Genomic DNA, 256,809 nt, shown 5'->3' on the forward strand with positions numbered 1-256,809 from the left:
TAGTGTCTACACCCAAGTTTCAGTGCTTTTATCTCAGTCTCCAAAGCCCATTTTTCTTTCCACTAGTACAACAATTCAGTGAAAAATAGAGTGCTCGTTTCTCAGATTGCCCTTTATAAACTAGGGAGAGGAGAGACACAGGTTTTCTCCTGAATTGGAAGGAACTACTGATGTGTTAAAGGAAAGCTGAATTTAAGAGGCTTATTTGAAAACTCCTGAAGCAGAAATGTGAGAGGAAGTGGCAGAGTCCTTTCATAACCAGCTCCGAACACACCTCATCCATTGTGCTTGAGAGGATTTTAATGAGTCAGGGAAGGACTGAACGATCCTTCCTTTTTTTCCTGAGACAATCGTTGCTTGAGAGGCTGAACAACAAATGGAAACATCTTGTTCCAGAGAGAAAAGCGTCTGTGGAGCCTCCTTACTTCATACACCATAATCATCCCACCGACTTTCAAAGCTCTGCTGAAGTGGCTTTCAAATTGGGCTGAATTAAAATGCTGGGGTGATATTCGATGTAGTAGAATAATGCTTCCCTCTGCTAAAAAATTCCATGTCCTAATCCCCAGAACCTGTGCATATGTTACTTTACATGGCAATAGGGTCTTTGCAGATGTGATTAAGTTAAGGACCTTGAGGTAGGGAGATTATCCTGGATTATCTGGGTGGGTCCAGTGTACTCACATGGGTCCTTAAAAGCAAGAACATTTCCGGCTATAGTCAGAGAGAGGTGTGACTACAAAAGAAAGGCACAGAGGGATGTAAACTTGCTGGCTTTGAAGATGGAGGAAGGGGCCACAAGCCAAGGAATGCAGGCAGCCTCTAGAAACTGGAAAAGGCAAAAAAACAGATCCTCCCCTAGGGCTTCCAGGAGGGAAGGTAGGTCTGCTGATATCTTGATTTTAGCTCAGTGAGGTCTGTGATGAACTTCTGGCCTACAGAACTGTATGATACATTTGTGTTGTTCTAATCCACTGGGCTTGTTGTAGTCTGTTACAGAATCAATACAAAATAAATACACTTGGGAGTATTATTGGTTGAAAGTTTCTTTGTCCATGTGCCAGAACATTTCTAAAACATAGGTCTGATCATCTTTCCTCACTTCTAGATACAACTAGACTCCACATACTGCTGATTCCACCTGTAGAAATGATACTTATGACACTAGCTACTATCCTTTGAGGACTGGCTTCATGCCAGGCACAAGCTACACATTTTACATACTTTTTCTACGATCTACACGACTCTTGCCAAGTAGGTAATAATTCCTTTTTTTCAGATGAAAAAGTTAAGACTCAGAGATTGTGACCTGCCCAGGTAGAAATGACACAGTCAGGATTCAAATTTCCCTGTCCTCTCTGGCAGGCATCTTGGGTGCCAGAGATGGGGGTGAAGGTTGGGGAACCTCGCCAAGGTTCCAGAATCTGCTCTTCCTCTCCATCTCCATGGCTGTGGCCCTGACACAGGTCCTCATCTCCCACCAGGGTTTTGACTACTGCTTCCTAAAATGTCCCTGGCCTCTGGATCTCATCTTCATCAATCCATCATGCACTGCAGGCAGAGCAACTTCTCCAATACCTAGACTGGTTCTTGCCACTTTTCTGTTTAAATTCTTCCAGGGGCCCCCACTTTCTGCTGCATAAAGTCCAACCTTCTTGGCTTGGCATTCAAAGCCATTCATAATCTGACTCTGAGTACAGTCCATCCCACTCCATGCTACAGACCCATCAACGCTCATTTTGCCCCAGAATATGCCATAGTCTTTTCATCACAGTATATATGAACTTCCTTATGTGATAGACAAGGAAAGTATAGATCAGAGATATGAAGTTAGCTGCCTTAGGTCACACAGCTTTTATAAAGTAGAGTCAATACTAGACCCCCAATTCCCCATTAGACCACCCTGGAGCCTTAGAGAGATCATCTCTGATCCCTCCTCTTCCCTCCTCTGCCACAATTACTGAGTGAAAATAATCATCCTCTCTTGTGGGAAGGACTGCAGTACCTCCAATCTGTTCTCCATGTGGAATAAAAATCTAGTCATTCTTTTCTATTGCTTAAAAATCCTTTGCTATCCACTTCCCTTAAAATGAAGACTGAAGCCCTTAAGTGTGTGGGCCCTTAGATGACTTTCCAGCCCCATCTCAGGGTCCTTTGCCTCTCACTTGGTACCCACCGTCTTTTAGACCCCTTCATGTGCCTCACTCCCTCCCACCTCAGGGCCTTTGCACACGCTATTTTCCTCTGTCTAGAGTGCTCTTCTTCCTCTCCATCTTTCTTCCTTACCTTTTATCTCCCTTCAGTCATTACTTCCCTAGGAAGCCTTCCTGACTGCCAGACTGGCTACGGGTCCTCCTTAAGATGGTCTTTCTGCTCCCAGTACTTTGCCCCTATTCGATCCATCAGTCTGTATTTATCTGTGTGTGATTATTTGATTAATATCTTCTATCTATCAAACCCTATGCTCCTTTAGAGCAAAGATTTAGTTTATCTGATTGTGTACTTTTGAGTCCCTAGAGTTAATCACAGCAGTTGGAACAAGGATGGAACTCAATAATTAGCTGTTGAATGAATAAATTCCCCAGCTGTGAAGTCAATCTCAATTTCCATTTATGTGTATTTTTGAGGGAAAAGAGCAAGAAAGGCACCAACTGTTTCAACTACTGGAGACACAGAATTGGATATCATGTCCTGTGAGTTGCTTGGTGTTGTTGCTGGTATTAATTATGTTTTGCTTAGTTGGTTTGGGAGGAAAGATTCAAATGCTGTTAAAAAAACAAAACAAAACAAAACGACTCTGAACCAAATTTAAGCAGCAAGAACAACTCTAATCCATCAAATGAATAGATTTAAATTAATCCCATTTAAGAACACAAGTACGGACTCATGACAACTTCTTGGGAAATGGGGTTTCTGCTTCAAAATCTTTTTAATTCTTAAGCGTAATATCTTTAGGGTCAGGGCTGCACAATTAGGCCTAGAACATTATTTTAATTTATTTTTTTATACACAAGACAGGCCATGAGTGATAACCTATGTGTAGAACACCAGACAGAGCTGATTCCTAAATTATTCTTGCTTACCCCTTCTTCTCGCACATTTCTTATGATACCATCTGATCTGAAAGTGTTTCAAATACTTTTGCTAAAGGCTTTTCAGCATTCCAACATCTTTTGACATAAAAGTAAATTTGATGAGCTCTATTTAACTTAGAAGAATTTTCAATTTTTAGCTTGTATTTCTTGTGGATTTGAACATTGGGCGTTGTTTTGTTGACCTGACTTATCGTTTTACTGTCCAGAATCCAGAAGAAAGTATAATACCTTCCTTCCAAATCTGTCCTAAAGTAATGCTGTTCTTTTCCTTTTCAACGTCACCATAAATGTATGTTGTGCTTTTTCCTAAACCTCATCCATGAAACACATTCCTTACTTAGTGATCTAGAAAATATTTTCCTAAGTCAATTTGAGGTCACCATTGATTACTATGGGGTAAAGGAGCCATTATTTCATCCTGCCCATGGGCAAAACCATGACTTAAGGCTTTTAAATTGGAAAGGTAGTGGCAAGGGTTGGGGTAGGGCAGGACTATTCCTCTCCCATCTCCTCCAAGAAGAGCTGATCTGTCCTTAGACATAGGGAGTGGCTCTTGGGCCCTCTGGGTTTATCCCCTTAGCAGCCGGCACAGTGCCTGCACAGATCATACATTCTTATCCATTTACAGATGAGGAAGAAGAGAGGAGTAGTAGAAAGGGAAGGTCTGGGTCCTCCATGACCCTCTACGACGAGCCCACAACGATCCTTCGGCTGATGGCTCCTGGCAAGGTATAGATGAAGAGGACCAGGAAGATGATGAGGACGATCAGAATGAAACCGATGATGATGTACTTCTTGTAATTCCTCCAGATGAGGTGGTACAGGCACTTGAAGGGGGTCACAAACCAGGAGAAGGAGGTGTCTGGGCGGCTGAGAAGGAAGCAAGAGAAGATCAGGGAAGGGGCCATGTTGTCAACACATAGGAGTCTCAAGACCTCAGGAAGGATCTCTGACTTCCAATTTCCAGGGGCCCACAAAGAGAGGCCCGAGAATGGGAGAAGACCATGTTGCCTTGAAGCAGAAGCCAGCTAACATTTTGGGTGATAATGATTCCTCATCATTTTAAAAGTTGGTCTGGAGGAGGGCAAGAGTTTGGTTAGGACCCAGCCAGAGAACTGAGGGCCCTCTGTCTGTCCCACCCTGACCAGCTCAAGCCCTGCCTCTTCCATGAAGCCCTTCCTGACTACCCCAGTCCACAATAATTCCCCTCATTCTGAATTCCTGCCTCACTCATGGCTTGACTTACCCACTGTTTGAACCTAACATATGTCTTCCACACTCTGATGACTGTTTTATGAACCTGTGTGTTCTCTCTAAACAGACTGAAAGCTTCTGGAAGGCAGAGTTTATATCTTATATTTCTTTGGTGTTCTTCAAAGTGTTTTTTTTTAGTAGGTACACATTGTAGGAGTTGAATAAATAATTTTGAATTAATGAAGCACCAGTTATGTTCCTAACACTATGACAGAGAAGGGACCACCTACTAATCATGAGACACTTGGAGTCCAGGGAGGGGTAGGACAAATACAATTTGAAAGAATATTTTGTGTACACATTTCATATCTATATATGTTTACTTTTTAATTGATATATAACCATGGTTTCAATTGAATAGGGTAACACTTGCTGCTAGTAATTCTACTTCTGGAAATTTATTTTAAGGTGATAATTTATAAAGGGGAAACATTTTTATCATATTATAATAATGGAAAAAAGGTAGAAGTAAATTAAACATCCAGTTATGGGGTGGCAACCAACTCAATTATGGGTATCAAGTCTATGGACTATTCCACAGCCATTTAAAAATCCTAATTATGACAACTATGGCAACAAAGCAAAATTTTTCAGCAAAGGATAAGTGAAATATGAAGATAATTTTGTATGCATAATTAGAGAAATAGTAGGAAAAAATTCATGTGAAACATATCCCCATGAAAAAAATAGTAGAAAAAAATATATGAAATTATTCTGGAAGTGCCTATGTGGTAGTTCTATGGAAAAGTGTCCTGTCCATTTGCCAAACATTCTGTAATGTTTTTGGAATACTTTTCAATTATAGAAACAAAAAGCTACACTGATTGGATGGTACCTATTAACTCCTTCTCAATTCTCCCAGCGGGATGTTCTGGAGAAATGTTTTCATCCTCTGATATGGGGACCTCAGAGGGTCTTTCCCATTTCTGATGTCCCCACCCCGTGACTTCACTCACTTGGGCTTGGCCAGGGGCTCTGGCTCCTTTCGGGCTTTTCCAACAGGATTTTTCTCAGCTTCTTCTGCCGTAACGAGGTGGAACTCAGCTTCAACCTTGCCCTGCACAAAGACAAACTCTCAGTTTCTAGTCACAAAGAACTGCTGGGGGCAACGCCAACCTTCTAGAAGAAGTGTTATCATGTGGGAGAATGTCAGGAAGGATTTTGACTATCCTGCTGCTTTATTTTGAGGAAATATTTTCTTTTCGGTCCTGGGAGAAGCCATTTTTATGATGGACAATAAAAGCCCTGGAACGAGGTTACTCTTGAGTTTTGTGAGAAGACGGGGTCCCAGATGTACACATAGACACGTATATGCTCAGTCACATGGACTATTTCACTTGTAATCAGTTAATATCTGCAGAAGTAATATGAATTATAGAAAATAAGAATTAAGAAGGGGACTAATTACTTGACTGACAGAACCCTTTTGAATCTGCTACCGTCTTTCTTCTCTGTCAATGACTCTCAAGAGGAGATGGGTGGGTATGGACCTACATTTGCCAAAAGGCTTTTCTGTCATCCTTCCTTGTTTTTGTTGTCCCCTCTAAGTGTTTTAGAATTATCCTTTTATTCTAGCACTCTCTCTCCCCTTCTCTTCCCTCAGTAAGAAACAGCCTCTTTGGTTTGAAAATTATGAGTCATATGCTTCTTCAGAGCATTGTGCCAAAGATAGTGGCAGAGATGTAAGTCTTGGGTTATCAAAGGATGAGACAGGATGTCTGCAAAAGGTAGGAGTCATCCTTTCTTGTTCATTCATTACTTTTGGGGAACCCCTGTATGCCAGGTACTGTTCTAGGCCCTGGGGCTTAGTGATTAAGAAAAATAGGACCCTTGATCTCCTGGAGCTCCCGTTCTTGGTGGAGGGGACCCTCTCTCCTGCCTCCTTTGGTTTTGTGGATCAAGATTCAAGGTGATAGGAGGGACACAGACGTGGCTGGAGACTGCAGCATCACCAAAGTATTTTAGCCCCTATGATTGCTGTTAAAGCTTGTCTTTCTGAATCCCATGTGGATGGGGCATTACCTGACTTCAGAGGCATGGTTGATTTCCTACCCCAGTAAAAAGGTCTAAGATTCTGATGAACCAATGGTCTTGTGTTAATTTACCTACACTCTCTGAAAAAGCCAGGGCTTCTTAACAAGCAAGTTTAGTTGCTGGCAGCCATGAAAATGTAATCATGGGAGAAATTAAAGTAGAGTATTTGGGGTGAGTTTGAAGCTGGAGAAGAGAGGCAGAGTCATGGCTGTCTGAATTAGTAAAGAAGCACAGTGGGCTTTTATTACAAGTGAAGTCATGAGTTCAAATCTAGGTGGTCTCATCCATTCTTTAGACTAGTACCATGACCCAACTCAGAAGGCATTAAATTCCTATGATCCAGAAATATTCCTTTAAAATATGTATATATGTACTCTCTCGTTCCTTTTGAGAAATTTCGGCTCCATCGGCAATGACTTGCACATAAGGCACTCAGGAAGTATTTGAAAACCAGGAAAGAAAGAATATAAAGCTTCTATCCATTCTATCATATCTATCAACAGTAGAGCAATAGTAATGTAACTCTAACTGTAATTGCAATGCTTTATTGAATGCCTGTTTTGTCCCAGGTTTGTTCTTTTTAGCTATCATCTATCTATCTATCTATCTATCTATCTATCTATCTATCTATCTATCATCTATCTAACTATCTACCTATCATCTATCATCTATTTATTACAGTGACTAGCAAAGTAGGTCTCCTTTATATTGATAGAGACACGAAGCCATAAAAGTCAAATAACTTTCCCAAGGTCACACAGGCAATAAGTTAACCAACTGGAATTTGAACCAAGGTCTGTAAGATTCCAAAGCTCATGCTCTCTCCATTATAGCAGGCTGCCTCCCAACTGCCAGATAATTGGACTAGAAGTTTTATGAGACCTTCCCAGCTCTAACATGAGATGATTCTATGACTGTCTTCATCATTGCCACCTAAAAGCATTTGTCTTCTTGGGTCTTAGTTTCCTCATCTATCAAATGGCCAGAAGCTCTTTAAAGCAACTTGGCTCTAACTTCTAGGTTTCATGAAAGGCAGAGTTAGAGCCCACGGTGCCCCTGCAAGATTTCACGGCTGGAAGAAACCCAAGAATCCAGCCCACAACTCATGGCAGAGGGGCTTCCAATCTGCCAAAAGGGCTTATTTCCAGATGTTTCTCAGAGATGATGAGCTCCACTGAGCAATATATTTATACGCTGAGAGCCTCATCCAACTCCTCTATACTTGATAGAGTTTAAGAGTCACTAACCAATTGCTGGGCTCCAAAATGTTTGGAAGAGAGGACAAAAATCAACAGAGAACAAGTTAGGACGAGAGTGAAAGGATCATAGGTGTCTTCATTGCCTAACAATAAGCTCAGCCATAGTGCTGTATAACTTGCATGGTGGTATGTGAAGACATTACTCCATTTAAACCATTTGACAGCTTGGCAAAACAAATGACATTTTTATTCCCATTTTACAGCCCAGGAAACGAAGGCTTGATGATGTTTGCTAACTTGTGTTGTAAAACTAAGATTTGTACCCAGGTCCTCTGATACCAAGTCCCATCCTCTGCTATTTTATGTGTCCAAGGGGCCCCTTTTTGTGGAAAAAAAAGAAGCAGCCTATTTATTTAACAGTGACTCAATATACCTTTTCTGAAATGTTCAAGAGAGGCCTCACAGTCATTGCCATGGCTCCAGCATTAGAATGTATTTTTGATGTTTCAAATAAAATGTTGAAAAACACACTTGCTATATAGAAACATTGTTGCACAAAAGAAGCCAAACACAAAAGAATACATGATGTGTGCTTTCATTTAGCTAAAGAAGGAAATAGACATGATCAAATGATGAGGTTGGAGGTCAGGAGAGTGGTCAGGACAAGGGCAGGAGGGGTCTGGGTCACTGGAGAGGTTCTGCTTCTTCGTCTAGGTGCCGATAGGAGTGTTCAGTGTGTGAAAATTCATGATTGGCACACTTTTCTGTAATATATGTTACTCGTTTCTGTATGTAAGTATATTATATTTTAATAAATTGGTTTTAAAAAGAAAAAAAAGAACATGTTTTTGACTTCCATCTAATGACTTGCCTTGGGTAGCTTAAGGAATAGTATAGCATAGCATAGCATAGGAATTGAGTGGGTACGATTTGGTGCAGACAAATTTGCATCTGAAATCGGGCTCTACCACTTACTAGCTGTGTGACCTTGGGTGAGTTACGTGCCCTCTCTGAGTCTCACTGATCTGGGATGTTAATAGCATGTACCCCATTAGATTGCTTTGAAAAATAAATGATACAACACATATAAAGTGCTCAACCCAGTGCCTGGTGAATAGTAAACACTTAAAAAATCATTGTTACCTTCAACACTATTTTATGGACAGAAACACATAATTTAATGAGAAATATATTCTGCCCATTCAGCAAACTCCCAGAGAAGTCCCAAGGATCCATATTCCCACAGGAAAAAAAAATGCAAAGAAAAAAAGGAGGCAGAGAATATGAAATTAATTCTGCCCCAGGCATAGAAGTTGTCAGTTAATATCAGGAAGAGCCTTGTCCCTGCTTCACTGCCCTGCCTGCGTGGTCACAAAGCATTTATCTGGTATCCCAGAGGCAGCAGGGGAAGGTGTTTACTGACATGGTCTGATAAACGCTGCTCCTCATTCCATATCTCTCCACACAGAGGGTTCCATGTCCTATTTCAATCATCAGCATTCAACCAAGTACCAGGCAGAGGTCTTAAGCTAATAATATCCTCCAAATGTAATTTTAAATCAGAGCTAGAAAAAATGGACAGTGTGAGAGACTATCTATTAACCTAATGACATCTATGGATGGAAGAACATGATAAGGAAAGGTCCTAAAAAGACTAGATTTGTTGTATCGCATCCATTGTCTATGGGCTTCAAACTTCACTGGGCCTGGAGGGTGGACGCTGGGGGAGGCTGAGAAGTGATTGTGTTCAGGTTGGACATGCCTTCTTCAGCAATAATTATTGCTTATTAAACACAACTGTCACTCCTATGAGATGAGGCATTCTCATACATTAATGGTGGGAATGTGTACTGGTAAATCCTTTAGGAAGAGGAATATACACACACACATACATACATACATACATATACATATATATATATACACACACATATATGTATCTGTACACATATATATGTATGTGTGAGTGTATGTGCATTACAGTATATAGTCATACTCTGGACCTGTGAATTCCATTTCTGGGTAGCTAATTAAGGAAATAATTCAAAACTCAGATAAACCTTTAATGCACAAAGCATAGTCATTATTCTTTTGGATGTTCAAGTCGTCCTATTTTTCACAATGAGATGTTGTGTAGGAGGATATCCATATTCTCAGGAGATGCGTAGGAAGTCTTTAGGGGTAAAGTGTCAGAATGTCTACAGCTGACTCTTAAATGGTTCAGCCAGTGTGTGTGTGTGTGTGTGTGTGTGTGTGTGTGTGTATACTATATCCATTTATTCACATATACAGACAAAATAAATATATCAAAATGTCTACAAATATTAAATCTAGGCGGTGGGTATATGGTTGATCATTGTCCTATTCTTTCAACTTTTCTGCATGCTTAAATTTTTTTAATGCATGTATGTTAAGGAAAAAACACATGATTAAACCGTAGCATTTCTATTTTGAGAATACAAAGAATTAATAATATTCATAATAAAATGTAGGGGAATGCTCATTGTAACACTGAGTAAAGCAAAATGAACAAGGCATTATTTTTAACATAGAATGATCACTATTATATAAAATTAACCAAAATCTATGCATGTTGGGAATAACCAAAATGTTAGCAATAGTTTTCTTTGGGTGATGTGCATAGGGGCGCTATTTCTTCCTTTCCACATTTTTGTGTCTTTCAAATTTCCTATAAATGCATATAATATACTTTGTCTTAAAAATGATCTTCACATGAAAATACCTCCCCTCGTCCGCTCCTGGAGAATCTGAATTTGCCACATACTATTTAGATGATTTGTCTTGTCTACCAGCTGCCTCAGCTAAGCTGTGAACTTCTGGATGGCAGAAACGTGTCTTATTGATCATTGAACCTTTAGCTCCTAGTGTACATGGCCATAGTAAATGCTGACAATTGTTTTTCCACACTAAACTGGAGGTAGTTTTAGTTGTTATGCTCTTGGGACTTACCTGGGCTGCCTAACTGTAGACTTGCGAGATTAACCTGTAAAAGAAACTTCCTGATCTCCATCTTCTAAAGGAGTGATTTCTTTGAAGGTTGCTTTTAGTAGGATAATGCATATTAAATGCATAATGCAATGTGTTTCATGAAGAACATGTTCAATACATATTCGCTTTCCTTCTCCAAAGGGTACCCATTCTTTTGCAATTCCACTTGGAGCTGTTTTTCACTTACTATCCATATTCCACACTAGGAGCTGTGTGATCCAAATGTCTAAATTACACTGCTTGGGTGTACAGATAAGCAGCTTTAAAAATAAGCCTGGCAGGTGGCAGTGCCCATAAACAAATCCCTCCTGGCTGCTGGTAATTGGAATAAGAGGACAATGATCTTCTGACTGCTGGCTTCAAGGCACGGGAGGCGAGTTCATGCAGAGTGGGAATTAGAGAATGTCTTTGCTGGAAACACACCTTGGAGGCACCCCGTCCAAACTACTCATTTTACAGACACGGAAACTGTAACAATTAATAAACAGAAACCTCAATTAAAATAGAGTTGAGAGACCAGAAAGGGGAGCTCTCATGCCCTATGTTGATAGCAGAGCCTAATAGGGAGAAGAAAGACTTTCTCTTCTCACCTGGCAAGAGCTCAGCCAATGAGAGACAGTCATGGCTCAGTCGATGAAAAGCCATGGGCTCTGTTAACTATAGCACTCCCAACTTCCTTTCCTCCTCTATAAAAGAGTTCTTTCCATTTTTGCTGGGGATTTGCACATGGCTAGCCACGGTTGCAGACCTCAAACTGCAATTCTTTGTTAACCCCAAATAACCCAGTTTCTGCGGGAGATATAACTAGCAGTCTATTGTTGGAGCGTCTATCAGCACTTTATTCCTTTTTATGGCTGAATTCTATTCCACTGTATGGATATACCTGATGACATATTTAAAGCCATTTAAAAACCAAAATGGAGTAACTACGGTTCAGGCATCCAAAATGGAGCCAGGTGGGACCTCCCTGGTGGTCCAGCGGTTAAGACTCGGTGTTTCCAACGCAGGGGACCGGGGTTTGATCCCTGGTGACAGAACAAAGATCCCACATGCTGCGCAGTGCAGCTAAATAAATAAATAAATAACAAAATGGAGCCAGGTGACCACTGTGGATGCAGTTGCAGACGTGTTCGTAAATCACTGAGAACTTGAATTTTCTGAACTGTATCAAATTCTAGGACACTACTGGCCATCTTCAAAACAGTATCTGCTAGCAGCTGCTCCCTGCAACCTTGTAGTTTCAAAGTTTCCCCCACCCTTTTGCAACAATGTAATCATTTTGAACACCAACCAATTCTTGTTTAATAAGCACCCTTACTTCTTGCCAGCTCCAATCCTAGTTCTTGACAAGCAACTTGTGTAACCTTGCCCTGTTTTGCTTTATAAGCATCCCCCATTTTGTAGTCCAACAGAACACAATTCAAATGCTTCTTGAATCTGTGTCTCCCAGGCTATGGTCCTAACAAACCCCAAGTAAGCACCTCTTTACTTCAATAAGGTCTCTGGTTCTGAAATTTCGGTTAACATACCACATTTTGTTTATCCATTCATCAGCTGATGGACATTTGGATGGTTCCACTTTGGGGCTATTATGAATAATGTTGCTATGAACTTTCACAACACTGCTTTTTAAAAAGGTCGCCAGGAGAGGTACAAATCATTATGTACAAAATAAGCTACAAGGATAAAATTGTACAACACGGGGAATATAGCCAATATTTTATAATAACTGTAAATGGAATATAACCTTTAAAAACTGTGAATCACTCTATTGTACACCTGTAACTTATATACTATTGTATATCAACTGTACTTCAGTTAGAAATTAATTAATTTTAATAAATAAATAAATTAATTAATTAATTCAAGGTCGCCAGTGACCTCCACGCTGTTAAACCCAATCGACACTTCTCCGCTTCTTATGCAACCGCCCAGGAGCATTCGACACAAAGACCCAACTGTCCGCAAAAGACTCTCCTCTCTGGGTTCATGTCTCGGCACATTTTCATCACGTTCTTCCTACGTCTCCGCCTACTTCTCTTTCTCCGCTTGTGAGCCTCTCCCGCCCATTGTCCCCGGCGCAGCGAGGGACTGTTTCCTGTGTGAACCAGACCCCTCACCTCCCTGCGGGAAACCATTCACTGGCTTCCTGTTGATCTGAGACCGAAATCCATAAACTCTTCAACATGGCGTCTGAGGGCTGCACAATCCAGCTCTGGTTTCCTCTCCACTTCATTGGCATCACCCTCTCTTCACCCTGCTCCAGTTGTGCGAGGTTTTGCTTGTTTGTATTTTAGTTCCTCCTATGCACTGAACTCATTCTTTTTTTTTCTCTCTCTCTTTCTTAAATTTTTATTTAAAAATTTTTATTGCGGTGACACTGATCTATAACATTATATGTTTAATGTATACCACATTATATTTCTACTTCTGAATACATGCCAGCATGCTCACCGCCAAAAATTTATTTCCCATTTACCACCCTACAGTTGACCCCCTTTACCCAGTTTGCACTCCCCCCCTGCCACTTCTCCTCTTGTAACTACTACTCTGTTCCATATATACATGTTTGTTTTAGTTTTCTTTGGTTTATTCATTTATTTTGTTTTGTTTGTTTGTTTTTTACTGAACTCATTCTGACCTCAGGGCCTTTGCCTGTGGTGTTTGCTTGGTGACAAACGCACTTCCATTTTTTTCCCTATGGCTCACTACTTTTCATTCTTTAGGCCTCAAGTGTAAAGGTTCACAGTCACAGAAAGGCCTCTAATCACTGTATGGGGTGGGAATATCTGCCTTGGAAATGCCTTAACTCAGCACTTCCCAGCCCTTGTTTTAAGAATTTGCTAGGCAGAGCAATTCTCAGAGCTTCCTGAGGGTCGGTCTCTCACATTACAATCCTCAGTTTGGCTCAAATAAAATTCACTTTTTTCTCTTAAAAAAAAAAAAAAAGAATTTGCTTTCTTGGTGTGCCTGTGGGTGACTCGCTGTGCATTTGTGTGTTCATCTATTTACCCTTGTGTGTCTGTCTTTGACATTGGACTATATTATTCTCAGGGCCTATCCTTTAATAGATGCTCAATAAATATTTGTTGAATGAAATGAAGAAATAAGTTACATGGAAAATAAAGAGTCAATTAGGATCAAATGAAATAACAGAAGGGAACTGAACATATTTGGCAAACTCTGCAGGGCTATAAAAATATAATAGATGACTGCCATTATGTAATACATACATAATCACTGCCGTTTGTTTCATAGGAAAAGGAATTATGTCAAAAGATAAGAATTTGGATTTCAGGACTTGGCATTCCCCATTTCCTGACCTCATATTACATTCTGACAACTCTGACCAGTGGGCAGTTAGCTGTCCCCATGGGGATATTTCATGACTCCAGGCTGCACTCATCATGGTTCCTCTACTTGGAGTAGACATCCCCCTTTTCTTCATCTAGAAAATGCCTTTCATCATTCTCTGTTCTTGAAAAGTTCATGCTCTGCCCTGCTTGACCCCTCAGCATCCTCAGAGGGAATTAGCTCCTCCCCTCCCCTCTTCCTTCCCTGTGTCATTTTCACTTTGACTGTTTCACGCAGACTGTACTGTTGATACATCTGTCCTCACTGGACTCGGTTGACATTAGAGGCCATGCTTACTTCATTTCTGAACTCATCCATTCATCAATCAAATCACTGATGGAGCGTCTATTATGTGCTAAGCCGTGAAGCCTGGAACAGAGTACAGAGGCTGCCACGTAGTAAAACCTCAACGCATACTTGTGGAGACTGGGAGGAAGGAGCCTGCTTGGATCCTTGTCCTTTTGATCCAATCTCACCAGATGGGACTGAGAATGGAGGCAAGAGAAAGCTCCTAGAAAACATACTAAAACTGGACACCATGGAGTCAGGTCAGCAGCTCCCAGTTAAGTTCGAAGAAATCCTTGTCTTGTACCCGTTGAGCCCGTAGAACAAAGAGAGAGTGAGCAATCGGGCTCTATGCAGACCTGCTACCTGAAAGGTCGTGACTTGCGTTTGCTTTTGCCGCTGGGCACTAGGAGCAGAGGGGAGAGCGTGCTCACCCCGAGAGGAGGACAACAATGAAAATAGGCCCCCGATGCTGGCCCGGTCCCTTTTCTCACCTTCACCGAGCACTTAAGCTCTCCACCCTCCCTTACAGGGGAGTGAGGAGGGGGCTGAAAGAAAGGGCAAGAGAAGCTTTCTTCCTACTATGTGTGAAAGGTCCGAGTTCCTACAGCACGTGTCACACAGTATGGACCAAGTTGGCCAGGCAAGGACAGGGGTAAATGGCTCTTCTTTCTGCTAGCGTCCTCTCGAGCAAGTTTTAAAAGGATGGATCACTTTTTAAATGGAGTTTCACATTTTGAGGGTGAAGGGATGAAGCAGTTGTATTAAAATTGTACATTAGTCAGGACTTTATGCGTGATTTCAAGAAATGTTGAAAAAAAATTAATGCCGGGGCATATGCTCAAGGCAAGAAGATAGAAACCGAGCCTGATATAGATCACCATTAAATCAAGCATGCTGAAATATGGAAGGCGCAATGCATTTATAAATTTTCCAAAATTCTCGCTTCTCAACAGAACCTTTGCTCTGAAGGGCTCTATGTCATTTTAGGGCACTTGACTTGAAGTTTACAAAATGACTCATTGAAAGAGCATGAGGTCCCCTGCCTGCTCCACCCTCCCCCCATCTCCTACAGCTGGCACTTACCGTGAGTTCTTTGCTTTTAGCGAAAGGCCACCAGCCCCGCACACGCTTTTGCTGGAATATGGAAATCTTGCTCTCCTCACTTGCATTTTCAAACTTGGTGAGACCGCAGTCTTTGGCAGACTTAGCTGCTCGGGGAAAACTATTGAGGTTCATTTCCAGGGAGCCTGTGAAGAGATGCCCTTAACAGTTATAGAAGGGCTTGAAAATCCATCATCATCCTCATTCACCCACTCATTCATCCACCCACTCACTGGTCATTCAGTCAGGACCACATGGGATCCACAGCATGTGCCAGGTATTGAGGGCACAAATATGACCAAGACATGTTTGGTGCATTTAAAGCATTAGTAATATGGCAGCAGGTAGAAGACAAGGGCAGAGCTACCATATGTAACTTTCAAGCCTTAGTTTCCGGTGTCACCTGCTGGGCCTCTTCTCTGCTCCCTGGGTGTGATCTGGATTACGTGGCTGTCCTTTGAGCTGTTCCCTGCCTTAGCACATAAGCCTATAGGAACCTCCTCCCCCGACCATACCTCCCTCTCTGAGTCCACTAAACTGCAGGTTGGGGACTAAGTCTTACTGTCTTGGTAGCTACTCTCCAGTATCTTCGTGGGCTCTCAACAATGTTTTCTCTTGTTGAAAATTTTTTATACATTTTAAAGGTTACTTTCCATTTACAGTTATTACAAAATAGTGGCTATATTCCCTGCGTTGTACAATACATCCTTGACCCTATCTTACACCCAATAGTTTGTACCTCCCTCTCCCCACCCCTATATTGCCTCTCTCCCCGTCCTTCTCCCCACTGGTAACCACTAGTTTGTTCTCTTATCATCTGTGAGTCTGCTTCTTTTTTGTTGTATTCACTAGTTTTCAACAATGTATTTTCAATGAGTGAATATAAGCCAGAGTAAGATAATGCCACGAGAATGTTATATTTCTCTCTCCTTAATAACCTTTCCTTATTTCGAAAGTGATATATGTTAACTGTGAACATTTAGAGCATGCACCTTAGCAAAAAATAGAAATCTTTTTTTCTATTATTTTTCTACCTCCCAAAAGTTGACGACTGTCCTCCTTATTAGTTCATATCCTTATATCAGTCTTTCTGTCTCTTTGGCTATCTCTATCTCTTTCTCCTATAAAACTAAACGTATTTTTTACCGAAAGGGGATTTTTTCCTATACACTATTTCTTCACTTAATGCACCCTGCACAACCATCCAACTCATTAAATATTCTAATATTTTAATGGCTGCAGGGTTATCACTTATTGAATGCTTACTATGTATGAAGCACTGTACTTTGTTTTTAAATTATATTATCACATTTACAGCTCCCCTCTGAGGTTGTAATATTATTACCCCATTTTACAACTGAGGAAAACTGAGGTACAGAGGAGACCAGTAATTAGCTCAAAACTTAATAGCTTCTTAGTAGTAAAGCAAAGGTCAATTTGAATATGTATCTTCCACCATAGGGATACACTGTAACTTATTGAGTCAATCCCCTATTAAGGGCTATTTGGAGTGTTTCAATATTTTGCTATCAAAATTATTAAATAGCATTGAAATTACTATCCTTGGAGCTAACTCAGACTAAGTTCTCCAAAAGCTGGGACAAAACCCTCAACATTAATATGAGCTTGATGAAGCCTCTGGCTTACCCAGAAAATCATCTGAAGACAGCCTTTCAAAATCCCAAACCTGAAGCACCAACACAGCTGGCGTCTTACACTCCATCTTCTCTAAGGAAAAGATGTTCTCCCTCTTGGTAATGACCATTTGCTTCTCCGCTGGGAGATACTGAAATGGAAATAGAAAGCGCCAGTTGAAGTTCCCCTCTCCAGTCAGAGAGTTGTAATGCACGTCTGTTTCCTGCTTGTCATCTTCCAAACCCTTTAACCACCTGAATAAAGACAGAAAAAGAATTAAACACTCAGAGCACATTATTCAGGCATCAGTATAATCAAGAGTGATTTAACTAGTTTCATTGTGGTCACAGATCCATGGTTTTAAAATTATGATATAGTTAGATTTAGATGAAAGTTTCCATTGAATCCGAAAGAGATAAATAAGGATCAAAGGGTCGGAAACTGAAACAAGACTCTCGGTCTAAGTCAGGTTGGGGAATTGTCTTCAGTTCTTGGGTAGATCTGAAGCCACACGCAATAAAAAGGGAAAAGTCAGGAAATGTGAAATGAAAGTGTAATCTGAGTTTCCTCTCACCTTGGGCTACCTCTTTATAACGTGTACCATTTCTGCACCCACTACATTACATTGCTACATTACATAGGTAAATTATCTAACCTCTCTGTGCCTTTGTTTCATCTGGAAAATAGAAGCAATGACAATATCTAGTTCATAGAAATTCAGAGGAATTATATGAGATATTATATGTACAGTGCTTTGTGTACTCCAAATGATCTATTATGTTATTTCCTCTTAGTATTATCTGGTCTTTCTCCTTCATGCCAAGTATAAAGTAAGCTACAGTGAATACCTTTTCCCCTAGTACTTTATCCACAGCTAATTAATTCTTGAGAAAAAAGGTACTTTTAATTCAAACTAATTGATAATGCCAAACCATTTGCTTTCTGAAAGCAGACATCCCTCCCTCCACCCCAACCCACCCTGGGGCAGGGGAGGGTAAAGACCCTTCTATTCCCAGAGGGGTGGTACCACTCGGGGTATGGGCACAATTATTTAGCTAAAGATGGTGCTCGGTCAACCAATATATGTGTGGTATCTCTTATGAGGCAAGGAGTGAGCTAGATGCTAGGGGAGTGATAGGGAGCAAACAGAGATGGTTCTTGCCTTCATGGAGCTACAGTCATGGAGGGAAGGGGATGGAGGGAGATGGGTAGGATGGCAAAAGTCACCAGTGAGGGGTGTGCAAAGGCCCTATGGAAGAAGAGGTGAGGACACATTCTAAAAAGGGAAAGAAGCTCAGTGTGACTAGAGAGCGGAAGGCAAGGGGGAGTACTGATCCAGTGAGATGAGTCTGGAGACACAGGCAAAGTCTAGTCATGGGTGATATTTTAGGACATATGAGGGATTTGGATCTTTGTCCAGAGAAAATAGGATGTCATTAAAGGGTTTTAAGTACAGGACTGATGTGCTCAGATTGTGTTTTGAAAAGATAACTCATGTTTCAACAATAGAGAACAGATTATTGGAGGCAAGGCTGAATAGGGAGAGACCAATTCAGATAGTATTGGTATTTCAGTGACCCCAGCAGGAAATGATGGAGGAAAAGAGGATGATGGTGATGTGGTGAGATGAAGAGAATGGACAGTGCTGACAGCTGTTTTGGGAGTAAAATGAACAAGACTTAATAGTGTACTAGAAATGGGAGCGTCAATGAGGAAGGGGGTTTCTTGTTGGGGGAAGACAAAGAGATACCAAAATAAGGCTGAGATGAATTTACTGTTTCTGAGATGAGTTTTATCTGAGGGTACACGTTTAAGTCACATTGTTTCTGATTCTCTACCACTTCATCTCCCTCCCTGATTAGGGGCGAAAAGGAAACCTCCAAAGACATTTGCGTTATAGCCAAGATGTAAGAGAGAGATACAAAATATTTAGTTTCCTGAGTCCTAGGTTGGTAAAACTAGCAAACGGGAAGGTATAAAGTTTAGCTTTTGTATTAGGCTTATAATCTTCTTAACACTTCATCTTTCATCAATAGCACTACAGCTCTCTACTTCCTTCTGGTGTAAAGGTATTTTGAATGTCATTCAAAAAGTTTAGGCATCCAATATTTAACTGAAAGAGACGTTTATATAAGATTTCCTCACAAAAATATTTCATGGGATAATCATTCTTAGCGAAATGACCAAATAAGGCAAATATTTGACAAAGAAAGTGACCTTATCTAACAAGGTGAGTAAGATGGACTCCTTTTGTGAGACGAGCATAGAATATCTTCCATGAGGCATAGTTCGGTTAGGGGTTAAAGAGGTGAAGAGGAGAAGGAAAGGGGGTATGGAGTTTGCTGATGATCTTACCCTTTAACATAAATATCACTTGATTTTTGTCCTGTGAAGATATTCTCATCCTCTAAAAGGACATCTTCCGTGTTCCAGATGGTTACTCTCAATTCATACCTGGGATAAGGGAAGGCAGACTTAGGTTGAAGACCTTGGAAGCTGAGTCAATTGGTGTCTATGTGATTCTGGTACTGCTTTGAGTCTATAAGCTTCCTCAACTTTACCAAGTTCAAAAATATCAAGACTTAAGGTCTTCGTTCCATCAAAACCAAGTGTCCCAGCTGGAATCACCAAGAACATGAATTTCTCTGAGCAGATCCTCCTTCCATTAACCGACATTTTTTCAGAATGCTGAAACTCAAGGGCTCCTACCATAGAACAGGGGCCACGATTTCAATCCCCACCACTACTATTATCACCATCACTCACCCCCTGCTGTACTTGGCCAGGTGGAAAGTGAGGCATGATTATCAGGTGTCAGTTGATTAATGTGATGTGTCAGACACCAGATCAAATGACATGATCTTTTAGTCTGAGACCTTGGTCTCTTTCCTTGAAGGTGGGGCTGCAGGTTACTTACCCTTTGGGTTTCCTTGGCGAAATGTCAACAGGAGGTCCAGGCTGAGGCATATCTTTGGGAAACATGTCCACCCACATCTGCAGGCGGCCCTTGTTAAGAAGACATCCTTTAGATTTTATTCTTTTTTTGGGGGGGGGCGTTATCACATAGACACTGACCATTCACGGTTTTAACAGATCCCTTTACTAGTAATGGATATTAGGTACATATAATATAATATACTGTAATGTAATATAATAAGGATATTATCCATATTATATTCAGAATATTTGTTGACAAAAACATAACTTATATTTTTATTAAAAATTAGAACATATATCAAGAGGAGTGTACATGAAGAGAAGGGGAAGGGTAAGCAAAACCTTATTGTGCACCTACTATGTGGTAGATGCAGTGCTATGCACTTTAGAAGCATTGTCTCATTAATTCTTCCAATATTCCCACTAGGTAGGTGTTATTATTCCTACTTGGCAGATGAGAAAATGTCTTGCCCATGTTTACACGGACAACATGTAGCAGAGCCTGGATTCACCCCTTGTCTGCTGACTCTAGAGACCCTGCTCTTCTTACCAACCCCTAAGGATTACAAAGATAATACTATCTGTCAGAAGAATCATGCTTCATTGCTTCCAATGTACCTTAACATCCATTATCCCCATCAGTGCTCACCCCCAGCTATGTTTCTGTGCTACACATAAAAAAACTAAGGTTCAGAGAAGTCAAAGAAATTATCTGAAGTCCCGTGGCTAATTAGTGGCAGAATAGGGCCTTCCATCCATTGCTTTGGACTCCATACATCAAAATGTACCCTGTTGCAAGGGATGTGAGAGCCCAGGTGGGGAGAAGGTCCAGTGGATTCCATGTTCAGCTCTGTTGTATGCATGCTAATTGCTCCGTCAGCTCAGGCAAGAAGGTGAGTGATCAACAAGGGCTGGGATGGTCAGGGGAGATTCTATATGAAGTAAGTGGGGCTTCCAACAGAGTAGGAAGGATTTGTAGGATTTGGGTGAACGAGGGGCTTTGGCTAGGAAAAAAAAAAGAGGATTTCCAGGGGAAGGGGCAATGTAAGCAAAGAGTTAGCATTCGGGAAGAGAAGAACCAATTCAATGGAGGATTATATTCCGAGGTCTCTAAAGAGACATTAACATTCACCGTTAACCAAGAAGCTACATCTGACAGGCAAAATGAAGGATACCAGTAACCAAAAGATTTCAAACATCTGGTAGTAAATCTTAGGAAATAGTCATAAGCTTCTACATCTGATAAAAGTTTATCCTTTCAAGCCACGCCCTCATGCATGCTATCACTAGGATTATACCCCAGCATTGCTGGGATAGCAGTGTGGGAGTTCCTGCCCCATTATAGTCAAGCCCATGTGCTTTGCCCAGACTACACAGCGAGTGAGTCCAGAGCTGGGACAGAACTAGGGACTCACACTGCCTGGGTTAAATCCCACCTCTACTTATTACCAGCTGAGTAACTTTGAGCAAGTTACTTAAACTCTCTGAACCTCAATTTCTTCATCTTAAAAGTAAGGATTATAATAATTTCATCATGAGGCTGTATTAAGAAATAAGCGTGAGGTGACACACACACCCATTTGTCTAGGAAAACCATGGTATGTGCCCCTTGTATCAGCTTAATTATTAATAGTGCCTTCTTTCACTCTCAAAATGGCCATAATTTGGATAAATAAATCTATGGCCATCCTAATTAGGTGAGATCATTTCTGTAAAGGGCCTAGAACATAAAAGCCTCTTAATAAAGTCATCTTCTCTTCCCTTCTAACTCAGAAGCCAGATCTCTAGTTATCTTTCCACACAGCTTGTTTTGCCAGTTCTTCAAGGTAAGCCTCCAACTATTGCTTCTTTGGGAAAACTAGTGGGCTGTGTGGTTACTGACAGATTTTTGGACAAGGTCTTGGGCACATCAGATGAGTTTTGAAGTTTCTCAAATGTCAGGATTCTTCAGAAAGAACTTGATAACTCAAATCATAAAAGGGAAAGAGCATTAAATCTTCCTCTGATTTTAGGGCAGAGTTTCTCAATCTCAACATTCGTTTGGGGCTGAATAATTCTTTGTTGTGGAGGGCTGCCCAGTACAGAATAGGACGTCTAGCAGCATCTCTGTCCCTTCCCACTAGAGGCCAATATCACCCCCACCCACGTGAGACAACCAAAAATATTTGAGACATTGCTAAACGTCCGGGGCAGGAGGGGCAAAATTGTCCCTGGTTGAGAACCATTATTATACGGCACACAAGATTAACTTGTAGGGAAAAAGTCATTCTCTTCGGGGATGAACACTCTTATTGGGACCAGAACTGTCTTGGCCACTACCTGCTCCATTCCTGGCTTATCCCTGTGGTACAGTGGCCGAGTTTCTATGTGCTCAGGAACCAGCCTACACCCAACCTCCGGGATATCCTCCCAAGAGTGTAAAATGCTGAGGGCCAAGTGCTCGTACGACTCCACCGTCTCATCTGCATGGAAGAGAGAAAAATAAAGAGACTTGTCAGATGTGTTCCTGTAAGCGGATAGTCATGGGCTGTCAGATACGTTTTCAAACACTCCCTTAAAGGTTCATTTAAATATACCAAGGAACAGGGAGAGAGATAAGACAGTGAAAGAGAAAAAGGACAACGAGAGAATGGAAAGAGGTAGGAGTAGAGTGGTGGGAAGGGGAAAGAGATTGCAAGTGAAGAGAGCCAACCTATCTACAAAACAGAAACAGACTCACAGACCTAGAGGTCAGACTTGTGGTTGCCAAGGGGGAGGGGGGAGGGAGAGGGAGGGACTAGGAGTATGGGGCTGGTAGATGCAGACTATTACATATAGAATGGATAAACAACAAGGTCCTACTGTATAGCACAGGGAACTATAGCCAATCTCCTGGGACAAACCATAATGGAAAAGAATACTTAAAAAAAAAAGAATGTATATATGTGTATAACTGAGTCACTTTGCTGTACAGCAGAGATTTGTACATCATTGTAAATCAACGATACTTCAGTTAAAAAAAAATTAATTAAAAGAAAGTTAAGAGGGCTTCCCTGGTGGCGCAGTGGTTGAGAATCTGCCTGCCAATGCAGGGGACACGGGTTCGAGCCCTGGTCTGGGAAGATCCCACATGCCGCGGAGCAACTAGGCCCGTGAGCCACAGCTACTGAGCCTACGCATCTGGAGCCTGTGCTCCCAACAAGAGAGGCCACAATAGTGAGAGGCCCGCGCACCGCGATGAAGAGTGGCCCCCACTTGCCGCAACTAGAGAAAGCCCTCGCACAGAAACGAAGACCCAACACAGCCAAAAATTAAAATAATTAATTAATTAATTAATTTTTTTAAAAAAAAGGTTGATGTTAAGATCATGATTAAAAAAAAAAAAAAAAAGTTAAGAGAGCGGGAAATGAGATGGGTTGACCAAAAGATCTAGAGCGCAGTCAGAGTCTTGGAGTACAAGACTCCCTTCACCCCTTGAATCAGACTCCTTCAGAGTCTATGAATCACAAACTTGGCTTCAAGGGACTAGAGAGGGTATGTTTCCTGGAGACATAAAACTGTTTGCTAACACCATAGTGGGAGAGGGCCTGGAGAACCAGTGTGGCCCTAAGCAATGTGGTGAAACAGGCACAATATGTGCTCATCGATGTCTTTTGACTTTTCTCATTACTGCTTGGGATCTCCCGCCTACCAACACTTACTCCAGAAAAGATTCTCTGATCTATGGTTTTACCAAAAAAGGTAATTCATGACAAAAACTACCAGTAGAAATAATACTCGCAAAATAAGGCAAAAATTGTTGAAAGAATAAAATCTTCTTGAACAAAGTTTAGAATGGCCAGATTCGACATAGGAAAGTTGAACCAGGTTTAACCAAAAAAAGGCTACCAAAAAAATCTCCCAACAGCAGTCATTACAATCAGTAAAAGTCAATAGGGATGAACAAGTAATCAATGAATTAAATCTTTGTCAAAAAGTTTAATCAGTCAAGAACTGATCTTAATGAATATAATTTCAGATTTTTGGTGGGCAAGTAAATTGTTTAATCATGAAATGTAGAATACTGACCAAGGGACTGAAGTAGCTTTATAGAGTATATTACGAAAAAGTATTTTTCTCATAGAAATTCATCAGTATCATTAATACACTAAATGTCAATAATTCTGCATGCATGAACCTCTAAGAAGTTCTTGGGGCCAAAACAACAGGGTAAAAAGAAATCTTGGCATTGAAGTGGTGGGATCAACATAGTGTCAAAACACCCTGTAGTGTGTACTTAATTGGGCTTTTTGCATCAGGAGCACTGCACCATATATAGGTAATTTTTAAGCATCAAATGGACAGGTGTGACAGTACAGAAATTGTTCTATATCCTTAAAGTAAAGGTGGCTTTTTTTTCTTATCCTAAATTTATGAAAGGTTCTCTGGGGTCTTCCTGGTATGTCCTATGTTGCTCATATGGAAAAATCTGTTTCTTGGTGTTGAAACAGGAGATTTGTTGGTATAACACTTATGGGGGTAATTTGAGTTGTGTCCAATTATTTATTTTATGTAATATGAATTTTAAGGTATTGTCTATCTTCTGACACAACAATTCTACTTATATGATATATACTGTAGACACATCAGAAATATGCAAAAGTATGCATAAGGATGTTCGTGGTAGCATTAAGTGTCACTACAAAAATGGACACAATGGAAATAAATGTCACAGCCATAAAATAGAATATTATCAAGGATTGTTTCAAAGAACAGAGAATTGTCATAATCTATTGGAAATAGAAAAGGCAGAGTACAAAACTATAGATATGGTACATTTAAAATTATGTAAAAATGTGCCATATTGCACACACACTGTGCAAAATTTATATTTCTGTAAAGAAATATACCAAAACGCACCACGGTTATCTCTGAATTTGGGGATTAAGAGTGATTTTCATCGTCCTCCTTACTTTTCCATATTTTCTACTGTGAACATGCATTAATTGTACAGTAAATGAGCATTATCTTCAGTCACCAATACCACTGAAAGCAGGCTTTTCAAAAGAAGAGCCATGTCAGCGGGATACGTTGGGGGAGTTACCTGTGTCCTCCTCGGTGAAGACTGTTTTTCCAGAAAAGACCTGGTTTCCTATCTGTATTTTCCCAGGGCAAAAGTAGGGGCCATCCAGCTTGTTGTCTTTGCAGAGCTTGGTGAGGATTTCGGTGGGCTTGGACGTGTCTCTCCAGGCATTGTATCCTTCTCTGAAAAGTGGAGGAGGGACAGAGGGTGAGGTCCAGCCTCCCCGGGAGCCACATCTGAGGTCCCGGTAAAAAGGACCACCTAAGTATGATCTGTGTTAATCCTTCATATTTAACTTGACCTTCTACATGCTTGGGGCTAGTGTTTTCGTTTTATCTTCTCTCTTTTCTGGTCAATACCTCTGCATATGTATGCTTGTACAAAAGGCAGAACTTCTGAGTAGCTTGACATAAACATTCTTTCCAGGTAGTTTTGGATATTTTTTTTAAAGAAATGCATCCTTTAAAAAAAAATCTGAAGTGAAATTCACATAACAAAATTGACCATTATAAAGTTGACCAATTTGGTGGCATTTAGTACTTTCACAACGTTGTGCAACCACCACCTCTATCTAGTTCCAAAAAATTGTCATCACCCCGAAAGAAAACCCTCTACCCATTAAGCAATTACTCCTCATTCCCCCTACCCAACGCAGCCTCTGGCAGTCACCAATCTGCTTTCTGTCTCTGTGGATTTCTTTGCAGGTAGTTTTTGTTTAGTTTGTTCTGTCCCTAGCAGAATAGCTATTTGGCTGCTACTTATTCTAAGAAGAAAGCCTAGCTCATCCTTCCAATTTCTCTGCTTCTTTCCTCCCTTCTCCTCCTCCGCCAAAATCATATTGTAGACTCATGTCACAGGCAGGAAGTCTTGATGTGCCATTTCTCTAATCAGTTATTTCCTAGTGGTGAGTTTCTAAATCTTTTCAACCCCTTCTTCCCTTAAAAACTAGCTGTTTGGTTAAAAATTATTAACTTGCAATGAGATGCTCCCTAGGAACCATGACCAAGATAAGCTTGGATTTCTCTGCTCCCTAGGATGCGGGATTCATCAGAATTTAATTTGTTTAAGCACTGAAATAAACCAAAACATAGCTATAAAGCAGTTTTCCTACACTGGGCCAGAGATATAAGGATCCTGAAAAGATTCCATGCCACCCCCAGAGCCATACATAGGCCTCCCCAGAAATAAGTGCTCTTGTTTATTTTTAAAACTTCAGAGAACAACTTCCCTGACTAAATTATTCTGGTCCCTGCTAGTTCCACTGTCAGGAAATTCTCCTGAACAAAAGATCCACTATGTTTGCTTGAGGCTTCGTTTACCGACTTCAGAGTGAGCACAGCTAATCATTCCCTGAATGGTACCCTCTCAGGTACTTGAGAATGATGTAAATACATCAGGAGGCTTATAAATTCACTACAGTCCCAAAACTGAACCAGCCTTCTAGGCTCAGAGAAGAACAGGCCAGCAGTAGAGACTTGTCTGAAAAATCATGCCATGGAGGAAATAGATGCTCAGACTGTGTTAATGAGAGTGTAAATTGGTCCAACCCTTCTGGAGAGCCATTTGGACATATATATTAAAAGTCTTTAAAGTGTGCATTCCTTTTAATGGAATAAATCCATATCTATGGATGAACACTGAATGAATTATCAGAAAGGTTTGTAATGGCTTTTGTATGGGAATGTGCATGGCAGCAATATTTCTAATGGAATAAGAAAGAAAAATATAAATGTCCTGAAATTCAGGAAGGGAAATTGGTTATATCATTTTATCGTAAATTTATATAATGGAACACCACTATTAAAATAATGACTTTGAAGAATATTTAATGACATCATAAAATGCTTATATGGGTATAAGTGCAACAAGAAGCTTACAAAATTGCATGGATAGTATGAGTCCAACTTTGGGGGAAATAGCATAGAAAAAAATACTAAAAGGAAATACATACAAATTTTTTAATGTAAATTTTATCTCTGGATAAAATAATTTGAGCATCATTTTGTACTTTCCGTATGTCCTAACTTTTCTACAAGGAATATATATTACTTTATATTCAGAAGAAATATTTCTAAAATTATACCATGGAAATCTAATGGATGTTTTTACATTTTCCTAGCTGATATTTGTAAGAGTTTTTTTTAAGATATTAAATATATCATACTTTAAAAAATAAAGCTGGTCTCTGTTGCTCTATGTCTCATTTTTAATTGAATATTAAGGGAATGTAGTATTTCGATCGTAACTCAGCCAGTATCTTTATTTAGAGGCCTGCTGCTATTTTTGTCTTATGAAATTTTTGTCACCGAGAAAGGCAGGATTACATTTTCTCCTTCCAGACTGAGTTGGTATAGTGTATTCTTGGTTATTAAAATGCTCATAGCTTTGGGACTTTGAAATGGTAAATATTCATGGTGTGTGAAAAAGCATGATACATAACTGTATGATCTTAATTACATAAAAATGGACGCTTGTAGATAGTCAAGCGTAGATAGTCATGTAGATACAAAAACAAGACCTAGAAGGACACATCAAACGGTAAACTGCTTGTGACTATGGATGACTTTGTTTTTTGCTTCTTGTGCTTTTTGGTTTCCTATTATGCACATGTTAGCTTTTAAGAAATAAATGTTATTTTAAAAGCCTTAATAAAAGTAAAAATAAAAAAATAAAGCTGATAATTTATATTTTAAAATTAATCAGAATTCAAAAATCTTTGTAAAGAATGAGAGTTGGACCCACTTTTCCCACATGTGTAAGATGGGGATAACACCTTAATGGGTTTTGAGAGAATTGAATGAGATACTCCATGTAAAGTGCGTGGTATATTGTAAGCACTCATGAGTGTTTGTTGTAATTAACTAGGATATTGGCAGTTGTATTATATTAATCATTCTTCTAGCATCATTCCCCACTGGGAACTCTGTCCACCTGGCCCAGCTGATCGAATGAACAAACACAATTCAGCTCTTGACTCTTGAAGAACCTGTCCTGGGTTCTCAATCAGTTTTGCTTCCCCAGCCCCAAGTACCCTCAAGTGCAGTGAGCAGTTTCCCCAGACCAGCCCTGCTGACATGGAGCACATCTGAGACATTAAATCTGGGCCTTGGCTGGCCTTCCCAGCGCATGGGCTGCAGCCTCAGAATACCAACAGCGTTCCATGGGAGTCTCCATGGGAGGAATAACTTACATCTCATATTGATTCTGCAAGCCACAGATGGCTCGGTGTTTGCTGTAGAAGCGGTTCTCCAGGTCAATCCTCGTCTCACCAATGAGGTAATCCATTCCGATCATGTCATGGTCGTAGATCAGCACAGAGAGCAAGGACTCCTTTGGGAATGTGGCCTGGATCTCAAATGACCTGCCATCCAAGCAGAGGTTTTAGGAATCAGCAGCATTTGGTGATACAGAGAACTTTTCCCTGTTTCGCTTTTAGCCCACCTACAGTCCATATGAACTCACTAAACACTCAGCAATCCAGTTACTACTTAATGGATGTTTATGTGGTTTAATTTTTCATTGAGATGCAACCAATTTCCTACTCTTTTGTCAGTTTTCCAGTAGCCAATCATCTCCTCTTTTGTGGGCCATGCCTTGCAGTCTTCAACTAGGGTGACAGCAAGAGGGAGAGGAAAGTCTTAGATTTTGGTCTCAAACAGGACTGATTTCTAATCTGGATTTTGAATCAGCCACTTCCCGGTTGTAATACACTGAGAAAGTTATTTCATCCCTCTCAGCCTCTTTATGTGTAAATGGGGATCAATATGTCTTCTTTATAATATAGCAGAGTGGTTAAATGTGATAGTGTTTGTATAAACACAGATTTAACTTCCAGGCATTCAACCTGGTACCCAATAATTTACCATTCCCTTTCCCCTCCATTGTTGCTTCATCAGGGAATACCAGCTGGGTTTATTTGAAATGAAAATCCTATAGACAATGGAAAATCATTAGAACATAGACTTGCAGGACTGGAACGCTGTCTCTACAAGATTATTCTGAGCCCCTTGAGAACAGAGACCTGCCCTCTTCATCTCTGCGTTACTGGAGGCTGCACTTCACCTGCAGAGAGTAGATGCAACAAATGTTTCCTTGAACTGTAAGGGATCTCAGAAATCACCATACCCAATCGCTTCATTTTACAGATAAGGAAACTGAAATCCAGAGAACACAAGGGACTTGCCCAGGATCATAAATCAGGTCAAACTGGGATAAGTACCAGTTTCCTAACTCCTGGTACCGTTCTCTTTCCACAATCTCACCCCAATGCAGTGTTGAAAAGAATAGCAATGCTGTCAGATTTCCCGTGACAATGCATTATCCGTGCTACTGAGCGTTAGAGAAGATAATTAAGAATTAAATTGGGAGTGAAAGGCTGCATTTTAGGGAAATGTGTTCTTGAAAACAAAATCAAGGATACACCAGGGTTTCTCCAGTTGTTCCTGTCTCTGTCTGCCCTGGGACAAGGTGGGGAGGCTGGTCTGGGAACAAGGGACAGAGAGGATGCAGAGAGGAGGGGAGAACAGAGGACCCATTATTTCCCTGCCTGTCCTCAGGCCTGTCTGGGCTGCTGCCGTCACGGTCAGGTCCACTTACCCTGACTCTCACTCTCCAGGTTGGTAGGGACAGCAATCACAGCACAGCCTGGAGCCAATTAGCCCTCCCCAGAGAGAAAAAAGCAGAGTTGCGGGGCTTCCCTGGTGGCGCAGTGGTTGAGAGTCTGCCTGCCAATGCAGGGGACACGGGTTCGAGCCCTGGTCTGGGAAGATCCCACATGCCGCGGAGCAACTGGGCCCGTGAGCCACAACTGCTGAGCCTGCGCGTCTAGGAGCCTTTGCTCCGCAACAAGAGAGGCCGCGATAGTGAGAGGCCCGCGCACCGTGATAAAGAGTGCCCCCCACTTGCCGCAACTAGAGAAAGCCCTGGCACAGAAACGAAGACCCAACACAGCCATAAATTAATTAATTAATTAATTAATTAATTAATTAAAAAAAAAAAAAGCAGAGATGCTGGACAGCTCCAGTGCCTGTAACTGACTGATGCTGGCAGCTCTAGCAGGCCAGGGATACAGCTATGCAAAAAAGAAATTCGTTTCTTCCACTTGAAGACATAGTATTGCCTCTCTGGGGCTCTAAGATTTGGATTTGAAACTGTAACTGATATTCTAGAGGCATCTCGCAAGTAAGCCCCCAGCCACCTCTGAGCTTGGCCATCACCAAGCTGCTGCCACCAAGGAAGGATTTATTAAGTGCTTAACTGCCCCTGGCAACCATGACAGAGGACAGAGGGCTCAACTGTTCTGGTCCATCTCCCAGAGTTGTGTGCTATGTGCTCACAGGTTCACCTCTCCTGAATTTTCATTAGCGCTGTCCTTAGAAAAACTACCAAAACCAGCTCACCATGATTGGACTTCCAGTCATTCGGGGATAAACTAGGCTTATACCAACGTGTGTGTGTCAGGGAGATAGGATCTCTAGAAACAGCATTGGTGTGAGAAAAGAGAATGCATCCTGAAATGGGTGAAAACTGAGCCTTGTAGAAACTTTCAGTACCGAAAGCTTCAGAGCAAAGATGTCTCACTGTTTCTTTGCCCATTCATTCATTCTTTTATTGATTCACTTGTTCATTTGACATTTATGAGACATCCATTATGTGCCAGGCACTGTGGTTATTAAGAAAATGAGGAACGGCCAACTCTTCAGACATGTAGCCCTTCAGGGTGATGGGGTCTCATGAAATCCCACTGAAAACTGACTGAAGGGTTGTTTGTCAATCTGTTTGTTCATTTGTTCATTCTACAAATATTTAAAGAGCATCTGCTCTGTGCCACACCCTGTCCTAGGTGCTGGGGATGCAGCATTGAACAGACTAGACCAAGTCCCTGCATGAATGGAGCTTACATTCTAGAGGGGAGATGGGAGACAGCCATAAACACATAAACACACCAATTCATGTCACAGCTTATGAAGAAAAGTAAAGCAGACCCAGGGCCAGGGCATCAGGGGTGGAGCCTGTGACATCCTCTTATGGGGAGGTCTCAAAGAGGAGTTCCCCAGACCCCAGGTCGGGGATGAGAGCCCTCCACTCTCCCTGCTGGAACACAGATTGAGCCAACAATGTCTGTCCCTGAGTAACAATTAAATATACATCCAACAAAGCATCCACACCTGGAGGGCTTCTGGAAGAGGCTCTGAAATGCCAGAGGCAGGAGGGACTATTCCATCATCCTCTTCTTTTGTTTACCACAGCCATAAACGGAGGTTATAAAACCAGTGTAATTCATGGCACTGTGGTGAGAGCAGCTCATAAAGCGTGACCGCAAAGCACTTGACAAAATGAACTGCTGGTTATGTAAACAGCAGGTAATGATAAAGGTCATCTCCGGATCAGGGAAGCAAGGGTAAGTTTCCCCAGCATGTCTTTTTAATCATTCTCTTTCATCTGAACAGGCAAGATTGTTTATTGCCTTATTTCCTTGGGAGCAATAAAATGTAAGAGGCTGGTGCTGATCAAATGTCAGAGGGTCCAAAGCGATCACAAATGTGTAAATGAATTTAAATGAGCTGGATAAAGATCTCATCCCATGCTCCTTGTTACTCCGGAAAAAAAGAAATTAAATACACTTAAGATGTGTGCATTGCTAAAATGATTTTCAAGGGGAGCGGAAGGAAGCTAATGAGTTTTGAGTATCTACTATGCACTTTCATAGACAACGTGCCAGATGCTTGTCATATTTAATCTTCTAAAGGCGTCTGAGAGTCAAGTATCACTGTTATTGCTTTACAGATGAGAAAAACTAGGACCAGAGAGGTTAAGCCATCTGCATAAAGTTACTCAGCCTGTATGTGGCAGAGTGAAACCCAGGTCTGCTTGACTCCAGAGTTATTGGCAGTCAAGAGCACAAACCCAAGCAGGGAACATAAATGTGTGACATACCCTTTTAGAAGATAAATGGGGTGGTAGGGTTGCTGTGAACTGGAGAATGCCTGGTTCACCTAAACATACACAAGTGCAATGCATTGTAAACACTTTGCAGGAAAACAAAACACAGGCGGTGGGTGCAGTTCCACTTTTTGACTGCAGGGGTCACCTCAAATGAACTGCAAGATGATATGATGGAAAAATCTCTTTGGTAGAAGACAAAAGACCAAACATCTGGCCCCTTCTCTTCTACTTATGAGCTGTGTGAACTTGAACAAGTTTCTAAACCTCTCTGGGCCTTGGTTATCTTTTTGGAAAAAGGAACTCTCTCCAAGGCAGGAGGCTGAATCTGATGACTGTTCAAGTGGTGTCTTAAATTTGAGATCTGGGAAAATCCTTATTGGAAAACCATGGGCATGAAGACCATGCAGAACCAAGCTGCTGAAGGGACCAAGGAAAGAATTCAGCCCTTCTCCATGAAGAGAAGCTTGATTGGCTGTTATCCCGGGCAGGAGTCGGCATTTAATCTCCTGCACTCTTTACTCAGACCCATACACGTATCCACACCAAACACCCTACAGAAGCACCACAGGAACAAATGCAGAGAGGACAATGCAATGAGACCCAGATGGCCACTGACCTTCCAAATACTGGGTTCAGTTGTTTAGGGATGTATTTGTCCCGGTCTTTGATTTCAGTTTTGCCAAGCTTGACCACAATGTAGGGATCCGATTTGCCATCTGGATCAGCTGGGCTAAGATTAAATGCCTGGAGAAGAGAAAAAAATCCCTTTGGTCCAGTGGTTCTCAACACTGGCTGGCACCGGGATCACCTGGGAGTTTTAAAAAATACTGATGCCTGAGGTCTATTCCCAGATATTCTGATTAAATTGGCCCTGGACTTGGGGATCTTTAGAAGCTCCCTAGATGATTCTAGTGTGCAGCTAAAGTTAAGAACCACTGTTTTAGCCTCTCTACTCTGCTGTTAAAAGAAAAGTTATCAGCTTTGCCCAAGTTCTACTTTCTCTGGAGTTGTCTCCCCAGTGGAAAGCAGCCCTTGGCACAGAGTAATGAGGAATCTGCTGGACCAGGAAGCAGAAGGCATGAATTTGAGTTCCAGTTTTAGGTAGTCATGTGATCTTGGGCAAAACATGTCATCTCTCTGAGATTAATATGTAAAATTATGGGGTAGACCTAAAGCCTCCCCCCAGAAGTAGTGGAATCTGAATCCATGACCCCGTCAGTCTTGCATTTAGCCTTGGTCAGCTGAGTGACGATCTGTTTCCGTCAGGGAGGACCAGGGTAGGGAGCTGGTGAGGAAGGACACGGAGAAGATGGAGAAACTGCAGAGATGAGAGCTGGATAAGAAACAGTCTCATTTTTAGGACTCTGTCCTACAGACAGAAGGGTATAAGCACACAAAGCTATATTTTCAAGGTTGTTCATTAGAACGTTGTTTAATAGCTAAAAATTGTGAACAACCTATATGTCAATTACTTAGGGAGAAACTCCATCCAAAATTGTCCCTCCCCTGCTGGCCCCATGGTCTAGTGGTCAAGATCCTGGTTTCCATACAAAATTGTCCCTTCCCCATTTACCCTCGTCATCACATTGCCCAATTTTTTTTTTTTTTACTGAAATATAGTTGATTACATCCCCCAATTTTAATTCTTTATTTAGCAGTTATCTCTGACATTCATCTTGCTTATTTATCTGTCTGTTGTTTATTTTCATACCCTCCTAATGCCCACACCACCCCCAATTAATTATAATCTCCATGAGAGCAAGGGTACTGTCTGTCTTGTTCATTACATTAACTCCAGGACTTAGGACAGGGTCTTCCCAATATTTGTTGAATGAATGAATAAAGGATACTACATTAATTCAAGAAAACACTAGGTGGCTACTAATAGGAATGAGAAAGACCTATATGTTCTGATCTAGAAAAATGTCCAAGGTACATTACTAAGTAAAGAAAGAAAATAGAAGATCAACATGTAATACATGAAGCTGGACTCCGTTAAATAAATACCTGGATGTAGTTGTAGACAGGTGTAAATAGATAGAGATGTGTTTGCATAAGACGAGTATATATACATAAGAAGGGTAAGTTTCTGGGGATGGAATTGCAGAGGTGGGGGGATTTGATTTCTTTCTCCATGCAAAATTTAAGTAGTATTACTTTCTACTTCTTTGGTGTTTTATTAAATTAAGAGATTTTTAAATTAACTTATTATTTAGTTAATTAAATCTTAGTGTAAGAGAGCAAACCACACATAATCACCATTACTAGAAATGTCGATGAAAAACATTGTCCATAATTTATACTACTCCCTATAACCCAGGGCTGCTACCCTCTGACTCTTCATTTGTTCAAGACCTGCCGGTCCTCAAGTTCCAGCCCCAGTTCTCCTTCCTCCACACTGTTTCCTGAGCAGGAACCTGATCTGCATTCTTGGTCTTTGTCTAGAGGGTACCTGTATATAAATATCTATATCTATACCTATATCTATATATAGATATAGGTATAGATATAGATATATACATACACATATACATATAAAAGTGTGCTGTAGATATTTGCTAAATGAATAAATAGTCATAATCCTTCTCCAATCTTTGTAGTCCAAAAAATTTCTCCTTCTCCTTCCTACTATTCAGACTCTTATTTCTGGGTTCCCCAAAATATGTCCTGTAGAACCTGAGTTCCACAGTGTTTCCTGTAGGGAGGAAAAGTAGGTGTGGGCAGTAAGTTTTGAAAATGCTGTTAAAGATTCAACAGTTAAATAGGTTTCTTTGCTTCTGGAATTCTCAGAGCCTTGAATATGCTAATGAGCTTTGTGAATCTCAGGTGTTGGAGAAGGGAAATGAATTACTATATGCATCATTTCTAGAATTTATTTGAATACATGGTCTATTTCCAGAGGAATCCATATTAATTATCTCTCCCAAGACATGAGTGATTTCCTGAACAAAATTTTGAAAAGATTAGTCTAAACTATCCTGTGGGTGGGTATTTAATATAGACTATTGACATTGCCAATAACGTTTTACAAGTTATTGTACTGTCTGTCTTGTTCATTACATTAACTCCAGGACTTAGGACAGGGTCTTCCCAATATTTGTTGAATGAATGAATAAAGGATACTACAAGTATCCTTTATTGGATACTTGTAGTATCCTATATTGAATCCTTTATCCCTTATTGGATAACTTTACAAGTTACTTCTCATCTTTCCAACTAGACTGTGACTTCTTAGAGGGCAGGCACTGTGTTTTTTTCCGTCACGATATCCTTAGTGATTAGAACATGCCTGGCACATGGTGGTCATGGCCATGATGACCTTGCTGCTAATAACAAAGGAAACATGAGAACTGCATGATGGAAAGGGGATGTTTAGTTGTCCCCTGGTGTTAAAGAATAATTCATCTTTGTTTTATGTTTCATTTCAGTTTCTAAAAAAGATTTTAGGCAATTTAAGCAAAGAGTTAATATAAAATAAGATGACTACAATCAAGTAAGGTTATGAAAATCAACTCCAAGGTCAGGAGATGAAAACAAATACATGAACCATAAACGTCTAGCACACAGTTGCTTTGATTGAGCACCAAATTTGGCCCCAAGCTTCCTGGCAATCAGGTCAAAAGTTTCACAATTAGAGTTTAGTGCTCTCATTATCAGAAAGGAGGAAGCCTAGGGCAGATAATATTGTTCTTGGAAATACACTGGAAATGAAATTTCTGACTGCAGCAGAACAGAGGCATAGCCCCGGAGGCGGGGGAGGATTGCACAGCGGCAGCTGCCCTGCTCTGCCCTGGTTCTTCCCTCTGTCTTGCCTGTGAGCTTCCTGCTTCAGTGCTACTTGGTTTCCTGCCCAGCTAGCAGGCAACCACAGAGAGCAAATAAAGCTACACAGAGCAGTCCTCTCAGACTGGGATATATTTTCGCTCAGTGAAAAGCCAGCAAAGGTCCATGTTACCAACCAAACTTCATACCCTCTGTTATGGACCGAATTGTGTTTTCTCAAAATTCCTATGTCAAAGCCCTAACCCCTAATGTGACTATATTTGGAGACGGGGCCTTTAGGGAGCTAATTAAGGTTAAATGAGGTCATAAGGGTGGTGTCCTAATCCGATAGAACTGGTGGCCTTACAAGAAGAGAAAGAGACAGCAGATCTCCTCTTCTCTCTCTCTCTCTCTCTCTCTCTCTCTCTCACACACACACACACACACACACACACACACACACACACACACACAGGAAAGGCCATTTGAGGACACAGCAAGAAGGTGGCCATCTATAAGCCAAGAAAAAAGGTCTCACCAGAAACCAACTCTGATGGTACCTTGATTATGGACTTTCAGCCTCCAGAACTGGAGAAAATGAGTATCTGTTGTTTATGTCACCCAGTCTATGGTATTTTGTTATGGCAGCTCTAGGAGATTAAAACAACCCCTCAGAGTAAACAAGGATGCCTCACCGCAACAATGTACACCCTGATCAGGACTTTGATGGGGTGGTTGGATGGAATCCCTTGCTGGATTCTCAGCTGCTTGCTGTCCTTGATGCTGGAATCCTCGGGGCTTTTGTAGATGCAGAAGGAGCCCTGGAACCACAAAGCACTACCCATTGAAACAAGATAGTCATATGCCCCGCTGAAAACCAACCATGTAGAGGAATAAATTATTGATACACGCAACAACTTGGATGGATCTCAAGGAAGTTATATAAGTGAAAAGAGCCAATCTCAAAAGTCTCATACTGGAGGATTCCATTTATATAACTTTCTTGCAACTACAAAATTATAAAGGTAGAGGATAAGTCAGTGATTGCCAGAGGATAGAGATGGTCACAAGCAGGGCATAATTATAAAGGGGTAGCATGATGGAGATCTTTGTGGTGATGGAATAGCTCTGTATCTTGTTTGTGGTAGTGGTTATGCAAAGCTACATATGTGATAAAAATTACATAAAACTATATACACACTCTATCAATGTGGATATACTGGTTTTGGTATTTACATAAGATGTAAACAATGGAGGAAACTGGGTGAAGGGTCCACTAGACCTCTGTCTACCATCTTTGCAACTTTCTGTGAATCTTAACTATTCAAAATAAAGAGGGTTTTTTAAAATTAAAAAAAAACAACAAAATGTCTAGGGCATAGCGCTGGGAAAAGGAGCACAGCCTGGGACCCAACAGGACCTGGGGTGGTGCTACTCTTGTCCCCTGGATGTCCTCAGGCCATTCACATAACCCTCCTGCATCTGTGCTTCTTCATGGTACATCAGTGAATCAGTGTTGGTAGAGTACCACCCTCCTCACGGGGCTGTTACGTGAGAAACGAATAGGGGCATCAGATGGAATCCTGAGTGCCTTTTACATGCAGGGTTCTGAGCTAGTGTTTTCTCCCATTATCTCATTCAATCTTGGCTTCAGTATTTCTATTTTCAGATGCTGCAACCGAGGCTCAGGGAGGTCAAGTACTGCTCCAGATCACAAGCTAGTTAGGATTTAAATCCTAAATGAGGATTTAAACCCAGACTGGCAAGCTGCAATGCCCATGCGATTTCCAACACATGACCTTCATATAAAGGGCCCAGGCATGCAGTAGGTTCAGAGTAAGTGTCAGCTACTGCTTTGTGGTGCTGACACCGTAAGTTGGCCAGATGAAGGGTTTGTGTTGTTTGATTAATTTAATCATTCAGCTGATAGGCTTGTGTAAATCATATGTTTGGTAGGTCAGGGGGTGGGAAAAGCAGAGTAAAATTAAGTGATCCCTTTAGGCAATGACTCTGGCTCCTCATATTACACAGACTGAGCTCCAATCCACTTTACTGGCCACAAATCAAATACCTTGAAAGACTGGGGCTAGGTCTTGTGGGGTTCTAGAGAGGGAGGGGCCTGCATAGAGATTAAGGATTTTCCTTACAGACGTCGCACACCACAGACCAACAGAATTGAGTCATATCCGACGTTTATGGACAGGAGAGCCAGATAAAAGGGTTAACCTTGGAACATGCCTTAAACTTTCCTATGACTCTGTCTCTGTCAAGGCCATGGTCATCTTCCGTAGACTTGCCTCTGAGCAGCTCAAAGGTTTTCACCCAGTCTTCAAAATTGTTGAATTCACTCTCCAGATCCCCATCATATATCTTTAGGAAAAAAGGAGAAGAGTGTGCTCAGAGGAAGGAAAGCCCAGGATCGATTTAATGAAAACTGCCAAGAGTCTCCAAAACCAGCCTTCGTATATGCCCCTTAGAAAAATCTAAGAGGCACTATTTATCTTCAGCAAAATAAGGAATATGATTGACTTGGCATTCCTAGAACTAAGTACCACTCTGAAATTTATAAAACGTTTTTGATAAACTTTGAAATTCCAAGAAGTATAGCTAAACCAACAATATTTTAAATATAATATATAAGTATAAATGTGACAAAGCTTTTTATAGCTAATTGATGTCATTGATTGTTGGATACAGACTACAATATTTTGAGGACATTCAAATTAAAAAATATTCACTGAACATTTCATTCTTAACACATATAAAGTGATGGAATATTTGTTTTTATTATAATGCATGTAGACATGAATTTTCCAAGCAGAAAATTACATATATATTTTAGAAATGGAAAATTGAATTGAGTTTTTGATTGAGTAATATAATTAAATCACTTATTCAAATTTCCCATCAAAATTACTTATCTAAATTCATTATCTAGGTACATAATTTTCATAATGCCAATTTTCATATCCATCAATATGCCTCTAGCTAATTGCCTCTGGCTAATGTTAGGACTGGTCTGATGAAGCTGACTTTTGTAAGAGTTAAAACTCCTGCTATTTCGAGTCTGTACATATCTGCATGATGATGTCAAGCCCCAAGAGGTGAACCCAGGGGAACTCACACACTGTAAATTACATTGTTGCATCCAGGCTAACCAAGTTAAGTTATGCCCCTTCTCGATAGGAGGATGTAGAAAATGGAAAAATAGCAAGCTCCACCATCTTCGCTTGCATGCTTGTTAGTTTGTTACTCTGCATCAATGATTATAACAAAGACAAAGTAAGTTATTCAGACAAAGGTATTCTGGAGTTGACTGAAGCACTAAAAGAACGCCCACCTTCTGAGTTTCCCACCCTAACCGTGGCCAAGATGGCTGTGTCCACACACCTGCAAGACAGCCAGGTTGGGGATTTCTTTTTCTTTGAGTTTCTTCTTGAGTATTTTGTCTTTCTTCTTCTTCGGGCCATCTATGTTTACCACTACCTCGTCTGGTTTTGCCTCTGTGGATATTTAGTGAAAATGGTTAGACTTATGCTGTTGAGATGAGAAGAAACAAAGTCAAGCTCCCTCTTTCCCTTTGCTCTGGCATGTGTCATGACCCTTCTTTTAAGAAAGAAATAGTAACATTTCACTGTAGGATTTCTGCACATAGCCCTGCAGGCTGTGCACTGAAGGAGCAGAGGAGATACCACTTACGTAGCAGTGCAATGTCAGTGGATGCCCTGGGGCTGGCAATGTGTTGGCCTTCCCCGCCATATGCAAGAATTCATTAAACTAGGCACGGAGAGGGTAAGTAATTTGCCCAGTCACCCAGCTAGCAAAGAACAGACCCAGGATGGGGTGACACGAAAGCTTTAGATACATTCCCTCTCAGATCTGTTTAGGAACTTGAGAATCATCTAGTTCAACAACCTCAGGCTCAAATATGCTAAGGGTCTAACACAATGTCACAAATGTACTTAGATTATTCAGTAATTTTTTTAGGAGCAGATGCTGGAGAAAAATCACTCAAGCTCCACTATTTTCTAGCTGTATAAACCTGGGCAAGTTACTCAACCTCTTTGTACTTCTGTTTTACTATCTGCAAATCAAGATACTATTGCTTATGTCATGGGGTTGGTCTTAGAATTAAATATGCTAATAGGAGTGGCCTGAGGAACTGAGCTTGGCTCTGGTTTTCTTACTTTTTGTGCCACCTGAAACAGCACTTGGTGTTACTGTTGTTTTCAGGCCAAGACTTACCGTTGGCTTACATCAAGTTTGTGGTCATTTCAAATCCCAGGGCTCTTCATTTGAGCTTCTGCCAAACCAGATCTACCCAAACCTTGTCAACTGAGTTTTGGAAGCTAAATCCAGGTCACCTGTATTAAAGTTTATCATGCTGGTTTTGGCCTGCCATCCCAGCTTGCTCCTATTTTTACTCTGCTGTTTCTGCATTAAGACTGTCAACGTAGGGACTTGAGCCAAAGGGTCGATTTCAGCACTCAACTGAACTCAGGAGACCTGGGATCTGGTCTCCATCCAGCTCAGATCAGCTATGTGGCCTCTTTAAAGTGTTGTCATCTTCCTGGGATTATTTCCTCACTAGGGAAACGAGGGCTTTGGGCTCCAGTGTTGCTCCCATGGCTCCCATTTTATCCTTTTCTCACTCACATGGCCTTAATGCATGTTCCAGTGTCCCCAGAGCAGCCACTTACCTGTGTTGCCTTTTTGCTCCTTGGAATTGCTCTCCTTTTCCTTTGAGAAAAAAGGGAGACGAGATGATGGACACTGTCTTGTCTCATTTATTAACCCTGACTGCTAACAGTTCTAATTCAATTATCTCAGCCCTCTGCATTTTAAAAGAATATGCAAACAGTCCTCAGTAGCCCCCAGATGAAGCCTCACTGTAAAGACCTAGGACTTAAGTGCAGGGAGATGCCCTGCCCTAGAGAAGAGGTGCCCACACCTCCAAAGCCAGTGCCACCAAACTGTAGACGTCCTCGTCCTCTATGTGCAGCCTCCTCTCAGCCGCTGGGAAAGCAACCCCTCTCCCCACCGTTCTTCCACATCCCTGGAGCATCACCTCAATCTGCAACTATGAGTTTTATGGGCTGGTATGTTGGGTTGTTGGGTTTGTCCTGGGACTGGGGAGGTTAGCAGAGAAAGAGGAAAGGGCTGAACACTCACCAGAAGTGGTAGTGTCCATTGTAGTAAAATGAGGGTGTTTGGAAGCAGGGATTAACATTTAGTTTGTTTATTTAACTATATGTCAATATTCATGGATAGTCCTAGATGAAGAAATTATGTTCTTTCCAAATAAAGAATCAGAAGAGTTCCTATTCAATAAAATATGATGATAACATTTGAATAACTTTCCTTTCCATTTTTACTCAAGGATGAGAAGTCTTACCAGATTCAGCCACTGAGCTTTTGCCTGAGTCTCCGGACCCACTCCCCACTGGTTCTCTGGCTTTATAACTCAATCCCTTTCTTATTCCATGTGCATGAGGCCCTGCTGATGATTCCCATTTGCTAAGGCCAAGACCTCTGTCTTTACTTTGATAATTTCCCATATGAACTTAGAAATCTGCTGGAGACCTGGAGCCCTTTGACCTGGAATCTCCAGGTGAACCTGAAGCCCCCTTCGCTGATGCCCACCTGTCCAGAGCCCCATTTCTCTTGGCTAGACCTCCCTGAGGTGGGCAGATTCCTTGGATGCCATGAGAGACTCACATCCTGCCAGCGTTTACAGCAGAGCCTGTGTCCTAGGGCCAGCTCCAGCCAGACAGTAAGGATTTGGCAGTTCTGGACCCTTGGTCCTTTCAGGCTTTGTACCCTTCAGCAGTTAACAGAACCACACCCAAGTAGGGCCTACATATAGCAGAATTTAAAAGAGGGGACAAGGCAGGATTTGGGGTTGGGGAGGGTGGTAAATGGTGCTGTGTTCTTATCGAAGCCCTTGACTGTCACAGCCAGGAGAGAATCTACCTTCTGTGCTTTCTTCAGGGAGGCATAATATTTCGACCACCAGTCAATGACGTTTTCAGCAGATTCGTCCGCTATGGTCCTCTTTCTCCTTTTAGTAGACCTCTGAGAAGGTTTCCTGGCATCCTGGCAAGGGATGAAGGATGGATTGTTAAGTGTCAAGGATCTGCATGCTGGTGGCTAAGTGGTTTACTAAGGAAGAGGACATGTAGGTACCCTCGGGGAAGTGGATGGAGGTGTCAGCAGGTCTTGTGATTGCAGCTCTCTGTCCCTCTTAAATAAATAAAAGTTTAATAATCTGTCATCCATTAATGAGTTTATCTGACACTTATCAAGCAGATATGAGACTTTGTGGTTGACATTGGGGATGTAAGGGGTAGACATCATCCCTACTTTTGGGAAGCTTCGAATTCAGTGGAGGAGACAAGCCGGCTACATGATACAATGTGATATAGTAGAAAGGGAATTAGCTTCTAAACATAATATAAACAAAAATAGAAATTTTATGATTCTCAGTTTCCTCAACTAGGAACAATACTACCTGCTCAGTTCACTGTCATGAGGATTAAGTGACATAAGGTAGACAGTCCCCCTTTAGCATCACTTCTGATTTGAACAGGTGCAAATAAATGACACCTACAACATAAGTGATGGGCGGATAGGAGAAGCAGTGTGACGCATATGTGGCAGAGGGGAAGCATTTGGGGAGAAAGCTGTGTCATGCCAAAGTCATCGTGTACTTTTCATCCATTTGCTCTCAGACATCTCTCGGGTACCTACGATGTGCCAGCCACTCTATCAAGTGCAGGGGATACAGAGATATTTTTAAAAATCATCTTTGACCTGGTGAAACCCACAGTTTTATGGTGGCAACAAACAAACTGAAATTTGCAACATAACGTGGCAGGTACAATGCTGGTGGGATGGAGAGAACCCCGTGGGCTGTCAGAGAGTCACGCTGAGCCTGGATGAGATGGGAAGAGCCTGAGAAAATAGCCATTCATCTACCTTACCATGCCTTTTATTTCAGCTTTTACAATATGCTGGGCAGGTCATCTCTTAGGACTTTCTTAAACCTGCTTTCTTCTTTAAGTCAGTTGCTAGATACACCAGGATTTTGCACTTAAAACTATGACTTAGGGGCTTCCCTGGTGGCGCAGTGGTTGAGAATCCGCCTGCCAATGCAGGGGACACGGGTTCGAGTCCTGGTCTGGGAAGATCCCACATGCCGCGGAGCAACTGGGCCCGTGAGCCACAATTACTGAGCCTGCGCGTCTGGAGCCTGTGCTCCGCAACAAGAGAGGCCGCGACAGTGAGAGGCCCGCGCACCGCGATGAAGAGTGGCCCCCGCTCGCCGCAACTGGAGAAAGCCCTCGCACAGAGACGAAGACCCAACACAGCCATAAATAAATAAGTAAAAATTAAAAAAAAAAAAAATTTAAAAGAATCAGAGCCTCTGTCCAAAGTGGCCCTGAATGATTTAAAAAACAAAAAACAAAAAACTATGACTTAAAAGATGACTCATGTCCCCATTTTATGGTCTTGTGTACTTATCCATCTCTCCTCCCAGAATCTCAGCTAACTGAGGATAAGTCTCACTTTTATTTAAACCAGAAGACACATCTTTTTGGTCCCACGTGATGTTGTACAAAGTAGGTTCAAAATATTTGTGGAATAAGCCTCGATGAGGAAACCATTGTTTTTCCAAGCTAATGAATTAAGAGTTTCTGTTCAATTAAATACTGCTGTCACATTTGACTAGCACTTTAATTTCACATACACTGACTTATCTGGTTCTATGACAATGCTGTGAAATGGGTATCGGTGTCCCCATTTTACAGATGAAGAAACTAATGCTCAGAAATGTGAAGTTGCTTGCCATGGTCACACAGCTAGTAGGTGGGAGGATTAGAATCTAAAACCTCCTGAGCAAACTCTAATGTGCCTTGTAAATATGAAGAGGGATGACATTCCGACCTTAGCTTTTCCGTCTTTTGGTGGCTCCTGGGCTGCAGGTTTGTGTTCCGTCTCCAGCATAGGGGATGAGTCAGGGATATCAATGAGGCTGGCTGCCTGAACCTGGGCCAAGTTGGGTACCACTGTGGGAGGCGGCCCAATATCCACAAAGATTTGATCTGTTGGGAGCTCCTGAGCAGAGCTGGGGGTCTCAGAAGGCTCAGTGGAAATTAATGAATCTGAAATAGCCAAAATGAAAGTACATTGGGTCAGGACTTCCCTGGTGGTGCAGTGGTTAAGAATCTGCCTGCCAATGCAGGGGACACAGGTTCGAGCTCTGGTCCGGGAAGATCCCACATGCTGCGGAGCAACTAAGACGGAGCGCCACAACTACTGAAGCCCGCGCACCTACAGCCCGTGCTCTGCAACAAGAGAAGCCACTGCAGTGAGAAGCCCGCTCACCGCAATGAAGAGTAGCCCCCACTCACCGCAGCTAGAGAAAGCCCGCGCGCAGCAATGAAGACCCAACGCAATCAAAAATAAATAAATAACATTTTTTTTTTTTAAAAAGAAAGTACCTTGGGTCAGGCAACTGGGCTACAATACAGGGTAATCATTTCAGGGACCTCATACTGGGAATCAGACAGATCTGGATTCAAATATGACAAGTTCCTAACGTCTCCGAACCTCATTTTCCATATTTATAAAATGAGAGTAAAAATACCCATGTCATTGGGAGATAAAAGAGCTCATGATGTAAGGTGTCTGGGGCATAATAGGTACTCAACAAGTGACTGTACTTATTATTGATCCCTCAGAGTAATTTTAAATAACTGTGGTCATAGGAATCGTGTTTATCAAGGTTTAGGAAACACGTCCTCTGTGTTGATTGCCTTCCCCCAGTGTGTTAACCAGGGGAAACCTTGGAGGCTGCAGAGGTCTGTGAATTCCCCAAGCATTGGCAGAACTCCGGGCACCTGAGTCCATGTGCATGATAGGGAGCAAGGCTATGTCCCTGGACTTTATGAGATTTTTAACTGAACAGCTGGTCTGTGTCACGGGTCCTCTTTTCTCCATTTGTGCTGTAGAATTCAGTACTTAGGAACACTGCCCAATCAAGAGCCTCCATTTCTGCCATGGCCTTCATGCTACTGCTGACTTTTCAATAGTAAATTCAACCCAACAAACACTTAATAGGCACCTACTCTGTCCTGGGCACAGAGATGGAGAGATCAGTGGGACAGAATAGAAAGCTTAGAAATGGACTTGGGGCGTATGCCAATTTGATTTATGAAAAAGATGACAGGACAAATCCATGGGGAAAGTTAGTAGACTCTGGGGGAAAGAAAATGATGTACTCTATGGAGATAAATGTAGCTGGATCCCTACCTTAAACCCTTTAAAGATCTTTACTTCTATTAAAGATCTAAGTGTAAAATATAAAAACATAACACTGACACATGAAAATATAAGATCTTTGTGACCAAGGGGTGAGAGAAGGTTTCTTAAACAAGAGTCTAAAAGAATAAACCATAAAGTTTAAAATTCAGATGGATATGATTACATCAAAATTAAGAATTTCTGCTCAAAGATGAGGACTATAGACAAGATTAGCAGTTATCAGATTAGGGGAAGATATGACCAGTATCACTAGTCTACAGATATTAACATCTAAAATATACAAAAAAGAAAATTAAAGGAAACACATAAAACATGGGCAAAGTGTATGAGCAGGCAAATCACAGTAGGGAAAATCAAGATGGCAACAAGCATATGAAAAAATGTGCAAACTCAGTAGTACTCAGAGAAATCCAAGCTAAAATTAAAATTAGATACTACTTTATATCCATCTGAGTGGCAAATACCAAACACCAAACAAAATGAAACAAAAACTCAGAAAGTTGGATAATAGCAGGTGCTGTTGAGGAGGAGGGAAATGGGACTTTAGAGCAGTAATGGCAGGAATACAGACTGGTGTAGACTGGTATAGACTGGTATAGACTGGTATAGACTGGTGTAGACTGGTGCAGACTGGTGCAAACCAGTACAGCTCTCTGGAGCACCCAAGGGAAGTACTTAATGAAATTACATGTACACATTCCCTGCGAGCCAGTAATCTCTCTCCTGGGTGTATATTCCAAAGAAAATCCCACACAGGATTCGCCCTCAGCAAACACACACAGCATGTTCATCACAACATTTTCTGTGGAAGTGGGGAGTTGGAGGCAGCCCAGTGGTCCAATATGAGGGGAAAACAAAAGCGAAGTGGGGTAGATGCAGCAGGTCATGGTAACAAGGGAAAGTACCCACGGCAACATGCATAGATCTTAAAACATAGCTTTGAGTAGCAGAAAACCAAATGAAGATTATCGTATCATATCACATACCAATATATCAATTAAATAGATTTAAATTTTACAAGCATCAGCAGAGGCGGGGCCCACAGTGGGGAGGAGACTGGGAATAAGGCCTGGGGGGCAGTGGATATAATGAGACAGAAGCCTTGCACAGACGAGTGATGATTGTACAGCATGAAGTGAGAAGCGTAATTGACTCTGCACCTGAAATCCAAAACAGAAGAAATTACAGTAACATCAAACAAAGAAAAATGTCAGGGTATAGGGGCAGGAGGGAGCTTAAGTCACATTCAAAGAAGCCTTCTTAGAGGAGTTGACCCAGATGTCAAGCTTAAAGTCAGAACGAGGCAGCTAAGAAGTAGAGGGGACCGCAGGAAATTCTTCAGAAAGATCCTGCAGGCACCACGGTTTTGTAGCCCACGGCGCTAGAATCTAGAAGGAGCTTCCTACCTTGCACAACTTGGGCTCCATCCACCTGTGAGGTGAGGGCAAGGGGCTCCCTGGATTTACACAAAAACTGTTTCAAGCAGTTGATGGTGTAGGTTCCCACGAGGGTGCTCCTCCCAAAGGCTCTCCAGTCTACCACGCAGATGCTCAGGGGTGGGTGCAGAAGCTCGTTCTCAGGCAGCTCCTGCAGGGAGAGGCCGGGGTGAAGTGGGGCACTGCCTGGGCTGACCTGCCTGGGGGTAGGACCAAAGCAAGCCAGGCACCCATCCTTCCTCTGTCCCTGCCTGTCCTTTCCCTCCAGGTCACCCCTGCAGCTTGCCAGAGTCTGGAGCAATGCCTTCTCAAGCCAGGGAGTCATTACCCAACATAGGAGGGACGGCACTAACAGTTCACCCCAGGTGTAAATCGCAAAAATCACACACTCCCAAATTCTCTATGGCAGTAGTCTTCAATCCTCTTACTTTGTCATTACTGTATTTATCCGAACTTTCATCTCAGATGAACATTAATCCAGAACCAAGATATAAAGCAGATGAGAATTGAGCCATTTAAGATGGAGCTGAGCGTGAGGGGCCAGCACCCCATCCATTTCTTTACCCTGGTGAACCCCGAGGCTCAACAAAGTCTGATGTGGAAGGTTTGCAAACACAGTACGCGTTCTTTAATTCTAGTCTTTCTTGATTCAGAATCTGTGTCCATTGGAGCTGACTGGGTTAGACAAAGCAAACTTTGACTTCACAATTGGTTCCAAATCAGAGCACAAAAAAGTGTTGAAATAAACAAAAGCACAGGTGTCAAACATTGCTTTTGACACGCTATGTACAAATAATTTTTTAAAACTCTAACCATTGTAGTAAGTTCTGTGACAGTATCTTCAGGCCAGTGGTTCCCAAACTCCAGTGTGTATCAGAGTCACCTGCAGGGCTTGTTAAACCAGAGGTGTCTGGGCCCTACCCCCTAGTCCCAACAGTCTCTGGTTCAGTAGTTCTGGGGCAGGGCCTGAGAATCTGCATTTCTAATAAGTTCGCAGGTGATGCTGATAAACTGGGGGCCACACTTTGGGAACCACTGTCAACCTTCTTTGATTTACTATATGATCTACACCCAGAACCTTTAAAAACAAAACAACAACAAAAGTCTGTTTTATCCCATTCTGAAATTCTGGCTTTTTACGGAATTAAACTGTTCTTTCTTGTGAGTAGTGGGGCATCTGAAACTCTGAAACATCTCCCCAAGTCAGGTTCAGGAAGGAGTGGGTCGCATCTATGGAGATGAAGGGAATGAGCGGGTGGGGGAGGGGAGGGGAGAGACCCGCACCACTTCGAAAGCATCTGCCTGGACGCTGAAGTTTGGGTTGTTCTGGTAGCTCTGGATCACACAGGACTTGACTCCATGCCCCCCACACTCGATGAGGACCTGGGGACGATCCACCGAGAGGAGCTGCACCTTCTTCATTTCTCGGACTCCCCAGAAGAGAACCTGAGGAGAGGATGGCAGGGCTGTCACACAAAGGCCCAGGCAGGAGTCAGCAGGTGTGGCTCAGGTGTGGGAAGGTCAGCCGTGCCAGCCTGAGAACCACAGGGTGTTCTTCCAGGAAAGGATGGGGCAGCTCCTTGTGGCTCCGTCCCATCAGCTACGTCTCCTTCCCACCCCTCAAGTCCCCGGACACAGTGCAGGCATGACTGCAATGCACCAGTGCCCTTTAGTCCCAAAGAACAACCCAGTCCTTCCGGGCCCCATACCTCCACTTGGTATTTACTCAGCACTGGCCGGATGCTGGCAGGAACAGGGTAGATCTGGGTGACATCGGGTGGGTCGAGGGGAGGGAGCCCTTGCAGCCCAGACGCGGGGACCTACCACACGGATCAAGCGCTGGTTAGACATTGGGAGAGGTAAGGAAAATGAACGCTGCCACACAATGACCTCATTGGCAAGACTGTCACTGTTTTAACCAAAGGAATGTTTCCAGCTTAAAATGTAAATCAAGATGATGCATTTTATCACAGTGAATAATTTCTTAATTTAAAAATGCATTCGTTCACAAGGGTAATCAACATTTAGTGAGCACTCACAATGTGTCACAAATTAATAGTTTCATAAGCTTTCAGCGAGCTCACAGTATAGAGGAGAGGAAAAAAAGACAGATAGATCCTCATAACTTCATTGTATTTCATTCTTTTCATTTTTTCTTGAAAATTAATTACATAAACACTTATCTGAAGTTTAAAAAGAACAATAAATTAATTTTAAAGCTTCATATTAAAATTTTGGAAAAGCAAGTTTTCAATTCATAATATTTTCTAATATCCTTCATACTTATTCTTTACCCTTTGGGTAATTTAGAAGTAGTCTCCTTAATTGCTGAATTTATGGTGTTGTTGTAGAAGTATTGCGTGATTTACAGAGTGGTCAGAAAAATGTACTCTGTAGGATTTTAAACCTTTGAAGTGTTTTGAATGTTATCTGACAATATTGGAAGCAAAAACTTCTAGTAACACCTTTGCAGATGATTTATTCATTAAAGAATATAAGCAGTATATGTATAGGAATAAACATTTAAAAAAATCTCTGGTATCTAAATGTTTGCAGATATTATAGAAATAGGAAATAAGTAAACCTATAGACATTAAATAATAACTGAAAAATTATGAGTGGTAAAGTAATGGTTGAATGTTCTGAGTATGTAGGATAAATGCAAGTATTTTACAAATGGCTGAAATCTAATTTTTTTCTGTCATTAAAGTATACATATTCAGTCAAAAAAAAAAAATGACAGGGGAATTACAGCCGTAGAATAGAGAAGGGGCTCTGATCAGATTCCAAATCTCTGAGACTTAACTATCCCCCCACTGTGCACTACAAGAAATTGATTTAATCACATAGAGACTAGTCATAATCAGTGAAACAGAAAATGAAGTCTTTTGAAGGCAGACCTCCAGGAAAAGGTGTTATTTCCTGTGCATTTGGAGTTAACAAAACCACAAGAGGACAATTGCTATGCTTTATTGAAATCTCACACAAAGGACTTAGAAAGTCTCCTAAGGAGAGGGCCTTTCTCATTTGTGGGGCACCCCACATTACCTTCAAGACCTGGCTCAACATGTACGTCTTTCAAGAAGCCACCCTGATTTGGTCCCAGCCACTGTGGCCATTCTCCTAATCTTCAGTCCTTGGAACACAGTGTGTCCTCTCTGGAGGTTTAGTGCAGAAATTAGTGGACTGAGCCCGGAAACCAGGCTCTGCTGTGTGACCCTGCATGAGTGCCTTTCCCTCTCTGGGCTTCAGATATTGGGCCAGCTGACCCTTCAAGTCCCTCAGGAGCCAGATGTTCTATTAAACATTGGAGCAGGAGGTTTTCCTCGCTGGGGGAGTTTGCCTGACTTGGCCAAGAGGAAGCCTTTGTTTACTTCATTATTCTCAGACTCTCAAGTAATGCTCCAAAACCAGTGAGTTCTTGATAAATGTTTATTGGCTGACACACATTAGCTCTGTATGCTCGAAAAAGCCTAATTGCTCATCAAAACCTGCAAAGCACAAACATATCACCATTTCTTTTTCACAGACGTATTCTAGCTGGCAATGGCAGATGTGGTTCAGTTAATTATAAGAAAGCCCAGAAAAAGAAGACAGCAGTCACTGCGAATGCCAAGTAGGCTCAAGATAATGAAGCTGCAGAACGAACCAAACCAGATAAAGGAGCGGGAAAAGGTGAGGTGAACACTGCGGGGCGGTGAGGAGGTGAGCGATCCAGGCTGCAAAACATCGCCTCCCTGAGAAAGCCAATTGCTCCTGTGGCTCCAAACGTAAAGCCACAAAAACAGCTGTGATGGTGGCACAGGATGGGATGGTGCCTCTGGACGTGCTTTTAAAAGTACCATGTGTTTTGCTCGTCTTGGGGCCTTTGTCTTCAAAAAATTTACAGATTAAGGGAGACAAGCTATAAACAATTGCCTTTATCAAAGCCTAGGTTTGGGACTTCCCTGGTGGTCCAGTGGCAAAGAATCTGCCTTACAATGCAGGGGACGTTGGTTCGATCCCTGGTCAGGGAAGAAAGATCCCACGTGCCGCGGGGCAACTAAGCCTGCACGCCACAACTACTGAGCTCGTGCACCTCAACTAGAGAAGCGAAAACCCGCACGCCACAACTAGAGAGAAGCCCAGGCACCGCAACGAAGACCCCGCATGCTGCAACTATGGCCCAATGCAGCCAAAAATTAAAATAAATAAATAAATCCAAAAAAAAAAAAAAAGCCTGGATTAAATGGAAAAAGAGGCAAAGTGACATAGGATGGAAGAGGAGAAAACATTTGACTGAGGTGGGGGAGGGGAAGCTGCCTGGAGGAGGCAACTCTTGTCCTGAACTGTGAGGATGATCAGTTTCCTAAACAGGTAAATAGAGTGCAGGGGGTGGAGTCGGCAGAGCAGGGACACATTTCGAAATAGGGTGACAGCATGGCTAAAAGCAGAGGAGCACATTTGTGCGGTGAGGTCTGAGAATTCAGAATAGTCTGCTGTAAAGAGGCCACAGTATGTGCAGAGTAATTGTGCTGCAATGTGAGCCTGAAAAGGCAGCTTGAAGACAAATTAATTTGGGGAGAGCTTAAATGCTAAGCTATGGAAATCTGACATTCTCCTATGGGCTAGATTTTCTTTTCATGAAATATTAAGAGTTACCATGCAAAAAGAAAATATTTGTACTCACAAACATTTGGGAAATGTTGAATTTCAAAAAAGAAAGAAATTTCAAAAGTTTCTTTATAGCTGACTTATCAGAGTCTTTACTTTGGTAATGGGCATTTCAAAGTCCCAAGAGGGACATAATATGAAGAATTTCCCAAACTTTCTTTTTACTGTATTTAGAGGGACTCGTGTTCCAAAGATACAGATTTCGGGAAATGCTCCTGGAGATAAGAAACAGACAGCCATTGGTGATGTCTAAAGAGGAGAGTGGTATGGTGGACTTGTGTTCTGGAAGGAATGCGAAGGATGAAACAAACAAGAAAGAGGAGGAAGCTAGGAGACCAGGAAAGAGGCCAGTGGAACAATCCTGATGCGAACGAGGGTCTATGGGAACAAGGGACAGTCACCTGGCTGGAATGATTGGCTTGCTCGTGGATACAAACCCAGAGTGAAGAATTACAGCTGAGTCTGAATTCTCAAGGCAGAGAGTCTAGGAGAACAGGGGGGCAGTGGGCCAGGACTGGGAAAACAGGGTCAGCTAGCTGGGTAGAGGAGGAAAATGGAGGTAAGGAATTCAGTCTGGGGCACTGAAGAACCCAGGTACTACACACTTCTTCTGAGACAGGGAAGCCTTTCAGTAATGGAGACAGACGGGCTGAAGGTAAACCACCCACAGATGGAAAGTGAGAGCCGCTGGAGACAAATGAAGGTGTTTTCCAGCTCCCGCCTTCCCGGAGTGTAGGAGATCCACATGCTGAGACAGTGGCATTGATGATCAAATTAATTTTTGCACACGTAATCAACTGAGAGGAAGTCCTAATGAAACCCTAATGAATTGTGTCTCTTAGGGTGCTTGCCTCCGACACCCCGCTGTCAGGAAGCAGCAGTATCTCGAACTAGTCTGCCCAGCTCATTGTGGAGGGAGGGAGGGAGGATCAGAGGTGGGACCGTGGAACTGGGAGAAAGCCAGGCCCTCAGAGGGCCTGTTCGGATCAGCTGGTCCAGCCCCTCATTGATGGATTAGAGGACTCCCTTCCGGAAGCTTCATGCAATGAAAAGAGCAGTTGACTGAATCCCATCCAGTTAACCTGGAGCCTCATCTTTCTGACATGTAAAATGAAAGCATTGTACTGAAGCTGGTTTTCCCAAATCAGTCATTCTTCTACCACTTTTACCATCTGTGTTATTATCTAGTAAACATTTTCATTAGATATAATTTCATTTTTAGAAAGGAAACTTCAAGTTGCTACGTAAAACAAGTACCACTGGCCATCAATGGAAAGTAACTTTAAAAAGAAAACCAACGAAAACAAAATAATGTTATTGGAATATGTCATGTGTAGCATTTCTTAAAATTTCTTTTCACTATGTTTGGAGGGGCCGGTGTTCCAAGAAGCAGACTTTGAGAAATGTTCTTGTAGATAACATTGATGTTTCTTTAGAGGCATTGAAGCTGAAGCCTATGCTTTCTTAAAAAGAAAGGTTGCAGGTTAAGAAACGTATTATTCACAGATGGGCATGAAACTTTCTTCTAAAAGTAGTTAGAAGGATCCAAAAAGGCAAAATTCCATTTACAACAATATGGATGGGCCTTGAGGGCATTATGCTAAGTGAGATAAGTCAAAGAGAAAGACAATACTGTATGATCTCAGTTATATGTGGAATCTAAAACAAAGAAAACAAACACAGAAACAGAGAGTAGATTGGTGGCTGCCAGGGGTAGGGAGGTGAGGAAAGTGGGTGAAGGTGGTCAAAGGGTACAAACTTCCAGTTAGAAGATGAATAAATTCTGGGGATCTAATGCATAGCATGGTGACTACAGGTACAATACTGTATTGTACACTTAAAAGTTGCTATGAAAGTAGATCTTAAAAGTTCTCACCACACACACACACACACACACACACACACACACACACACAAAAGGTTAACTATGTGAGGTGATGGATGGATGTGTTCATTAACCTTATTGTGGTAATCATTTTGCAATATATACATATATCAAATTATCATGTTGCCCACCTTAAACTTACACAACGTTATATGTCAATTATATCTCAATAAACCTGAGGAAAAAAAGGTGACACTCCCTCGACATTAATTCACTGTTATTTAATGCTCTACCTGGTTTCAACCTAAGATTTTGACAACCTAAGATTTTTCAACCTAAGATTTTGACTCGTTGACAGCCTAAAATCACCTGGACTCTCAATAAAGGAAAGACTGGACCAGCTGATTTTGAAGATCCTTTTCAGGGCTGACAGTCCATGTTTCTGTGCAACACACATCTATCTGGTGAGAGCTGGTTCTATTAGACTCTCACTTGGTTGATCATCCTGGAATCTTAGAAGCTAAGACTTGTAAGACAAAGATTTCCCTAGTCCATCTCTCCTCCCCTGCTAGACTACAACCATCACAGAGCTGGAGCTGACGCCTGTGATCCTGCTACTCTGTCCCTTTAAGAGCTCATCCAGCTTCAGTTCCCTGAGAGAGGTTGCTCTTTCTCCAAGGCAGCCACTCCAGCCTTAAAAAGTTCTTCCTTAAGTGGAGCAAAAACCAGACGACAGTCAAAGGCTGATTGGGTGCACTTCAGAATTCATCTCTGTAGTCGTATGCAACTCCCAGGCTGCACACCTGGGCAGTTTGGATTTGAGTACAAGTGCGTCTAACCCCGGAGCTAGCTGTTCCCGACCTCTAATGCTCTTCAGCCTCTTCAGCTCCCAGGGGAATCTGTGTACCTGGATTCTAGGCTCCGACCTGCCATATCCAGCAAGCCATTACCGTTCTATCCAGCTCAATTTCTTCACCTGAATAAATAGATGGGACTAGATGTTTTGCTTTAATATTCCATGGTATAATAATATTAATAATAATAAAATAGGTAGCATTTGTTGAGTGTTGATTCCACACCAGGCACTTTAGGCAGGTTAATTATCATCTCCGTTTTGCAGGTCAAACAGAGAGAGATAAAGTAGCTTACCCACGGTCGCACGCCAGTACGTGGTGGGAATGAGATCCATATTCATGGGATCCAACTCCGGCACCTTCCCTCTTACTCATTTGGTACATCTTGAGAATGTTTGTCTTCTAGTTTCTCTACTAGAGATCTTTTAAAATTGGGATTTCTGGAAATTGTGCTTTCCTAGAGAGGGATTGATCTGACCCAAAGGGTAAGTGCCACCTGCCCTCAGTGACTGGGATGGTCAGGGAGAGAAATCTCTCTGATACAGGCCCACCTGGTCATTTCTTTGCAGGTCATCACTCTGTCCCATTTGGTCCTTGACTGGACAGCCAGACTTGAGAGGCTCAGCTTCCCTCCCTAAGTATCCTGCATTTGCTTTCTGAAAAAGTCCTCCTAGACATATGTTCATAAATTCCCCGATGTCTTAGTGGGACAGACTAAGAACTCGATGTCTTTGGGAAACTTTGTGATACAGTGTAAGGAGCAGAAGACTTTAAACGTCTAAGTTCAGCTCTCAGCTCAACCACCGACTAGCAGCAGGACAAGGTAAATCAGTCAATTACATTAATCCTCAGTTTACTATCTGCAAAATGGGAATCATAATCCCTCCCTCAATAGGATTGAGGGAGGTTTCAGAGTGATGAGAGGTATGTGAGGCAGCAAACACAACACAGGGGACATGGGAGTGTCCACAAACGTTTGCTCCCTTCCCCTTTTATATCCTCCTGTAGTCTGTATGGAGCTCAGGGTCTGACGCGTAGGGCTGCTCAAGCATTGCTGGCCAAATCCATATGGACCTTTCATCCTGGGACTCTGACTTGCAGCATAGAGGCTCTGGGAACAACCCGTCAGCTGAGTTCTTAAATGGCATCTCCCAGATCCCCAGAAGGAGCCATGTCCAGACACAGGACAGCAGGGAGGGACCAGGCATAACGTGATGGACATGCACTTCCCATGAGGCTGCTTCTCTGGCCAGGTAGACTAGATAGACGGCTAGTGCAGACATCACTTCTGGCTCACTTACCTGCAGCAGTTCAAATACAGCAAGGAGGTCCCCTCCAGAAAGGTTCCCGCAAAAGATGGGGTGGTAACACAGCCTGGGGGGCTCATAGCCCTGGTCGGCTAGCTTCACAACAGGAGCAGCCACGGTGGCACCCAAATATTCTGGCTTCCCCTAGGGCAGAAAAGAAGTGAATTTTTGTCCCTGGTGGTCATCTACCTGGTTCTGATCTGCGTCAGTGTGATTTTGTAATTAATCTTCACAAGACTGTCAGCCTCAGTGTCTCCCTCCTGCTACTATCTCACTCTCTTCTTCTGCTAAGCCCCTCTCACTTCTTCCCACAGCCTTGGGGAGCAGCAGAATCCATCTGGGCTCTCAGGGAAAACCCTAAGAGGGTCATCTTAGGGGCTTCCTGGCTCAAGGCTATCTTAGGGGTTACCCCTTTCCTCAGTGTATTGAGTTCAGTGGAATAAAGTAAAAATAATCACCCAGGGTACACTTGAAGGGGAAAAGAAGAAATAAGGTGGCACCAAATATTCCAAAAGATCTCCAGAGCAGGGAACCACTGTGGCTGGGAACACAAGTTTGGAGTCCAGGCAAACGTGAGTTGGAGTTCCCAAATCTACTGCTTTGGAGATCTATGGTCTTGGGCCAGTTACTCAACCTTTTTTGAACCTCATGCTTAAAAAGAGCATAGGGCCTTGTTCACAGGGCCATGATGATTAATGTAATGATGTATGTGCTTTCCACAATGACTGGTATACAATAAGTGCTCAATCCATAGTACTGTGATGAAGATGGTGGTGATGATGGTGATGATGGTGATGGTGACTAAGGTCAGCATGTTTAAGTAATAGAGCAATTCTGCCCTATTGTTCTCGGTAGTAAGAGAGGGTATTAGAATAGCTTTGTATGTATGTATAGGAGGTAAGTTTCTCTAAGAACTATTTGATGAGGTCACCTCCTTCCTCTTCCTCATCCCTGCTCCCAGGAGCCTAAGTCCACATTCCCCCACAAGCAGCATGGGGCTGGAGCGTGGGGTTGCTTTGCTACTTATCTCAGGAACTGCTGTAATGTAAGCTCCATGCAGTCAGAATTGCCTGGTTATTCACTGCTGTATCCTCTGGCACAGGGCAGGCACTCATTACATATTTATTGAGTGAAAACTCTTGGATAAATGACCTCCAAGTCCAAGGGCAGTGCCCACATTTTCTTTGACTGAGGCTGGGTTTTAGTACCTGCACTACTTCATTGCCTTTGGAATCACGAACAAGCATTTGCATTCCCGGCTGTAGAAGGAAGCCTTGGTTGAGGTGGAAATGGGTTTAGCTCAGTCACACTTAAAAACTAACAAAGTGGGGCTTCCCTGGTGGTGCAGTGGTTAAGAACCCGCCTGCCAATGCAGGGGACACGGGTTCGAGCCCTGGTCCGGGAAGATCCCACATGCCAGGGAGCAACTAAGCCCGTGCGCCACAACTACTGAGCCTGCACTCTAGAGCCCGCAAGCTGTAACTACTGAAGCCCACGCACCTAGAGCCCGTGCTCCGCAACAAGAGAAGCCACTGCAATGAGAAGCCCGCGCACCACAACGAAGAGTAGCCCCCGCTCACCACAACTAGAGAAAGCCCACATGCAGCAACGAAGACCCAACACAGCCAAAAATAAATAAATAAATAAATAAATTTAATTTAAAGAAAAACCCTCCAGTAAGCTTTTGAATCTGCTGTTTCAGGACACAGACATCTTTGGAGAGAAAGAGGTTTGGCTAACATCATAACAGAAATGAGATAGAGCTGAATGCATTGTTTCAGGGCTCAGAAGCAACAACCAAAGAAAAAAAAAAAAGGCCCAGTTACAAATGCTGAATCAGTGACAATATATCCATTCCTTCCAACCAGGCGAAATCAGTAAAGACGTTCTATTTTTAAAAGGCATGGACATTTTTATTAAGCAACAATAGGGTATAGAACTAGCTGGGGGCTGGGTATAATAATTATATTCCTGAAGAAGTATATGTGGACTGAACTTTTGTGAACCAGATTCTATTTTAATTGCAATCCAAAGGGAAATCTAAGCAAAAAACCCTTTAGTAAAGCAAATGATCATCATCAATTTCCCAGATTCTGTAAATCAGTGTTTTCCCAGGTGAGGACTGCCTCTGGACATAGTCACAGGCTGATTAAATAAAGGAAGTTAGTTGAACAGGGAGTTTTTAGCAAGGCACAGTTTGCGCAGCCCTGGGACACTCACCACTGTGTCACTGTCATACAGCTCCACCACCACTAACGGTGGGGATTCTGCCAGCTCCTTCTGGTCTCCGTGCAGCACCAGGTCATTGAACAGCAGCATCTGGTTCCAGGTCGGGGAGAGGGTCTGGGGAATGACCTGGAAGTTGGGGCCAAAAGAAAAGCAAAACCATCACTCGACTGGGTTGGAGGGTGCTCCATGAAGGGTAAAGAGGACACATCCTCATCATCATTGCTCACTTATTCAACATTCAAGCAACAACGGAAACTGATGTACTACTGAGTATCAGATGCTAGGGATGCAGATTCCCTACGCTGGAGGAGCTTATATAAGCTTCATGAGTAGAACTCCCACCTGATTACCACCCTATTTGCAAGCATAATTCCAACTCAATCCTCCCAGCGGTGCTGTGATGATAACACCAGCTACCCTTTATTGAGCATGTACTGTGTACTGGCTGTGGTACTTCACATACACTGTCTTGCTGAAACTTCCCAACGATTCTGGGAGGTAGAAATGTAAACCAAGGCTCACTTGCCCAGAGCCAGCACGTGGCAGAACTGGGATTCAACCCAGATCATCTGGCACCAAAGCGCAGGCTGCTAACTTCAACCATCCTCACCAAGTAGATGCTCATATTATCTCCATTTTATGAAAGGGCACACTGAGGATGGGGAAGATCTAGTGATTCTTCACTGTGAACAAATAAAATTTTGTCATCAAATACTCGAAAGTGGATTTTCAATCTAATATTCCTTACATGGAATTGTACTGTTTTGTGGATATTTATTTGACTGCATTGAACTGATCAGGGTCTTCAAAATAACCTTCACCATTTTGCATGACATCATTCTTTCTTCCATAGCAAATTGTGGCATTGGAAGATGGCTGCACCCATTATGCAGATGAAGAAACCCAAGGACAAAGAAGGACAACAGCCCACATAACTGGCTCAGAACCATGAGTGTCTCACCCAGAAGTGACTCAGAGCCCCCTGCCAGGCCATTCAGGTGGTACCTTCAGAAGGTAGGGTGTAATGAGCTTGCATCCTCTATTTAATTGGATGTTCAGAAACATGTCACTTTCATAGAGCTAAAGGCTAAGGTTGCTTGCAGTATGGGTGCCTGTACCTAGGCAGAAACTGCCGCATTCATATGTGAGGCCAGTTCTGGAAAGAGGCCACAGTCACAGTCTTCTGTGCAGGCAAATGAGTGATTTCTCAGGTTAGCACAGACTGCACAGAGCCTGCTGGGTCCTGAGGAAATTTCCACACCACCTCTGCACTCCACTCTTACCTCTCACCATTCTCTCCAGGAGGGATTGGAGAGATCTGGCCTGAACTAACTACTGCTTAGATTCCAAAGCCCAAATAAAACTGTCATCTCAGAGTTTTACATCAAGAGCCATTTCTAGTCATGGCATTAAATCATTTGCACTGTGGTTGCGAAAGAATATTTGTATTGTTCTTTTTTATGAGTCATAAAAATATGCATTCCACAACTTCCTTCCTTCTTTGCTTTTTGCCTTTAGAGTATTTTATGTCTCAGACACAGTGAGGTTTTGAACATAACGTTTCAGAGAAAAATCTTAATTTTTTCGACAGGAAAAGAATGGCTTCAACCAACCTATGAACAGCAGTTAAGGCATTGCAATGCAAAGTTCCCCTGTGTCGGTGACTGACATCACAAAGAACTATGTGTTTTTATGTTGCTTTTGAAAATAGAAATGTGATCTTTTTTGCAACCTGCACCCAACAGTGTGACACCAAAGCAATTTATGATTCTCACAGCATCTTTCCTATAGAAATATTCTGATGGCGTCCTTGGCACTTTGGGCTATAATTGCCACTTGATAAGATTCCAGAGGCCAGCATTCATTCTTTCATTCATCATATATTTATTCCTTCAAAGTGCTAGGCTCAGTATTAGGCACTAACACAGCATTCTGTGCTTAGCAGGTATTAAATAGCTACTTGCATGAATAAATGAGTGGATTTTGGCCTGCCCCATGATTAAAAGGACGATGTGGCCACCTTCGAGAGGTACTGAAAGGTTCACCCAAACAAAATACATTCTCCCACTTCTCTGCCAAGGTGAGCACAGCTAACCTCACTTCCTCGGGGCTTCCTTAAGGAGTTGTGCTTTATAAACTTGTTCGGTGACGTTGCTGGAGAGATTATGGTAACACTTAAATTTAACACTTTGAAGAAGGAGTGAGATACCATGGATGGAGCGTGGCTTTAGAATCAGAGACCCCCTGTAATGGAACCCTAGTTTTACCACCTGCCTATGTCCAACTTGGGCAGGTGATTTAACCTCTCTGATCCTTAGTCTTACTCATTTCAATGGGGTTAGCACCCACCTTGTAAAGTTGTTATGACCACTGTCTAAGATAAAGCGTATTAAGTGCCTGGCATACAGTAGGTGCTCAGTAAGGGCTTGCTGTCCCCCCCCCCCCAACCCCAGCCACACTCATTTATAAATGAGGAGACATTTACTGAATACCTACCATGTGCCAGCGTTGGTCACCAGGGTAACTCGTATCTAACAAGAGACCACCGGTGTCCTCAGGACTCAGCGTCAGTCTGACTGTTTGAAATCTCAGCTTCCATGCCTTCCACCCTCTAAGATCCCCTGTCCTTCTCTTCTAAGCCTCTCAGCCACATAGTCCTTCTCCCTTTCTATCCCCAAAACCTTTCTCTTTGGGATCCATCTCCCTTTCTCTTTATCCTATCATCACAAGATTTCCAAGTTCCACATCCTCAGTGGCATCTGGAATAGCTGATTCCCCTCCTGAAAGATTTTGTACCATTAAGTCACTTATAAAGGATTGGCTGCAGGACCCTCCCTTCAGAGATTGTTCTCCTTGAGCAACACGTGGTCCATTCAGAGAAGTGCTACCAGGTGTACGGTGGACCACCTCAGCTATGACTGCAGGGCCCCCAGGCTCAGCCTTCCCCACCTTGAAGAATGCACGAGTGGGGCATGTCACACACAGATCAGTCCCACCGAGGCAGCACACACTGAAACAGGAGAGAGAAACCAGAACCCTTTCTTACCAAAACAGAAGCAGAGTGGTTAAGCAAAATGACTTGGGAATTGGACCAACCTGGGTATCCATCTTGGCTCTACCATCTTCTAAATACAGAGTCTCCAAGCCATACCTTCCTCATCTGCAGAATGAGTACACTAATAATACTCACCTTTGGGCTGCAGTTAGACGTAACCAAAATGCTTAACATCATGCCTGTCACAGAGGGAGTTTTTAATAAATGACAGCTATTATTATTAGCAAAAACTAGGTACTTGGTTCAAAAGTATGGAGGCAAAGTCCAGGGTTCAACAGAACTTGTTTTCCCTTTCAAATGATTATTTGATAAACAAATGTCATCTGTTCCTTTGAGATACGCATCTAAATCAAATGAATACACTGTATGGAGATGCAAAATAGAAGGAGAATTACATAGCAGCCAAGGGAGCTCACTCAAACCCCCTACCCCACCCAGAGCCCTGAGATCACCTCTGAGGGCTTGGAACTCCCCAGCTGTGCAGGCAGAGGAGGCCTCCAGGGATTCCGCACCCTCCCTCTTTTTTAAACCACACTGTGTGGCATGCAAGATCTTCGTTCCGCGACCAGGGGTCAAACCTGTGCCTCCTGAACTGGAAGCTCGAGGTCTTAACCACTGGACTGCCAGGGAAGTCCCAGGGATCCCCCTTTGAGAATCCCATTTGTTTTTGGTGGGAAGCCTCAATGGCAATAATAACGCAGTCACACAGGAGCTGTTATAAACAAGGCACTGTACTGGGTGTTTCACCCTCTGGGAGGTATATACAATATCACCATCCTTTTTTACAGATGAAGAAATTGAGGACAAAGAGGATTTTGCTGTCACACAGCCAATAAATGGAAGGGCTCAGACCTGAACCCAGGCACTATGGCTCTAGAGTTTATACTCCTAACCTCTGGGCTATGTACTACCTCTCAAAACACAGGGAGAAGAAAGGAGTCTGAAGTCTTCTCGTTTTCATGCTCAGTCACCTTCCCTCTGAGGTCTCTCCCAACTTCCCTCCCAGGCAGAGCTAACCCCTCTCTCCCTGTGGCTCTTGGAGGTTCAGTACTATGGGGTTTATCACAGCGTGGCTGACTCATCTGCACAGAGCACTGCCTAGGTCCACTGGATCATACACTGTGCACTAGCAGAGTCTGGAAGATGGCGGTGTGGGAAGACGTGGAGTTAGCGTCTCCACACAACTAGGGCGACTGCCGGCTGCTGGTGGGAAACTCTGACACCCAAGGAGACAGGAGGGACCCCAGAGTGAACCGGTAGGACGGAGGGGGACCGAGGGGGGAGGAGCAGTGGAGGCCAGACAAGATCGGCTCCCCTGAGGCCGGGGAGATCAGGAGAGGCAGGAGAGGAGTGGGAGAGGAGCGGAGGGCCTGGGGAGCCTGCTGAGCTCCCAAGCTGGTTCCCCCTGCTCCAAGGCCCCTCCAGGCTGCATGGGTCCTTGGGGACACTACATAATGATCAAAGGATCAATCCAAGAAGAAGATATAACAATTATAAATGTTTATGCACCCAACATAGGAGCACCTCAATACATAAGGCAAATGCTAACAACCATGAAAGGAGAAATTGACAGTAACACAATAATAGTAGGGGATTTTAACACCCCACTTAACACCAATGGACAGACCATCCAAACAGAAAATTAATAAGGAAACACAAGCTTTAAATGGCACAATAGACCAGATAGATCTAATTGATATTTATAGAACATTCCGCCCAAAAGTGGCAGAATACACTTTCTTCTCAAGTGCACACGGAACATTCTCCAGGATAGATCACATCTTCGGTAACAATCAAGCCTTGGAAAATTTAAGAAAATTGAAATCGTATCAAACATCTTTTCTGACCACAACACTATGAGATTGGAAATCAACTACAGGAAAAAAATTGTAAAAAACACAAATACATGGAGGCTAAACAGTGCACTACTAAATAACCAAGAGATCACTGAAGAAATCAAAGAAGGAATAAAAAAATACATGAAACAAATGAAAATGAAAACACGACAACCCAAATCCTATGGGACGCAGCAAAAGCAGTTCTAAGAGGGAAGTTTATAGCAATACAATCTCACCTCAAGAAACAAGAAAAATCTCAAATAAACAATCTAAACCTACACTTAAAACAACTAGAGAAAGAAGAACAAAGAAAACCCAGTCAGTAGAAGGAAAGAAAGCATAAAGATCAGAGCAGAAATAAATGAAATAGAAACGAAGAAAATAATAGCAAAGATCAATAAAATTAAAAGGTGGTTCTATGAGAAGATAAACAAAATTGATAAACCCTTAGCCAGACTCATCAAGAAAAAAAGGGAGAGGATGCAAATCAATAAAATTAGAAATGAAAAAGGAGAAATCACAACTGACACTGCAGAAATACAAAGGATTATAAGAGACTGCTACAAACAACAATATGCCAATAAAATGGACAACCACAAAGAAATGGACAAATTCTTGGAAATGTACAATTTTGCAAGACTGAACCAGGAAGAATTAGAAAATATAAACAGACCTATCCAAGTAATGAAATTGAAACCGTAATTAACAATCTTCCAACAAGCAAAAGTCCAGGACCAGATGGCTTCACAGGTGAATTCTATCAAACATTTAGAGAAGAGTTAACACCCATCCTTCTCAAACTCTTCCAAAAAATTGCAGAGGGAGAAACATTCCCAAATTCACTCTATGAAGCCACCATCATCCTGATGCCAAAACCAGAAAAAGATATTACAAAAAAAGAAAATTATAGACCAATATCACTGATGAACATAGATGCAAAAATCCTGAACAAAATACTAGCAAACAGAATCCAACAGCACATTAAAAGATCATACACCATGATCAAATGAGATTTATCCCAGGGATGCAAGGATTCTCCAAACTACACAAAGCAATCAATGTGATACACCACATTAACAAATTAAGGAATAAAAACCATATGATCATCTCAATAGATGCAGAAAAAGCTTTTGACAAAAATTCAACACCCATTTATGATAAAAACTCTCCAGAAAATGGGCAAAGAGGGAACCTACCTCAACATAATAAAGGCCACATATGACAAACCCACAGCAAGCATCATACTCCATGGTGAAAAACCGAAAGCATTTCCACTAGAATCAGGAACAAGACAAGGATGTCCACTCTCTCCACTCTTATTCAACATAGTTTTGGAAGTCCTAGCCACAGCAATCAGAGAAGAAAAAGAAATAAAAGGAATTCAAATTGGAAAAGAAGAAGTAAAATTGTCACTGTTTGCAGATGACATGATACTCTACATAGGAAATCCTAAAGATGCCACCAGAAAACTACTAGAGCTAATCAATGAATTTGGTAAAGTTGCAGGACACAAAATTAATGCACAGAAATCTCTTGCATTCTTACACACTAATGATGAAAAATCAGAAAGAGAAATTAAGGAAACAGTCCCATTTACCACTGCAACAAAAAGAATAAAATATCTAGGAATAAACCTGCCTAAGGAGGCAAAAGACTTGTACTCAGGAAACTATAAAACACTGATGAAAGAATCAAAGATGACATAAACAGATGGAGAAATATACCATGTTCTTGGATTGGAAGAATCAATATTGTGAAAATGACTATACTACCCAAAGCAATCTACAGATTCAGTGCAATCCCTATCAAACTACCAATGGCATTCTTCACAGAATTAGAACAAAAAATCTTACAATTCATATGGAAGCACAAAAGACCCCGAATAGCCAAAGCAATCTTGAGAAAGAAAAACGGAGTTGGAGGAATCAGGCTCCCCAACTTCAAACTATACCTCAAAGCTACAGTAATCAAGACAGTATGGTACTGGCACAAAAATAAGAATATAGATCAATGGTACAGGATAGAATGCCCAGAGATAAACCCACGCAAATATGGGCACCTAATTTACGACAAAGGAGGCAAGAATGTATGATGCAGAAAAGACAGCCTCTTCAATAAGTGTTGCTGGAAAAACTGGACAGCTACATGTAAAAGAATGAAATTAGAACACTCCCTAACACCATACACAAAAATAAACTCCAAATGGATTAAAGACTTAAATGTAAGACCAGACACTATAAAACTTTTAGAGGAAAACATAGGAAAAACACTCTTTGACATAAACCACAGCAAGATCTTTTTTGACCCACCTCCTAGAGTAACAGAAATAAAAACAAAAATAAACAAATGGGACTTAATTAAACTTAAAAGCTTTTGCACAGCAAAGGAAACCATAAACAAGACAAAAAGACAACCCTCAGAATGGGAGAAAATATTTGCAAATGAAACAACAGACAAAGGATTAATCTCCAAAATATACAAACAGCTCATGGAGCTCAATATCAAAAAACCAAACAATCCAGTTAAAAAATGGGCAGAAGACCTAAATGGACATTTCACCAAGGAAGACACACAGATGGCCAAGAGGCACATGAAAAGCTGCTCAACATCACTAATTATTAGAGAAATGCAAATCAAAACTACAGTGAGATATCACCTCACACCAGTCAGAATGGCCATTATCAAAAAAGCTAGAAACAATAAATGCTGGAAAGGATGTGGTGAAAAGGGAACCCTCCTGCACTGTTGGTGGGAATGTAATTTGATACAGCCACTATGGAGAACAGTATGGAGGTTCCTTAAAAAACTGAAAATAGAACTACCATACGACCCAGCAATCCCAATACTGGGCATATACCCTGAGAAAACCATAATTCAAAAAGAGTCATGTACCACAATGTTCATTGCAGCTCTATTTACAATAGCCAGGACATGGAAGCAACCTAAGTGTCCATCGACAGATGAATGGATAAAGAAGATGTGGCACATTTATACAATGGAATATTACTCAGCCATAAAAAGAAACGAAATTGAGTTATTTGTAGTGAAGTAGATGGACCTAGAGTCTGTCATACAGAGTGAAGTAAGTCAGAAAGAGAAAAACAAATACCGTATGCTAACACATATATATGGAATCTTAAAAAAAAAAAAAAAAGGTACCCATGAACCTAATTGCAGGGCAGGAATAAAGAGGAAAACATAGAGAATGGACTTGATGACATGGGGTGGGAGGGCGAAGCTGGGGCGAAGTGAGAGTAACATCGACATATGTACACTACCAAATGTAAAATAGTTGGTTGGTGGGAAGCAGCCACATAGCACAGGGAGATCAGCTCGGTGCTTTGCGATGACCTAGAGGGGTGGGATAGGGAGGGTGGGAGGAAGGCTCAAGAGGGAGGGGATATGGGGACGTGTGTATGCATATGGCTGATTCACTTTGTTGTACAACAGAAGCTAACATGGTATTGTGAAGCAATTATACTCCAATAAAGTTCTATTAAAAAAAAAAAGAGCAGAGTCTGGTCCCCCGGCTCCCCCGAGCCCAGCATGGGACCTGGCACAGAGCAAGCGCTCCACATGTGCTGGTGAAATTGACAAGATGCTAGCTCACGTTATGCTCTCAACCTGAGTGTCATCAATCAAAACGCCATCTCCCAGGTTATGGCCTCACTTTGGGGAGAAATGTCAGCCCTCTTAACATCAGCCAATGTAATGGCCACTACTCATCAATCTCTTTGTACCCTTAACTTTTTGCTTCTTCTCAACAGCCCTATTTTAAGAAGACGAACTGAGGTTTAGTGAGTAAAGGCAGCTAGAGAGTAGATGAGGTAGAACGTGAGCTCAGGTCTCTTTGTGTCTTAACTCTAACTCCCAGAGGTGGGCAAATCCTTTACGGAGCTTCCCTCCTCAGAACAGTGAATCCTCAGAGAACAGAGTAAATCCTTAGAGAATACGATCTAATGAGAAAAGCAGCCTATTGGATGTGCGCTGATTAGGGCCCCTTTTCACATGTCCGCACTCAGTATACAGGAAAGGGGGAAAGCCAAGGAAACAGGTATAGATCCACCTCCTTTAATCCTCACAGCGTCTGTCTGGAAGTAGTATTTTCCAGAGAGAGACACTGAATCACACAGGTGTTAAAAGTGTGCAAAGTCCCCCAGCTAGAAGTACAAAGTCTAGGGCTTCCTGACTGCAGAGCAGGAAAGCTTTCCTCCCCACCAAGACCCCTCAGCAAAGACTGCACCAGAAGCCTCATGCAAGTTGTCTGAGTTGTTTGTTCATTCCACTGAACTTGGCATTGTGCCCATCACTCCGGCAGGTGCTCTGGGTGCCAGATCCCTTTCTTCCTCATCCCGCTTTTCCTCCCTCCCTTCCTTCAACTCTGTTACTTGCTCTCCTGGCTTCACGACAACAGATCACATTGGATCAGTAGACCTTCCCAGTGTCTGGCCTGCCTTGTGCCCATGCTTTTGAGTCTGAAATGCTGAAACACCTACACACCCAGGGACACAAGTATTTGCAACGTGCCCCTGTTTTTTTCTTTCCGGGGGTTCTGCTGTGGCTCGGCTGTGGGCTGCGGGGAGAAAGCAAGTGGGTTCCCCTGGTTACCTTCGTGGTCTGGCAGTGGGTAAGGAATGTGACCTTGGCAAAAGGGTCTGAAAGTCCGTTGCTGTCGGCTGCGATGAGGCCCCGGGCTTGGTACATGTGAGCTCTCAGCTGGAAGACATGCCGGTCTGTGGACAAATAATGGGAAGGGGTGGCATTAGCGGGCTTCTGAGGAACAGTGAGTGCGAGTGGGTGTCTGTGTGTGATGCTCACTTGTGGGTGTTTCTGGAGACAAAGGAGACCACGGGCACTGAAGGCCTCTTAGACCAAAATGGACACAGGGAAGATGGGGGAAGAGGTCATGTTCATGGGTACTTTGGAGCCAGGCATTCTCCTTGGTGCATTCACCACATTGTGGGATTTAATCTCCATAACAAAACAACCCCGTGAAATATATATCATTATCTTCATTTTATAGATGAGGGAAATGGTTCATAAAAAGGCTAAAATACATTTCCAAGTTTGCAGAGCTAACTAATTCCAGAGCCTGGATTTCATTTCCGTCAGATTCCCAAATCCAAATCTCTTCCTAAAATACCACATTTTTAAAATCTATATGCAAAACAGCAACAGACTCACAGACATAGAAAACAAACTTGTGGTTACCAAAGGGGAGAGGGATGGGGGGGAGGGATAAATTAGGGGTATGTGATGAACGGTACAGACTACTATGTATGAAGTAGATAAGCAACAGGATATATTGTACAGCACAAGGAATTATAGCCATTATTTTGTAATAACTTATAATGGAGTATAATCTGCAAAAATACTGAATCACTGTGCTGTATACCTGAAAATGATATCATATTGTAAGTCAATGATACTTCAATAAAAGAATCTAAAAATACCACATTTCACCTCTTAGTAAAACCTCCTGTTTCCAATGGTGTGTGTTTATAAGAAAGGGGGACATTTCTTCATTCTTGCTTCCATAAACTCAGTAAAGTCTTGAGTCATCCATCCATCCATTCTGCCATTCAGCCAGCCAATGTCATTTTGAGCACCTACAGTATACCAGGCACAGTTCTGGCCTCTGAGGATTCTGAAGCAGCTAAGACAGCCCCTGACCTTGGGGAGTTCCAGGGATGGGGCAGAAGATAAGCAAGCGCCCCAATCCCTGTGACAGGAGCCAGAGCTAAGTGTCCTGCAGGAGATACAGGCAGAGGGCATGGGAGGTTAAAGGCAGGAGTGAGCACACCTGGTTGACAGGATGGGAGGCAGAGAGAGGGCAGCAGGTGGGGCAGACTAGGGTTCAGTGGGGGAACCCCAAGGAGGAGTTGAGTTAATCATATTCCTTGTTTCATGGACTTTATGATCCTTGGCCTTTGCCTGACCCCTCTTGCTTTTTATATTCATTTGTTCCCTTTTACCCTCTTTTAAAAAAAATTATTTCGTTCATGGATCATGCCTTTGGTGTTGTATCTAAAAAATCATTGCCATACTTAAAATCATCTTGGTTTTCTCCTATATTATCTTCTAGGAGCCTTATAGTTTTGCATTTTGTATTTAGGTTTATGATCCATTTTGAGTTAATTTTTGCAAATGTCGTAAGTTCGATGTCTAGATTTATATTTTTGCGTGTGGATGTCCAGTTGTTCCAGCACCGTTTGTTGAAAAGACTATGCTCACTCCATTGTATTGCCTTTGCTTGTTTGTCAAAGATCAACTGAATATATTTATGTAGGTTTATTTCTGGGCTCTCTATTGTGTTCCACTGACCTATTTGTCTATTCTTTTGCTAATACTGCACTGTCTTGATGACTGTAGCTTTATAGTAAGTCCTGATGTCGGGTAGTGTCAGTCTTCCAACTTTGTTCTTCTTAATATTGTGTTGACTCTTCCGGGTTTCTGCCTCTCCACATGAACTTTAGAATCAGTTTGTTGATATCCACAAAACAACTTGCTGGGATTTTCATTGAGATTGCATTGAATCAAGAAAAACACTAAGCAACAGAACTATGTATTTAAAATTGGAACAAGGGGATAAAAGCTTGGATAAGTTACAGAGGTAAATCCTCGTCTTTCACAATGAGTAGTTATGTGTTAAATGTAAAATCAAGAAATAGTGATATAAACATATCATGTAGAATAAAGGGAGATAAATACCTTAACAAAAACTGTTAAAAGTGTTTTTCCCTTTTACCCTCTTACCCAAGAGAGCTAGGGTATGTCAAGAGAGAGCCCACGCTCTCTAAGCATTCCTTAACACACTACATAAGTGGGCAAATTTCTCAGCTGGGAGTGAACTTGAGAATATCTTATTCCCTGAGACCATCCACCAGCTGTCCCCGAAGTGAGTCGCCCCAGAATTTTAGCAGAGCTCCCAATACAACCACATAGGCAGGACACTGCACAACTCCAGGGGTCGCCATTGACTTAGTCTAGGTTTTTGTTTTTCTGAAACCTTGAGTCTTACCAGCTCTGTTCCTTAGACTAGTAAAGTCAGCTTCCTCTTTGCTCTCATACTTTGGCCCATCTCTGTGCTCCGGCTCACATTCCACGTGTGGTTATTAGAGACACGTCTGATTGCCCCCATTGGAGGGCCAGGATCACCTCTCCCTCGGCTCTTCATTCCCCGCTAGTTTTCCCACCGTACCTTCCATATGCAGGTACAAACTAATTATTGGTTGAATGGATATGTTCTGAAGCATAAAATGAACGAAGAAAGGAAATTCTCCAGGAGGTGTGGAAGGCAGCCAAAGCCATTAATGTCAGGGCACAGCCGAGAAAGTTTATTAGGTCATTCCTTGAAAAGAACATGCTGCAGAGGATCAGAAAGCTTTGGAAAAAGCCTTTCCTCTCCTCTGAATCGTTAGTAGCTGGGACAGCAGATATGTCCAGGTACCTTGGGTCTCTAGAGATAGTGTCTATAGAAATAAAAAGGTAACTTGATGTGGGTGTTTTCACCCAAAGATGAAAACTCTTAAGACAGGATGGAAAGCAGTGGAAATAAAGAAGAGTTTGGAGACAGTTTGTTCCATCATTGACTAGCTGTGTGATCTTGGGCAATTTCTAAACATTTCCAATACATCCTTTCTCCACCTATAGAATGAAGAAACCACCCAAGGTTGGTGTGAGAAATAAATCAAATCCTATGTGTAAAGTGTAGGGCACAATGCTTGGCATATGGTAGGGGTTGTGCATTTTTCAAAAAGACAGAGCTGAGCTTTCCTTGCTCTTACACATTGATATTGGGCATGGAAACCACGAGCTGAACCATTGGATAAATATCTCTAGAACTCTGTCTTCTCTAACTATTGAGCCATTTAGGTTCCACTGGCAGTCAAGTTCAGTCAGCATCAGAGGAGCCTTGTGCAACACGGGAAACCTGGATTTGTAGACAGTCCTCCAGTGTTTCAGACACTGGCTCAATTCAAAACTCAGTGAGAGAATGGCATGGACATATATACACTACCAAACGTAAAATAGATAGCTAGTGGGAAGCAGCCGCATAGCACAGGGAGATCAGCTCGGTGGTTTGTGACCACCTAGAGGGTTGGGATAGGGAGGGTGGGAAGGAGGGAGACTCAAGAGGGAAGAGATATGGGAACATATGTATATGTATAACTGGTTCACTTTGTTATAAAGCAGAAACTAACACACCATTGTAAAGCAATTATACTCCAATAAAGATGTTAAAAAAAAAAAAAACAAACTCAACTTCATTTGAAGTGAAGGTAAAACTGTGTTCTACTCTATCTGAATTCAGCAGCAAGGATCCTGCAAATTGAAGCAATTTGGAAACAGAAAGCAAAATGCAACTGTAAGGCATTAATGCTTAGAATAAAGTTCAAAATTATATGGAAATGTAAATATGATGGCACTCATAGAAAATACCTACATAGAAGAGAGGATTACATAAACCATGCTGAATTGCTAAAAGTAGCCAACTCAAGAACCAAGCTAGAGAAACATGAGTGACCCCAATGATACCAGTTTCTATCGGGTCATTACTGGGAAATGTAAATGGCTGCTGTTTATGGGTCAAAACCCCAATGCCATGTAAAAGGAAATCTGCTTTAATTCCACAGGTCCTATGAGCACAAGAACTTACTGATGTCTCTTTAAAAGACATCTTTTGCTTTATTATTTTTTAAATTTTATTTATTTTTGGCTGCATTGGGTCTTCGTTGCTGTGCACAGGCTTCCTCTAGTTGTGGCGAGCAGGGGCTACTCTTTATTGCAGTGCGCGGGCTTCTCATCATGGTGGCTTCTCTTGTTGCAGAGCACAGGCTCTAGGCACACGGGCTTCAGTAATTGTGGCACGTGGGCTCAGTAGTTGTGGCTCGTGGGCTCTAGAGCGCAGGCTCAGTAGTTGTGGCTCACAGGCTTAGTTGCTCTGCGGCATGTGGGATCTTCCCGGACCAGGGATCGAACCCGTGTCCCCTGCATTGGCAGGTGGATTCTTAACCACTGCACCACCGGGGAAGGCCCGAAAAAGACATCTTTTGCTTTAAATGCAAACTCAATCTATATAGTCTGCCAACAAAGAAACTCATATTGCATTCTCTCCATTAACAGAAAAATATAAATATTTATTCCAGATATGTTTAATAACTTCACTTTATTCTTTAGATGGGACATTGGAAGGTCAGAAAGAAAATTTAGAAACTGTATTAAAAGAGGCAAATAAGTTGATCCTAAAATAATATGCAAACAGCTCATGAATGTCACCCCTCAGAAGCCCACCAGAGACATCTTATGACCCTCTTTGCCCAGTGGGCATCATACCTTGGTAGAGCAGGTTAGCTGGGGGTTTACTGGTGCCAGGCCCTTTGGAGGACATTTCTGCTTCATAGCCTGCTGGTAAGTTGTTCAAAATGGCACTAGAGTGTCTGGTGGAGCCCAGCCACATGTACAGGTCAATTTTCGCTTGCACCGACCAACCAGCCGGATGTTTTCCAGGAAGCTGGGGAAAGGTTACAAGGAAGACCACCTCATTAGTAGGAGCCATTGTGGGCCTCACTCTTTGAGAAAAGAGGTCCTTCCCTGGGGCTCATATTAAAATGAGACCAATGACCCCAATTGCCACGATGCACAGTTTTAGAGGAGGATCCAGGTTTAATGGGGCCTGAAGCTTCAACAGGCCCTGTGCGATCATTTAAACCTAACAGGTAGGTATGGTTATTACCCCTGTTTTATAGATGAGAAAACTCAGGCTCAGAGAGGCTAAATAAGTTCCTAAGATCACTCAGCTTTTAAGTGACGGAGCCAGGACTCGAACCAGGGGAGATGATACCAGATCTGGGCTCTGGACTCTGAACACCCACAGCCTGCTTCTCCCCACACTGAGTTGAAGTCCCCCTTCCCAGGACTTCCAATTGCCTTGAGTTCCAACCACAGCCTCTGCCTCTTTGCTTTGTTCAGAAGAACTCGAATTCTTCTTCCACAGGTCAGGCCCTCATGGGCTTGAAGGCATCTACCTGCCCTACCACGTTGTTTCTTCCTGCCAGACACCTCTCATCCCTTCACCCCTTCCTCACGCAATGTGGTTTCAAGTTCCCTTACTACCCTGCTTTCCCTCCTTTGAATGTACTCAGATTTGTATTTATATTTATGTTTGTTTGAATTTGTGTTTATGTGTGTAGTAGTGTGTGTGTGTGGTGTGTGGGTGCGTGCGTTCTCAACATGTGAAGGACACAACTCAATGCAGAGTGGCTCCTTTATTTCTCCGTCACCAGGATTAGGGAACTCCTCACCCCCATCTAAGGAACCTCCGGCCCCAGACTTGGCTGGGTGCAGGATTTCTGGCAAGGCTTTGGCTCTGAAAGTGGCCACCACTCCAGATTTTGTTGACTCTTCTAAGTGCCTCTTCTTAGTGTTTCTTAGGATTTCCCGTCAATGCACAATTCCCCTTTCTTCTGCACCACTTCTTTTCCATGGAGAATCACAAAATCCCACTAGGAGAGGCTACCACTTGCTCTGAAAATTTCCCAGGCACCCGTGGAAAGCCCCAGAACCTCAAATTGTGCCTGGTTGTTTGCCTGCGTTCCTGTCTTGCTCTGTGAGTTCCCCAAGAGGACTGTGAGAAACTCAGTTCAGCAACTACTACCAAGTGCCACCAGACCTTGCTGAGGGAGTGGGGCCAGAAGGGCATCACAATGACTGCGACACAGTCCTGGGCTTCCCCTCCAAGAGCGCACATCTAGACCGGCAGGCCAACTTGCATTCACTTACTCAAATGCAAAGTCAAGTGTAAGAGAGAAGATGCCATAGGACCAGAGGAGAAGAAGCAGGTATATCCATCCTTTCTTTAATACTCACATATTCCAGTAGGCTTTAATAAGTACTTTGGAGTTGGACTCGTAGAGAAGGCATTAGAGAGAAAGAAAGATCATGGAACAGGGACCATGAAAACCTGATTGCCGTTCCAGATTACCTAGCCATGTGACTTCAGGTGAGGCAGTTTTGTTTCCTTCAGATTAATATTCCCTCAACCTGGGCCCCCTAGGCATAGCAGTTTCCTAAAATTTGTAAATAGCTATTCTAGATGAATAAGGTTGACAAGGATGGGTTGTAAAATATGATTCCTGACTGCAGGACTTTGACTTTTCTACTGGTTGACGGGCACTGTGAAACTCCAAGAGGGGGATACAACGGCAACCTCTAAATGTGTTTGAACACGGGATGTTTATGGCGCCACTCAAAGGACAGCTGTTCCGTGGAACAAACTTTGAGGTGACTCTGGAAAAAATCTAGAGATCTGAGAGATTTACATTCTATGCTTTGTCTCACTGCACTTTCTAATTCCCAGTTAAGAAACCGGAGTGAGCAACAGGTGGGTGAATCCTTTGTCTCCCTGGAGCAGCTCTTGCTTTTTTCAGATTTACCAACTCAGTGAAGAGAAACAGAGGCTAAAGGGAGGTGGCGGGAGGGAGTTAAAAGCAGGGGTAACAATTAAAACAGGAATGAAAATAGTTTTCATCTTATCAAGATGTTTCATCATGTCAGGACAATCGAACAACGTGTTCAACATTTACAAAGCTGTCACCCAAAGCAATCCCAATGACAAAAGGAAAATCCAGGTAAAGAAGTAAGCCAAGGCCACAGGGCAAAGGTCCTGAATTCCCAGTTAGGTCTGTTCTTTGGCTTTAGTTGACAGTTGTTCTCTGTTCTAATTTTAAATAATTCTGGGATACATCAAAATATTTAGGAAGGAATAACTTTACGCTGGTTTTCTCTTATTTTTAGCACAGGGCTTTCTGAAATGATTTGCTATCTTTAAGACAGGTGTTTCTTTCGACCCCAGAATTCCTTGGAATGAGAAAGCTGAAGAAATATTTGTGGTGAATAACTAGGGTGAATTTTTCTTTTTCAGTTACAGTTTTACAGAGGTGGGTTTAAAAATCCTTTTGTGCACATGACAGAAAATATTGGGTTGGCCAAAAAGTTCATTTGGGTTTTTCCATAACATCTAACATACAGAACCACAAACACTTCCCTGGATGTGAAGGGGGCACACAATTCCAGAAATGTCCCCTAGATGTTGGATTCCCATTTGTTTGAATGCCAACATTTATTGCGTGATGACCCTGGGGGACGTACACTCTGTGTTCTTTTACGTGCAGTTATCCACTTAATCCTCAACCTCATCCCCATTTGAAGGATGAAGAACAGGAGACACAGAGATGTTAAGTAACATTCCCCAAATCATACAGCTCCTAAATATTAGCCCTGGAATTCACTAAGAGGTAAAATTGTATTCCCCTCGAATGCATGTGTTGAAGTCCCAACCTCTAGTACCTTAGAATATGACCTTATTTGGAAATAGGGTCATTACAGACAGAGTTAACATGAGATCAATCTGGAGTAGGATTCTTATAAAAAGGACATCATAGGAAAAGAGACATGCACACAGGGAGAACATGATATAAAGATTGGAGTTATGCTCCCACAGCCAAGGAGCTACCAGAAGCTAGAAGAGATGCTTCTCTAGCACCTTCAGAGGGACCACGGCCCAGCCAATCCCTTCGTGTCAGCTTTCAAGCCTTCATAACTGGGAGATAATAAACTTCTGTGGTTTAAGCCACACTGTAGCACTTTGTTACAACAACCCTAGTAAACTAATACAAATTCCAACCCAGGTTCACCTTATTTCAAAGCTCAAGTATTAAACCAGTACCCTGTAATGCCTCTTCTGTCTGCCCCCCATAACAATCACATCAACAGTAGAATCTAGCCATTGGATGCACTTTGAGGCTGTCTAATCTAGCTGCCCACTGCCATATTCATATCAAGGGGACAAAGGACACATTGTAGACCTCCATTTAGGGAACTATTTTCCTGTAATGGCTCTCGTGGGGCCCAGCTCTAGCCTCTGGAAACATACACGTGCGCGCGCACACACACACACAATCACCCCACCATCCATGTGGAAGCCCTATGAATACAAAACCTCTATCATGCTGTCAAATCTCTCTTCTCAGTTAAACATTGTCATATCCTCACCTATTCTTCACATGGCATGGTTTTGAGCCTTCTCATCCCCCTTCTAAGGCAGTGGAAGAATAATTATGTTATAGCAAATAATCAGAACTCAGATTGGCAGGACAGCCCACTGTGAGTTGGGAAAGTTAATCAGTCACATCACACACTCTTGTTGCCAGCCATTGGTGAGTGTTAAGCTTTTGGACCAGTCTTTCTCCATGTTTGCTCAAGTTCACTCCTGGGATAGAAATGTCTTTGTAGTAGAGGTAGAATACCCAGGGTCTCCAGGAAAGGCTCAAATCTTGATTTAAAGACAGTAGGATCTATCCAGAGATTGTGCCTATGACCCTGTGTTCATGAATGGTGCAGGGACCCAAGATGAAAAGACTATCATATTTTTACAGTGTAAAGCCGCCAGGAATCCTAAACTAGCAGTTCTGTGGAATAGCAACCTCTCCTCTTGTAATTTTTTTTGAAGTCTATTTTTAAAATATAGATGAACTCGTGTAAAATGATGCCATAGATAAATTACTCAAGAGAAAAGTAGAGAGGAAACTAATAGAAAAATGTTCATTCTTCTTAGTAATCAAAGAAGTAAAAATTAAAATAACCTTAAGGTACCTCCACTAGATTTTTTAAAAAACACCTTATATGTGTCTGGTGACATAGTTATTGGAAAACTGGAAAATATTCCGCCCCAGGATGGTCTCCTAAAACACAACTTGAATCAAGAGGGGGCAAGATGTTCTAGTTGTCCTCAGACTTTTGAAAGTCTTAGGGTCAACTCAGAGATCTGGACACACACTAGGAATGCCGTGCAACCCAGGAAAAACAGAGATTCCCATCTTTGAGTCAAAAATAGTACGGACTTACTTTGAGGAAATGAGTTTTGATCTTCCCGCAGTGTTGACCCATCCGCTTCCTGATGGGGGAATAGAGCAGGTCCTTGGCGGCGATGCGGGCATATGCCACCCTCTTGTTGTTGCTCAACATCCAGATGAAGACGTCAGGGATGGTGTGCTGTGGCTGTGGAGGCAGAGGGGACGGATTTGATAGGTGGGTGTTTACACGGCACCTCCAGGGTTCTCCTATCCTGCAACAGCACCCCTTCTGCACAACAAGTTCTGTGACTTAAACTTTCTGGGTACTGAAACACCTATGCAACCAAGCAAGTTAAGCGTGGCTTCTTTGAAAAAGTCTTAGGTCACGGAAGCCCCATACGCCAAACTGCTTATCATGCTTTGACAATATGCAAGTCGGACCCGTGACTTGGCATCTTTGTGGCCTATTTTTCTCCGTCTGCAGAACAAACGTTTGCTCCACCTTCCCATGGATTTTTTCTTTGCAATCTTGTAATCATGATTTAGCTTCCAGCATTGGACCTCCTAAGAGCCAGGTAACATTTCCAGAACATTCAAATGAAACACTGAAAACAAAAATCCGTGAATGTCTTTGGATGTCTTTCCATCTGCTCTTAAGGAAGGAAAAACAATTTTACAATGGATTTTATACCTAAAATATAATTGCTAAGTATTTTCGCTCCATTTTAGGAGTTTATTCAGGAGAAACTGTACTAAATTGCACAGAAAATTAGATTTTAAAGTTGAGCTAATCAAGATAAGAATTGCAGAATTCCCTGCCAAGAGGCCCATTATGTTGTAAGTGTTTGAAATGCACATTGCTGAGCCAATATAGCTTCCAAAACAAAAGGGAGGCATATTGTCATAAACTAGGCTTTGACATTTTCGGACTGGAAGCAGATACTTTTTCTAACCCCGTAATCCTCTAGTGTAATTGGTACCCTAAGAAGGCATCCCCTCTCTCTTGACGTGGAAACAGAAACATCCTTGTGGAGGTTTTCTGGCCACACGGTCAGTCAGTCACAGACCAGGTTTGAACCTTCTGGGTGCTCATTAAAATTCCTGCATTCCAAAGTGACTATCTCACGCTTGTTATGCCTCCAGGGAATGATAAATTTGCAACAAGAAAAAAACCTTTCAAGAACAACAGAAGCAGTAAATCTGTACCTCTCCCTGAAAACTTCCGCCACAAAACCTAGTATTTAACAGAAGCAAATACGAGGACTTTTTTTAGATCATTCTAGTAGTCACCAGAAGATATTGCTTACGATTAACTTTAAAATGAGAAGCTGTTTTAACTTTTACTGGACATGAGTTTCAATTTCCTTACAGTTAAAAACCTACCAAAGATCCCATGTTTATTTTGACTTTTCTTGAGCCTATTAAGGAGTGTGCTTTATTATTATTATTATTATTATTATTATTTAGGAACATGCTTTTTATTTCGGCTGAATACTCAGGCTTCGTGAAAAAATCGATAAAGCTGTACATGTTTGGCTTAATTAAAAAACACCCTCTTTCACCCTTCAAACGAATAGTGCCGGCTCAGCTCAGCAGGGCTTGAGAGAAAACACTGCTCATCTTTCATTCTTATCAAACATTCAAACCCCACTGGGAAGATATTTGGTCTAATCTTCCAAATGAGCTTTGCCTTTATAGTTGATTACCTCATCCACAAGGAAGCGGATTTTTTCCACAAAGTTTTGGGCTGCCTGGATCATTTCATCAAGAGATAACTTTTTCTTCTGCTGCTGAGTGAGCCCCTTGGCCTCCTTGGCTATGGCCTCCTAAAACAAAACAAGAGTTTTATTTTGTACAAAACATACATTCTCCCGCATTTTCCCAATCACTGTCCTAGGAGCCAGGGCCTAGGACAAGAGGAGGACTCAAGCTTCCTTTCCTTGAGACTTTGACAGTTGGTGAGGTGAAAGCAATACATGCAAATAACTAAAATGTGTAAAGCATCATGGGACCAGAGGGGCCAAAGCCAGGTTTTATGGATAATATGATATTTGTGCTGAGCAAAAAATGCACTGAATTCATCAGATGATAAGAAGAAAAAGTACAGTCCAGTTGGAAGGAACAATTACATATGAAGGCACATAATCAGTGAGGGTTCAGAATCGTTGGCACATAGATACATGGGAAGGGAGCATCGAGAGACAAGGCTGGGAGAGTAGGCTGGGACAAGACGGTGAACAGCCCTGTATATCATGCACGAAGGAATTTGGCCTTTATCTTATGAACAATTGGGAGACTCCAGTGATTTTTTTTTTTGTTATAAATTTATTTATTTGTGGCTGCGTTGGGTCTTCGTTGCTGCGCACGGGCTTTCTCTGGTTGCGGCGAGCAGGGGCTACTCTTTGTTGCGGTCCGTGGGCTTCTTACTGCAGAGCATGGGCTCTAGAGCGCAGGCTCAGTAGTTGTGGCGCACGGGCTTAGCTGCTCCTCGGCATGTGGGATCTTCCCAGACCAGGGCTCGAACCCGTGTCCCCTGCATTGGCAGGCGGATTCTTCACCACTGCACCACCAGGGAAGTCCCTCCAGTGATTTTTTTAATCAAGAGCGATCTCAGCAGATTTGTGTTTTGGAGACCATTCCGGCTGTGGTATGGAAGGCGAACTGTAGGAAATGACTGTGAGAGCCCAGGCCAGAGACGCTACAGCACTCGGGTTAGGCAGTGGCCCTGGAGGTGAAGAATGGAGTGAGTGCCAGAGTCTCTAAGGGCTGGGGTCTCAACCTGGCCTGGGGTCAAAATGACCGTTTAGGGCTTCCCTGGTGGCGCAGTGGTTGAGAATCTGCCTGCCAATAAAGGGGACACGGGTTCGAGCCCTGGTCTGGGAAGATCCCACATGCCACAGAGCAACTAGGCCCGTGAGCCACAACAACTGAGCCTGTGCATCTGGAGCCTGTGCTCCGCAACAAGAGAGGCCGCGATAGTGAGAGGCCCGCGCACCACAATGAAGAGTGGCCCCCGCTTGCCACAACTAGAGAAAGCCTTCGCACAGAAACGAAGACTCAACACAGCCAAAAATAAATAATAACTAAATAATAAATAAATTAAAAAAAAAAAAAAAAAGACCGTTCATTGTGAGGTATAGCAGGGGTCCCCAACCCCCGGGCTGTGGACCGGTACCGGTCCACGGCCTGTTAGGAACCGGGCCGCACAGCAGGAGGTGAGCAGCAGGTGAACGAGTGAAGCTCCCTCTGCTTCTCCCCATCGCTCACATTACTGCCTGAACCATTCCCACGGCCCCCACTCCCGCCCCAGTCCGTGGAAAAATCCTCTCCACGAAACTGACCCCTGGTGCCAAAAAGGTTGGGGACCGCTGAGGTACAGGATTCAAAGTTGATTCTTAAGCTTCTGAGTGGAGCAACAGGTGAGGCTGGTGGTACCGATACAAGACAGGGAACAAGCTTCGGTGGGAAGATGATGGGCTGAGTGGGATACACTGAGTCAGAGGTGCTATGAGGCAAGCAGTGGACGTGTCCACCCAGAGGCTGGAAATGCGGAGAGAGAGATGGGCCACGCAAAGTACTGAAATCCTGGGCTTGTTCAGGACAAAGACTGTCGGACACAGGAAACGAGAGCGCTCTGTGGGCTATCTGTAGAGCATGGGTATTGCAGAGACAGTCAGAGGTGCTGAGAAAGACATGGAGTAGGAAGCCGATCTTACATATGGTGGGAGTCTGGCCTCCTTGGAGTAGAGGAGGACACAAAACTTGATTTATTTTCTGGAAAGAAGGATGAGTCAAGCGTTCAGAGACTCAGGCTTTAGTCTCTGCAGTGTGATTAACTAGCTGTGACCCTTAAATAAAATCATTTAATCTCTGTGGGCCTCACTCACATCTTTAAAATGTCCCTGGCCAAACACTGAGTAATTTTATTTTGCAGAATCATCATGGCCTCATACAAGACGTCCCTTGGTGCCGTTGCTGGAACTGAAGTTTCAAGGAGAGATAATCAGGGTCTGACTTGGTCTGGCGTTTCTCAGTCGTCACTCATTCAATAGGGACCGAACATCTCTAAGGCACTCAGCACTGTGCAGGGTCTCCAGGGCACAGAGAGGTACCAGCCACTGCCCTGCCCTCAGGTACGCTCATAACTTCTCACACAGTTCATAATGGGAGAACACCAAGGAGAGGTAGTTTAGTTATTTCTTTTTGTCTCTCAGCTTAGGAGGCAGAAGGTTAAGTGAAAGAGTCCACAGCCTTTGACAAAACACAAACGTCAAGAAAGTGAACAAGTCCTACATCAGAATAGAATATAGGGCTGGTGGGCTTCTAGCTCATTCTTGTAAACATTCAATAAATGCTAGTTCCTCTCCAACTCACTCATCTATTTATTCCCTTCTCATTCTTCTATATCACACAGCTGTATAACTTTTAGAACTTTATCCTCATGTGGTCTATGACCTATGCTTCATCCATGAGGTTTATTTTTAAAGCACACGTTTTAGTTCTTTGCAAGTATAAATAGATTTTCACGTACCAGCTCCTGCCAACAGAGCGTAAGTCGTTTCTTATCTAAATTGGTTTGGTTCAACCTCTTGGGTTTCTTTTCCACTTCAGAGACAAAGGCACTATAAGAGAATAACAATTTTGAAACCTACTTAGTGAAAATTCATTTATATAATTCCAGAGATTTGCAAGTATACTTTCTGCAATACAATGGGAAAGTTGATGAAGCCACAGAACCAAGATTTTTCATTTTGGATTAAGCAATAAGGCACTAACTTTCCTATGAGACAAAATGAGAATGGGAAATAGTGCCAGACCTCACATGAGTTTCGGGGATGTTTGTTTTTCTACTTTCTTTCACTATATACCTGTTGTGATTCCTATCCAAGTTCATAACAGCAAACACAAAATAATGCAGTTTTCCTTTATCTTACAAATTTAACACACACCAAAATGTTCCTGAAAATTGTATGTAGAGCAAATATTTTAGACTCAAAACTGGGCTACGTCTTCACATTTTTAAAACCATACAAAGGACTGAATAGTAACGTTTTGAGGGATGAAGTTAAAAATGTGTTCAACAGGAAAATGGTAATGGTTATGAATGCAATTGAAGAAGAAACAGAAATGACTTTAAATTTGGGGAAATAAGATATTCCCTCATCAGCAATAACTTAAATTAAAATCGATACCATTTTCACTTACTAAAAACCAGGTAATATTCAAGGTTGATAATATTCGAAGGGAAATAGTCACTCTCCTCTATTATGATAGGAGAGTGTTAATTATTATAATGTTTAAGAGGTTATTTGACAGCATCTATCAAAATTTAAATGTCCATATAATTTGATCCAAAAATTATACTAGTATTCTATCCTTCAAAAATAACTGAAAATTCTTGCAAAAATATGTTTACTTAGTAATGTTTATTGTAGCATTGTTTATAGTAGCAAAATAAATCAGAACAACTTAAATGTAAGGGACTAGTTAAATACTACATGATACATATCACGTGATTGAACACTGGGGATGACTATTAGATACTACTCTAGAAAGATGCCAGTGATACATTGCTGAGTGAAAAAGCAATCTGCTGAACAAAGTGTGTGATACTTATGAAGAAATAGAGTATTTTTATGAATGTGTGTGTTTGCAAATGCACAGGAAAAAAGGAAGACAAATCAAACTCTTCTCTCTGAGTGGGATTGGAGAGAGAGTTGAGAACACTTTTCCTTTATACATCCTGCATTTTGTTGTTGTTGAAGATGAGCATCTAGTATTTCTGTGATGAAAAGAATCAATTACAAAAGAACAAAAGGGGGATCTAAGATGCCATACCTCCCAGGGAAGGGTCCCACACCAGAGCTCTGCCTGCTGGTAATTGGAAACTTCAATCAGAAATTCTCTTTGGACATACTCATCATTGCGTTTTCTCTTCATTTTTAAAAAGAATAAAAAGGAGTCTATTTTGAGGAGGGAATCTTGGTGCCACCTGTCTATCTTTCTTTCCTAGAGGTAGAAGGAATCCATTCCACTCCCAGGATGGATCAGCTCTAGGAAACATTATGGATGCTTCTAATCTCTCTCCCTTCCTCACAGGGGGAGAAATAACTTATTTCCCCACCAGAATGGGGGTAGATGACTTTGGCACATGATTCTGTTCATTCCTCCTCTTTCAGCCCCAGCCCACTGCCACCTGTGGGCAGCCTCCTCACCTGTACACAGCAGGTGGTCCATCCCTTCTGGGGGGAAGCCCCAAAGTCCAGCTGCTCAACCTCAAACAGGTGGGGGGACCACAAAGTCTCCTTGACCTCAGGTACAAACTTTTTCTCAAATCCAAGTTTACCAAATATAAAATGAACGTTTGATCTCTGTCTGACCCTACTGAATATTTTTTTCAGTTGGCTTTAAACTTGAAGAGAAAGGGGAATAATTATCACCTCCAAGTAAACCCCTAGTAGAGAAAAGTTATTGAGCTATTAATTTGCCCACAATTTCTAAAAATATGACCGTGAAGCTTTTAAAGATGCTTCAAGGGACTTGCAGGTGACACTTAGCTCACAGCAGGAGTAGCACTGATATATATTGCTTCTATATGAAAAACAGAAAAGAAATAAAGAGAGAAAAAGCTACATATTTATTTCTTTGCTTTCTTTTTTTTAAGTAAAAAAGGCTTGGGTAGTAGAGAGATTAGGAAAGACAAAACTTACAAAGCTGAACACGAGAATCTATTAATTTTTTTCTTTCCATCACATGAATAGCCACTCCTTTTCCATTGATTCTATTATAACAAATTCTCATTGTTGGTCAAGTCTTGACCTAATTCATCAGGTTGTTTCCTTATGGGGAAGGCAGCCTCTAAGATGGCCCCAATGATCCCCACCTCCTGTTCTTCTTGCCATTGTGCAATTCATCCCCTTTGAAAATGTGCACTGGTCCTAGTGACTTGCTTCTAACAGAAGACATCAAGACTGCTGGGATGTCACGTCCAAGATTAGGTTATAAAAGACCGTGACGTCCATCTTATTGGCATGTTCTCTCTGACTCTTCTCTCTTGCTCACTCTGATGCAGTCAGCTGCCATGTTGTGAGAGGTAGCTTGGAGAGGCTCACGTGGCAAGGAATTGAGAATGACCTCCAAACAACAGCTAGCAGGGAACTGAAGCCCTCAGTCATCCTCAGTCCAACAGTTCATGAAGAACTGAATTCTGCAAATGTCCGTATGAGTGATCTTGGAAGTGAGTCCTTCCCAGTTGAGCCCTGAGGTAACTGTAGCCTTAGTCAATGCCTTGATTGCAGCCTGGGAGAGGTCCCGAGCAAAGGACCCAGCTAAGCCACACCTGCATTCATGACCCAAGAAACTGTGAAATAATAAATATGTGTAAGCCACTAAATTTGAGGGTTATTGTTACTCTGTAATAGATAACTAATACACCCTATTTTTTCATCTTTTATTATATTGTCTACCTCCTGGAATAAGAGTCATTAATTGGTGCTTATTAATGTGGTGTATAAAAAATTCTATTAAATAGCATTTGATATAACTTATCCATCTAATTGCCAGATAGTTGTTGAGTACCTACCAGATGCAAAGAGCCATGCTGGATGCTAACACTACCAGCATTTTTCTTGTTTCATAAAATGTCTCTGCAGTCTTTCTTTTCTTCTCTTTTCCTTTTTTTTTTCCCCCCCTTTGCTTTATGTTTTAGTTAAGTGTCAGGAAGCAGTAGTAAGCCCACAGTTGCAGCTAAATGACTGAACAAAATTAAGATGGATATAACACTATTCAATGCCCATATGAATGCATGTAAAATCGACCATCTTCTAAGGTAATTAAAAGCTGATTCCATATCAGCTGAGCTGCCCAGATGACAGCTGTCTCTGCAGTACCTGCTTTGACTGATGAAGTCGCTGAGCACCATCTTCATTTTCTCTTCTGGGGCTTCCTCTGAAATCTTAATCAGTTCTTTCACTTCCTCTATACCTTCTTCCTGAAAACAAACCACAGAGGTGGCGGGATGAGAGGTGGGAATGAGACACCATAGTGGAGATACTGATTCTAACACCCACAGAAATAATATTGAGCTAATATTTTGTTTAGAAAATGAAGGAACATATCTCTTGTTTTTTCGTGTATGTCTGAACCAGGAAATGCTACTGCATTCTAACTTTGAACCTTCCTTTCTTAAGTGGAATTGGTCCAGATTCAAGTCTTCTCCTGTGTTGCTCAAACTCATTGTTTCTGTCCCAGATTTATTCCTGAACTGTGTCCCATTTATTTAGAATCTACCTTGTGAGGGAAACCTAATGTCATGGGAAATACCTAACAAAGTAGAGTAAATTAGATAGAATTATCAAAAACTTCAAAAGCAATGTTCATGCCAGTTTGTTCTATAGGAGTAAAACCACGCTGAACAATCCCTGAAACTAACAGGCTATCAATTCTTCTGATTATGGGGGGTTTTGTCAGGGGTGGGGTGTTGACGGAAAAGAAGACAGGTTGTATATGACAATGGCTATATGCTTGCGTACTTAATCATTGTACTTTTCCTTTGGGTCCTAAATTCTAGGGTTCCATTTCATGGCTTGGAGGAAAATGGCACCCAAGGGGCAATGTACATGTCACCACTGCTTTGCTAGAATCTACAAAAACGACATCCTCCATCACATGCCTACGGACATATATTTCTCTCTTTCCCCCTTCACTATAAGTACAGGCAACATCGTGGAGTGGTTAAAGATTTAGGCTTGGGAGCCAGACTACCTACGACATCCAAATCCAGGCTTTATCAGGTGACCTCACCCACTTCTGCCCAGTTTCCTCATCTGTAAAATCTGGTAATAATGGTACCCACCTATAGCCCCATAGGGAGATGTGAACTTCTTCACACCGTGCTTGGTGCTTCGTAAACGTTCAGTCAGGTTAGCCATGATATGCCGCGCACGGCAGGGATCCTGGCTCTGGGAAAGAATTAGAAACAAGTGCTCAAGGCTACTATGGCCTCTAGGGATTAAAATATTCTGATTTGTTTGGTCAAGCCTTTTAGAAATAAACTATTTTGGCTGAAGGAGAAGCAAGACCAGCCGTTAAAAGCGAGTCCACGGCCTCCCCATGGCATGACTCCAAACCCGGCCTCCGTAACCGCTTTCAGACTCCGCCTCCATGATGCCTGGAATCCCCGTGGCCAGAGGCAATACTGTGTTTTGTTTTGTTTTGTTTTGTTTTAATTAATTAATTAATTAATTTTATTTTTGGCTGCGTTGGGTCTTTGTTGCTGCATGCAGGCTTTCTCTAGTTGCAGCGAGCGGGGGCTACTCTTCCTTGCGGTGCGCGGCCTTTTCATTGCAGTGGCTTCTCTTGTTTGTGTAGCACGGGCTCTAGCCACACGGGCTCAGTAGTTGTGGCTCGTGGGCTTAGTTGCTCTGCGGCATGTGGGATCTTCCCGGACCAGGGCTCGAACCCGTGTCCCCTGCATTAGCAGGCGGATTCTCAACCACTGCGCCACCAGGGAAGCCCCCAATACCTTGTTTTATACAACTGAAGACAGAATTATAAAGCAAATGGGAGAGAGAAATGTGTGCTTTCCTTAGTGTGGGTTTTCATGGAATGAGAGAGATCAGACCAGGGTCCCCTGGTGAGGCACAGTGGGACAGAGAGGAGAGGACACTGCCCATGAGATGTGTGGGCTGGAAAGAGAAATGTGAGAGTAAACGAAAAGGAATCACAAAGGGAAGGAGATACCAAAGAAGCAGTGTTCCCAGGTTTTCTTCCCCCCTCCACCTCCCAGGGGTTGGGTGGGACAGCCTAGCATTTTTTGCATATAGGTGCTGTTTTAAATACTTTCACACACTCAATTCCTCAAATAATTCTGAAGGAAAAGAACAGGACATGATGGAAGAGGGTAAGAGGGAGCGAGTAAGAAGGTTTCTCTGAGGAAGGGCTTAAATATGAGCCCTAGACGTTGACTGGGCTTCACAGGAGAAACATGAAGGGGACAAGCAGCCCTGGCAGAGGGAACAGCATGGAGGTGGCTAGGAGGCACAAAGGAGCTTTGTTTCTTTGAGACACTTGAAAGGAGACCAGCATGCTTGGAATACAGTAAGGAGGAAGAGCATGTGAGATATAGGACTGAAGAGGTGTCAGGGCTTGAACTTGGAGGACATTGTCCACCTTGTTAAGGATTTAGGATTTCATATTAGTTGAAGCTAAGATCTATCAATTTTGTGAGAAAGCTATCCATCCCTTCCTTGCCTTTGGAGATTGGGAAAGTGGCCTATCCCTAGGTCCTATAACAGTTAGAAGCAGAGCAGGGGTTTGAATTGGATAATTTGATTTAAAGTCAAGGGATTTTACAAAATGTATTCTCATTCCCCTGCGTCCATGTGGCAGGAGCCAGGTGTCCTCCAAATGTAGCAGCCTCAATTCACTTGTATTTAAACTGAGGTCAAGACCCTCTACTGGGTGGAAAAAAATCCCCTTTGCCTCCAGCTTCCCAATATTCAAATCCATCACCTGTCAGAGTCACCTACCAGGAAGTCTGCCATTTTCTCCAGCATGTTGGACCAATGCAGCCTAAACGTCTGGTCTCCCCAAGAACTGGTGAAATAGACACAGGGCTTCTTGGCCTCGAATGGCAAATAGTTGTAATTCCTGGGAAAACACATTAGGTCTGGAAGTTAGTTGGTGATCAGTGTTTTTCAGACAATCCCAGTAACCTGTTCATGTTTGTATGTTCTGGGTGGGTTGGGGGAAGGGTGATGACAAAATAGTCAAACTATTAATTCCATCCTTAGCCTTTACTTGGGGATCCACGGACAATAAGCGACGAACTGTTATATGGCTACAATGGTGAGGTAATAACAGCTACCACCCTCTGACCCAGGGCAAAGTTTAGAAATGATCACCAGAGGGAAGGCAAGCCCTCTTCAAGGAGAAATTCTCTTTCCAATTGAGAGAAGAGAGAAAGGAGAAAAACTAACATATTTTTCCTTTTAATGTCTATATGCTAGGCCCTGACTGTGTAAGGATCAATTGAGATAACAGATGTGAATGTATTTTATAAACTGAAATCGCTAGAGAAATCTAAGAGGGTAATAATATTAATGAAGATGAAGTCATGTGCTCCAAACTAAACTTCAGCATTCCATGGCTTACCGTCCATTCATCCATCCATACAAAATTTATTGTTGCTGGGCATTGGTGCCAGTAATGCAGATGACCTGCTTGACTAAGAAGGGACGAGAGGGATGGCAAAGTAGCTGGAAGGGGAGCTGTGGAGCCAAAGATAATGGCTGATGGTGATGGTGGGATATGCTTAAATGATGATAAGAAAAAAGTTAAGAGGATGAGACTGAAGACAGAAAAGAAGGAACTAACTGGTAGAATTCAGTTCCCAAGGAGGAAAGGGATGGATGTGAAAGCAGGGAAGATGGGAGAGGTGTAGCAAAGTTGAAAGGTGAAGCTGAAGTTCCCTGCCTAAAGACAGCTATATTCTTAACTAGGTTTACCCCCAGCCGCCTGTAACTGTCCCACAAACACCTGGGTCTGTGTGAAGAGAAACGTGGAAGGCAGGCCAGAGCACATTTCTTGTCATGGGCGTGGTTGGACAGGTGGCCCTAATATATGTGAACAGTGTTTGGAGTCACGCGCGCTTATAGAGGCTGGGCTGGGATGGTGAGGTGAAAGAGAGAGCTTTGTTTCCATTCAAAAAGCTACCGAGAACTTCAGCCTGAAAGAATACATGTTGTTCTTTTTAGCTCTCCAACCTCCAGATTTCTTCTAGAGGCCATAAAGTTAGCAAAGGTGCCCCATGGTCTGTTCTGCAGAAAATAAACCAGCAGGCATCCATTCAGAAGAGAAGCCAAATAAATTCTTGGCAGAAACTGAGGTTATTATTACAGCAGGAGAACAAAATAAAAATTAAAAATAAAGAAGTTCCGAAACTGCTCTTTCCTTTATCTTGTGAAAAATTATGGCACTGAGAATCCTGTACCTAAATAAATTCCCACTTATTGTTGCACTTTGTTCCAAGGTTTCTTTGGTTTGGATGATTTTGTGCTAATGATGTTCAGAGCCTCTATCTTTGGTGCCCAGGGTCCTCCGGGTCTTACTGGGTCTGCGTGGTCCGGGATGCGGTGGTCTTTCAGGCAAATGACAGTGCAGATGGAGGACAGCAGATGGGAGGGCACCATGTTGCCAGTGGGAAGAGAAGCCTGCCAGTTTGAATGGCTGCCCTGACGTACGACCGGCCTTGTGACTTTGGGCAAGCGTGGGCCTGGAACCCTAAGAAGCAAATGATGACCCGACTCTGGATGTCTTGTGCTCCAATCTCATTCTTGAGCTCCGGCCCCGTATCTGAGTTGTATGTGAATGCACGTGCTTTGTAAAACTGGAAAGCCCAGAACAAATGCAGGGTGATGTTTTAAGTGTCCTGAACCACCCCTTATACGGTGGTATTTCAATGGAGGCAACAGACAAATTGTGTGTGTATGTGCATATGTGTAGATGCTGTGTGTGCACATGCGTGCGTGTGTGTGTGTGGTGGTCTATTAGAGAATCTTCCAATTCAGCTGCTGCCACCCTGGCTTGCCACTATGTGGACAGAGCCTCGATATAGTGACAGGAATATAAAGCCCCAAAACACCAGCATGACATTTTGGTCTCTTCGAGCCAGCCTGTCAGTACTAATGTGAGGTCCATCTGAGGGTTCCTTAGAGCTCTCATTTCCTCTCAAACCCTTCCCACACTACATCCCCTGACATCCCCGCCAACAGTCAACAACGGGCTAGTCTAACAGGGTGGGGATGTTTTCACTGCGAAAAGGATCCCGGCGAAAGGATGCAGAGTACAACTGAGTCTCATAAAAGCCTCCCAGAGCTGCAGATCCTGTTCATTGAGGTCCTCAGTTTCGAGAATGGACAGAGAAGCCATTAAAGGACTGGGAAGTTTGGGGTCCTTTTTGGTGCATGTAAAGGAGGGTGGCCAAGTATGGCTGCCAGGGACCCATAAAAAAGACCCCAAAGAAGGTGGTCCGTGGGAGGCGGAGGGTGGTCCGTGGGAGAGACAGGATTTAGAAAACGTAGGCCATGCTCAAAAATGAGAGGACAAGAAGCTAGGATTATTTTCACTTACTGCTTCCTACTTTGTCCCAGACAATCGCTTTCTATCCCTTAAGCTCATTCTCGCCCTTTAGGATGTCACCTTGGTTGTGACTTTTCCCAACTCTTCACCTCCTCCACTCCCCCTCTCTACCCACATAGTACCCTGTGCCCAGCCCAGTTATAGCGTGTCCTTAACTCATTCAGAAACAGTTATGAGCGTCTACTACGTGCCTGGCGTGGAGATGAGCAGATCCAAAGGTGAACAAGACACAGTCCTTTGCCCTCAGGGTGCTCAGTCTGATAGGGAGACAGACTAGTAAAAACGTCTTAATGCAGTGCGATTAGTGTTTGATGGAGGTGAGTAGAGGAGTCCAAATAAGACTTGGGGTTCAGGGAAGGGAACTTGAACTTAGTCTCGGAAAGTAACGGAAGTTAGCAGTTCTGAGGAGGGCGCTGGTTGCCTGGCAGAAAGAAGAGGTGTTCACAGGCCCAGACGCAGCAAACAACGGGATCCACCTGGGGGATGGCGCCGCAGGCATGGTGGAGTTTGGGGAATACCCAGAGATTACCGTAGAGAAGTGGGTAGGGACCAAATCAACAAAATATGTCCTCTGAAATTAATTCTGAAAACCACAGACAGATGTCAATGGCAATGTCATTGTATGATGTCAATCAGGGGACTGGGGAGTTCAGATAGATAGTTTGGTGAATTTCTTGAATCAGATCCAAGTCAGGTAAGAGGTGTTTAAAATAATTTAGGCCAAAGGTGCTGACAGGCCAGATTAAAGAAATGGCAATAGAGAACACACTTGAGAACTCGAAATGACCAGACTTCATCACTAATTGGATACGGGTAGGAAGGGAAAAGAGAACAATTGCCAACTTTCTGATCTGTGGCTTGAAGGATGCAGACAATGGTGTGACCAGTCTCTGAGATGGGAGAGATAGGAAAAGGGGCAAAGTTGTCTGTGAAGACAATGAGTCTGGTGAATAATCCGGGGACACCCAAATGGAGGTGTTTGGACCTGCTGCTCAGGAAAGAAGCCCGTCTGGGGAAATAGATGTGAGAGCCATTATTCTAACGGTGGTCAGTAAGCCATGGGTTCGTGCCCAGAGAGAGAAGAGCAAAGATTGAAGAGAACTAGCAATGTGGTTCCAATCCCCTCACATGTGAACGGGGAGAGCAGTGCTCTTTTATGACAATCCAGTGAGATCATATTTTTTTACTCATAGCATAAAGCTCAGAACACAGAAGAATCTCTCTACGTGTGGCTTTCCCTTCTCATAAACCATTTGGTTGACATCACTTTCTTAAGACAGTTCTATAATTTCACTTCTCTTTGCATGTTGAAATGTTACTTGGATTAAAGATCGATGAGGGTACGTGTAGGTGCCCCAGCAGTTTTCTGAAACGGTCTTTTCTGGTGGCTGACACTCACTTTTTGAGTTCTTCAGTTTGATTGTGGGCAAAAATAAGATAATAAATCATGTATCTAATAATTCCACCAACTTGAGTTTACATTATATTCAGATGACTATAACAACTGTTAATAGGATTTTGGATTGCAATTTTAACATCCGACCTTCCTACCTTGTTATGCTTCAAAGTTATAGAATGAATGGAGCTTCAGATATGATAATAATAACCATCATCATTGCTCTGCCCTTAAATGAATTCCCTGGATGTGTCATTTGGAGAGTTGTCAACATGTTACTAAGAATTCAGGAGAGTGGCATTTACCATGTTGCCCTTGTTTGCACCTTGTTCTTATAACTAAAATAAAGAGTGTTTCCAGTTTTAGGGAAGAACTGAATCAAACAGTCCCAGAAATTGGTCAAGCTTCTACTGTCAGAAACCCCGGCTACTCTCACCTGCTGTGTCTCCTACCTGTTCCCTTCTGTCACGAGTGGCTTCTCGGGGTGAGTGGTGGAGACCATGGGCATGGTTGCGTCCCCTTCTCCTTCAGGCAGCAGTGGAAGGGCATCTTCTCCAGCTTGGTCAACTGACTTCCTCCTAGTCCCATGATGCGATCCCCCATCAATCAAGTTCCCAAAGTTACCTGAAGAGCCAGTAGCAAGGGGAGAAGGGCCAGGTGTCAATAAGCAGAATCAGGCTGCTTGGCAGAAGGGATCCAAGTTTATGTCTTCCCAGGGCAGGGAAATAAGCTCTCAGTATGAAGGTAGAGTGATGGTCAGACCAAAGAAATAAGATTAACAATGATACTAAGCCATCATCAACATACATCTTAGGTTCTTTTTTGTAAAAATTACTTAAGTTACAAATTAACTGGATTCCATCTCCATTTCCTTTTGCTCCACTGATGGAGAACTTCCCAAATATAAATCAAGACCTTCTCTGACAGAATGGTCTTTCTTGGAGTGGTTTTCCCAGATGTACATCAGTCCAGGAAGATTGCTGGGAGTTATAATAACAGCACCTATTATATGTGTGGCATGTTGCATGCATTAACTCATTAAACCCTTGCAACAGCTCCATGAGGAATTATCATTATCCCCATTTTATAGATGAAGAAACTGAGACCCAGAGAAATTAAGTGAGCCTAGGGTAAGGGAACCAGAATTAGTAGTCCAGGTCTGTCTGAATGCAAATTATACTCTTAATCCTTTTTTTTAAGTATGAAAATAAATCTATCCCTTACATATTGACACCAGAGTGGACAAGGATTTATTCATTTCTTCCTGAGGTGCAAACCTCCAGCAGAGTGCTACCATCTTCACGTAACACACTAATTCATTTATTTAAGAGGTAGGTATAAAGTTCATGCCATGTGCCAGGCACCGTGCTTGTCTGCACTTACCAATAGAAACTTCAAAGCTAATGGGTTTATCTCCAATCCTCCGGTCAATCATGGTAGCTTCAAAAAATGCTCCAAAGAGTAAAAATTCCTCTTGTTTTTCTGGTACAATCTATAGAAAGAAAAAAATACATTAGACAGGGCTGGCTCTTTTTTTAGCAGGAGGAAGCTGAATTAGTGATGCCAACCCGGTCCAAGGTAATTTATAGAAACTTGAGTCTTGGTGTCAGCCTGGAATGGCACATAATTTCCCCTCTAATCAGACTGGCAGAAACCAGGACCTACAAATTGCAAATCCAAATTCAGCCATTTATCTAGAATGATGTAGTCGCCACCTTCTGAGCTTCAACCTGACAATCAAATTTCCTTTTATTTTAAAGGTAAGCTTGGTATACGTATCTTTCTAGGAGGCTGATTGTTCAAGGAGCATGTGTTGCTGGGACACCACATGACACAGCATCACATTTCTGAGCGAAGAGGCTGAATGAGCTGGATTTATAGTCTGTGCTTTCTGGTTTTACCCTTGGACTTATTAAACTCAACAGAAAAAGCAATAAGGTTCATTTAAGGAAATAAAGCAGTCGTGGCTTCATAGATTAAGAGCTCCCTTCAATCAAGAGCCCTGACCTCTGTTCCTCTCTCTTTTTTGAGACCCTTCCTTCACACACGAGCCTCCTGTGCTGTTGGCATCAGCAGGAAATGTTTGTATTGACCAGAAAGTGTGGGACAGGGTGGGGACCCAGTGCTGGCTCTTAGTCACAGAGCACACACCACTCCCACCTGCCACCACTGTGTCCCTTGGCTGTAAGCCAGCCCCTTATCGCACCTTCCTGGGACCAAGTTCACTATCTGGGAGGAGGTTAAAAACCACTCAGAGACCTGAAGGGAATGGAGGCCATAGAGCCTGGAAGAGGGACAGCAGGTTCCAAGGCCAGGCAATGCCCTCTTCAAATCCCAACTCTGCTACTTCCTAGCTGTTGACTTTGGGCAAGCCGTGTCCATTGTCCGGGTGTCATTTTCCTTGTCTGTGAAATAAACATCATAGTAGGACCTACACGGGGAAGAAATGAAATCATCCATGTGCAATACCTATTATAAAGCCTACTCATATCAATGCTGCAAGTGGCAGTCACCATAAGTATTTCAACTATAATTCATGTCTTAATCCCACCCACCCTTCAAGGTCCAACCCAAATGCCTCTTCTTCTGGAAGCATCCCTTGACTCCCTGAGTTAGAAAAATGATGATGGTAATGTTTACAGAACTCTTACTATGTGTCAGATGTGGTATTAAGAATTTTACCTACATTACCTCATGTAATTCTCATAACTATCCTAGGAGGGGGATCTTTCTATTATACCCATTTAAAGATGAAGACACTGCAATTCCATGAAAGATTAAGCTATCTGTCCAAAGTTACTAAACATGACTAATATTTATTGAGCACTTACTATGTGCCAGGCTCTGTTCTAAAATGCACTTTGTTGTATTAATTCATTAAATCCTCACTGTGAGCCGATGAAGTAGAGGTTATTATTGGAAATAAACCTAAGGAGCTTATGTCACTTGCTCAAAGATTCAAACAGAGGGAATGTTTGTCCAGAGACTGGGGCAGTAACCACTGCACCATACTGCCACATCTTAGACCCAGCTGTCTTACTTGGGAGCCCAACATTTTAATCATTATACTGCACTCACTCCAGGAAATAATAGCACTTTCTCTGTCCCTACTTATCACACTTATCACTTTCCACTTCCTGTATATTTATTTTGTATGTCTTATCTCCCTTTCTATAACCATAAATTTCATGCAGTCAGACTCTATTTTTATTCCTTCCAATGTTGAGGATTTAAAAATGAATACAAAGTTTGACCTAATGGAGAAAAGTTTTGATGGTGGTGATGAGGGTGAGTTTCGAAAGCCAGCAACATGGGATTTCATTTGTCCAGATATGCAATGAGAGTAAGGCTGCAGCAAAGGAGATTAGAGCTGGAGGACCCTGGAGAGCTAAAAAAGAAGAAGATGCTGCAAAAAAAGGATGTTACCATGTTGGTAAGGGCAAACTCTGAGCTGTTGAGGCTCTGAGAAAGGTAGAAGCCCAGTGTGGTGGTTTTAAAATATGTACACAAATTCTTGGAAAATCTTCCCCTTAAAAGGTGAAGGCTAATTCCCTGCCCCACCCCTTTCAGCATGGCCTGGACTTGCTGCTCATTTCTAACAATTAGAATGTGGCCTAAATGTCAGGGTGTGACTTCCATGGATTTGGTCATAAAAGACAGCAGTTTCTGCCTTGCTCTCTCTTGGATCACCCACTCTGGGGGAAGTCATCTTCCAAGACGACACTCAAGCAGCCTATGGAAGGGTCCGTGTAATGAGGAACTGAGGCCTCCTGCCCACAGCCATGTGAGTGCGCCACGTTGGAATTAGATCCTACAGCTTGAGTCAAGCCTTCAGATAACTGCTGCCCCTACCAACATCTAAATGGGAACCTCATGAGAGATTCTGAGCCAGACCCACCAAGCTAAGGTATTCCCAAGTTCCTCACCCACAGAGGAAATAAACATTTGTTTATTTTGCGCTGCTAAAGTTGGGGGTAATTTGTTATACAGCAATAGATAACTAATAAACACAGCAAGGAACTGACCACAAACCAGAAGCCAAGATTAAGAGAGGAGGGAGGAGAAATAAGGGTTTGAATGAAATAAGGGTCTGAATTTTGCCCTCTCGTACCACGCAATAGCCAAGATGGCCCCCTGGCCTTGTAGAAAAATGGACGCTCTACCCCACATAAGTTCCCAGTCACCCTGGCTTTCTGCTAGACTTTACTTTTTCAGATGGCCTCAGCAAAATATCTTGAAGATATTGACAGGTTAAAGAAATCTTCAACTAGCCCCTTTCCACTTTGCAATCTCTGTTTAGAAAAGAATGGTTGGTTTCAACAGGGACAGATACAGGGTATATCAGTTTAGGTGGCCACTAAGCTACCCACAATTTTTGGCAAAGTCCAAAAAAAGTCAAGCAGGGTGGAGAGCTCTGAATAACCTTCCCCTGCTGGTGGGAGTAAACCATAGAAACACACTGGTAACTACAGCAACAGCCAAGGTATTGCCTGCTCACCATGGATGTGCTAAGAACTCTGCAGACCATTTTACAACTATTCCCTCATTCACTCCAGGAGGTGCCTACGACAGAGGGACCATTACCACCCCATTTTGTTGATGAGTAAACTGAAACACGGAGAGGTGTTAGTATCAGAGCCATGAATAGGACCAATCCCCAAGATTTCCAACCCTGAGCTACAACCTCTCCCCCACACTGTTTCTTAAGATTTATTAGCTCCCAGCAGTAAAATTAAGTGGCTCTTCCAAAGCTAAGGTGACCGACATACTAAAAATCCTTCCATCTGTCTAGTCTCTACTAGGAATGGACAGCTCTGGGAGACTGGCCATTACCTCCCTTCCCCATCTGCAATTATTGCCTGGATGACCTGAGAAACACACTCCCAGAGGCAGAATCATCCAAGCTATAAACTACCCAACAAAACATAAAATTCCTTCGTCTGCAACTACAAAGTACTATTGCTGAACTAAACAATTGAGAGGATATTCATCGTTTGTATTCCTCTTGGAGCCCCAGATCTCTCTACCATAACACAGAACTGGGCTAAAAGATTCTGCTGTGCATTATGTTGAATCACAAGCAAAGATAACCATTCCGTCCAGTTGTGATTTCCCGACAGCCGTCGGGGCAGGAGAATAGGTTTCTCAATTTCTTTCATCCCACAGCTTGTCACCCACTCTTCCTCCTCTTCCTCCCTCATCCCACATTATCTCACATCCAGAGCGTACGCTAAGCTCACAAAACTAAACAAAAGTAGGCCACGGATAGACTGCAGTCCATCACCCCACCACCCACTCCCACCAGCTCCCCCAGAGCACTTTTATTTCTCTTTTACTTTGGTTGCCATGGGAATCCGTGTTTGGGGGGGACGCGGATGGAATGTATCGTGAGCAGATGGCTGTGATGTGAGCAGGAAGAGGCAGAGGACCAGCCCCGGAATACAGGGCTGAGCCAACACGTGTTTTGCAGGGGCAGTGTCACCTCTGCGGGTCTTTGGAAGCCTGTGGCAGGTGCTGTCCCTGCTCTGGGCTCAAATCACAGACACGGTGGAGCAGTGCTCAGACCTACCTCCAGGGGCACATCGAAAGGCTCCACCTCGACCTCTGTTGAGTTGGTTTTGTCTGAAGCCTGCTGGGCTTTTCCATCATCAGTTTTGTCACCCTTGTCTTTACTTAAGCCTTTGGAAGATTTGGAGTCTTTGTCCTTTGAAGACAGCTTGAGCTCCTTGCGTGCCTTGGAGAATTTAAACTCCTGTGCCCCTCCCAAGAGGATCTCCACAGCAATCTCCACCAAAATTCTGCCCCTGAATGACACGCCTTCTCCGAAACCTTCATTCAATTCCTGGTAGTCATCCATCAGACCTTGGTTCCTGGGTGAGCCATACAGGTTAATCCAGGCAGGTCCGAATGTGGGTAGAAAGCCTGTAAAAGATACCAAGCTTTAGTTGCCTAGTTATGCTTTCAAGCTGGCTATTTTTTGCTTTATGAAAATTGGGCACATTCATTTAGAAATGTAAAATATAAAGAAAAGACAAGAGAAAATATTTACAGAATATCCTGTCACGGGGAGTTCCCTGGTGGCCTAGTGGTTAGGATTCTGGGCTTTCACTACCATGGCCCAGGTTCAATCCCTGGTTGGGAAACTGAGATCCTGCAAGTTTTGGGCGTGGCCAAAAAACAAAACAAAACAAAACCAAAAAGAATATCCCGGACATCCCTGGTGGGACAGTGGTTTGGTCCCTGGTCTGGGAAGATCCCACATGCCGCGGAGCAACTAAGCCCGTGTGCCACAACTACTGAGCCTGTGCTCTAGAGCCCGCAAGCCACAACTACTGAAGCCCACGTGCCTCAACTACTGAAGCCTGTGCGCCTAGAGCCAGTGCTCCGCAACAAGAGAAGCCACCGCAATGAGAAGCCTGTGCACCACAACAAAGAGTAGCCCTCGCTCGCCGCAACTAGAGAAAGCCCGTGCACAGCAACAGACCCAATGCGGCCCCCCAAAAATTAATTAATTAATTAATTAAAAAAAAGAATATCCCATCACCAAAAGCCACAACCACCATTTTGCTATAATCCTTTCTAGTCTTTCTTCCATGCATGTCTACACTTGTCTACAATCACAGTAAGACTATGAATGCCAACTTGCATCCTCATCTGTTCACTCATTGATCAAATGTTTATTGACTCCTAACATGTGCCAAGCATCATGCTAGATACAAAACACAGAGCCCAGTAGAGAATAAAGCAGATACAAACATAAAACAAATAAATATTCACATCACATTACAAATGCTATGAAGGAGATATACCTTGGGCAGCAAGGACAAAAAACAGGCTGGCGTGACGTGGAGAGAGGAGTTAGGCAGAGAGAGAGGAGAGAGAATTCTGGGCAGAGGGAAGAGCACATGGCAGTTGGAAAGGGGCTTGGAGATAGAAGGAACTGGAAGAGAAAGCCAATGTGGCTGGAGTCCAGAGAGTGAGCGGGTGAGAAGAGTTTGGAGAGGTGAGCAGGTCTCAGGAGGCTTGATAAGGATTTTGGACTTTATCCTAGAAATTACGGGAATATTTTAGAGGGGTTTAAGCAAAGATGAGACCTAACCGGTTGTGTGTTTTTAAGATCACCCTGTTTGCTATGTGACGGGTTCTAAGAATGGATGTGGGCTGCTGTATATAAAATGGGTAACCAACAAGGACCTACTGTGTCGCACAGGGAACGCTGCTCAATATTATGTAACAACCTGAATGGGAAAAGAATTTGAAAAAGAATAGGTACATGTATATGCATAACTGAATCACTTTGTAGTACACCTGAAACTAACCCAACATTGTTAATTAACTACACTCCGATATAAAATAAAAAGTTAAAAAACAGCTAAATAAAGTGCTAGGGCAAGTCCCGAATCAGTTATCTTCATAGGTGGAAACAGAAGTCCATGCTGGTTTGATTTCGTTTTGCTTTGTGTTTTGTTTTGCATTTGTTTAGTTTCCTGTTTTAGTAGCACGTTTCTGTCAAGACTTTAGCTTTTCCCCTAAAATAGAAATAAATAAGTAAATAAATAAATGAATAAATAAACAAAAATTAAAAAAAAAAAAGAATGGATGTGGGCACACTGGTTCAGGCACCAGTTCTTCATCAAAACTCAAGACATGGGCTTCCCTGGTGGCGCAGTGGTAAAGAATCTGCCTGCCAATGCAGGGGACACGGGTTCGAGCCCTGGTTCGGGAAGATCCCACATGCTGTGGAGCAACTAAGCCCGTGCACCACAACTACTGAGCCTGCGCTCTAGAGCCCGCAAGCCACAACTACTGAAGCCCCTGCGCCTAGAGCCCGTGCTCGGCAACAAGAGAAGCCACCGCAATGAGAAGCCCACGCACCGCAATGAAGAGTAGCCCCTGCTCGCCGCAACTAAACAAACCTCACGCACAGCAACAAAGACCCAACACAGTCATAAATAAATAAAATAAATAAATTTTTAAAAATTTATATTAAAAAAAAATGAAGACAGGGTGGCTTGGACCAGGGTGATGATAGTGGAGATTGAGAGAAGTAAATATTCTGAGATATGTTCTAAATGTAGAACTGAAAAGACCTGGTGATCTTAACCTACTCTTAGCATAAGTAGTTTCCCTTCTTAATACAGAGCATCTGGGAAAATATACAGTGTCTATGCAAACATCTCTTTGACAACAGAATATTCCATTTTGACAGGCAGTATATAGCATGGTGGTCCTGAGCTTGACTGCCTGGGTTCAAATCTCAACTCTCAGGTCTGCTATTTTCAAGCTGTGGAAGTTTTTTAACTTCCCAATGCCACGGTTTCCTCAACTGTAAAATGGGGGTGATAATAGTACCTATCTCACCCATCAGGATTAAAAGAGATAATATTAAGTGCTTCACACAAGTCTTTAAGAGATGTCTAGAATATTAGCCATTACTCTTAATAAGTATATATATCATAATTTGCTTAACAATCCCCCCGCTTTTTGATGAGGAAAAGTTTCCATATGCATTATTGTTATCAATAGTTTTATGCCTGAAAACTTCCATTCCCCCCCCGTCCCCCTCCCATGGCCCCCGATGTCTACTTTTTAAACCATTGTTATACATCTCCCTGAGCCCATCAAGATGTTTCTGAAAAGTTGTGGGTAATGTGTTTTGGTTTTTTTTAAATTTATTTATTTTTGGCTGCGTTGGGTCTTCGTTGCTGTGTGTGGGCTTTCTCTAGTTGCAGTGCGCGGGCTTCTCATTGCGGTGGCTTCTCTTGTTGCGGAGCACGGGCTCTAGGTGCATGGGCTTCAGTAGTTGCAGCACGCAGGCTCAGTAGTTGTGGCTCTCAGGCTTAGTTGCTCCACAACATGTGAATCTACCCGGAACAGGGCTCGAACCCGTGTCCCCTGCATTGGCAGGTGGATACTTAACCACTGTGCCACCAGGGAAGTCTGTGGGTAACATGTTTATGTCTGGTTGAGAAATCCTGTAGGTGGACAGAGTGTGCTTTCTGCATAAAGAAATCCTGTGGCAAATCCTCCCACATCATGAATATTTAAACAGTAGATATTTATTAAGGCCTTTCTATGGTGTCACTCTGTGCAGGGCACAAAAATGTGTAAATCTCGTTCTCTGCTTAAGCCAAGCCTTCAGTATAATGTGTATGTGTGTATATATATATACATATATATACATACACACAAACATACACACATATACACAAATATATACATTGATCAATGCAAATTTGTAGTGCAGAGGAAGACTGCATTGGGATTTAAAAAAGGGAAGGTAGATTGAGGTATTTAGAGAATTATCAGATATGAATTTAGGTTTTATAAATAAAGAGCTTTATCTTGGGTGAAAACTCCTTTGCCTGACTCAGTGGATTAGCTCAGACTCTCCATTCTGGCCCTGGTTCTCTGAGCGCAGTCAGCAGGACCTCCCTGAAATATTCATGCTCTTGAGTTCCCATTGTGAGTTGAGGGCACCATATTTTTTGGACCATTTAAACAAGTAAAAACCAGGACTTCCATGGTGGCGCAGGGTTAAGAATCTGCCTGCCAATGCAGGAGACACGGGTTCGAGCCCTGGTCTGGGAACGTCCCACACGCCATGGAGCAAGTAAACCTGTGCACCCACAACTACAGAGCTTGCGCTCTAGAGCCCGCAAGCCACAACTACTTAGCCCACGTGTCACAACTACTGAAGCCCGCACGCCTAGAGCCCGTGCTCCGTAACAAGAGAAGCTACCTCAATGAGAAGCCCGTGCACCGCAACAGAGTAGCCCCTGCTCGCCGCAACTAGAGAAAGACTGTGCGCAGCAACGAAGACCCAACGCAGCCAAAAGTAAAAATAAATAAATAAATAAATAAATATTTTTAAAAAATAAATAAGCACGTAAAAACCTTTCTTAGCTTGTGAGCCATACAAAAATACGTGGTCGTCCAGATGTGGTCCATGGATCCCAGTTTGCCAACCTCTTATCTAATCTAAACTCTTCATTTTTCAATTAAGAAACCTAAGGCCCAGAGAGAGGGAGTGACTTCCTCAAGGACACACAGCAATGTTCCTGGAAGACATGGGACAGGGAACAAGCCTCGTGGTTCCCAGAGTCTGGCTCTGTTCACCACCCTGAACCAACCCAAGCCACAGACCACACAGAGGATGGAAGGTGCCTAAGACATTGTCTGCTCCAACCCTCTCTTTTTGAAGATGAAGGCTCTAAATCAATCATTTGGAGACCCTATCTCCAAGTCAGACATGTGAGGCCTTACCTTTATCTCCATCCTGTTCATTGGAGATTTGCTTCAAGTCGATGAAATGGGTTGCCAGCACTATATCATTCATGCTGCCTTCATCCCATACCTGGATTTTCACCCTCCGACACAGGGGAGGGAACATTTCCTTGAAGACCACCTGTTCGTGCCACACAGGATCGGCACAGTTCTTCTGCACCGTGGTTCGCCCCTAAAAACAAAGCCAGGAAAATGTGAGCCATGGAAGGAAATGGAAGAGGCCCTTGACCGACTAAAGAAAACTCTTCACACCAGCTGGAAATATAAAGTGAGTTGCCAAAAATAATGAACCTGCTTCCACCGACACCCATGAAAATCAGTTACACCCCATGAACATTATTGATGTCCTATTCTGTGCCAGACACTGTGCTGGGCATCTGGGACAAAGGTGAGTTGTCGCAGGTCCTGCCCTCAGGAAGTTCTCATCATCCACTGGGTTGGGGTGAAATTGACACCTGTGTTATGAAGGAGTTCCATGCATCTCCAGGAATGCAGCAGATATAGTTAGAGCCTGACTTCACGTTTTATAAAAGTTGGACCTGGTGCAAACCCCTTCCCTAGTCTGGACCTCAGTTTCCTCGTCATACAATGGAGGTGGTGTCCTACACGGGGGTTATATACGTCCTATATATGCCAATGGGGTCCAAGCTAGAAATAGTCCAAGGTTCACCCTGCCAAGGGGAGGGGCCAGGTGGAGACAACATGTGTGTCAGCTGAAGCTTCCAAGTCCAGCCAACCAGGATTAAGCTCTGACCATGTGCCCAGGCCCTAGCACTTCCAATGGCTCTTGAGCAGGGAACAGCTGGGAACAGGGATGTCCAGGCTTACACAGGACAAGGACTAGCTGGGTAGATTGTAGAGCAGATTGAAAGGGCGGTGGGAATCCTCTGGGGACTGGGGACTGGGCAACAGCTCAGAGAAGCAGCCAGAGGTGAGGAAGGAGGCCTGCCTGCCTGGGTGCTGAACCGTGATCCCCCCCTCACTTCTCTCCACGAGCTCCAACGCTGAGGGAGTGGGTGACCCTCCACTACTTTCCTGCCATGTGATGTAAAGCCTTTTTGTGACAACCTTCCTCTCTCTGGGCACTCCCTCATTTTGATTTTAACTTAATGTCATTTGACCAGCAGTGTCCTGGGTAAAGAACAGGATTCCAATCCAGGTCTGCCAGGATTGGTGATGACCCTTCCTCACCGTCTGCCCAGCAAAGGAGACCTCCACAAAGGGATCCACGAGGTCCTTACTGTCACCCACAAATGCTTTGGTGATGTTCGCCATGATGCTGGAGTTCATTTTGGGCAGCCCTTCGGCTTTGTAGAGTCTCACGTAGAATCTGGCCCAGGGTCTCTCTGATGGAAACCCTTGTGGGATCAAAAGGTTCCTTGGGGGGGGGGGCAAAAATAAGACATAAAAATGCTTTCTCACTTGAAAGAGTAGAGAGAAAAGGTAGAGGCAATTTGGAGGCAGAAAGAAGAATTCTGATACAGGAGAAAAATCTGAAAAGATAGGATTCATCGCTAAAATGAGTTTCCTTTCTAGTGTAAATGACAGCACAGGGTATGAACAGAGTGAATGCAGTACTCCAATAAAAATTAATTTTAAAAAAATAGAGTGAATGCAAACTCGTTCAGGTCCTGGAATTAAAGAATAAACACTTAAAAGAGGCGCATAAAGTCTTCCCATTTTACAAGCTAGTGGCTGAAATTATTCTTCCTTCAAAGAAAAATCAACTAAATTCAGATTAATAGGATAGGCTCAGGAATAGCTTATCTATTATGGGTTTTTATAGGAAGACAGGCTGTTCTTGTCCTAGAAGCTGACCTCCCAAAGGATAGTGACGCCTTTGATAAGACACATCGTGGTGCCTCTGATAGAGCAGAATCCCCAGTGGACAGGCCTTGAACTTGGAAGTTCTGGTGAACCCGTAAGGAAAGGGAGAAGAAAGAGACACGGAAATCGGGACATGTCATTTCTCTTGCATGGTCCTCGATGGACCTGTCTCACTTTTCTATTTGCTCCTTGGCATCAGAGGTTTTGGGATTGCGCTTTAAGACATCTCCTTTCCCAGTCACGCTGATGTCACACTTCAGGTACCCCTTCGTGCCAGTCCTGATGTTGCCAGGGTCCATGAGCAGGGCCCACTTGTCAGAGAACTGATGACCTGCAAAACGTCCTGACAGCTCAGATATCCGGCACTGATGCACCCCGACGCTCCACCCGTTTCTCTTCCAACCCAAAGCCTCCCCACCCTCTACTCCCCAGGAGGGGCCAGCTCATCACAGTTCTTTCCAAGTCTCGTGCTGCCTCTCTCTTCTCCTTTCCTTCCTCTCCTCTCTTCCTACCCACTTCTCCATCTTTTTCTCCAAACTGCCACAGGGATTTGGGAAGCCTTCAACGTAGTGGAAATTGCCTGGACGGGAGTCTAGCTTTGACCGGAGAGGAGGACATTGATGCAGTATAGAAGCCACACATGATTTCACAGGCCACAAACGCTGCTCATGGATCTTTTTGTTTGACCTACACGGTGAGCCCAAACTTCAAAACTCTTACAAAATCTAGACTTCAGGCTTATCTTTTTAAAAACTGTTAGATCTGGCCACACGGAGCCCACATTTCCACACGACTGTAGGTGGTAAGGAGCTGAGTAGATGCTACTCCTTCCACAGGGGTTGTGAGCCCCGCCCCCCATTTCCCATAGCCTCCGTCACCCCTGACTGCATTAAACCCAGCCCACTGCACTCAGCAATGCTCACTGCCTGGCCCCCTTGGGGTCATGTGAGTTGGAATCACTGTTGAAGAGAAGGGGCCTTTCATGAGAAGATCTATGTGTGTTGTTGGTTCTGTTACTCATTAGCTCTTGACCTTGGACAAACTACCTAGCTCCTCTGACAAATCAGGGATAATAATAATAATTACAGCAAACCCATGTATGGCATGTCACAGTCATTATTCTGTGCTAGATCCTATAAAGTGCTTATGTATATATTCTTATGCATATATTCACTTACATATATATTCACTTAATCCTCCAGCAACCCTATAAGGAGGTGCTATTTTATCCCCATTTTTACAGAAGAGGAAACTGCAGCACAGAGAAGTCAAGTTATTAACCCAAGGTTGCACAGCTAGGAAAGAGCAGAGTGGAATTTGAAGCCAGACAATCTGGCCCCAGAGTCCATATTCTTAACTTCTACACCCTTCCAACTTTCCTTCTTGTGTCTCGCAGCAGTAAATTGGACGGAATTTGTGAAAAAAAATTTTTAAACTGCTCAGACGTATGAACATATAAGATATTTTTATCATTAGATTGTGAACTTTGAGTAAAAGAGCCATGTCTTGCTCCACTTTTTAAAACTGGTTCTCAGTGTTATTGAATAAATGGATACATGGAAGAACGCATAAACTAACTGACCGTCAGGTGTCACAGTAAGAGAAGAGTAACAGAGAGAGATTGGGAGGCAATGCTTTCTCACCAGGTTGGTTGTACACAGTCCCCAGGTCCACTTTGAAGGAGCCGATCAGTACACCTCCTATCAGCTTGTGGTGAAAGACCTGGGGAGAGATGGAGCAGTGAGTCCGGCAACACTAGATTTCTCTCTGAGGATAAATCTGTGAAATGGGTTCATGACAAACCCATTCAAAGAGGATTCTAGGCCTTGAACCTTGTCTGGCCTTCACACTTATCTGGAACACAGTGACATTTGGTTATCAAACCTCAGCGCTGGCTGTACAGGGCGTCCAAAGTATTGCAGCTGTACCTCATCTCCTAGCAGGATTTCAGCTAATTTTCTATTGAAGGATGCCTATCGAATCTCACTGCCTAAAACGTGTTTTTTGCTTGTTTGTCTGTTTGTTTGTTTGTTTGTAGCCAAAATGAACTCTAGGGCAGCCCACTCTTCAAACCCATCTCTGCCTTTTGAAATGGTATCCATCTTTAAATGCCTAGAGCAAATGCTGCCTCCTCCAAGCAGCCCTCCCTGATCCTCCACAAATGAAAGTATTCCCTTTCTCTCCTAAAATCCCACAACCCTTTGCTCACAACTTTCTCAGAGAACTCATCCTTATTGCCTTGAGAAGTTTTGGACGTGTACAACAGTCAGAACAAAGGAGGCTGTCATCCTCAATATTTTGTCTGATTAGAAGTCAGTAGAGTGCCTGGCTGGTTACAGCAGCACATTTTTACGTTAATGCTATTAAGATTAGGAAGTTCTAAAGGAAGCTGGGAGAGCTGGGCCTGGGTCCAGAAGTCACATTGCATGAAAAATTGCTGAAGAATCAGGAGTAATTTAACTTTTAACTCAGAAAAGAGAAAACTGAGAGTGTGGAAGAAGAGCAATGGTAACTCAAGGGTCTTCAACTTGAAAATACTGCCATCTAGAAGACGGAGTAGGATCTCTGTGTGGTTCCCAAGCTACAGGAAGAGAGATTTCAGCTCACTATAAGGGCAATTTTTATAACAGAACTTCCCAGCAATGGAATGGGCTACTCTAGAAGTAGTGACCTCCCCATCTCTGTATATAATCAAGTAGTGCCCAAGAACCCCATGTCATGTGTCCTGGAGGTGGTGGAGAGGGATTCCTACGCCAGCTGGAAGTTGGACTAGATGGTCTCTGAGGCTTCCTTCTAACTGTAAAATTCTATGAGTTCCTTGATTCAAGTACAGTTTCCTGCCTTCTTCTACCCACCACATGGCCTTGTTCATAATAAACACTCAGTAAACATTCAGTGAGTTAATGGGTGATTGACTAATTGAATGATGGATGAGTGAGAGACTTTTGTAGCTTCTGAACAGATCCTTTTGAAAGAGGCAGTAAGAAACAATAAATTCAATTGATTTCAAAAAATGAAGAAAATGAGAGCCCTTCCCAGCTCCCTTCCCACTCTTCCTCCCTTGTCCAAAGTCTGCAAGGGTGTTAGAGAACAAAGGGGAAGTAAGGACAGTTTGGCTTCAGTTGAGGAGCTATTTAAGTCCACAGGCACAAAACTCACCTCAAACCCCTCACTCTTAGAGTTGCTACTGCAGCTTCCCAAAGCCCTGAGCAAGAACACGAGCCGAACTCAAGCTCTCTTCTCAGATCAAAGGCATCTCGGTCCCTATGGGCATAATGAGCCAGAGCCCCAGACGGATCTTGAAATAACAGGAGGCCTCCTCAAATCACCCACCCAGTGTGAACACCAGGCAGCGCTGGTGTGGTCAGGCATCAGGTTACAAGAACAAGGGCCTCTCACACACAGACAGAAGGGGGCCCTGCATGCCTGGGGCCGCTGTCAAGGGAAGATGGTCTCTGGCACCACCAGGGTCTGCTACAGCCTGGCTGTCCCAGCAGCCTTTGCTTACAGCACTGGCCCCCTTCTCCCACATGGAATTTTTTCTGGACATGCTAACTTTTGGTTCATGGACTAACAGAAAACTTATATTAAACACTCCCTTTTCAAGGGTAGTTTTCCCTTTAAAATCTTCAGTCTCTATCCCCAGGTGTCTTTTAGGGAGACCAAAGTATTCTTTTCTTCCAAGTGAGAAGAACAGAGATAGGCAATACCAGATTTGATCCTCTGCTAAAAATCCACTTGCCCCGCAGAGAGTCATGACCCTTGTCTATGATGCCATATAAAACCTAGCTATTGGACTTCCCTGGTGGCACAGTGGTTAAGAATCCTCCTGCCACTGCAGGGGACGTGGGTTCCATCCCTGGTCCAGGAAGATCCCACATGCCATGGAGCAACTAATCCCATACTCCACAGCTACTGAGCCTGTGCTCCAGAGCCTGCGAGCCACAACTACTGAGCCCACGTGCCACAACTATTGAAGCACACGCACCTAGAGCCTGTGCTCTGCAGCAAGAGAACCCACCGCGATGAGAAGCCCGTGCACCTCAACGAAGAGTAGCCCCCGCTCGCTGCAACTAGAGAAAACCCACACGCAGTAACAAAGACCCAACACAGCCAAAAATAAATAAATTAATTAATTTTTAAAAAACCCTAGCTATTAACTATTCATCTGCACTCTAGACAGTCCGCTAGGAGCCTGTTATAAAGCCGATCCCACAAACAGGTGGTTGCCTGAGTGATGTAATAAGACACCCTGGGCAATGTCCCAGGTCCTGAAATATCTTCTCACCACCTGTCATCACGCCTGAAATTCACGTGTGAAGAATGTTTGGCTCCTAGTGACTTTTCATTCCTCAAGAGTCACATTCTTCAATTATCCCCGGGAAAGACAATATCATGATTCCACTATTACCTAAGCCTTAATGTACGACTTATATATAATATGCATACATATAATGTAATGTAATATAATATAATATAATTTATATAATAGAGATTGAGTGGGTGATAATGACAGGCAAGGAAGTCGTCAAGACAAGTTTTGCCATCTTCATAACTCTGATCAGGGTTGGTGTCACTGTTCAAAACATTTCCTCATTCTCCACACGTCTTATGTTGTCACATAAAGTAGGAATTCTGTTCTTTCAGAATTTATTGGGAAGAGAGCACCTACCCTTCAACCCCCCTGCCCATCCCCACCACTTTAAGGCATACACACTCCCACTGTCCTCTTCATGGGAGAAGCAGAGATTTCTCAGACTGGTGAGACGGATGCAGTGAGCCATCCGCCGCTCTCTGTTCCTTTACTGAGTGGTGAGAAGTTGGCAGTGATCCCGGTTGGCCTGCCCTACCCTCATTTGGACTGATACGGCTTCAACACGGGCACTTTCCTTCTCATTCCTGCCCTCTACATGGTGGGCCAACCTAGTAAGGCACCTGTGTGGACCAGGAAGCTCTCTCCATCTCTACTCCTCAGACTTGATCTGTGGAGACAGGAAATCACCCGGCCGGGCTGAGGAAGGCTCTTCGTAGCAGACCCAACTCCCCGTGGGCAGGTCCTGATGTTTACACTCAGAGGCAACTATTAAGACTCCAAATGGCAACCACTTGCTCCAAATCACATTTTCTGACCAGCATTATTGATATATTGGGTTGCTTCCTGCTTCTTGTTCCTATTTCTCTATTTATTACCAAATAGGAGGGGAATGGGAGGGTGTGACTAATTATTGTTAGTGTGGCTATCACCCCAAGAGAGAAATACTAACATTTGCTTGATAAAAAGAAAGAAATCAACTCAAAATGGCAATCTATTAAGATGTCATTTATACTTCACATATATATTTCACACTCCCACATTAGTAAGCTACACAATGGCTTGATGGTAGCTTACAACTTGCTTCCAGCAAGTATAGAATCTTTCTTGAGACTGTTTTCCTTCCCAGATGCCTCTGCACTGATTATTTCAAGCTCTATCCTGTTGGTTTCAAACTCAACAACCCACACTCACACTCCTGAATCTATTCATCCCTAAACAGACTGAGCTGCCCTAGAGAGTTCCCAAAGCCTAGAATCTCTTCCACCTCCCCTCACCCCCACCAGCAATGATATACTTACTGAGATTTTGATGATCTTGTCAAAAAGATGCAATTGGGGCCCAATGAAGTCGAAGACAAAGTACTGGAAAACATAAAGTTCATTCTGACCATAAATTCCCGGCTTGCATGTAGGAACTCTGTTCTTGGAATAGATTTAGATCTGCATTTTTCTAACAAATTGCTGCAAGGTTGTCCATGACATAACTGTATCATCAGTTGATTGGCCCTCCCCTACTGAAAGTCATTTAATTTGTTTTCAATTTTTTTCAAATAGAAAAAGAAAGACTATCACCAATTACATCTTTACACAACATATTTGTAAGTTTTCCTCTAAAATGGACATGAGAATTAGAATTGTTGGGTCATGGCTTGTGTGCCTGTAAATTTTTAGTAGCTAGCATAAATTTTTTTTCCAAAGGAGCTAAGCCATTTTACATTCCCACTGGCAGCATATGAAAATAGCCATTCCCTTGCCAACCATTGAATTTTCAATTCTTTTACATTTATCTATCTATCTATCTACCTATCTATTTATTTGTTGCCTATATATAATGATGAGTGAAAGTATATCACATTGTGGTTTTAATTTGGAGTGAACTTGATTAAAATTTGATTTTCTCAGGATTTTTCAGCTTCAAACATCCCTGCGAAATTCCCAAGATTGACCAGGGAAGGAATGAAAAGAAATTATGGGTAAGGGAGATTTCTAATTTGAGGAAAGCAATTGAATTCTAGAGTTGAAGAAAATATATAGACTGGTCTCCATATTCTACAGTTAAAAAGACTGAAGATAAAAGAATGTAAAAGACATGCCTGGAGTCATATAGCTAGTTATCGCTGGGCTGGGGACCAAAGCTGAGTTCTCCTGAAGTTTTCATAAAAGGAATTCAAGTGCTAGATGTTTCACCACTGGAACTTTATTGAGTGCCTCCCAAATGTCAGGTGGGAGGCTCCTCATGTAGAAAACTGGTGTAGTGCTTTGCTGTGGGTTGTGTGTTTTGAGGACTGATGGGGTTGGAGGAGGCCAGTAGGAAGTTGTTTCATGGATTGTTTTGTGTTTGAGCTGCAAGATGGAGGAATGACACAAGGACATTAGAGACGAAAATGACAGCAGTAGGAAAGGGAGAAGTGACCACTAACAGCCTGCTGTTAAAGGCAACACAGAAAAACCAAAACGTGAAAGCTGAAAGATGTCATCATATACCATAATAAGAGACCTTCAAAATGGCCGTCCTTCAATACCAATGAAAAGTTACGTTATGTTCAGTGTCTCCTGTTTAAGAGAATAGGAAACTATGTATAACATTTCAGGAAGTTTTTCATATATATGTTCAAACTTTTTAAGCACTTCAGTGTGCAGAATTTCTTTTATGTCCAAAACACTTGCATGAAGTTCTTCATTCTCTGGTGTATGAGATGCTGGGGGTTCCTTTGGACCAATAAATTAGTTCTAATGTTTATTGCCTTCCATTGAGTTTCACATACAGTATTTCAGATTTAGCTGCCTCACATATGTTCCCTGGACCTCTGAACCCACACACATTTTTCTAGCTAGGAAATATTCCCCGGCCTCTACTAACTGGTTCCTTCAACATCTGATGACATTTGGGCTTGAAAAATTAGAGTCCAATTCTGTAACAAAGATTTTTAATTCCACTTCTTTGTTTTTAACTTGATTTCCCAATGATTACACTTAGCCTAGTTGAATGTCATTTAGATCCAGGACTTGTATGCACAAAGCAAACATTAATATAATCGTCAACAAATCTGTAGAGCTTTGCAGTTTTAAAGCATTTTCATGCACGTTATTTCATATCACATTCAGGCCGAAAGATGTGATGGAGGTGAGGCGTAGAACAGAAAGGAGAAAACTGTCACTTAAACACATCGTAAAAGTCTCAGAGGCAAGAATGATAAAGAGGAAAGGAGTTAACAGCTCAAATGTGATTTGGGAATTTTCTATATATTTTATTATGCATACTCTCTCTGCCTGCCTTTTCAATTACTACTCTCATTAAAAAATTAATTAAGAGTTTACTGCATTTTTTGACAATTCATGGTGTTGAAGTGCCTAGGGGGGAACAAGTACTCTTGCACACTGTTAGTTGGAGTACAAATTGTTACCTTTTTGGAGGGCAATGTGGTCATATCAAATTTTAAATGCATATACTCTTCACCCTAGTTATGCTATTTAAATATCATTATAAGTAGTATCCAAAGGCTGAAAAAAATTTTAATATCCATCAATGAGAGATTGGTTTAGTAAATTATAATATATCAATGCAATGGAAAACTCTACAGCAAAGAAGAGAAAATGAGATTGAACTATATGTCTTTTTTTTTATATATATATAAATTTATTTATTTACTTTTTTTTTTTTTGGCCGTGTTGGGTCTTTATTGCTGCGCGTGGGCTTTCTTTAGTTGCGGTGAGTGGGGTCTACTCTTCATTGCAGTGCATGGGCTTCTCTAGTTGTGGAGCACAGGCTCTAGGCACGCGGGCTTCAGTAGTTGTGGCTCGCGGGCTCTAGAGCTCAGGCTCAGTAGTTGTGGCGCATGGGCTTAGTTGCTCCGTGGCATGTGGGATCTTTGCGGACCAGGGCTCGAACCCGTGTCCCCTGCATTGGCAGGAGTCTCAACCACTGCGCCACCAGGGAAGCCCTGAACTATATGTCTCGATACAGACTAATCTCCAAGATACATTGTTTTGTGAAAAGACCGAGGTCCAGGACAGTGTGTATAGAATGCTACTATTTGGCTACAGTATCTGTTTGTATTCTTATGCAGGCCTGGAATATCTCTGCAAAGGATACACAAATGCCTGGGGAGAATGGCTGTCTCCAGGGAGGGGCACTAAGGGATTAGATAGAGATCAAAGATCAGGCGGAAACACATATATCGTATATATTTTCACATATATCATTTTAAACTCTATCTCTGATCATTTTTAAAAACTGTTTAATCTTTTTATTTAAAAACAAGAATTTAGTGTGTATAAATTTAGAAGCTTTGTGTCTCTCTTTGATGCTTTCCTTTACAATTTTTGCACTGCTTAGAAAAATACCACTGTTGTACTTTCCAACACAGCATGCCTATTTCAAAATTAATAATTAAATTTTCAATGTTTCTGCTATGCAAAAGAATGTATATCTTCTCACTAACCAGCACATTTATTGAATATAAACTCAGAGCTTATGACAGATGAAGATGAGTTTATAAGAAATTGGTACAATCAGATGAGCCGGTTTGCAGGGCAGAAGTTGAGACACAGATGTAGAGAACGGACATATGGACACCAAGGGGGGAAAACTGCAGTGGGGTGGGGATGGTGGTGTGCTGAATTGGGCGATTGGGATTGACATGTATACACTGATGTGTATAAAATTGATGACTAATATGAACCTGCAGTATAAAAAAACAAACAAACAAAACAACTAAAACTAAACTTTCATTGGGTTATTTGTATGGAAATATGTTAATATAAATGTTTCAGACATTACATGAAATTTCTAAAAATCTTATATGTTCTGGTATAATGTTATAAGTCATAATTCTAGTTATTACTTTAAAATGTATATCTCAGAAATAACTAAATGTCCTTGTCAATTGCATTATTATGAACTTTCATCAAATCTTTAACCGTGGTCATTTTTAAGTCTTTTGTCATTTACAGACAGTTCTGGGTGTACTCTGATGCTTTTGCAAATATGTTCCTATAAAAGGGCTTCATCTTCAAGGAATTCATGGAAAAGACTCTGACAAGTACAGGTTTCTGGTAACTGACTATACTGCTGAACTGAATGAATAAGCATTTTCAGAACTCTAATGAAAAACTGATGAACTCATAAAATGGCTAACAAAAGATCAAGATGAAAAAAAAATTAATTACATGGGACTGAGTGAACTGATGAGGATGATTATAATTTTTGTGACTTTCTGTTTGAATTAAAAAAAAAAATCTCACAAGGACTCAGAGGCAAAGAATATACAAATCAATTTTCACTGCAAAGTAAAGGAGCTGTTACAGTGGAGGATTACTGGGCTGAATGTCAATACTATGACATAGTATGACTGTGTTTCGTGTTTGGTAATTGCAATCATTGTTGCTTTTGTTGTGGTCATCCATGTACAATGCTTGTTGTCAGTCTATTTATCTCCTGTAAAAATAAAATACAGTGTGTGTGTGTGTGTGTGTGTGTGAAAAAATAAATAAATAAATAAATAAAATGACATTAGCAAGTAGGAAAAAAAAAAGAAAGATATTGGTACAAGCACTATGGAAAACAGCATGGAGATTCCTTAAAAAATTAAAAACAAAGAACAAAAAACAAAAATTAAAAACAGAACTACCATAGGATCCAGCAATTCTACTTCTGAGTATTTATCTGAATAAAACAAATACACTAATTTGAAAAGGTACATGCATCCCTATATTCATTGCAGCATTATTTACAATAGCCAAGATATGGAAGCAACCTAAGTGTCCATCAGCAGATGAATGGATAAAGAAGATGGGGTATATATACACAATAGAATATTTCTCAATCATAGAAAATAATGAAATCTTGCCATTTGCGACAGCATGGGTGGACCTGGAGGGTAGTATGCTAAGTGAAATAAGTCAGACAGAGAAAGAGAAATACCATATGATTTCACTTATATGTGGAATCTAAAAAACAAAACAAAGGAACAACTTACAAAACAGAAACAGACTCACAGATACAAAGAACAAATTGGTGTTTGCCAGAGGGGAGGGGTGTTGGGGGGATGTATGAAATAGGTGAAGGGGACTAAGAGGTATAAACTACCAGTTATAAAGTAAATAAGTCACAGGGATGCAAAGTACAGCACAGAAGATATAGTCAATAATATTGTAATAACTTTGTATGGTGACAGATGGTAATCAGATTTACTGTGCTGATCATTTCATAATGTATTAAAAAATTGCATTACTATGTTGTACACCTAAAACTAATATGATATTGTAAGTCAGTTATACTCCAGTAAATATTTTTTAAAAAAGAAATAAGAAAATGGGTCTATTGAAAACACAGCAATGAATTTAAAATCAGGAGGAATTCCTTGCCTCTCCTTTCCTTTGTCTGTTAAATTTTGTAAGGAGGCTCAGTGAGTAGCAGTCACAAGGAGCACGGCTTTTCTATTTGACTGAAGAATGCAGAAGAGTGGTGGTGAGGAGTGTGCTGGTGGAGAGGAAGTTGGTGACCTCCGTGACTTACTTCATTGTAAAATGGGCTGTTGGTTCCTTCCTTCACTGTGCTTTGCTTCTTCTCATCCCCGATTTCAATGATCACAACTGGGTCGATGTTCTCACCCACCAGCTGGCGGGCCTCAGTGATGTTTATGGCAATCTACAACACAAAGCAGCGCGTACACACTCTGGGTCTGGCTGTTCATTCACACAAGAAGAGCTGGGGAGGCTTGGAAGGAAGAGCTCACTACTTACTTGGTAATTTTGGGATCTGACCTCCCCATCGTGGATCTTAGTCAACAGTTTTGATCTATTGAAAGAAAGTTTAACATATTTGTTTCATTAAGTAAGAACCTACCTTAGATCCATAAGCCATGATAATATTTTCCCAGGTATTTCCACATGCTTTTATTTATATCACATATTCTCTCTCCATCTCTGGAGGAGATAAGTATAGATGGACACATGACTTAACCTCTCTATGACTCAGTTTTCCCATCCTAAAAAATGGCACTAATAATAGCCCTTACCACAAGGAGTGATTGCTACAGTTAAAAGATGTAAGGCATATAAAGGTTTAACCCAGTTCCTGGCAAGACTAAATGTCAATTCTTATTGTGAGTATGATTATCAGTATCATTTATTTTTTATTTTACAGAATGAGAAACTGAGATGCCTCAGCAAATCAGTGGCAGAGCTGGATCTAAATAAGGATCTCCCTAATCTGCTGTCCGATCCTATCCAGAGGACCAATTTGCCATTTCTGGTAAATATAGCAATTCTGAATTTTGTGATTGCTTTTGAAAAAAAAAAAAATTGGTAAAAAAGAAAATTGCAAAGAATGACCAAGATGTCATCTCAGCAATTTTTCACATTCCAGGGGATTTCACTTATCTGGACTGTCATGAGTAATTGAAAACAGATGTGCAACACCTGGGCATCTAGAGATTGGATAATAACAAAGAGGTGAAGAATCCCTGTTGCCACAGAAGCAGCAATGGGTGGGATATAAACTGAGCTTGAGTTCCTATTGAATTTTATTCTCTTGCCTTCTAGCAACACTGCTGCATTTGACTTCATTCCATTTCTGCTGATTATAATTGAGTCCAGTAGAGAACAGAGTAAACTAGTAAAAGTCTCAAGGCTTTGGAGTCAGGCCGATCTGAATTAGAATATTTGTTTTCCCCAATTTTGTGATATTAGCCTTAATTTCTTCATCTAAAAATAGAAATAATAATTTCTACCACATAGGGTTGCTCTGAGGATTAAAAGAAATATTGCATGTAGGAAAGGGTAGATATCAAAGGGTATCTGTTCATTAATAAAATGGCAAATCGATATTGATCATTTACCATGTGAAAGCTCTGTGCTAGTCTCAGAGGAAAAACAAATATGAACAAGCCATCATCTTGGTCCTTGCAGAGCTAGCAAGCTATACAAGGGAGAGAGGACCAAAGCAGATAAAGGGAGAACTATTAAGTGTAAAACATGTCATAGAAAAAAATGTGATAGAACTTCAGAGAAGAGAGAAATTTGTGAGAGCCAAAGTAAGCATGAAAGACATCACTACAGAGGTCAGATTTGAATTGAACATTGGTAGGTGGGTAGAATTTTAATTGATGGAGTATGCACTGGCCAGGAGAAAGAAAAAGGCTAGTACTTCTTCCTTCTCTTTCTCCTGCCTTCCTCCACTAATTCTATGCTATTATCTTAGTGAAATAAATGGCAAAGGATCCGTTAAAGGATATTAAAAAATAACTGAAGTCCTGATTCTGGGGTTTGGGGGGTGGTAGTTGTCATGGTGCCGTGTAGGGGGAAGGAGACATTGCAGTGAGTATAAGCGTACAAACTTCACATCTTCTTTTAAGGGTCAACCTCTGAGCTATCACCTTTTCTGATTTCCATCTGTCTCCCGCCCCCTGCCCCCCTCCCCTTACACACATACACTGTGTACCATCCTGTCACAGCCCAGTAATACCAACTCAGGATCTGCCACACAAGGAAGCACTAATTTGCTCTACTGATAATAACAACTCTGAATGGAAAAGGGAGGGATGGCATGAGGAATTATCATTAGTAAGAAATTGACATAAACAAATATGGTAGACTGAAAGCATTGATAGCTCCAATTATTGGCTTCCTTGTATCCAGGATTTTTACCCTGTAACTTGTAGTCTCCTCTTGCTGTGACATGGGCTAGACTTGTGATGTGCATTGGTCAACAGAATGCAGCAGAATGAATTTTGCCAATTCCAAGCCTGGGCTCAAGAGACCTTGTGTACTTCCACTTTCTCTCTTGGAACCCTGCCATCACCACCATTGGAATAAGCTTGGAATAGGCTGCTGAAGGATCTAATACCATATGGAGGAGAGGCCAGTGGTCCCAGGTAAAGCAATACTGGACCACCATCAACCAACACTCAAACTAAAATTAGCAGAACTGCCAAATGACAACAGACACGTCAGTCAGATACCTGTGACTATCTGGAACAAGTAATACTATCCAAACTAACCCACAGACTCATGAACAATGATAAGTGCTCATATTAAGCCACTGAGCTTAGGGGTTATTTGTTACACACATATAGCTAACTGATACAACAAATTACATGCAGAAGGCCAGTTTGTTCTGACTTTTTGTTGGGTAGTATAAGAACCACTTTCTCATTTGGGACAAACACAAAGCCAAGACATCTAGCATCTTGATGAATTAAAGAGCAGGTGAGGGACAGCACCTGATTCTGTCTCCTGTTGCTGCTGTCATTCCTGAACAATGAGGGACATGAGTACCTTAACTCAGGAAATTTAAGACTAGATGTTGGTAGAGCCAGGACCCTGGCCAGCACTGCCATAGAGAAAGTAGAGGAGACAAAACACTCAGTCTCCTGCCTCAGACCTTCACTCTTGTAGACAGTGACTAGGTGTTATTCTCTGATCCCCCAGAGCCTGCAGGAGTACCTGGCAGAGGGGAGGCGCTCAGCAAATGTGTGCTGATGGCTTGTATCAATACTGTACCTTCTCTTTGGAGGAGCTGAGGGGACAGGAGTGATGGAAGCATTGTCAGATATCAAATCTCCTCCCATGCCTTCCCGGTGAGAAAGCCCCTCCTGTGGTGCTTCTGCTTCACCTTGACCATCTAGAAAAGCAAACAAAAGGGACAGATCTATTAAATATGACACACCGTGGCAATCTGAGCCTCAACTCTGTGTCCAGGCTATGCCAGTCACCGTTAAGGCGTACAAGGACTGGTCAAAGACAGTCCTTGACAGCATGGACCTTAACATCTTATTGGCAGAAAAGCCAGACACATACTATGTATCTTCTGTTTCCAAAAAAAAGAGAGAGTAGATTTGTATACCTGGTATTGTGGAATTATGGATTATGAATTTAAAGATATGCTTTCAAGTCATGACCTTGTCACATTGACTTTAGACAACTGATTTATTCCCTCTAAACCTCATTAGCAAAATGTCATGTGAATCACCTGGGAATCTGTTAAAATGCAGATTATGATTCAGTAGGTCTGGGGTGGGGCCTAAGATCCTGCATTTCTAAAAGCAAGGTCCCAGGTGAGGCCATTTTGGCTGTCTGAGGGCTAGTTTTGAGTAGCAAGGTGTCATAGGTTGAATAATGTTCCCCAAAGAGATCAGATCCTAATCCCTTTTCATAAATCTAATTTTATACTGAACGTCAATATACAACACAAGTGTGTTGACACAAGTGTGTGGAATGCAGGGCTGGGGACCTCCTGCCAACCTCACCACCACCCTCTTCGGGCACCCCTAAAGCCATTTCTTAGAACCCTGGGATCCACGGGACTCAACTGGTAAACTTGTCAATTTAATAAGTTCTAAACCCCTTCCAGCTTTGATATATTTTGGTTCTCTGATATTAATCAGTGAACCAAGCTAAACAGAACCGAGTCAGAAGACAGGTGGAATAACGCAGCCCATGATGCCACGGGAGCTCGTGGACATGGGGCTCATAGGTGTTCAGTAGTCACAGAAAGGATGACTGAATGCGTGCAGCCTGCTCTGACTCTTCTCTCACTCGGGGAACAAAAGAAAAGGCCAGCTTGCAAAGAGCCCAGAAGGAATGCCAGCGCCTGACTGCGCGCCTTGAAGCATGAAGATGAACTGAAGCCTTGCCCCCAGCCTTGACCATGCTCCCAGCCTTGACCACAAGGGCCTCAAGAATGAGGAGCAACTGTCAGAGAATCAGGTTTACAGTGAACATCCTTAGGTACCTTATACATGCCAGAAACTGGGCTAGGTTAGATGTTCAGGATGGAGGAATTAACAAAACGTGGACCCCTCCCTCTAGGGGTTTACATGCTGGAGGGTGAGACAGGCCTGGAGGCAGGAAGGCAGGCAGCTAAAGCGTCATCCATAGCTAACATTCACTCATTCATTGACTGATTCATTCATTCATTAAGATATTATGTTCTCTCCAATATACTCACCAAGGAGCTCCACTGCAACCTTCTTTAAAAAAAAAAAAACAACCATGTTTCTCTTTTGAAAACCCCTCCATGGCTTTCCACTGCACTTAGAATAAATCCGAAGTCCACACGCAACTCTAATTCCCTGTCCTACCTGACTGCCATCCCCTCCTCCTGGCCTACCTTCCCCCCCGGCCCTACCCTCAGTGCTTTCTAGTCACACAGGCTGACTTCCATCCCTTCTAACAAGCTCTCTCCTGCTTGGAGTCTTTCTTCACAGGCAGCCCTCCACCTGAGCTGCTCTCCCTTCCCACCCCTGGGGGGGCTCACCCTCGATGCTGTAGCTTAAATATTACCCCCCCGCTCAGGGAGCCCCTCTCAGACCACACTAAAAGAGATCCCCCAATAGTCTCCATGTAAGCACATTGTCTATTTTCTTTACAGCACTTTTCTCCACTTGTAACGCAGTTACTGCATCAGGGTCCCCATGGATAACAGATGGCCCGTCCAGAGCAGGATGACTTGAGGACTTTTTACAAAGGCGTGGATGTAGGAAAACCACAAAGTGTCGTACAGCTATCTTTGGCTATGGCAGCCAAGCTGATACCACTTGGAGGCCCCCAAAATGAGGAGACAGAACAGTTACCAGAACGTGCAAGGAGAGGAAGTCGGGTCTAGTCAGCTTTTCTAGGAGGAGAGACACCCATCCTCCAGCTGAGGGACACATCCAACCACTGGGTCCTGACCTCACACTCCTCCCTCCCCCAGGCCTCCTGCTGGGGCACCCCCTTGGGGAAGGGACCTGGGTTGTGCCTCCATAGAGGTCAGCCTCCTGGGACAGAGAAGAGGTGAACAAGGGTGGAAAATAGATCTGGAGGGACAAACGGAAGAATCCTCCACAGGGCTGTCTTCCCTCTAAACTATCCAGTGTCACCACTACATACCCAGAACCGAGCACAGGACCCTACGCTCAGCAGACATTCTATTAATGTTTGTTAAATAAATGAATGAATGATGATCATGGGAGGTACCCACCAACTACTCGTTGGGTAGCTAATTAATGGATGGGTCAGGGTCATTGGAATTTTATGAAATTAAGGCATAGCCATTAGGTCTCAAAATACACAGATGTAAGAGCCACAGACTCTGAGAATCTCTAAACATTTCACCCAGAAAAGTCCTAACTTCCCCAGTCAGGCCAAGGAGGAAAGAACCATTCGCACTAAGTTCTGTAGACTTTGTTTTTGCCGCCTCTCACAGGGTCAGCCCCTGGCCAGCAGGATGGGTGCTATTTACTTTTAGGAGGCGCCTGACCCCTCTCCGCCCTGTTTGCTCTGTGGGCTGAAGACTCTAATTAAAACGAGCCCCGGGGAGCCAGCTCCTCTGAAACGCCTACGGTCAGCTGCCCTAAGTCTCCACCAGCGTGCTCTTTCCCGCTGCGCAGTCAGTAAGGGCCCCAGCTGGAGGCTGACCCCGGGGTAGGAAGGCCCGGGCTCCGGTGTAAGACTGACCTAGCCTCAGGAGCCAGCTTGTGCACCTACTGGCTGTGTGACTTTCAGCAAACGCTTATCCTCTCTGAACCTCTTATAAAACAGGGGCAAAGGGACCTACATTTCAGAGTCATGAATGATGTATGTAAAGCAAAAAACAGCAGGGGCTTAGTCAATGTGTCATAGATATTATTTTTCATAAGGTCCTTGAAGGAAGGAACTGTGTCTTATTCAACCTTGTATCTCCAGGACCTACTGCAGGGTCATAATTTCAAGGACACCAGGAAAGACCCCAGAGTCTTTTCTACCCAATCCCTGATAACCTTCAACTTGAGTGAAGAGACAAGTACTTCTATTAAGCTTTCAGCCTTGTCTCCACCTAAAATGTAATGCCTCTCCTGTCCCATCCAAGAATGACTTAATCATTACTATCAACACTTGAATATGAATGAGTCTCTGTATTTTCCCATTGTAAGATTAGGTTTTACCTGAGGGTGAGGAGTGGAGTTGGGTGGAGGAGGTTAGGCTTAGGCTACAGGGCACCCGCAGGGTACGGCAGTGAAGGATGAAGGACGCCCCCCTCCAAGGAGACGAGAGGGGTGAAAATAAAGCAGACTCACTGCACCATTTTGGTTTAGAAATGGTCCAGAAAGCTAGCCTTGAACCAGTTGCTGTCAAGACCACCCAACATAAGTTTCCAGACACCACCCCAGACCTGTCCGTTGGAATCAGTTGATCATATTTGATTCAATACACATGAGTGTCTCCCTGATATGGGGCCTGGCCTCCACTGGCACAGGTCACACTGTAACTTGGAGCTTTGCTCTTCTGGAGAAGGAATCGCCCATTCTAAGCGCAGAAAGTCTGAGAGCCTGGATTTATCAATATGTCCCAATGCCATTGCTTCCTGGCTCTGCACCTCCCATCCTCAAGGCTGGCTTCACGGGTCTGTGCAGCCCTGTAGGGTCCTGTGATCAGAAGGAACTCATTGCCCTTGGCCTAATGCTCTGCAGTCACCATCCAGATATTCTTAATAAGTTCTTAACAATGGCTTTGCATTTTCATTTTTCACTTAGCCCTGCAATTCTGCAGCTGGTCTTTTCCACACTTCACTTACTCTCTCTGCATCTCTGTAACCTCATTTGTGAAACTGGGATAACCACACCTTCTGGTAGGATGACGGAGGGGTTAAATGAGACAGTATATGTAAAGCCTCCCCCGGAGCAGCTGCTACCCTCCCTCTGATTTTCAGAATCTCACTTGCTTCTCTCCATGACCGCGTGGTCAGCTCAGTAGCCCAAGTCATGCCCACTTAACAAAGGGAGAAGCTGGGACTTGGAGCTGCTGAGTGACTTATCCTGGGCCACAGAGCAAATCAGAACAGAAATGGGAGCTTGAACCCTGTCACTGCCTCCTTGGGGGGAATCCTTCCGGGGTCCAGCAGGTGTCCACCCACCCTTGTTTGGCCAAGGGACCAGATGACCAGTGGCGCAGGGGGGGATCACTTTGGGCCCACACTTGGGGTTGGCAGGGTCTGAAGACCCAGAAGGCAGCACAGTTCCCACCTCACTCCTCGGAGAATGAATCCCATTCTCAGCCAAGGAGGGGTCAACCCTGGAGACCTGCAGGCCCCAGGGTGGTGGTCCCTCCCAACCCCTCAAAAGACTCACCTTGGGCACCCTTGTTGGCTAAGATTAACCCCTTCTCTGCTTTCTTCTTCCTCTTCTTCAGCTTCAGCCCAAACATCTCCTTTCTGAAAAAAAAGAAAAACTAAAAAATACAGTGATAATAACTTTGACTCATTCAGACATGTTAAGAGAAAATACACACACACACACTGAGTTCTTCTGGAAGCTGACCATCCTCCTCAACCACCCAGGATGGGCATCAAAAGACAAGTATCAGGATGACCCAACATGCTCTCCAGACTCTTACAGAAACCACAAAAACCCCTCCTGAACAGAAATCATGAGGTCCACCTAGAACCACACTTAAATTAGGCATAATACAAATACTAATAACACTAGCTGTTTTTTTCTCCATTTCTCTTTACTCAGCTGTGCCAGGCACTCAAAACAAATGATATCATTTAATCATCACAGAAACCGTCTCCTACCCATCCTACAGATGAGGGGCCAAGGCCCAGAGAGGGTAAGTAAAGTTTCCAAGGTCACACAGCTCTTAAGTGTCAGAGCTATCCCTGGAACCAGGCCTGTCTGATTTTAGAGCCCAGGCTCTAACCACTGGGTCACCTGAGCAGACTGAACACCCTCTCCACAGCTGAGCTCCAGACCATTTCTAAGGTCAAGAGGCTCTGGGATTTACGAAGGTCACTCCACAAGTGCACAGTTCAGCTGACATGTAGTATATGCCCAGCATGTCAGCTATTATTATTATTGTTATTATTAGCCATGAGCAGGAAGCCGTTTGGGGGCCTCCTTCTCAACCCTGGAAAGGGGCCCAGTCTGTCGTTTCTAACTGACACCAGGAGCTTCCCGACCCTCTGCCAGCCTGCTGAGAGAATTCCTTTCTGGAGCTGCGCGGAAGGATGGAAGGTCAGAAAAAGTCCTGGCTTTGAGTCGGGCAGGCTGATGGGGTGGCCTTTGGAGAAGGGAAGAAGAGGAACAGGGACGGAATGGAGGAGAAGGGAGGCAAGAGCAGCAAAGGCTCGGACCCTCTCAGGGAGCATCCTGCAGTCCTGAGCCATGTGAGGACAGTGGCAGAACCACTGAAGTTTTCCATTTTGCTTACATATTTAAGACTCAAGAGTGGGTGGATTGCAGTGGCCAAGATCAGGGCCTCCACAGCCAGACTGCCTGGGAGCTAATCCCAGCACCATCTCTGCGACCTTGAACAGGTCACTTAACCTCTCAAAACTCCAGGGTCCTCATGTGTAAATGAGATAACAAATGTAACGCATTTAGCCCAGTACCTGGAACATACTAGTTGCTCAATAAATGTTAGCTATTCTTATTATTATTTGAAGGGATAAGGTTAGAACTAATGAGAGGAAGCTACTAGGAGACATATGTCCCCTCCATTCACTTATTTATTTATTTCCTTATTTGTTTACTTATTCTTTTCATGTCCTGCCTTGATCCAGATGAGGAATTAAGGAACCCTCCTCATTGGTGCTGACTGAACAGTGGAATGGACTGCACTGGGTGGAAGTGAGTTCCCAGTTCCTGGAGGTGTGCAAGCAGAGACCTAAGGACCACTGGTAAAAGATGTTGTAGAGAGGACAAACATCAAAAGCAGGGGGCACTGGCCTAGGGGACTCCGGGGGTCCTTTGAGATCCTGAAATACAGTAGAATGATGGAAAGAATGGGTTCTGGAACCACCCAGACATGGTTGGATTGGGTAAGTCACAGCACTTCTCTGAGCCAGTTTCCCCCTGAGTACAATGGAGATAAATGACACGGTACCTACTTTACAGGATTGTTGTAAGAATATAATGAGGTAAGTAAGCAAAGCATCTAGGACAAAGCAAAGCTGTGATAAGAACATCCTTCTAAGTCTCCCAGGAATCTCAAATACACAAGGGAAATTCCCTTTTTTTCTGAAATTTCTTAAAGGAAATTTCCAATAATAGTTTTTGCTTTCCTGTTTTCAAAGGAGAGTTACCATGCAGAGAGTCCAAGGCCAGTCCTGTCCAGACCCTGAATTGCCACTGTGGTCCCCAAGGGCTCCCTGCCATGATCATTTCACAGAGGCAGAATCTGATGTTCTTGGGAAATTGGCAAGCAGGCTCGACAGAGTATCTGAGAAGACTGAGTAACTTCCATCTGGAAACAGGAAGTTGCTACCAATAAATGACAGTAGCTACCAGAGGGAGACTTAACACTCCTTTCGGAAGCTGACAGTTCATCACGGATGGCCTCAGCATTCTGAGCCCTCCCACAGGGCAGTGACTGAGGCATCGGGGCATGCCACAGGCTACTGTTGTGGGCATGGGAGGAGGGAGAGATGTGCCACCTTTCAGAGTCAGGCACCCCTGCCCCTCCAACACCAAGAGCTCCTAACCCTGATGTCCATTAGACCCACCTAAGGAGTTTAAAATATACCAATGTCTGGAACCACCTTCAGAGATTTTTAGTTGATTTGGGAGAAGAACCAGTTCTCAGGAGGTCTGCTCTAGACACAGCTCAGACCCCCTACAGAGGAAGCCAGAAACCTTCCAGTAATGCCCAAAGAATTTACAGCCAGCTCTGCTCTCTGGGGTGGATTGATGTTTGTTTCACAAACACACAAGGTTGTTTGCCTGAAACCCTGAGTCAGTTATCAAGGGCACTCCCAGCATGACTCCCAGCGTGAAAAGGTTTCTTGATGAAAATTGATTTCTTCTCCTCAGCCCTGTGACATCCACAGTAGAGAGAGGGCACAGCTCGCCAGCCCTGAAAGACCTTGCCACTGGCAGATTGCACAGCCCAGGGTAAATTGGAGACACAAGACTCAGCTCAGGGCCCTGCTTGAATCCACCTGTTAGCTCCAGAATTTGGGGCTGGATGCTTAAATCAGATGAACATGTTTCATTCTCACATGACACAGTATTTCTTATCAAATCCACAGGGTGATGTTAAAAAAGGAAACAATGCTTATACAATGTAAAACATGCTATAAATTATTACAATGTTGATGACAAGAAAACATGCTACAATATTCCCCTGAGTGAGTTTTGAATTTTTTAAACATGCTTTGACACTCACCAGGTACCAGGAATACCATGTTACATACATAAGCTCCTAGGATCCCCACCACGTACCACGAGGCGGATGCTATTATTATCCACTTTTACAAACAAGAGTTTTTCGGGGTTTCCAGCCAATATTTTGGGATCAACCAGTGAAGCAGGAAGACTTACCTGGTAAGTCTTCAAGGCAGTTGCCATCATACCGGCCCCCCTCTCCAGTTTGCCGAGGGTTCCGGCATGGGAACCTCCTGCCCCACTTCCAAAAAAGGATGGAATTCTCCAGTTTAGGGTCTACTGAATCTCCTCCCAGGGCCACCCCAAGATAAGTCAAGAGACACACAGCAACCCCCATACCACCTTGGTCTCCTCAGGGTGAAAGCTACCATGACTCCGATATCTGCATCCAAACAGCGAGAGCATTAAACAGTGCGCGTGTTTAACTTGCTTCCGCACATCTGTTCAAGGCGGCGTTGCTCCACGTTGAGCCCAGGGCTCGCATTGCCAGGGAGGCGGCCAGCCTGGCACACAGAAAGAGGAGCCCGGCAACTGGAGTTTGGGTCTCATCTATGACACTTTCTAACTATGTCACTGCAGCTGGCCACAGGACTTCTCGGAGCTCCAGGCTCCTCTTCTGCAGGAAGTGGTGGTAAAGTTAACACTGCTTTTCCCACTGGGATATTGTGTATGTCACCTCATTGAACCCTCATGCTGAACTGCTCTAAGCTCTACAAATAGCAACTTTACTGTCATGTCCACGGCTCAGGGGAGCCGAGATTAGGAAATCGCTCACAACCACTGTCTCCTTGTGGTTTTCCACTTGTGTCACCAGATTCCCCTTCTGGAATCACCTTTTCTACCTTCAGTGCAGAAGAGAAGCAGCTCAGGCCAAGAGGCCAAACACTAAGTTAATTGCTTCAATGGGTGTGACCAGTACCGGCCCCTGCTGCTCTCCTTCCCAGATAAGAAGACTCAGGTCACCTCTGCACCTCACCCTCCAGATCCACTCATAACATCCAGTGTGGAAAAAGAAAACACTTTGGGGCTTCCCTGGTGGCACAGTGGTTAAGAGTCCACCTGCCAATGAAGGGGACACAGGTTCGAGCCCTGGTCCGGGAAGATCCCACATGCCGCGGAGCAGCAAAGCCTGTGCGCCACAACTACTGAGCCTGCGCTCTAGAACCCATGCCACAACTACTGAAGCCTGCGCACCTAGAGCCCGTGCTCCGCAACAAGAGAACCCACCGCAATGAGAAGCCAGCGCAGTGCAACAAAGAGTAACCCCTGGGCTTCTCTGGTGGCGCAGTGGTTGAGAATCTGCCTGCCAATGCAGGGGACACGGGTTCGAGCCCTGGTCTGGGAAGATCCCACATGCCGCGGAGCGACTAGGCCCGTGAGCCACAATTGCTGAGCCTGCGTGTCTGGAGCCTGTGCTCCGCAACAAGAGAGGCTGCGATAGTGAGAGGCCCACGCACCGCGATGAAGAGTGGTCCCCACTTGCTGCAACTAGAGAAAGCCCTCGCACAGAAACGAAGACCCAACACAGCCATAAATAAATAAATAAATAGCGAATTAAAAAAAAAAGAGTAGCCCCTGCTCACCACAACTAGAGAAAGCCAGCGCACAGCAACAAAGACCCAACACAGCCTAAATAGATAGATAGATAAATAAAATAAATTTATATTAAAAAAAACAACCACTTTGATTTGTGAATTTCTTTATACAGGAACTCTTTAAAACTTTAAAAACTATATTATATTTAATAAAATTCCTTTATCAGAAGAATGGATTTGCAGGTAATCAAGTCTATCTTAAAAAACAAAACAAAATCAAGCTTTATCACCATTTTGAGGTTATCCAGAGAGCCTTGGGTAAATTTCCCATTGCCTGCTAGGAAATACCTTCTTGGGTATATGCTATCTGTGTACTCTTCTTACTTCTAGGACTGGCATATATTTATTAAAGGCAAACCAGCAAACATAGAAACAGCCATAATGTGGGTTTTGACAGAAGATTGTTAAAATATAAATCTATGTGACATCTTGCCTTGTCAAGACTCCGAAACATTTTTCCTCTCTCCCCGTGATCTTCCCATTACTGCTCTCCTAATCATATCCTATTTATTTAGGGCAATGATGGTCAACTTTGGCTGTACATCAGATGCATGTGAGGGAGCATTCTAAAACTATCTCCCACACTATGGCCAGATCCCATCCCAGAGAGTCTGATTTCATTGGTCAGCACTGGGGCCACGCTGCAGTCGTTTTTTAAGTTCCCCAGGTGATTCTAAAGTGCAGCAGGGTTGCAAACCCCTGTGGCTAAGTAATCAGTGCCAATGAGCTGTGTTCTCAAAGACAAGGTTCATAGTTTTTAAAGGAAGTTCAAAGATAATTTTGTAACCAGAGGAACAATAAAATTTAGGAAATTCAGAGTTATTGGTGAATATATTTGGGTAGGCTGGATGAATTTTATTGTCCAACTTCAACTCCTCTTCCACTCAACCCTCATCCCAGCAATTAGCCCACAGAATTGGCCTGCCTTCTCTAATTCTGCATGGGATCAGCTCAGTCTTGATGGAACTGAGTCCTTCAGTCTAAGAGAGAAGGATCAGTCCTCTATTGGGTCCAAAGCATCCCAGGCAATGACCTGAGTAGATGGAGTACTGACCCCCAATCTTGTGGGAACCACCTCATTCTTGCCTACTGTAATATGGACTCTCCCACCTCATTGAGGTAAATGGATGTTTCTCTGGTAGGTCCTCTTTTGTACATTCCAGCCCCGTCAGTCATGATAATGAGATTCAAATATCACCAACTCAAAGACTATCACTGAAAACCTTGATATTTCACCTGCAAGAGTCTTGGAAATGCACCTCCAAGGATGCTAATGAATCCCACTTCCTGTGGTTTTTCTGAAACAAGGGTGGATTCACATCGTGTAGAGCCAGCCCAGGTGAAGCCAGCCTCTGACAGCCATTCAGAGATCCATCCAAAAATTCAAGGGCAACGTGGTAGGAGGGTGCTGCTGTAGGACTGTTCCAGGAAAATGGAGACTTTTGCCTCACATGCATCTCACCCATCCTGCAGCACACCAACAGTGCCCACTACTGATGCCATCTTCCAAGGGTTGGAGGAGACTCTTCAACCTGTGGCCACTAGCCTCCATCCTCTCCTGCTTCTCCTCCTCTAGAGCTAAGATCAGCACATGACCAGGTTGGCTGGAGAGCAAGGAAAATAGAGAAACAAATATCGGCAGGTCATGTCATTGACTCAGGAGAGTTAGGGCTGCTGGATCCCCCAGCCCCAAACTTTCTCTTTCCTGGGTCCCTAAGAAAATGTTCGTTTTTCTTATTTCATCCTCTTTATATCCAGGCTAATCAGAGCCCTGGTCTCTGTTCTCCTAAAGATAAAAGGATCAACCTCTAAGCCAAAAATAGACTTATTTGGAACAAGCAGCGCTCTCTCCCTATGTCCCAGCATAAATGGGTCTTCAAACTTCCACTCTTTATAGGCTTTCTGTTTTTGTTTACTCTCCAAAACTTCCTTTCCCCATGTATTCCCTGATTATCTTTTGGCAGAATGAAAAGACATCCAATGGATATGGCATCCATTGGTTAACATGACTCTCGGGTAGGGTTAAGGTCCAAGACTCCTATTCCCATGTGGTCTTCCCTTCTTTGGGTCCACCTTCCCACAGAACATTTGTATTCTACTTTCTGCTCCAACTGCCAAGTGGAAGTAAGTCACTGAGGCAGGGTTTCTTCTCCCTGCAGCTGTGTGAGCAAGCCCATCTGATTTACAGTGAAGTATATGAAAACCAATCTGGACTCCAATCCATACAGCTTCCTCCAATCTACCTTTGCCAGCAATAAAGGTGATATGTTGATCCCAATTTGATGCATAAGTCTGTTTCTCCATGGGTTTTGAACATAACGGGGGAAGAGAAGGATATAGTTATAACCTCAGGAACACCAATATACTGACATATAGAATTTTGTTATAAGTGAGAATCATTCAACTCCATAATGGGTAGAGAGGATCTATACGATTCCTTCTGAACCTCATTTTTTGATGTTGTTAATAATTTTAATTATTAAATTAAAGAATTTGCTGTAGGATTCTTAGAGCCTTTAATATGCTGACATTCATTATGACTCTCCAAGAGGGAGGTGCAGTACTCAGATTTTTCTAAGTGAATTTGACCACATCTTTATCACAAAACATGTAATAATAAACAGCACCATTTGGGATACCCAGAGAAAGAGAACCCTGGCACCTTTTAGTGTTCTTTTCTCTTTTGAAACTTTTATGAGATGAGCAGTTTCCAAGTAAGAACCATTGAGGAAGTAGAGAACCCGGGACATCTCTCCCCTGCATTCCCTCCTTGCATCCACTCTGCTCCTACTCTACTCTAACTGGTCTTTCTGCTTCCATTCTTTCCCTTCCTGCAAACTAGTCTCCATTCTGAAGCCATCTTTACACACTAGAAGAGCAGCAAACTTCCTTAATATGATAAAGAATATCTACCTAAGCCCTAGAGTTAATATCTTATCTATGGTAAATATTAAAAGACTGCCCCTAGGATTAAAAAAAAAATGATACAAAGATGTTTGCTATCAGCCCTTCTATTCAACACTGTACTTGAGGCCCTCCCTTAACAGCTCAATAAAGTTTGATTAGTTGAATTAATAAGAGAATTTAGTAGATCATCTAGAAACAAGGTCAGTATACAAAAACCAATTGTACCGGGTTGGGGGGCAAGATGGCGGAAGAGTAAGACGCGGAGATCACCTTCCTTCCCACAGATACAGTAGAAATACATCTACACGTGGAACTGCTCCTACAGAACACCCACTGAACGCTGGCAGAAGACGTCAGACCTCCCAAAAGGCAAGAAAATCCCCACGTACTTGGGTAGGGCAAAAGAAAAAAGAAATAACAGAGACAAAAGAATAGGGATGGTACCTGCACCAGTGGGAGGGAGCTGTGAAGGAGGAAAGGTGTCCACACACTAGGAGCCCCTTCGCGGGCGGAGACTGCGGGTGGCAGAGGGGGGAAGCTTCGGAGCCACGAGGAGAGCACAGCCACAGGGGTGCGGAGGGCAAAGTGGAGAGATTCCCGCACAGAGGAGCGGTGCCGACCTGCACTCACCAGCCCGAGAGGCTTGTCTGCTCACCCGCCGGGGCGGGTGGGGCTGGGAGCTGAGGCTCGGGCTTCGGTGCTAGCCGGGAGGGAGTCCGGGGAAAAAGTCTGCAGCTGCCGAAGAGGCAAGAGACTTTTTCTTGCCTCTTTGTTTTGTGGCGCACAAGGAGAGGGGATTCAGAGCGCCGCCTAAACGAACTCCAGAGACGGGCCTGAGCCGCGGCCATCAGCGCAGACCCCAGAGACAGGTGTGAGCCGCGGTTATCAGCGCGGACCCCAGAGACGGGCAGGAGACGCTAAGGCTGCTGCTGCCGCCACCAAGAAGCCCATGTGCGAGCACAGGTCACTCTCCACACCGCCCCTCCCGGGAGCCTGTGCAGCCCGCCACTGCCAGGCTCCCGTGATCCGGGGACAACTTCCCCGGGAGAACACACGGCGCGCCTCAGGCTGCTGCAACGTCACGCCGGCCTCTGCCTCCGCAGGCTCGCCCCGCCTCCTCCGTACCCCTCCCTCCCCCCCGCCTGAGTGAGCCAGAGCCCCCGAAGCAGCTGCTCCTTTAACCCCATTCTGTCTGGGCGGGGAACAGACGCCCTCAGGCGACCTACACGCAGAGGCAGGTCCAAATCCAAAGCTGAACCCAGGGAGCTGTATGAACAAAGAAGAGAAAGGGAAATCTCTCCCAGTAGCCTCAGAAGCAGCGGATTAAAGCTCCACAAACAACTTGATGTGCCTGCATCTGTTGAATACCTGCATAGACAACGAATCATCCCAAATTCAAGAGGTGGACTTTGGGAGCAGGATATATTAATTTTTCCCCTTTTCCTTTTTTTGTGAGTGTATATGTGTATGCTTCTGGGTGAGATTTTGTCTGTATAGCTTTGCTTTCACCATTAGTCCTAGGGTTAGGTCTGTCCGTTTTTTTTTGTTTTTTTTTTTTACTTAAAAAAATTTTTTTTCCTAATAAATATTTTCTTAATAATTTTTTCCTTATTTTCTATTTTTAGAAATTAAAAAAATTTTTTAATAAGTTTTTTCATATTTTTTATTTTAAAAAATTTTTTAAAAATTTTTTTCTTAATTTTTTTCTTATTTTTTATTATAAAAAATTAATAAATCTATTTTTAAAAGTTAAAAAAATTTTTCTGAATACATTTATTCTTAATAATTTTTTTTCTTATTTTTTATTATAATAGCTTTATCTTATTTTATTTTATCCTCTTTCTTTCTTTCTTTCTATTTTTTTCTCCCTTTTATTCAGAGCCGTGTGGATGAAAGGCTCTTGGTGCTCCAGCCAGGCATCAGGGCTGTGCCTCTGAGGTGGGAGAGCCAACTTCAGGACACTGGTCCACAAGAGACCTCCCAGCTCCACGTAATACCAAATGGCGAAAATCTCTCAGAGATCTCCATCTCAACACCAAGACCCAGCTTCACTCAACGACCAGCAAGCTACAGTGCTGGACACCCTATGCCAAACAACTAGCAAGACAGGAACACAGCCCCATCCATTAGCAGAGAGGCTGCCTAAAATCATAATAAGGCCACAGACACCCCAAAACACACCACCAGACGTGGACGTGCCCACCAGAAAGACAAGATCCAACCTCATCCACCAGAACACAGGCACTAGTCCCCTCCACCAGGAAGCCTACACAACCCACTGAATCAACCTTAGCCACTGGGGACAGATACCAAAAACAACAGGAACTACGAACCTGCAGCCTGTGAAAAGGAGACCCCAAACACAGTAAGATAAGCAAAATGAGAAGACAAAAAAACACACAGCAGGTGAAGGAGCAGGGTCAAAACACACCAGACCTAACAAATGAAGAGGAAATAGGCAGTCTACCTGAAAAAGAATTCAGAATAATGATAGTAAAGATGATCCAAAATCTTGGAAATAGAATAGACAAAATGCAAGAAACATTTAACAAGGATGTAGAAGAACTAAAGAGGAACCAAGCAACGATGAAAAACACAATAAATGAAATTTAAAATACTCTAGACGGGATCAATAGCAGAATAACTGAGGCAGAAGAATGGATAAGTGACCTGGAAGATAAAATAGTGGAAATAACTACTGCAGAGCAGAATAAAGAAAAAAGAATGAAAAGAACTGAGGACAGTCTCAGAGACCTCTGGGACAACATTAAACGCACCAACATTTGAATTATAGGGGTCCCAGAAGAAGAAGAGAAAAAGAAAGGGACTGAGAAAATATTTGAAGAGATTATAGTTGAAAACTTCCCTAATATGGGAAAGGAAATAGTTAATCAAGTCCTGGAAGCACAGAGAGTCCCATACAGGATAAATCCAAGGAGAAACATGCCAAGACACATATTAATCAAACTATCAAAAATTAAATATAAAGAAAGCATATTAAAAGCAGCAAGGGAAAAACAACAAATAACACACAAGGGAATCCCCATAAGGTTAACAGCTGATCTTTCAGCAGAAACTCTGCAAGCCAGAAGGGAGTGGCAGGATATACTTAAAGTCATAAAGGAGAAAAACCTACAACCAAGGTTACTCTACCCAGCAAGGATCTCATTCAGATTTGATGGAGAAATTAAAACCTTTATAGTCAAGCAAAAGCCGAGAGAGTTCAGCACCACCAAACCAGCTTTACAACAAATGCTAAAGGAACTTCTCTAGGCAAGAAACACAAGACAAGGAAAACACCTACAATAATAAACACAAAATATTTAAGAAAATGGGAATAGGAACATACATATCAATAATTACCTTAAATGTAAATGGATTAAATGCTCCCACCAAAAGACACAGACTGGATGAATGGATACAAAAACAAGACCCATATATATGCTGTCTACAAGAGACCCACTTCAGACCTAGAGACACATACAGACTGAAAGTGAGGGGATGGAAAAAGATATTCCATGCAAATGGAAATCAAAAGAAAGCTGGAGTAGCAATTCTCATATCAGACAAAATAGACTTTAAAATAAAGACTATTACAAGAGACAAAGAAGGACACTATATAATGATCAAGGGATTGATCCAAGAGGAAGGTATAACAATTGTAAATATTTATGCACCCAACATAGGAGCACCTCAATACATAAGGCAAATACTAACAGCCATAAAAGGGGAAATCGACAGCAACACAATCATAGTAGGGGACTTTAACACCCCACTTTCACCAATGGACAGATCATCCAAAATGAAAATAAATAAGGAAACACAAGCTTTAAATGATACATTAAACAAGATGGACTTAATTGATATTTATAGGACATTCCACCCAAAAACAACAGAATACACATTTTTCTCAAGTGCTCATGGAATATTCTCCAGGATAGATCATATCTTGGGTCACAAATCAAGCCTTGGTAAATTTAAGAAAATTGAAATCGTATCAAGTATCTTTTCTGACCACAACGCTATGAGACTAGATATCAATTACAGGAAAAGATCTGTAAAAAATACAAACACATGGAGGCTACACAATACACTACTTAATAACGAAGTGATCACTGAAGAGATCAAAGGGGAAATCAAAAAATACCTAGAAACAAATGACAATGGAGACAGGACGACCCAAAACCTATGGGATGCAGCAAAAGCAGTTCTAAGAGGGAAGTTTATAGCAATACAAGCCTACCTCAAGAAACAGGAAACATCTCGAATAAACAACCTAACCTTGCACCTAAAGCAATTAGAGAAAGAAGAGCAAAAAAACCCCAAAGCTAGCAGAAGGAAAGAAATCATAAAGATCAGATCAGAAATAAATGAAAAAGAAATGAAGGAAACAATAGCAAAAATCAATGAAACTAAAAGCTGGTTCTTTGAGAAGATAAACAAAATTGATAAACCATTAGCCAGACTCATCAAGAGAAAAAGGGAGAAGACTCAAATCAATAGGATTAGAAATGAAAAAGGAGAAGGAACCACTGACACTGCAGAAATACAAACGATCATGAGAGATTACTACAAGCAACTCTATGCCAATAAAATGGACAACCTGGAAGAAATGGACAGATTCTTAGAAATGCACAACCTACCGAGACTGAACCAGGAAGAAATAGAAAATATGAACAGACCAATCACAAGCACTGAAATTGAAACTGTGATTAAAACTCTTCCAACAAACAAAAACCCAGGACCAGATGGCTTCACAGGTGAATTCTATCAAACATTTAGAGAAGAGCTAACACTTATCCTTCTCAAACTCTTCCAAAATATTGCAGAGGGAGGAACACTCCCCAACTCATTCTACGAGGCCACCATCACCCTGATACCAAAACCAGACAAAGATGTCACAAAGAAAGAAAACTACAGGCCAATATCACTGATGAACATAGATGCAAAAATCCTCAACAAAATACTAGCAAACAGAATCCAACAGCACATTAAAAGGATTATACACCATGATCAAGTGGGGTTTATTCCAGGAATGCAAGGATTCTTCAATATATGCAAATCAATCAACGTGATACATCATATTAACAAATTGAAGGAGAAAAACCATATGATCATCTCAATAGATGCAGAGAAAGCTTTCGACAAAATTCAACACCCATTTATGATAAAAGCCCTGCAGAAAGTAGACATAGAGGGAACTTTCCTCAACATAATAAAGGCCATATATGACAAACCCACAGCCAACATTGTTCTCAATGGTGAAAAACTGAAACCATTTCCACTAAGATCAGGAACAAGACAAGGTTGCCCACTCTCACCACTATTATTCAACATAGTTTTGGAAGTGTTAGCCACAGCGATCAGAGAAGAAAAAGAAATAAAAGGAATCCAAATCAGAAAAGAAGAAGTAAAGCTGTCACTGTTTGCAGATGACATGATACTATACATAGAGAATCTTAAAACTGGCACCAGAAAACTACTAGAGCTAATCAATGAATTTGGTAAAGTAGCAGGATACAAAATTAATGCACAGAAATCTCTTGCATTCCTATATACTAATGATGAAAAATCTGAAAGTGAAATTAAGGAAACACTCCCGTTTACCATTGCAACAAAAAGAATAAAATATCTAGGAATAAACCTACCTAAGGAGACAAAAGACCTGTATGCAGAAAATTATAGGACACTGATGAAAGAAATTAAAGATGATACAAATAGATGGAGAGATATACCATGTTCTTGGATTGGAAGAATCAACATTGTGAAAATGACTCTACTACCAAGCAATCTACAGATTCAATGCAATCCCTATCAAACTACCAATGGCATTTTTCACAGAACTAGAACAAAAAATTTCACAATTTGTATGGAGACACAAAAGACCCCGAATAGCCAAAGCAGTCTTGAGGCAAAAAAATGGAGCTGGAGGAATCAGGCTCCCTGACTTCAGACTATATTACAAAGCTACAGTAATCAAGACAGTTTGGTACTGGCACAAAAACAGAGATATAGATCAACGGAACAGGATAGAAAGCCCAGAGATAAACCCACGCACATTTGGTCACCTTATCTTTGATAAAGGAGGCAAGCATATACAGTGGAGAAAAGACAGCCTCTTCAATAAGTGGTGCTGGGAAAATTGGACAGGTACATGTAAAAGTATGAAATTAGAACACTCCCTGACACCATACACAAAAATAAACTCAAAATGGATTAAAGACCTAAGTGTAAAGCCAGACACTATCAAACTCTTAGAGGAAAACATAGGCAGAACACTCTATGACATAAATCACAGCAAGATCCTTTTTGAACCAGCTCCTAGAGAAATGGAAATAAAAACACAAATAAACAAATGGGACCTAATGAAACTTAAAAGCTTTTGCACAGCAAAGGAAACCAAAAACAAGACCAAAAGACAACCCTCAGAATGGGAGAAAATATTTGCAAATGAAGCAACTGACAAAGGATTAATCTCCAAAATTTACAAGCAGCTCATGCAGCTCAATAACAAAAAAACAAACAACCCAATCCAAAAATGGGCAGAAGACCTAAATAGACATTTCTCCAAAGAAGATATACAGATGGCCAACAGACACATGAAAGAATGCTCAACATCCTTAATCATTAGAGAAATGCAAAGCAAAACTACAATGAGGTATCATCTCACACCGGTCAGAATGGCCATCATCAAAAAATCTAGAAACAATAAATGCTGGAGAGGGTGTGGAGAAAAGGGAACCCTCTTGCACTGTTGGTGGGAATGTAAATTGATACAGCCACTATGGAGAACAGTATGGAGGTTCCTTAAAAAACTAAAAATAGAACTACCATATGACCCAGCAATCCCACTACTGGGCATATACCCTGAGAAAACCATAATTCAAAAAGAGTCATGTACCAAAATGTTCATTGCAGCTCTATTTACAATAGCCAGGACATGGAAGCAACCTAAGTGTCCATCATCGGATGAATGGATAAAGAAGATGTGGCACATATATACAATGGAATATTACTCAGCCATAAAAAGAAATGAAATGGAGGTATTTGTAATGAGGTGGACGGAGTTAGAGTCTGTCATACAGAGTGAAGTAACTCAGAAAGAGAAAAACAAATACAGTATGCTAACACATATATATGGAATCTAAGGAAAAAAAAAAAAAGGTCATGAAGAACCTAGTGGCAAGATGGGAATAAAGACACAGACCTACTAAAGAATGGACTTGAGGATATGGGGAGGGGGAGGGGTGAGATGTGACAGGGTGAGAGAGTGTCATGGACATATATACACTACCAAATGTAAAATAGATAGCTAGTGGGAAGCAGCCGCATAGCACAGGGAGATCAGCTCGGTGCTTTGTAACCACCTAGAGGGGTGGGATAGGGAGGGTGGGAGGGAGGGAGATACAAGAGGGAAGAGATATGGGAACATATGTATATGTATAACTGATTCACTTTGTTATAAAGCAGAAACTAACACCATTGTAAAGCAATTATACTTCAATAAAGATGTTTAAAAAAAAAAATCAATTGCACCTTTCTATACCAAAAACAAAGTATTAACTAAAATTGTAAATAAAAGATATCATAATAGTATCAAAAATTTTAAAAACCTAGGAATAAATCTAAGAAATATGAGCAAGACCTCTACACTAGAAATTACAAAATAAGATTAGTGAAGGGATATTCCATGCTCATGGATGGGAAAATGCAATATTGGAAAGATATAAAACCTCTCCAACATAATAGAGATTATTATTTACTCCGCCCACCTGTGAAAATTTTTCAGTCATATATTCATAATTTGTGTGTGTATTTTATGTGTATATGTCATGCTTCAACAAAACACTTCACTTTTTTTTTTTTTTAAATATAACAGAAATTTATTTTCTTATGCTTCTGGAGACTTGAAGTCCAAGATCAAGGTGATATCAGGGTTGATTTCTGGTGAGACCTCTCTTCCTGACTTGTTCTATGCCATTTTATTTTTTTATTTTGTATTTTTTTTATTGGAGTATAATTGCTTTACAATGGTGTGTTAGTTTCTGCTTTATAACAAAGTGAATCAGCTATACATATACATATATCCCCATATCTCCTCCTTCTTGCATCCTCCTCCCACCCTCCCTATCCCACTCCTCTAGGTGGTCACAAATCACCGAGCTGATCTCCTTGTGTTATGTGGCTGCTTCCCACTACGCTTCACTTTTTAAAAGCGTAGATTTTTGGATCCAAAGTCCTGGATTTGAGTATCAGCTCAGCCACCTGCTAATTATGTAATCTTGAGCAAATCCTTAACCTTTCTGCACCTCAGTTTGTTCATTTGTAAAATGGAGGATAAGTTGTGCCTCTCTTAGAGGGCTGTCATGAAGACCAAATGAGATAAAAGATACAACATTCTGTTTGTAAACATTAAAGTGCTGTATCCTTCACATGTTAATTAAATGAAAAAATAGGATTGACATTCTATGAATGTCCCTTTGTGCTCTCCACACTATAGGCTCAGCCCACCAATCTAGCACTTGACCTCCCAAACTCTGTACTCCAGCCCAGGGGACAGCTCCTCCCAAATTCATCACACTTTTGTCCATGAATCTTACCTCACTCCAGGCCCTCCACTGAAGGTGACTTCTCCTATCTCTACTTGTCAACACCCACACCTTTCTTCGAGGCAAGTTCAACTATCTCCTTTTATGTGATGGGTTCTCCAGTTTTATAAGGAGGAAACAAATCACTCATTCCTTTGGATTCCACTGGCCCTTTGTCTTTATTTCTATTATACCATTTATTACATGGAACATAACAGTTACTTGAAAACTATCATTCTCCTTTGTTAGATGCTGAGCTTTTGAAGGCAATAACCATGCCTAGTTTATGTCTGTACCTTCAGTATCTAGCACGGTGCCTGGCACATAGCAGAGCTCAATGACTGTTGAACACATGGACAGACAGAACATACACAGAGAAAGGTCCCCATGAATTCACTGGAAGTTCTCTGCCTCTATTCAAAAATGTATTGTATCAGACAGAAAAGAGTTAAGGCCATCATCAGAGCAGAGCATAATCAGAGAAGAGAACAATCTCATATGTCAGTTGCTAAGCCTTATCCTCATACTCACCTTGGAGCTGGGGAGAAAGAAGAAATTATTCATGCTAGTACCTGATAAACCATTTGTACTCTGTGAAATGGTGTATCACTTTTGGCTGTCACCCAGTCTTGGTCTCCATCCATTTCTGAAAATCACTCCCTTTTTGAATGCATCCTTGTTTTTCTTTCTCTTTATCATGTCTGAACATCTTTTATTGGTTGGTTCTTTCTCTACCACCAGTCCCTTAGGGGATGAGTCAACAAAATGATATGAAGCCTGTTTGTGGCCCAAGCACTGTGCTAGGCCCTGGTGTACAAAGATAAATCCAACAGGGTCCTTAGCCTTAGAGGCACTCACAGTATGGTTGGAAATGCAGATGCCTGCATTGTTGTAAGTACAGTACAAGCAGTGCTATCATGGGTAGGTACCAAGTGCTTTTGGAGAATGCAGGGAAGAATGACTTAAATGGGCCAAGAAGAGTCAAGGAAGGCGTCCGGAAGAGGTGACACTCTAGTTTGGCCTTAAAAAAAGGACTAAGATCCAGGAAGTAGAGAAGAGATGAGTAAGAAGGTGAATGTGTATTGAACACCTACTAGGTGTCAGATTCCTTCACATGTGATAATTCACTGAATGACTACAACAACCTTTAGAGGAGATTACTCTCAGTTTCAAGAGGAGAAACTGACCGGGAGTGGTTAGGCCATGCTATGGATTGAATGTCCAAATCCATATGTTGAAGCTCTTTCCCCAATGTGATAGTATTTGGAAGTGGGGCCTTTGGGAGGTAATCAGGTTTGGACAAGGTCATGAATATGGAGCCCGAGTGATGGGATTTTTGCCCTTATATGAGGATGAAGGGACCGGAGTTCTGTCTCTTTCTCTCTCCCTCTCGGCCACATGAGGACCCAGTGAGAAGGCAGCTGTCTACAAGTCAAAAAGCAAGCCCTCATGGACAACAGGTCTTCCAGTGCCTTGTTCTTGGACTTTCCAGCTTTCGAAACTGTGAGAAATAAATGTTTATTGTTTAAAACAGTCTATGGTATTATTGTTCTAGCAGCCTGAACTGACTGAGACAGCCCACTTGCCCAAGGTTGTGGTAAACAGTGAATACAAGCAGGGTTCAGACTGGGCAAGCCAGGCAAGGAGAACAATATGTACAGAGATGCCTCAAGGAGTCTGCACTGAGCACCTGGAGAAGGAGGAGGAGGAGGGTCAGGGAGGTCCCCTCTCTTTAGCTGGCTCATGGTCAATCTCTGTTTCAGTCCCTTCGACTGGTTCTCAGCTCTGTATCCCTCAGAGTAGCATCTCATGCCTGCTGCATTCAATAGTATCCTTTCTGTAAACCATACAAAAGCGTTCTCTTTTATTTACCATTTGCAAACCAGCACTCCAAGCCCTTCTCTCTACTTTCATAATATAAGACCTTCCTTAAGGGTTTTTCCTGGAACTAACATATCCCAACAAGCCTCCAATCAAGAGATACAAAGTCAGATCTGAGAAAATAACCCCTCTGGCTGCAGTAGATGCCCTAATCTAGTGGGTGGTTTCTTCTATATCTTTCCGGTTTCTCTGAGATTCTAAAACAGGACAAGATACACCACATCATAAAAATCCATGCACTCTGCCTAATCTTCTGGAAATTCACAGCAACTCAGAGATAGAAAGTCTCTTAAAAGTCATCCATCTCTTGATCTGATGTTTAAATTCCTTTACACGCAACCCCATTAACTTCAACCTACTACATTCCTTGAGTATCTCTGAGGATGAGGAATTCACCACCTTCCAAACCACCCAGCTATTTCAGTCACAGTACTTTTCAAAGTATCTAGAGGTTCAGGGGTAACTTTGGTTGGATGTTTGACACTCAACCAACAGGAAGCTCTAATGTTTCACCATTCCACCTGAAGTTGTAGGAGGATAAACTAGAGGAAGTTTCTTCAGCAAAAGGCTGACAGTGGGATGAAGAGGGACAGCGAGGCTTGGAGCAGCAGTGAGTGACAGGCTTGAAAGGGGCTTTGTGAGCCTTGGCGTTGGCAGTGTTCCAAATGGCACTTGGCTCTGTTCGAGAAGGTCTCAGCCATGTAGCCCTACGTTCAGGCAGGAGGTCCACGTGAGCCTTCAGCAATTCTGCTCTCCTGTCCACATTTAAAGCATCTCTTTCCACACTGTTGGAGTTCAAGGAGGGAGGAGGGAGCAGCAAGTCTGAAGGCCTGGAGGCAAACGTGGATGCAGTGTTAGAAAGTGCCCCTCCCTGCAAGCCTGGAGCAGAGTGAAGGAAAGGAGAGGAGAGCGAGGGGGCCAGAGGGGTGGGCGGGAAGCAGATCACGCAGGAACTCAAGCCGTGGGGAAGGGACTTCGATTTTGTCCTGAGAGCAATAGGAAGGCCACTTGATCTTCTCCTCTGGACAATCCTACCACTCCCACCCAACATTCACACCTTGGACCACTCCCTCGTAGTCGTGACTGGGTACTCAGCCAGGTGAATCATTACTAAACTGCCAGTTATATTTTGCCAGTTGCTTCTCTGAGCAGATGGGCTCAGCAAGGCCCCCCCAGTAGATCCCCTTGAAGGATGCATGGCTTGACCAGTGCCTCTTAGTTCTGTAGCTATAAGGTCAGAGGTCTCAGGGGACGAGGCTCTTTTCTGTGTCTTGTTTTTGGGGGTTTTTAATTTTGGCCACGCCATGTGGCATGCGAAATCTTAGTTCCCCAGCCAGGGATCGAACCCGTGCCCCCTGTGGTGGAAGCGCGGTCCTAACCACAGGACCTCCAGGGAAGTCCCTCTTTTTTGTGTCTTGACCAACACTCTTCCTCCACATGCTCTTGTGTACTTAGATTTCAGAGGCTGCTTGGGAGGAACAGGCAAATCTGCATGGGGCCTGGGGAGTTACCTGGAGGAAAGGGAGGGAGACCCTTTTGAGGTCCAATGTTATTAGAAATATTCTGAAGGGTTATGGTTGTCTCTGACTGAGGTTCACTGGCTGGAAAGAAAACAAAGAACCCCAGTGTGGTGGGGACTGTGAGAGAGGGGTGTTCATCCTGAGGGTAAATGAATCTAGATTGTTGACCAGTGCCCGATACCAAGACTAGAGAGTCATGGGGAAGGCCGGTGCTGGTCCAGGGCATAGCTGAGGCTGGAAGCCCCTCCCAACTCAATGGCCTTGGTCTGTAATGAGCAAGCGTCCAAGTAAAAACCAGGGTGTTACAGCCTCAGGAAGCCTTGGGACGTCCTTTACCAAAGAAGGACTCCTTTTCAATAGGGATACAATTCGGAGTGATGGGAGTAAAATCTGTGACTGTGAGTAGACTGATCTTACCTCTTTGTTTAATATTTAAAAGCAAAACTGCACTTTATGCTTCCAGGGAAACTTAAGAGTAGGAAGGCAAAGCTGACCACTCCTCTAACTTGCTTAAGCAATGACTTTGAATGATAAAAGACAATGTGACTTATTTGTAACCTAAGCTGGTAAAGCAGGCCATCCCCTCCCGAATCACTTGTGTGTATGTCTTTCCACCTCATTAGGCAACGTGTGGGGTGCACGTGAGTGCTATGCATGTAGCAGGTACACAAGAGGTATTTGTTTCATAAAATAAATAAAACTCTCAGCTGTCAAGCCAGCCCTTGCCTCATAGCCTCGAGTGATGAGGAGCTCCCTATCTCGCCTCTCGCCTTCTGAGATGGCCCACACTCTGTCTGTGGAGTGTCTTTCTCTCTAAATAAGTCCACTTCTTACCTATCACTTTGTCTCTCACTAAATTCTTTCTGAGACGAGACATCAAGGACCTCAAATTCACCGGGAACACTCCCCCATCCCTTCAATCTGAGGGGCTCCATTTTTATCTGTTTTATATATTAAGTTGTAAAGTTTGAAAACCACTCATCAAGATTAACCTACTCGTTTGGCCAGTAGGGAAACTGAGACCCAGAAAGAAACTAGGAACCAAACCAAGATCATATACCTGTTTATTGAAACTGCTGGGATTCCTGGGTCCCCATTTATCCTGTGTTCACCCCCTAGAAATGCTAAGACCTCAGCAAGCATGGACCTCCACAGCCCTCCCTCTCCAAACCCAGGCCGGGGGAACTCTGATAACAGACACACCTCGAATCCCATTCATCCAAAAATGGACTTTTTCCTTCCATAGAGCTGTACTTCAGAACCCCTGTGCATTACAGAAAATGCTCCAAGGGGTTAAATATGATAATCTAATCACTTTCCTCTGGATAGTTAAAAAAGCCAAATGAAAGAAATTTTACAACTGTTAAAAGCAAAAGCAACTTGCTCAAAGTCACCCAGCTACAAATTGGCCAAGCTGGGGACAGAGCCCAGTCTCCTCACAGCAAGCTGAATGCTTTTCCTTCTAGACCTTGCTGGGATGGATAATTTATTCTATATAGTCATCCATTTTATTATTTAGTATCATTATTCAAAGTGCTCTGGGGGCAATCAATAGCTGCTGTTCATTAAGCATGTAGGATAAGCCAGGCATTGGCTTAAGGTCCTGCATACATTTTTTTCATCTAATCATCCCAATAACCATCTGATGGAAAGGTTCAATCTCTTTTACAAAAGCGAAAATTAAAGCCTAGGAGGTTAAGTAGCCTGCCTAGGAGGTTAAGTAACCTGCCTAAGATCCCACAGCTCTAAGCTGCAACAAAACTCTATCCAACCTCCACTCCATACCATCCCCCAAATACCAATCAGAGCCACAATTTTTCAAGCACCTAACCAGAGTCAGGTACTGGGCAATCCTCACTTCCCAGATGGTAAACACCACAGCTCAGAGAGGTTTGGAAACTTGACTACAGCCACACAGCATCCGTTGCTGAAGCCCAGCCTCTTTGCACTCTGCGACCTCACTCATCACGGCCCAGGTCTCTAAGAACAAACAGAAGAGCAGCATCCGCAAGGGCTCCCAGCAGCCTAGACAGCAACAGAGTCCAGCTCAGTAATAAGGAAAAGAGCAACCAGTCTCACCTGGACCAGTGAAGGCTCCTGACCTTGTCCAGAAATACTCACGATAACTAACTTCTTGGCCTCAAGGCAGGTCAGCAGGGTAGGAAGTGCAGCGTCCAGCACTGGTCTTGGGAGGAGAAAGTCTCCCCTCTAGAATGGAGACGGTCTCGGGCACAAGGCTGTCTCCTCCAGAGGGGCAGGCGTCTCCCAGGAAATGCCCTTTCTGCTGTGTCTGCCCGGCAGCTCCCTATCTCTGTTTGAAATCCAGAGCCCAAGACTCTGATCTGCAAACACAGCAGCTCAGAGCAGATCGTGAGAGGAGGGGCCTCCAGGGTGTTTTATTCCAAGTCAGGTAGCCACAGGTAGGTCAAGGCTCAAAGAAAACCCAGCTCCAGACAATGCCAAAGCCCTGGATACTTTCTAGCCACCATCCAGCCATCAAAGTTGGATTTTTAATTATTTTCACCATCTCCTACTCATTTGCAATATTGAATATGTTTTCACTTTACTTGGGGCCAGTTCTAGATACTTTTGCAAGTATTATCCTATTTAAGTCCCACAACAGCCCTCAGAGGTAGGTACTATCATTGTGCCCAATGTACAGATGGTGAAACTGAGCCACAGAGGGGCTGGTAAGTGCTGGGATTTGAACCAAGGCCACCTGCCCTCAGAGCCTGTGCTCTCAGGCCCTCCAGCCTGCTCTCTGTGGCATTTCATTGGGACTTGTAGTCCGAGGTTATTTCAAAGACGTCAAGTTTAGAAAGGAGACAAATAAAAAGAAGGCATTTTGGTGGCTCAGATGCTTCAGAAGTCATTGCCTGGAGTGGGTTGAATGGTGGCTGTCCAAAATATATATTCACATTTTGGAAACTGTGAATGTGCCCTTATTTGCAAAAAAGAGTCTTTGCAAATGTAATTAAGTTAAAGATCTCAAGATGAGATCATTCTGAGTTACATGAGTGGGTGTTAAACCCAAAGACAAGTGTTCTTAAAAGAAACAGAAAAGAAGACACACAGAGAAGACCACGTGAAGACAGAGGCAGAGATCGGAATGATGTGACCACAAGCCAAGAAATGCCTGGAGCCACCAGAAGCTGAAAGAGGCAAGGAAGGATTCTCTCCCAGAGCCTTCAGAGGGAGCAGAGTCCTCTCAGCACCTTGGTTTCAGACTTCTGGCCTCCAGAACTGGGAGAGGATACATTTCTGTTGTTCTAAGCCTCCCAGTTTGTGGTCATTTGTATGGCAGCACCAAGGAACTGATCCACTGCCCTTTGTTACTTCCTCTTGCGCTTTTTTTTTTTTTTAATTATTTAATTAATTAATTTGGGCTGTGTTGGGTCCTCGTTGCTGCACGTGGGCTTTCTCTAGTTGCGGCGAGCAGGGGCTACTCTTCGTTGAGGTGTGCGGGCTTCTCATTGTGGTGGCTTCTCTTGCTGCAGAGCACAGACTCTAGGTGCGTGGGCTTCAGTAGTTGTGGCACGCGGGCTCAGTAGTTGTGACTTGCGGGCTTAGTTACTCCGCGGCATGTGGGATCTTCTCGGACCAGGGATCGAACCCGTGTCCCCTGCATTGGCAGGTGGATTCTTAACCACTGCGCCACCAGGGAAGTCCCCCTCTTGCACTTCTTAATGGCACCACAAGAAAGGAAAGAAAGTGGGTTCACTCCACTGAGCCCCTCATGGGGAAGAATGGGAGGTTGATGCCTGTGGGCCAGGCAGTGGTGTAAGAGCCTCCAAGGGGCAGGACAGCAAGGCAGGAAGGCAGGGGGGTGGGGAGAAGGTTTTGCAAGTGAGGACTGAGCAGGTTACAGAGTAGCTCACAAGGCAGCCTCATTCAACATCCGCAACTGAGTCCTCATTGTCTCCAGGGAAATGGGCCTTGGCTCAGGGGCTCACAGATGGGGCACAGGCTTCCTGAAGCATCCCACCTCCCGTTTTTGGTCATCGTAGATTTGACTTCAATCAGAAGTAAAGATGTCAGAGATTACTGAGCCCCAATCTTACACGTTACAAAAGGGGAAAATGATGACTAAAAAGGTGATGTGGTCTGAGGTCACATAGCCAATCATGGAACCGTCAGAGCTGGAAACTTGTCTCCTGATTCCTGAGCCGTTCAAGGGAACCAAACCTCCTCCCCTTGTCTGATCTGTTCTTCACAAAAGAAGATCCTGTGGCAACTCTTTTCTGAGCTCAACAGCCCCAGGGGGCCCCAAGTGTTCTCTAGCTAAAGCTCAAATCCCTCCTCCTAGGATTTAAGTTTATTTCTCCTTGTTTGCAGAATGACAGCCTTACCATGTGGCTGCTATGTCTGGCTCAGATACAAGTACACATCGTAACAACAGAAGTCGTCTGGCTGCACAGTACACATTCAATCATAAATGTTTGCTGATTGCTCATCAGAGGGAAAAACCAAATGGACAACCCCGCAGCCTTATTTCCCTGCTTCATCTCGTGCTGCTTGCTCTCTCTGCTCTGACCACACCACCTTCCTTCAGCAACTTGACTGAAACATGCCCTTCCCTCAGGGCCTTTGCACATGCTCTTCTCTGTGCCTAGAATCCATATGCCTTCCCACACCTCTTTGCCCCATTAACTCCATCCCATCCCTTAGAAAGATGTCACTTAACATCACAAGGACACTGATGTGTATAAAATTGATGACTAATAAGAACCTGCTGTATAAAAAAATAAATGAAATAAAATAAAAAACATCACAAGGCCTTCCCTGAAGCTCCCCCTCCCCCGCCCCCTCCCGCAGGCTCAGCAGGTCCTCACATGCCCCGTGCTTTTTCTTTTCATCACTTATCATAGTTTGTTATTTTATTTTTACATGATTTTTTTCACGAGTGTCCATTAGACCAAAAGTTCCATTAGGGTAGGAACTCTCTCTAGCTGATTCACCACTGTCTTCCCTGCACCCAGCATTAATTGTGCACCCTGCACAAACATTAATTGAACAAAATGCTGAGCTGGTGTAAAGAAAGGTACAAAGAAGGAATAGACAACACTGCCACCTCTCAGGAAAGTAGAACCAAATAGATGAGCGACAGTCAACTCTTTAAGAAATTACCCAGTCACACATCATCCCTGCTACTCCACTTACCCTCTTTCCTGTGCTTGCCCCTTAACCATTTTGGCCCCAACTGATACTTCTCCAAAAGAGGGAAAGGATGAGTTGGTAAAACTCAAAGGGGTCAATAAGATAACTGATATACAGCCCTGGAAAATGAACTTCAGAGGAGTGTTGCTGTACAATTATCTAGAATGCAGATTGGGAATTGTCTTAACAATTCAGTTAGCGTCAGAATTATTTTAGAAATTCTCAAAAGAGAGACTATATTGCAAAGCAAGAAGGTTATGAAACTCTCCTCCAACCTTCCGTGCTCTGGGAAGAGTAATAACCCTTTGCATGAAGCTGCTTTGTCCATTCCAGATACAAGTGCAGATCAGATCAGCAGAAATCATCCTTCACCCTCCCCCATGCTTCACCTCCTGCCATGTGGCCTCTGCCAGAGGGAATAAATTTCAGTGTCTACAATCTTTATCCCACATACCGTCTTAGTCATGGAGTGTTTCTTTGGAGAACTCATAACAGTTGTTATCATGATTCAACAAACACTTACTCATTACCTATTAGATGCCCAGCACTGCAGTGGGCCTGTGGGAAATTCAGAGCAATGAGGGAAAAGACAGTGTGATGTGGTCAAGGAGCACAATGGCTTTCTAGCAGCTAATACACTTGAAAAGGCTTTAGTCACTCCATCATAATATTCTTTCCTATTTCTAGAATGCTTCGTAGATTACAAAGAACTTTCATGTACTGCTATGTGTCACGGCAGCTATGTGACATAGAAAGGTTTCCCTGCTACTTGGTAGATTAACCATTTAGGTTCCAGAACCTGGAATGACTTACTCAAGTCTGCATGGCTAAAGAAGGGCCAAAGCTGGAAATTGTGGCAGTCATGAAGAAGTGCCATTCAGATCTCTGGCTGCACGAAGCATAGCTGACTGACGGCCCCAGCTCCTATAACTCTCGATTCACTACTGTGTCACACGAGGTCATGCTGCCCATGGGCTGCTCCCAGCAAATGACTAACCACAGCAAGTGAACTAATCCTGCAAGACATGGGATGCCTCTAATGGATAACTTGGGCCACAAGGCTCTCTCTTGACCTGGAGGAAACTGTTTTAGAAGAATCTTCCTACCCAGTTTCCCTTCCTTCCAGCTCTCCATCACAGGGGTCAAATTTGCATCGTGGTCTGAAGACTCTCTGCTTTCTCCTACTCCTTCCATCTTTGTCCTTCCCACGTGTTTCCCCAAATAAATCTTGAGCACGTCAATCCCATCTTGGAATCTGCTCTTTGGAGGTACCACCCCAACAGAACTCTAAATCCAGACTTCATCATTCACAAATGGACCTTCCACAAATAAAGAGATTCCATTCTGAAATATATTTGGAAAATGCTGGAGTTACCCCAGTTTTACAGGGCTTCTTAGATTCAACAGTACGCTTACATGAAATAAGACTCCTCAAAAGCATGAAAGTACCACAGAATCGAGTGGCTCCCAACCTGATTTGACAGCAAAACTTTTTAATTTAGTTTCCCTGAATTGGAGACGGGAAGACTGGAATGCAGATCACAATCTGAGAAATCCTGCTAACAAGTAGGCACCCTCCAACAAGTGGACACCTATCCTTTCCTCAGCCTTGCTAAAAAGCCTCAAAAGGATGGTTTGATATTCCCTTCTCTTGCTATGCCCAAATGGATGTGCAATAATACTGCCAAAAGCAGACTGAAAAAGCAAGGGACCCAGGCAACCCTCAATGTCATCTTCCCTGGAAGGATAGGAAATTAATTATCCTTTACATTAAAGCTTTACTCCTATTTTTAGCAAATGGTTTGATTTTAATTATTTAAAATAGGTGTCATCTTTAAGAGACAGGTGAACTGAATAAGATATGAAACGTAAACAGTAGATTCTAAATCATCTATAGGTCTTAATACTGGACCTATTATTACGGGCATTACTCTGTTGTTTTAATTGATATTAAAATGTTTCTACTCAATGTTGAAAGTCAGCGGTTGTACCTCAACTCTCCTTCATGACTCAACAATTGAATGAAAAGGGAATAAATCCACTGATACAAATTGTGCTACAGCTTTTCTGTAAACTTCCCAGAGATGCAGAAGCTAAGCACATTTGAAGCTTAGTGGGAAAAGGCATTTCTATGTACCAAGGAGGTGTTCCCCCTGTAAACAGTTAGGTGAGAGTCATCTGAAAGGGCAAACTAGGGTCACTTAAGGGACAAGAGACCTAAAATGAGTCTACATGGGATTCAGTTTCCTTGAATTCCACTGGCGTTCCTTCTTCTCCCTCCCTGAGATGTACAGTAATGGAAAGAAGGTGTTCTTGGCAAGAAGGAAAGGGGAAACCAGCTGATTGCCTTTGATCACCCACCATGGAAATGAGAAATAGGAAGAGGATTTCAAAAGCTACGAGTAAGCAGAAGTCACCAGGTGGAGAAGGAGCAGAGAGAGAAAGTAGTTCATGGTAGCAGCAATCAGTCAAAGCAGAGACCGAGTAGCTGAGTCTACATAATGATGGAGCAATAAATAGCCAAAGGAAACCTGATGTCTAGGGGCTGATGCGAACCTGAACAGCATACCAGTTCCTGAGCAATGCTTCCGTCCCGAAGAGTGGGGCTCTGCGTAGGTTTCTGCTGGTCCTCAAGGCTGACTGCTGGAATCAATTCCACATGTAATAATAATGATCATGGTAATGATAATAATAATGGCAATTATTAATGTGAGCATTAATGATTTGCCAGGAACTGTGGCAAACACTTTTATATTCTTATCTCATTTCATCCTCAAAATGACTCTGTAAAGTATCTACTATTGTTCTCTATTTTACAGATAAGGAAACAGATACCCAGAGAGCTTAAGTTGATTTGCCCAGGATCAACCATCCTGCAGGTAGCAGAGCCAAATCTTGTCTCTGACACCTTTGCTCTTAACTTCTACACTTCACTGCTTCACTATCCCATATTCAACGTATCCATAGGACAAGTTCCATTATTGGAGGTAACCTGCATGTTATTTTGTTCTGTGCAACAACAACAAAAAAAACCCAAATCACACTTATACCGCACAGCACAGGGGAATCATCACCAAAACCATCTACAGGGCAAGTGTCTTTCTGGAAAGTACTATCATGTTGTAAAAGATCCAGGAGAAACAGGCCATCCTCATTCTACTATCGTTGTACAATGAAAAGGGGATGACTTTGATTCCATGTAACTGTAAAATTCTGATAGATGGAAAGTGCATTTGAGAACGGTTACCATCACCCTTGATTTCTTCCCAAGCGCACTGAAAGCTCTTAAAGGACAGAGACAAGATATATTTCACTTTTCTTGCCCTCAGCATCCCATCCAGTGTAGGCATCCAATTAATGTTATACAGAAGGTTTTGAAGCTCTGATAGATTATCTATGCCTGCAGTAGGCATGGCAAAAGAGAACAGTAGTGTGTGTATTAGCTGACTCAACTCATGAATATCCCCGGGAAGCTGACTTTTTAAAGCTTGAACACTACATATCTGTTTTATTAATAGTCACCCTCTTCTCTTAACAACTGGAAGACCAGAAAATGCTAGGTGATTGGGTCCAAGTGGATGAGATGTCATTGTACCCTTATTTGGCCTTAGAAAATTTACCACTGTCGGGCTTCCCTGGTGGCACAGTGGTTGAGAATCTGCCTGCTAATGCAGGGGACACGGGTTCGAGCCCTGGTCTGGGAAGATCCCACATGCCGCGGAGCAACTAGGCCCGTGAGCCACAACTACTGAGCCTGCGCGTCTGGAGCCTGTGCTCCGCAACAAGAGAGGCCACGATAGTGAGAGGTCCGCGCACCGCGATGAAGAGTGGTCCCCGCTTGCCGCAACTAGAGAAAGCCCTCGCACGAAACGAAGACCCAACACAGCCAAAAATAAATAAATTAATTAATTAATTTTTAAAAAAAAAGAAAATTTACCACTGTTTATTGAAAAGATCAGGTTGAAATCATCTTTTATCTAAAAATATCAATGCAATTTCCAAACTCAAAGGGCAACATTGTAATTAACTCAGTAGATAATACTAAAGGGCCTTGAACATCTATGGTGAAAAAGTAGGACACCACACCGTGGGCTAGGAACAAGCTGGTCTTCATCTCTTCCCCAGGACCTGGCCTTCTCACTGAACTTGCCTCCTGAGGAGTGTGGGCTGTCTTCTGGGGTTCTGTGCTTGAAGCAACTGGGAGGATTCAGAGCAATTTTAAATCATGTGGGCGGTTCACGTGGGACATCCCTATTGGCGTGCATCCTGGTATATCAATAATATCAGGTCCCTGGTGACAAGGCCAATGGCCACCTCCAACCAAGAGGCTATTCTTCTTCCCATCCTAATACACAGGTCTATTTCTTTCTTTCCACACACTCAGCTGGCATCGCACAGTTGTGTTTAAGGGTCACTTACCAAGTGACACGCAAACTATCTAGAAGTCTCTGACCCAAAATGTCTCTGCCTTGGTGAAACATTTTGACATTTGACTTTTTTTTTTGCATCAGCCAGTTTGGGGGATTTTTCACCTCATCACCCCTATTTTCCTTTTACTGGCCCCCTTTCCTGAGCATCCTCATCTCTACGGATGTGAGAGCAGAAGACGTTTACATTGGTGCAAAGCAAATGGATCATTTTATCAATTGTTCTCATCATGTCATTCAGGAAATGAGTTAAAATCACTGGTTGAAATCATTTTACTTGTGGTTTTACTTACCATATGCTTCCCATCTTCCATCACCATGGATACGTGCCAGGAGTCAGGCTGACCAGGTGTTCACGAGCCTGCACTTGCCTGAGCCCACAGGTATGCTCATCACCAGCAGGGTCTGCACCCACAGCCTCTCCCAGACAACAGTGACTTTCCCATGACCCGTTTCTGGAGCTTCAGTGATCAATAAGTCCAGCCCAGAACGTGCTGTTTTTTTGCCACAGTTCTGGGATGTGTTTGCCAGTGCTGAAGTTGGGAAAAGATTTTCACCTTCCTGCTTTTTCTAACACTTTAATCATAAGAGGTTAGATATAACCTGGAAAGTCTTATTCCAGAGAGTAAGGAAATGCTCAAAAACCTGTGGGGACATGTCGAAAGGACACAGGAGCCAACCTGAAGGGGCTCCCTCCGGCAAAATATGAAACAATTTGAGCATCAAAATCAATAACAAAAGGAAGGGATTATAACACATTAAATAATAATCCAAAAACCCATATTGACACTGAAAAGGGGGAAGTGTTGGGAGAAGAAGAGAGAGGGGAAACCTCTTTTTATACTCAGAGGTAATAAAGGAAAATAAGATTTTAGACCACCATTTTACCATTCCTAGAGTGATCACTAATTACCACTAAGAATCATCAGTGGAGGCTAAAACCTGTCCCTGTATCCCCTAAAATCATTGCTTATTCCCCAGCCGTATGCGCCTTGTGTCTGTAACTGGGAAACAGTTCACTACCCTCCTCTTCACAACTGCCCATACTTAGTGTGTTAAGTCCCTGGTCTGCTGGGATTATAAGAATCTCCAAGGGGAGACAGAGACAGTAATATTTGATAGCACACAATGAATTGTTGAGGATGCCATTTGAAATTTGTGGATGGAAAGAACCTTCCCAGGTTCTGTTCAATTTCATCCTTGAAAAAAAAAAAGAAGTCTCTGCAGCTCCCCAGACAGGCCTTTTCTATGGTGGCGTCTCACAGTGGGTTTGACAGTTGGCAAAAGGATTTGTAAGGGGTTCTTAACTGGGATCCTGCTCTACTAACTGCCTTTTGTCTTTGTAACCCAAGAAGATTTACTTTCTCATACAGATGTGTACACAGCAAGGGAATTCCAATGGAACCAAGAGAGGTCCAGACACACTAACTGCAAGTCATACCTGCAGTAAACACGCCTCCTCGATCACATGAAGAGGAAGTGGATGAAAAGGGAGCTGATTCTTGGGAATGATTTCCTACAAGCCTCTTTCTTAGGAAGGAGGCCAGGCTGGGATAAAACTCACTCACCGAACCTGCAAAGTTTTGGTGAGGCTTTCGGTACGCAAGACTGGTTATTCAGGAGGGCAGCCTGCCAGGAGGTTCATGAACCCCCAGATTCGGAAATGCCCATTAACAAATCACTTTCCTCATAGGATTTAAGAAAAGATGTAAAAAATGCCAGCGAGGTCTCCGGAGCCTCAGTGGGAGCGGCCAGCAGGGCGAGAACAGCAGAACCACAGTGGGCTGGGGGCCAGGTGTTGGCCTTGCTCCGCCACCAGCTGAGAACCGTTTCCCACACCAGCCTCCGGGAGGAAGCCCAATCCACGCCTCCTCACAAAGGCAGATTGAGACAGGACCTCCCCTCTCGGTCTTTGGAGGCCCTTCTCAAATTGCTAAAACCAAGACTAATAAGAATGGCACCTGTTCGTTGAGGTGAGTCTTACCATGTGCCTGGCACTCTGCTGAGTGTTAGACATGCCCCATCGTAGTTTGTCCCAAGGTGACCCCTGAAGTGGGTACAATGTCCTTCCTATTTTAAAGATGAGAAAACTGAGGGGACCTAGAGAGGTGCCTGGGTAGGACCACTCACACAGTAAGTGGTGGAAAGGGAATTCACACGGAGGCAGCCAGTCCTTCTTGGAGTCCGTGAGATTAGTCACTGTGCCCTCCAGCCCAAGTCATGGGTGTCCCCCACTCACTGTTAAGCTCTGCCTCTCCTCCTTCTCTAAGGCCCAGCTATAATGAATGGCTTCGTCCTCTGCCTCCAGAGGAAATATATTCATATAAATACAAATATAAAAATAATATAATCTCTTATGGCACTGTTAGTTCATTTATTCTTTATAGATAGCAAGGATACATGAGACACAAGAGATAAAACCGGGGAGGGGGGGGAAATATGGTTATAAAAATATAAAAGGTGAGCACATGGGATCCTCGTAGTGATGGAACAGTTCTGTATCTTAACTGTGGTGTCGGATCACAAACTAACACAGGTAATACAACTGTATAGAACCAAACACACACATCTACACACACACACAAATGAGTACAGGTAAAACGTGGGAAATCTGAGTAAGATCAGTGGATTGTTTCAATGTCAATATACTGGCTGTGATATTGTACCGTAGTTTTGCAAGATGTTACCATTGGGGGAAACTGGGTAAAGGGTACACAAGACCTCTCTGTACTATTTCTTATAATTGCACGTTATCTTCACTTCTCAACAATCTACAATTGACTCAATAAAAATTTCAATTTAAAAAAGAAAGAAATTAATGCCATCTAGAAGGATGAATATAATGCACATGACTCAGTTTTGTACATGCTTATCTTTTTTTAAAAAAATATCTTGATTGGAGTATAATTGCTTTACAATGTTGTGTTAGTTTCTGCTGTATAACAAAGTGAATCAGCTATACGTATACATATATCCCCATATCCCCTCCTCTTGAGCCTCCCTCCCACCCTCCCTATCCCACCCCTCTAGGTGGTCACAAAGCACCCAGCTGATCTCCCTGTGCTATGCAGCAGCTTCCCACTAGCCATTGTTTTACGTTTGGTAGTGCATATATGTCAGTGCTACTCTCTCACTTCGTCCCAGCTTCCCCTTCTCCCCCATGTCCTCAAGTCCGTTCTCTACGTCTGCATCTTTATTCCTGTCCTGCCCCTAGGTTCATTAGGACCATTTTTTCTTTTTTTTTTTTTTTAGATTCCATATATATGTGTTAGCATATGGTATTTGTTTTTCTCTTTCTGACTTACTTCACTCTGTATGACAGACTCTAGGTCCATCCACCTCATTACAAATAACTCAATTTCGTTTCTTTTTATGGCTGAGTAATATTCTATTGTATATATGTGCTACATCTTCTTTATCCATTCCTCTGTCGATGGACATCTAGGTTGCTTCCACGTCCCGGCTATTGTAAATAGTGTTGCAATGAACATTGTGGTACAGTACATGCTTATCTTGCCCACTAGATTGTGGTATCAGTAAGGGTGGGGACCACGTCTTTTATAAAACCACAGCCCTAGGAGGAAATGGCTAAGTAGGTAGAGTTCCCTTTCTTGTACACCCTCTCTCTCTAGGTCTCACACTTGACTATATTCGATGGTACCTAACCCTCATCCCAAAGATGTCTGATATTTTCCCTTCCCTGAATATCATCCATCAAGGGCAACTCTCAATATCATGTTTATAATCAAGATATAAATGACAGAGGCAGCCTCGGGTAGCAAAATTGCAGAGTGGTACTAACACCACAAGCCCTAGAAAGTGAAGCCCTGCCTCTATATTTACCAATTTAACCCTTCCTAGACTCAGGCTCCCTTCCTAGAAAAGGGAAGAAAAAGTAATATTTTCATGCCTATCTCTCACTGTTGATATGAGCTCCGACAGCATCCTGGAAAGAGTATAAGATTCTGGAACCAGAAGAATTGAATTTGATTCTCAGTTCTACTACTTACTGGCTATAGGTTTGTGGGTAAATCACATAACCTCTCCAATGTTCAGCATCTTCCATTACACTAAAACCCATCATCCTTCCCTCATGTGTATATGGAAACACTTTGAAACCCCAGAGCACCAAATAAAGGTCTGTGTAGCTCTGCCTAGTTCACCACCGTCTCCTTCATATTTTGCATGTGCACGGTACAGAATGGGCACTTCATAAATATGGTTGTATGAATGGTTGGAAGAATTAAATCGTGGGCCTTTAGTGAAACTGTACTCTTTATTCCAACCCGCTCCTAATACCTCACAAGCTAAGAACCTGGAACCTTTCCAGAAGAGCTCTATCCTGGACCTCTTCTTAGCTCATCTTTTAAAGCCCTTTCCTAAGGTCACTGGTGAATCCCAAACTCATAGCCATTTATTGCACCAGTATTAAAACACCCTCCATTTCCCTTAGAAACACTCTGTCTGGGCGTGCATCACTCTCTAGATTGCTGTTTTAAAACATGAATCAGTTTAAGTAAATGATGGCTGCTGTAAGAAAAACTTGGCAAAGAGTCTTTTTCTACTGATATCTTTCAGCAGGTAAAATGAGATACGTATGAAAGAATCCTATTTCCTTGTCATTATCCTCATATTCCAGTTGTATCAATTGGATTTCTTAGCTGTAAACTACAGAAACTCCCTGGCTAGATTAAATAGAAAAGGAATGTGTTAAAGGATATGAGACAATTTCAGATTTTCAAGGAGACCGGGAAAACCAAGCTTGAAGACTACAAAGCCAGGAGCAATGCCCATCTCACACCACAGATATCCCCTGGGTAGACTCCACTTCTGGGTACAGATACTTTAGCTTATCTACCACATTGGAAACCAGAGGGTACTGCCAGAACCTCTGGTACTGCTCTCTCTGAGAAAATAGGTTGTTTGCTTATGTGGGATTTTTTGTTTTTGTTTTTGTTCTGGCCACCCCGCACGGCATGGGGGATCTTAGTTCCCTGACCAGGGATCGAACCCATGCCCCCTGCAGTGGAAGCACAGTCTTAACCACTGGACTGCCAGGGAAGTCCCCAAAATAGGCGATTTGCCCTTCCCCTCACCAGAGTGGTTCTATGCTGCACCTGTTTATTTGTGTCACTAGCTTTCAATTAAAAAAATCTCAAACACAAGCATCTGATTGGTGCAGCCCAAGTCAAGTGCCCGCGTCCTAGCTGCAAGGGAAGCAAGTTTATGGCTTTTACGTTGGGAAGAATTTACAAATGGGAAAAGAAGCTTAAAGGGTAGAGAAGTCAAAAAGAAAAGGTTTCAGTCCACCAACAATAAACAACTTCAATAAATCTCTACCAGACTGCTGTGATATTAGTTAATCCAAACATCATTCTTGCTCTAAAAAATTGAACATGTTGGAATATTCATCTGTGATACCATTGTATCCTTCGTATGCAAAGTTAAGCATTTAATAAGAATTTATAGAGAAAATATGATGACAACACTTTTTTCCAAATTCCATTAAAAGGTAATTTACAAATCAATGAACCCTCGATTCATATTCAAGTACTAATAGAGAAATTAATATTCCTCTCTAACCCTTATCATCATTTGTAATAAGTACATAAATAAAGCCCTTCATTATTCATAATATGCACGTTGCATACATTTCCAGAAAGAAAAAAAAAAACAGTGAAAAGAAATCATCAGACAACAACTTTAGAAACAGTGATATATAAAAGTGTAAGACAGCAGTCAGTAAAGCTTCATAAAGAACAAATCCTGTCAAGCTAATCTAATTCAGCTCTCTAACCAAGGCAAGTGTAGAACATGGAGAAGAAACAATAAATGTGATCTACTTTTATTTTGTCAGCGTTTGGGATTCTGCCTTGAATAATGCAGGCATCAATAAAGTAAGATAATATCAGCCAGCCTACCCAGCCACCAACCAGAAGTACAACTTTTGAAAAAGCATTAAAATAAGATCGCGGGCTTCCCTGGTGGCACAGTGGTTGGGAATCTGCCTGCCAATGCGGGGAACACACGTTTGAGCCCTGATCCAGGAAGATCCCACATGCCGCGAAGCAACTAAGCCCGTGCGCCACAATTACTAAAGCCCGCACGCTTGGAGCCTGTGCTCCACAACAAGAGAGGCCACCGCAATGAGAAGCCGGCACACCGCAGCGAGGGGTGGCCCCCGCTCGCTGCAGCTAGAGAAAGCCCACGCAGCAAGGAAGACACAAAGCAGCCAAAAATAAATAAATAAATAAATAAATAAATAAATAATAAAGTTCCCTTTAAAAAATAAATAAATAAGACCGCTACTAAAATGAATGGTACTTCCACAAAAGCCAATGTGAAGATTTTCAAAATATAGTATGTTTATTACAATCAAAGCCAAAAATTCAATTTAACAAATAAAAACTGGGTTGCCCTTTGGATATTTGAATAAAGAAGTGTGACTTCTACCATTGGATCCTTACCACTCAAAGTTCACTTGGTTTCCCCAGAGGATTAGTAATCCACGTACAGTGGATTAGTACAGATTCCACTGCTGCTAAACAGTTCCACTAGAGACCTAGAAAACTTTTTTCATCATCCTCTTACCTCACCCAACAACTAGATTCACTATCTTGACTGACTTGCTCATTCATTTCAGCCAAGCCATGAGTTTGAATCTTTTTTTTCCCCCAAAATGAGATTGGTTGTTGATGTCTCGTTATTGATGTCTGACTCGCTTCCATGATATAAAACTAGGCTCCCAGGACGCCTGCCTTTTTCACTTCTTGCCATTTACTGATCGTCTATGACCCTAGGCCAATTGCAAAACTTCTCTGGGCTTCTGCTTTCTTACCAGACATTTTCTCTCCAGCTTTGGGACAAACCTCAAGGGCAAAAGACACCTGCTCAGACCTCTAGCTCGGATAACTTTTCCTCCCTCACCATTCTGCACATCAGCTCATAGGGCAGAAACACACTAAGCAGCACCCCTCCACAGGACAGGAAAAGATGTGGCCAGACTGCAAACAGAGAGGGTGAGACAGAAAGAGGGGGCAAGAGATCTCAGCTGTTGTGTTTTTGGAAATCAGAACCAGGAAATATGATTCAGAGGAAAGGAGGAGATTTGGATGAGTCAGTCTGGGCTCAAATCCTGGCTTCATCACTTCTTAGCTACAGAATCTTCACCAACATCCCTTAATATCTTTCTCCCTGGGCTGCTGTGAGAGTCAATGGGATCAAGTAGAAGATAGTAAGGTAATCACCAATTTACAAATAGTTTTTCGGGGGGCGGGGGAATTGTAGGGGGACACTAGCACAGAAATCAGACACATCAGTTATAAGATACAACGCAAGTTCAACATGTAGATCCAAAGGTGACCCTTGCAATCTAGAAGCGTGGCCATTTCTCTTGGCAACGGGGAGCGGGAGGTGGGGGAAGGGCGTAGGAAGGATTCCAGGCTGGTGGCGCTGTGTGCCCTTGACTCTGTTGCAGTTCATCCAGTGCCAGTAGAGGGCGCCACCTTCCCCATACTAGTTGTCTCCTCTGGGTCCCATGGGCGGCTAGGCCCCTGCACAAAGGCCAGGTCCCGTCACTATTCAGAGAGCCTAAGCATGTTTCTGACCTGAAAATTGTCTCCTCAGTCAGCAGTTTTCCCTTTTTTCCCCATTTCCTTCAAGCTCACCTGCGCCCCAGTGACTCAGACAGAAACCCCGCTTCTCTCTCCAGCCACAGATGTTTCTCTCTGTCATGGAGGACAAATGACCCCTACCCGCAACTGGCAGCCAGCCCTGAGAGCCAAGATCCCACAGCTTCCCACACCTGCAGGTGAGGTGACGGGAGTCACCAGCCACTGTACACAGGCAGCAACCACTGGCAGCAAAGGCTGCCGAGGTGGCGAGTGCACGGGGCACATGAGGAAGTAGGAAGCAACTGGCCAGCCGCGAAAAATCCTCCATGCAAGGGGCCTGAAGGCAGCAGTTCTGAGGGATCTAGGCTGGAAACGCCCTTGACCTTCCTTACTCAGCAGTCAAAGTACCTGAGTCACAAGTAGGTAAATAAACTGACCAGGTTGCAGCACATTCTATGCCTCCCTCATTCTGCTGCCCGGCCCAGCAGGGAGTGTCCCCAGTGGGGAAACAGAGCCTCAAACAGATGACTTGACTTGGCCAAGGTCTCGCAGCAAATCTGTGGCGTGCAACAAGGGGCGTGACCTGTGCTCATGTTTCAGGTCTCAGCCCAAGGGTCACCTCCTCACTGAAGGCTTTCCTGATAGCGTCATCATCATCATCGCTAGTTAGCTCTGACCCCTGCCTCTGTTTACCCCACGGTGCCCTCTCCCGCCCTCTCCCAGCTTCTTATCTACTGCTTCATTTGTTGACATGCCTGGCCCACTGCGAGAGTATAATCCTCACACCTGTTCGAAGGGCTACTGTCAAAAACGAAAACGAAACCAAAACCCAGAAAATAACAAGTGTTGGTGAGGATATAAAGAAATTGGAAAACTCGTGTGCCATTGGTGGGATTGTAAAATGGTGCAACTGCTACAAGGAAACAGTACAGATCTTCCTCAAAAAATGAAAAATAGAATTAGCATATGATCCAGAAAATCTGCTTCTGGGTATTTATCTAAAAGACTTGAAAGCAGGGTCTCAGAGAGATATTTGCACATCCATGTTCATAGCAGTACTAGTCACAACAGCCAAGAGGTGGAAGCAACCCAAATGTCCATCAATGGATGAATGAATGGATTTACAAAATGTGCTATATATACCCCCAAAATGGACTATCATTCAGCCTTATAAAAGAATGAATGAACCTTGAGGACATTATCCTGAGTGAAATAAACCAGTCACAAAAAGACAAATCCTATGTGATTCCACTCCTATGAAATATCAAAAGTAGTCAGACTCAGAATGGTGGTTATCATGGCACGGGGAGGGGGAAATGGGGAGCTGGTGTTTTAATGGTACAGAGTTTGTTTCAAAAGACGAAAGAGTTCTGGAGATCTGTTGCACAACAATGTACACATACTTAACACCACTGAGTACTCTTAAAAATGGTTACGATGGTAAATCTTATACTATGCTTTTTCTGTCACAATTTTTAAATTTTTTTAATTTTTAAGAGTACAGTCCCTTAGTGGCAGACACCTAGCCTGATCTTTTGTCTCCAATACCTAGAAGAGTACCTGGCATTTGAGTTTGTTGAATGAGTAAATGAATGAATATTACCTTGCCTAAAACTTTACTATGAAATCACGAAGTCCCAGAGTATGAAGAAACCCCAAAGGTCAATCAGTGTATCTTCCTGTACAAAGCTTGAATATCCTCTACCCAACAGCAGCCCTGCTACGCGATGGCCCAGACGTGCTATGAGTGAGCCGCTGTGCCACCATCTCTCCTTCCAGCTCTGGGAGCCACAGAATCAGTCTAGTCTTCGTTCTTCATGACGGCACAGCATTACTCTCAGAATCCCCAGTTCTGGTGTGGACTACCACACCCAGGGGCTAGACAGCGTGGCCACCAATTTACAGGAAGCAGCGGAGCCACAGAAGGGTGCAAGGACTGGCCAGAGCACATCCACTCTGAGTTGCAGCTCTTGTCGGCCACCATGCGTCCCCCACGGACTGGCAGCCCCTTGATGCCCTGGCCTTGTCCCATGCCTGGCACTGAAGGGGCACTCACGAAGTATCTGTTGAACTGAAAAGAATCTATTCCTCTCTCTGCCTTTAAGCAGGGCTCTCTAAGAGGCAGCCTCAGAGATGAAGGTCCAGCTATTTTTAAAGACTCCGAAGCGAGGTCACTTCACCCACTTTCTCTGAAACTGCTTCCAACACTCAGTGACCATTTCACCTAAAAGCATTCACTCTTCGGCTACCTACTAAACACTTTCTGCACTGTTCTATGATTGTGCCATGAGTTTTAAGTCCCATCACCCCAGCTAAGCCTCAAGCTTCCACAACTTCTCTTGTCCCATAATAGCCACTGATACAAATACGAATGAAATTTTAAAAACCTTTGACTTCAGCCAGATTCTCACTTCTAGAAATTTATCCTGATGATGTGATCGTACAACTTTACAAATGGGCAAAGTTGAATACCCAAGGATGTTTATTACGGAATGATTACATTAGCCAAAAATGGGAAATAACTCAAATAACTCGGCTAGGGACTAATTAAATAAATGTATTTTGTATATACTGTGGAATACCATGTAGTCGTTAACAATGGCAGTGCAATATGTATTTATTGAATTGAAAAAGAACCACCATACAAGACCTAAGCACATACTTGATTAGTTCAAGGAGAAAATGCAAGAAAGGAATTCAACTCTCACAGAATCCTGGCATGATGTGATGAAAGAAACCATAAAAATCTCAGTGCTTTTTAATATTAAACACTTCTTTTCAATCACCCACCAGATAATAGAATTTTTCAGTGTATGTTGATAATATTCAGAGGAAAAGTAGGTTACAGAACAGCATGTGTAATACAATGTAGTCTATGTTTTTAAAAATGCATATAACCATAGAAAGATGCCTAAAGAAATTTTCATCAAAAAAGATGAGTATTCATCTCTGGGAGTAGGATTTGGGTTAATTTTACTTTCATCTTTATACATTTTTCTGTCTTGTTTTACATTTTAATAAAGACTGTGTATTATGTTTACAATCAGCAAAACTTGTAAAGCTCTTTTCGTTTTGGAAAAAAAAAATAGTATCTGGAACAAGGAGGCTCTTACCAAATACTAGTTAAATGGAAAGTGACTCAGTCCTTTGGGCACCAGCAGGATTATAAAAATGGCATGAATAAATAAAGAGCTGAAGGGCCTTCCTGATGTTATATTGCACCAAAATGCCCTAGTCTCTTCCCTGAGTAAACACCACGGTAGTAATGTTGCTATTGGTGTGGCGAGGACCCCAACATCAGTGAAATCCTTCACAGTTTTGAAAGGCTTTTGCTTTCAATGTCTCATTTGACCTTCAAAACTAGATTTGTGACTATTCCCCAAACTAAATTCCCTAAATGTCTGTCCAGCCACTGTTAGGCAACATTTCCAGGCTGGCGATGGCACAGTTGCTTGTTGGTTGGACAAATGGATGGATGGATGGATGGATGGATGGATGGATGGATACTAAAGGAGTGAATTCTTTTCCCTCTTTCACAGACAAGAAAACAGAGAAGCAGAGGTGAAGCAACATGCCTAGGGTGATACAGCTAGTAAATGATTAACTCAAGGGTTGGAATCATTCTTGTATATGGTTTCTTAATCAGCCCTCTTTTATCAAAATGCACCCACAAAATCTGTTTTCTTTGGGAGGAAACTTCACTGTCACTGACAGACATATACTTGATAATCAGGGGTGATAGTCAAAATATCGGTGGCATGGGTATTGACCTGTCAAAATGGCACTGGTTCCTGGAGACCTCCTGCCATGCCAGCCACTAACCCATTAATTGCTGGATATAGGTGGTCCTGGGTGTCAGAAGGACGTTCAGTGGGCTCAAGACAGGAGCCCATTCAGCCACTGGTATGGAACAATTTCATTATTTTACCAATGAATGCAGCCATACAAGTGCATAACGCTTGGATATAAGCCCTGCCCCAAACCCTCCACAACACTAAAGTGTTGGTCCCCACCTGAGAAGTTCTGCTCTCTCTCCACTCACAGCACAGACCTTACCCCAGGCACTATTTATAATGCCACTTAAAACCTTCAACCTGACACATCCAATCTGCATGCATAAATGAAATCAGATGCCATTATCCTCTTCTGAAAATTATCCTGAGCCTGACCATGACAGGGGATAAGGGCAGGCACTGGGAGGGAAAGAATGATTACAATGTGGGAGAGGATGAGCTAAAATCTCAAAAAATACAAGACAGCAGCACAGAAGACCAGTCCTCACCATGAACCCAGTAATCCCTGGACACACACATGCTGTGTAAGTGCAGCTTTGTTCTAGGCACCAGGTAAGATTCTGGAAGACAGACTGTCCCTGACCTCCATCTGTTCAGAGACCTGGAAGGCAGCAAGAGAGACATTGGAAGTAGCTGTTGTATAAATGGAAAGTTTAGAGAGGAGAAGAGCACTGTGGGATTTCAGACGAGAGAGTTTCCTTCCACCAGAGGAAATCTAGGAAGGCTGCCTGAGGAAGGTGGCCTTAACCCAAGTCTTCTTTAGAAACAGTGGCAGTTACACTTGGGGAGGAAGGAAAATGTGCCATCAGAGATTAACACAAGCCAGTCTGGAAGCAAACATCATTGTCCAAGCATTTACCAGCAAAATACACAGAATGGACATCGTATATACTTAACTGAGCTTGTCATTCCCAAAGACATCATGCTTTCTTACCTCCCAGCCTTTACTTGTGCAGTGCCTTCTACCTGGAACATTCACTCTCACCTTCCCTCCACTTCCACATTCAAGAATGTTGTTTACCATTCACCCTCCACTTCTCAGCTTAGATGCCCTTTTTTCCAAGAAGCCTTCCTTGATCCTTCAAAATGGATGAAATTTCTCTTCCCACCCGCGCGTCTACCCCTATCATAATCTCACAACACCCAAATCATAGTCGTCTATTTTGTTATTCATCGATATCGCTTATCTGTAAGTGCTCCGAGAGGAGAATCTGGGTGATCCATTTTTGTGGACCCAGTGCCTGGTAAGGTGCTGTACTCATAACAGATATATTTAATAAACGATTGAGTTTTCAAAAATGATTCAGCAGCCCAATCATGTACTGTTACCCCAATCCCATCCCCAAGCAGAGCTGAGGGCTGCAGGTGTAATTCTACCAAGTTGCTTTGTAGATGAAAAGATACAAATGTCCTTAGATCCCTTTTAACCAGCCCCAAGCAAAATGAAGATCCAAGGCTTGTTCTGAACACACGACTATCTCCCCAAAGGCCCTTCTGGCCACAGGGGTGCAGATTAAGCCCCAGCAAAGCTCCCCTGGCAAGTCCAAAAATGAGATCATAGGACTAAAAAGACACCACCTCTTATTCACGAACTGAGAGAAGAGATTTTGAGGCAGAAGGAGAAGGCCAGAGTGAGAAAAGAAACCACAGGCTTAAGCTGGCTTTACAGGATAGTGAAATTACATAAGGAAAGGTCCTGCTTTCCGAAAATAACAGCATTTAATATTAACCCTTTGTAGTCCAGTTGAAAGAATTAAAGGAAATTTTTTAATGTTCAAAATGTTAACAATGGTTATCTCCAGTGATATTGTGAGTGATTTTTAAAATCCTCATGACTTCTATATTTTCCAGATTCTCTACAATGAAAATTATATATTTTCTCATCAGATAGGGAAAAATGTGTCTTTTAAGTGCATGATCAGGACCAAATGTCCCACCTGGCCCATGACCTTTGCCTCCTAAGCCTTAAGTCTTAGTTAACCTCTAAGGGTTTTTTGAAGAGAAACCCTCACCCCCAGCTCCCAGCCCTTTGGCTCTGGCCACACCCGGAAGTCTTCACTTTAGGAGAAGGAAATATGTTACTTGGCTTTGGATGGCTTCTCCATTCTTCCTCTTCTTGGTGGCTCCTCTGGGCTAGGAATTGGCAAAGTCCTGGTGTCTGGCTTTATCCAGCTCCTGGGCACAGGTTTCTGAGTTTCAGAGTCATCTGGTGGGTGAGACTATTGGGGGCGTGGCTGAATCAGCACTCACTGATGCGCATGGCCGTTCCCGAGCATCCTGTTACCCAGTGTAATCAAAGGTGCAAAAGGCAACTGTCCCATCTGTCAGGCTTCTTAACCACTCCCACCCAGTGGCATGTGTCTTAATTCCCTTCAACGACAGAATCAAAAGCTAAATGCCTTCAAGCCTCAAACTCATATTCTTCTAAGAATTATGCGATAAGACCACCTCATCTCAAGGAAAACACGCTCTTAAGATCACTCAGTGGGACTTCCCTGGTGACGCAGTGGATAAGACTCCACACTCCCAATGCAGGAGGCCCAGGTTCGATCCCTGGTCAGGGAACTAGATCCCGCGTGCATGCCGCAACTAAGAGTTCACATGTCGCAACTAAGGAGCCCGCCTGCTGAAACTAAGACCTGGTGCAACCGAATAAATGAATATATATATATATATATATATATATATATATATATATATATATATATATTTTTTTTTTTTTTTTTTTTTTTTTTTAAAGATCACTCAGGGAATTCTCCGGAGGTCCAGCAGTTAGGACTCTGTGCTCTCACTGCTGAGGGCTCAGGTTCGATCCCTGGTCAGGGAACTAAAATCCCATAAGCTGTGCAGCGCGGCCAAAAAAAGAAAAAAAAAGATCACTCAGTTCTCCTAGAAAAGGGCTATTTCTGCAATGATGAAATATTTTATTATCAACACTGACCAATATGGTAGCCACTAACCCATGTGACTATTAAGCATTTGAAGTGTGGCTAGTGCAACTGAATACATTTTTAAAAATTAATTTAGGGACTTCCCTGGTGATGCAGTGGTTAAGAATCCACCTGCCAATTCAGGGGACACGGGTTTGAGCCCTGGTCCAGGAAGATCCCACATGTGCAGAGCAACTAAGTCCGTACACCACAACTACTGAGCCTGCGCTCTAGAGCCCGTGAACCACAACTGCTGAGCCCATGTGCAGCAACGAAGACCCAACACAGCCAAAAAACAAATAAATAAATTTTAAAAAATAAATAAAATAAGATAAGATAAACCAGGTTTATGAGCTCCTTTCCGTGACAGCAAGCAAGACACAGAAGAAAGAGCCAAGGTGTTCTTGGCTTAACAACAGCCAAGTTACAATGGCTGCCAAGTTCATGGCCGTTGAACTTGGAGGAAGAGAGTGGTCTCAAACCCGGAGCTCTGATGCCCATTCTCTTCCTATTTTGATTACAACACACTGCCTCCAAAACCATGCACTGCACTGCTCTTCCAGATCACTGAGGTTGGCAGGGAAATTCATCAAGGTCAGTTCTAAGTGTTTAGTGTAATAGGCTTTCAACTTCATAGGCTTCTCCTTTTGGATTTCCATAGCATTTGAATGTTTTTTTAAAACTTAACCATAGTAACTACAAGCCTGGACTGAATCAAGACCCTAATACTTATTAACTACAGAAAGTCTGGTAATTTGCTTCACCTCTCTCAGTCTGTTTTCTCATCTGTAAAATGGGGATAAAAATTCACTGTATAGCCACGTTAAAAAAATTAAAGATGATTCCCAGAAATCTCTTCAAAGAGTGCCCAGCAGAAAAAGTCAAAGCTCTCGCTAAGATAACAAATGTTCAAATTAATTATGCTTGTACACATGTGTGTCCCATGTGAAACTATCAATTTCATGAAAGCAAAACTTTGTCTTTGTTTCCTAACCACCCAGCATCCCCATGGGTGCAGAGCGCTCTAAGGACAGCGCAGGTACGTGTGATGGTTACAAATGTCAGCTTTGGCATGAAGGCTATAGCCTGACTCCAGTACTCATTAAGCTTCTTTTTTTTTTTTTTTTTTTAACACTGACAAGTTTCTTAACGTCCCTGGGTCTCAATTTCCTCATCTGTTAAATCGGTTTAATCCACTAACTTGTAGCTTAATTGTGAGAATTAAAAGACCTTGGTATGTGATGAGAACTCCATAAAAGCTGACTGTTGTGAGCATATTGATGTGTTATCTCTGCTCCCATCCAGGTGTGGTACCATGTGACATTCATGCCGGAAGTGGCTAATACACAAGAATCGAGGGGTTGATTTTCAGTGAACTCCCTTATTTGTTTACTCTATGCCACAGCTTTCTGCTTCCAAGAGAAGCCAGAGGCAAACCACCATAAACGCAGGGTGTGGGGCAATTCCAGACATCACAGCACAGCACACATGCCAGCTGTCCCCTTGGGAAGACTAAATTTGCCCTGTAATTTTCTGGAATGAAACCAACAGCCTATTTGCAGGACTGCATGGAAATTCAAAATAGCTGCACACCAGAGATGCAGCCTAATATAGAAGACAGGCTACTGCTTTGAGAGTCAGAGCCCTGAGTTTGAGAATTTGATCTCAACAGTAACTAGCTGTGTGCCCTTGGGCAGGCCACTTCACGGCTCTGGACCTCAGATTCCTTTTCTCTCAAAAGAAGGGCCTAGAGTGGCCAATCTGCAAGGATCATTGCAGCCCCTCTGTTTCAGCTTCCTAGGAAGAGCTAATCAGGTCAACAGGAAATGGGCACAGAATGAAGAGCCAAAAAGACCTGGGTTTGAATCCCAAGCTGTTCTACTTTGATCAAGCTTCTTAATCTTCCTGGGCCTTGGTTTTCTCATGGGTAAAGTAGGGAGAATAAACATGGCTATCGGAGGATTCAGGAGTGAATATCAAGTACTACATTGTGCCCGGGTCACTGGAGATGTTCGGTGAGTGGCGGCGGCTGTGACGATTATTAGCAACATTCTGATCGTCATCGTCATCGTTATTAATAGCATCACCTTTCTTTAAAAAAGTCAAGTCCCCAAAACATTCCACTGTCATGGGGCGTCGAATAGGAATATTAACTCTTCACTAGTGATTTGTCTGAAACTAGTCAATTCCCTTCTCCTGTGTATAATTGCTATTGCTTTTTAAATTTTTCACCTTAAACATTTTAATTTTTGACACTTTAATTTCTTTTTTTTTTTAATTTATCTTTGGCTGCGTCAGGTCTTAGTTGCGGCATGCAGGATCTTCGTTGAGGCTTGCGGGATCTTTCGCTGCGGTGTGCAGGCTCTTCGTTGCGGTGCACGGGCTTCTCTCTAGTTGTGGCGTGAGGGTTTTCTCTCTCTAGTTGTGGTACGCAGGCTCCAGGGCACGTGGGCTCTGTAGCTGTGGCACGCGGGTTCCAGAGCATGTGGCCTCTGTAGTTTGCGGCACTCAGGCTCTCTAGTTGAGGCGCATGAGCTCAGTTGTTGTGGCACATGGGCTTAGTTGCCCTGCGGCGTATGGGATTTTAGTTCCCTGACCAGGGATTGAGCCCGTGTCCCCTGCTTTGTAAGCCGGATTCTTTGCCACTAGACCACCAGGGAAGTCCCTTTAATTTCTTAATAATAGCAAACAATATAGATTAGTTTTGTTCATGAGGTATTTCACATACATTATCCCATGGACTCCTGGGCCACCACCACCATCATCATCATCGTTGTCACCATCACCATCACCATCACACCTCCATTTTTCAACACCTAGGGTCCTGCATGGCTAAGCGACTTACCTCAATGCCCACCCAACCAGGAAGTCACAGGGCCTGGACTTCGAATTAAGGCTTCTGACTCTGAAGCCCAGGATTATTCCACTCCACCGTCAACTTCATGAATTAATTCAACTTTGTCCTCACCGTCATTGACTTGACTAGTCTTAAGATAGCTTCCTTTTTTAAAAGCGATGGCCCTTCTATAAATGAGGAATTTGAAATGTAGTACTTTTCTAATGTTTAACCTAAACTCCTGAGTCTATCCAGTCCTATGCCATCTCACTTAACCATTTAAGCAAATTTTAGATGACCTCTGTTTTAAATTCAAGCACCTCAAAAAAGATTATTCTCAGTTCAGGTGAATAAGGGTAGTGTTTTTATATAGCCTTTTGGTTTCAAGAGACTTGGCTAACTCAAGTGAAGGGTGAAGATTATTTTAAGGATTCCCACTGAATGAAATTATATTGAACAAGGTAACGAAAGCTGCCGTGGCCTTGTGGAGGATGCAGCTGAAGAGTGGTTTTTGACCTAAAGCCACTCCAGCAATGCTGGATGCCAAAGGTCCTGGATCTTCTCCCTAGTGTTCTACCATCCTACCATCTTACCATTTTCCTTCTACCACCATACTGTCTTCTCCCTAGTGGTCTGTCATGTTATTCATCTATCCCATTGTCCTCATGCCATAGACCGGATGCTTTACTCTTTACTTCCGCAAATTCCCTACAGAAATTACATCCCTGGCTCAACTAATTACCATTATTCCCATTTGCAAGAGTCTTTTTGACATGAGGACACATCTTAGACCACTGATGAGCAGATTCATCTGCTGCTGCTGAGTCAGACGTGGCTTGAGGTGTCAGATGTGTCTACCTTGGATTGAGCCCTCAGCTAGGGTAGTGGGTGGGTCCATTTTACTTAGAAATGGCTGTAAACCACACTGTGTGCCATGATTGTCACTGCTCATAGCAACAGAGTAAATTTTTCCTCTCCAGATGCAGCTATTGTGTCACATAAATCTAAAAAAAAAAAAGTTGTCATTTTTTTTAATAATAATTTTTCATGTCTCCTTATGTTTTTAAAGTCCTAACTGATGCAGAATCCCAGAGCTGGCTACAATAACACCAATAAAAATCGCTTCTATGGAAGACTTGTCCTTTCCAACACGGCCCATACTTGCTGTCCTCGTTTCAAATAAAATTAGCAGGCTAACCACCACACCGCCAAAAAAAATCACTTCCGTGGATACAGTCCTTCCTAGTGGTGGTTGCTCTTTCATGCTCTCTGCTTCTCTCGATTGCTGCAGCATCCCGAGTTGACAGAACAGTTATCGTTGTCACCACTTGACAGAAGGAAAGCTAAAGTTTAAGAGGAATGATTGGCCTTGGGCCACAAAACTAGTTAGTGGTCTGTCTGTGACTTAGACCTCAGTTTCCTAAATCAACCTCTGAAGAAATAGAAAGCAACCTTTATTTTTAGCCAATCATGAATATTTTTTTGACCGTTCATATATCTCACTAGTCCCCTTTAGTCTAGGTTCAAACCCTCATCAATTCTCAGCCTGGATCTCTGCAGCAACCTCCTAACTCATTCCCTGTCCTCAACTCAACAACCTTTTCCATTCCTTCCTCCATAAGCAACCAAATAAGTCTTTATAAAAACAGAGTTTTCAACACACCATCTCCATAATCACAGGCTCCCCACATCCCAGAATAAGATCTGAACTCCTACAAGTATATTCAGGTCTGGGGAGATACAGCTCTACCCAGCTCTTTTTCTTATTGCCCCCGACTTGCAACCACTCACATCCACGTACTTTCCAGCAGTGCTTTTTCCCCAGGCATGGCTTACATCTTTCTCCCTCTACATCTTTATATAAATCACCCTCTGCAGACTAGATTTCGATAGGTTTGGATCACATGATGTTACCGTGGTTGTTGTTTTATCTAATTCATTGACCACATTTAAGATTTCCAACTTCTCTTGACCCCAGAGCTCAGGGAATGGCTGGGATTGGAGACATAAACTTGAAAGTCATCAGCAGATCGATGGTGTTTAAAGCCATTATTTTCTACCTAATACAGATACTATCTTACACAGTGAGAACCATGAATATAATTTATGTCTTTAAAAAGGAAAAACAGATCAGAGCAATATTCAAAAGCAAAATGGGGAAGGGGGGAAAGACATCAAGATAAAAGAAAAAAAATAGAAATTTTAAAATGAGAGACTCATGACTGTTCAGGCAAAAAAGAAAAGTTACAAACCACTGCCAGGACACATCCTTCCAAAAATCTTTCCAGGTTCAAAGCAGAAAGGCAGATTCCCTGCAGAAGAGTCAAATCAGCACAGTTTCAGAGTTCTTGTGAATAACACAATATGTAACCACAATAATGAAAAAAAAATTCCATGTGTTCGGCCTGATTTTACCTTTCTGCAGAGCAGAAGTAAGAAAGAAGCCAGACTTTCTCAGATGTTCAAATTAGCAGCATATACAACACCTAGGTACCTTTGCTTCAAAAAGGACTTTAAATTCTACTTGGAAGGAATAACACACAAAGGTGAGAGAATGTCGTTAGAACTGGAATCTGGAGGCCTTTGAGCTGAGTGTGCTCCCCTTGTTTACCCACAGCCCCCCAGCTCTCCGTGGTACCCCTGGCTGGCTTCACTCATTTGCCACCACCCAGGACGATGCTCTGTGCCCACACCCCTTGTCTCCCCTCTCCCAGGACAGCACTTGCTCTTTCTAGAGCTGCTGCCTCCAGAACAAGCCCTCTTTTTGTTTTTTGTTTTTTACCATCTTTATTGGAGTATAATTGCTTTACAATGGTGTGTTAGTTTCTGCTGTATAACAAAGTGAATCAGCTATACATATACATATATCCCCATATCCCCTCCCTCTTGCGTCTCCCTCCCACCCTCCCTATCCCACCCCTCTAGGTGGTCACAAAGCACCGAGCTGATCTCCCTGTGCTATGCGGCTGCTTCCCACTAGCTATCTATTTTACATTTGGTAGAGTATATATGTCCATGCCACTCTCTCACTTCGTCCCAGCTTTTTATTTGGCCCTGGAACCCTTACTCTGTAAACTGCACCCCCAGGAGCCTGCACTGTGTGTGGTGTAATCCTGCCCTCACTTTGAACCAGGCATCGAGAAGACTAAGAATCCATCCTTATTCCCATCCTGTTTGTTCTGATCTTCTCATGTCTATTTCCCAGCACCAAACATCAATAACGTTCTTTGTAAATTTGATTCTGCATATCTTATTACATTGAGCTGAGCAACGGGCAAGACCAAAGCTAATACATCCTGTAATTTTTCTAAGACTGATTTCAGGAGTGAAATGAATGATTTTTCAGGGCTCCTCCCTCAGCCCCATCGGGCCTCTGTTCAAATCCTCACTTGCTCAGTGAGATTGTCCCTGAAAACCTCATTTCAATCAAAAGCCAGCCCCCTGCATGCCCAGCTTTGGTCTTCTTCGTTAGCATAGGTCACTCTCTGATCCACGATGTACTTATCTTATTTGTTTGTTTATTGTTTGTTTGTTTATTGAGAGGCAGTACAGTGCAGTGGCAAAATCCCAGAGTCTAGAATCTGGACAATCCCAGCTCTGCTACCTACTAGCTGTGTGATCTTGGGCAAGTTACTTAGCCTCTCTGAGCCTCAGCTGCCTTATCTGTAAATTAATATTTACTAACTCATGGGGTTGTTGTGAAAAGAAAATGAGTTAGTATGTGTAAGACATACAGAAAAGACAGATAGAAAGGGAATTACCATGACCTAATCCTTAGGCCATATTGAACTTTCACCAGTTGTGTCAGGGCTGTCCTTGACAGCCAAAGGACCCAGGTCAGACTCACATATGCTTCAGCAGAGTCTGATATACCCCTGGTCTCGGTGGCAACGTAGTGATGGGTAGAATGACAGCATAATAAAGAGAAGTACAGCCTGCCCCACAGTAGCCTTTAACTTCCACTGGCACCCACGGAGGAGAAGCAGCATCCAATGAGGGAGAGCATCCGGGAAACCCAAGTGACAACCAACAATATGTGCTTCCCGCAGAGCTGGGAATCATGAAGCAATTTACAAGTGGCCAAGGCAGGAGAGAAATGAGGTTAAACCTCCATTTTTCCAAATACATATTTGAGAGAGACAGTGTGTGTGTGTGTGTGTGTGTGTGTGTGTGTGTGTGTGTGTGTTTCCCTGGTGGTCCTGAGATTATTTTAGGTGAGATTATATATTATTGAAACTTATAATAAAATTATTATAACTCTCTTTCTTCCTTGATCCTTGTGATTACAACAAAGGGAAAGTCTCATTTTGGTGCTACTGTATCTTCAATGACCAAGCCTTGACAAATCTCACTTTTTAACAGAGAGAAGGAGGCCTCAAGCTCAGAGCCTGACACAGGGCACAGAATATAGCTAGAACTTAACAACATTGTTTGGTTTTCCTCATTTTTATTTTTAGTTACCTTCTCTTTAAAAACACATTTTCCGTTTTCATTAGTAACATAAAGTTTCCTTTTAAAACAGATACAGAGCTTCCCTGGTGGCGCAGTGGTTGAGAATCTGCCTGCCAATGCAGGGGACACGGGTTCGTGCCCTGGTCTGGGAAGATCCCACATGCCGCGGAGCAACTGGGCCCGTGAGCCACAACTACTGAGCCTGAGTGTCTGGAGCCTCTGCTCTGCAACAAGAGAGGCCGCGATAGTGAGAGGCCTGCGCACCGCGATAAAGAGTGGCCCCCACTCGCCGCAACTGGAGAAAGCCCTCACACAGAAACGAAGACCCAACACAGCCAAAAATAAAAATAATAAATAAATAATAAATAAATAATTAAAAAAAAAAAAGAAAAACAGATACAGTTACATGTAAAAGTTTATAGGAAAGAAATAGGAAAAAAGTATTTGGACAAAACAAAAAAAAAAGAAGTAATTTAACTTAAACATAGTTCTTGCTATGCGCCAAGCACTATTCTAAATGTTTCACAAATATTAACTTGTTTATCCCCAGAATAAGCCTGATGGATGAAGAAACTTACAGTCACATAGCTAGTGTGGGCAGGGCCTGGAACTAAGCACTCAGGGTGGGGTCCTGAGACGTGGCTCCTACCCCCTTGCCTCTCCCAGGATCTCTGTCCCAAGGACAGCAGTCGGGAAACATTGGGACTTCCCTGGTGGTGCAGTGGATAAGAGTCCGTGCTCCCAGTGCAAGGGGCTTGGGTTCGATTGGGGAACTAGATCCCACATGCATGCCACAACTAAGGAGCCTGCCTGCCGCAACTAAGACCTGGCGCAACCAAATAAATAAATACATAAAAGAAGTCAGGAAACATTGCAGGGGAGGATGGTGGCTCTCTGGGAGGTGGTGGGCCATAATGATGAAATCCAGGTCTTGCTCAATTGTCCTGTATTTAACTTATTCCCATCTAAAGACTGCTCCAGGTTCTCCTTATGACTTTGACTCTAGGAACTCCAGATATCCTTGGCCATTAAAGAGTTAAAAAGCACATTTGGGAGCAAAAGCAAAAGCACATTAAAAAGCACTCAGGTCCCCTAAGTTCCCCTGCTCTAATTCTCAGCAGTCTTCAGCACAGCCAGCTTCTTCCTGTCTTTCATCTTTCTCCTCCTGGAACATATAATGTTACCGTATCCCCACCCCCCCATTCTCCCAGCTGTTTTTAATTCTAAGACTTGCGCTCTCTCTGGGAAACTGACACAAGACGGCTCAACAATCTTAAACCTGATTTCTTTAAGGACACCCTCCACTTTATTTAAAAAAATAATAATAAAATAGGTTAAAACAATTAGAGCATTAGATTCTTTACAATACCAAAAAGATTTATGCAGAGCTCGCTCTCTTTCTCTCTTTCTTATACTTATAATGATAAATGTGCTTAAGCAAAACAACAATAATAATAATAATAGTTTGTCAGCCTCTATTATGTCTGGTAATTCTTTTTCATAATGGTAACAACTTTTTTAGGAAAGAATCAATCTTACTACAGATAATAATTTCATTTTCTTTGCAGGGACAGGTAAAGAAAAGAAGGTCATAGGAGGCTTTTTTCACATGCATATGCTAGAGGATTTTTTGCATAATATGTGATGGAGTTTTCTGTCACTGGAACAATCTTATGAAAATGCTAATTCAAATCCTGAGCAATTTAGGCTCGAACAAGATGAGGCTACGGGTGAGCACACTCACAGAACAGGTCTAGAAACTGCCTGTCACAGCAGCGGCATGACAATGGCCCTTATCATGCCTGCCATTCCAAAGTGCCTTGCTGTTTCTCCTCTCTTCATCTCATTTGATACCAAGCACGTCCAGCTGAACTGAACTCCCAAGAGTCCTTCTGAAACCCACCTGAGCCAGAGAACTCAGGTGTGTGAACCCAGGACCTTCACCATTTTATACAGAGAAACAGCATCAGAGAAAATTATATTGCTATTTTGGGAGCACAGGGGAACTGAGATATGGAAAAATATGCTAAATAGACAGAGGTTGGATAAACTCATGGCAGTGAACAAAAAGAAGGTTAGCAATGCCAGACAAGTCCAATAAATCAACTATAATTAAAAATTATGTGAAAGCATGACTCTTGGGTGAGTGTACGCCAAGTGTTTTCACATAAATTACAGCATTTTGTCCCTCAGTAAGCATTTCTATGTGCCAAGTGTGGTGGTAGGTACCAGGGCTATGAGGAGGAGAAGGAAGAATTGGTCCGTACTTAAGAAAGTCTTACAAATCAGTATTGGGGTGGGGTTTGGGAGGGGCTGGGACAGAAAGACAAATATGCTGTTACAAAGCCCTGAGTGTAGGGCACTTGGGAGCAGAGAGGAAGGAATGGCCAACCCATCCTAAGGTCCTAGGGGACATAGGGTTGGTTAAATATTCCCTAGAAAGTGACATGTAATCTGAGTCCTAAAGGATACAGAGAACTTTTGTCCATACAAACATTAGCAAGGACTCTTCTAGATTCTAAGGCTAAATCAGTGAACAAAAAGACAAAGTCCCTGCCCTCATGCAGCTTATATTCTGGTTGGGGAAGAAATATCAAAAACACATACTTAAGCCACTATTGCAAACAGTATGGAGGTTCCTTAAAGAACTAAAAATAGAGCTACCATATGACCCTGGGTATATACAACTCCTGGGTATATATCCGAAAAAGACAAAAACTCTAATTCAAAAAGATATATGTGCCTTGATGTTCATAGCAGTACTATTTACAATAGCCAAGAAATGGAAACAACCCAAGTGCCCATCAGCAGTAACTGGCTTAAGAAGATGTGATTATATATATATATGGAATATATATATATATAATATGCAATATAACTCAGGCATAAAAAAGAATTAAATACTGCCATTTGCAGCAACATGGATAGATCTAGAGAATATCATACTTAGTGAAGTAAGTCAGACAAAGACAAATATTATATGATATCACTTATATGTGGAGTCTAAAAAATAATACAAATAAATCTATATACAAAACAGAACAGACACACAGACACAGAAAACAAACTTATGGTTACCAAAGGGGAAGGGGGGGAGGGATAAATTAGGAGTATGGGATTAATTGAAGATTCCCAGGGGATGGGATGTGGTCAAGATACAGATTTGGGAGTCACCTACACAAGGTGATGGTTAAAGCCATGGGTGTGTACAGGAAACAAGGGAGATCCTATATAGGCAATTATTAAGAATTCTAAATATGTCTAACTCTACTGACAGTAAAATAAATTCAGTCTTGTAAAAGTGAAGAAGAAACTTGTCAAAACCTTTGCTTTTCCTACTTTCAGACCTTATCCAACAGCTACTTCCTTCATTGTTTCTTTAGGAAAAATATTCCCCCCTATTACTCTATCTTAGTCACATTGAACTCCATTCAATCCCACCTAGAAGCAATCCCCAACTCTGCCATAAATTGGATCTAATTGTAACTGCATCACTCAGGCTCACCTGGCAGGTTACAGCTGGCAACTCTCCCTCCCTGGATGAAGTGTTGATTAAATCACTCATGAATCTCTCTGTAGGGCTATGCTCTTTATTTCTTCCTATTATACCTCTCTTGAAGTGCCTGGCAACTCTTTGGTGACTTCCTGCCTCGTGGAACCATTAGCTCAGAATTTGTTTTGCAACTCTGGTGAAAGATAGAGAAAAATGATTACCTCTATATCCTGCAATTAAGCAGACAATGACTCCTACGGGAGTATAAAAATAAAGATGAACATCAAGGCAACAGACTTTTACCTATTTATTGCACAAACATGCCAACAAGTCTGCAGGGCGGTGTGCTTGGGGAAAGAAGTAGTGGGCTGACTTGGGGCCACCTCACAAAATGTTCGCAGGCAGCAGAGATCATTTTTCTGGGGATGGAAAACACCTTGTACTTAGAATGTGTTTTCATTATATAAAGAAATGAATATCAGTTATGATAAATAAAATCACTGGGAGACAAATTCTAGAAAGGGCTCTGCTGAACAGATATCTCAGCTAGCAACTGGCCTGCTTTGATTCATTGCCCCGGAATAGATGCTAAGTCCATTTTTATTTATCATTACTCTCTTTCTTTTATCCCTTCCTCAAAGCCCAAATCACTAATTGGCTCTTCTTACCACACTTGGGATTCTTCCGTGTCAGGATTTTAATAAGGCAGCAAAGTTCACCAAATTCCATTAATTAATCTTAAGTAGCATATTTTCCTTTTTTAAAATTCCTATTAAGTCACCCACCCATATATGTTCCCCCTGGGCTGGCACTTTATCCCTTCCCGATAAACAAAGAGAGAGGGACGGGGGAGGGGGAAGAGGGAGGGACGGAACTCACACATATAACGTGGAGTGAATGAAGCCAGACACACATAAAAAGTACACGTTATATGATTCTGTTATATAAAGTATGAAATGGGCGTAAAAGAACCTATGCTGTTAGAATCATGGTTTACTCTTTGCGGGGAGTAGTGACAAGCAGGGAGCAGAAAGGGCTGCGTGGGTACTGGCGATGTCCCGTATATTAATCAGGATGCTGGTTATGAGATCGGTCCAGTTGGCAGAAATTCATTAATCTGCACACTTATGATATGTGAGCTTTTTTTAATTTATTTATTTATTTATTTATTTATTTATGGCTGTGTTGGGTCTTCGTTTCTGTGCGAGGGCTTTCTCTAGTTGTGGCAAGTGCGGGCCACTCTTCATCGCGGTGCGTGGGCCTCTCATTATCGCGGCCTCTCTTGTTGCGGAGCACAGGCTCCAGACGCGCAGGCTCAGTAGTTGTGGCTCACAGGTCTAGTTGCTCCACGGCATGTGGGATCTTCCCAGACCAGGGCTCGAACCCGTGTCCCCTGCATTGGCAGGCAGATTCTCAACCACTGCGCCACCAGGGAAGCCCGAGCTTTTTAATACATTATACTGCATTAAAACTATTTTTTATAGTTTTAATACTAGCCATCTTCACAAAAACAACCACACGCAAATATTGTGAGAAATAGTAACACCCAACACTTAAGGAGCATTCCCCTTGTACCAGTGCTGTTCTGAGCACTCTGCTGGTAAATTAATTCATTTTTATCCTCAAAAAAGTACTCTACAAAGCAAATACTAAGCTTATTCCCATTTTACAGATGAAGAAACGGAAGCTTAGATGAGTAATTAGCGCAGTGTCACGCAAACAGGACACACTGGGCTCTGGATTTGAACCCAGGTTATCTGACTCCAGAGCCCACGCTCTTAACTGCTGCATCGTGTGTTGGAGAAGTGAGGACCCTGGGGCCAGTGTCCTGTCCCAGGTCATCCTGTGTGACCTCAGACAAGCATCTCTCCGCCTGGGCTTTAACTCCCCTGTAAAATGAACAGTTTGAGCTAGTTGTTCTCTCGTGGGACCGCACTGCACAATCCAGGACCTTTACCATTCCTGGCCCCTGCCCACTGCCTACCCAGTAGTGAGCCAGTGATTGTCACAATTAAGACAGCACCACACTTTCCCATCTGTGTGGCCCCTAAGAGAACAGTACTGCCCTGATTGAAAACCATTGTGCTACATGACAATTGTAACAAAATACCGGTCTGGGGGGGGATGTGGATAATGGGGGAAGCTATGCGTGGGGTGGGAGGGAGGCAGGGGCTATATGGGGCTCCTCTGTACCAGCTACTCAATTTTGCTGTGAGCTTAAAACCACTAATCAATTCTATTTAAAAAACAAAACAAAAACCAAAACTATGACTCCAAGCAAAAATGTGGATCATTTCTAACAAACATATTGATGAGCAAAAGAAGCCAAATACAAAAGAGTACAAACTGCACGATCCCATGTATGTGAAGTTCAAAGATACACAAAGGTAAAGTAATAGAGGTCAGAATACTAGTTACCTCTAGAGGGCGGCAGTAGTTCAGAAAGAGTGCAAGAGTTTCCTGGGGTTTGGCGAATGTTTCTTTTAGATCACACACACACACACACACACACACACACTGTATTTGAGTCTTCTGATTTCATAAAGAGGGCAGAGAGAGGGAAGGGTTGAGGGGCTAGTCCATAAATACAGCCCAACTGGAGCAATGATTTAGGGGCAAGAGAATCTAGACTGGGTGACTAGCCAGGATTCCTTTAGTCTATCTTCTGTAACATCTCATTAGAAGCACATTTTATATCCATTCTAGGAAAACAATTTATTTTGTCATTTTTCTTAAGCTTTGAAATGGATTGAGTGATCTCAACTGGGGTAAGTTAATTTAGAGGGCTATGTCGGAGGGAATATAATCACGTGCCCCGGTTTCGAGTTAACTCAAACGCCAAACATGGGCTTTTGGAGAGTCCCAGAGGTTTTCCTGTTTTTATCGAACTGGAGGTGCTGGTGAGGGGCCCGCAAGCTGCTGGAGGATCTGTCTGAGTTGTGACCGATTCGTGCCCCTGCAGGACACACGAGGTCTGGAAATCTGATTACTGCTCAATCTCTAAAGAGAAATGATGTGTGACTGAAAAGCTAAAACCCTTCTTGATGAATTTTTTTTTTTTTTTTTTTTTTTGTAAAAAGGAATAGTTTGGCAGTTGACGCTGCTGCTGCAGAGGTGATATTAACAGAATATTGAGCTGTGTAGGACTTACTGAAAGTGACGATGTTCTGTTCACTTTCTAGGCATCAGAAGCTCTCACTTTACCTTGTGTAATCCTTGTGTCAATCTGTGAGGTTAAGTCTTATTATTCCCATTTTCTTGATAAGGAAAGTGAAGCTCAGAATGATTAAGCAACCCGTCCAAAGTCACTTAGCCAGCATCCTCAAAACTGATGTCCCAGCCTCTGTTTTTAGAAAGTATGGTTCTGACAAGTGTCCTTACAAGAGACACACAGGGGAGAGACACACAGAGGTGAAGGCCACGTGAAGATGGAGGCACAGATTGGAGTGATGCAGCTACGAGCCAAGGCATTGCTTGGAGCCACCCGAAACAGTATAAAAGGCAAGGAAGGATTCTCCCCTAGAACCTCTGGAGGGAGCATGGCCCTGCCGATACCTTGATTTACAACTTCTGGCCTCCAGGATGATAAGAGAATAAATTTTTGTTGTTTAAAAAAAATGTATATATATGGTTCTGAGGACCATTACATCTAGGCTGCTGGTGGGTGCTGTTCCCCACTGTGACTGTCATCCACAGTGTGAAGACTAGAGAGGAGTGATGGCTGGACTGAAAAACTGTAACACGATGGAAGGAAACACTCAGCATGTAGACATATTTGTGAGTGATCCCCATAGTCTGAAGAACTCACTGAGTTGATGAGCTTCATTAAGTCCGATGAACAGTGAGACACTCAAGGGTCTAAGTAATTCCATGGAATGGGAAATTTTACTTATTTTTTATAAGTCCTTAAATTATGCCAGCCCTTTTTAAAATGAGAAGACTATTCATCTCCTCTCACAGTAAGGAGTAAAGGAATATTCCTAAGAATAAAAGCACAAACTGGGCAAGAAAGGAGGAAATTTACTAGGCATCTTCATGCAGACCTTTCTGTTTACACTATTTCTTTAAATCTTTAACGCATCACGGTGAGGGAAGAGGTACATCCCTACTTTACAGGTAAGGAAGTCAAAGTTCAGAGAAGTGGTAGAATTTGTCCAAAGTCAAACTAGAAGGAAATGGTTGAATTGGTATAACAGAGAGAAGTCAGACAGCCCTGTGGGCAAATTTAACCCCAGTAATTCCTTGTTTGGAGACATTGGATAACTTACCTCACCTATTTGAGCTTCAGTTTTCTGGTCTAATAAATAATTTATCATTTAGGGTGCTTTGGGTTACATGTAATAGAAAACTCAAATCAAAATGCCTTAAACAATAAGGAATTTTTTTTTTTTTTTTGGTTGCACCATGCAGCTTGCAGGATCTCAGCTCCCCAACCACCAGGGATTGAACCCGGGCCACGGCAGTGAAAGTGCCGAATCCTAACCACTAGATCACTGGGGAACTCCCAATAAGGAAATTTTATTATCTCATCAAGTAAGAAGTTCCAAGGTCAGGTATCTTCAGGCTTAACTAATTCAGTGGATCAGTGACATCATTAGAGATCCACGTTCTTCCCAATTCTCTGCTCTGCCGTCTTCAAAAAGTTAGCTTTGTCCCACAGTCTAGCTGCCCTCATGGTCTCAAGATGGCTGCCATGGTTGCAGGTGTCACATTTAGACAGTACAAAATCCAGAGGAATGAGAGAGGCCAGCTCTTCTTATGTGTTTTATTCAACTAGCAAAGAAGCCTTTCCCAGAATCTCTACGCCAGTAGATTTGTTCTCAAATCACATTGTCAAAAATTGAACCATATACCATGTTTAAACCAGTCTCTGTGGAGAATGGAACTACTATTGTTCACTTAGACCAATCAGGATTGACTTCTGAAGTAAATCCACCTAAGAAAGGGTAGATTCCCAAACAAAATCAAGTCATTCACTGCCAGCAAAGAAAAAGTTTATTGGATAGGATAACATGATGTCTGAGTTTCAGACAAATGGAACGTATACTTTTACAAAAAAATTATTTGTTATCTATTTAAAATCAAACCTAACTGGACACCTTGTATTTTTATTTGCTCAGTCTGGCAAACCTACTTCTAGAATTTACCAAGAAGACTAAGAGGAGAGAAATGTGTGGGGAGTAAAATTTCATCTTCTGGTAGAAACGGCCCTGGGTCCTGGTTTAAATTTGGTGAAAAGAATAACAGGGCTTTTATAAAAATACAAACAAAAATGTGAAAGCAGGACTAAGGCACAACTGGTGTCTTTTATAGATTCTTATCTCTGTTCTTTCTTCATTCTGATCAAGTCGTTTTCTGGCACAGAGCTCCTAAAATCCTTGGAATTTTCTAAGTGATGAGAGTGATAAAGGTGTCTTTTGTTATGTTAATGAGGTAATTTTTGGAAAGCCTCTAGGTCACCTAAGGATGGGGGCTGGTGGCCAGAGGAAGCATTCACATGATCAGAGAACGTTCAGTCTCCTCACAGCGCCGGCCCCCCACCTCCTGGGAGGGAAGAGGGGCTGGAGATTGCATTTAACCACCAACGACCCAGGATGTAATCAGTCATGCTTGTGTAATGAAAACGCCATTAAAAAAAAAAACCCAAAAGGACGCGTTTCCAGTGGGTGAACACATGGAGATTCAGGGACAGTGGTGCAAACAGAAACAAGACTTGTCTCGCCTGAACCAAAATTCCTAAACATAAATTTTACTGCCTCAGAGAGCCTGGAGTCCTTGGATCATGTGTCTTGTGAAGCAGTCCTTAGGCTTCTATATGTTTTAGATTTGAAAAAATTGTCAAAATCATCACCATGACAACCAGAGTCTGTATTGGTATTGCTGCTTTGTTTTCTTTATGAGTCTTAGAAAAACACTAAATGCCTAACTTTCTTTTTCACTGGCTGTTTTATATTCGTCCAGTCAGCCCCTTCTGTGGTTGAACCACAAGCATCAGATTTTTTTATTTTCTTTCTTGTAGCTCCTATGACAGAATCCAGACAAATACAAAATCAGCATGTTTTGAGTACTGTAGATGAATGACAACTGGCAATATGTTTAAACTTAGAAACTGTCCAAAACACTTTCATATAATTTAAATTTGTTGAAAACTTCTGTAGGATGAGGCAGCAATTATAAATAACTCTCTTGAAGACCAGAGGTTTTATTAAGCACAAAAAAACAAATGACTTAACTCTAAACAGAAAAAAAAATGTAAAAAAAGAAAATTAGTTCATTATTGTCACCTTGTTACCAAATGCCCGGTTTCATTGTTTAGATACAACTGAAGTGATTGACAATGGGTAGAATATAGTCACGATTGTTCTCTCTTACACTAGCCTTGTTTTACGAGTTTTAATATCTGAATTATTCTCCACAGACCTAGATTATCCATTAAGCGTAGAAGTTTACATTTCAGAGGGATAAGAGATGGACTCTGAAAAAAAAAAAACAATTTGAAAAGAGAATCTTCATCTCTTTATAGAAAATGTCAGGAAACATAAAGGAGAAAATGATTCTTAAAAAAAAAAGGCCATGGTTGAGTTTAATTACAAGAACTTTGTCTCAAGCTGATTAATTTATAAGGTAGGTTCTTTGTGCAGCCCCCCTGGGTCCCTTCAGTGATCTCGAAAGTCCAGAGAAAGAATATAAAACATAGAACCGCAGGAAACAAAATACTTATAGATCCAAGTGATTTACTTTGTTTTCCCTGTAATTAAACGTGATTCCCTTCTCCAAGAGACTCATACTTCTGATTTCATATATTCCCTTTTCAGAGACAGGGCTTACCATCTTTTTTGCTTTCACAACTCTCTATGGTGTTCAAATCAACTCAACACATGTATTTTGACCACCAATCATGAGTGAGACCCTCAGTGAGACTACACAATGTTAGAATGAGTAAGATCACGCTTCCCTTCCAAGAGCTCAATCTGCTCACACTCTACATAGACTAGATCACTAATACGGACCTACTGTATAGCACAGGAAGGCTACTCCATACTCTGTAATGACCCATATGGGGAAAGACTCTAAAAAAAGAGTTGATACATGTATTCACTTCGCTGATTCACTTTGCTGTACAGCAGAAACTAACACAACACTGTAAATCAATGCTTGATGGATAATCTAGGTCTGTGGAGAATAATTCACATATTAAAAATCGTAAAACAAGGCTAGTGTAAGAGAACAATCGTGACTATACTCTACCCATTGTCAATCACTTCAGTTGTATCTAAACAATGAAACCGGGCATTTGGTAACAAGGTAACAAACAAATAAAAATTTTTTTAAAAAAAGAAAGAAACTGCCATGGAGCACTGCCAAGTGACCCAAAACTGGCCGAAGGTGGAGAGGTTGAAATTCAGGAGAAGGGAAAGCACTGGATGAATTTTCGTGGCTTTTTAATTGAAGACATGCCCCAATTAAGTTCTACAAAGCACAGCTACCATTTTAAAAACCCGCATATTTACTGGAGAATCAGAGGATAGGATTCAGAACAACAACAGCTGCTGGAAAGGGAGGGAAGAATTCCCCAAAAGAAGAGAACCAGAGAGGGAATGCTCTAAAACCTGTGCATGAATGCTGCCCGAGTCGCTGGCTGACCTCTGAACAATGTACGTTCCCCCTCATTTTGAAGCTTTTCACTGGCTCTTCCTTTCCCTAACACGTTCCTCCCACCCCCGCCCCGCCTCTTATCTCTCTCCGCTAGCTCATTTCTCACACTTGAGTAATTAACGTCCACATTCCCTTTCAAAAGGAAAAAGTCTTTCAGACTCTTATTGTTCATGAAAATGATTTTTTAGTATAATGTTACTTAAATATGTGGGCAGCGAATTCTTATGCCTCTAAACCTCATAGAGTTTGATAGCCAACATGTATACAAACTAAATACAACAAATCTATAAAATTCAAATCAACAGCATGACAAATGATGCTGTTGTGTAGCAAACTGACCATGTTCACCCTGTGAATATGGCCCTGCCTGCTCTGGCCCAGTCTTTGAGTTTTGCATAAGATGACTCACTTCTCACCACTCCTCTCTATTCAAACTCCTACAAGACCTTCAGCCACAGAATGGACCCTGAGACGGTCTGGCCTCTTCCTGGAGCACAGATACCATATTGCCCAGCTTCACCTCTTACTTTCTGTATGTAGCACTCCTGAACTTAGGTGTGCCTCCTGCAAAATAGAGATAATCATGGTACTGTTGATTCTGTATGATCATCATGAGGATGAAATGAGATAATGCCTGCAGAGCCGCCGGCACATGTCTTGTACATAGTAAGTGCTCAGCTCATGTTTTCTACTCATTGTTCAGTGCCCACCACATAGCACTTCTGCTGTCAGATTTTCGAAATGTAACTTAGCCAGAGCCATGTCCAAGAGCTGGAAATGCTCTACCAGAGGCTGATGTCTAGGTATGAAATACGTAATGGGTTGGACTATTTCCTTGAATAATGAATAATAAGTTTAATTTATATTAAATTATATTAACATAACTACAAGTATAATTTTAAATTATATATGTATATTTAAAATTATAGTAATTAAATAATGATGGACCTAAGTTAAAATAAGTTTTAATTTTTTTAATTTAAGAGTTTATGTGCTATAATTCTTTATTTCCTAATCTGTACTTTTTAAAAAAATACTTTCACTGCAAATAACAATCTAATTCAGAATGACTTAAATGGGGGTAATTTTTGTCACATAACACAGAATCCAGAAGTTGCTGACATTGGTTCAGCTGCTTAAGGATAATACCAGTGATCCTGGCTCTATTTTCTGCACTACCATCCTTACTTGTTGGTTTTTGTTGTATGCTTGACACTCACGGTCATAAGAAGGCTGCTGCACCTCCAGACATTACATCCAAGTTCCAGGTAGGAAGAAGGGGAGGGACAAAAATCTTCTCACTCACAAGGCTTTGTTTGTCCTTTGGGAGGGGTGCCCTCCCCAGCAGACCTTCCCTAATATTTCATCAGCCAGAATTGGATCACATGGCCACTCTTAGACCAATTAAAGGACAGAGATGACATGATCAAACCAATTTAGATCAGTCATGATCGACTCCCTTGGGTTGAAGTAGGGGCTAACTCATGCTGAGATCCCTTCCCCAAGTGCCTCCATGAACACATTGGCAAAGAAGGGGGACCACCAGAAGGGTAGACCATGGGTTGTGGACAAGGTCTGCTGCTCCAAGCATGACTTGGTTTAATCCAGGGCAGACCAAGAAGACAGCCAACTTGTAGACATAGCCCAGGACACTCCCTCTCATGAAGCTCCCAACCAGGGGGCCCTGTGCAAGGGCCAAGTGAAAATCACAGCACTTTTCCCCAGACAAACCCGGTGTCACAAGAGCTGGTGATATTCCCTTGGCCGACCCTAAGGCCACCTGCAGCCTCAGCTCCTGTGAACTCTGCTGCCTTCCCACCCCAAGTACCGATGTCTCTCTCCCTAAATGTATCCTCAGCCCCAGAAGTATGCTCAGCCCACTGTCAGGGCAGGTCAAAATGTTACCTGAAAACTGGGTTCGCCTCTTGGTGGGTGTCAAGCCAAAGGACACAACCAAGCCAAAGAGCAGCAGAAGAAAGGATTTATCATTTGCAGCAAGTAAGGAAAACACCAAGAATCTTTCTTAAAGCAGTGTCTCCTAGAGTAGCAAAATTGGGAACGTTTTAAGCTAAAGGTACGAGCATATTCATGAATGGGCTTGGGCGATGGACAGAGTCCAAGCTGTAGTTGATTGAAGTCAGGAGGGTTAGAAAAGGTCAACATCATCCCTTAGGTTCCAGTTCTGGTGGTTGAGGCTTCAGGCTAATCTTTACTATTGAAACAGAACTGAGAGTCTTCACCACTGTTATATTATCTTTGCTATTGTTACTTCTCTTGCCTGGTAAGTTTGCCCTTTTGTTCTCTTAAGATCATTATTACTGACACCTGTTCAAGGATAAGCATTGTGGCCAGGCCTAGATCACAAAATGGTTTAGGCCAAAAATGGCTTCTCTTATGTCAAGAAAGCCATGCCTGCTTCTCCTTCTCTGGGGACCCCCTACCTTATCTGCTTACATTTTTGCAGATGCAGTTAAGATAAAATAAGGAGATTTGGGGCCTGACCTGAGCACAGGAACCTTTCAATCCGGTCTGGAGGTCAGACAGGGAAGTCAGAGAGTCACAGGGTGAGAAGGATTCAACACAGGGAAGATTCCCCAGGGCTTTAGAGCTAGAAGGGGACTGTGTCTGGGAAAGCAGGCAGGCTTTAGGAGCTGAAAGTAGCTCCAGACGGCAGGCAGATGGTCAAGGAAACAGGGAGGGCAAGGACCTGAATCCTGCCATAACTGTGTGAGCTTACGGACGCCCGGAGCCCCAGGGGATTCCTGCCACCCTGACTCTGCACCTGGGACTCTTGAGCAGAGAACCCAGCCACGCCATGCTAGGACTGCAGACCCCCAGAAGGGGGAATAAATAAATGGATGTTGTTTTAAGCCACTACATTTGTGGTAATTAATACATAGCAATAGAAATCGAATACATCTGAAACATTTTATTAAATGAATTTTAAAAATGATGGAATACGTGTTCATCTTTGAGGCTAACACCGCTGCCACCACCATGCTGACTGTTAGACTGTTGTCTCTAAACCCCAAATTCACCCTTCTGTTCTCACTCTGTAATGCCCGGGCTGAGTCAGACGCTCCTGCAATGAGACACTTTCCCCTGGAAAGTTATTCATAATCAACCTGGAGGAGTAAGTCCTCCAGTTCTCAGAGTAGTTTTCCAAATGAACTCAACCCACAGTTAACAGGACTGGGGGTGATGGGTGAAGAGGTGCTTACTCTGTGCTGTCCTCATGCAAGTTAATTCCCTCAGAGAAAGGAGGATTAAAAAGTGAAATACTGCCACCCACCGGAAGAGAAAAGCCTGCAAACAAATATTAATAGAAGCTACTGAAACAACTCAGGTCCTCAGCAGTCTGGACTCAGCTTTCAACACAACTTCTGCGCTTTGCCTGAGTCCTAATGCCAACATTCCAGGGACCTGGACGGTGATTTTTGAAACATCAGCAATAAAAACACTAAGAGATGAAGTTAAAAATTTAATCCGGCAGCTGTGCCCTTTTGGCATTCTGGATTTTCAATGGTGTTCAAAAGACAGAGAGCAGGAATGGCCTAAAGGTAGGTTTTGACTTGACTGTCCTGCCTGGGATTCAGCAGATGCCTGCTTGGAAAGTGAAAGCCATTCATACTTTTTTCTCATGAGCAAAACATACAAAATCAACAAACCATTTCAAAGCAGACTGCCACCATTATCTATCCAACACAATTTACCCTAGCTCCCTTTACCCCCGTCTCATCAAATCTTGAAGTTCCTTGGACATGCCAGGCATGCTTCTACCTGTGAGCCTTTGCATACTGTTTCCTCTCCCTGGAACACTCTTCCCCAGATGTCTACATGGCCCACATTCTCTTTAAATCTTTGCTTACATGCCACCGTCTCATTGAGGTCTTCTCTGGCCAGCTACTGATAAAGTGTAATTCCAATTCCTAGTGTTCCCATCCTTCTCACCATTTTTTTTCCCGTAGCAATTATCACCTTCTAACCTGCTATACAATTTCCTTATTTTGCTTACTGTCTCCACTAACCAGAATGTGAGCTCCACGAAGACCAGAATTTGTCTTATTCACTGATCCGCCCCTTTACTAAAATAGTATCATGTCTACCATTTAGTAAATGTACAATTAGTACTGAATGTACAGATGAAAGAATACTATTCACCCTCTGAACAACATGAGCTTAGAGTGCTTTAACTCTATGTAATCCTCTCCTGACTCACATGACTTTTTTAGGATTTTAGCCCTATTTCTTTACTTTCCCAAATTAAATATCATATTATTTTCATTCAGAAAAGAAGTTTAAGATTAATCAACATCTTTGCTCAGCATTCCTTCTCATATAACAGACATCCCTTGCGGAAAAACTTCTTTATTTGAAATTTTTTTTTGAGGTCAGTCTAATGATAAACTCGGTTTTTTATATTTGAAAATGTCTTTTTCACATTTGTTCCTGAAAGATAGTTTTGCCAGATTCACAATTGTTAGGTCAACAGTCATTTTCTCCAAGTACTTTGATGATGTAATTGAATTGTTTTCTGAGTTCATTACTGACGAACATTATTGATACACACTATGCATTGGATTCCTGTATCTCTGGATTCCCATCTTTCATCTGTTCTGGATCATTCTTAGCCACTTTCTCTTTGGGATTTATCTCACTTCATCTTTTTATCTTCCTATTCTAATCCAACTAAATAAAAGGACAGTAAGAGTACACTATGAAAAATAAATGCCCATAAACCCAGTAATCTAGAGGAAACAGACCAATTCCTTGAAAGATACAAACTACCAAAACTCACTCAAGAAGAAATAGCTAATAGGAATAGAGCTATTAAAGAAATTTAATTTGTAGTTCAAAACCTTTCAAAAAAGAAAAAAAAAAGAAACTTGCAAAACAGTGACCAACAAAAACCAAAGAAGTTATAAATAAATGGAGAGATATTTGTTAGGATATCAATTCTCCTCCATTTGATCTATAGATTCAATATAATTTTGATTAAAATCTTTGCAGGCTTGTGTGTAGATGTTGAAAAGCTGATTCTAAAATTTATATGGAAAGGCAAAGGAACTAAAAGAGCCAAAATCAATTCTAAAAACAACAAAGTTGGATGACTAACAGTATCCAATTTCAGCATGGTATTAAAAGGACAGACACATTGATCAATGAAACAGAACTGAGAGCCCAGAAATAGACCCACACAAAAAAATGCCAATTGATTTTTTCAAACCACTTTATTGAAGTATAATCTACATATGATAAAATTTACTTAAGTGTACAATGCAATTATTTTGGTAAACTTAGATTTGCACAACATCAATCACCGCAATCCAATTTTACATTTCCAGCACTCCAAGAAGATGCCTTATACCCATTTGCAGTCACCCCCCCATTTCCACCCCAGGCAACTACTGATCTACTTTGTCTCTATAGGATCATCAACTGATTTTTGACAAAGGTGTAATGGCAATTCAGTGAAGAAAATATAAACATGTATCTCATACCGCATATTAAAATTAGCTCAAATGGGTCAAAGACCTAAACATAAAACTATAAAACTTTCAGAAGAAAATGAAAACTCTGCACCTTGGGTTTGGTGATGAGTTTTTTGATAACAGCATCAAAAGCACAATCCGTTAAAAAAAAAAACCCCAAACCAAGAAACCAGACATTGTCAAAACTAAAAACTTTTGCTCTTTACTTTAAAAGACACTATTAAGAGAATGAAAAGACAAGCTAGACTGGGAAAAAATATCTGCAAAACACGTATCTGATAAAAGACTTGTACTCAAATACTTACTGAACTCTTAAAACTCAGTAACACCTAGTTTTTAAAATATGAGCAACAAATCCAAACAGATACTTCACCAAAGAAGATATACGAATGGCAAATAAGCGCATGAAAAGATGCCCAACATAATTTTTCACTGGGGAAATTAGTTATTTCAACTACAATGAGATACCACTGCAGTGGGAACCCTCATTCATTGCTAGTGGGAAGGCAAAATGGCAGTCACTCACTTTGAAAGACAGTTTGGCAGTTTTTATAAAGTTAAATACACACTTACCAATGACTCAGCAATCCCACTCGTCGCTATTTACCCAAGCAAAATGAATTGTTTGTATTAAAACCTGAACATGAATGTTAAATGATAAACAAACCTTGATACATCCATACAATGAAATACTCAGCAATAGAAAGAAACAGAGCTATTGATTCACACATGTATCAATTTAAAATGCATTTTGCTATGCAAAAGAGGCTAGACTCAAAGGCTACAAACTGTACAATTCCACCATGTGTATGACATTCTGGGAAAAGCAAAACTATAGGAATGGAACAGATAAGTGGTTGTGAGGGGTGGGGTGAGGGGTTGAGTACAAAGGGGAATTTTTAGGGTGATTGAACCGTTCTGTGTAGTACTGAGACAGTGGACACATGACTGCGTTTGTCAAAGACGACGCAGAGTAAATTTTCCCAGTGAAAAATCAGCTGGGATGTCAAGAGATCCCAGATGGAATTCAGAATGTGACAAATAAATCTGTTTTACAAATGTATGACATAACCTCAATGAAGGGAGTGGGGAATAAAATGAGCTGAACTAAATTACTTTGGAAAATGAGTGAATACTATAAGGCTAGAGACAAAAAAAAGTACTTAAACACTATACCCTAGTTGGTCAATTTGTTTCTCACAGGGGTACAATGTTAACTATTCTGAAACCACTTTATAAGTATTCTAGGGTTGAACAAATAAACAAATAAATTGTAGATAAAAAGAGCCAGGTTTCTCACCCTCAGAGAAAGAAGTTATGAACAAGCAAAGAGGCATAACTAGAATGAACCCTGTGGTGCTAGATGAGAATCAGTTTAATATACATACAGATAGATGGATCTAAAAATAATTATAGAGATGTGTGCCTATATTATTTGTTAGTATACATATTTATATCTCTTAGGTCATATCACTGGAAAGGTGTAGATGCAGTAGCAGCAAGAACACCTAAACCACAATCTTGGTTTCTAAGTACCATTCTGCAATGAAAGGAACCAGGGCTCCTTGGAGAAATAGGCTAATTCTAGGGCTGGCATCCAGGTAATACCTGCAGTGCTAGAAAGTAAAACTATGGTCCAAAAAAAAAAAATGAGGGTACACCAAAAGGATTTAGGAGCCAACTTCAAAGAGTTCCCAATAGGCAAAGCTAAAACAATTTGCACAACAAAATAACAACTGTACCGGATTTTAACCCAAAGTATAAAATAAATAGCCATGATTGCATACTAATATAAATAAATGATCAAATAAATAGGGGAAAGGAACAAATCTTTAAGAAAATTTGTAAAGAATATATATAGATATTCTCCTTCCCTTTGAGTGTGGACTAGACTTAGTAATTCACTTCAAAAAAAAAAAAAGAGTATGGAAAGTGGAAAAATGGTACTTTACAGTGGAAAAACCTAGCAGACACCACCTTAACCAATGAAGGAACATCACCAATAATGCCTATTTACATTATGCACCCCATGATATAATACAGCGTGGAAGGGCACACAACCGCTGTGCTATATCCTTCCTGATAAAGCACAACCTCAAGTTTAATCATGATAAAACACCAGACAAACCCACATTGAGGGACATCCTACCAAATTACCAACTAGTGCTCTTCACAGTGTCATGGTCATGAAAGACTGAGAAACTGTCACAGATCGGTGATGACCAAGGAAGCAGTGATGACTAAATAAACGCAACATGGTATCCTGGAGGGGGTCCTGGAACAGGAGAACATGAGAGGAAAATGGGTGAAAACCAAATAAAGTCTGTAGTTTAGTAAATACTATTGTACCAATGTTAATTTCTGAGTTTTGACAGATGTGCCATAGTTTACATAAGTTGTAAACATTAGTGGAAGCTCGTGGAAGGATATAGGGAATATCTCCGGACCACCTTTGCAATTTTTCTGCTAATCTGAAATTACTATAAAATAAAAAGGTTATTTTTTTAAAAAAGTATAGGAAAACGTCAGCACTGAAAGCATGCCTGTTTTTAAAATTAAGGGAGGGGCTTACAGAAGATTACACATTTTCACAGCAACTTGACCAACACCACAGTTTATTTGTAAACATATTATATGTGTCAATAATCAAATTGACAACACTTTATACATTTCACTGTATCATATTAACAGCATACCAGAAAAAAATCCACTGTGCTCAGTTACAGTTTTGGTATTTTAAAATCTTTAAATACAAACCGTATTTGAAACACTGAACATAAAAGAGAACCACAAATGGCAAAGAAAACTGGAAACAACTAAAAGAAACCAATATTCCCCCCAAAAAACAAATAAAATATCTGATTACACACTTTAAAAGAAAATAAGGAATCAAGAAAATCAGACGATCATATATTTTTTTAACAACATAAAGTTACATTTCTTTAGACCTATGTGAGAGGTGAAATTGTACCATACTAAACTCTATGTCCTTTTTTATATTTCTTTTTTTCTCTTGGTTTCTGAAGTTTGCCAATCAATGGTTTAAGCTACTTTAAGGGCAGAAAAGAGGGGAGGCAGCACAAAGCCAAATGAAATTACTTTAAACATTTGCAGAAAAACTGGATAAAAATTCTTTCACAAATTTTCTTTGGCAAATAATAAATTCTGTATTTATTACCTTTTTGTTGAATAGGATCAACAGATAAGATTTAAGAGATGCATCTTTACATGAGTTAATGTATGAATGAAACAAAGCCAAATTCACAAAGTAAAGCATAAAAGTGGCTTTCACATTTTGCTAATAACAGCTTTAAAAGTGCAGATTCTCCATCCTTAAAAGTATGAGAGGTCTTCAGCTGGGAATCAGAATCTTTCCTCATTCACATGAGAAACCGGAGTTGACTACATGTTTTTTCAGTACTTTCCCTAAAATTCATGATCATTTATTAGGCTGTATTTCCTCCTCTGTTAGCTCTCAAAGGAAATATAGCAGCAAATCACTCCCATATTTTAAGCTTTAAATTCACCAACAACTGGGTTCACTACCAACAACTACAAACATTCAATGCTTTATTAGTGTACATGTCATTACCATAGGTTAAGCTTGTTAATAACAGAAATAAATAAAATAACTACAGTTAATCTGAACAAAGCAAATGAAAATGAGATTAAAGAGCCCTGATCAAATGAAATACTTACAACTTTCAGTTGAAAAACTGTAGAAGTTACATACATACCTAATAGCACTAGGAATGTACAATATCAATTATTGGAAAAATAAATGAGTGATTCACAGTTATAAGAAATTATTTTAATATTAGTATTTTTCCTTTTATACACAAACATTTATAACATACACTTGGTTTCTACCTCATATTAAGACAAAGTAGAATACTAAACATTACTGCATTTACCCAAAACACAGCACTGACTGTGCCACAGGTAACCTGCTCCAAAATATTCAACAGGTAGGTGACAGTACTGAATGCATGGTTAACAGTTTGAAGAAAGACACATACTTCCAGAAGTATGTTAAATACACAAATGTCAGTTCTATAAATAACAAAAATTATCAGCAAAAATGTTTAGGTTTAACCTTCCCAAATTTTCTAACGCTTTAAATATTTTAGATATATGTTGTTTGACCAGTTAGTTTGGTTACAGTTTTAAACTAGCAAACCATTATCCTATGAGAAAAGCTAAACTAAACTATATAACACTGCACAAACTTCCCGAGGAAGGTAACTTGAAAAATCTAAAAAGTGATTCCAATTATTCTAATTAACATTTGAGATACTAAAAGAATCAATGACTCAAGAAACATTTTGAAATTACTCAATTTTTCTTTATCATTTCCTCTAAAACTAGTCACATAAATTTAAGATCCGGATTGCTTATGTCCTCACAGTAGGTTTATCACTAAAGTGTTCTGATCAGAAGACATAGCCTTAATGCCTCTAATATGCAATTCTAAGCTGAAATCAAAATCCTTGGTTTGAAAACATCAAATCCAATTCCATAACATTCATGTGCAGAGCTACTAAACAAAAAATAAATCAGGGAGAAAATGTGCAGCAGCCACAGCTACAAGAGTGGAAAATAAATTCTATTTTTCCATAAAGACTCTATGAAAATATAAAGCCCAAAATGAGCGACAACTGAAGTCCACATATAAATGTTGTTTAAAAATAGAATGTTTTCCAAAGCTTCTTATGAGATGTCAATGTATAGTCATAGTGTGAGTTAAGACCTTCTAAATCAAGGTTAAGCCATACATAACTATGCTGATGTACATACCTTCAACTATGTTCAACCGATACACATAATTTACAAACACCCACAGCAATTCTTAATGCCCCATCAGATCATCTCTCAATAACGGATGTTTATCGTTTTATAGTTTTGCTACTTTAAATACCAAGAAGCCTTTTCAGAGGAAGAGTTCTACCTCTTCCCACGATCCCCTAAAGAGTAGGTAACAAAATATAAAACAAGATTTATGTTTGATAAACTAACATATAAAATTACCACTGCAATATTCATAGTGACTGCTTATAAACATAACAGTCATCATAAAGCCTATAAAGTATATCCTCAGTTTTATAAAAGAAACGCAGATTGTCTCAAGGTAAAAAATACAGTGCAGGCTGCTAAAAAGCTCTTCGTTGCATCAGGAGGTGCAGTAATGAGGAAAACTTCAGAAAACATGAACATGTTCCCCAAACTTTAACTGTAACATCAGTTAAGCATGAATTGCACTGCAGCAGCTGGATGCTTTTTAGTGGCTGGCAATATAAAGCTAATGTTAAGAAAGAAAAACGGCAGAAAGTGTGAGCAATAAATGATGTAACCAAATTACTGCAAATGGAGATTAGCAATAAGAAGTGAGGAAGGTGAACGTCCACTCCACTCTGTTAAGATGCCATCTTTAAATATTAAGTTCTTTGCAGGAAGTGGAACTCCCATGTCAGCACAGGATGACTGTGAAAGCAAACTTGGAAAACTGGCCTCATTGTGAATATCCAGTGCTGAAGCACCTTCCTAAAAGATCAAGAAACAAGAGAAAAAAAATTCTATTCAACACTTTACCAAACCACTTAATGTAGCTAATGAGAAACAGAGACCTTGATTACCTAAGAAATGTTTATGGAATGGCAAAGCACTATAGGAGATGCAAAGTTGTACCTCACAAACCCAAAATAATCAATGACAGGTATTAACGTGCAGAAATGAATAATACACTCAGATGATGACAAGTGCTTTGAAATAAACAGAAATAACACGCTATGAGAATATGGGATGAGAAAAAGTTAATTCTTAGACAAAAACCCTCACACAACATTAAGCACTAGAACAATCCATCCACTCCCAGGGCTCTCAGATTCACACATTCAGCAGACTTCTCCCCAGAACTCCAGGTCCAAGCCTCCACCTATGCAACATCTGTTCTTGGATGTTTCACCATAAATTCCACACTTAGCATGTCCATAAGCAAACTCTCAAATTTTCCCCCACTGGTTCCTCCCCAGCCTTCCCTGCTCAAGCTAGTCAAGAAATATGAAAATCATTCTTTATCCTTCCCTTCCTCACCACAGCCTCAATCTTTCCTCACATTTAATCACCAAGTTCCATCAGTCTCCCTCCAACATGTATCCCAAATGAGTTTACTTGAATCACTCACCATAGCCACCACCGTAGTCTAGGCCAGTGGTCTCCAAAGTGGGGTACTCACTCCAAAGTGGGGTGCAGTACCATGAAAATTTTTAAAATCCTGTATCTACTTATTGTATCCGATAAAATTCCTGGTTTTGTGTATCTTTTACAATATACATAATTTATTATATTATTACATGTTTAACAGTACATACATGTAATAAACAAACCTTTATTATGGATACATGCAAATTTTTTAAAAACGAAAAACGGTGTTCGGCCACCAACATCTCTTACTTAGGCTATTAGAGCAGTCTCCGAACTTATCTTGTTTCTGTGCTTGTCTGTTTCTAATCTATTCTCTAAACAGTAACTAATCTTTTAAAAGAGTCAATTAAAAATAATGTCATTCTCTGTTAAAAGTCTTTAATAGTTTCTCTTTGAACTCAGCATAAAATACATATTCTTTAACATACTCCAGAAGGCTCTCCGTTCTTCTTCAACCTCACCTCTTCCCACCATCCCTCTTTCAAGAGGCTTCTGCCACGCTGGGCCTTCTCGTTTCCTTGCAGGTTGAATGCCTTCCTGACACAGGACTTTTGCACCTACTAACCTCGGCCTGGAATACTCTTTCCCATCCTTTAGGTTTCAGCTTATGCGTCATCTCTACCTATTTAAATTAGGTCTACCTTTGGATTCCATCAGATTTGAAGGAGCTTGGCTCCTTCAAAGCACTTACTGAAATCTGTAATTACTTCACATATTTCGATGTTTACTCGACTATGGTCTCATACAACACTTAAGCTCCATTAGTGTCTTAGATATCGTTTCCCCAGCACCTGGTAAAGGGTCTGGCATAGAGTCAACTCAAGCATTTATTGAAAGAATGAATGAAACCAAACTCCAAAATACTGATTTCATAATATTAGAACAGATATACCGAACAAAAATATTCCATTCTAAAAGTTTATCTACAAATCAAGTCTAGAGCATCCTTTCTTTCCTTGGGGGGAAGATAAAAGGTCTAGAGCACTGGCATTCACTACCATAACAGACAACCCCCTCTCAGTAATGGAGAATCACTGCAGTTATTAATGGAAGTGTACTGACCCAAGAACCAGCACCTAGCATGGTGCATGGCCCATGGCAGATGCTTAACACATTTCCGTTTAATGAAGCACCAGCACAGAACAAACAGTCCAAGTTTCCTAAACACCTGGCCAGTGAAATCATGTATGTCAGTTAACTTCCTGAATTTCAGCATCTTCATTTATAAATTAAAATGCATAAATAAGCATGAAATAATGCTTATTTCATGTCTTACTGCTGTGGAGACTCAGAACAAACATGGAAGTGTTTTGCATACTATAAAAGCTCTATGCAAATACCATTTGGATTTTTTTGGTTTTTGTTACCTGGAATGAGTGAACAAAGTTAAGGACTTGTAGAGACAGTTTTCTACTGGAATGTAAGAGGTTTTGAAGGCTGAAAAAAAGGGGAAAAGTTTAAAACAAATATGACAAGAACTAATATCTCACGAGAGTTTAATTTTAACAACTTAAACGCATTTATGTATGTATATACATCTTGGTTAATTACATAAAAATTAAAAAAAAACAATTTCAATGGTTCTCGTCTATGAAATTTCTGCTTGTTTTAATAATACAGAGTAACAGTGCATAAAAAGACCATTTTGAAATAAAACATCATGTATAACCAAAATTGGAAAATTATTGTTAAAAGTTTAAACTACTACCAAATATAAATGTTAAATACAAGAAAACTTCTAAAATAAAAATTTAGGCACATATTTTTCAAATACGTAAATTGGTAACAATTATAGTGGCAATCATTAAAACTATATAGTATTTCTTTTTTTTAATTCATGTAATTTTATTTTCAGGATAGCTATTAAAATTATTTGTCAGTTAAGTACTTTTAATTTTCTGATATAAGCTACATTGAGCCAATTAAATTAATTATTTATTATCCAACTTTGTTTTCCTAAGTAAAGATGTCAAGATCTGTGGATCTCTCCAAGCCACCCACCATGACAATCAGATTCAAAGATATTCTTTTCGGCTAAACTAGACAGTCTCAGAACTTTCACAACGCTGACTCTCAGCAGCCATTCCCAATGGATCAGAGCTGGCATAGGAGATAAAACCTACATGTCATTTCTGACAAGTAATATGTGCTCATTTTAGAAAATGTGGAAACTGAAGAAAATTTAGAAAGTCAGCCATAATTCCACTATAGGAGATAATCACTATTAACATAACTTGAGTGTGTGTATGTTAAGAAAGAGAAAATTTCTATAGATATTTACATATTAAAAAAACTAGGTTCATACCGTCATATAAGCATGCCCATTTTAACCGTACTCTCACCAAATCTGGGTAACTAAGTAAATATAATTAACCAAAACATGTGTCCAAAAGACTTGCATGTGCCTAATTTCTGAGGTACTGAACTTTAATTTTAAAATATATAGCAAACTCTTAAACTAGCCATTTTTATTCAATCAACAAATAAACACAAGGCAAGTACTATGATCATGTGTGAAATAAGACAAAGTAGGATATAGCAACTAATACTGAGAGCTTAAGAAGTCTCATAGATGAAAAGATGACAACAAACACAAACCCTCACCTCTCTTTTCTGCAAAGGCCATGTGTAGCAATTTTTCTGCAAACTTTCTGGTTTAATTCAGAACTAAACAGTGGAATTCCAAAGCACAGCTCGAGAGGAACCCAATCTGCTTCTGTTGTGGCAACTACAAAAGGATATATAAAGTTATCAATCATATATATATTTATATATATTATGACCGACCAGGGTTTCTTAATTGAGCTCCAGAGATTTTCATAGATTCCTCCCACCCCCCACTGACATCCACCAAAGGGCTTAGCAGGGGAGAAGACTCAGAGAGGGGATCAGTGAATCTCTGAAACAGGAAAGAATGTTTTTTGAGTATGTACATGCTTCTGGGAAGAAGGCACACAGCTTTCAACAGATGCTCAAAGTGGTCTTTTACCAAAAAAAAAAAAAAAAAAAAAAGTAGTGCAGGACAGCTACAAGATAAGAGAATCAACATAGGAAAAATAAAACATTTTTATTCTCAGGTCATATAGTTTTATAATATTTTAACTAACTTTAATCATTATTCTAAACATATAAAATTCTTTCCTAGAAAATACTTATGAAAAAGTCCATTATAATAAGAGCAGAAAAACGATATCCAAATGACTTAACAAAAGAGTCAAACCTCAGAAATTAGTCCAAGATTGCAAATAATTTTTAAAGCCTTACCAGAGTTTTGCTTTGTGGCTGAATCTATAGTTGCTTCCTCAATGACCATTTCAAATGACTCTGTACTCCCATTTACATCTGAGCCAGAAGCCAAATCAGGTTCTCCTTACAATTAAAGGGCATACACAATATTAGGATTCTAGTAGTTGGCACAGGTTGTCAATAAGTCAGTCCAAACATAAAAGAAGACTTCAGGCAACAGAAATGACAACGGAAAACAATGAACAGTCTTTAGCCTAAAGCAGTAGTTCTTAAAAGGGGGAAAATTTTGTCCCCCAAGAAACATTTGGCAACGTTTGAAGACATGGTTTGGTTGCCATGAACGGGGACAGGGATGCTGCTGATGTCTAGAGATCCTAAACATCCAACAGTGCACAGGACAGCCCCCCGCAACAAGGAATTGTCCAGCTCCAAACATAAACAGTACTGAGCTTGTAAAGCCCTGACCTAAAAAAACAAGGATTAAAAAGGCAGAACACAAGTTTAGACCTTTTAGAGAATTACTAAAGTCATTTCTATCCCCATGGAAACATGCAGTCTGATTACATCATTCCTTCTCAAAATATTTTTTTTGACTCCCTGTATCTTTCAGCATGAAAGATCCTCCAAGATCCTCTAGATCTCACCTATTACTTCTCTACTCTCATCTACTACTGCCCCACAAACTCTTCTTTCGGCCAAGATGAGCTACTCTATTGCCCGATTCCCTAAAGGCTGCTACCCTCCAAATAAACAACTATCTGTGTGTAGCGAACTCCTCGCTTTTCAAAATTTAGTTCAAACTTTACCTTCTCTAAGAGGCCTCTCTGATAGCTCAGTTGGGCTGGGATATGCCTTCTCTGTCCTACTTCAGCACTTCAAGAAGCAGACCCCTATATCTCAGTCTTTTAACACTACACAGTAGGCTGATTCACTTGCTTGTCTCTCCTTCCAGGGTTTTATTCCCTAGGACTTAGTAACAGAAATATCTCCAACACCTAAGGAGGTATTTTGTAAATGTTTACAGAATGAATGGAATAAAACATGACAGCTACAGTAGACATTCATTGAAATGACAGCCCTCTTCTCTAAAAATGCTCCTGTGATACCTGGCAGTCAACTGTTGAAAGTTACCCAACTCCTCTGGCCAAAGGTAAATGGACCAGGAGTGGAGACTAATTCAATCCACGGGATGGCTAGCAATCAATCATATTTTCTCAGGATTTCAAACTAAGAGGTTCAGCGAATATAGTCAATCAATGATAGAGACTTGAATTAAAAGGTTCCCTAGAGTCGTGGACCAGAGGTGACATCATGGCAACCAAAGCCACATACAAGCCAAAATTATGCCAGAACAGAAACAACTAGTAATTATGAGAAGGTGATTTGAAAATGAATTTTTAAATTAGAAAGAAAAAGGTATCTAAGGAAAATTAGCTGTTGTCAATATGCAGGACAGGCTGGAGACAGAAAGAAGAGAATGAGGCCAGGAAGGCTGAGCAGGAAATGGTCGCAATAAAACATGTATAAAGTATCAAAACTCAGACTAGAATGGCAGTTACAGAGAATTAGAGAGAGAGGGAAAGAAACGGATATAAGAGACATTTCTAAAGACTAACTCACAGATCTTGGAAACTAACTGGGTTGAGTGGGAAAGGAGAAGGATGAGATAAAGATATGATTTTTAAGATCTGCATAACAAGACAATGGTGCCTTGATAGAAAGAGGAAAGCTGAAAGGGAAAAACTACTCATTCTAGTTTGAAAACAATTTTACAAAGAGACTAAAGTTTTGAAACCATCACCCCATAAAGGAACTTAATTTAAAGCCTATAAACATAAATACGACAGTAAAGGGCTAAAACCCAATAACCATTCTGTATTCCAACCCCAGGTCATCACTTCTTTACTTATGCTCTTAGTATTTTCTCCATTTGAACAATTGATATTTGTCCCAATGATATCACAGAATATTTTCTCATCTTTCAGTGGAACAACATTAAGTATTAAATAAGTCAACATCCCCACAAAGGTACCCATGCTTTTTAAATATTAAGCTTGTGATAAACTCAGTACCAATTATCCTAATTCAAAGAACCCAGCTATTGGCTAACCTCTCTCATCAGAAGCATCACTGAGTTTTCTGTTTGCAAGTTGGCTAGAAGCATTCAACATGGTGACATATCCACAAAAATGCTGCAAGTCCACTTTGTTCCTCAACATCTGCAATGCTTTATGAACACCCATATTGACACGTGTAAACTCTAAGAACAAAGAGTTGACATCACATTATAAGTAAATAGTTTTACAACAAAACACCAAAAACTTAAATATACTTTCCTTTTATTAAACAATTCTTAGAACTACTTTTATATTTTATCAAGATTGATTCCAACGAAGAAATATCTGTGGATGAAAAAGGATGCTGTACACATACAACATATTTACAGACTTCAGAAGGCAACTGATGTAGCAAAACAACTGACCTGCTAAGTAATCAAATAGGGTCAGTCAGTGGCAAATTCTCTAGGCTTCTCTTTGTAGTTCTATTCTGCCTCAAATACTTACTTAGTGGGTTTCTACCAGGAAATGCATTAAATACACATCATATATTTTTTTTTAATTTAAGAAAAGTAAAAAGTATTCTTATTGAAACTAAAGCTAACAAAGTACTTGAAATTACATCCCTAATAAATTATTTAAATATCAGCTCATTCTCACAAATATGTGAACTTACAAAAGAGAAAGATGCTCTATAACCAAATATGAATATTCCTCTTTTTTAGAATATTCACAGTAATCTCCAAAGGCAAGAGATTTCTTAATCAGTTCTTGAGATTTTGTGATTTTTAAGATCCTGCTGTCACTATCCTGTATCTTCTGGTGAACAATAAATTTTTCCATAGAATTTATAAAGTATCAGAGAATTAACTAGCAAAGTTTAGTTGCAGAGAAATACTTATTTCTGAATAGGGGCTATTTTTTGGAAGAGAAAACTCTCTTCTCCAAATTTTGTACACATTTATTCACAACAGCCAAAAGAGAGCACAATTTCAAACGTAAGGCTTTTGCAGCCTAGACATGTGGAAAGGAAAAAATACTTATAAAAATCTTCCTTTTCCCTGCTTTGGGCAAGGAGGTGCAATGGTGACTAACATTTTAGAAGAAAAGTTCTTATATGAATTAAGTTAAATTACTTGAACGATTCACTGCTCTCTAAAATTCCAAGCAATATTCTAAGAACAAGAAAAATAGATTAGAGAATGAAAGTTCTGCATGGAGCAGGAAACACAAGTGCTATATAAATATACGTAAGTTTTAATCAGAGACTATTTTTCTTTTGAATATACATACTTTCTTAATATTCAACAGAGGAAAGGTATTTTTATATTAAACAAAAGGAAGAATGAATTTGCGTTTATAGAAATTCTCCAAGCATCTTTCATGAAATGTATTGTAGCTCACAATTCTAAAAAGAGATAACATTAAACAGGCTTTTCACCCTTGATTCAAACCCGCTAAATTTAGCTCAAACTTTGCTATTCACTCAAGTCCTCTCTAATAGGAAAAATAAAATGTAAAAAAATTTTTAATTAATTAATTAAAAAGCAAATGAGTGCTTTCTCATTTTCTCTACACAATGACTCTAGATTCGGGACTTCTAATACTATACCACAAACTTAAATCAAAACACATTGACCATTAATAAAAGTTTTTAAAAAAAATTTGCTTCTGTAAAAAGAAAAAATGCTGAAACAGGAAATACATGCAAGTTCTCTGTAAACTGTAAGTTAGGATACAAATGTTCATTAGTGTCCATAAAAGCCCCTGAAAAAAACCAGTATGTAACACTTGGGGGAAAAAACATCAACTTTCTAAGCATAAAATCTTCCCTATGACTTGTCTTCTCCCCCAACCTCCAAATAAATAAACAATAAAAGGAAACTAAAAGGCCAAACATACAGAAAACCTAGTCTTCCATCTACGTAGCTACCTACTTAGTCTCTTCATCTCCAAGACAGACTAGTATTCCTTCTAGGCCTGGGTTCTAAATGAGTCTTATTCTATTAGTTCTTTGTAGGAACAGGCACATGACAGAAAACTACCTTTTGCCAATACTCTTTAAAAGCAGAATAGTTTTAAGACCCTAGAACTTAAAAATTTTAAGAATTTACTTCCTGCTATGTTTCCACCAAATTGTGGACAAGATTAATCATAAAGAAGTCAAATGGATACAACTCAAAATTAAGGTACCTCCTCGTAGTTCTGTCTCATCAAATGGGAAAGGTATGTGGACAGTTTCTCCTATCCCATGCAAACCATGTCCCTAAACACGAAAAAACACAAGTTGAAAGGTATATGCGAAACCTGTATTTCCAATAGTAGATACTCAAACGATAAACAAGACTGTGCCTCGTGATGGTGTATTCCACATTAATACTCCATCAAAATGCTCTCAACAATTTTCTATTTTTCTCCAGCAAGTAAAGACAATCTTAAGTCTATATTAACCTATTAAGGCAATGTGTCTCAAATTGAGTGTATGGGCTAATGAAAAAACAGGTAAATCTGGTGTCAGCCAAGTGAAGCCTGAATGAGATCAAGTGCACTCACACAAGGGTTAGCTGTAGTGCTGAGAGAGAAAAGTGGTGGAGGATCCCCATGATCACCTGGCATGCCATGGACTAGGAATGTAATCTCAAAAACCTGCACTAAATGACACATATTGAAAATTACTTGCTGCAACATCGTAATTATATACGATTGGAAACAACCAAAATGCCTGTCAGTAGGGGACTGATTAAATAAATTAATGTATGTATTTTCAATGCAGCTGCAAAAAAGAGCAAGCTCTCTATAAAGTGAAATGGAAAGTTCCAACTGCTAAGTGGAAAAAGCATGGGGCATCTCAGTGTGTAACCGCTTGCATATGCATAAAGAAATTCTAGAAGGGTACAGCAAAAACTAATGTGGTTGTCTGATTTGGAGGAGAGTTAGGGAGTGGACACTGGGTAGAGTGTTAGAAGGGCAGTGATACTTTTCTCTGTGCATCTTTTAATAGTGTTTTATTTTTGAATCATGTGAATTTACTATCAAAAGTTAAATTGAAAAATATCTATGAGTCTAACCACGCCAGTCCCACATTACAAATAATAATTTACTTTCATCCATCACACTCAATTAATGTTGTTCATTTAAATTTTGTTAGTCTTTTGTATTTAATTCCTAAATTCATTTTGGTTTTACAGTTGTGTAAGAATGATAAGCATGAGGAATTTAATTTTATGTTTATATGTATTTCGAATCGTTATAATAGAAAATATAACACTGGGGATCTATACATTTTTTCCCTTTAAAAGAGACCCATACATTATTCAAATTCAAGATACCGTGACATAAACGAAAAAAAATAATTTCAGGGAAAAAAATCACATTCATTTATTTGGTTCATATAACAACTTGAGTGTATTTCTGACATCTTGCTTCTATTCCATTGATACATTTATGATTTCAACCCTAAACAAGAGGGCTATTATAAAAGCATGGTTTTAATCAAAATCTTAATTTTGTTGTGTTTTAAGTTCCAGCAAGGTGAATTTTTCCATAAAATGTAATAAAAGAGGCATTCTTGTAATAAAAGAGGCATTCTTTTTTAGCAAAGGCAGAACTCCTTAACAACACTTTAAAACTCATATCACTCTACTCCCACCACCACTGCCACCACAGCAAACATTTTTTGAGATCTTCCGACGCGCTAAACAAAGGTCTAAAGCATTTTTACGTAGATCATCCATTTCAGTCATTCTTTTCAACAACCGTATAAAGATAAGAACTTTTATTATCTCCAATTTGCAGGTGAAGTCACTGAAGTTCAAGGAGGTTATTTAACTTGCCCAACGTTGCCAATAAGTAGTGGAATCAAGATGTGAATTCACGCAGACTGACCCTTCAGTCCATGTCTAACCCATTCTACTGTGTATCTCCCCCCAACCCCTACACTTCATGTCTGCCCTGGCTGGCTAATGCATCGTCTCACGGTTTCTACTACCATCCACGTGCTGATGCTGACACTCAAGTCAATCTCTCCTGTTCAACCTCTCATTCAAATTTCAGAATATTTTCAGTGACCTCCTAAATATCTCCACCACCCAAACGTCCCACAGGCCCAAAGCACACCACCTCATCTGCCCCCATAAACCGGCTCTGTGTGATATCATCACTCTTCCACTTTCAAAAGCCAAGTACCTCAGGAATCATTCTTCCTCTTCCCACATCCATCTCAGACATCTGATCAATTCTATTTATTTTATATTTGTAATAATTCTTCCTTTTCATTCTTATTACCACTTTCGTGACCTACGCTGTCCTCATCTCTTATCTGGTCTCCAACACTGAATCCTAATCCTGTCTTCTCCCACCCAGCCATTCTCAACAGTCTTCAGGCTGATCTTCCAAATCAAAACTGACCATGTTAATCTCCTGCTCAGCACCCTTTACTGGCTGCCATCAATCTAAAGGGGAAAGTCTAAGCACTACAGTGGGACAGTTAAGGTCCACTGCCCTCTGGGCCTGCCTACTTCTCCAGACTCATCTCTGACCACCATCCCATCATACTTCAGCTCACCCCTCAAAATTACATAACAGCTTACAGGCCCTAGCACATGCTCCCACTTCGTATTCCTATTTATTCAACAAACACTCACTGAGCAACTTCTACGAGTCAGGCACTACTTTTGGGCACCAGGGAAATAGTTATGAAGAAAAAGAAAAAAAATCTCTACCCAGAGATTTATTCATGCTGACCACTCTGCCTGGCCTCGCTCTCCTCTAAATCAGCCTTTTCTATTTAGCCTGGGTCTCATTTTCTCTAAGGAGCTTTCCCTAAGCCTTTGTCCTTGCCCCAAGGCTAGAAGGATACTACTTCTCTTTAATGCTTGCACTGTATATGTATAACTCTCTTCAGCACTCAGCAAAAAAATGGAAGTGACTGCTTATGCAACTTTGCCCACCAGACTTTAAGTTTCTTGAAGACAGGGACCACATCTTATTTGTATATGCACATTAATTAGTACAGAATATGGCAAGTACAATTGTTAGTTCAATGAATTAATGAAATCTTTACAAAGAACCTATTACATACCAGAAAGTGTGCTACACACTTCATACACACCTTCTCATTTCATTCTCTCAACAATCCTAAGGCTAAAAATGCTTACCTTGGCATTAGCTGTCACTATTATTTTTTGTTGTTACACAGTAGATATTACCATCTCCATTTTGCAGATGGGAAACTAAGTATAAGAGGAGTATCTCTAAAATGTTACACACCACTTCACACCTGCTGGGGTGGCTATAATAAAAAAAATCAGATAATACCAAGTGCTGGAGGGACTGTAAAATGGTGCAGTTCCTTAGTTAAACAGAGTTACCACATGACTCAGCATTTCCACTCCTAGGGATATACTCAAAAGAAATGACAACATGTCCACACAAAAACCTGTACATAAATGTTTATAACAGTGATTATTATTATTCATAATAGCCAAAAGGTAGAAGCAATCCAAATGTCCATCAACTGATGAACGGATAAACAAAATGCGTTTCATCATACAAGGGGATATTATTTGGCCATAAAAACGAATGCAGTACTCATGCTACATGATGAACCTTGACAACAGGAAAGAAGCCAGTCACAAAAGACTACATATTATATGATTCCATGTATCTGAAATGCCCCAAATAGGCATTCTAGGGAGGCAGCAAGTACATTAGTGTTGTTAGAGATGGGGGGGGCGGGGGGGTGAAAGTGGAATAGGGGAGTGAGAACTAAAGGTCCAGGAAAATGTTGTAAAATTGAGTGTGGTGCTGAATGTAGACATCTGTGAATACACTAAAACCACTGAATCACAGAATTCAATTGGGGAATAAGGTATGTGAACTGCATCTCTATTTCAAGGCTACTATTAAAAAAAAAATAGGGCCACACAGGTAGCAAAAGATGAGGCTGAGACTCAAAGTTCGGTCTAACTTCAAAGCCTATGCTGTTTCCACCACTTCCAAGCTGCTAGACAAAGGCCAGGACTAAAACGCAGATCTCTGTTTCCTTACATTTCAGTTTTACAAATGTCAAATTACTGATGTCTGATTGCGACTCAGCAGAAAGCTAGACAAATTATGATCTTTAAAATAAAAATCCAAAACTGACTGTTTCAAATAAGGTAACTGTACCTGAATCAAAACCGCCGAATGTGTTAGGGCATCGTTCAACATCGTGAGCACATTTGATGTAGGAACAACCCCAGGATCATGACCCCAGGAAGTTATTAGTAATCGATCATAACCCTATGGGAAAGAAATGAATAAAACACAGCATGGCATTTAGAAACAAACAAACAAAAAATTTAAGAAAGTTATCTATAATACTGCTTACCAGTTTCTATCCTCCTTAAAAATGATTTTTAAAAAAACCTCAATTGGCCACGACAGTGAGAGGCCCGCGCACTGCGATGAAGAGTGGCCCCCGCTCTCCACAACGGGAGAAAGCCCTCGCACAGAAATGAAGACCCAACACAGCCATAAATTAATTAATTAATTAATTAATTTAAAAAAAAAAAAAAAAAAACCTCAATCAACATACCTGGAATATATCTGGCAGTTTTCGAAGTCTTGTACCTTTGGACAGCAAAAGAGATGGTGGTCCTTGCCTGGTGATATGGTAAATGTACAGTTTAAACCAGACAGAACTGACTTCTGGGATAGCTGGTCCAATATGCTAAAATCATAAAACAGGTAAGATAAAGTTGTAAATACTTATCTGAAGCCAAATTTCACAAATGACCAAGTATATTCTTAAAGCTAATGCCTCATGTAAGTGTTAACTGCTATTATCCTTATGAAGATAAATTTTAAAGGATCCATTCAAACAGTTTCAAACTTACACTGGAATTGAGAAAGCAGGTCTTATCACTGTAATTAAGAGAATGGACTCTGGAGTAGATGGCCTAATTCTGAATCTTGGCTTCACCCCCTCAGCCCTATCACCTAAGGTTACTGAAGCGCTCTTGTGCCTCATTTTGCTCATCTGTAACATGGCAACAAAATACTTATCTCTTAAGGACATTGTTAAAGGTTTAAAATAGTACCTGGCAGCACATAACAAGCTCTATATCAAAGTGTTAGTTATTACAATCATTAAAAATTTTTCTCAAAAGGGACTATCTATCCTTCCATCCATCTTACCATTCATCCATTCATTCAGTTCATGGATTCCTGCTATGACCAGAGGCTGTGTTAAAGAACAGAAGTGTGTGTGTGTGTGTGTGTGTGCACGTGCGTGTGTGAGTGTGTGAGCGCGTGTGTGTGTGTTGGGGGGGCTGCAAATCTACAATCATTCCTGCTGAACAGAGGACAAAACTGGGGTAAGGGGGGAGTGGGCGCACTGAGGCAGCTAGATCAGCACAGGCAACAAAATCATCCTGGTACAAGAATCCCTTCCTTTCTTCTACACCATTAAACCTAGCACATCTAGGGAACCAGGAAGGATGCAGCACTGAAGAATAGAGCACAAACCTCACTCTTTGAAAACAGTACATGTCACAATGGCCTTGCTAAGTATACAAACGCAACTGATCTATTTTTAAAAACTGAAAGACCAGAAGTCATTTTCACGATTTTAAAGAAAACTAGAGTTCTAGCTTTCAAGCATAATCTTTTCTTTTCACCTTATTTAGCATCACAGCCCCACTTCCAAAATATTTCACTTTTCCTAATTAAATTTATCTTATCCCTCAAGGTAATCCAGGTTTCCTTCTCAGACCAGCCAAAAACATTTTCTTTAAAATCCTGCATTCAGGAAGAAAATTTTAATTGAATGTGTCACTAGTCACTAGATAATACATATATAAAATGTACCAATTATACCTCACAAACTGAACATAACATACATATAAAATGTACCAATTATACCTCACAAACTGAACATAACCTCACAAACTGAACAAAACATTTTCTTTAAAATCCTGCATTCAGGAAGAAAATTTTAATTGAATGTGTCACTAGTCACTAGATAATACATATATAAAATGTACCAATTATACCTCACAAACTGAACATAACATATATAAAATATACCAATTATACCTCACAAACTGAACATAACATCTTACAACAGCAAAAAATACAAAACTGCTTTCTGAGTTGATGATTTTAATATCTGGTTATCTACAAATTGAGAATTAATACAGTAAGACTGATAAACCTCTCATTCAAGTCGCCATGAGGGAGGATGAAATGGCGGCAGAGCGAGCTTCCCAGTGAGTCTTTACCTGAGGGGTGCAGCTGCTGACAGGCCGGATTTCGTTGGTGAGAGGAGCCATGGAAACAAGCAGTGTGTAATTTTTGTTTAGAACTCTGCTGCAAGTTGCAGGGTCCAACCCAAGAAGGCTTTCACAGCGCAAGAGATCCAGAGGAAAACCTGAATTATGATCAACCACATACATAGAATGAAAGACTGACAATGTGAAAAAAAAGACTCTAAGATGAAACACTGATAACTGCCTTGAGATTTAAATTTTTTTAATAAGGTAGAATATCTCTATTAAAAAGAATTTTATTTCCTAGGAGACCAGTAAGACTCTCTAAGACTTAAAGCTATAAGTCTTTATTCTCTGGTCCAGAAAGATAACTGTCTACTGGTGTTTCTTCAGGTTAACCTTATACTTTAAAAATATGTTTGCTTTATCTTACTTCCTCTCCATCATGGCAGTGGCATCTTATGAAAGCCTAAGTGCCATGGGAAAGCTGTATCCTTCCCTCCCCCAATTTTCAATCTCCATAAAAACTTTGCAGCCAAGTTCTGAATTGACCAGAGGGGCAAGAATTCCTCATTTAGAAACATGCGCCTAAACTAGTCCATAAAGCATGAACTCACTTAGCATGCAACTGATTTTAAGTGTTCCCATTCTTAATCCTTCTGGAAAATACCAGTCCTACTGCTCTCTAAAAAGATAAAGGGAATTTAGAGGGTCTGTCTGTGTCTGGCCTCTCACAGATAAACAAGGGGAGTGCCTGTGATCTTAGCTAAGTTGTATGAGAAAGGGTGGGTCCTTGCAGTAAGCCCTTTTCTGAAACACAAAAAGGGTGAGAAGCTTCAGGTAAAATTCGACATTGTCAATGCCAAGTATAGAAAATATTTAATGAATACTAGGATATGGAAGGAAGTCTAAAGAGTTGATGGTAGTTAGAACAAAGTTTTTACAACTGTGATAGCTTTTCTACAAATGAGGTTTAATTTCTAAACATTTCATAGTACTAGACTGCCAAATTACAAACAGTGGCTTTAAGGTCTCACTTGTACTGATCCTAGGGAAAAGATATCTTTTTAAAGACAAAGATACCTGGAAAAAAAAAATTATGCTTATAAAATGAAAACAAGTTAGACCACACATTGTTTCTGTTTTTTAAGCAGTGCCTCATGCTGTCTAAAACCAAAAGATTACTACGAAACTAGTCTTTTTCACACATATCAGAGGTTTGCTTCTATGACAGTATCAGAAGGCTTTTTGCTTTACAGTGAGTACCAAGTACTACATGATACACTCAAACTACAAATTACTAGTGACATAAAAAAAAAAATTCTTGCTACTCAAAAAAAGATGCTTGAACACCAATACTATAGAATTTCTTGTTTAAAAAGGAGTAAGATTAAGTTATCACTCCTGGCACCTACAGAAAGTTACCTTTCTCAACATGGAGAGTATTAAGCCCTAATGCCCTAAAAAGTTATTCTTTATCTGGAATAATGACTTTCTTTTCTATGAATCTAGAATGGTACTAGTTATACACCATTGTAAGAAAAATTGAGAAATAGTCACTTAAATCATCTTCTGTGTTCTGTGGTTCTAATGAGGAGCCCCAGTTAAGAAAGTCTGGTTAAAAGAATGAAACTTCATCAACAATTGCCCATTTGGTCTCATGGGGAGGGAGGAGTTAATCACATTTTAACTTTGGAGCCACATCAATTATTCTAAGCTCCAGAAATAGTCAACTATTAAATATACCTTAAAGGTTAGAATTACACTTTACTTTCACACAGAATAGGTTTAGGTTTACCATTTAACTTAGTTGATGATACACAGACTATTCATGGTGAAAAACAAAGTTTAGCCCAACCTATTAAACAACGAATTGTTGATGAATAAATCAATAAAAACCTTAGTGTTCAAGAGAAGATGATGTAAGGAACAGAGCAAAGGAAAAAAATTCAAGAGACATGGATTCAAGCCCCAGCTTTTCCATTTACTAATTATATGGGCTTTAATGACTAAATGGGCAGGAGATTTAACCAAGATAAGCTTCAATTTCTTTACCTATAAATTGAGTTACCCCTGGCTGGTCACTAGCACTAACATTCTTGGATTCTATGATGGGCAGTAAAAGATGGCTATAACAGAATAGTTCAAATATTCTAACCCATTATCTCTATAAGTCACTAAAAAGTCCCAGAAATTCCAGGATTTGTACATCCAGAGACATATTTAAGACTGTGCCACTCACTGTTAGGTCACATGATCTAATATTTGGTAACCAAAAAATGGTTACTATCAACAAATGCTTATCAATAAGTGCTTTAGACTCTTGGTGTCTGGTGATCTGATATTCTCAGTTTCAAGTGTTTATGAACAACCTCAGAAAGAGCTCCAGCATGGAAGCATGTGTAATACTGCTAAAGCACAACTCTGAACCAGACACCCCAAGGCTGAAGAAGTGAGTCACTAGGTACTAAGTGTGTCTAGCCTCACTCAGCTAAACTACCCAGCATCTTTGTCCTCTCCTCTGCAACAACTCTTGTGAAGTGACAAGTGATTCTGCCCTAAATTTTTTTTAATTGAGCCGAAAAGAAAGCCAGATGCTGATGAAAGCAGTAGAACGAAAATGGATATGACTAAGAAAATGATGGTTCTTGGCCAGAAAATAGAACTTTTAGGTAAATGAAAGAATGAGTGAAATTAAATGTGATACTGGTGCTAAGAATTCACAGTGTCCCAAAATGCAACTCCTGTGAAATGTCCAAAGACTTCACAACGTAATTACATTCACAGTGTAATGCTCTTACACTGGTGCCCAAGCTGTTGCATCTTTTTAAAAACACACATTCCTGCGTGTCATTCCACAATTTAGAAGCTAATACCATCAGTTCAACTAAAGTTCAGGAACCCCTTTCTATCACGAAACTGACAGAGCACACTAGGGCAAGAGCCACATTAGAGTTCATCAATAGATTAAAACCGCTTCCATTTCTTTCCTTAACTCTTTGAAATGAGGTTATCTGTTCCCTTTTTTATTCTTTAAAGTAAAATACTTTAGTAAATATTATAGCAGCATTTGAATAGGAAGACCCTGTTTATTATCTTTATATAACGAATCTTTCATTCTTGGTATTTCATGCTTCCTAAATAAATTTTGGAATTTGTCCCTCTCTCAAAACAGATGCCTATTCTATATCCCATCCAGCTACTTAAACAAATTAACACTCCAACTCTTTTTGTAGGTAACTAAACAAATTTAGATACTACAAAAGTCAGTGGCACATAAAAGAGGAGGAACAGTAAAGTAAGATAAGGAACAGCTGACGAGTAAAGAAATTCACAGAACAAGCCAACAGTTATAAATTCAATGTGCTATCTACACAAAATGTTCTAAATAAGTGATGATTAAATAAGTGAGCATGACCTGTTTAATTTCTTAGAAAGAAGTTCCACAGGATCATGTCTTCAAAATCAAGTATTTTTATCATACCATAATTGGGTTGGTCTGGCTGTGCAGTTTGCGCAACTAGATCTTTATTATGACGCAGAAACAATATTGTGTTTCTCAGAGTGAGTGCATGATCAAAGTATCTCTGTGCTTCTCCTTCACCAGTGCTCTGAACCTAAACCAAGAGAAAACAAATTTTGCAACAAAAACCACTCTCATGCCATTCATTCTAGTATATAACCATACAGTAGAGATATCAAGATATTTAAAATCAGTAAATCAAAAATTTGCCCAGGCGATTTTGAAACAAATATTAACCCCAATCGTGGTTGGGCTTCCATGTGACTATACCTTTGAAGACGACAGAAATTACCCCAGCAAGTAAAACCAGCAACTTCAGCAACCAAATAATGCTAAATTGTACCATTATACGTTGTATGTTCCATATATGATTCAAATAAGGTGCTTTAAAAACTCTAAGATCTATATATTCTGTTTTATCCAGAAAAGTACTCCAATCCATGGTCACCAATTATGCCACTATCTTATCACCCTGTTCACAATTTTGCAACGAACAATGGAGTACGTGATTCAACATAGCTGTTCAACATTGCTGAACATACAGCTTAAAATCACTCAACAAGGATTCACTGAGTCCCTATTATGTGCTATGACCTCTCTAGGATGTAAGGAGAGAGTGGTGGACAAAACTCCTGCCTTCACTGGGTTTACATGTATGCTCTTCTGACACTGAGTCAGTCACCTGTTTAATATGTAAAAACATACACATTCCAGAAACAACACAGAAAACAGAAGGAAAGGTCTACAGGGGGAAATAACTAAATTAGATTTGCATGAAATTAATAAGATCAACTGATTAAGTTTAATCAAGATGAAGCTTAAAAAATAGCTAAGAAACTATTTTTAAAAACTAAACTTCAGACTAAAGGGCTTTCCCAAGAATGACTACGTGGTAAAAAAGAATACAGATATATAAAGTGTAAAAGGGATCTTCCAATTTGCTATACATGATAAAACACTAGTTGAGGTGAGAAAACTAAAAATCAGGAAAACATGTTAAAATGTGCTAAATATAAAAAATTTACTGGCAAAAGATGATACACAATAAGAAATAGGGTTAAACAAGATATTAAAAGTATTGAGGAAATAATAAAAATATAAAGATAAAAGTTAAAGAGGCAAATTAATAACAAGGATTATCTCAGGCACTAAAAAAGTAAAAATCCTGTGGAGAAGGAGGAGTGGAAAAAAATGTTATGGTAAGTCTTTTTTTTTTCTGAGATGTAAAGGAAGTACAAAATCATAAAAAATTCTCTAAACATACACGAGTTCGTCACTCAAGCACAAAAGTTACCAAAATTATTAGTCAAAGAATAGATTAGGCACACAAACTGTTTGCATAACGAAGTGCAGAGGACAGAATAAAATATCCAGGGAATGAAAAACACCAAAAGGGCAATCAAGATTTAGAGCTAAGGAAAACTAGGCTGTACTCATGAGGAAAAAGATGGTTAAGAACAAATATGGCTGAAGTCTTCAAGATGCAAAAAGGGGTAGTGAGAGTGGACATAAATATGATACCCAGGGACACTGTTCCAGATTTAAGATAAGTGGAACAAAAACTTCAAATAAAATTGCTTAAGAATAGATCTTAGAGTCATATTGAAAAAAAAAGTTAAAGGCTATTTTAGAAAAGTGCAATTTAAGAAATTACACATAGACTTAAGATTTCTGTACCCCATTTCTTCATTATATCAAATTATGCTAACAGCTTAGATGAGGTAGACAAATCACTGTTTTTAAATCACAAAATTCATTCATCCGCTCAATATGTTTAAGCCTAAATGACTGCCATGGTATTAAAGCACGAATGAGGTAGGAGTGAACAAGGATATACGAAAAATCTACATAATCAATAGCTGATGTTTTATCAAGCAAGAAAAGATTCCAAATGCCTTGACATCCCATAATAAGCTATCTAGATTTACCTTTTCTAGTTCTATAAGAAAGCTGTCCAGAGACTCATCTGAGAGTTTGCCAACTTCGAACATTGTGACTGCATGGCTTTTCAAGTTCTGCATTAAAGAAACAAAAACAAAACTAAATGTACCTTATTTGAGCCTATTATTAATAAGTTGTAGTTTTCCCTTTGAATGCTAAGCATCTTCGATTTATATTATGCTCTCCAATACATTTAAACTTAAGGGTGGGTGAGGAGCTGATTTTTCTAATTACAAAAGTAGCCCTCACTAAAAAGTTCCGACATTCCTCTAAGGAATATAAAACAAAGGCAGTTGCATTTTCCGGAAAAAATCTAGTACTTAAAAAAAGATATAAAAGCACTGAATTATTTTATATCTAGTCTTTATTTTAAACATTTTCATATTTAAACAAGAATCTGACTTACTGGTGAAAGGTTTCCCATCATTAAAAAGGCAGTAAGAGTTGAGTCAAACAGGAATGCAATACGCTTTGTATATCCTGTAGACAAACTCAAACTGCTTATACTGGCTGTGTCTGTTGGGGGAAAAAAAAATCATAGTTTAAAAATCAAGTAAATGAAAACTGTTCTTTGCTTATCATTTGGAATGAGAAAGTATTTCATTTCAGCTTTATTTAATAATCAGAAAGTACATAATATAGGCAACACTGTAGTCATAAGAGGTCCCAATCCTACCTATCTCCAACACAGAGATAAAAAAAGTTAAAGTCAAAAAAAAAAATTTTTTTTAAAGGCACTCACTTTTGTAGTAAATTTTTTGAAAACCAATAATAAACCAAGACTTGATCACTGTCAGATCAATAAGACTACCTAGCCTAATCTCTACAGACAAGTCACGTGGCTCAGGTAACAGAGCTACTTAGGGTAGGAGTAGAAGCCCATGTTGTGTGCCCCTCTCCCCTCCCAACAGAAAACCATGTGCAGCCCCCTCATCCACTATGCTTTGCCTCCCTCTGTGCTCAGCCCAAGCACTGGCCTTCCTGCACTCGCCAGCTGGCATGCTCTTATTCATTCTCAGCCCAAAAATCATCTTCTCCATGAAGGCTCCTAAACCTCTCTAGGCAGAAAGAGGGCTCTTTCTCTTTGCTCTCCACAAGCACCATAATGCTTCTCACACTGTGGTTTTTATGGTTATACTCTCCAGACTTAGTTTTTAGAAGGAAACTACCATATTCTTGTCAGTTTTACACCCCTAAGATCTACCACAAGGCCCAACATATGGGTAAGTACTCAAAGACTACTTTTGAATGACTGAAATCCAGAACAAACTACAAAGTAACTGTAAGCCCGGAGAGTTTGCTTTATGAGTGTATGTGCAGACACATGGCTTATCTACAGACAGACTCAAACTGAGTTACTGCTAACCTGGATCTTCTTGACTATTTGTATCAGTGTCAGTAGCCGATGAAGCTTCTTGTACAGGACTCCTACTTTCCCCGCCATCCCATGATAGGAGCATCTTTTGCGGATCTAAAGTACTCCTATTAATGAAGAATACATTCACTTTTTAAAAATCATATAAATGATCATATATAAAAACAGCTACTGAAGTCAGTACTTAAATTATGAACATCCACCTAAATCCACTCTTACATTCAAGCCCAAAATTGAGACACAGTCCCAAAATACTCTGCACACACAGAAAAGGTTCTTAACTAAACCCATGGATAGGCTTCAGGAAATTTGAGAACATTTAAAAATTATATGTAAAATATTGTATGAGCCTTTCTCTGGGGAAAGCATTTTAGTTTTCATCAGATTCTAAAAAAGATTACCACACACACAAGATTAACAACCACTAATATGGTTCACCTCAGTTGACAGGTTGAATAAGTAAAATTTTTGTATGTAAAACAATGTTTTTTTCAAAAAGAAACTCTCCTACTAAATAAATGAGTTACTTTAATTTGTTTACGGATGGAACATTCTTCCACGATGAATGAAGTTGATCCAAATTTATTACTTGTCCCTTCTTATGGGCAAACCCCAATCGGCAGTACATGGACACAGCATTCTGAAAGGAACATAAAGGAAATGAACATTTGAAATAAACTAGACTTCAGAATGTTTGTAGAGAAAAAATTGTTATGGACTATGCTTACAGTGAGCCTCAAACATTTTCATCCCATAACTAGAAGAAAAAATTTTCAGTAGGCCTGGTCTTCCCCTAAGGTCTTCACATATGTAGGAGAGGGAATGCTCCCACCTGTCTGGCCAGGGCCTCCCTAGATCCACCCCCAAAGAAGCGGAAGTTGTTGCTTTATCTGACTTCATTACAAGATACTGTGACTTCACTACAAGACACAGGTCAGGCTGCTTCCTGCTGGGCACAGATGTGTGAGTACAGCTTTCACTCCCTGGGATGGAATACTGGTTCAGGGTTCTTACTTTGCTCTTCTCTATCTCTGTAAGCACCCCGACTGTGCACACTTCCTCTGACAGCTAATAGGAATCTCACTGCTTCCGTTTCTCAGCATCAAGACAAAAATCTATAATCCATTCAGTATTCCTATCACAAGTGAAAAGAGTATAAAAATTACATACCTTAACCAGGGATAGGTCTATCTCAAGAACATTTGCAAGCTGGAAAATAAAATTTTAAAAATATTTTACATTCTAAGAATCATAAGCATATTACACACTTGTAATAGACAATTTAACCATAATCAGAAAAATTTAAATTATTAATAACTGAGTCTGAATAAATTTTGTAATCAGAATTTTTTTCTTTCCATACCTCTAAGACACTTAGAGGAGTACAAATCCAGGCAGTGACCACAACAACTGAATTACTTAGCCTTTAATTTCGTCTCATTCAAAATAAAAAAATTTCTAGATCAGTCAATTGTCTACAATGCTTTTATTATAAAGTCATATAAAGTTATTTAACCCATTCATAAGCTATTAAATAAAAAAATTTTAATATACATATGCAGGAAGTAACTTAAGAATAGTGAACTTAAGTATATTAATGGTCCAAGATCTAACCATGGGCAGATTTTGAAAATATTTTATCATTAAATAATTTTATCTACTGCACACAAACTTATTTTATAATCTTGAGGTTAAGTTCTTTCACAAGATGCTGTCATACTTACCTCTGCAACATTAGTGTGCTCATCTATTGAAACAAATATCTTATAGAGGAGAGTTTCAAAATAATCACCTTGCACTCGATTCATTACAAAACCTTCAAGAGGAGGAACTAAAATAAACAAAACAGACTTTTCTCAGTGACATAATTTTACAAAACAAGAAAGTTTAATGCAAATATCTAACTGAAAAGAGACCTCCAACTTAGGGACTGAATTCAGCTTTTGATTCATTTTACCAACTCCATAGCAAGTTTTCCTAAAACTCCCAAAGTAAGGTCATATGCAATGCTGTCTACAGAGTGGACTCTTATGGCAGATCATAAATCCTACAAAGAGTAATTTCATCCCCATGGACCTCTCAGCATTACTGAGGCAGAGAAGTGCTAGAGTCATGGACTTGGTAGAAAGGCAGGGGGGCCGGCGCTGCTTCAGAATGGGGAAGCCTGCCAAGGGTGTGTTTCTGATGCATCTTAGGCAGCAGGTGGCTGGTCTAAAGCAGAGAAGCAAGAACTGCAAGTTACCATGCTATCCAAAACCAGGTGGACAGAAGGTATTGACTCTCTGCCCTCTCCCATCATCCCTGCTCCATCCTGAGAAAAGGGGAAATTCATCTGCGTGACTGTCACGTTTATCACTGGTATAATTTGCTCTTTGGGGCTTTCTATTCTGTAACCTCCTCGATGGGAAGAGGGTCAAGACCTTCCGCACAAGAGGCTGCCCGATCGATGCTCCCCACTTGTTTATTCATACTCACTTCTCTCCATCCCTTTGGTCCAGATGCTCTAACCCACTTTACTAGAGTGCTCTGCCTGACCAACAATAAAGAGGCACTATGTTTTCCTCTGCCATTCTCCCCTGTGGGCACACTTCCCTTGAAAACATCGTGGGAAGAGGCGTGTGCCTAGGCCATAGCAGGATTTGGGTGTCCCTGTGTCCTCTAACCCTAACACCACCTAATTGCACCCAAAACCTAAATTATTCCCAACAGAGAGTTATAAGACAAAACTCAAGTGGTCAAAATGAAGGCACTATGAAGAACCACAATGTATACATCAGGATAGGCTATCTACTTTACAGCTCTGGCTCATGTCATTTTCTGATTTAGTGCTACCCATATTTCCAATCATCCAAGGACTGTTAAGGATCAAAGGCTTCTTTTTAGAAATACTTTAGTAATCCCATTTTTTTATATAATTCTTTTCCTACACTATCAGCTGTGTGAATAAGAAGTGTAAACGTTTACTGAACGCTTACTAAGTGCCAGACTATACTACTAGCTACTTTATATATACAATTTCACTTAATCCTCTTAATGTTAAGAGTTGTTCAAAACTATACCCTATCTTAGAGATGAAGAAACCAAGGCACTAAAAGGTTAGAAATACACAATTTACATCTAGGCAAAAAGAATGAGGCAACTCTACATAAAGAGATATGGAATAGTCTCAATGTATAATATATTAAGTTAAAAAACCAAAGTATGAGTTGGATACACCATCTGCGTAAGAATAAAACCACACAAAAAAGGATATATACATATAAGCCTATGTGCATAGTATGTTTTTGGAAGAATATACAGGAAACTTAGTGGCGGCTGAGAGAGGAACTGAGTGGTTAGGGGCAGGCATGGGAAGCAGACTTTTTATACTCTTCTGTAGATTTAATATTTTATAATCATAATTACAGCCTACTCAAAAAATACATTAACAAAAATAAAAATAAAGAAAAATACCTGGAAATAGCAAAGTTATAGAAAAAAAAAAAAGACAAGGAAGGCCTGGCCATAAACACATGGTAACACAAATAAAAAATAAAGGTCAGGACACACTAGACTATGATAACCTGATATGAGGGAGTATTTTTGTAAAAAGCCCTAACACTCATTTGTTAACAGTAAGGTCCCTGGAATTTTTTGACACTTCATATTTGATTACACAATATTTTAGAATGGTAAAAGATATCACAAACAAGAATAATACCTAAAAGATATGATGGAAAACACACTTATAATACATAACCTTAATATAACAAGTGTTTCTACAAATTGGTAAGAAATCTAATCTAGAGGGGAAAAAAAGCCAAGGATGTGTCCAAGAATGTTAGCCACATCACCACTGAGGCAAAAAAATAAATAAATAAAATAAAAAAGAATAAAATATTTAAAAAAGGAAATGATCTAAACAACCAGCAATAGGGGAATGGTTTACTAAATTGAAATATACAAGGGTCTTAATATTGATTTAACTTGGAGAGGTGGGTGAAGAGGAAGGGAGGAAGAGATAAAGATAAAAAAGATGGTAGTGACATGAAAATATAAGACACAGATATGTCAGGTAAAAATGAAGAACAAGGACTTCCCTGGTGGTTCAGTGGTTAAGAATCCACCTGCCAATGCAGGGGACACGGGTTCAAGCCCTGGTCTGGGAAGATCCCACATGCTGCAGAGCAACTAAGCCCATGCGCCACAACTACTGAGCCTGTGCTCTAGAGCCCACGAGCCACAACTACTGAGCCCGTGTGCCACAACTACTGAAGCCCGCGCGCCTAGAGCCCGTGCTCCACAACAAAGAGAAGCCACCACAATGAGAAGCCCACGCACCACAACAAAGAGTAGCCCCTGCTCGCCGCAACTAGAGAAAGCCCACGCGCAGCAACGAAGACCCAACACAGCCATAAATAAATAAACAAATAAATAAATAAATAATGTAAAATGAAGAACATATAATTCTATGATATTACTGAATATATGTAGAAACTTATGCACTGAACAAGGTTTAAAAGGTGACATAAATTTATAAAAACACTGGTTTGATTTAGGATTGTGAGAAATTTATCTCAGATTTCTACTATTTTAATACAGTGCTTACACCAACAAAAGATAAAAATGAAAGGAATTTAACTAAAACCACCTCAACGAGTTGCAACGTAATGAGGAAGAAATGTTTTTCTTTGAAAAATTCTAACATCAAAGATCCCAGAATGATATGTGTCTAACTTAATAGGGTGACACACAGTGCCCGGCACCTAGCAGCCATTCAAAAAACATTGAGAAATATTAGCACATATTTACCTGCTATACAACTGTCATCAGATATTGGTACATCCAGATAAATAAATCCTTTGTTATATAAACCTACAGAAGCAAAAGTATCTTATTTTAGATGAACCAGTAAACACTGTAATTTAAAAAAATAAAATAAAATAAAAACTTTATTCCTGATTTTCTGTAAAGATTCTTACAACTTAATGGTATATGAAAAGGAAAAAAGTAAGACAGAAGAAAAAAACATTATATCAAAGCTTTCAAATCTTGGTTTCCCTCAAATGCTCAGAACTGCAAAATTTTTCTTATGATTCATCTGTATAAATTTCTAATCTATGTGACTAATTATAGCCACACTGGAAAACAATGGACTAAGGTCACATTTCAAACAATAACATGCCTTAGGAAATATTACTGTTCTTACCTAATTGATAAATAATTGCTATAAATTGTTGATGGCTTAAAATAATTTTTTATGTTGACAAAAGACCATTTCTACTAACCACTTACTATGTACTACATTGTAATCTAGTGATCCAGAGAGTTGAGGGCCTGCATCAATGATCTTATCAATAGCGCATTTCTCGGGCAAAGTGCATATCTAGGAAAAGCAAAATATTTTCAATTAGGTTCTGTCCAAATTAACTAACTGATAAGTTTCCTGAAATCTATTCATGTTTAAACCAATGATTATGTCATTAGTTGAACGAACTACATATTTTTTTCATTTTTTACTCTAGAATTCAAACAAAAAAAGCCACACACAACCATCAATTAAGGTGCCAAAATATGCTACCAGCAGAACTCATACAACAAAGCAATTTTAAGTGCCAATACTTGCTGGCAAGTAAGGTGCTCACTAATAAATACTAATATTTACTCATCTTCTTTGCATTGGAATCTGATCCATTTGCTGATTCTGGATCTCTCAAATCAGAAGTTTATTCACATGCCACAGGATTATTATCACTGACAAGAAGATCACTATCTTATGACACAGTCTGACATCTCTGCTCGGAAGTAAATGCACTGAAGCAGAATTTCTAAGCCTTGCACTCACTGGATTTACTCTGTCCTCAGAAGTAAAACAAAATGCCAACTAAAAAGAAATCCACATGCTCACTTAATTCCTTCAGCCACAGGGATATGACTGGTCTCTAGGCACCTGGTCTGCTATTCCACCTCTTTCCCCTAAATCAACATCCCTTCTAAAATGTATAAAGCTTATAGCAAATGTGGTCTGACCACTGGGAATAGTATTTCCCTTGATCTTGACACTATTCCCTATCAAGCACTTACCACTTCAGTACAGCAGCTCAGCACAGTGATTAAGAGCACAGCAAACTGCCTGGGTTAAAATCCCAGACCTTTACTAGAACTGTGACTGGAGCCATTACTTCATTTCTCTGCACTCACTTTCCTCACACGTGAAAGAGGCTACAAATAATACACAGCTCTGGGGTTGTGATGAGACTCAAATGAGACAATATAAAAAGCAGCTGGAATAGTGCCTGGCACACTGAGCACACAGCAAGTGCTCAAAAACCGTTGGCAATACTATTGCTGGTAGCTGTGGCATCACGTCACTTTACATGAAACACGTTAAGTAAAATTCCCAGATGACTGTACATGAACCAAGTCAAGTCTCCCTGATTATTAAAGAGTATTTTTGAAAACTACCAATATTCTAGCCTACTAAGATCATTTACAATTTTGAATTTAAGTATAATTTCCTTCGGGAAAACCAGCTAGTGTTACTTTTTTTAAAAAAAGCTATGTAACTATAGTTAAAAGTTATAAAACCATTTCCAAGATAAAAATCCTACGTTTAACTTTGAAGGCTGCCTACCTTTATGTCGTCTTCGGTGACATACGCAGCCTGCACCACCCACCATGCCTCTATGGCGATTTCCACCGGCTTCACTGGGAGAAGATCACGGGCCGTTTTCCGTCTGAAAAATTTCTGCAATGGTACAAACATCTGAGAATTTGCAATCAATCTAAAATTACTACTTTCTTTTTTTATTGATAATAGTATAACAAGACAGTCTCCAACGGACTAAACAAATCTCTTTTAAAATTCTCAGGTTTTAAAATCTTAAGTATTCTAGATACACTGAATGGAGAAAGTCATTCTTAAATTATTTCAAAGTAAATTACTTCAAAACACTATCATTAAATCTGGATCTAAATCCAGAAATTCAAAGGAAACCCAGGTGAAAATGCATTTGGAAAATGTGTACTGATTTCACCCATGAAGTGAACCCTGGGAGTGGAATGAGCAGAGCAAAGTTAATTTTTAAAAATAAATGAAATGTCTTATGCCTTAGATATTTTTAATCCAATAATCACTTAAGCTATAACTTAGAGATACTGATGAGTTGTTTCTGTATGAAGCATATTTTATTTAATCAAAGAAATCATAATTCATTATTCCTACTACTTAAAAATTTAATCAGATTGTGTGATAAGGAGGACAAGAAATTAGAAGGGAAGGGAAACAACTAACTTACTTTTGATGACCTACACTGATTCATCAGATCAATGTACTGGTTCCTTCCTATGCCAAGAAGCCTTAGACCTAAAAGAAAGAGCCTTTCCTTTAAAAACATTTAATACATCTTGAAATGTCAGTACACTCACAAGCCTACTAGGAAAAAACCTTTGACTTTCATTCCTCTTTTGATTACTGACAGATGATCAATATCAAATTAAAAAGAATTCTTCAAACAAAATATAAAAGACAAGCAACTGGGAGAGGTGAATTCAAGCTGACACTTTTGACAATGCTAACTGAGAAAATTTTTAAAAAGCAGAAGTCCTCCCAATTCCAGGAAGTCAAAATGTACTTCTCAGCGAAAGTTTCTTCTTAACACAGCAGAACTATGTCACATTTCAAATATACACTTCATTAAAATAAGCATAATAAAACACCAGCAAATTGTTAGTAACAACCATATATCATGCTGCAAAAATACTGTGCACAAATTTTCTTTCCTCATTTGGTATACACCACAGCCCAAGTATCAGGAAGAACTTCATTCTCTAGAAATACAGAGACTAGTCCCATTTTTCTGATTCTACCACTCCAAGATATTCCTCTTAGACATTTAGACTAAATCTTATACTTGACTTGTATCACCTGATAAAATTCCTATCAATAATGTTGCTTGCTGTTCTCATCTTTCAAGTCTTTCAGGTTAAAAGCACAATACTGAAAGACAAGAGCACGCATGCACAAAGACACTCTAAACACTGCCTCGTTCAGCATAATTAAATACTTACAGTCAGCAGCAGTGAAATTGGGCAATGAATCATAACTTTTCTCACTGTTCATAATGTCCTTTTAAAAAGAAAAAAACGTAAATGTTAAACACAAAATGTCCTTGTCACAGGAAGCACTGAGATCAGAGCCTGGCAACCTAGAGCATGCATGTCACAGTGTGGCATGTACCACGAGGTCCCAACCTAGCAACTGAAGGTCAGGCTTTCAGGTCTGGGTTCCTCAGAGCGCTCTATGAAGCCCAGACAGTAACCTCTGCCCTGTGGAAGCTATGCAAGGAATACCCTCTCAGAGTTCAGGGTTCCAGGCTCTCCACACTTCATACCTGATCCTAGACTCCTACCCTAGGATTAGAGAGAATCCCGAGAGAAGGCCCAACAGTGTGTCATAGCTCCATCAACAAGCATCCAAGACAAGCACTGCCGACAAAGACCTTAACCACTCAGCAGCCTTTGCTCCTCCAAATCCCAACCAGCAACAGAGTCAAACTCAGTATCCAGCTTCTTGCAACCCTCATCTGTTTCTCCAGTAATAAACCAGCTGTTTACTGTGGGGATAAGACCCATTTTTAACCCAGGAGTTATACCCAATGGTATAAAGACAGAAACCAGAGAACAGCAAGCACATGGATGCAACTGAAAGCTGGTAAATGGGACAAAACCTCACTCTATTATCTCCCCCAAACCTGTGGACAACACCAGAAAAATAATCAGAGACACAGCAACAAAACTATTCTACGCACTGCTTAGCTGCCACCTTCATTATGCCACCCTGGTTCTAGGGAAAGGGACTGACAGAAACCTGGGCGGCCACGCCTCAAGCTTTACTTTGTATTTCCTCCAAAACAGGGACACAGGAGACATGGGACTACAGAAGTACCTGTGAAGAAGGGGCTTAAGGAGACAGGCAAAGGGAGCTCCTGTGAAGGCGCCACGTCCTAAAGGGAGCTAACCTCACTGCTACTGCAGGCGCCCAACTCCTTCAGTCCTAGGCTGCCCTCTGCTCTTCAAGTGGCTGGTGAGCCCAGAACAGCAGCACTCAAACAGAATTAACAGCAAATGAATACTAGATAAATACTGCCAATCTTTACATAAAGCTCTCTTAAAAACAGTATATAACTACTATTTAAAGCTATTCAACACAGGCCTAAAAACTGCCTTTGGAAAAAGGCTAACATCTAAAAGTTAGTAATCACAGAAAGATCCGCAACCAGGACTACTAATACAATTCTATTCTTCTGAAACATGCATTATATAATGTTGGGTCTATATCATCATTTATTCTTTCTACAGTTAGAAAACAGCCAAATATATTAAGCTTCTCTGAGCTTAATGTTCAATTCTGTCAGCCACATTTTCAACCTTAACCTTGTATTAAAAGCAATAAATTTTATACAAACTGTGCTAACATAAATGACTGATTAATGCTACAACAGTACAAAGGGTCAACAAAGTCTTCAAGAACACAGAATAAAGGTAGATACTTTCCCACAGAGAAAACACTGATAAGGACAACTACCTGCACAAGTGTGACTACAACAGTTAACTTGTAAGCAACCGTCTTTTTTACACTATAAACTCAGAAACAATGTCCACTGTGGCTGAGTGCTGGTCATCATTCACAAAGCGTCCCCAACATGAAGTCCCATCCCATCCCTGAAGATTCATGTACACTGTACACTCACCTCCATAATCCCAGTATAATATAAAAATGGTGTTATCCTCAGGCCCTTTACCATGATATCTGATAAATGGTAAGGGTACAGCATGAGATGATCTCGACTGTACTTTAACAGTTCCTCATAGTACTTGCGTTCATCTTTCTTGACATGTTTAACTGGGAAAGAAAGGGAAATTCTCCAGTTGTTTTTCAGATCTTACACTTACATATAATTATAAATGCAAGGAGAAACACTTTACAAACTAATATTAATTAAAAAGTATGTAAATTGGAAGAGAATAAATAAAACAATCTAAGTTGGAACAAAGAAACAATTACACCACAAGAAACAGACTTCAGAGTACATAAGTAAAATGTATAATGGGACAGAAAAGTAGAGAAATAATTCTTAACAAATCAAAAAGCAAAGAAAGTGAGCATGGAATGTCTCCCCCAAAAACCATAAGCTATAATCCATCCAATCCCTATGATACTTTACAAGACAGCCAATCTGAATGGCAGTTTTCTATGAAATCAAGTCTATTTTTAAAAATTATTTGCTGTTTTCTGTGTTTTAAATGTAAAAAAACCTCTGACTTCCATGGAATATGTTTTCATAGAAAACCTACCTCTGAAATACTATGCTTAAAATAAGAGTAACAAATGGGAGGGAAGACTAGCAGGGCAACAGAATAATCAAAGTAATCTGACAAATAAAAAGCAAACATTTAAAAAAAGGCTTTTTTAAAAAAATGGAGCCAGTTGTATTTTAAATTTGTTCCAATTATTATAAAAAGTCTTCATTGAAGTTATATTATTTGGAAAATTTATAGAGACCAAAACAAAACTCAAAGTCAAAAATCATTAAGAAGGAATGTACTTCTTTTCTGGCATATTTTCTCAGTAAACTAAAAAGAGGACAACTGAATCAAAATTAGTATTCTATAGGTAAAATGAATCTATAAACAGTACTCTAAAAAATAATTTTCATTGGAATTAGAAAGAAAAATCTACTTGCTAATGCAAATTATTGTTAGGTGTGAAGGGTCATTACAGAATTATTAAAGGCTGTACATGGAAAAATTTCAGTACCATGAAATATATAATGAAAAGATAGGAGAGATTTATGAAAATGTAATTCAGCAATAGTCATTTCTACCTCAATGTAAAAATGTCTCTACTTACCTAAGTTATTTCTGTATCGTAACTGATTGCGGATACTGTACAGGACAACCTGCTTCTCATATTCTCTCTGTGAATTTCCAAGACTCTAAAAAGAGTTTCAAATAGATTTAAAATAGTTTCTAAACTAAACAACAGTACTTTTACCCGATAAAATTTCAATACCATGCCCCCTAATTTTATCCTGGAATCTCTAATTTCCAGAACTGAGTAAAGATTTTCTTAAATTTTATCATACAAACTTTCCTGCTATGGTATTAGAGCAAAAATTCAATGTGTTTATCTTCAGTCTCCCTTTCTAAAAGGACTTACTGAAATTATCTAAAGTATATAATATCAAATAAAAGAGCAGTCTGAGAGCATAACTGCACTTAAGTTAACAAAAAACTAAGTTCTACTAATAAAGATTTCCTTCTTTTTTTTTTAAACATCTTTATTGGAGTATAATTGCTTTACAATGGTGTGTTAGTTTCTGCTTTGTAACAAAGTGAATCAGTTATACATATACATATGTCCCCGTATCTCTTCCCTCTTGCATCTCCCTCCCCATCCCACCCCTCTAGGTGGTCACAAAGCACCGAGCTGATCTCCCTGTGCTATGCGGCTGCTTCCCACTAGCTAGCTATTTTACATTTGGTAGTGTATATATGCCCATGCCACTCTCTCACTTTGTCCCAGCTTACCCTTCCCCCTCCCTGTATCCTCAAGTCCATTCTCTAGTAGGTCTGTGTCTTTATTCCCGTCTTGCCCCTAGGACCTTCATGACCATTTTTTTTTTTTCAGATTCCATATATATGTGTTAGCATACGGTATTTGTTTTTCTCTTTCTGACTTACTTCACTCTGTATGACAGACTCTAGGTCCATCCACCTCACTACAAATAACTCAATTTCGTTTCTTTTTATGGCTGAGTAATATTCCATTGCATATATGTGCCACATCTTCTTTATCCATTCATCTGTTGATGGACGCTTAGGTTGCTTCCATGTCCTGGCTATTGTAAATAGAGCTGCAATGAACATTGTGGTACATGACTCTTTTTTAATTATGGTTTTCTCAGGGTATATGCCCAGTAGTGGGATTGCTGGGTCATATGGTAGTTCTATTTTTAGTTTTTTAAGGAACCTCCATACTGTTCTCCATAGTGGCTGTATCAATTTACATTCCCACCAACAGTGCAAGAGGGTTCCCTTTTCTCCACATCTCTCCAGCATTTATTGTTTGTAGATTCTTTGATGCAATCCCTATCAAACTACCACTGGAATTTTTCACAGAACTAGAACAAAAAATTTCACAATTTGTATGGAGACACAAAAGACCCTGAATAGCCAAAGCGATCTTGAGAAAGAAAAACGTAGCTGGAAGAATCAGGCTCCCTGACTTCAGACTATACTACAAAGCTACAGTAATCAAGGCAGTATGGTACTGCCACAAAAACAGAAATATAGATCAGTGGAACAGGATAGAATGCCCAGAGATAAACCCATGCACATATGGTCACCTTATCTTTGATAAAGGAGACAAGAATATACAGTGGAGAAAAGACAGCCTCTTCAATTAGTGGTGCTGGGAAAACTGGACAGCTACATGTAAAAGAATGAAATTAGAACACTCCCTAACACCATACACAAAAATAAACTCAAAATGGATTAAAGACCTAAATGTAAGGCCAGACACTATCAAACTCTTAGAGGAAAACATAGGCAGAACACTCTATGACATAAATCACAGCAAGATCCTTTTTGACCCACCTCCTAGAGAAATGGAAATAAAAACAAAAATAAACAAATGGGACCTAATGAAACTTAAAAGCTTTGCACAGCAAAGGAAACCATAGACAAGACCAAAAGACAACTCTCAGAATGGGAGAAAATATTTGCAAATGAAGCAACTGACAAAGGATTAACCTCTAAAATTTACAAGCAGCTCATACAGCTCAATATCCAAAAAACAAACAACCCAATCTAAAAATGGGCAGAAGACCTAAGTAGACATTTCTCCAAAGAGGATATACAGATTGCCAACAAACACACGAAAGAATGCTCAACATCCTTAATCATTAGAGAAATGCAAATCAAAACTACAATGAGATATCATCTCACACCGGTCAGAATGGCCATCATCAAAAGATTTCCTTCTAAAAAAAAAAAAAAAAGATTTCCTTCCTTCTTGACCATCTCCAATTTGTGTGGATGGATGGATTCTTGAACCTACATTTATTTAAATTTAAGAATGGCCACTAAGGACAGATCCCTGTCTCATGACTACTTACAGTTGAGGGCTATGATTATTAAAAATTAAGATTCCTGGAGAATGTACACTTAAAATGTACCTCTAAATACTATTATTTCTTTAAAAAGTCATCTTATGGCCTCATTAGAAAACACTTAGACAATTTTAGAATTTCCGATATATTTTTTAGTGAGCAAAATGCTTTCTAGCTGTGAATTTAGCGTTTTAAGTTCAAAATTGGGTTCTCGTGAAAGTAAAGAATAAGTTTGTCTGATTATAGTTAACATGATATTCAATGTGAGACCATAAACTTAATTTAATATGTGACTGCTATGCCCCTTCTAATTACTAGCTATGATCTTTCCAACACACTATAAAATAAGACATCTTAAGAGATTAATGACAGAAGGAACAGAGGACTCAGTTATTACACTTCTCACTCATAGGTTTCTGAAAGCCAAGGTAAATGTCCATGCACATACTTTCACTTAAGGCCATCTTCACAAAACAGATGAAACTCACATCTAAATAAACTGGCACACAACTGGAACTACTGGTGGGTAGCATTTTAAGAAAAAAGGGACATAACGTGAGAAAACAAAATCTTTCTTCCTGCCTCTAGATTAATTGATTTATCACAGGTTGAATCATAACCCACACTACTGCTGAAATGTTATGTGCTGACATTATTTTCATCCATTTTAACATTACAAGAAGTTAGGAGTAAAGTTCATTGTAGAGAGACTGCTCTCCTATCTTTTATGTAGCACCAAAACCAGGGCCAGTATTGAAGATATTTAGGGGATTTAAAATATTAGGCTTTCTGTAAAACTTTTAAAGGATTTCCTCTAGCTCTACTGCCAAATAAAAGTCTCTTTCTCGGGCTTCCCTGGTGGTGCAGTGGTTGAGAATCTGCCTGCCAATGCAGGAGACACGGGTTCGAGCCCTTGTCTGGGAAGATCCCACATGCCGCAGAGCAACTGGGCCCGTGAGCCACAACTGCTGAGCCTGCGCGTCTGGAGGCCTGTGCTCCGCAACAAGAGAGGCCGCGATAGTGAGAGGCCCGCGCACTGCGATGAAGAGTGGCCCCCGCTTGCCGCAACTGGAGAAAGCCCTCGCACAGAAACGAAGATCCAACACAGCCAAAAATGAATAAATAAATAAATAAATAAATGTACTATTAAAAAAAAAAAGTCTCTTTCTCAAGGAACAGAGAACACAAACACTCACTCACACAGCAGACAATTTGCTAAAATCTTAGCAACTTCCAAACTTGAGGATTTACTCTTCTGTTTCAAAATAAGTCCCTTAATTTATTCTAACTTACAACCGTTTTCTCCCTTTAAAACTCTTCCCGGTAACTCCAGGATAAAAAGTGTAAATCAAGCCACTTACACAAAATATAAGGTCCCTGTTATTTATAAGCTAATTAGAGAATACAGTATCTACTAAACATCTAAGTCTTTGTGCTAGTCATTAAGTAATGACTGGTCCTGATCAATACATGTGCATACACACAAATAACTAAAAACTGCATTAACAGCTGATTTTATTCTTCACTACCCTCGTACATAAAATATAATTGCTTTGTTCACAAAGATTCTTTGGCTTCTCTTCCACGCCCACCCCAATTTCCCACCATCCACATTTTAAAACACTGCTGCCACTACAGGAGGCAACGAAAGAAAGGTCATTTTACTGGGAGACAGTGCAGACCCTGCAGAAATTCCCACCAGGTCTGACAAATGAAGCTGGGCTGCAGATAAAAGGAACTAAAACAGACAGAGTGACATAGAAACTGGCTGTAAAACACCCACTGTGCATCAGATGATGCTAAAAGCATAAAGAATTCTTTCTAAAGCTTTTGCTCCTACAAACCCCAATGTGCACCACCTCCCCCAAAATACACAATAGTTTCTTTTAATTGACCCTCCTTGGAACCTCATCATAAAATTTCCCTTCAAATAAAACAACTATGAATTGTTTTGAACAATGAATACTGGTAAACTATAGAAAGATCCTGAAATAATGGCCCGATCCATAACTTTTTAATGTATTTCTGAAAGTCTAGTATAGCTCACACCATGTAAAAAATTTTCATCTCATTTATATAAAAACTATTTTTTCAACACATTTAAAAAAAAATCTGAATCACCTTCCACCAGCTTTCAAAACTGGGAAATATGAGTCACTTTCAAATTAAACTCATCAAAACTCACCAGAAACTCTTATCAAAGTACTTAGTATCTGTAACACCAAAAACCAAATTCTTTCCACACAAGGGCTACTCCCCACTTTTAAACTGACTAAGCTTTAGCTCCTGGAAAAAAATCTCAGACTGATACTATCACTCATTCACTGCAAAAGTATTTACTAAAAGCCAACTACGAGATAGGTGCTCAAAATACAAAAGCAAAAACAAGTAATGTAACCAGAAAATATACCATAGTGGGGTAAGTGCTATGGGTGAGAAATACAGTGCTGGGGCAGCACACCTGAGGGTCAACTACTCCAGAGATAGATCAGGAAAACCTTTCTAGAGGAGTTAACACCTCAATTCAAAAAGAAGCAACATGTACTCTATGGAGACAAATAGAAATAGGACTGGGTTTGCAATTTAGAAACCTCACCACAGTACAGTATGAAGAATGGACAGGAGGGTATTTTTCTGAGTGCTAGACACCAGACAGAAAGCTGATGTACTAATCCAAGGTAGACCTAGGGAAAAAGAGCAAGGCTAGAGAAAATCCATGAAGTAACTTGTACAGATGGGTTTTGCAACACCTTCTACAAGCGGAAGCTTATCCTAAGCTAAAACACCAATTCTTGAAAGTGATCTCACCAAAAAAAGTTTTAATTTAATGTCATGCTTGTACTTAAGTATAACACTGTTCTGAGATTATTTTTAATAGTCATGACTAAGGTTTGGAAAGGCTTTTGCCATATGTACAAAATAGATAACTAATAAGAACCTGCTGTATAAAAAAATAAATAAAATAAAATTCAAAAATTCAAAAAAAAGGGCTTTTCCCAATACTAATTAAGATCAATTATTTCTGTTGGACATAATTGAATCATCCATCTTTCTTCTATAATGTTACATTTATTTTTGTGAAAGGAAGAGTAGAGAAAACATGGTAACAAAGAATTGTTGGTTCTTCCAGCTGTCTTGCCATATCCCACAAAACCCTAAAAACAAAAAGTGTCCATCAAAGCCCCCATTCCAGCTTAACAAGAGAAACTCAGTCTCTCAGGTTTAGAGCTTTCTTCTTCCCATTCAAGATTAACGTCACATGGGCAGCCACTGGCACCCAAGAATTCTGAGTTCCTTAAATTTACCTTTCCACTTTCTTGTGTTTTTGGTATCTTGAAGGGAAAGTGTTTTCTCTGCCACACGACGCACCGCCAGACCCTTAAATTATTCATTTCCTGGAACTAAGACCCCAAGCTGGGAGAGGAGGCAAAGTAATAATCCTTATACCATCACCACCACCAACCCAAACTTTCCAAATATGCCAGTGTCCAGCACCAATGGAAAACAGAATTTCACTCTCAACCAAGCAACATGGCAGGAACTTGAAGGTTAATCTATGACCAGAGAGAAACAGTGCCTTCTATACAGCACATATCACTCCTTCATAATCTTTACCACCGCCCGCCATATTATGTATTTATTCATTTATTTGTTAACTGTCTTTCTTTACTAAAACGTAAGCTCCATGAAGACAGGGCTTTCCCGTGTTGACTGTTGCAAATGACCCGCACCTAAAACAAGGCATAGCACATAGTAGGTGTTCAATAAATATCTGTAAAACAACTGAGTAAAAATAACACTCAAGCATTTGATAACTACCTCTCGGACAAAAACCTCCAAAAACCTCGCTCTCCTGTTGCAACATCTCTAATAAACCCATCTTGCTGACAGACTGAAGTCCAACAAAACAAAGTCCGAAAGCCCTTCAAAATCCGGCCCTGACCGCTACCACTCCCCACGCACTCACCAAGCCGCACAGCCAAACACACCAATACATTTACACCTCCGGATTCCGGTGATGGAGGAGGTCCCTCACTACTCTCAAAGCACGCTTTCACTCGTCCAAGCTTCTTAAAATGACTTTCCCTCTCGCTGGAAAATCTTGAATCCCTCTTAACTATCTATCTCTTATTCGTCCTTTAAGGCCCAATTTAAATGCCTCCCCTACACAACGTCCTGACACTCCCTGGACGGTTTCTGACGCCCTCCTCTGCGCGCTCGCATATACTATCATGCAGGTTCGTGTGAGCTGCTATCAGCCTGTAACCGATTCATTTGTTTCCCGTCCCTTTCCCACCATCCCGCAGTTCTGGAGGGTCAAGAACCGTGTTTTAAATTTGTTTCGAAGGTGCCTAGCCCAGTGCCCGGCTGAAGGGAGTCTGCGTGCGAAGGCGCCAAGCGAGCCCACTGGACACCATTCCATCCCATTTCGAAACGGCCCCGTCCTGCCCCTGTGGCCCCAGGACCATCCCCTCCTCACCCGCGGGCTGCGGGTAGGTTATCTCAAGACCCTGGGCGGGGGAAGGCCGGGAGTCAGCCCAGAGGCGCCAGCCCCGGCCCCGCGGGCTCGGCGAGCAGGTGACGGCGGGGCGGGACCCCGGCCCCAGGTTCCATACCTGCCTCACGTTGGCCGGCAGCTTGCTCCAGGGGTAGTTGTGCCGGATGTGGAACTCCACGTCTATGTTCATGATGCCGGGAGCCCGGGAGGGCGGCGGCGGCCGGGACCGCAGCTGGAACGACGCCTCCCGCCTGCCCGCCCTTGGCCCGTCCGAGGAGCCCGCGGGAGGCCCCACGCCTCACACTGCGGACGGCCCGGGCTGCCCCATGGCCTGGGCTCCCGACAGCTCGGTGCGGCCCGGGCCACGGGGCACGGGAGCACCGGAGACAGGGGGCCGGACGCCTCGGCGGCTCCAAGTTTCTTCCTAGTTTCGGCCCGCCGGAAACGGCTTCGGGCGTGCGTCACTTCCGCTCGCCGGCGCGAGGCCGGGGGGCGGAGCCCGGGACCGGCCTTCCTGCCCGCCCCCTGCAAGCTGTGGGGCGGGGCAGCGAGGTAGAGCCGGGAGGGACCCGGGTAGTGGCGCTTTGCTCGCGCGCTCCGTGTCCTTCTGTCAGACTCTAGATGAATTAATTGGGTTTGTATTGCCATTGCTGGATGACCCACTTTCCCCCAAATGAGAGCCCGGGTGGCCCTGGAGCAGGCGGTTACAGGCACTGGGGTGGGGCCGGCCAAGAAGCAGCGACTTGGGAAGGGGGCCATAGTTGACTTAAAAAAGGGCAAGAACGGTAAGGTCTCGGGGTCTCTTAAGAGCCAACCCCGAACCGAGGCCAGGTGGAAGGGGTCCAGGCTGATGAAGGAAATGTGTAAGTCAGAGCTTTCCCCCCAGTGGAGTGGTAGAGCAAAGGTCTAGTGATCCTTCATCCCCTCCTGGTAGTTGCTACATCTTGTGGAAGAGAAACAGTTGGGCTCTCCTTCAGAGCTCCAAATTCTTGTTTTGTTGCGACCCGGCCGGCGGGATCTTAGTTCCCCCACCAGGGATTGAACCCCCCGGCCCTCCGCAGTGCAAGCGCAGAGTCCTAACCATTGGACGGCCAGGGAATTCCCACAAAGGTCCAAATTCTTAAAATGTAGGGATTCAGGGAGGTGAAATGGTAAACAGCCGGTGCTGAGGTCGGGGAGGTCCAGAAGGAATCTAGGAGTTAAGATTCTTGCGTGCAGCCTGTTGCCGCTCTGCTCCTTACAGATGGCTCCAGAGTCGCTTTTTAAAGGCAGAAATTCAGACACTCTTAATTTCAGTTCTAGTGAGAAGGTCTTTGGGGACACTTTCTTCCAGAATTTGTTACACTGGCTTAGCAAACCCATGACCCTTGTTACTGGCAAGCAACCATAGTGTTTGTTTCAGTTTTAAACCATGGTTTTAGGGGCCTTCCCTGGTGGTCCACCGGTAAAGAATCCGCCTTCCAATGCAGGGGACGATCCCTGGTCCCGGGGAACTAAGAGGGGAACTAAGATCCCGCATGCCGCGGGGCAACGAAGCCCCAGCACCACAACTGCTGAGCTCGCACTCCTCAACGAAAGAGCCCATGCGCCCTGGAGCCCTCGCGCCACAAGTAGAAAGATAAATCCGCACTCCACAACTAGAGAAAAGCCCGAGCGCCGCGACAAAAGATCCCGCACACCTCAACGAAGATCCCGTGTACCGCAAATAAGACCCAACGCAGCCAAGAAAACAAGGAAAATAAATAAATTTTAAAAAAGAAAACAACGGTTTTAAATATTTTATTCCACACCTGACAGATGCATACTTAGAACTTTTTATGACACCTAGGGCACAGCTCAGCAGCAGCCTGACGTACGGCAGAGACCTTTTTATCTCTGATGAGTTGAAACAAATAGGACCCACGCTGCCCTTGCATAGATATATTGGTCTCGTGTTATCCAACTATAAGAGCCCATAACTAAGTACTTTGAATCCTATGTCTATAGGCCCTTGACATCATAGCTAAAATTAAAAGAACTCTGACCATGAGATGTTTATTCAACAAGTATTGATTGCCTGCCTGCCATGTATTAAGCCCTTGACTTACAACAGGTTATTTCTCACAACCTTATGAAAGAATCCCACTCTTAAAATCCCAATTTAACAGAGGAGGAAACCGAGGCTTGGCAGGGCTGCCTGACTTACTCATAAGATCACACAGGTGGTAGAGACAGCGCCAAACTGGAGCCTAAGACTCTCTCCTGCCAGAGCCATCCTTTCAGTTCCTTGATTCAGGCTCTCACTGAACTGTTCTGCCTGCTGTTCCAATTCAGATAATGTTCATTTAAAGTCAACAACATAAATCCCCCTCAAAAATATTTTTTGAATAATTAAGTGTAGAAGAACTCATATTCTTCCAAAGTCTAACTTTGATTTAATGCAATGTAACAATGAAAATTAAAGTCAACATAATTTTTAAATCTTTGTAAACCATCGTTTAGGGAATTATAGCAAACATGAGCACCTGCTAAATTCATCTTTTTTGTTTATCAACAAATATTGACTATGGTGTAGACACATCAGAAACTACAGAAGTAGACAGGGGATGGTGGAAGTGAACTTACACCTGCTAAATCAATAAGACACGAACCTTTGTAAACTTGACCATCAAAAGAAAAGACTCTAACTCAGTAAGTAGAAAAGGAAAGATTAGTATAGAAAAGATCCTAATGCAGCAAGTAGCTGAGAAAGAAATTTGAAGGAGGAAATGGTAATGGGTCAAAGCTACGTATGGGAAAAATCCAAAGAGCAAGCCCTTCTAAGTAGGAACTGATGACAGAGTTTGGCTTATGAAACACAGGTGCTAATTAAAATACTGATCTGCCTCATTTCCCCCAAGGTGCCAGTCTTTGAGAGACGGGAAACAAAGCAGTTCAGAGAGACCATAGGTTAATCCATAGGGCTCCCTCTGCTGGGAAGTTCAGGAACAGGACTGCTCCCTCAGACAGCAGGAAGCAAAAACAACTCACTGGGCTCCACATGCAGCACTCATTACATCATGGAGCCTTTCTGGTAAACGGTAATGTCCATTCTTTTAGGTCCTTGACTCAGACCCCCTACTATTTCTGCTTCAGTAGACCTTTGCTTTTCAAATTCCAGAGAGGTCAGAAACTGCAGAGTGTTAGAAACCCCATTCCAGAAGCTACCATTCAAATTAACCTTATGGGTAAACAATGTGTTCAGAAATACAAGTGCAATGAGATTCCATCTTATCTGGCTTTACCAACTTGGACTAAGGAAAATTACTCAGTTGTCTTGAGCAGCTGCCCTTCAGAAAGACTACAGAACCATTTCATTCCCACAGTTCCCACAAAAATAAGAAGCAGAAACAACCCAGAAGTAGGGCGCTATCTGGTGGACTAATTTCACAGACTCCAGAATATCACTCCCTGTGGTAGATAGAATAATGGCCTCCAAAGATGTCCCCATCTCATTCCCTGGAACCTGAGAATATGTTGCCTGATATGGCAGAAGGGGCTTTGCTGGTGTGAGTAAGTGAAGGATCTTGAGATGGGGGTATAGCCTGGATTATCCGAGTGGGCTCAATGTCATCACAGGGTTCTTAGGAGAGGGAGGCAGGAAAGTCAGTCAGAGACGGAGATGGGACAATTGAAGCAGAGGTTGAAGTGACACAGGGCCCCAGGGTAAAGAACATGGGCAGCTTCTTGGATCCGGAAAAGGAAAACAGATTCTCCCCCAAAGCTTCCAAAAAGATCATAGCCCTGCCAATTCATTTTGGACTTCTGATCTCCAGAACTCTAAGATAATAAATTTGTGTGTTTTAGGCCACTAAATTTGCAGTAATCTGTTACCGCATCCATAGGAAATTAATATACTCCCACAACAATCAAATACTCCAACACCCAAACAGCTGATCAAATTCATAATTTCATAATTAAACCATTATAGTTGAAGTATAAATACCCTTAGGAGGAATAATAGCTTTTTAGCCTTATCATTTTTTAGTATTTACAAGCTGTCACATCTTTTTCTGAGAGGAAGTTTGAAAGAGAAAGAGCTTGGGGATTAAATGAGGCCAAGGAAGGATCTGTAGAGGAGGAAGGGGTGTCTAGAGAGAAGAAAGAGGAAGTCACTGCGAACATTTTCCATTTCACAGTTTTGCCTGGGCCTGACCTTGGCCGTGGTTTTCCCTCCTGAATGTGCTTTGTTCTGTTCCATGAACCAAGGCATCACCCCTGATGCTCAGCACCATGACCTAGCTTGTTATCACCTCACGGCTTTTGCCCTTGCTGATCCCTTGGCTTTGAATGCCTTTCCCCAGACCTTTGCAAAGCAGGCTCCCTTCATTCCACTCATTGTCACTTAGAGCGGCCTTCGCCAAATTCTCTGTCCCACCTAGCCACTTCTCCCCCACCTCTCTGCAACACATTATCTTGGTTTATTTCTTTTGTTGCAAAGAATCACTAATGGACATTATCCTGCTTGATTTCTTATTATCTGTCTCCCCCTCAAAAATACAATCTCCATGGAAGAAAGAACTTTGTCTCATCATCAGTCTATCCCCAGTACCTAGAATCATGCCTCACACATAGTAAGTGCTCAATAAATGCCATTGAATGTATTGAATGAGTGAATCAGTTATGTGACACCTGAGCTCTTCCATGTCACCTTCTTGGTTAAGTCTTCCCCAACCACGTTATTTAAAATTGTAACACATCTCCAGTCCTTCTCAGCCACCTCCCCTACATTACTTTTCTTTATAACACTTATTAGCATCTAATATATTTAATAATTTACTTAGTTTTAAAATTGTCTCGGGCTTCCCTGGTGGCGCAGTGGTTGAGAATCTGCCTGCTAATGCAGGGGACACGGGTTCGAGCCCTGGTCTGGGAAGATCCCACATGCCGCGGAGCAACTGGGCCCGTGAGCCACAGCTACTGAGCCTGCGCGTCTGGAGCCTGTGCTCCGCAACAAGAGAGGCCGCGATGGTGAGGGGCCCGCGCACGGCGATGAAGAGTGGCCCCCGCTTGCCACAACTAGAGAAAGCCCTTGCACAGAAACGAAGACCCAACACAGCCAAAAATAAATAAATAAATTTAAAATGTCTTAAAAAATAAATAAATAAATAAAAAATAAAAAATAAAAAATAAAATTGTCTCCCCTATCAGACGTGAAGCACCCCAAATGTAGGAACTTCTGTCTGCTCTGTTCTCAGCCTTGCCCTCAGGCTTAGAACAACACATAGTATTGAATGAATGAATAGATGTTGCATAGGGAGCAGAATTCTCCTAAAAATCCAGATTTGGGGATCTTCTTGAAAATGTGGGAAATCCCACAGCATTGGACCCCCTTCCCCACACCAGTCAGTGGAGCTGAGGACAGGCTACCCGGCTTAGACAGAAGGTGGGCTTTTTCAGGGCCACGTTCTCCACCACCCCTACCTCTGTTAAGAAGCTGTCAGTTGCAAAACCCATCTCACTTGTACTTTGTTTATCTCAGGGTAGAGAAATATTTCTCTAACCTTGTCTCTGTCGAAACTGAAGGAAACGAACGCTAGACTGGAAGGCCCAGCCGTCTATTCTCACTCACATTATAGACTTCAGAAATACCAAGACATTTAGAATTCCCTAAACGTGCCACACTCGTTAATCCCTTTGGGTCTTTGCATGCAGAATACCCCTGTCTGGAATGCTTTTCCTCCTTCTCCACCTGAAAACCTTCTCATCCTGACACTGTGAATGGAACACTGAAGAATCAGGAGGTGACAATGGAGAGGTGGGAAGAAGCACGAACATATGGGACCATTGTCCTCTACATTAGGGAGTTTCTAGGATTTTCTTCTACAAGTGATAGAAAACAATGTAAGAGCTGTCTGTTTTAGAGAGAAGCTGAGAGATCCTTTGCCACGTAGCCTGGGAAATATGAATATTATATATTTATATAATAAAGAGAATGTTATGTTTCTGCCATCTGAAGTCAGTCTGTGTTTAGAACATTTGTGGTCTGACGTGGCAATGAATACTGTTCCAATAGCAAGCCACGTCACCTCAACACAAAGGCTGAACAATTGTAATCGTTACAGTGCCCACTAGGGGCTGATCTCACACAACATTTCTATACCTACAACCTAAGTTCTACACTTCCTCATTTATTGACTTTTATCCAAACCATTCTCTGAAGCCTCAAAGTCCTTGAAATTCTTTCTCTAATTTGTCTCCAGTATCTGATAGCACCAAATACTTCCTTGGAAACTGATGGAGTTAGGACTGCTGAGCAGTGGTCCAACTGAGGTTTGTACAATCTCAAGGTCACCATTAAGCCTCGAGTTTTGTGCTCCTTGGTAGCTCTGGTAGACAGGATAAGTCAGTCAGCTACAAGGCATGGTTTATCCTTAACTGAACATATTTTCACAATATCCATCATGGGGAGTAAAATCACATTTTGAGTGAATAGGATTTGTGAATTCTACAGTAGGTATGCAACTTAATTTTTTAAAAAGAGGTTGGAGTAGCTGGAAAAATAACTATAGAGGTAAAAGGGACAAGGTTATGAAAGCCCAGAGAAGTGAGGAGGTATCTGGAGAGTTTCTCTCATTTCTCCCCCTTTACCTCATCAAATCAGTTAATTTAAGTAAGTGGATAAGATACAGAATAAAAATTTTAATGCCATTTTTTTTTACTGGGGGGAGAGGGTAGTTCTAGGAGCATGAGAATCACCTGAGAAGTTTTTTAAACTTACCAACATCCAAACCTCACACCAGAGCAATTATATCAGAATTCTTCAGTTGGAGCCCAGGTAACGCATGTTTTTAAAATATTCCCAGGTGACTCAAAGCACAGCGCTGGCAACCACTTCTCAGGCCTCTTTGGGCCTCAGGTACTCAATGAGCACTTGTTGAAATGAATTTGTAAAATGAGGAGGTTAGCAAAGATGACTGCTACTGTCCATTCTAACTCTACAGCTCAATAATTCCATGGCCAACTATAATATAATTTTTTTCATATTCAAAATAATTCCCCCAATCTAGACTTTTCTGTACAAGAAATAAGCAGGCATTTATTCAACACTGGTGTAGACCGAGGAAGTAATTTCTCTACCTCTTGGTAACCGTTGGGAGAGCCATGAGATAAATGAAGAATTACATGCTATTGGACTAATATGCAAATTATCTGAGTTTGTGTTACACATATGGTATGGGTCCATCTCAGATCTTTTTAGCTCATTTGCGTATATTGTCACAGTGGCTTAGAACTTGGCTGAAATGAAATATTTTTTGTTTCCTTCTACATTGTGTCACTCAAACTTTACACCTTTAGCAACAGGTAATCTAACTGTCCAACAAGAAATACGAGTTTGTCTACTAGTATAATCTGTGATCAAGGATTAAATGAAGTATAATAGGACTGTTTCATGACCTCTGTAAATGAGATCTCAGTGAGAGACAGGATATTTTCTTGGCTCCCATTACAACTGATTCCAGGAAAATGGAAATTGGCTCTTTCTTGGCCCAGGTCTATGTAAGCATTTGTTCTCTCACTTTACAGAAGTAAATTCTCTTTCTTTTAGAATTTGCAAAGATTGAATTCAATGTCATTAGTGACCATATCTTTTTAGAATTTGTATAGCCTCAATGCACAGTAATTTCTTTCTTTCTTTCTTCCTTGCTTCCTTTCTCTTTCTTCCTTCCTTCTGTTCTCCTTCTCCCTTCCTTCCTTCCTTCCTTCCTTCCTTCCTTCCTTCCTTTCTTTCTTTCTTTCCTTTCTTTCTCTTTTAAAGGATATTAAAAGCCAACTGAATCATGTACCTGGTAAAAGGTAAGCCCAGGAAAGCAAAAGTCAGGAAAAATTAATTAAAAAGCCAGTATCATCCACTTGCCTTTGAGCAGATAAGGATTATTACAGAGAAAGACAAAGTCAAGGTTCATCTTTTGAAGTAAAAAAATAGGATTTTTGAGTCTAAGACAGTAGTCTTGAAAGCCAGGCTTTGTTGAGAAACAGTTTTCTGAATTAGTTTATTTTAGTTCCCACTGGCATATCTTGAGGAGAAACAGGGGAGAAAGATGAAATCTTCAAGGTGGAGCATAGCTGAGTAGAAACCATTGCCCCAATGAGATGGCTGTATTTAAACAGGAAGAGACCGAATTAAGAGTAATGTATACCTGCAATTAACACTATTATAAACCAACTCTAATTTTTTTAAAGAAGAGTGTCTTAACTGGTAGATTTAAGGCCCCACCCCCTGTACACACACTACCCTGTGGGGTGAGACTGTGAGGACAAACTGATCCACCTTCAAAAATAAAGCAGCTATAATATTATTTGTCAATGTGAATGGTCGTGTATGAACATTCTCAACCCCAAAACAACTGCCAGCTTTAATCGGAGCTAAGACTTCTTTTCTGCACAGAAAAGATAAGGAGCAAGACTGAACTGTCAGGGTAGTCCCTCACTTAATTCGATGCAATATAAAGAGGAATACAAGGATGGGTACAAGATGATAAGTGGGGCCAGTGGAAAGAAGTGGTTCTTCTGATTATGACTTCTGGAAGCAATCATGAAGGAGGTGACTTTTTTGTTGGGCTTTAATGCTCAGATAGATCTGAAGGGATTGGAGGGAAGGTTTTGGCTGGCAAAGAATGGTATGGGAGATGCCATGAAGGCCAGGGCACACTAAAATAAAAAGGATTAGGTGATGCTCTTGCTAGACTCTGGTGTCTAGTAAAATTTAATGATTTAATGACCAGAAAGCCCTACCTGAGAGAGGATTTGTCCTTTCATAGCTCTTCAATGTTTTATGATGTATTAATACATCATGAACATAATATTGATCACTGTATTGAAAATCCTAACAACCATATTCAAATATAGAGAATGGACATAATTTATAATCTGTCCTATTTTTACATAGAATACCGCCCGTAAAAAAAAAAAGAAAAGAAAAGAAAAAAAAAATTATTGATGTGATCAAACACCAAGTCAGGGAAAGAAACATGTACTGGCTTAAAAATCTAAAGAGACTGAGGTCACCTGTCATTTCTTGCCAAGTGTACAGCCACTGGATTCTAGAAAAATGAGACGCTGGTTGTTCATTTTATAAGTAAGCCACAAAGTTAAAGATTCACCACATACTGCATTAAAATCCAATAGCTGGTACAAGCTGGTACTGTGTATTTATTTGTGATATGAGAAACGAGACACACCTGCTATTAACGAATAATGACATGATACTGTGGAAGACTACCTAGGAAAGCATACCAGAGCGGCTTAGTCATATCATTTACTCTTGCTGGGCTTCTCACTGAGAGACTTCAGAATTCTCTAGGCCAGGAGTTCTCAACTGGGGGCAATGTTGTCTCCAGGGGACATCTGACAATGTCTGGAGACATGTTTGGTTGTCACAACTGGAGAAGATATACTGGCATCCAGTGGGTAGAAGCCAGAAAGGCTGCTCTAAAATGCATAGGATAGTCCCAAACATACACACAAAAAAGAATTACCTGCTCAAAATATCAATAGTGCCGAAGTTGAGAACTCTCCTTGGCACGAAAATGAGTACTCGAAAAGCATTCACCCCCAAATTTCTGACACCAAATCCTAAATCAGTTCTGCAGATTTTTGGTGCAATCATTGTACAGGAATCCATATCCGCCCTAATATATGCAGTTGTCAGGTAGAGCGTGGTGGCATGAATTCAAATCCTCACTTGACTATTTATTGAGTGAACTCTCGTTTAACCCCTTGGGGCCTTAGGTCCCTATCTGTAAAATGGGGGAAATAATAGTAACTATCTCATAAAGTTGATGTGATGTTTAAGTAAATAAACAAATGTAAAATTCTTAGAACACGGTCTTGCCCATAACACTAAATAAACGTAAAATTTTGTATTATTAGTGTTAATTTTATCATCATTATCATCATCATCATCATTACTTGGCATAAAGAGAAATGTAAAGATTTTCATTTACCTAGACTAATTTCCAAAAATTCAGTCATTTGAATAATAATTTTATTATTTCCAATATCATCTAAACTACTATTTACTTAAGATTTTTCTTTAAATTGTCACACTTCGCACTCTTCATAAACTTTTCCTGTCCTTCGCAGGTTTGATATCTTAACTGTATCTTCCTAATGCACATAAAATAATGCCAGGCTGTCAAAGCAAAGATTTTGTGTTTGACATAAAATCATCTCATGTGTCCTGTGCCCCACTGGGAAACATGCCACAGTTAGACAGCCAACCCCTTTCTAATGGACTTCTGTCATTCATTTGGCTGCTCAACAGCAAAACATTTTATTAATCTTGCTGGAGGCAGAGTCCACCTCCCATCAAAGAAGTTATAAATGCCAACATTCCCTTTCCCAGCTGCCTTTGCAGCCGAGGCATGAGCACGTGACCTCAGCCTCACCAATCAGACGTGCTCGGGCCGGAGTGTGAATCAGGAGCTGCTGACCGAAAGAAGCAGGCATGTGTCAATCTTCTCAGTCTCAGCAAGATGAGCTTCAGTGGCTAGAGTGGCATGCAGCCCTGGGAGGCTGAGGTGGCAGAGATTCTCTCGCTGACCCAAGATTACCCAGTATTGAGTGAATTCCCAGAACTGCAAACTCAAATGCTAGAGGGACCAAGGCAAGTAAATGAGCAACACGAGCCGGGTCAGGGGGTAGGGGGGACGGTGCAATCTTGAGGTCTCGTATCCTCTTCTAACATGGGCATCTACTGCTCGGTTCCAGCCATTGGTTTACAAGTGGAGATAGAAGCCCGGTACTACTAAAAAATCAGGTCTGATTTTTTGAGAGAAACAGGAGCTCTGAATTTTATGTGGACTTGATGGGCAACCAATTCAAACACACAAAATAAACACTCACCATGTAGGGCATCATTGATGGGCACGTGCCTGTGAGCCAGCCGGGGTATTCCTAAGTCCTCTCACTTCTTATCTCGCCTTCAGTGGAAGGGTTAATGAAGAGAGGAGTTAAAGCAGCCTCTCTATACCCCTGTAATATTTGTAAGACTTCAAGTAGCTGATAATATTAAGTAAAAACATTAGTAATAATACTAATAAGTAGTAGTATCACTTATTACTTATTAATATTATTAAGCAGTAATAATAACTGTAATATTAATAAGACTTCAAGACTTCCATATTTTCTACTAGCCTTCCACGCAGAAGCCTTATTCCCTGAATACAACACAGTTCCATGTCTGTATTTTGTTCATGTGGTTTCATCTTCCTTTATCAGCCCCACTTTGCCTGACTCCTTTTCCTTCTAGACCCTACTCAAGGCTCACCTCCTCCTGGAAGCCTCCCCTGGTTTCCTCTCCCACTTCTTCCTCCCCCACTCATCCACCTTAGGTTAGGTAACCCATAATAGGAACAAGGATAATGTTCCAAACATTTTAAAAAAACAATGTCTTTATACCAATTCTCTAGAAAACAGCCAGACAAAGCTTACCCCCTAACAGTTTATCAGAGGGTATAATCCCAGGGCAGGAAGAGTAAGGGGGAAATAATCGGAGTTGGGAAAGGACAAAAAACAAATATAAGATACTATGTTCCTAAGCAGGCCACCACTTCTCAAGAAAACACAGTTGGTTGCTAAGTCCTGTGTGGTACCTCTCAGATGCAGTATGAAACTGCTGTACCTCAAAGCAGTTATTTGGGTGAGAGCAGGGGTGAGGAATCCATATTTTAGCTCCTTCCTGTCTTCAGCCTCCCATTGGTCAAAATGTGAGCCGTGGGCTGGTGACGTCCCCACACCAGAATGAGTGGCCACGTGCACACAGATCTAACAGTGGTCCTGCCTCTCCCGTGGCACTTCCCCATCATATGAAATGATGTGTATGTGCTTTTTTCAACAATTACATGACCAAATGACACCAATAGCATCCTTATCACTTACGTCTTTAGCATTTACATATTGCCCAGCACACAGGAGGGAGGGAGGTGAGTTTGGTTTAGGTCGGCAGATATCTGTAGAACATCTAGAGGTTGTCAAGTGGAATGAAACCCAGAGGTGGGTGATAACCATGTTGAAATACAAAAATCCATTTTTTTGGCTGTGTGGCTTATGGGATCCTGGTGCCCTGACCAGGGATCAAACCCGGGCCCTCAGCAGTGAAAGCTCAGAGTCCTAACCGGCCGGCTGCCAGGGAATTCCCAATACCGCAGCTTTAACGGGCCTTGTATTAGTCAGGGTTCTCCAGAGAAACAGAACCAATAGGATATATAGATAGTTATATATGAGAGGAGATTTATTATAAAAATTGGATCACTATATATACGAGGAGATTTATTATAGGAATTGGTTCACACGGTTACGGAGGCCAAGATGTCCCACAATCTGCCATCTGCAAGTAGGAGAAGCGGGAAAGCCCGTGGTATAATTCAGTCTGAGTCCAAAGGCCTGAGAACCAGGAGCTCCGAAATCCCAGGGCCGGAGGAGATGAAGGAGAGCAGAAATTGGTTCTTCCTTCACCTTTTTTGTTCTATTAGGGCCTCCGGAGGATTGGATGATGCCTGCCCACATTGGTGAGATTGGATCTTCTCTACTCAGTCTACTGAACCAAATACTGATCTCTTCCTAAAACACCCTCACAGACACACCCAGAAATAATGTTTTACCAGCTATCTGGGCAACCCTTTCCCCAGTCAAGTTGACACAGAATTAACCAGCACACCTAGCAATCCAAGGTGCATGGGCTTCTGGCCTTGCTCTCCGTTCCTACACCTCCCCCCACTGCCTCTCCCACCCACTCTGGCCACTCAGGCATCTAGATTCTCTTCAGGTACCACAGGACAATCTTACCTTGGGTGGTGGCTCTGTATAAAATGCCACCAAATTAAAAAAATCTGCAGTGTATATAATACCTACCATTAGGCGCCTGGGGTTTTACTCTTGTTGATGTTGAGTGATGTTCACATGCCTATACAATGCAGTTGGCTTTTCTACAAGAAGGTTTTTGTGTATTTTTTCAACCAAATAAAAATGTTCCTTTTAATGGTCTCTATTGTACTAATTAGTTTTAAACACTTGCCCTCAGTAGAGTTTCTCTCCACCCCCAGAATTCCTCTGATGACACAGAACCAACAACAAATGAGCATTTTTACATAGAAAAGGAGTCTCCACCCATATGGAATTTTTGTATTTATTAGGGGGTAAAAAGTGCCTTTTGCAATTCTTTTCACATTTCATTTTGTGCATCCACTTAGCACATAATTATTCTTTGTGTGTTTGTTTGTTTTCTCAGCTATTTACTAGACATCTGGCTACATAGCACCTGGCTAGATCTCTTCACTCACTGAAACTTTAAAAGGCTTCATGTTTTCTAGCCATTTAACATGTACCCCAAAAGTAAACTGCAAAATTTTCAATTTTCTCTTCTCCAGGGGCTAATAAATATACGAGTGGGATTAAAAGGTGGATTTTAAAACATAAATTATGGAAAATAAAATAAGTCACTGTATCTAAATTATGAATTAAACTCTTAGTAATGCTTGATTCCACTTATTACTTTAAGAGTCCTATCTCTAAAAGCAGTCTTGACTATCAGGAAAGATAAAGAAACCTAGTTATCTGTTAAAAAGTGATGCACAAAGTTCACCACTTCACCCTTTTGGCAGCTACATTTTGAATGGCATATTGGGCAGCAGGTGATTTATTAACTTTCTGTTGTATTAATTACTTATCTGTTATCACTATGCATGACATGTTACAATTTGCTACAGCCTTTCTTTAAAGATGGTTTGGGAATACTCATGAGATCTGAAATGCAGGCTGAAAAGAAAGATTTTTATGGAACTGCATGACTTAGTCTACCTTTTGCCATGTGTAGTTCATCAAATAAAGCTTAATCAGACTGCTAAGAGGAGCCCACACAGGCTGTGGTCCTTGGGAAAGCAAAGGGTCTCAGAACAAATAACTTTCAACATGTACCTTCTTTATAGAAAGTTCAGGCCTTGAAGTCAGCCAGTAATATAGAGCCAAAATATGGGGGAGTTCAAAAGGCTTGGCAATCTTATCTCAGGCATCATAGTCATAGTGTACCCTTAAAAAGTAAAATTTAATTTATAACGTGAGTCTGGCTTTAAGATGCCATAAAAGTAACAGGAGTTTGAAAGTGGGGATTTTGCATCTTGCTACTGACACTGCTTTGCCCAGAATCATGAAGTGAAAAGTCAGAAATAAAAATATTCTTTTGCACATCGACACAGGCAATGTTAGCCTTGGGCAAATTTTTGGAACAACGACGAAAAAAGTCTTTCATTGGTGTTAATACGTTTTAATAAGAAAGGTCTCCATAAATGGACCTAGGTGGAATCACAGAATCAAAGTCATCTTAAAACAGAAGGAACTTTACAAGGTACTTGGCCTAACCCCCCTGGCTTTAGAATTATAAAAAGGGAAGCACATAAAGAGGAAAGAACTTGGGTATGGTCATCAGATAATTACAGAGACACGGGATGGTGTGGAGCATCTTGTGGCCGAGGTGACCAAGGAGACGCACATGTCCTGCGTGACCTTGTACACTGCCACCTGCTCTAACTCACTGCAATCAGGCCAACTCTGATTCTAATCAGACCTCTTTACACAAATGAAATTATATTTACTAATTAAAAACATTAAATTAATTAAAGTTTATTATTAATTTGTAATGAAAAAATAAAACCATCTGAGAAAAGATTGCTTCTGTTCATGTGATATGTATATTCCTGAAAACCTGCAAGGTTAATGTTTACAATCAAATACAGTCTAGATACTTGTGCTCGCTTCATATGACTCCCAGGGGTACTCAGCATAGTTAACTGCTTTCTTTCTTGAAACCCTCTCTTATCTTGCCTTTCCAGCCACCACATTCCTCCAGTTCTCCTCTGCTCACAGTCATGGAGGCTCCTTCTCTGCCACCGCTCTTCCTCTGTCCAGCAGGTGAGCATTGGCACAGGTAAGGCTCAGTCTTGGGCCTCATTTCTCTTTCCTTCTCTCTCCTTTTCTCTCTCCTCACACTCGCTATCAATAATCTCCCTCTGGGTCTTCCCTGGTGGTGCAGTGGTTAAGAATCCGCCTGCCAATGCAGGGGACACGGGTTCGAGCCCTGGTCCGGGAAGATCCCACATGCCGCGGAGCAACTAAGCCCATGCGCCACAACTACTGAGCCCAACTACTGAAGCCCACGCGCCTAGAGCCCGTGCTCCGCAACAAGAGAAGCCACTGCAATGAGAAGCCCGCGCACCGCAACGAAGAGTAGCCCCGGCTCACCACAACTAGAGAAAGCCCATACGCAGCAACGAAGACCCAACACAGCCAAAAATAAATAAAATAAAATAAAATTGAATTAATCAATCTAAAAAATAATAATCTCCCTCCAGCTTATGACTTCACATATGCCAACGATTCCCAAAGTTTTCTCTAACCCAGGCACCATTCATGCCCAATTGCCAGTCTGCCATCGTCACCTGGGTGTCTAATAAGCATCTCCAACTCAACATGACCAAAGCCAAAAATCTTGATGCCCTGCTGGGAGATCTCTTCAATCCACCCCAGCCTTCCTCACCTCACATCTGGGAGAGACATCCTTGATTTTCCTTTGCCCTCTGTCCCCACATCCAATCCATCAGCAAATCCTCTTGGCTCCACCTCCAAACCCGAGCCCACCTCTAAACTCCGCCTTTGCATCCAGGCCAGCTCCATCGCTCACCTGCTCAGCTGCAAAAGCCTCTTCACCTGTCTCTTCTGCTCTGCCTCCCTGGGATCCATCACGTACACACAGCAAGGGCTATCTTTTAAACGCTGAATCGGATCGTGCTGCTCTCTTGTCTAAAATTCTTCAGTGATTTTGCAATTCTCTACGAGTAAATTCCAAATCCCTCACCACAGCCCTCGAGGCCCTGCTCCATCTGATCTGCTTCTCCCTTCTCTCCACTCAGCCCACTCTCCCCACCTTCCCCTCCAGCTGCCACAGGACATCTTTCCTCTGTTATTCAAAGGCACCAAAGCCTTTTGACCTCAAGACCTCTTTTGGCCTGAAATCGCCTCCCTTTGTCCTTCAAACGCTGTGTCTGTTCTTCAGGGCTCACCCTCCAGCCCCCTCCTCCTACTTGCCTCTCCTTCCTGCCCCCTGACAGGTGGCCTCCCCAACTGCTCACCCTCATATCACCCTGTTTCTTTCCTCACAGCCTCGCACTTTCCACAGTCTGTAACTATGTTGTTTGTGTCACTGTCTAGTCTTTATGTTTTCTCCAATAGAATGTGAATTCCACCAGGGCCGGGACTTGGTCTTGTCACCACCAACCCCCAGTGTGAGGCAGAGCCACTGGCATGTAGTAGATACTCAATAGATTATCTATTTCACTCATGAACTAAGTAGTGGATTAGTATGCGCTAATTCACCACACTTACAAGAACGGTCATGGGAAACAATTTAAGAATTACAGAATCACTCACACGCACATACTTCATCTGTGGGTATGTAGGTGAGAATCCCAGCCTTTCTAACCTGCACTGGTTTAAAGTGAGAAAAACATGCGCGCGCGCACACACACACACACACACACATATTTCCAGCCAAATCATCCATTTATTAAAGGAATATTTGCACGAATTAAATTCCTGCTCAAGAAACTTTTCCATCCCTTGGGGTTTGTCATAACAAAATCTGGTCTGTGACAGACAGCTTTCTAAGGAATTCCTTCCTCTCACTCACTGACTCACCAAATACATGTTGTAAGTCAGCTGCCGTTATTTCTACATGACAGGTGCCATACAAGCTCCGGATACAGAAGGCTGAAGAGGAGATATTCGCTGCCCTATTCCAGGGCAAGAACATGCAAACAGAGAAACAAATAAAAACAATCCAGCGGGGTGAGGGCTGACCTGGAGGAGACAGCCTGCATCCCACGATACTACACATGCATTTGTTTTATCTCGTTTCTTTTTTATCATTTTCTCTGATGAACCGTCTGACTTCTCTGATGGGCTCTTTCTTTTTACCACCCACCAAATATGCTTTCTGAGCCCCATCTTCAGCCTTCTATTCCCTTTCTCCGTGCTCGGCCTCTGCACATCTCCAGACGCTAACACCCCCTGGGTGGATGGCTCCCTGACCTGGCCCCATCCCTGTCTTCTCAGCCAAGCCGAGCTCTTCTTCCTCCACCTGCCCTCTGAACTCCTCTCTTTGGGGGTCTTCTGGAACCTTGGCTTCCACGTTTCCCTGCTAGAGTAGCTCCTTCCTTGGTTGCCCTATTGCTAAAGGTCGCCACCAAGTCCCAGTCACTCCCGTTTGAAGCCTTGCTTTCAAGTTTTCCGTTTGCTACTATTCGAGTGCAGCCATTCTCATCCACATCAGCTTTCCAAGGTCGCCTCAACTCTCCGCCTGTCCCCTCCACATATCACACTCCCGGTCACCTCCTGATCATTCCCCAACCAGCATTCACCACCTCCAGTGCTGTCCCCCGTGCCCTTCCCCCACCCCTTTCAAATCCTTGCCACGTCACAACCCCCAGGGTAAGGCTCATGCCCCCAGGAAGTCTTCCTCATCCCTTTGGGATAGTCATTTACTACCTCAAGTATATCTTGGCTTCCAACTGTACCTTTTAATATCTATCCTCTGCAGATAAATTTTCAGTTCCAGGAGGGCAACCGCTCTGTTTTTTACCTTCCTTTCTTCTGCCCCGTGGTGCCCAGCACAGCACTATTACACTCCTCACTTAGCGACTGATACATATGTGTTGATGAGTGAGTGCTGGGTTCTGAAGTCCTGCAGTGTAGACCGAAGGTGTTTCATCTTCAGAGAAGCACTGACAATGGAGCCCTGTCAACCAGTCAGCACTGAGGCAGAGCTCACAGGGGCAGAGGCTACAGGATGGAGCCATCAGAAGAGGCATGCTGCGCGGGTACCTGGGCAGCTGTGGAAGGTGCCGGTGGCAGTGGCCAACCACAGGCAGATCAACGCAAGGGGATGCACAGAAAGCTGTACCGGAAGAGAAGGTTCCAAGGGAAGGGCACTCTGCTCCCCTTTTGGTGGCTCCAGTCAATTCTCAGCCTCTGAGAGGGTTCAAAACATTCTGGGCTACTATTTCCACCTCCTCCTCCCATTCTCACAATTTCTCCTTTTTCCCTTTTCTTTCTCTTCTCTTACTCCCATTATGCCTTCCCTTTTGCCCTTCTGCAGTGGACATCTCTTGCTTTGGCCAGCCTACCATCCATTCACCCTCTTTTTATTAAGAGCACCCCAATTTTCTCTGGGTGACCAGCCCTCCCCCACTCTCAGACCTCGTGGTTTGGGTGGGGTTGGCTCCTCTCTCAGCTCCAGAGGTGACGTGAAACCCACTCCTCACAACCTCCCTCCAGCTATGGTGGTCAGTTCACAGATGCGTGTTGAGTCCCAATTTGGGCCAGAGAATCGGACCAGGACATACAGTGAAACTTACAGGAAAGGAAAAGCTCTCATGTTCTTTTCTATAGCTTTGGAATTGTGAGGATGAAAATATGAATCCGCTAGCAGCCATTTTGCCTGTGAGAGGGGGGGATCCCTTTAAACAGGGAGAAAGCAGAACTGATAAATGGAGAGAGACAGTGGATCCTGCGGATATAGTTTGAGTAGCTGGATCCAGCTATGCCTGAAGCTAACTACTTTTTCCAGTTATACAAGCCATTAAATTCCTTGTTTGTTTAAGCTTTTGTGAATCAGAGTTTTAGTCACTTGCAACCAAAAGAGTCCCAACATACCTTCCTAAATCCAACTGTTCGTAGTATTTTAGGTCTGGAAGTAAATGCAGAGAGGAAGTCCAACTCTTACATTTACTTAGTTGAAACCCAAGAACTGGAGACTGTGACTCTGATAGTTGTACCAGAGACCAGCCTAAAATTCAGGTCTTTGCTCTCCCAGAGCTACGGTTTATTTTTTGGTTTTGGGGGTTTTTTTTTTGCCACAAAATGCTACATTAAATCAAGGTGTTTTCTCTTATGTAGATGCTTTATTTCTCCAACCAGAACATAAGCATCTGGCTGAGGGAGCTGTGTCCCAAATTTTTCACACGCCCTGCAGCTTAGCATGATGTCTTACATGTGGCAAATATGCAATAAGTCCTTGTTAACCAATCAGTGAGTTAAGAAGGTATTTTGATCTGTGAGAACTTTGCTTTTATGCTTACAAGATGAAATGTGTTACTTTCAGGGTTTTTACTACTGAAAAAAATTTGGAGTATGAAAATACAGTTGTTTTCAGCAACTATAATCATTTCCTGCAGATTTTAGTCTTTTTGTCTTAAGCAAGATTTATTAGCATCTACATTTATTATTTAATGTTGAGAAAAAAAGTATAAACAAACATGACAAAATATCAACTTTTTTGCTTTTGTTTATGTGGAAGAAAATAGCAGTCCAGGGACTTCCCTGGTGGCGCAGTGGTTGAGAATCCTCCTGCCAATGCAGGGGACACGGGTTCAATCCTGGTCTGGGAAGATCCCACATGCCGCGGAGCAACTAAGCCCGTGCGCCACAACTACTGAGCCTGCGCTCTAGAGCCCGCAAGCCACAACTACTGAAGCCCGCATGCCTAGAGCCTGTGCTCCACAACAAGAGAAGCCACCACAATGAGAAGCCCGTACACCGCAACAAACAGAAGCCCCCACTTACCACAACTAGAGAAAGCCCTCACGCAGCAGCGAAGACCCAACGCAGACAAAAAAAAAAAAAAAAAAAAAAAAATCAGTCCAAAAATCAACTATAATTTTTGGGTTCTAATTAAATTACACTAAATAAAGAAAATACTATTAATTCTCCCTGCAGAAATAGATATTAGGCAAGTGTTCAACTTGATGGTTATATTTAGAAAATCAGCATCTGTGTATTTTTGTTATTTTTAATACTGTATGGCTACAATATAATCTGAAATACTTGTTTGTATTATTATCATATGCGCTTTCACCAGGGTATTTCTAAATGGACGTTTTATTAAATACAAATTATCCAGCGTAATGTATTTGCTCTGAGAATCATAGCAACTGATGAGATTCTCTTGTTTGTTTTTTGAGATGTTGCATTAGTTTCCTAGGGCTGCCATGACAAAGTGCCACAAACTGAGCAGCTTGAAACAACAGAAATTTATTCTTTCATGGTTCTGGAGGCTAGAAGTTCAAAATCAACATGTTGGCAGGGCTGTTCTCCTTCTGAAATCTGTAGGGGAGAATCCTGCCCTGCCTCTTCCTGGCATCCGATGGTGGCTATCAGTCCCTGGTGTTCCTTGGCTTGCAGCTAAATCACTCCAATTTCTGTCTCTGTCATTGCAAGGCCTTCCCCTGTGTGATGGAGTCTTCATATGGCATTTTCCTCTTCTTATAAAAACACCAGTTATAGTGGGTTCTGGCCCATCCTAAGTACCTCCTCTTAGCTTGGTTACATCTGCAAAGACCCTATTTCCAAATAAAGTCACATTCAGAGGTACTGAGGGTTAGGACCTCAGTGTGTCTTTTTTTTGGGGGGGGGTGAGATACAATTTAACCCATAACAGATATATAAGTAACATTTTTAATAAGTGTTAGAAACTTAACCTTTGTGGGCTAAGAAGGAAAGACTCTCCGGCAAGATTGATTTCTGACTTGCTATTGAGACACATAAAGTTAGGAGATTAGAACTTTGGCTGGCATCACCACTTTGAGAACCACCAAAATCCAAGAGATGTAAATAAACAGGCCCAGTCTAATAAAGAAAGATGCAGCACCTGTAATAATTTAGAATCACTAAATATTTATAAAGATACCAAAAATATAAAATCCCCAAACCCCTCCCATCACCCCTCTTGTGCCCTCTTTTCCCCCATCAAGTCTGCTCACTCTTCTTTCCTAGGCAGTTCTTTTTCTGCCCTCGGGACCTCCAGCTATGACATCCTTCCAGTAATGGCCTGGGGTCATAGGAATTCCCCCTTGCTGCTGTTGCTTGGAATTATCCCAGCCACCTCCTCACACCCCCATGGGGAAGGAGAAAAGGATGAGATGATACCAGAAATAGTTCTGTTTCAGTCAAATCCAAACTTGACTGTGGGTACATTTAAATCATTAAGAGGTGGCTGTAGTGGTGGTGACCTAGAAAAATAAGAAGGTGTGTCAGCTTCTTCCTTGGCCTCTAAGCTTTCTATCTTTCACCTCCCTGGAGCCATAAACCATATCTCTTCTTGATGAATTTCCGGTGTTCAGTAACTGGGCAGAACTTATCTCCACACTGAGCACTGCACGTCAAATTGCCCTTGTTCCTCCTGAACTTTGAGCTTCAACAGCCTGGGGTGGGAGAGGAAGGGAGGGAGGAAAACTGTCACTGATCAAGGGTTCTAGGAGGGGTTAGTGACACAGAGATAGATTCCAAAGCCAGCACGGAGGTAGGGCAGGGAAGATTTGGCCCTGAGAAGTCTGGGGCTGGGAAAAAGGAGGTAGTGAACTATAGAACGCAAACTAGACACTAAAGGCAAAGTAATCATGAATGGTCAAAGCGTAAGTTGTTAACTTATATCTTCTTGCCTTCTGCCCCATTCCACTGTCCGTACCCAGAGGACAGCTGTGTCTTGTTTACCACTGTATCTCCAGCACCCAGCATCCCACCTGCCACACAATGGACTCCAATCTCTTTGGCCATCTTTCATTTCCTGTAATTTGCAAAGCCCTGTCCTATTTCTGAGGTGTAGCACAAACTAAAACATCTGACCTGGAACACTTTCTCTTTTCAAATGATGCCCTTCTTCTCATCCCTTGGTTCACAGCCTAAATGTTAGCTCCTTGAAGAGTTCTATCTCTATTTAAAGTAGATTATACACACTCTCATGCACACGAGCGTGCTCGTGCACACACACTTTAGCTTCCATCACAGAATCCTGTTTGGTTTCTCCATAGCCCGTACAACAATTCGTAATGATCTGTTCTTTGTATATCTCCTCCACTTGGCTGTACATTCCAGAAAGAGAAAATTCATATCCCTTCCGTTCACTGTTGTAGTCCCAGCAATTAGCCCATCCAAGAGACGCAACAGATAAAGGTTAAAGAACAAAAGAATGAATATATAAGCAGAAGGTAATAAACCTATAAGAATTTTCATACTATGTTACATGGGAAGGTAGCATAAAATAAGGATGGCATCTTAGACCAGAAGAGGAAAGATGGATTAATTAATAACTATCTAGGATCGATTGAATAACCAAAACTAAAGCTGAATCTATTTCTTCCTTATTCTACATCAAAATCAATTCCAAATGAATCAATGATGTAAACCTTAAAAAATGAAGTCGTTAAAAAAAAAAAAAACTTGAAGAAAATGTACAAGAAGTCCTAATCATCTGAATGCAGAGACTTTTTCTAAGCAAGCCAAAGAAGAAAAGATAGATATATTTAAATACATAAAAACTAACACTTTCTTCACACACACGTATGCACTCAAAACATCAACAGAGACAAAAGATAAATTGGGGAATTATAACTGTTATGCTTGACAAAGGCCTGGATTTTATTATATATATTATTACAAGTATATAATGAAAAAACTAATAACTCAAAACTAAAGGACAGGGGCTTCCCTGGTGGCACAGTGGTTGAGAATCTACCTGCCAGTGCAGGGAACACGGGTTCGATCCCTGGTCCGGGAGGATCCCACATGCCGCGGAGCAACTAAGCTCGTGCGCCACAACTACTGAGCCTGTGCTCTAGAGCCCGTGAGCCACAACTACTGAGCCCACATGCTGCAACTACTGAAGCCCACGCTCCTAGAGCCCGTGCTCTGCAGCAAGAGAGGCCACCGCAATGAGAAGCCCGCGCACTGCAATGACGAGTGGCCCCCGCTCGCCGCAATTAGAGAAAGCCCGCGCACAGCCACGAAGACCCAACACAGCCAAAATAAATAAATAAAAATAAATTAATTAATTTAAAAAAACAAAAAAACCTAAAGGACATAAACAAGCAGACCACAGTAGAATTCATACAAATAGCTTTTTAGGATCGGGATATATAATTTTAAGAATATCAAAGGAAAGGAATGTAAATTAAACAGTGAGATAACCATTTTTTATCTTTGAAATTGGCAGAAATGAAAAAGTTTGAAAATCTTCAGTGTTGGCCTTATGTGGAGAAAGGAGCACTGGCGTATTACTGTAGGAAGGTATACACTTTGTCTTTTGAAAGTCAGCCTCGTGGGTCAGCTGGTCTTTGAAAGTCGTTCAGCATTTTTATGTCTGTGCATAGGACAACTTGGCAACATCTCTCAGAATTTTAAAGCATATACACTTTGGCCAGCTATTGCATTCTTAGATTTTATTCTACAGATAAACATGCACACATATGCAAATATGCATAAATGAAGATAGTCATTCAAAAGACCCAAATAACCTAAATGACCTTGAATAGTGGACTGATTAAATAAGGTTTGGTTCATACCCATAGTAGACGAACATGCGGCTACCGAAAAAGAAATGTGCCAATGTCTTGTATCTATTTAGTATATGAAGCCCAGAAGGCATGGAACAGAAGGCAATGTACCAACCCATTTGTTGAAAAAAAGCATAACCAAAGATAGCTAGCTAGGCAGATAAACAGACAGATAAACATGGCTGTGTATGCGTACCATTCCTGGAAGGACTCAAACCTCAGAGGGCAGGAACTGAGTGGTCAGCAAGCTTACTTTTCATGGTACCTCTTCATATTATTAGGGGGAAAAATGTACCATCTGCACATATTGCTTTTTAAATTTAGAAACTAGCTAAATTATAAAAATGATGTTAGCATAACTCAATGTAGCCTTCAAAAAGATCCTTTGTAATAGTAAGGGTGATGTTAGTAAAATAAGAAGATTTTTCAGTCTTGTTTGGTTAATGCTTTTATCACTCCAAGGTATAAAATCTTAGTGAAAATGTACGCTTTTTTTTTTTTTTGGCCACACCATGTGGCTTGCGGGATCTTAGTTCCCCGACCAGGGATCGAACCCAATCCCCTGCTTTGGGAGTACGGAGTCTTAACCACTGGACCACCAGGGAAGCTCCTAAAGGTATAAAATTTTAAATGAACGCCTAAAATAAAAAAGAGTAACTCTTTCAATAATCCAGGAGTGAGAAAGGTTTAGCCCTTTAGTTGTG

General features: G+C 41.7%; 2 protein-coding genes across 3 annotated transcripts; both read right to left on the reverse strand.

Moving 5' to 3' along the window:
* Window positions 1–2,815: 2,815 nt before the first annotated feature.
* On the reverse strand, window positions 2,816–127,311 carry FER1L6 (fer-1 like family member 6). The gene is made up of 41 exons (XM_036829851.1): window positions 127,179–127,311; window positions 121,086–121,168; window positions 116,500–116,620; window positions 113,740–113,794; window positions 113,513–113,644; window positions 108,295–108,357; window positions 104,325–104,403; window positions 102,856–103,012; window positions 102,046–102,232; window positions 100,834–101,026; window positions 96,137–96,489; window positions 91,951–92,059; window positions 91,020–91,191; window positions 86,561–86,681; window positions 83,921–84,021; window positions 80,563–80,653; window positions 77,738–77,857; window positions 76,084–76,236; window positions 71,515–71,692; window positions 66,787–66,911; window positions 57,277–57,411; window positions 55,051–55,200; window positions 48,127–48,237; window positions 47,702–47,863; window positions 46,388–46,568; window positions 43,602–43,819; window positions 41,628–41,750; window positions 40,355–40,394; window positions 39,045–39,157; window positions 37,893–38,024; window positions 36,350–36,475; window positions 32,509–32,636; window positions 28,138–28,308; window positions 24,969–25,129; window positions 22,226–22,368; window positions 19,887–19,975; window positions 19,325–19,423; window positions 16,982–17,223; window positions 15,317–15,480; window positions 5,306–5,406; window positions 2,816–3,965 (listed from the first exon to the last, which is right to left on the reverse strand). The coding sequence occupies exons 1-41, from the start codon at window positions 127,217–127,219 to the stop codon at window positions 3,779–3,781; spliced, it is 5,610 nt and encodes a 1,869-aa protein (XP_036685746.1). The 5' UTR covers window positions 127,220–127,311; the 3' UTR covers window positions 2,816–3,778.
* Window positions 127,312–191,060: 63,749 nt separating this feature from the next.
* Window positions 191,061–232,899, reverse strand: FAM91A1 (family with sequence similarity 91 member A1). 2 transcript variants are annotated; one of them, XM_036830173.1, is made up of 24 exons: window positions 232,828–232,899; window positions 225,949–226,033; window positions 224,789–224,940; window positions 223,107–223,164; window positions 222,335–222,402; window positions 221,671–221,784; window positions 220,332–220,422; window positions 219,849–219,911; window positions 216,782–216,888; window positions 216,228–216,266; window positions 215,585–215,697; window positions 215,049–215,164; window positions 214,089–214,198; window positions 213,670–213,756; window positions 211,703–211,835; window positions 208,231–208,379; window positions 206,544–206,678; window positions 206,135–206,248; window positions 202,160–202,232; window positions 200,020–200,169; window positions 197,928–198,032; window positions 197,268–197,391; window positions 196,031–196,100; window positions 191,061–194,003 (listed from the first exon to the last, which is right to left on the reverse strand). In XM_036830173.1, the coding sequence occupies exons 1-24, from the start codon at window positions 232,897–232,899 to the stop codon at window positions 193,818–193,820; spliced, it is 2,514 nt and encodes an 837-aa protein (XP_036686068.1). In that variant the 3' UTR covers window positions 191,061–193,817. The 2 variants fall into 2 exon arrangements, with proteins under 2 accessions (XP_036686068.1, XP_036686069.1); XM_036830174.1 differs by lacking the exons at window positions 219,849–219,911; window positions 220,332–220,422; window positions 221,671–221,784; ... (2 more) ...; window positions 224,789–224,940; window positions 225,949–226,033 and having other exon boundaries at window positions 193,818–194,003; window positions 232,828–232,848.
* Window positions 232,900–256,809: the final 23,910 nt, after the last annotated feature.

The sequence above is a fragment of the Balaenoptera musculus genome, chromosome 17 (assembly GCF_009873245.2).
Source record: "Balaenoptera musculus isolate JJ_BM4_2016_0621 chromosome 17, mBalMus1.pri.v3, whole genome shotgun sequence".
Classification (NCBI taxonomy): domain Eukaryota; kingdom Metazoa; phylum Chordata; class Mammalia; order Artiodactyla; family Balaenopteridae; genus Balaenoptera; species Balaenoptera musculus.

Bases quoted from the DNA above. Each gene is read 5' to 3' on its own strand.
- FER1L6 (XM_036829851.1), bottom strand. From the start codon at position 127,219: ATGGCATCAGTAGTGGGCACTGTTGGTGTGCTGCAGGATGG. The intron at 48,238-55,050 runs GTAAGTGAGCCA...TCCGTGTGGTAG, and splicing joins CTGTATTTGAACTGCTGCAG to GTCCCCGCGTCTGGGCTGCA. The intron at 36,476-37,892 runs GCATGTTCCAAG...TTGTGGTTCCAG, and splicing joins GAGTCATAGGAAAGTTTAAG to GGCTCCTTCTGCATCTACAA.
- FAM91A1 (XM_036830173.1), bottom strand. From the start codon at position 232,899: ATGAACATAGACGTGGAGTTCCACATCCGGCACAACTACCCCTGGAGC. The intron at 221,785-222,334 runs GTAAGTTAGTTG...GTACCATTGCAG, and splicing joins ATCAGTGTAGGTCATCAAAA to AAATTTTTCAGACGGAAAAC. The intron at 220,423-221,670 runs GTAGGCAGCCTT...TGCTTTTCCTAG, and splicing joins TCACCGAAGACGACATAAAG to ATATGCACTTTGCCCGAGAA.